Here is a 243,793-nt window from a genome sequence, read left to right on the forward strand (position 1 = left end):
ATGAGACTGTTATCTGCAAATAACTTTTATTTCCTCTTCATGATGTTTAAAGCAGTAATAAATGTGAAATGGGAGAAAATAAACTGAAATACATACTTTCCTTTAGAAACATTTGGCTAGTTTCATCAGAGTCTCAAGGCAATTTAGCCTGTATGTTAACATTAACAAGAGCCAAAATTAACATGTACGTTAATGGTGAAGCTTAATTTACTTTCTATTTCTTCATTTAGACAACATATACAGAGCATCTATTAGAGGCCAAGAATAGTAATAAATTAATAATTTTAGTTATAAATGTCAGAGTTCATATTTTTAATGAGATAAAATTTTTTGGTTTGTTTTAAACCTAATAGCATACATTAAATCAGAGGACTAATATAAATATTGATGAAATGCTGTTGAAAATAAGAAATTTTTACCAAGGATAAATTCACCTGACTGAAATTCTTTCTTACAATGTTCAATTCCATCTCTAGCGCTCTAAGATTGCTTTCAAGTTCTCTGTTTGTTTCGGTCTCTTTAATATATTGCTCTTCTTTTTTTCTTAACTGCTCCCTAGTTTTTTCATGTAACAAATCAGCATTTCTTCTCTTCTCTTTCCCTTCTTTTAAAGTTGATCTGCAGTTAAATACACTGATGTTAAAATTCATTTTGTTGGCTTGACCAGGCGGTGGCGCAGTGGGTAGAGCGTCAGATTGAGACACAGAGGACCCAGGTTCAAAACCCCAAGGTTACTGGCTTAAGAGCAGGCTCGTCTGGTTTGAGCAAGGCTCACCAGCTTGAGCCCAAGGTCACTGGCTTGAGCAAGGGGTCATTCAGTCTGCTGCAGCCTCCCCCCCTCCAGGTCAAGGCACATATGAGAAAGCAGTCAATGAACAACTAAGCTGCCACAATAAAGAACTGATGCTTCTCATCTCTCTCTCTTCCTGTCTGTCTGTCCCTCTCTTTGTCTCTGTCACACACAAAAAAATTCATTTTGTTAGAAAATAGAAAGTTCATCTTATGATCTGGTTCTACATATGTTGGTCTATTATCCTTATAAAACTTTCTTGCCTGACCTGTGGTGGCTCAGTGGATAAGGCATCAACCTGGAAACACTGAGGTTGCCGGTTCAAAACCCTGGGCTTTCCTGGTCAAGGCACAAATGGGAGTTGATACTTACAGCTCCTCCCCCCTTCTCTCTCTCTCTCCCTCTCTCTCCTCTCTAAAAATGAATAAATAAAAAAATAAAAATAAAAACAAAAAAAAAACAAAAAAACAACTTTCTACATTCTCCACTTTCTTTTCCTTGCAGGTCTCATGTTTTTCTTTCTCACTTTAGTCTTGTCCAGAAGATATATCAACCTCAAAAGCAACAATGAAAAAACATTCTGCTTCTTCGTAAGTTTCAGTCAATAGGAATTCAGGTTAAGAGGTTAAGAGTATAGGAAAAGAAAGAGTTCAGTAAAGGTAGAGTTGACAATACCCTTTATCCAGTCCTAATTACTCTTCCATCTGGACAGATGATTTAATTACTAATGAGAAAGAGAAGTGGTTGTGTATAAACAAGTATATGAATTCACTAAAATAAAATTTCAACTTCACAAAATATCTCAGGTCCCCCTAAAATGACTGACAGTGTAAGTCAGCATGTGCAGATGTCTTTTATATGAGACACATCCGCTGACTACTGACCTCCAAGGCAAGCCCAGGGAGTCTAATGTCTGTTGCTCTACACTTTCTACGTTTGTTCCTCTGAAACACTTTCAGCTTACCTTGTTCATTATTGCCTACTCTATAAATAACTTTAAAATTTCTTTTGGAGGAAGACAAGATCCATATTTATTAAGTCAATAGTAAAAAGTAATTGTGCTTTCAATACAGACCTTGGAATTAATTTTACCCATATATAAGGAAGATGCTGGATAAGCTAACCAGTCATCACTGTTTTTTGTTTCATTCTATAATACTAAAATTGCATAAATTTTTTAATTTCTGTCTTGAGAAAATGCTCATTTCATACCCTGATGGTGGGAATGTAGATTAATATGAACTGTCCTGAGCACAATTTAGAAATATGATTCAAAGACCTGTTCAAAATGTTCTTATAGTTTAACCAAATAATATTCTATTAAAAAATTTATTCAGAATACATAATCAGAACAGAGTTATATGAGGCATTCTCACACCCTTAGATATCATTTAAAAAATGAAAAACAACCAAAATTCAATTTGTTAAATAAAGTGGTTTCCACATGGTAGACATCTATATGGTCATTCCAATGATGATTTGAAAGAATAACTTTAACTTATTGCTCAAAGTGCGCACTGTTAAGAACTTCTTATATTGTTTCCAAGAATTTCATATTCCATAACACCAAAGAAGTATTCTTCCATATAAAATTCCAAAAGATAAGTTAATAACTATAAAACTTCCACATATATGTAAAATAAAAAGTAAATATTCAAATTTTTTTTAAAACTAAGCTGTTCAATACCTCAAATTGCGGAGTTCTTGTTCTAATTCCACTTTTTGATGTTCTAACTGTGATATCATTTCTCTTGATTCTGACAGCTTCTTGTGTAGTCCACTAACCCTATTTTTCATCCTTTTAATTTTCCCTGTAAGCAGTTCACAGTGGTATTCCTTAAGTTCTATTAGTCTTTCATTAGAAGAAAATGCATTATGAATTTTCAATAAGTTAAATGAATCTGCATCAGAGAGAAGACAAAAATAAAAATAAAATGGATGAGTACTTTTTGTGTATTAACGACTATGCATTTTCACACTCACTCACTATACATTGAAGAAACATTTACTGAGTATCTACAGTGTGGATGACATTATACTAAACTCTGCAAATAAAACAAACAAGACCTCTTGCTCTCATTTAGCTTAAAGTTCAGTAAAGAAAAAAGCAAATAAAATGATAATTATATTTTAGATAGGTGCTATAAGAAAACAGAGTTCCACCCTGGCTGGTTGGCTCTGAGGTAGAGCGTCAGCCCAGCGTATGGAAGTCGCAGGTCTGATTTCCCATTAGGGCACATAGGAGAAGCGCTCATCCTTCCCCCTCTCCTTCCTCTCTATCTCTCTCTTCCCCTCCCACAGACAAGGCTCCATTGGAGCAAAGTTGGCCCCGGCACTGAGGACGACTCCATGGCCTCCACCTCAGGAGCTAGAATGGCTCTGGTTGCAATGGAGCAACGGCCCAGATGGGTAGAGCATCACCCCCTGGTGGGCATGCCAGGTGGATCCCAGTCAGGCGCATGCTGGAGTCCGTTTCTCTGCCTCCCTGCTTCTGACTTCAGAAAAATACAAACAAACAAACAAAAATACATGAAACAAAAATTGATTGAATTGCAAAGAAAAATAGACAAATTCACAATTAAGGTCTGAGATTTCAATACCACTCACTCAATAAGTGACAGAACAAGCAACCAGAAAATCATCCAAGATATTAGACTTGAACACCATCATTTTCTCAAGGACCCATGAAACACTTACCAAAAAAAGACTATATTCAGGGCCATAAAATAAATCTTAATAAAAAGGAGTAGTTCAAAAAGATTTATGTCATACACAGTATGTTCCCTGCCACAAAGCAATCAAACTAGAAATCAACAATAAAAATACCTCTAGAAAATACTCAAATAACACACAGCTAAATAATCCCTGAAGCAAAGAGATAATAAAAGAACAAATCAGAAAGTAAACTAAATGAAAATAAAAATAAATCATAGTAGATTTTATAGAATGCTGCTATCCCAGTACTTACAGTAAAATTTATAGCACTGAGTATATTAGAAAAGAAGATCCTGGTTTCCAACTTAAGAAACTAGAAACAGAAGAGCAAATTAAATCCAAAACAATCAGAAAGAAGGAAATAATAAACATCAAAGATAAAAATCAAAGAGAGGGCCTGGCCAGGTCACTCAGTAGTTCTGTGTCGGCCTGGCGTGTGGAAATCTTGGGTTTGATTCTCGGTCAGGACACACAGGGGAAGAGTTCATCTGCTTCTCCACCCCTCTCCTTCTTGCTTCTCTCTCTCTCTCTCTCTCTCAATTCTCCTTCTCTTCTGCAGCCATGGCTCGATTAGAGTGAGTTGGCCCCGGGCGCTGAAGATAACTCCATAACCTCTACCTCAGGTGCTAAAAAAAAAAAAAAAAAGGTCTTGGTTGCAACAGAGCAAGGACCCTAGATGGACAGAGCATCCTCCCTAGTGGGCTAGCCAGGGGGAGCCCAGTTGAGGTGCATGCCAAGTCTGTCTCTGCCTCTCCTCCTCTCACTAAAAACAATTTTAAAAAGCATTTAAATATATAAGTAATTATATACATAATGGGACTCAACTCTAAGTCAAAGATCATGATAGAGTGTGATGGAAAATAAAGATACAGAAATATTTAAAATAAAAGTTGGAAAAGACAAACTGGGAAAATACTAAGCACAAGAAATGTCAGCCTGACCTGTGGTGGCGCAGTGGATAAAGCGTCAACCTGGAACTCTGAGGTTGCCCATTCAAAACCCCGGGCTTGCCTGGTCAAGGCACATATGGGGGTTGATGCTTCCTGCTCCTCCCTCCTTTCTCTCTCTGTTTCTCTTTCTCTCTCTCTCTCTCAAAAAAAAAAGAAAAAAAATCAAAGAGAGAAAGTAAATAAAACAATAAAGAAAAATCAATAAAAACAAATGCTTTCTGGATATCAATAAAAGTGATAAACTTCTAGCCAGGCTGATAAGGAAAAAAAGAAGATACATATTATCAGAAATGAGTAATGTGACATTACAACAGATTCTATAGATATTAAAAAAATAACAGAATAATATTATAAATTTTATGTAAATAAATTTGACAACTCACAAGAAGTGGGTACATTTCTTGAAAGAGATTTTACAAAAGCCCAATCAAGGAAGAACAGATAATAAGCTAAACAGCATTATATCAGTAAAAGAAAGTAAAGTCCTAGTTAAAGGCCTTACAAAACAGCCTGACCTGTGGTGATACAGTGGATAAAGTATCACTCTGGCACACTGCGGTTGCTGGGTTGAAATCCCGGGCTTGCCTGGTCAAGGCACATAGGAGAAGCAGCTACTGTGAGTTGATGTTTCCTAGTCCTCCCTCAGACCTTCTCTCTCTAAAATCAATAAATAAAATCTTTAAAAAAGACCTTACAAAACTGAGAAAATTTCAGGACTAGATGGCTATACTGGTGAATTCAACCAAACATCTTAGGAATAAATTCTACACACATTCTCTTAACACCTGAAGAGGAGAAATTGGCCCTCACTCATTCTCTAGTACCCTGAAACCAAAATCACACAAGGATATTATAAGAAAGAAAACTATGTCATGAGTACAGAGGTAAAAATTCTAAACAAAACATTAGCAAATCAAATATAATAATATATTAAAAAACCAATTGTCATAAGCAGAGGGGGTTTATCTCAGGAATGCAAGGTATGTTTATGTTTACCATTCATGAATCAATTAGGGTAGAAGGAGCCAGTACATGCTGGCAGACGGAGACTAGACTTGTTTGGCCAGTATTGAGTGGTGAGCACACAACACAGTATGCACATGTTGTGTTATTAACATTATATACCTGAACTTTATATAATATTACTAACCAAAGTCATACCAATAAATTTCATTTTAAAGAGAGATTTTTCCACATCAGCTCAAAAACATTTTTTTTTTTCAATTAAAACATGAAAACATGGCCCTGGCCAGTTGGCTCAGTGGTAGAGCGTCGGCCTGGAGTGCGGGGGACCCAGGTTTGATTCCCGGCCAGGGCACATAGGAGAAGCGCCCATTTGCTTCTCCACCACCCCCTCCTTCCTCTCTGTCTCTCTCTTCCCCTCCCACAGCCAAGGCTCCATTGGAGCAAAGATGGCCTGGGCGCTGGGGCTGGCTCCTTGGCCTCTGCCCCAGGCGCTGGAGTGGCTCTGGTCGCAGCAGAGCGACGCCCCGGAGGGGGAGAGCATCGCCCCTGGTGGGCCTGCCGGGTGGATCCCGGTCGGGCGCATGCGGGAGTCTGTCTGACTGCCTCCTGTTTCCAGCTTCAGAAAGATACAAAAAAACAAACAACAACAACAAAAAAAACAGATGTACCCCCTATCTCAATAAATGGACCCCTTATGAAATCTTATTTGGGCAACCTGTGCCCCTTGTACCCCGATTAACCAGGGAGGAGCTAGAGGTTTCTAATCATAATTTCCTCAAGTCCTTGCAGGCCCTGCAAAACATCAGAAGTGAGGTGCGAGCCCTTCAGAGATCAGCCCAACCGGACCAGAAACACGGCTCCCGGTTACCAGAACCACCGGAGCCTGGATAGTGGGTGTGAATTCTTTTTTTTTTTTTTTTTTGTATCTTTCTGAAGCTGGAAACGGGGAGGCAGTCAGACAGACTCCTGCATGCGCCCGGGGATCCACCCGGCATGCCCACCAGGGGGCGACACTCTGCCCCATCCGGGGCGTCACTCTGTTGTGACCAGAGGCACTCTAGCGCCTGAGGCAGAGGCCATAGAGCCATCCCCAGCGCCCAGGCCATCTTTGCTCCAATGGAGCCTCGGCTGCAGGAGGGGAAGAGAGAGACAGAGAGAAAAGAGAGGGGGAGGGGTGGAGAAGCAGATGGGCGCTTCTCCTGTGTGCCCTGGCCAGGAATCAAACCCGGGACTTCCACACGCCAGGCTGACGCTCTACCACTGAGCCAACCGGCCAGGGCCAGTGGGTGTGGATTCTTAACCACAGACGGGGCAACCTTGAGCCGCGTTGGAATGGACCATTCCAGGTGCTTCTGAGTACACCCACGGCTATTAAAATAGCAGAAAAGCCTTACTGGATCCATCTCTCCCACGTGAAACCAGCTCAACTTGACAAGGTAACGGGAGCCCAGCATTCAGACCCAAGGAAATGGAGGGTCCGCGCAGATCCCAAGGACCCCTTAAGATTGCGGTTCACATCTGCATCCAGATAATAGGGGAACTGACGAATCCCAAAAGGAAATTCATCATCCTAGGAGGACTACTGTATTTGTTAAAATTTACAGAGGGTGGATTGGGGCCAACACTAACTGCTGAAGAGCTACTCAAAAGGCTGTATGGCCCCCCTTGTGAGTGCAGAGGAGGAACCTCTTCCATTATACCAAAGCAGTACTCAAGACAGGTTGATTGTTCTAATAAAGTAGAATACTTCGCCTCAGAGAAAAGTATAGGGGGAGGTTACACACAAGAGTGGAGATGCCGTAACAAACCTCACATAATCCCCACTGTTTTAGGCAAGCCAGGACCCTGTCCTGCTGAGTGCGCTGACTTTCTATATCAAATGCACTCCTCTTGTTATGAAAGTTTTCAGGAATGCACTAGTGGTGATAATACCTATTTCACTGCCATCCTTCAGAGAACCCGAGCTGGCATGAGGCCGGAAATAGGATCACATGGCCCAATGCAGGCCTCATGCAGAGGGGAGCCTGGAAAGCCTGTATGTTGGTCCAAGGTACCTCCTCTGCATGTTTCTGATGGTGGAGGACCCCAAGATGCTATCAGGGAATCTGTAGTACAAGAAAGAATTGAACAAATCATTGACCTTATGTATCCAAAAATTAGTTATCATCCTTTAGCTTTGCCAAAGGCACGAGGTATCGACTAAGACACTCAATCCTCTGATATACTCCTAGCTACCCATCAGGCACTAAATGCCACAAATCCTGCCCTAGCTACTGATTGCTGGCTCTATATGACCCTAGGCACCCCCATGCCAATTGCTTTACCAGCAGCATTCAATGAGTCTTTGCTTACCCCACACCCAAACTGCAGTGCTAGCATTCCTTTGAGAGTTCAGCCCATGGACTTCCTTAATACCTCTTGCATCTCAAGTCACCCACAAAATAACAGCTTCGATATAGACGTTGGGTTTGCAGATTTTGCTTAATGTAGCAAATTCATTAATTTCAGCTCCCCCCTCTGCCCTAGCAGGGGGCAAGTATTGCTATGTAGAGGTAACCTAGCTTTCTCCTATTTGCCCACCAATTGGACCGGGGTCTGTAGAGACCCCGGTAGTAGAGTGTTAGCCACTCTACTACCAGACATAGACATTATACCCGGGGAAGAGCCTGTTCCCGTCCCCACTTTGGACTATATCGCAGGACGCTCTAAGAGAGCTGTTACACTCATCCCACTGTTGGTAGGCCTAGGTATTACCGGGGCCGTAGCTACTGGTACTGCCGGACTAGGGGTTGCTGTTCATTCCTATGCCAAGCTTTCTAACCAGCTAATAGATGACATTCAAGCCATATCTAGTACAATTCAAGATATTCAAGATCAATGAGATTCGCTTGCAGAAGTAGTCCTGCAGAATTGGAGGGGTCTAGACTTACTTACAGCAGAGCAGGGAGGCATCTGTTTGGCTCTACAGGAACGTTGCTGCTTCTATGCCAACAAATCTGGTATAGTCCGAGACAAAATCAAAAGGCTACAAGAAGATCTAGTAAAAAGAAGAAGAGAGCTTTTTGAAAGCCCCTTATGGAGTAGCCTCAATGGTGTTTTACCTTACCTTCTCCCTTTACTAGGTCCATGTATTGGTTTCCTATGCCTCTTGTCCTTAGGGCCCATTTTGTTCAACAAGCTACTCAGTTATTTTAAAGGAAGAATAGAAGTAGTGAAGTTAATGGTTCTGTCCCAACCTTATACCATTCTTCCCACTAATGAAGAATCAAGGGTTTGATTTATGCCCAAAAGAGATGGGGGAATGTTAGGTTCAGGGAGGTGTGCTGTGGCTGCCAGAGTCTAACTCTTGGAGGAGCAAGAACAGAGAAGTGCTGATAGGGTCCCTGTGAGGCCGAGAACAAAGAGATCAGCACAAAGCTGGGCAAACATCTTGCATTCCATTGGTTAGAGACCCTTATCAGAAGTTTATGTTTGAAATTTGCCACTGAGCTAAACCCTTCCCCTGTTGCTATGTTGCGCGCAACCCCCCTAGCGAATAGTGAACTGCCACATTTGCTTCTGTATAATGCTTGCTCACTTAGGATATATAAGGACCTAGTTGTAAGCGCCAGGCGCAACTCTCGTTTACAGCCCCTTGTGGGTACAGTGTCTCCGGACGCCTTGAGAGTTCACCCCTGAGCAGGTTAAACTTGGCCAATAAAGCAAGATCTAAACCCCTGAAAGTCTCCGACATTTGTTCTTGTACCTGGTGGATGCAACAACACCCATTCAAAGACTAAAACAAATGAAGTTTGTTTTTGTTTTAAGGCAGACTCACTGAAAGTAGAACCATAAAACAATCCAGCCCCTTACTATGATAGAGAAAACAAATTCAACATGTATTTCTGATTTAAAAAAAACAAAAAACTTTCAGTAAATTAGGATACAAGGGAACTTCTTAAATATGATAAAGAAAATTCATGAGAACTCTATAGCTAATATCATAGGTAATGGTGAAAAGATTAATTCTTTCCTCCAAAAGATCAGGAACAAGATAGGAATGATTGCTTTTACTCCTCAGCACTATACTAGAGGTTCTAGCTAGTGCAATTAGGCAAGATAAAGAAACAAAAGGAACCCATATGGGAAAGAAAGAAGTAAAACTGCCTTTCTTAGCAGACAACCTGATCATATAATAGGAACTAGCGAACTTCAACTTGTGGGCCAAGTTTTTGTTTCAGTGAGTAAAATTTATCCAAATCCAGTCAACCTTTTAATTTATATACTGTCTTTGGCTATTCTCTCATGTTACAATGGCAGAGATGATTAGTTGTGACGGAGAATGTATTGTCCAAAAGTCTTAAAATATTTATTATCTTTAGTAAAATAGTAGTTTAAGAAAGAAAACTTGACAGCCTTTGGTTATATAGAAAATCTGATAGAATCTACCAAAAAGGTACTAGAATTAGTAAATGAGTTTAACAAAGTTAGAAGATATAGAATCAATATATAAAAATCACCTGTATTTCTACATATTAGCACTGAACAATCAGAGATTAAATTTCTTTTTTAAGTGAGAGGAGAGATAGAAAGACAGACACCGGCATGCACTCCGACCAGGATCCACTTGGAAACCTGTCTGGGACCAATGCATGCACCAACCAAGCTATCCTCAGTGCCTGGGGCCAACGCTCAAACAAATCGAGCCACTGGCTGCAAGAGGGGGAAGAAAGTGAAAAGGAGGAGTGGGGGAGAGAAGAAGATGGTTGCTTCTCCTCTGTGCCCTAAGGATTGAAGCCGAATGCCCGCACACTGGACCGATGTTCTATCCACTGAGCAAACTGGCCAAGGCTGAAAGATTTATATCTTAAAAACTACAAAATGTTATTGAGAAAATTAGAAAAGGTCTATATCAATGGAGACATAGACTTTGTTTAGAGATTAAAATTCAATATTGTTAAGAAGTCACTTCTCTTCAAATTAATCTGCTGATTCAACATAATCAGGATCTAATTTTGATAATACAAGTAGACTATTTTCTTTAGAAACTGATGATTTAAAATTCATGTGGAAATGCAAAGAGTCTAGCATAGTAAAATAACCATGAAGAAGAACACAACTGGCCTGACCAGGTGGTGGCGCAGTAGATAGAGCGTCGGACTGGGATGCGGAAGGACCCAGGTTCGAGACCTCGAGGTCGCCAGCTTGAGCGCGGGCTCATCTGGCTTGAGTAAAGAGCTCACCAGCTTAAACACAAGGTCGCTGGCTCCAGCAGGGGGTTACTCGGTCTGCTGAAGGCCCGCAGTCAAGGCACATGTGAGAAAGCAATCAATGAACAACTAAGAAGTCGCAACGTGCAACGAGAAACTGATGATTGATGCTTCTCATCTCTCTCCGTTCCTGTCTGTCTGTCCCTGTCTATCTCTGCCTCTGTAAAAAAAAAAAAAAAAAAAAAAAGAACACAACTGGAGGACTAATACTGCATGTTTCCAAGAACTATTATCAACCTGAAGTAATTAAAATGGCATTTATTGGTGTCAGGAGGGCCAAATAGATCAATGGTCAGAACAGAGTTGAAATAAACACATACATATGGTCAACTGATTTTGACAAAGGCACGGTGGCACAAAGTGGAGAAAATATAACCTTCTCAACAAATTGTGCTGGAACATCAGGGAGTTTATACCCAAAAGAATGAACTTGTATCCATACCTTGTGTCATACATAAAAGAGAACAAAAAATGAATCATAGATACATATGTGACACTTAAAACTATAAAACTTCTAAAAGAAAACATAGGAGAAAAATCTTTGTGACCCTGTGGTAGGCAAAAATTTCTTAAACATGAACACCAAAAGCAAAATCCATAAAAGAACAAATGAATTAATTAGATTTCACCAAAAAGAAAAACTTACCCTCTTCAAAGAACACTATGAGGAGGCCTGACCTGTGGTGGCGCAGTGGATAAAGCGTCGACCTGGAAATGCTGAGGTTGCTGGTTCAAAACTCTGGGCTTGCCTGGTCAAGGCACATATGGGAGTTGATGCTTCCAGCTCCTCCCCCCTGTCTCTCTCTCCTCTCTGTCTCTCTCTCTCTCTCCCCCTCTCTCTCCTCTCTAAAATGAATAAAATTAAATTTAAAAAAAAGAACACTATGAGGAGAATAAAAAAAACAAGGCACAAACTAGGAGAAAATCCTTGCAAAAAATATACCTGATATAGAAATTTTATCCAGAATATATAAAGAATCCTCAATGGCCCTGGCAGGTTAGCTCAATGGTAGAGCATCAGCCCGGCACGTGGAAGTCCCGGGTTTGATTCCTGGCCAGGACACACAGAAATACCCATCTGCTTCTCCAACCTTCCCCATCTCCTTTTTCTCTATCTCTCTCTTCCCCTCCTGCAACCAAGGCTCCATTGGAGCAAAGATGGGGGGACAACTGAAGATGGCTCCATGGCTTCCACCTCAGGTGCTAGAATGGCTCCAGTTGCAGCCGAGCAAAGCCCCAGAGGGGCTGAGCATCACACTCTAGTAGGCATGCCGGGTGGATCCCGGTCGGGCGCATGCGCGAGTCTGTCTGCCTGCCCCCCCCACCCCCCCACCCCCGCTTTTCACCTTGGAAAAATACAAAAAAAAAAAAAAAAAAAGAAGCTTCAAAACTCAACAAATAAGAAAACAAACAACCTAGTTTTTAAAATGGCAAAAAATCTGGACAGTTCAGAAAAGATATACATATGGCAAGTATCACATGAAAAGAGGTTCGATATTTTTAGTTATTAGGGCAATACATACTAAAATCATGATGGTCTACACACTGCACACCCATCAGAATGACTAAGATTTTAAAAACTGACAATACTAAGTGTGAAGACATGGAGGAATTGAAACCTCACACACAGCCAGTGAGAACAGAAAACAGCACAAATACTTCAAAAAACAATTCGCAATCTCGTAATAATGGATGTCATGGGGCACGAGGAGACTTATGCGTGATGAATACGGTAATTGTCTGGATTGCGGTGATGTCTGGATTCATTTGTGTTACTTAGGTGAAAACTATCAAATTATACACTTCATGCATGTGTAGTATACCTAACCAAGCTGTTGAAAACAGTTACTATAGGAAAAAAACATTATATAAGACAGTGGCTCTAAACACAGACGGAAAGAAGAACACGAAATGATTCAAAACAAAGCTAGAGGATCGCGGCATTTAACCTTATGTAAATGAGAAGTAATAGCTGGGTCTTCCACATGATGAGATCTGAATTTTTAAATAGATAATAATTTTGTCCTGACCTGTGGTGGTGCAGTGGATAAAGCTTTGACCTGGAACACTGATGTCGCTGGTTCAAAACCCTGGGCTTGCCCAGTCAAGGCACATATGGGAGTTTCCTGCTCCTCCCCCACTTCTTTTTCTCTCTTTCACTCTCTATCTTTCTCTCTCTCCTCTAAAATAAATAAATAAAGTCTTTTAAAAAAAATTATGGCTGTAATGCAGACCAAGGCTTTGGGTGAAATGGCAGGAAAAACAGCTCTGAGGTGATTTTGGTATTCTAGGAGGGAAATCTCCACAACGTGACCTTGAGCGAAGGCGTAGGAGAGAAGCAGAGAGAGTAAGCACAGGAGATGTTACCATCCACACTGAAAAAGGTACTGTGGAAATCATCACAGCTCTGGGGCTGAGACCATACAATCGCTCTCATTTTATATGAATATAGAACATATTTCCCAGATAAATAGCTCAATAGTACACCCCCCTGTGATGCAGAACTAGACAAGATTTCCATATATCACTAAGGTTTACATAAAAAGGCTTTATGTTTACACAATGGTGCTACCTTTACAATCCATGCAAAGTTGTTCAGTTAGCCACATGAATTTCTTATAATTGGAGTGAGGTAACTCGCAATGTTCTGAAACTGTTTCAGATGACTGAGTTAAGTCATCAAGGTCATCCACAGAATCAATCTTCTCTTTGACCTGCAAAGAAATAATTGTTTTTAAAATCCCCAAAATATTTATAAAATATACTTATAATACAGAGGTGAAAAATATTCACCTTTTCATAAAAGCAAACACATAGTTATTCTTAAAAGAACTAATTCTTATCAAAAATGTACCTTTATCAATAACTGTTTCTAAATTACTCTTTCAAAGTACATGTCTCTACAACAATAGATTTTCTGTATTTTAACTAGATCTGTTATAACGTATTTTTTACTACAGATAATATTTTTGAGAATGTATATTTTACAATACCTTGCTCTCTTCATTAGATATTGTTTTTGAAAACCTAAAAAAAAATCAAACAATTCTTTTCAGGTAAATATTAAATAATTAAAATACAAAGAATATATAAAGCTATTGTTTCTTACATAAAAATCTCTTCATTTGTAATTACTTTTCTATAAAGGGGATTAAAAAAATAAAAAGAAAAGAATAACATTAAGAAACATAGAAAATATATTACTAATAACACAAAATATTAAATTTACATGAAGCTGACAGTCAAAGTAAAAGAAAAAACTTAATGTTTATTACTGGCATTGTTGTAAAGTAGTGTACCTTAATTCCACAGGTTATGCAGAGACACCAAGGCAGGATAAAGAAGAGTTTTTAAGAGGAGATTTATTAATAAGCCGGCTGCATATGACTTACATGGGGTATAGCTGAACCAAATCATGTAGCCTCGAATATAGCTCTGAAGCTAGTTATATACACTTGATCACATACAGGTTGGGGGGAAAAGAAGGGGGCTTACATGGAGTCAGAGGATAAGCATTTGTAAATTGCTCATTAAGGAGAAAGAAAGGGGAGAGGAAAGGGCTACTTAAAACTTTCTTCCCTCTCCCACATTCCTGGCTAGCTGCTTACCTTCTTCCTCACAGGTGTGGGGAAGAAGGGGGTCCAAGTCTCCTTCCTTCTTCCATTGAAAACCTAGTACAAAAATCTCTCTATTTACAATATAATAGTCCTTCCTAAGCATGAATACAATCGGCTTTCTTGAGCTGGCATAAATCACACACAAGTATAAAAATCATACTTACAAAATCTCTCTGAATGCTTGGCCTAAATCATGAAACGCCTTTTAAGCCTCTTAGTAAAAGGGGGTTTCTTATCTCAGTACATACACAGTATGTCCTTTGTCAGTCAGATAAGTTTGTAAATATGATATATATGTTTGCTCACTTATAGTTTGCATTGGGTGTGGGAGACAAGCTGTAAACTGGCAAGGTTCTCATAGCCTAAGGTTTAGTTTTAAGACTAAGCTTTTCCCACCCTTATAATACGAAGATCTTCTCAACACTAAGCTTTTAGCCACACCATTGACTGTTGCATGATGTGGGGTGGTGCACTTTCATGAGGAATCCCATTTATGCCTCAGATAAGTGACTTTGTATCAGAGACTTCCTTATTAGTATATTGGATTAAAGGTTTTGATTTCTACACTATAAAATGGGGCAGAGGAGCCCATGCTGTAGGAGAGCAGAGAAAGGCCACATGGAGGAGAGTGGAGGCAGCCAAGATGGTGGAGTGCTGAAGGAGAAGCCAGTTTGTGCAGAGTTTGTGCAGAGAGAAGGAGATGGGAAACAGAGGTGAATAAGACTGGTGAGGTAGAAAACTTTGATTCTAGGAAACTCGAATAAATCAGTGGCTTTGGGAGCCCTGAATGGAAAGGGAAGTGTTTTCCCATTGTGTGTATTTCTCACCCACTGAGTGTGAGCTAGGATTAAAGGTAATGGCCCACCAGTCCTCGGCTCCACTGTTTCCTTACCGTCTGTCAAATCAAATGTGAATCTGCATAGGCCAGGCAGTTGTGATGGTGGCCATAGCTACTGGCTTTACATTTGGCTTGTCTGTGGCAGAATTCGATACAGTTCGGTATGGAGCCACCACCACCTTTGAGTGGTGGAGTAGAGGACTGGCTGCTGTTATGGTTCCCCATGAATGTCCTTTTGGGGAATGTAGGCTGGCTGACTTTTACAGCCACGCGTGAGGAAACCAAGAGCTCTGTGGAAGAGGCTGCCCGGGACCTGCAAACCAAAAGTGGAAGGAGCTGGAGCAAACGTGGGAGAAAGAGATGCCGACCCTGGAGCTGGAGCAAGCACTGGAGAAAGAGGCCAATCAGGTTCGTGAGATTCGCTTGGAAATGGAGCAGCTGTTGGAGAAAGAATCACAGGCTCGTGAGTTGCAGATTGCTCTGGATGTTCCGGAAAGCCAGCAGTGGCAGGAGGAGGGGGCTGAGGACGGGGCTGGGGCTGCAAGGCCTGCAGAGCAGAAGGCAGCAGAAGCCCGGGTCTCAAGCCTGGCAGCGGGAGCTAGTGTTTTCACTTCTTCTTTGGAGGATGAGAAGAATCAGGCTTGAGTTGTGATCCGCAGTCTCCAGAAGGTGAGAGCCCAGCAGCAAGGAATATCTACTATGCCCCTGGTAGGTCTGCAATTTTGGGACATAGGAGTGAACACCATCATGCTCTCCGGAGCAGAGATGGCAATGCTAACTGCCATTGCCACGTGCTCCTCCTTGGGACAGTGTAAGACCTGCCAGGATGACAGGGATGAGGGAGGTGGCTGAGGCCCTTTGTGCGTGGACTGATTCCTGAACTACGACCGGAGTGGGCACTGGCTCCTTTGTTGGATGGATTTATGGATATTGGACAATGTGAAATACCCTGATGGGAGTGGAGAAGGGCTTTGCTGGAGGCCCTCCCCCTGTCCCGGGAAGCTTTTCCCATGGCTAGTGTATGGCCAGTAGCCGTGGCCACCATCACAGCCACCTGGCCCATGGAGGTTCACATTAGATTCAGACAGACGGTAATGAAACAATGGAGCCAAGAACTGGTAGGCCATTAGCTTTAATCCTAGCTTGCACCTGGCTGGCAAGTAAAAACACACACTGGGCTCCAAAACCCACTCATTCAGTGCTCACAAAGCCACTGACTTATCCGAGTTTCCTAGGATCAAAGGTTTCTACCTCACCAGCCTTATTCAACTCTGTTCCCCATCTCCTTCTTTCTGCACAAACTGGCTTCTCCCTAAGCACTCTGCCATCTTGGCTGCTTCTCCTGGCCTCCTCCACGTAGCCTTCTCTGCTCTCCTCTCTAATTCTAATCTCAGGATCTGAGAGAAAGCAAGCTCCTGGTCTGCTCCACTTTATAGTATAGGAATCAAAACCTTTAATCCAATATACAAACAAGGAAGTCTCTGATACAAAGTCACTTATCTGAGGGATAATGGGATCCCTCATGAGAGTGCACCACCCCACATCAAAAAGGATGGGAAAGGCTTAGTCTTAAAACTAAGCCTTAGGCTATAAGAATCCTGCCTGCTTAAAGCCTTTCTCCCACACCAAAAGCGAGCAAATGTATATGACATATTTAAAAACTTATTTGACCAACAGCTAGAAAGAAGGCTGAGGATCTTCTTTTGTGTTTTTGTCAAAGTGCTCAGAGACTGGTGAAATGTACCTTTGTAATTGTTGAAATTGTATGATTTGTCATGTTGTAATTTGTGTAATGTGCCAATTTCCTTGTGCAGGAATACCTGTGCTTTAGATTGTGAAGCAAGCAAGAGAAGTGGAATGTTGGTCAAATAAGTTTGTAAATATGATATATGTTTGCTTGCTTATAGTTTACATTGGGTGTGGGGGACAAGCTATAAGCAGGCAGGGTCCTTATAGCCTAAGGCTTAGTTTTAAAACTAAGCTTTTCCCCACACCCTTGACTCTTGCATGATGTGGGATGGTGCACTCTCACGAGGAATCCCATTATGCCTCAGATAAGTGACTTTGTATCAGAGACTTATTTGTTAGTATATTGGATTAAATATTTTGATTTCTACACTATAAAATGAGGCAGAGGAGCCCATGCAGTATGAGAGCAGAGAAAGGCCACGTGGAGGAGAGGAGAAGCAGCCAAGATGGCAGAGTGCTGAAGGAGAAGCCAGTTTGTACAGAGTTTGTGCAGAGAGAAGGAGATGGGAAACAGAGGTGAATAAGACTGGTGAGGTAGAAACCTTTGATTCTAGGAAACTCAGATAAGTCAGTGGCTTTGGGAGCCCTGAATGGAAAGGGAAGTATTTTCCTACTGTGTTTATTTCTCGCCCGGCAGGTACAAGCACCAGTTCTTGGCTCTGTTGTTTTATTACCATCTGTCCGAATCAAACGTGAACCTTCACAGGCCAAGTGGCTGTGATGGTGGCTGTGGCTACTGGCTTTACATCCTTGTAAGCCAGGAAGCTCCTGAGGAGCCCTGAGGAGCCACTGTGCCACCTCACCCACAGGTGTTGTAAAGTACCAAAAGCTACAGAATCGATATTAATATTTTAAGAGGATTAAAGAACATTTTATTAATTTGGGTTAAGGTGTGCAGAGAAATTTTGTGAATAATCTCTGTACTGTGTCATTGGCATAAAACCAGGATGGCCCTTGGCATTGTATTGTAAATGCAAAGGGAAGGAAAACATGGATCCCCAGACATTCCACCACACCTGTGGGGAAAGGGGTATGGCTAGCCAGGTGCAGGAAGAGAAAAGCCAAAATAAACCTTTTCTTATAGTAATGAGCCATTTGCAGGCATTTGTCCCCACGGAAACTACCTCTTTCATATGAATGCATATAGTTAATATGTGTGACTCTGGACAAAGAGATGGTGGATAAACATTAGAAAATATAGGAATGTCTCTTAATATGTAAAGAGACATCTTTCTATCATTGTGTTGACTTGTAAATTTTGTTTTCTCCAAAATGATGTATGGCTTGCAAATTGAACATGGTCCTATCATGTTAAAGGACATATGACTATAACCAATAGTGGTAATGGGCACCTAATTGCAATTTTTGCTTCTATACTTCCCACTTGCAAAACTATAAAAACTAAGTAGAACAAAGGGCCGGCGCGCTCTCCCTCAGACCTCTGTCGGAGTTGCTGCCGCTTGGCCAAGCTAGACAATAAAGCTTTGGTGTGTTGGCCTGACCTGTGGTGGCTCAGTGGGTAAAGCATTGACCTGGAACACTGAAGTCGCTGGTTCAAAACCCTGGGCTTGCCTGGTTGAGGCACATATAGGAGTTGATGCTTCCTGCTCCTCTCTCTCGCTCTCGCTCTCGCTCTCTCACTCTCTCGCTCTTTCTCTCCCCCTTCTAAAATGTAAAATGAATAAATAAAATCTTTAAAAAAAAAAGCTTTGGTGTGTAATCGACGGATTTTGTTTGTGTCTTCAATGTTTCGAGTCCCTCTAGATTAGGCTTAACACTCCCTCTGGATTAGGCTTAACATTCCTCTCCCTCCATTCTTCACAGAAAGGATGGGACAAGAAACCTGACTTTTCCTCTTTAAAATGGCATTGCCAATACTAAGTTTTACAGTTCTTTGTTACCTTATTACAGCATCATTTGTTAGGTAAAAAATAATACATCAGGGTTGTTGTTGTTGTTTTTGTCATTTTCAATAAAAACTTTTATTGGTACTAAGACTTGCCGGGAACCAGCAGGACTCATAATTTACCAGGTCCTGAGGGAAAACAGTGGGGAATGAGGAAATAAACACAGAGAGACAAAGGAAGGGATTGGAAGGTCTCTGTAGGCGTCAGCTTTATTTTATAGTTCAGAAAACACAGCTGTTTGCTGAACAAGAAAGTCTTTGGGACAAAGCCACATTTCTGAGGTATAACCAAGAACTACTCAAGAGTGCATAACCATTTATTATATGCATAACAATCTTAACTGGTAGTTCCTCAAACAAAGGAAGGGAGTACAGCTAGTGCTCGACTTACAACCATGATTGGTTCCGACACACCGGTCGTAACACGATTTGGTCGTAAGTTGAGTAGGCTATATGTACAATACTGTGAAATGATGTTATAAAAATCTTTAAGTCATATTTTATCATAATTTTCTTTCATTGTTATATATAATAATTTTCTTTGTTCATTTTATGCCATTTGTATCACATCACTATTTTGTTTCTTATTTTTACATTTATCAAGTTTAAGTAAAACACTGTATTACCAGTACAACTGGTTAATATTTGCAAAGGCAATTTCCTCTTGGTAGACAACTTGGGAGGGGGTTGATGAAAAATATCCAAGACACAAAACACAAATTGCTGTACTGAATCTGGGATAACAGTTGAAATGGTACATGTGGAGATGGTAGTGCTGCCGGAAGCTGGTCTTCACTGTCGTACGCCCAGCTGGGCAATGCTTGCGCTGCCAGGCGTGGAGCAGTGGTGGCTAGCGATTGTGGTCATAAAGTCAAATGGTCGTTAAGTTGCATAGGTCGTAAATCGATCAATATTTGTATAGACTGCCTTAAGTAACTCAATCAAACAAAGAATGTGGGGAAGGATTAGCCTTTGGCTTAACCCTTAGACTGCAAGGGCCTTGTCAGCTTACAGCCTGTCTCCCACAAAGATTTATTTAGAAAGTATGACTTACGTCCTAAAACTGAAGAAGACTCTTTTTTAATAATGATAATATTCACTTTTTAAGGACTTACCATGCAAATACTATGCATTATTATAAGCACTTTACGTATCTTAAGGGCATTTAAATCCTCACAAAAATTCTGGAAAGTAGGCAATAATATATTTGGTATTTTACAAAGCAAGAAAAGGAGGCACAAAAAGCTAAGTAACTTGCCCAACTCCATACAGCTTGTCAAAAGTAGACTCAGAACTTAAACTCAGGAAATCTGGCTTCAAAAGATGAGTTTCACCATATGTTTTGAAAGTAATATTTATTTTTAAGTGTGTTTTTGTACCATGAAAGCAAATAAATATACATTATTGTTCAATTTCTAGTTATAATTAAAATTTTCTGGCCTGACCAGGCAGTGGCGCAGTGGGTAGAATGTTGGACTAAGATGTGGAGGACCCAGGTTTGAAACCCCAAGGTCGCCAGCTTGAGGGTGAGTTCATCTGGTTTGAGCAAGGCTCACCAGCTTGAGTCCAAGGTCGCTGGCTTGCGCAAGGGGTCACTCAATCTGCTGTAGCCTACGTGCCCCCTCCGTCAAGGCACATATGAGAAAGCAATCAATGAACGACTAAGGTGCAGCAACAAAGAACTGATGATTCTCATCTCTCTCTCTTGTTTGTCTGTCCCTCTCTGTCCCTCTCTCTGTTTCACACACACACACACACAAAAGTTCTGAAAATTATATAAATTTTTTTAAAATACAAAGAGTTTATACTTAGGAAACATATTCTTTCAATAAACAGATTTTCTTTTTCTAAACAAATTCATCAACAGGCATTCATTCGTCCATTCAGCCATTATTCACCATTGAGCACCAGTATGTCTCAATGTCACCATTGTTACAGAAAGCATGCTTTTTATACTGTAGACCTTTATAATCCAAAAGTAGTAATCTGCTACAGATTGTTACTAGTTTATTTTTCTATTGTACATACTATAAATAGTCATCCTTCTTCCCTGAGAATCTATAAACCTATTAAGTTAATAGAACCTAAAATTTTTGAGTACCTTACAAAATCATAGCTATTCATGACCATACTGTCAAAGGTACTATAATATCTAGAATCTTTAAGGAATGATTACATTTTATTCAGTATAATCCCAACATTTATATATTTATTATTATATAATTTTTTAATCTGTAGGATCATACGACTTTTAAGTAATTATCTGCATATTCAATGTATGACAATAACTACTGTGGAACCAATTCTGAATAAACAGCCTCTTACCATAAAACTGAACATTATAAAAATACAATAGAAAATTAGTTTACTATCATCTTCAAAATATAATGTAATACAATCAATGAGCTTTCTAATACTTGGAGATAAAAATATTATTTAATAAACATGTGTCTCTTGGCCCTGGCCGGTTGGCTCAGTGATAGAGCTTCAGCCCAGTGTGTGGATGTCCCAGGATTGATTCCCAGTCAGGGCACACAGGAGAAGCAACCATCTGCTTCTCTACCCTTCCCCTTCTCTCTATCTCTCTCTTCCTCTCCTGAAGCAAAGGCTTCATTGGAGTAAAGTGGCCTGGGCACTGAGGAAGGCTCCATGGCCTCCACCTCAGGTGCTAGAATAGCTCCAGTTGCAACAAAGTAATGCCCCAGATGGGCAGAGCATTGCCCTCTACTGGGCTTGCTGGGTGGATCCCGGTTAGGCACATGCAAAAGTCTGTCTCTTTGCCTCCCCACTTCTCACTTAAGAAAAATACAAAAAAAAAAAAAAAAAGATAAATATATGCTTCTCTACTGGATCTTTTCCAACAATACACAGGCATACTCTGAAAGTATGAAAATAAGAAAACCCCCTTGAATACCACATTCATCTTCCATCATATCCATTTCTCTATTGCCTTTTCCAGTTAAAAATCTGTAAGGAGTTGTTTACACTTATTCCCTACAGTCTGGCTCCCATGGAAAATATTTATTAAAAATGCTCCTTGTCAGAGTCACTTATCCTCATCCTTTCAATGGCATTCAATGGAGTTGAGAATTCTTTGGTTTGGCCTGTACACTACAGTATGCTGTTTTATTTCCATAAAAAGTAATCATTGCTAATATTCTATCACCTGAAATAAGAAATTTATAGATTTATCTTATATCCTGATCTATTTCATTTAAACTGTTGTTTGTCATTCTCTAGAAGAGACCACCAATCTGTGAATCAACCTTTTCAAACATTGGTATACTCACAGGCTCTTTTGATGTCCATTTTTCATTTTTATTTTTATTTCCTCCATTTGCAAGCCATGACTGCTACTTTTAAAAAATATTTAAAAAGCTACTGTCTTCTAATAACTCTACTGATTAAGAATTTAAAAATTGTACAATTTCAACTCTTACCTATCTTAATTCATCAAAAAAGTTATGAAGTACCAACCATCTGCAACAAACACACATTCCTTGCTTTAAAGACAGATATACAAGTATAATACAATGTGCCCAACCAGGTTGTGGCACAGTGGACAGAGCATCGGACTAGGGTGTAGAGGACTTGGGTTTGAAAACAAGAGGTCACCGGTTTTTGCACAGGATCACCAGCTTGAACGCAGGGTCGCTGGCTTGAGTGTGGGATCATAAACATGACCCCATGGTCACTAGCTTGAACCCAGAGGTTGCTGGCTTGAGCCCAAGAAGTTACTGTAACCCTTCAGTCAAGGCACATTTGAGAAGGCAATCAATGAACAACTAAAGTGCCTCAACGAAGAATTGATGTTTCTCATCTCTTTCCTTCCTGTCTGTTCCTTATCTGTCCCTCTCTCTGTGTGTCTCTCTCTCATGCACACATGCTAAAAAAATTAAAAAAAAATTAAAACATATAATACAGTGTGATATTTAAGAGCTGACATATAAAAAGTTTTAAATGAACAGAAGGAAGACTTTATAAAAGGGGTAAAATAAAGAGAAACTCAACAGGAAAAGAAATGAAAGACAAGCATTCTACTCAGAGAGCAGAATGTGAACATAAAAATTAGGTACACAGCAACTAGGGGTTTCCTAAGAACTTGAAAGGAAATGTATAAAATAATGGAAGCAAGTAATAAGTGATGAGCTGGGAAAGAATTTTGAAGAATTTTAAATGCTACACTGAAAAGATGGCATTTGCTGCAAAAAAAGTAATGAGCACTAACTCCTAGACAAGAAAGTAATAATTAGACTTCTGCTACAAATAACTTTTAAAATAATATGAGATACATATAACATGAAGTAAGAATTCAGAGAAATATCTTGGGGAAAATACTTTACTTTTAATATACCCATATATTCAAGTGACATGAGCATCATGGCTCAATAAGGTAACCCTCAACATATCTCCAACACCACCAACAATGACTGAGCAGCAATACACAAACACAGTGCCTTGTGGGAGCTGTGGAATCCATCACCAGACACCAGGGAATCCAGGAGGAGTCTCACCCACTCATGCTTTGAGTAACAGGCACGCAGACCACAGTCCTGAGTCTGGACCCTGCACAGGCCTGAACAGGTGCCAACCAGTCTCAGCAGTGTCTGGCAGCCCCCTGAAAACACTGTTTTAGATTATGACCCACAGCCAAAAAGCCTTGTGAAGATTTAGTTTTCCAGCAGAGAAGTTTCAGCACATCAACTGAAGCAAAGAAATATAAGTCTGGATGCAGGCGAGAGGGTGGTTATCAAAGACTGGAAGGGGTGACTGTTATTTCAAATGTAAACACAGCAATGAAAATCTTGAAAGAACATAAAAAAAATTAAAAAAACAGGACACCCGCAAAGAAGCAAAATAATCTTCCGGTAACGAGTCCCAAACATGAAGATATTCAACTTACCCAGTAAAGATTTCAAAATAGTAATTTTAAGAAATTCAATGAGCTCTAAAAAAACACAAAGAGTAAAACCCAACTGTCCACTGCCTTCAAGAGACACATGTAAGCTGCAAGGACAAAAGTAGACTCAAAGTGAAAGGTTGGATAATGATTCTTCAAGCAAATAATACCCCCCAAAAAAGCAGGTGTAAGCATAAATATCAGACAAATGTTGACTTCAGACAACAAAAGTAATAAGAGACAAAGATGGATATTTCATAATGATAAAGACAACACTATATCAAGAAGACATGCCTGACCTGTAGTGGCACAGTGGATAAAGCATTGACCTGGAATGCTGAGGTCACTGATTCAAAAACCTGGGCTTGCCCAGGAAGGCACAGGTGAGAAGCAATTATGAGTTGATGCTTTCTGCTTCTTCTACAACACCTCCACTTTCTCTCTCTCTCTCTCTCCTCTCTCTAAAATCAATATAAAAATCCTTAGGAAAAAAAAGACATAATACTTCTTAATACATATGCACTGAATCTGGGAGCACCAAAATATATGACACCTACTAAATGATCTAAATATAGAAACAGACAAAAATCAACAATTATACCTGGAGATCTCCACACACCATTGATGGCTTTAGATAGATAATCCAAACAGAAAATCAATAAAGAAAAATTGACCTTAAATGAAACACTAGACCTAATGGACATACCATACTGTATTTCCCCATGTATAAGACACTCCCATAAATAAAACACACCTTAATTTTGGGTCCCAAAATTTGAAAAAATATATATTACATAAAGTTATTGAACTCAAGTTTTATTCATCATAAAATTGATACAACTCCTCATCACTGTCAAAACCCCCATCCATTAGCTTGTCCTCATCTGTGTTTGATAACAAATCACTGTCTTCAACAATGAATGCAAAAACAAGCACGAAAAAGTGGGAAATGAAAGTAAAAAAGTCTATACCTACTATACAAGACATACCCAGTTTTTAGACCCCAAATTCTTTTTTAAAGTGTGTGTTTTATACATGGGGAAATACGATAAACGATTTTATAGAACATTTCATCCCAGAACGTGAGATTGTACATTTTTTTCCCAGTGTGCAAAGAACATTCTTGATAGACCCTATATTGGACCACAAAACTAACTTTAACAAATTCAAGAAGACTGAAATTATATCAAGCATATTCACAGACCATAGGCTTTGAAATTAGAATTCAACTGCAAAAATAAGTAATTAAACCCACAAAAATATGAATATTAAAAATAAAAGCGTGACCAGTCGGTAGCACAGTGAATAGCGCAATGAATAGACTGGGATGCAGAGGACCCAGGTTCAAAACTCCAATGTTGCTGACTTGAGCATGGGCTCATCGGCTTAAACAGAGACTCACCAGCTTGAGTGAGGGGTCACTGGCTTGAGCATAGGCTCATAGACATGACCCCATGGTCGCTGTCTTGAGCCCAAAGGTCACTGGCTTGAAACCCAAGATCACTGGTTTGAGCACAAGGCCACTGACTTGCGCAAGGGGTCACTTAGTCTGCTGTAGCTCCCCAGTCAAGGCACATATGAGAAAGTAATCACTGAAAAACTAAGGAGGCCCTGACCAGTTGGCTCAGTGGTAGAGCGTCGGCCTGGCGTGCAGGAGTCCCAGTTTTGATTCCGGGCCAGGGCACACAGGAGAAGCACCCATCTGCTTCTCCACCCCTCCCCCTTTCCTTCCTCTCTGTCTCTCCTTCCCCTCCCACAGCCAAGGCTCCATTGGAGCAAAGTTGGCCCGGGCGCTGAGGATGGCTCTGTGGCCTCTGCCTCAGGCGCTAGAATGGCTCTGGTTGCAACAGAGCGACACCCCAGATGGGCAGAGCATCACCCCCTGATGGGCATGCCTGGTGGATCCCAGTTGGGCACATGCAGGAGTCTGTCTGACTGCCTCCCTGTTTCCAACTTTGGAAAAATACAAAAAAAAAAAAGAAAGAAAATCTAAGGAGCTTCAACAAAGAACTGATGCTTCTCATCTCTCTCATCTGTCTGTCTGTCCCTATCTGTCCCTCTCTCTGACTCTCTCTCTGTCACTGTCAAAACAAAAACATACATCTAGCCCTGGCTGGATAGCTCTGTTGGTTAGAGTATCATTGTGAAGTGCAGAGGTTGCTGGTTTGATCCCTGGTCAGGGTATATGCAAGAACAGATCAATGTTCCTCTCTCTCTCTCTCTCTCTCTCTCTCTCTTTCTCTCCTTTCCTCTCTGGCTATAATAAATAAAATAATTTTTAAAAACATACATTCTAAAAATGACTGGGTCAATAAAGAAATAAAAGTAGAGATGAAAAGATACATATAGACAAACAAGAATGACAACATGAATATCAAAACTTCTGGGATGCAGTGAAAGCAGTAATAAGAGGGAAGTTCATATCATTACAGGCTCATATCAAAAAACAAGAGAGATCCGAAATAAACAATCTAATATCACATGTTAAAGAACTAGAAAGAAAAAAGACCAAAAGCAACCCAATGTCAGCAGAAGAAAGGAAATAGTAAAAATTAAAGTGGAGCTGAATGAAATAGAGAACAAAAGAGCTATAGAAAAAAATTAATACACCAAAGAGCTGGTTCTTTAAAAAGATCAATAAAATTGACAAACCCCTGACTAGACTCACTAAGGAATAAAAGAAATGAATCATATAAACAAAATCTGAAATAAAAGAGGAAAAATTACCACAGACAAAATAGATATACAAAGGATCACAGTAGAATACTATGAAAGATTGTATGCCACCAAATTCAACAATCTAGAAGAAATGGATAATTTTCTAGAACTACATAATTTTCTAGCCTGAGTCACGAAGGAGTGGAAAACCTAAATAGAACCATAAGAAGAGAGAAAATAGAAACAACTATGAAAACCCTCCCCCAAAATAGAAGTCCGGGACCAGATAGCTACACTAGTGAATTCTACCAAACATTCAAAGATTTGGTACCTATCCTTCTCAAAGTCTTTCAAAAAAATAGAATAAGAAGCAATATTCCCTACACATTTTATGAAGCCAACATAACCCAGGTACCAAAACCTGGCAAGGACACCACAAAAAATAAAACTAGAGGGCAATATCTAAAATGAATACAAAAATCTTAAACAATACCAAAAAAAAAAAAAAAAAAAAAAAAAGATGGGGTGAGGACCTGAGAGCCACCGCTCCCAAGAAGACATACAAATGATAAATGGCCAACAGATATATGAAAAGATGCTTATCCTCACTAGCTACTAAAAAATACAAATCAAAACTACAATGAGATACCACCTCACACCTGTTAAATTGGCTATTATTACCAAGACAGGTAATAACAAGTGTTGGAGAGGCTGTGGAGAAAAAGGAACCCTCATTCACTGCTGGTGGGAATGTAAACTGGTACAGCCATTATGAAAGAAAGTATGATGGTTTCTCAAAAAATTAAGAACAGAACTACCATATGATCCAACAATCCCTCTGCTGGGTATCTACCCAAAAAACTCAAAAACAATGGTACACAAAGACACGTGTACCCTTATGTTCATCACAACATTATTCACAGTGGCCAAGACATGAAAACAACCAGTGTCCCTCAAGAAAGGATTGGAGAGTGAAGATGTGATACATATATACAATGGAATACTCCTCAGCCATAAGTAATGATGATATATTGCCATTTACAACAACATAGATGGACCTTGAGAACATTATACTGAGTGAAATAAGTAAATCAGAAAAAGCTAAGAACTATATGATTTCACACATAGGTCCAATATAAAACTGAGATTCATGGACATAGATAAAAGTAAATTGGTTATCAGCGGGAGGGGGTAGTCAGAAGGGGCTGGAAAAAAATTCAAAATAGCAATTTTAAAAAACTCAATGAACTATAAGAAAATACAAAAGGATAATTCAACAAAATTAGAAAAATAATACACAAACAAATTGAAAAGTTTAACAATGAGAATTTTTAGAAATAGGAATTCTGTTGAAGAATAAAATGAATAATACAAAAGAAAGCACTGACAGCAGAATGAACTAAGCAGAAGAAAGAATCTGAGTTAAAAAGACAGGAGCTATGAAATTACCCAATCAGAAGAAAACAAAGAAAAACAATAAAAAGGAATGAAGAAAGCCTATTTGAATTATGGGATACCGTCAAACAAAACAATTTGTGAATAACTTCAGTTCCAAAAGAAGAAGAGAGAGAAAAAGAAGAGAAAGCTTATTTAAAGAATCAATGACCTGACCAGGCGGTGGCGCAGTGTATAGAGCGTCAGACTGGGATGTGGAGGACCCAGGTTCGAGACCCCGATGTCGCCAACTTGAGTGCAGGCTCATCTGGTTTGAGCAAAAAAAAGTTCACCAGCTTGGACCCAAGGTCGCTGGCTCAAGCAAGGGGTTACTCGGTCTGCTGTAGCCCCACAGTCAAGGCACATATGAGAAAGCAATCAATGAACAACTAAAGTGTCTCAACCAAAAACTAATGATTGATGCTTCTCATCTCTCTGCGTTCCTGTCTGTCTCTATCTATCCCTCTCTCTGACTCTCTCTCTGTCCCTGTAAAAAATTTAAAAAATAAAATAAAAATAAAAAATATTTTAAAAAATCAATGAAGAGGGGAATATGGGGAGGGGAAATGCATTTGGGGTAACACTAGAATCTATGTATACACAATAAGTTAAAATCAATAAAAAAATAAAAATAAATAAAATGGTTTTGGTGACACACACACACACACACACACACACACACACACACACACACACACATCAATGGCTGAGAACTTCCCCAACCTGGGGAGAGATTTGGACCCCCTGGAGCCCATAAATCAGGGGTCCCCAAGCTACAGCCTGCGGGCTGCATGTGGCTCCCTGAGGCCATTTATCCAGCCCCCACCACACTTCCGGAAGGGGCACCTCTTTCACTGGTGGTCAGTGAGAGGATGCATCCTGTGCTCCTGGAGTACTGTATGTGGCGGCGCACGCGTCACGGCTCCAGAAGCGCGTCATATCACTTCTTACAGCTAGCAGTGACAAATATGAAACTGGACATTGACCATTTCATTAGCCAAAAGCAGGCCCATAGTTCCCATTGAAATACTGGTCAGTTTGTTGATTTAAATTTACTTGTTCTTTATTTTAAATATTGTATTTGTTCCCATTTTGTTTTTTTACTTTAAAATAAAATATGTGCAGTGTACATAGGGATTTGTTCATAGTTTTTTTTATAGTTCGGCCCTCCAACGGTCTGAGGGACAGTACACTGGACCCCTGTGTAAAAATTTTGGGGACCCCTGCCATAAATCATCAAACAAATTCAAAGCTATCTTCTCTAAGACACATTATTATAAACTGTCAAAAATCAAAACAGGCCTGAGCAGGCAGTGGCACAGTGTATAGAGTGTTGGCCTGAGATGCTGAGGACCCAGGTTCAAAACCTTGAGGTTGCCGGCTTGAACGCAGGCTCACCAGCTTGAGTGCAAGGTCACTGGCTTGAGCGTGGGATCACAGACATTAATCCCACGGTTACTGGCTTGAGCCCAAATGTCGCTGTCTTGAAGCCCAAGGTCGCTGGCTTGAGCAATGGGTCACTCTCTCTGCTGAAGCCCCCTAGTCAAGGAACATATCAGAAAGCAATCAATGAACAACTAACGTGCCACAACAAAGAATTGATGCTTGTCATCTCTCTCCTTTCCTGTCTGTCTGTCCCTATCTGTCCCTCTCTCTATCTCTCTCTCTGTCTCTGTCACACACACACAGAAAATCAAAACAGAAAGAGAATCTTAAAAATAACAAGAAAAAAGAAGCATGTAACTTAAAGGGGGAGTCTCAGTGAATTTCTCAGCAGAGACCTTGCAGGCAAGGAGAGAGTGGAATAACATATTCAAAGTGCTCAAAGAAAATAATTGCCAATCACAAATACTCAGTCTAGCAAAGCTGTCCTTCAGAAATGAGGAAGAGAGAGAAAAAAAACTTCCCAGACAAACCAAAGCTGAGAAAGTTTATTAAACCAGACCTCCTTACAAGAAATGCTGAAACAGGTTTTCAATCTGAAATGAAAGAACACTAATACATGACACAAAAAATGAAAATACTGTCAAATTCAGAATACATTATTACTGCAGTTTGATTTTGTGTTAACCAATTAACCCTAGTATTAAGGCTGAAAGAGTTGTATAAATAACTATAACTACAAGTTGTTAATAAATAATTTATTGCTGTGGAAAGTGGCAAACTGTGACATTAAAAATATAAAAGGGAAGAACAAATGAGTAAAGTTTTTGTATACAACCAAAGCTGTGATCAACATAAAATAAATTTATATTTATATGATTTTTTTATGTAAGCCTTATGGTAACCCCTGATAGATACTTGAATTTACCAGGAATTCCAACTGCCCTTTTGATGTTCCACTTATCTGTCAGAACTCACCCTTACTTACTGGACTATCACCCCCAAGGCAGAGGAATTCCAAGAAGCTGGTCAGCCGGCCCAAGGAGGAGCATTCTGGACATACCAGGACTTTTGATTCAACACCCACTTTCTTGAGACTCTCCCTTACCCTATAAAATTCATCCCCCTAGTTTGTACTGGTGCCCTTCTTTTGGAGAAGTGCTTGGCAGGTCTTTCTCCTCTAATAAAGCCTGCACATCTGGTGTTCAAGTGCAGTCTCATTCTTACATCTGGTACCGAAACCTGAGACAGGGTACCAATTGCCTGGATGATTCCTCTTTGCCATCCAAACTTACAACCAGGGAAGCAATGGGCAGTGGCAGCTCATCCCGGGCTTACTCCCTGATTCTGTTTGGATGTGTAATTGTAGGTCGATTGGCAGGTGATCTGTCCCTGTCCCAAACCCCTGCCAGACTAAGGAGTTTCTCCCTCCCCTTCCCCGGTTGGCCTCCAAATTTCTCTCTAAAAACACCCCTTCCTGGTCAAACAGTTTTGACTTCGGACCCCGTATCTACGGGTAGTCTGGCTCTACTCCTTTTTTTTTTAATTTTTTTTTTAATTTTAGAGAGGAGAGAGAGACAGAGAGGGAGAAAGAGAGGAGAGACAGAGAGAGAAGGTGGGGAGGAGCTGGAAGCATCAAGTCCCATATGTGCCTTGACCAGGCAAGCCCAGGGTTTCGAACAGGCGACCTCAGCATTTCCAGGTCGACGCTTTATCCACTGAGCCACCACAGGTCAGGCTGCCTCTACTCCTTTACTAAACTTCTACGAAAGTCTAGGCGCGTCTAGCCAGACCCCTCTCCTACGTCCTGAGATCTTGGCCTTGGAGTGACGACCTCCTGTCTGAGAATCTCTTTCTACGGAGATTTTCTCCTCCCGGGACTGTGACTGAAGGCGGGAACGCCCCCTTCTCTCACCAGTCTCCTCTACTATGGGCTCCTCCCAATCCAAACTGTCTGGCCAGACTCCCCTCAGCTGTGTCCTCAAAAATATCGCTAAACTTGGCCTGTCTGACCTCAAACCAAAAAAAACTCATCTTCCTCTGTAACAGCCTAGCCTCAATATAAATTAGACAATGATTCCCACTGGCCAGAGAATGGAACCCTTGATTATAATATCCTAAGAGATCTTGACAATTTTGCCACTGGACAGGGAGGGCATCATAGATTCCTTATGTGCAGGCTTTCTTCTCCCTTCACTCCTGTCCTTAATTTCTGTGCCGCTTGTTCTACACGCAGGCCGTTTTTGGCCAGAGAAACCTTCTCTCCTAATCTTTCTTTCTCCGCAGACTCCTAATTCTCTCCACCTCTTGCCTGACCCCCGGGGACACCCCTCTCTCAGGGCTTTTCTCTGGTCCCTCTGCAAATCTTTTCCACTGGAGTCTCTCACATCCAGAAAGCCTCCTCCCTTCGCAGGATTCTGTTTCTTATTCACCTGCAAATACCATTCTCTTTCTCTTCCCTGCTGGCCAGGGGCCCCTCCCTTCTCCACTATGTTCTTAAACCCCTCCTCCCTCCTTACAGATGGGCGGCTCTGTCTCCTTTTCTTTTTCGACCCATCCTTTCCCCTCCTCAGAGACTGACTGTGCCCTCCACTACCCCTTGTCCTCTCCCCTCTGCTCAGAGCTCTAAATCTTTTGACTCCTCTGACCACGTTGCACCACCACCAGCACTTTAATCCCCTCCCCTTCCTCCAGCAGATTGTGACCCTCTTTCTTTCCATCCAGCTTCTCATACTGTCCATCCGTCTGCTTTCTCTCTTCCTCCCCTCTATGCTGACAACTCCCTGCCATCTTGAAAAGCTTAAGAAGCAGAGTTGTCTATTGACCTGTGTGAGTAAGTAATCTGTTTTATCTCTTTGTTTGTCAGAAAATATCTCTAGTATAATTTTAATTAAAACAAATAAAGCACACTCATTTAAATTTCTTATTTCATAATTTGTATGTAAAATCTTTGTTTACTGTGTAACTGTGTCTATTTCTAAGGCCTTAAACCAATAATTACCCACCTCTTAAACCAGGTTGACTCATCCCCATGGACTCTCCCTGCAATACTCCTATTCTTCCTGTTCAAAAACCTTCAGGGGCTTATCGCTTTGTCCAAGCCTTACATCTAATCAATGAGGTGGTAATTCCCCTCCATCCAGTAGTCCCTAATCTCTACAAGTTACTGTCACACATTCCCTCAAACACCACTCACTTCACGATCCTAGACCTCAAGAATGCCTTCTTTACCATTCCTCTAGACCCTGACTTTTACTTTCAGTTTGCCTTTACCTGGACATTAATGCAGCCCAGCAATTTACATAAACTGCCTTACCCGAGGGGTTCAAAAATAGCCCACACCTGTTTGGGCAGGCATTTAACTAGCTCAGGATTTAACAGCATGCAATCTCAAAACTAGTACTCTCTTACAATATGTAAATAACCTACTCCTCTGAAGCCCCTCCCTGCCTGCCTCAAGGAGACACACCACCACCTTTCTTAACTTCCTTGCAATGAAGTGATATCATGTCTTCTCTGGTAAGGCTCAACTTCACTCTTAGTCTGTAGTCTATCTGGGCATTGCCTTAACCCCTACCACCTGAGGTCTCACCCTAGATCGAACTCAAACCCTCCAGTCTCCAACCACTTACCACCACAAATAAAATTTTTTCTTTCCTTGGTCTAATAGGCTTCTTTAAACACTGGATTTCCAAATTTGCTCTCTTAGTCAAGCCCCTCAGTGAGATCTTCTGAGCATGGCTTTTAAGGTCTATAATGGCCAAGGAAGTAACAGAAAAGGCAAATAAGGCCCAAAAGAAGTCAGGAAAAGCCAGCTTTTGGCATATGCTCTAAAGGCTCCAGTGCCCTAAAAGGCTTCATAGAATTCCATCAGGGTCCTGCTCCAGAGTGGAAAGAATGTTCATTGAACTGAAGCCTGCCAGGCTTCCCGGCCCCATCAAGGGACACATCATTGCTGTGGAAAGAGGGACACAAGAAGGTAAGCTGTCCCCTTGCTCCATAGAGGGAGGGTTCAGTCTCTTCTAGCCCTGCTCCAGCTACCTGTGACCTGACCTTGCCCAGCATGCTGGGAATTGCCACTGAAGGCCCAAGGACATCGTTCATGAGCCTAAGGTATTTCTTCCAAGTAGCAGATAAACTCATCTCATTTCTTGTAAACACAAGGCCCATCTACACAAAGGCTTGCCTGAATATTTGAGTATTATTTATCCCTCGAAGATCTCTACTGTGGGTATTGACAGTCTGATTTTGTTACTTTATTTAATATATAATATCTCCTTTATTCCTCTTGTCTCAATGCCCCATGCCTATTGTAGCCTGGGACCTGCTGCTAATCCCAGCTAGGAGCAGTAGTCACTAGGACTTAAACTCTAACTGCAAAGTGTAGAAATGTAACCACCATTTCCCTAAGTACTTGCAGGATTTACAGGTTACTCAGCAAACTGTTCAGAGAGTGTCCAAGAGATGCTTCCAGCATTACATTACCCAAGGACTGACTTTCGCATGGACAGGTACACACACTGTGATTCTGACAATTCTTACTGTTGCTAAAGTAGAAAAATGGCATGCCTTACTCCAACCACAAACCGGAAGCTGGTTGGTCTACATATGGCAAATATATGAAGAAATTAAGGACTCTTTTAATCAGACTTGGGAAAAGGGAAACTAGGGTAAAAAGAAAGTCAACTTAATTGTCACTAAAAGTTAAATATTTTTAAATCAAGAATTTTAACTAAAAAGGAATTGTATGGCTTTGATAATAGAAGGTATAAGGTATGGAAATACTTTTGAAAGAAAAATGAAAAGCAAGTTGTTATGAAGGCCAGTTATTTCTGGATAAGAAAGTGCATGAAAGCTGAGGGTTTATGAAAATTGTAGAAGGTTTGTGCAGATTGTAGGAAGTTTACACAGAGAAAAAAAAAAGAATTTGAACAATCAGAAAATTGGTTTTCAAAGAATGTTTAATGAGTCACCCTAGCTAACAATCCTCTACTCTCCCCACTTATTGGGGTGACTCTTTCCTCCACCCTGACCATCTGGAGCTCAGAAACAAAGAAACAAAACTGACCCCTTGTCCTTCTATTCTCTATCCACCTCTCATCCTGCCTCACCCAATCAGGGGCTTTCTACTTGTGTAGGACCAACACCTATATGTGTCTCCCTGCTATTTAGACAGAAACTTGTACCTTAATCTATCTTATCCCAAATATCCAACCCCATGAGCTTCTTCCAGTTCCTAGCATATTACCCATTAATCTAAAGACCAAACGAGCTATACAAATAATTCCTTTTCTTGTTTCTTTAGGAATTTCTATAAAAATAGGTCTAGGGGCAGGGGGACTGGCCAGTGCCCTGTCTTATTCCCACTCTCTCTCTTTCTGAAGCCCAGAGAATTTGTAAAAAACAAACCAAGTCATGGAATCAGTGGTTTCGCACAAACTGGGTGTCTGGACTATTGCCTTTCATTGGTCCACACACTCCCCTATTTATTTTTCTAACTTTTGAACCCTGCCTCTTATGTTTGTTCACTAGTTTCTTACAGAACCACATGCAGACCTTCGCCAATCAGAAAATTGGAAAAATCTACCTAACCCTACACACCAACCCTGAAACCTGCCCTCACGAAACAGAAGAATCTGGAACCCTATAAATACACCCCTACTCCAGTTACCCCAGGGGGGGTTCACAAAGGAGGCCCCCAATAAGGATAACAGCAGGAAGTAGCTCTAGAAGATGGCCGGTCCGAGACAAACCTTCCTAAACCCCATACCCTCTCCTTCCCCCCACCTCTTTTCTTTTTTTTTTTATCATACCACAGAGTTGAGAAATGATAGATACATGAATTTACCAAGAATTTCAACTGCCCTTTTGATGTTCGCTTATTGCCCCTGAGGCAGAGGAATTCCAAGAAGCTGGTCAGCCGCCCCAAGGAGGAGCATTCTGCACATACCAGGACATTTGATTCAACACCTACTTGCTCAAGACTCTCCCTTACCCTATAAAATTCGTCCCTGTAGTTTGTACTGGTGCCCTTCTTTTGGAGAAGTGCCTGGCAGGTCTTTCTTCTCTAAGAAAGCGAGCACACCTGGTTTTCGAGTGCTGTCTCATTCTTACAACCACTAAGCAGAAACCTCCAGAAAATTCAGAAAAGATAAAGGGAATAGAATCACAGCATCACTACTATGGAAAATCTTCAATGCACAAAGCAAGGCAGCAAGAGAGAAAGAATAGAACAATGCATCTACAAAACAATAAGATCCAGTACCTATCAATAATTACTTTGCAAATGGATTGAATTCTCCAATCAAAAGACACAGAATGGCTTAATGGATTAAATAATAAGACCCAACCACATGCTGCCTCCAAGAGAATCAATTCATTCCCAAGGACACTTATAAGCTCAACATGAAGGGAAGGAAAAGGTATTCCCTGCAAGTGAAACCAAATGAGAACAGTTGTAGCTATGCTTATATCTGACAAAACAGACTTTTTAGCCAAAAACTATAACAAGAGATAAAGGTCTTTATATAATAATAAAAGGACCACGTCATAAAGAAGATATAACAATTGTAAATATATATGTCCCTAACATTGAATCTCCTAAAAATATTAAACAAACACTAACCAATCTAAAGGTAGAAATAAGAAATAAAAGTAGAAATAACCAAAAAATAATAATAGCAGGCAGTGTTAATACCCCTCTTTCAGCAATGGATAGTTCATCCAGACACAAAATCAGCAAGAGAATGTTCAACTTCAACCAAACATTAGAACAAATGGACCTAACAAACATTTATAGAACATTTCATCCATCCTTTACCAAGATCTCAGAGATGTTTGCACTTCCACTGCAACATTATTCACAATAGCCAAAATTTCTATAACCTAAGTGTTCATCAATAGATGAATGGATAAAGAAGATATAGTATGTGTAAGGTATTTTTCCCCGCTGAGAAGGAAGGAAGGGGCCAGAGCCACCAAGTGTGGAATAGCAAAGGTTTTCTTCAGTACAGAGCGTTTCTCGGACAAGATTCATTGACCTGAAAGATGGAGGTCAGGAAAGTTGCAAGGATTAAACCGCGTGGGAGATATTTAAAGGGTCCCTCTAGGGAAGTCAAGCTAATATGACGAGGTGAAATCTCACTGGCTGGCAGACGGTCGCTTTTTTCCAAAGGGTTCCTGCGAAGCTTCTTTTGGCGTGCTTGGTTGTGGGCGGTCTTAGCCAAAGTTCGGGGGTCTGGGTTCCCCACGTGACCATCCTCCATTATCCACCGACCTTACAGTATGTATGCATGCATGTACGTATTTATGTGAATGTGTATATACAGTATAGAGTATATGTGTGTACACACACACACACACACACACACACACACACATATTCAGGCATGAGAAAGAAGTAAATTCTACCATTGTGTCAACATGGATGAACCTTGAGGGGATTATACTAAATAAAATAAGTCAGACAGGCCCTGGCCAGTTGGCTCATTGGTAGAGCGTAGGCCTGACGTGCAGGAGTCCCGGGTTCGATTCCCGGCCAGGGCACACAGGAGAAGCACCCATCTGCTTCTCCACCCCTCCCCCTCTCCTTCCTCTCTGTCTCTCTCTTCCCTTCCCGAAGCCAAGGCTCCATTGGAGCAAAGTTTTCCTGGGCACTGAGGATGGCTCTGAGGCCTCTGCCTCAGGCGCTAGAATGGCTCTGATTGCAACAGAGCAATGCCCCAGATGGGCAGAGCATCGCCCCCTGGTGGGCATGCCGGGTGGATCCCGGTCGGGCGCATGCGGGAGTCTGTCTGACTGCCTCCCGTTTCCAGCTTCAGAAAAATACAAAAAAATAAAAAATAAAAAATAAATAAAATAAGTCAGACAGAGAAAGACAAATACTGTATAATCTTACTTATATGTGGAAACTAAAATAGCCGACTCATAAAATCAGGAGTGTGGTGGTGGCAGCCAGGGGCTGGGTCTGTGGGGAAAGTGGGGAGATGTTAGTCAAAGGGTATAAACTTCCAGCTATCATTTGGTAAGTTCTGGGGGGATCTAATGTATAAATAGTGATTATAATAAACGACACTGCAGTATATACTTGAAAGTTGTTATGAGAGTGCATCTAAATGTTCTCACCACAAAAAAGAACTGATAATTATGTAGGTAATGGAAATGTGAGCAAACACTCTTGTGGGAATCATTTAACAACATAAAAGTATATCAAATGTGCACACTGTGTATGTTAACATATACAATGTTATATGTCAGTTATTATATCTCAATAAAGCTGGAAAAAATTAACTTAAAAAATATAAAATACTCATGTCATTTATATAGTTCAAAAATAGCAATAATCTCATTAGTTATGGTTTGTTTGAAAATAAAATTATTTGATATCTTCTTTGTATATTTTTTTTTTACTTTTTTTTTTTTTTTAACAGAGACAGAGAGTGAGTCAGAGAGAGGGATAGACAAGGACAGAGAGAGATGAGAAGCATCAATCATCAGTTTTTCATTGCGCATTGCAACACCTTAGTTGTTCATTGATTGCTTTCTCATATGTGCCTTGACCGCAGGCCTTCAGCAGACCGAGTAACCCCTTGTTGGACCCAGGGACCTTGGGTTCAAGCTGGTAGGCTTTTTGCTCAAACCAGATGAGCCTGCGCTCAAGCTGGCGACCTTGGGGTCTCGAACTTGGGTCCTCTGCATCCCAGTCCGATGCTCTATCCACTGCGCCACCGCCTAGTCAGGCTGTGTGTGTGTGTGTGTGTGTATTTATTTATTTATTTATTTTTGTATTTTTCTGAAGCTGGAAACGGGGAGAGACAGTCAGACAGACTCCCGCATGCGCCCAACCGGGATCCACCCGGCACGCCCACCAGGGGGCGATGCTCTGCCCACCAGGGCGTCGCTCTGCCGCGACCAGAGCCACTCTAGCACCTGGGGCAGAGGCCAAGGAGCCATCCCCAGCGCCCGGGCCATCTTTGCTCCAATGGAGCCTCGGCTGTGGGAGGGGAAGAGAGAGACAGAGAGGAAGGAGAGGGGGAGGGGTGGAGAAGCAGATGGGCGCTTCTCCTGTGTGCCCTGGCCAGGAATCGAACCGGGGACTTCTGCACACCAGGCCGACGCTCTACCACTGAGCCAACTGGCCAGGGCCAGGCTGTATATTTTTAACTTAACAAATCTTCATACAAAAAGCTAGATTTATCAACAAAAAAATAATTATTTTTTTATAGAGTAAATGCATGGATGAGAATATATTATTGTCATATACTTACAAAAATGTACAAAACAACTTACATTTCTCCTGAGAGAGTGTTATTTTAGGAGTTGAGCCTGAGCCCTTAAAAATATCAAAAACAAAAACAAAACTAACAATATCTTTTTAATTTTGTTATGCAAAATACTCTTTTAACACTAAGCATCTAAAAAAGGGAGAGGGATCTTCCTGATTGCAATTATAAAGCAATTCCTCTTGACCAAGCTTCAAAAATAAGTCTATAATTATAAAATAGAAATAGTTTTTATTTGAACCTAATTGATGGAAGGTGACTTTTAAACAGAAAATATTTGGTTAAAGTTGCCTCAAACTTAGGAAAAGACTTACAAGTAGCCATGGTAACAAGAAGCCACCAGAACCAGTTTTAAATGTGTTTAATTAATCAGAGACCACAGCCTAACTCACCAATCAAGCAATGTCAGCTGCTTGCTTCTCAAAGCCAATCAGAGAAAATCTTATTCGAATAAACATGCCTCAGAGTGCCAACCAATCAACAGCCATTTTACTGGATCAACCTTATTGTTTCAGATGATATGAACTCACATCTCTGAAAGTCTACTAGGCCCTATACTAGATTCATCCAAAAACCATATGTAAGAGGAGCAGGCCACTCTGTTAGAAAGGGCAGTGCTTGACTAGCATAACTCTCTCAGTATAGTGAGCAACAAACTCCAACTTTGTCTTTTTAATTCAGATATTGAGCTTTGTCAAAAATGTGTTCAAGTCCTGGAATAATTTACCACTATTGTATTCTCTATTTCTTTATAAAATATAAATTAATCTTGTGATTCCTTTGATCCATTTTGCCATTATTAAAATTACTATAAATATCAATAATAAAAAATGATGACTAACCACAATATTGGGCTTTACTCCCTAAATGGAAAAACACTCATGGAGAGAACAGGGCTTATTAGAAGGAGCCAATACTTTCTGTCTCTATCACAAAAACAAACAAACAAACAAACAAACAAAAACATGCCCTGACCAGATGGTGGCACAGCTGGACTGGGACGCAGAGGACCCAGGTTCAAGACCCTGAGGTCTCCAGCTTGAGTGCGGGCTCATCTGGTTTGAGCTAAGTTCACCAGCTTGAACCCAAGGTCGTTGGCTTGAGCAAAGTCTGCTGTAGCCTCCCCCTGCCCCCCCCCCCCGTCAAGGCACATATGAGAAAGCAATCAATGAACTAAGGTGCTGCAATGAAGAATTGATGCTTCTCATCCCTCTCCCTTCCTATCTGTCCCTATCTGTCCCTCTCTCTGCCTCTCTCTCTGTCTCTGTCACACACACACACAAAAAGAGCCAAAAAGAATATTTAAAATGCACATATTTGAAAGTAAAATTTTCAGAATGATTCCACATCAATTTTTTTTCTTGTTTAAGTGAGAATTAGCATAATGTTCAAAACAATACACAGAGGTTAAACTCCATTCACTCGGTAAATATTTGTGTGGTACTGTATCCCAGGCCCTTCTCTAGGATAGAACTGAGGATATATGGCAGTGAATAGACAAAAATCCTAGTCATGGAAGGGAAGTAAACACATAATAACAAAAAACTCAAGAGGTAAAATATACAGCACATGAGAGGAGAAAAACTAAGTCAAAGAAATGAAATTTTGAAATATTGTGGGGGGAGGGGTCAGTAAAATCTTAGGCTGGCCAAGAAAGATCTTGCTAAGAAAGTAGCTTTTAGGTACAGAACTGAAGGAATGGAGAGAGTGTGCCATGAGGTTACCTGAGGGAAAGACATTCCAGATTCAATCCCCAGCAAGTACTGAAGTATGCATGCCTGGAGTGCTTAGGGTTAGTGAGAAATCAGAGTGGCTGGGACACAGTGAAAGGGGTAGAAAACAGAAGTTCAAGTTAGAGACACAGACAGAGATCTGAGATAAACAGATTATGTAGAGCAGCGGTTCTCAACCTGTGGGTCGCGACCCCAGTGGGGATCGAACGACCAAAACACAGGGGTCGCCTAAAGCCATCGGAAAATACATATTTATTATACAATACAGGAGACCCCTGTGTTTTGGTCGTTCGACCCCTGCCAGGGTCGCAACCCACAGGTTGAGAACCGCTGATGTAGAGCCTTCTAGGGATCAGGAAGAATGTGGCATGTACTTGGAGTGAAATAAGCAGCTAGAAGGTTTTGGGCAGAGGAACATGATTGGGTTTGTCCCTTAAATAGCTCTGCTGTGTTTAGAATTGATGGAAAGAAGGTAGAAAAGGAAGGATGGAAGGAAGGGAGGGAGGGAGGGAGGAAGAAAATGAAAGAAAGAAAGAAGAAAACCAATTAGTCAACTATTACACTAATCTAGACAGCAGATGATAGTGGCCTGGCCTGTGATTGGCTCTGGATGTATTTGAAGGCAGCCTGACAAAATTAGCTGATAGATTAGGTGTGAGGTCTAAGAGAAAGAGAAAGACAGGAGTTGAAGATGACATCAAGTTTTTGGAAGAGCAATGGGAAGAGTTGTCATTCACTCAAATAAGGCAGGGATGAGAAACAATGTCAGTAGTCCAATTTTGGACATCTTAAGTTTGTAGTATCCAATAGCTATCAAAAGAGAGGTATCGGCCCTGGCCCAGTAGCTCAGTTGTGGGTTGGATCCCCACTCAGGGCACATACAAAGAGCAACTCTTGGCCTGGGACACAGAGAACCCATGGTCAAAACCCTGAGGTCACCAGCTTGAGCGAGGGATCCTAGACATGATCCCAAGATCGCTGGCTTGAGCCCAAGGTCGCTGGCTTGAGCAAGAAGTCACTGGCTCTGCTGTAGTCTCCCCCATCCAAGTCAAGGTACATATGAGAAAGCAGTGAATGAATAGCTAAGGTGCTGCAATGAAGAATTGCTGCTTCTCATCTCTCTCCCTTCCTGTCTCCCTGTCCCTATATGTCTCTCTCTCTGTCTCTCTTGCTAAAAAAAAAAAAAAAAAAAGGAGTAACCAGTGAATGCATAAAAATCCAAAACTGGATGTCTCTCTCTCCTTCTTCCCTCTTTCCCTCTCTCTCTCTAAAAATCAAAAAATTTATTAATCAATAAAAAAAGCTTTAAAGAGATAACCATATTCAATAGGCATTTTGACATACAGGTTTGGAATTAAGAAGAGAGATCTGGGGAGGGGCACAAAGAAAACCAGATAGAAGGTGACAGAAGACAATCTGACTTTGGGTGATGGGTATGCAACATAATCAAATGTCAAAATAACCTGGAGATGTTGTCACTGAACCTATGTACCCTGATTTATCAATGTCACCTCATTAAAATTAATAATAAAGAAAGAGAGAGATCTGGGCTGGAAATATAAATTTGAAAATCATTAGCGTATGTAAGGTAGTAGAAGTCATGAGAAAAAACATCAAGGACTGAATCCAAGGACACTTAATGTGTAAAGGGTGAGGGATGAGGAGAAACAAGCACAACGGACTGAGATGAATGGACTAGACAAGCAGTGAGGAAACCAGGTAAGTGTATTTTACCGCTGAAAACTGAAATTTTGAAAGCTAAGTGAAGAAAGTGTTTTGGAAGAGAGGATTTTCTATTGGGTCAAATATTGCTGACAGATTATGTAAAAAGAGATCTAAGAAATTACATTTAGATTTATTAAAGTGAAAACCGATGGTGTATGTGTGTGTGTGGGGGGGAGGGGTTGACCAAAAAATAAAATAAAGAAAAGGAAAAAAAAGAAAAGACTCATGGACACGGACAACAGTATCATGATTACGAGGTGGGGAAAGGCTGGTGTGGGACGGTGGATTGGTTATAAGGGGGTCAGTGGTGATGGAAGGAGACCTGACTTGGGGTGGTGAGCACACAGTACAGAGTACAGATGATGTGCTGTAGAATTGGGCACCGAAAACGGGTATAATTTTGTTAACAAGTGTCACCCAATAAATTCAATAAAAAGGGGGGGGAACAGGTGATAACCTTGAGAAAAACAATTTTGGAGAGAAGGTTGGACTGAAAATTACTAGACTGTATTCCAGAGTGCATGGAGGGATGGCAGTCCGTGAGAATGGACAGCTCTTTTAAGGACTGCCTGGCTGAATGGCGTCGGCATGCACGCCTCACTTTTCTTCCTGTTCAGTTGCAGCTTTCAACCCTCCGTAATGGTTGTGAAGTATTTTTGTAATGTTTAATTTTTTAAATTACATATATGTGGCACTAAATAGTTTTAAAAAGCTGGACCAGGTATTAAATAGTAAATTCACAGAATTGTACAAATAAAAGACCCCATGAAGTTTTTCTAGATATAAAATAGTATATAACTTGATTATCACTTTTTTCATGCTTACAAAGGCCACAGAAGGATTTCTTGCTGGATGAAAATCAACTCTAGAATATTTTACACCACTCAAATATACAAAATAATTGGTCTTATTAAAATTGTATAACAGAAATGTATAGACACAGACAACAGTATGGTGACTACAAGAGGGAAAGAGCTGGGGGAGGTAGGAGAAGGTAAAGGAAGAATAAATGTGATAGAGGACTTGGGTGGTGAACACATGTGCAATGTACAGATGATGTATTTTGAATTGTACATCTGAAACCTATAGAATTTGATTAACCAGTGTCGCTCCAATAAATCCAATTAAAAAGAAAAAATTGTGTAACAGAAATAAAGGGGAAACACACTCATGATATTCTTACTTTATTACCTGCATTTTTGTAAATTGTATAATATGAAGTCCCTGCTGGAAAATCTGGTGTGTTGCACACTGAACTATATTTTCTTTAAAAAGGAAGAATAATAGCCTTAACAGCACCTTGGTTTCCAGTGCAGGGGTCAGCAAATGACTGCCCGCAGGCCAAATTCAGCCCATTGCCTGCTTTTGTAAGTAGTTTTATTGAAACAGAGCCATACCTAGTCATTTACCTATTGTCTATGACAGATATCAGAGACTTAATGGTCCATAGAGCCCAAAATATTGACTATCTGGCTTTTACAGAAAAGCTCTGTCAACTTGATTAGCAGATTGATCCTTTGATGTGTTTTCATAGGCTTTACTCAGTATACTGAAATTTTTATGTAAGATAAAGAACAAATTGCCTTGTGAAATCCCTTGGCTTTCACATTGAGGATTTGATATTTGAGCAGTCCCATATTAGGAACACAACACAAAAATATAATAACTAGCAATCTTGATGGTAACAAAGGAGAGCACCAGTGTAGCATATAAGTTCCTTTTGCAACTCAGCGGATAGTAAAACAAAATTTGCTTAAAACATGATATCAAACCAAATGTTTTCAACACGCTTCAGTTGTGGAATAATCAGGATATTGTAGACCAGGCCTAACCTCACTTTTTCCAGTAGCTGCATATTAGATTATTTTATGGGTATTTAGACTACCTCTAACTTTTGGTATGCAATACTATAATAAATGTCCTTAACCTATATATGTATACATGTAACATTGATACAAATAGCCTTAATGTATATATATATAATATGTCCTTAATATCTGTCATATATAATACATATAATAACCCATTGAATATCTTACATAATAATATATAATAAATGTTCTTAGAATGTGTGTGTGTGCACGCACACGTGTTTATGAAAGTCATGTTTTCCTGTAGGTTCTAGTTCTGGAAGTGAAGCTGTTGAGATAAAAGAATGATACATTTGAAATTTTGAAACAGACTTGTTAAATTGCCCTTCAAAGCAGATGTACCAATTTCATCTACCAACAGTGTATGTGAATGCTTTTTTCCTCCCATTTTCCAACCCTGGTTGCAGTTTTTTAAATAAAATATCTATTGTTATAACTTCAAAAAGTGGTATCTCATTGTTAATTTGCATTTTTCTGAAGATGAGGCAAGGCTGAATAGCTGTAGTAAAAATATAGAATTTGTTGCTCAAATTTTATTTGTTTTATAGGGAAATAACAATTACCTACTGTTGACTATTGCTTACCTATCAGAACCTTCACTTTCCATAACAGGAAGTCTCTGGTTGTCAGTGTATTTGCTCTTCCTTTGCTGAGTAAAGTCATCATTGTCAGCAGCAGCAGCATTAAACGTTCTCTGTCCTTCCATTTCACTAGTTGGGTGCTGGTTTTTTCTTCTTCAACCTATGATGAAAGTTTGATATTTGATATTAAGAATACTTATTAGGCCTTGGCCAGTTGGCTCAGTGGTAGAACTTTGGCTGGCATATGGATGTCCCAGTTTGATTCCTGGCTAGGGCACACAGGAGAAGCAACCATCTGCTTCTCTACCCTTTCCCCTTACCCTTCTCTCTGTCTCTCTCTTCCCCTCCCACAGCCAAGGCTCCATTGGAGCAAGATGGCTCAGGCTGCTGAGGATGGCTCCATGGCCTCACCTCAGGTGCTAGAATGGCTCTGGTTGCAACCCAGCAAAGGCCCCAGATGGGCAGAGCATCACCCCCTGGTGGGCTTGTTGGGTGAAACTCAGTTGGGGCGCATGCAGGAGTCTCTCTCTGCTTCCCCTCCTTTCACTAAAAAAAAATTTTTTTTAAAGAATACTTGTTACTTTACTCATTAAAAAGACTTTTGTGTGTGTGTGTGTGTTTTTTGTTTTGTTTTGTTTTTTTACAGAGGCAGAGATAGACAGGGACAGACAGACAGGAACGGAGAGAGATGAGAAGCATCAATCATCAGTTTCTCGTTGCGACTTCTTAGTTGTTCATTGATTACTTTCTCACATGTGCCTTGACCACGGGCCTTCAGCAGACCGAGTAACCCCCTGCTGGAGTCAGCGACCTTGGGTCCAAGCTGGTGAGCTCTTTGCTCAAGCCAGATAAGCCCACGCTCAAGCTGGCGACCTCGGGGTCTTGAACCTGGGTCCTTCCGCATCCCAGTCCAACGCTCTATCCACTGCGCCACCACCTGGTCAGGCAAGACTTTTGTATTTTCATTAATTTTATCATGTGACTCTTAGTTTAATTGTCATGACTTTATTTTTAATTTTTCTTATTTATTTTTTTTACCAAGAGAGACAGAGAGAGAATGGGAGGGGACAGACAGACAGGAAGAGAGATGAGAAGCATCAATTCTTCATTGCAGCATCTTAGTTGCTCACTGACTGCTTTCTCATATGTGCCATGATGGGTTGGGGTGGGGATTCCAGTCAAGTCAATGAACCCTTGCTCAAGCCAGTGACCTTGGGCTCAAGTCAGTGACCACGGGTTGTATTTACGATGCCACGCTTTCAAGCCAGTGACCCATGCTCAAGCTGGTGAGCCTGCACTCAAGCTGGGTGAGCCCACACTAAAGCCAGCAACTTTGGGGTTTCGAACCTGGGTCCTCTGCATCGCAGGCCAACACTCTATCCACTGTGCCACTGTCTGGTCAAGCTTTCTTTTCTTTTCTTTTTCTTTTTTTTAATTTCCAAAAAAAATATTTTAAATTTCTAAAATATTTTTATGTCCTACAATATGTAGGCACCACTTAATCAAAAATACTGTCCAGATCAAATACTTAAAAATGTGTATGTATAAATGATATTTATAATACACATGTTTAAGAATCATCTAGATGTGAAAAAAATTTTTTCTCTTGACATTTTCTTTATACAACTGAATCATGCCAAGTGAGAGAAGAGTACCCAGTATTAATTTCAGTTACATGAATGTTCAAGGAAGCATCCCCTACAGTCTGAATGTAAGTATAAAAGTCATAGCATTGATGGATAGTCATTAATAACATACAAATTCTCTCAGAATAGCTGTCACAGTGCATCCCATTCCTGGGGGGAAAACAGTATAGACTTATCAGAAACTGTGACAATAGAAAAGTTTGAAGCTCAAATTACACTACTACTAAATTTACTCCCACTCATGACAAAATAAATTTTAAAAGTTAACGTGTAGGTTGAAAAGTATTATTTACTAGAAACAAAAATTCTACTTGTTTAATACACAACACTTTTTAAGAATGCAGTTCATGTCCTCTCCCGCAATCCCACAAGCTTTTTTTTTTTAGATGTATCTATAAGACCGATTTAATTAATTAATACCAATTGAGGCCCTGGTCGCTTGACTTTGTGGATAGAAAATAAGCCCAGTGTATGGACGTCCTGGGCTGGATTCTGGGTCAGCGCACACAGGAGAAGCGACCCTCTGCTTCTCCCCCCTTCCTCACTCTCTTCTCTCCCTCTCCCCTCCCGTCAGGGTGTTTGAGGGAATCTGTCTATCTCCCTCTCACTTAGAAAAGGGGGGGGATCAATAGAGGTCCATGACTGGCATGATTTCCCCCCTTTTTTGAAACTGAAAAAGACTCCTATAGACAGAGGCCACTTTCCCTAAGCAGTAGTGCGACGGGGAGCGAGGGCTGCAGGCAGGTCACAGGCTTTGGGCATAGAGGGAAGGAGGTGACACTGAGTCAGCCCACACCAGGGCAGAACCTGCTGTTCAGGCTCCCTGACCTCACTCGAGGACGGGGCCGGCTGACTTTCGTCGTGAAGAAGAAAGTAAAATCACATCCGAAACCCAAGCTGACTAGACAGAGCCCGGCCATCCTTCGGCCCCGAGGTCTCCGCTCCACTCTCGTCCCCGGTGGAGGCGGATAGAGGCGGGAGAGGGGCGAGGCTGGGGGGCCGGATAGAGGCGGGAGAGGGGCGAGGCCGGGGGGCGGACAGAGGCGGGGGGGGGGGGGGCGGACAGAGGCGGGAGAGGGCGAGGGGGGGGGGCGGACAGAGGCGGGAGAGGGGCGAGGCTGGGGGCGGACAGAGGCGGGAGAGGGGCGAGGCTGGGGGCGGACAGAGGCGGGAGAGGGAGAGGCTGGGGGGCGGACAGAGGCGGGAGAGGGGCGAGGCTGGGGGGCGGACAGAGGCGGGAGAGGGGCGAGGCTGGGGGCGGACAGAGGCGGGAGAGGGGCGAGGCTGGGGGCGGACAGAGGCGGGAGAGGGGCGAGGCGGGGGGGGGGGCGGACAGAGGCGGGAGAGGGGCGAGGCCGGGGGGGGGGGGCGGGGGGGGGCGGACAGAGGCGGGAGAGGGCGAGGCGGGGGGGGGGGGGGCGGACAGAGGCGGGAGAGGGGCGAGGCCGGGGGAGGACAGAGGCGGGAGAGGGGCGAGGCCGGGGGCGGACAGAGGCGGGAGAGGGCGAGGCGGGGGGGGGGGGGGGGGGGGGGGGCGGACAGAGGCGGGAGAGGGCGAGGCGGGGGGGGGGGCGGACCGAGGCGGGAGAGGGCGAGGCGGGGGGGGGGGGCGGACAGAGGCGGGAGAGGGGCGAGGCTGAGGGCGGACAGAGGCGGGAGAGGGGCGAGGCGGGGGGGGGGGGGGGCGGACAGAGGCGGGAGAGGGGCGAGGCTGGGGGCGGACAGAGGCGGGAGAGGGGCGAGGCTGAGGGCGGACAGAGGCGGGAGAGGGGCGAGGCGGGGGGGGGGGGCGGACAGAGGCGGGAGAGGGGCGAGGCCGGGGGCGGACAGAGGCGGGAGAGGGCGAGGCCGGGGGCGGACAGAGGCGGGAGAGGGGCGAGGCTGGGGGGCGGACAGAGGCGGGAGGGGGCGAGGCCGGGGGCGGACAGAGGCGGGAGAGGGGCGAGGCTGGGGGGCGGACAGAGGCGGGAGAGGGGCGAGGCTGGGGGGCGGACAGAGGCGGGAGAGGGGCGAGGCGGGGGGGGGGGCGGACAGAGGCGGGAGAGGGGCGAGGCCGGGGGCGGACAGAGGCGGGAGAGGGCGAGGCCGGGGGCGGACAGAGGCGGGAGAGGGGCGAGGCTGGGGGGCGGACAGAGGCGGGAGGGGGCGAGGCCGGGGGCGGACAGAGGCGGGAGAGGGGCGAGGCTGGGGGGCGGACAGAGGCGGGAGAGGGGCGAGGCTGGGGGGCGGACAGAGGCGGGAGGGGGCGAGGCCGGGCGGGGGGGCGGACAGAGGCGGGAGAGGGGCGAGGCCGGGCGGGGGGGCGGACAGAGGCGGGAGAGGGGCGAGGCCGGGGATCTGGCTGCCGGTCCATTTGCGTTTGGGCGAGCGGCACCGGCCTGGCTCCGCCGCGGGGATGGAGGCAGTGGCGGAGACGCGCTGGCTGCCAGCGCTGCACTTTCCGCGCCCCAGCCGCCGGCACCAAGTCCCTCGGCGTCTCTCACGCTCGATAGAGCGACAGAGCGACGGCCCCTGCTGCACCTGTCACCTGCCGCGAACCCTGCTGCACCTGTCACCTGCCGCGAACCTGCTGCACCTGTCACCTGCCGGGGCCGGCTCTGCACCTGTCACCTGCCGCGAACCTGCTGCACCTGTCACCTGCCGGGGCCGGCTCTGCACCTGTCACCTGCCGCGGCCGGCTCTGCACCTGTCACCTGCCGCGAACCTTGCTGTACTTGTTACCTGCCGCGAACCTGCTGCACCTGTCACCTACCACGGCCGGCTCTGCACGCGCTCGGCGGGGAAGCTCCCTCCACCCGCCCCGGAGCCCCGGCCGCAGCCCTCACGTGAAGCTTCACACGCTGCTCCCTGCTGTGATTTTAATTAATAAAAATATTGTTTCATTTCATCATCACAGGTCATTGAATTGTTGTAAATTCTGCTTCATTTTTGTTTTAATAAAGAGCAGAATTTTCCAAGATTTCAAAAAGGGCTTTCTTAATTTTGTGCTCTTCTTCACATCCACTCTTTGCTACTTAACATGCCCCTACCTTCCCGCTCCCATCTGTCAGACAGAAATAAGACAAAGACACATCATTTGTCCTCTTGTCTTAACCACCTGCAGTTTTCATTACACAGCCAGATTCAGAGGACGTGACATTGCGCCTCAGTGACAGATAGGGAGCCTTCCTCTGTCTGCACTAAGCTGTTCTTTCCCCCGTTTATAGTGCTGTTTATAGTGCTTTTTAAAAGATGTTTGAGGGTATCCAAAAAAGTGATGATATTCATAACATATATGAACGATAATTTACCATAGGAGCAGAGTGAAACTGATTTATTGTTAATGTAAAAGTCTGGATAGGCCCTGGCCGGTTGGCTCAGTGGTAGAGCGTCGGCCTGGCGTGCAGAGGACCCCGGTTCGATTCCCGGCCAGGGCACACAGGAGAAGCGCCCATCTGTTTCTCCACCCCTTCCCCTCTCCTTCCTCTCTGTCTCTCTCTTCCCCTCCCGCAGCGAGGCTCCATTGGAGCAAAGATGGCCCAGGCGCTGGGGATGGCTCCTTGGCCTCTGCCCGAGGCGCTAGAGTGGCTCTGGTCGCGGCAGAGCGACGCCCTGGAGGGGCAGAGCATCGCCGCCTGGTGGGCAGAGCGTTGCCCCCTGGTGGGCGTGTCGGGTGGATCCCGGTCAGGCGCATGCGGGAGTCTGTCTGACTGTCTATCCCCTTTTCCAGCTTCGGAAAAATACAAAAAAATAAATAAATAAAAGTCTGGATAATCAGTAATGCTCCCAAAATTTCACATTCGGTAACTATTAAAATTTTAATGTTAGAGGGTACATAGCAGTAATAATCTACTTTAGCTCCGTACTTACTGATAACGGCAATAAAAACCAAGGTTAAATGACCTGCCCAAGCTCTCCAGCGGTGGAAGAGCTGGAGCAGGATTGCTCACCGCGGACCCACCAACCGACGACGGGACCTGCGGAAGTCCTGGTGCAGCAGGGGGAGGGGGCCTGGGGCGCCAGGGGCCGGGAAGGGGTTAGGGGTGGCCACGACTGCTCACTACCGGATCGAGAGACAGGACCTGCAGACAGCCTGGCGTGGCGGTAGGTGCAGGGTGGGCGCCGGAGCGAGGGTTAGCAGGCTTCTCACCAGTGGACAAACGGATCGGCCTTCCAACCGACGAGGTGCTGAGGCCACTAGCACGGAGGACAGGGAGCAGAGCAAAGGGGAAAGTTGGGCGCGCGCAGGGAGCTGAGAGTGGGAGGGGCGAGGGAACCGGCTACCTACCACCTACCATCCACCATCCGCCAACAACCAACCGAAGGGACCTAGGGAAGACCTTTTTTTGTGTGTGTGTGTGTGTGAATATCTTTTTTTTTTTTCTGGAACATAGCCATCTACATGATGTAGATGACAGGCAGCTGGCCCTGTGGGTCATTTTTCCAGTTTACTTAGAAGAGTGACTTACTCTCAGAGAATTCTCAATAAATGTTTATGATGATTATTAACATCTGCCAAAACAGCAACTAGTTTCTCACACCAGCTGACCCATCCTTCTTCCTTGCCACATATTATTTTTGGCTAATCATTCCACTAAATTATACTAAGCAGAGGAAACTAATTTTAAGATTAGTTTATGCCTGACCAGGCGCTGACACAGTGGATAGAGCGTCGAACTGGGATGCGGTGGACCCAGTTTTGACACCCCAAGGTCTCCAGCTCGAGGACAGACTCATCCAGATTGAGTGCAGGGTCGCTGGCTTGAGCATGAGATCATGGACATGACCCCATGGCTGGCTTGAGCCCGAAGGTTGCTGGCTTAAAGCCCAAGGTCACTGGCTTGAACCAAGGTCGCTGGCTTGAGCAAGGGGTCCCTCTCTCTGTTGCAGCCCTACCCCCACCCTCACCCCCGTCAAGGCACATATGAGAGAGCAATCAATGAATAACTAAAGACTAAGGAACCACAACAAAAAATTGATGCTTCTCATCTCTCTCTTTCCTGTCTGTGCCTGTCCCCTTTTCTGTCTCTCTGTTTCTGTCACACATACACAAAAAAGATTAGTTTACATAAAATATAATTGGGTATACACAGTTATCTCACCATTCTATATATACTATTATTCTCTGTCAACATGAATGGAAAATTAAGAATTCATGAGAAAAGAACAATAGTGGCTTTAAAAAATTCTCAGTTTTCTCCCCAAGTTAAAAATCGACTTATATTTATTTTTTCAGGTAATTTTTTGTGTGTGAATGAAAACAATCACAAGAATAACAAGTACTTGCATAGCATTTACCCTCTACCTGGTAGTTTTCTAAGTATAAGCGAGAGAGGCAGACAGGAAAGGAGAGAGATGAGAAGCATCAAGTCATAGTTGCAGCAGCTTAGTTGTTCATTGCTTGCTTTTTCATATGTGCCTTGACTGGGGGAGCTCTAGCTGAACCAGTGACCCCTTGCTTAAGCCAGCGACCTGTGCTCAAGCCAGTGACCTGTACTCCCATTTTAAAGATGAGGAAGCTGTGGGAAAGAGATGACATGACCTGCTCAAGGACATTCAGCTAATAAGTGGTAGGGCTTGGTTCAGAGCCTAGGCAGCCAGCAGAGTCCGTGCTCACTAGTTGATATGACAAGACAACAGCAGCAGCACAAATACAGCACTGAAAGCTTTGTTACTGTGGATTTTTCTTTGTTAATGTATCTTTACTACTAAATAATGACACCACTCACCATTAGAGAAACACAAATCAAAATCTTAATGAGATGTCACCACACACCAGTTAGGCTAACACCTACTCTTCCCTCCAAAAAACAGGAAATAAAAAATGTTGGCAAGGATAGGGAGAAATTGGAATCTGTGTACCCAGCTGACGGAACGTAAAACTATGCAGCTTCTATAGAAGAGAGCAATGCTGGGATTCAGCCGGTTTGCACCGGTTCAGCAGAACTGATATCTAATCTTTTGTTGAGTTCAGTGAACCTGTTATTATAATGGCACCTGTAATTAGTGTTCCCTCTAAGGTGGGTGCCTGGGCAGCTGCCCCATGTGGAAATCACACATTTACATTCCTTACTCTTTTCTAATGTTCATCTGTGCAATGGCATATTCTAAGCTCCTGTAGTCATGTTCATTCTGTCCATAGGTGAAAAATATTGAGGACACTAATCAAGAAGCAATATGGAAATACATTAAATAACCGTTTTATTGGTTTTTGTCACGTATTAATATTTTTTAATTAACATTTTAAAATTCTTATAATCTAATTTTGTGTTCCTCTTTTATTTTTCTTATTTAAGTATTAAATGCATGAAATAATAAACTATCTTTGGGTATATCTTTTTTTATACTTAAAACAATCATTAGGGCAGAGAACTGGTTGTTAAATTATTTAAATCCCATCACTGAGAGAGAATATTGAGGCTCCTTTAAAAATCAGAAAAGAATTACTATATGATCCAGCAACTTTATTTCTGAATAAATATCCAAAAGAAGAATCTCACAGAGATATCTGAATATCCATTCACTGAAGCATTCTTTTTTTTTATTTTAATTTATTGTGTTTAGATTCTAGTGTCCCCCTAAATGCATCCCCCCTCCCCAATGTTCCCCTCAACATCCCCCTTGACTTCCTCCCTGCAATGCCCTCCCCCGCTTCCCTCCAGGATTTGCTTTTCTGTTCTCTATAACGCTGTGTTATGTGTATATAATTTCACCAATCTCCTTCCCTTCTCTGATCCCATCCTCTCATCCCCTTTCCCTCTGTCTGCTTTCCCTCTGGTCCCTTTGATCCCACCTCTACCTCTATTCCGTTCCTCAGTTCACATTGTTCATTAGATTCCTCAAATGAGTGAGGTCAAATGGTATTTTTCTTTCTCTGCCTGGCTTATTTCACTTAACATAATAGTTTCCAGGTCCATCCATGTTGTCACAAAAGGTAAGATTTCCTTCTTTCTCATGGCCCCATAGTATTCCATTGTATATATGTACCAAAGCTTTTTAAACACTCGTCCACTGACGGACGTTTGGGCTGTTTCCAGATCTTGGCTATTGTAAACAATGCTGCCATAAACATGGGGTCCATTTCTTCATTTGAATCATTGATGTGGTGTTCTTGGGATATATTCCTAAAAGTGGTATAGCTGGGTCAAAAGGCAGTTCCATTTTTAATTTTTTGAGGAATCTCCAAACTGTTTTCCACAGTGGCTGCACCAGTCTGCATTCCCACTAGCAGTGCAGAAGGGTTCCCTTTTCTCCACATCCTCGCCAGCACTTATTATGTGTTGTTTTGTTAATAATCGCCACTCTGACTGGTGTGAGATGATATCTCATTGTGGTTTTAATTTGCATTTCTCTAATGATTAGTGATGTTGAGCATTTTTTCATCTGCCTATTGGCCATCCGTATGTCCTCTTTGGAGAAGTGTCTATTCATTTCTTTTGCCCATTTTTTAAAAATTTATTTATTAAATTTAATGCAGTGACATTGATAAATCAGGGTACATACATTGAGAGAAAATATCTCTAGATTATTTTGACATTTGATTGTGCTGTATACCCCTCCCCCAAAGTTAAATTGTCTTCTGTCACCTTCTATCTGGTTTTCTTTGTGCCCCTCCCCTCCCCCAACCCCTCTCTCCTTCTTCACCCCATCCCCCCTCCCCCCATCCCCCACCCCTGTTGCCATCACATTCTTGTTCATGTCTCTGAGTCTCATTTTTATGTCTCTTCTATGTATGGATTCATATAGTTCTTAGTTTTTTTTTATTTACTTATTTCACTCCGTATAATGTTATCAAGGTCCATCCATGTTATTGTAAATGATCCGATGTCATCATTTCTTATGGCTGAGTAGTATTCCATAGTATATATGTACCAAAGGTTTTTAATCCACTCGTCCTGACGGACACTTGGGCTGTTGCCAGATCTTCGCTATTGTGAACAATGCTGCCACAAACATGGGGGTGCATTTCTCCTTTTGAAGCCGTTCTATGGTGTCCTTGGGGTATATTCCTAAAAGTGGGATAGCTGGGTCAAAAGGCATTTCAATTTTCAGTTTTTTGAGGAATCTCCATACTGTTTTCCACAGTGGCTGCACCAGTCTGCATTCCCACCAGCAGTGCAGGAGGGTTCCCTTTCCTCCACATCCTCGCCAGCACTTATTCTGTGTTGTTTTGTTGATGAGCGCCATTCTGACTGGTGTGAGGTGATATCTCATTGTGGTTTTAATTTGCATTTCTCTAATGATTAGTGATGTTCAGCATTTTTTTCATATGCCTATTGGCCATCTGTATGTCCTCTTTGGAGAAGTGTCTATTCATCTCTTTTGCCCATTTTTGGATTGGATTGTTTGTCTTCCTGGTGTTGAGATTTACAAGTTCTTTATAAATTTTGGTTATTAACCCCTTATCAGACGTATTGTCAAATATGTTCTCCCATTGTGTAGTTTGTATTTTTAGTCTCTTCTTGTTGTCTTTAGCTGTGCAAAAGCTTTTTAGTTTGATATAGTCCCATTTGTTTATCCTGTCTTTTATTTCACGTCCCCGTGGAGATACATCAGCAAATATATTGCTCCGAGAGATGTCCGAGAGCTTGCGGCCTATGTTTTCTTCTAAGATGCTTATGGTTTCACGGCCTACATTTAAGTCTTTTATCCATTTTGAGTTTATTTTTGTGAGTGGTGTAAGCTAGTGATCTAGTTTCATTTTTTTGCAGGTTGCTGTCCAATTTTCCCAACACCATTTATTAAAGTGGCTATCTTTACTCCATTGTATTTCCTTAGCTCCTTTGTCAAATATCAGTTGTCCATAGAACTGTGGGTTTATTTCTGGGTTCTCTGTTCTGTTCCATTGATCTATATGCCTGTTCTTATGCCAGTACCAGGCTGTTTTGAGTACAATGGCCTTGTAGTATAACTTGATATCAGGAAGTGTGATACCTTCCACTTTATTCTTCTCTTTTAAGATTGCTGAGGCTATTTGTGTTCTCTTTTGGTTCCATATAAATTTTTGGAATATGTGGTCTATATCTTTGAAGTATGTCATTGGTATTTTAATTGGTATTGCATTGAATTTATAGATTGCTTTGGGTAATATAGACATTTAAATGATGTTTATTCTTCCTAACGATGAGCATGGTATATGCTTCCACTTGTTTGTATCTTCCTTGATTTCTTTTATCAGCTCTTTGTAATTTTCCGAGTACAAGTCTTTAGTCTCCTTGGTTAAGTTTATTCCTAGGTACTTTATTTTTTTGGTTGTAATTGTGAAGGGGATTGTTTCCTTAATTTCTCTTTCTGACTGTTCATTGTTGGTATATAAAAATGCCTCTGATTTCTGAGTATTGATTTTATATCCTGCCACTTTGCTGAATTCATTTATCAGGTCCAGTAGCTTTTTGACTGAGACTTTAGGGTTTTCTATATACAATATCATATCATCTGCAAATAATGATAGTTTTACTTCTTCTTTTCCCACTTGAATGCCTTTTATTTCTTCTTCTTGTCTGATTGCTGTGGCTAGGACTTCCAGGACCATGTTAAATAAGAGTGGTGAAAGGGGGCACCCCTGCCTTGTTCCTGATCTTAAGGGGATTGCTTTTAATTTTTGCCCATTGAGTATGATGTTGGCTGTGGGTTTCTCATAGATGGCTTTTATCATGTTGAGGTATGTTCCCTGTATTCCCACTTTGCTGAGAGTTTTGATCATGAATGGGTGCTGGATTTTATCAAATGCTTTTTCTGCATCTATTGAAATTATCATATGGTTTTTCTCCTTCTTTTTGTTTATGTGATGAATCACATTAATTGATTTACAAATATTGTACCAGCCTTGCCTCCCCAGAATAAATCCCACTTGATCATGGTGTATGATTTTTTCCATATATTGTTGGATGTGGTTTGCTAATATTTTGTTGAGGATTTTAGCATCTATAATCATCAGAGATATTGGCCTATAATTTTCTTTCTTTGTGTTGTCTTTGCCTGGTTTTGGAATCAGAATTATGCTCGCCTCATAAAAGGAGCTTGGAAGTCTTCCTTCCTCTTGAATTTTTTGAAATAGTTTGAGAAGGATAGGAATTAGTTCTTCTTTGAATATTTGGTAGAATTCTGTTGTGAAGCCATCGGGCCCCGGACTTTTCTTTGTTGGGAGTTTTTTGATAACTGTTTCGATCTCATTTGTTGTAATCGGTCTGTTTAGGTTTTCTGATTCTTCCAGATTGATTTTTGGAAGATTGTATGTTTCCAGGAATTTGTCCATTTCATCTAGGTTGTCTAGTTTTTTGGCATACAGTTCTTCATAGTATTTTCTTACAATATTTTGTATTTCTGTTGTGTCAGTTGTTATTTGTCCTCTCTCATTTCTAATTTTATTTATTTGAGTCCTCTCTCTCTTTTTCTTGGTGAGTCTAGTTAAAGGTTCATCAATCTTGTTTACCTTTTCAAAGAACCAGCTCCTAGTTTCATTGATCCTCTGTATTGTTTCTTTAGCCTCTATGTCATTTATTTCTGCTCTGATCTTTATTATTTCCTTCCTTCTACTACATTTGGGCTTTACTTGCTGTTCTTTTTCTAATTCTTTTAGATGCAGGGTTAAGTTGTTTATTTGAGCTTTTTCTAGCTTCTGAAAGTGTGCCTGTAGTGCTATGAACTTCCCTCTCAGTACTGCTTTCGCTGTGTCCCATAAATTTTGAGTTGTTGTATGCTCATTGTCATTCGTTTCTAGGAATTTTTTTATTTCTTCTTTGATCTCATTCTTAATCCATTCATTATTTAACAATCTGCTATTTAGTTTCCATGTGTTTGAGAATTTTTGAGCTTTTCTGTTGTGATTCATTTCTAGTTTCATGCCGTTGTGATTGGAGAAAGTGCTTGATATGATTTCAGTCTTCTTAAATTTGTTGAGAGCACTTTTGTGCCCTAACATGTGGTCTATCCTAGAGAATGTACCATGAGCACTTGAAAAGAATGTATATTCTGCTGCTTTAGGGTGAAAGGTTCTGAAGATAGCTATTAAATCGAGTTGATCTAGTGTTTCCAATAAGTCTGCTGTTTCTTTGTTAATTTTCTTTCTTGAGAATCTATCTAGTGATGTTAGTGGGGTATTGAAATTCCCTACTATTATAGTATTGCTGTTGATTTCGCCCTTTAAATCCATCAAAGTCTGCTTTATATATTTGGGTGCTCCTGTATTAGGTGCATAGATATTTATAATAGTTATATCTTCCTGTTGGATTACTCCCTTTATCATTATGTAGTGGCCTTCTTTATCTCTTACTATATCCTTTGTTTTAAAGTCCAATTTGTCTAAGTATTGCTACCCCCGCTTTTTTTTTCATTTCCATTTGCATGAAATGTTTTTTTCCATCCTTTTACCTTCAATCTATGTGTCTTTTGTTCTAAGGTGTGTCTCTTGTAGACAACATATGTATGGGTCCTGTTTTCTTATCCATGCAGCTACCCTATGTCTTTTGATTGGATCATTTAAGCCATTTACATTTAAGGTTATTATTGATATGTAGTTGTTTATTGCCATTTTCTTCTTTAAAGGTGTATTCCTTTTTTGCTATATTCTTTTCCCACTTTGATCTGTTTACAACAGGCCCCTTAACATTTCCTGCAGCATTGGTTTAGTTGTATTGAATTCCTTGAGTTGTTTTTTTGTCTGGGAAGCTTTTTATTTCTCCTTCGATTTTAAACGATAGCCTTGCTGGATAAAGTAGTCTTGGTTGTAGGTTCTTGTTCTGCATTACTTTGAATATTTCTTGCCATTCCCTTCTGGCCTCAAGTGTTTCTGTTGAGAAGTCGGATGTCATCCTTATCGGGGCTCCTTTGTAGGTGATAACTTTTTTTTCTCTTGCAGCTTTTAATATTTTCTTTTTATCGCTTAGCTTTGGTATTTTAATTATGATGTGTCTTGGTGTAGGTTTCTTTGGGTTTCTCTTTAATGGAGTCCTCTGTGCTTCTTCGACTTGTGAGAGTTTCTCTTGCATTAATTTAGGGAAGTTTTCAGCTATGATATGATTGAACAAAGTCTCTATCCTTTGTTCTTTTTCTTCTTCTTCAGGAACCCCTATAATGCAGATGTTATTTCTCTTCATGTTGTCACAGAGCTAAGAGTTTCCTCTGACTTTTTGAGTCTCTTTTCTCTTTCTTCTCTGCTTTCATGCCTTCATTCCAGTTGTCCTCTAACTCACTGATTCGATCCTCTGCTCTATCTATCCTGTTTTGTTTTGTTTTTTTTTACATTTTTAAATTTTTTTTTTATTTTAGAGAGGAGGGGGGAAGAGAGAGAGAGAGAGAGAGGGAGAGAGAGAGAGAGAGAGAAGGGGGAGGAGCAGGAAGCATCAACTCCCATATGTGCCTTGACCAGGCAAGCCAGGGTTTTGAACCGGCAACCTCAGTGTTTCCAGGTTGACGCTTTATCCACTGCGCCACCACAGGTTAGGCTATCTATCCTGTTTTTAATTCCTTCCATTGTGGTCTTTATTTCTGATATTGTATTTGTCATCTCCAACTGGTTCTTTTTTATACTTGCTATTTCTTTATTTAGGTGTTCATAATGACCATCCATTGTTGTTCTAAGATTACTAAGCATCCTTACAATCATTATTTTGAACTCTGCATCAGGAAGTTTGATTATTTCCATATCACTCAGTTCATCTCCTGAAGGTGTCTCTTGTGGTTTCATTTGGATTGCACTTTTTTGTCTTCTCATTGTGTTTGGGTGTTTTATTTGTAGAGTTGGTTGAGTCTAGGCTTGGTGTTGTCTGCCTCCAGTTTTCAGTTGTGTTATTTCTAGGTCTTCTTGGGTTGGTATCAGCTGTTATCTGTAATCCACTTTCAGATTTGGGCAGCTTTGAAGTATTGATTTGTTTGTTTTCTTAACAGGTGATAGACTTGTTTACTGATCTCAGCAGGGGGCTTCCTTGAAACTGTATCCAGGAATGCGATGGGTGTAACCTGAGAGTCTGAAGGCCTCTTTAGCCAGCTAATCTCACTGGGGGCAGGGTGTTTTCTCAGCTTCAGTAGGGGGAGGTGTATCTCAGATCTCCATGGAGACCTGAGTTACTGCCCCTCCTCCCCACTTCTTGTTTTCAGCTGTGTCTTGTTGCGTTGATTGGAGCTGGATAGATGTCCAGAGATCTCTGATCCAGAAGCACTTCAGCTCTGTTTTGTGAAAGGTTCAGTCCCTCCCCCAGCTATGGCTGCCTCCAGCATGGATGAGTCAGCTTTTTTAGTTCATTTCCTGCATTCATTAGCCCCTCACAGTCTGTCCCTCTCCCTGTCCTTTCCACTTGGGAGATAAGCTGGTCTTTTCAACACACCTCGCTCCCTGGTCGCCAGGCAAGTGGCTGTGAGCAGTAGTTTCTGCTCTTTTCCCTGTGTGAGATCCCCTCTGGGCTCTCAGCCTCACCCCCCCCCCCCGTTCCTGTAAGCAGAGGAGATTCAGGCGCTCCCTACCAGGATTGTTGTGGCTTCTTCTTTGCTCCTTGGTTTTTGAGAGCTGTTCTTGCAGTTCAGAGTTGGTTTTTCATGATGATTTTTCCTAAATTGATTTGTATTCCAGTTTGGTGGTGAGAGCTGGGCGTCTGTGCGTCCGCCTACTCCGCTGCCATCTTTTTCCTCTCCACTGAAACATTCTTCACAATAGCCAAAAAAGGAAGAAATCTAAATGTCCATTAAGAGATGAATGTATAAAAAAACTGCAGCATTTACATATAATGGAATATTATTCAGCCTTCAAAAAAGGGGAAAATCCTGTTACATGCTACCACATGAATAAACCTTGAGGACATAATCTACTGAAATAAACCAATGACAAAAAAACAGATGCTCTAGCCTGACCAGTGGATAAAGCATTGAACTGGGATGCAGAAGACCAGGTTAGAAACCCTGAGGCCGCGAGCTTGAGAGCGGGTTCATCTGGCTTGAGCAGGGGCTCACCAGCTTGAGCGCAGGGTCACTGACTTGAGCAAGGGGTCACTCGGTCTGCTGTAGCTCCCATACCCCCGGTCAAGGCACATATGAGAAAGCAATCAATGAACAACTACGGTGCCACAACAAAGACTTGACGCTTTTCATCTCTCTCTCTTTCTGTCTGTCTGTCCCTATCTGCCCCTCTCTTTGTCTCTCTGTGTCTCTGTTGCAAAAATAATAATAATAAAACAGATGCTCTATGATCCCACTTACATGAGGTATAAGAAATCAAACTCAAACAGCAAGTACAATAGAACGGTGGTTGTCAAAGTGTGAGGGGAGTAAGAACAGAGAACTGTGTAATGGGTAGATAGTTTCAGTTTTACCAAGAGGGTTTTTTTAAATCGTGAAAATATATTTAATTTTTATGAAATGATTTTCCTGCATCTATTGAGGTAATCACAATTTTTAATTTTTAGTGTGTCAACATGATAAATTAGTTTGATTTTTTAACGTGGAATAAATCCTAATTTTTGATATTAACATTACTAGATCATGATATAGTAACCATTTTGTAGTTTGTTGGATTCAATACACCAAAACTTGTCCATAAAATTTTATGTTTATGTTCATGAAAGATATCAGTGTTTTTCAAATTTTTCTTGTACTATCTTTGGTTTTGTGTTCAGCATACTCCTGGACTTACATAATGAGTTGACAAACACCCCCTTTTAACTCTTCTGGAAGTGTTTGCACAGAATTGATATGATAACTTCCTTAAATACTTGGTAAAATTCACCAAGAAAGAGATCTGGGCTTGGAGCTTTATTGTGTGGGGAAAGGTTTTAAATTACAATTTTTTTAATCTCCAGAAAAGTTCATTGGCATAATTAAAAATATTTTCTTCAGTAAAGACAGAAGACTGTCAAAACATAAAAGAGTATCATGGCCTCCATACTGTATCCCAGTATGTGCAACTGAATGGAAACTTTTATTGCCAGTCTTCATTTTACTAAAAACAATCCACAAATATTGGTTCCATGTGAAGTCATGACTATTGCTTAACTGGGAAGGAGTCCCTGCTTCAATTAAGTGTAAAAATATCTTCCATAACGGATGTGAGACCTGCCTGCGTTACTGAGTAAGAGTTTATATCTTCAAAAGCTGGGGTTTTGCCTGACCTGTGGTGGTGCAGTGGATAAAAGCGTCAACCTGGAATACTGAGGTCGCCGGTTCAAAACCCTGGGCTTGCCCAGTCAAGGCACATATGGGAGTTGAAGCTTCCTGCTCCTCCCCTCCTTCTCTCTCTCTCTCTCTCTCTCTCCCCCCCTCTAAAATGAAAAAAAAAAAAGCTGGGGTTTGGGTTTTGTTTTTTTTTTAAAACATTCGTATTACACACTATAAAGAAATAAATAGTATTTTGTCTTTTTAAAGTCTTATATGCTATTAAGAATGACAGTCCCCAAAGATACTGCCTTCACAAAGTCGAGAATGCAGACCCTCTTCTGGAAGGTACACTCTTGAGATACACTCTGGAGAGGCCAGCCTCCACGGGTTTATGCTGGTTTGAGAACAAAGACGGTGTCATCAAGAATGTAGTAGTAGTCATTACACAAGTCACCTCCACACAGTTATGGCAGTCTGGTGACAGCTGCGATAACAAAACTAGCTTTTGAAAACTTCAGGCAGACTACTCCCTTGTTCTTCCCAAGTCTGCCCGATTTTCAAATTTTCTTGTAATTTCTCCACTGTTTTCCACATCAGGATGAAAGAGTGAGACCAGGGCAAAGATGACCCTGCCCCTAGTGGCTCCAAGATACTTCTGATCTTTGAGAAAAATCGGGGGCTGATGACAGTGGCTCAGCAAATTCAAGCAGCTGATGACATAAAGATGGAAACCTCTGTTTTGCCATTTGTTTATACCAACAACTCTGTGTTTCTTTGTCTAAAGTTGCCAGATCATAGTTGCTGACAGTCGATGGCATAAATTTCTTCAAAATAAAAGCTCGTGATTTTTGTGACTTCTGTCTCCAGAGTCCAAATCAGGAAGTCTATGGATTTTGCAGTCTGGATTAATGTTAAGCAATCTCTGAAACTGATCTGGTGAAAACAAACATTGAGCCTCTTTCCGGCAACTCACTGATAGATGTTCTAAACATAAACAGGCTAAAAACAGATGACACAAAAGAGCGATAATTGGGTGGATAGCCAGCCCGATTTCTCAGTGTTGCTGTTTAAGATCTGTGTCCCTTGATCCAAGTAACTGAACAAACACAGAACACAGCCTGGAGTGACTTAGAGAAATTTCTCTGTTGCACACAGACCACTGGTGCTTCTTCCTACAGCCCGAACCACTGTCATGTTCACATACAGGGAGCAAGTGAGCGGGCCACAGCATACACATCCTCCTGGCCAGACACAGGGACATCAGGCCTAGCTAGGTACAGCCAGGTGGCCAGTAATCTCACTCTTGCTGAGGTCCCTGGCTCTAATCCCTGACGCTGCTCAGCCTCCAGCCATCTGTCCAACAGACTATCCAGCCCTCTCAGGGCCAAGGTGAGTGGGGCTAAGTCATAATTTCAACGTCTTTAACAGACATAGAGTTAACAAGGTTATCTATTGAATATTTCTACTTGACTAAACTTAGGTATTTTGTGTGTTTCAAAGAATTTGTCCTTTTAGTCTACACTGTAGAATTCACTGCCATAAAGTTTTCATTGTATTATCCTTGTTTACTGTCTTTAGGCTCTGTAGTGATGGCCCTTCTCTCATTCAGATGTCATAATGTGTCTTCATTTTGCCCCTGACCACACCTGCTAGAGATCTATTTATTTCAGTCATCTCCCCAAAGGAGCAGCAATTATTTCATTAATTTTCTCTTTAATTCCACCATCTTCTGTCTTTATTAGCTCCTTTCTTTTCCATACTTTGCATATAATTTGCAGTTTCCAATTGTAAGGTGGAAGGTTAGATCCTTTCTTTGAGATCTTTCCTTCATTGTAATAGAGGTATTCAATGTTACGTTTATTTCTCAGCACTGCTCCATATGCATCCCACAAATCTTAATGTCGTTTTAAATTTTGTGAAACTAATTTCAAAATACTTCCTAATTATTTTTGGATTTTAAATATTTAATCCAGCCTGACCAGAAGGTGGAGCAGTGGATAGAGCATCAGACTGGGACTCAGAGACCCAGGTTCAAAACCGAGGTCGCCAGCTTGAGCACAGGCTCATCTGGCTTGAGCGTGGGCTCACCAGCTTGAGTGTGGGGTTGCTGGCTTGAGCAAGAAGTCACTCCCTCTACTGTAGCCACCCCCTCCCTAGTCATGGCACATATGAGAAAGCAATCAATGAACAACTAAGGAGACAGAGGAGCCACAAAAACTTGATGCTTCTCATCTCTCTCCCTTCCTGTCTGTCCCTATGTGTACCTCTGTCTTGGTCACATACACACACAAATAATCTATACATTATTTAGAAATGTTTACTTTCCAAACATTTTGGAATTTTCATAATATATTTCTGTAATTGAGTTTTAATCTACTTCCATTGTAGTGGTCACAAAACGTTTGTAGGATTTGAATTATTTTAAATCCACTGAAATTTGTTTTGTGGTCTGATACAATCACTCCTAAGAAATGTTTCTTGTGCTGTTTTAAAAGCATGTTTTCTGCCTTGGTTTGGTGTACTGGTTTATAACTTGGGTTAAGTTTGTTGAAAGTTGTTCTAGTGTACATTATTCTTACTGATTCACTTGTTCAACCCATTAGCGAGAGATGAATGTTGGCCATCTACATGATGTTGGCCTACAGTCATACATTTCTCCTTGCAGTCAGTCAATTTTCTTGCTTCATGCATTCTGAAGCTCTGATATTAGCTGCATCACATTTGGAGTTTATGTCCTCATGAGTAATTGACCCCTTTATTATAAAATGACCTTCTTTTATTCCTGTTAATATTCTTAGATCTGTAACTCACTTTGTCTGGTCACTCCGTATTTCTTGTGATTAGTGTTAATTCCATTTTTTATATTTTTACTTTAAAACTACTTGTGTCTTTGTTAGTGTTAACTCTGAGGGTGGTGTGCTGGGCAAGTGGACTGTACTGCCTGGTAGGAAGTGGACACCAAACGATCAGGGACGGCGGCATCAGGCCAGCGATTCATTCTCAGATGGTTCCGGGAAGAGTTCTATGTATACTAAAATGTGGAACTTTGCTCTAATTTTTAAGGTTGTTTCCAAAAAATAAATTAGAAAATCAGTAAGTCAATAGAAAAGGGAAAAAAGCCTTATACAAACTTTATTTCTCCACAAGATCTATGAATCAGTGTTTACAATGATTGATACATGATAAGTCTGATGGCACTGTAACAATTTGTCAATGTTGTCGGCTTTTTGGTGGAGGTGACATGTAAATTGGTACTTGAAGGACAAAACAGGAGTACACCAGAAAGAGAAATGAAGCAGATGCCCAGACTGGAGGTGAGGGGAACACCGGTGCTATTAGAAGTCCAGTTTGGTGAGATGCTAGCAAAGGGGCAGAGGAGGGGCAGTAGCAGAGAGAAGGTATTGTAGAATTATTTGGCAAGAACTACATGGATTTCAGTGGATTTACTCCATGTAAATGAATTTGGAGTTTTTCCTGAGGGTCAGGGGTAAACCAATAAAAGTCAATGAGTGGAGATTTAAATGTCATCCCTCTGGTGAAAGTTACAAGAACTGTAACTGCCATGCTAAGTGTGACTGGATGAGTCTGGTTATTAGGCCTGTGTCACTAGCAAGAACATGGGAGGCGGATGGAGCCCGGTTTTCTGACCAGAGCTCCGTGTGTAGGTCAACAGTCCGCAGGCGTGGTGGGGGAAGGAGACAACCAGGAATGAAGAAATACATGGACTTCTGAGATTTTTTAAAAGGGAATGTGCTTAATAAATATAAAATAAGTATCAATATATTCTTCCTTATATTAATGCTTTCACATTTTCTATTTGCTAGGTATGAGAAAATATTTAATGCAAGTATCTACTGTCCAAACATAGAAATGAATACCATTTACTATTTAGTTTATTTCAAAACTCAATGCTATCTATATTTAATTAATAAATTTTGGCAACATGTCTTCTTTTGATCCTCTAGTCAAAATGTTATTTGCAGTATTTAAGTTAAACAAGAGACATTACTATAGGAATGATATATAGCTTATGAAATGTCATTTAAATAATACCTTCAGGGACTACATCTAACTTGGGGATTGCATAAATAGAAAACCACATAAAATAAAATCAGTTTCTATTATTTTAATTTTAGATAATAGAGAACATAGATATTTAATGCTATTTATTTTTTTAATTTAATTATTTTTGAGAGAGAGGAAGGGGGAAGGAGAAAGCGAGCGAGCACACAACAGGAATATCCATCTGTTCCTGTATGTGCCCTGACCGGGGATTGAACCAGCAACCTCTGTACTTCCAGACACTTTAACCAACTGAGCTATCCAGCAAGGACTTATAACTTATATGTGACCCTATTTAGATTAATCTGATGAAAAGTACAATTAGTATTGGCCTATCAAATTTAACTTCACAAAACTGATGATTGATCCTATTGGCTCAAGGAAGTTTAAAAAAGTTAAATCATATTTCACACTAAATGCACTACTTTGCAATTAGTATATTAGAAAAATGAACCTTTATAAAAGTTTAATTCATTTTAATAGTTTTCCTTAAAATGAGCTTCTATTATTATACTTCTAAAAAATTAAATTCTTAAGGTATGTTTCATGCTATTAATTTTCCAACTACAATAACAAAAGTGGTACTGTCATAAGGTCATTTGAAAATTGGCAAAAAAAGCAAGTTATTCTAAAATTTATAAAATATACCCAAATTTTATGTTTATTCACAAAAGTGAAGACAAAAAAACCTGAAATGATTACCAGGGGTAAGGGTGGGGTGAGAGAAGTAAAGAAGGACAAATAAAGATATGGTGACAGACTTTGGGTGATGGGCACACAACACACAGGGCAATCAAGAGTTCCAGTGCTATAGAGACATTCACCTGAAACCTATGTACTCTTATTGATCCATGTCACATTAAATTTTTTTAAATAAGGTAGTTTTCTAGAATATCCCATTAAACTTACCCTCAAATTTTATCTTGTAGCATCAACATGGTAATGAAGATATCACTAAAAAAAAGTTTACTAGGAAAAAAAGGTCTCTAAACTTCAATGATGCACAATTCTCAAATTTCCTTAAGGTAAATATTAATATTTTAAAAAACATATAATACAAATGGCAGAATGAAAGCCAGTTTTAAAAATAAGAGCATTATAAAAATAAAATTATAATAAATAATAAAGATACAAAAAGAAATCTTCACATAAAAATACTGTTCCTGTCTGTCCCTTATCCTCTCTCTCACTACAAAAGAAAACTATATCAATATTAAATATGAATAAATACACTCCAACTGAAATAGAAAGAGAATGCCAGACTGGATTTTTTTTTGTATTTTTCTGAAGTTGGAAACAGGAAGGCAGTCAGACAGACTCCCGCATGCGCCCGACCGGGATCCTCCCGGCATGCCCACCAGGGGGCGATGCTCTGCCCATCCGGGGCGTTGCTCTGTTGCAACCAGAGCCATTCTAGCACCTGAAACAGAGGCCACAGAGCCATCCTCAGTGCCCAGGCCAATTTTTCTCCAGTGGAGCCTCGGCTGAGGGACGGGAAGAGAGAGACAGAGAGGAAGGAGAGGGGGAGGGGTGGAGAAGCAGATGGGTGCTTCTCCTGTGTGCCCTGGCCGGGAATTGAACCCGGGTCTCCCACACGCCAGGCCGACACTCTACCTCTGAGCCAACCAGCCAGGGCCCAGACTGGATTTTTAAAAAACACGATCCAGCTGATAAAGCAGTTGTAGTCATAATATATGATTTCTTAGAGCACATAATAAGACAACTCCCAAAAAGGGAGAAGGTCCAATATTTGAATAGATATTTCCCCCCAAAAGAGCACAAATTACAAAGATTATAGAAGAGGATGCTCAATGTCACCTGCTAGGAAAATGTAAATTAAATCCACTATTTCACAACCACTATAATGCCTTTATAAGAAACACACACTATGAGAAGTACTGTACAAGATGTGGAAACACTGGAACCCACAAACACTGGTGGTTGGAATATTGAATACTTTGAAAACAGTTCTTCAGATTCATAAAACTTATCACAACTCAAATGTTAATCCTAGACATCTACCTAAGAGAAATAAAACACAAATCCACACAAAGACATGTACACACACAAAAGAGGGTGGAAGGGAGGAGAGAAAAAGGGAGGCAGCAATAAAAAATAAGGAAAATGAACACAATTGGTACATTTGTGTCAAGGGTATATGTAGAAGGATCCAAGATGGCAAAGGAGTAGAAGGAAGCTATACCTACCTCCTCCCGGAACCATACTGGAACTACAACTATGTTATGGAACAATCATCCTGAATAACCAACTAAAGACTAGCTGGAGAAGTCTTATATGAATGATTTACAGAAGTCACATCAGACTGGTAGAAAGGGTGGAGATGCAAAGAGTTGGCCCCACTCCGACAGGTAGTGGTTGAGTTTCTGAAGAAATATCTCAGCTGTGGGGAATTCTCCCTTAGAAAGTGGGGTTTAGTCCCCCAGCTGGGCTCCCCAGCCTAGGACATGAGAGCCAGGATGAGGCACCCACATAACAATCTGGCTGTGAGAAGCAGCAGGGTCTCTGTGTGCCAGGAAGAGGCGGGACCCCACTAGAGACACAGGTACCCTCTTAAAGGGCCAGTGCACAAAATTTCTTTGGCAGCCACTCACCCTGGCCTCTGGTGATAGGAGTGTGGGGTGAACTTGTGTCGTGTGAACCGAGTCTGGGATTTGTAGTTCAGGGGAAGAAGCTGAAGAAACTGACTCCAGGACCCCAGCGCTGTGAAATTTCCCCATACCACAGACACCTTTGATTTTTAGGTGGAGAATCAGCCTGGGAGAAAGCAATAGCCCCACCATCTGAAGTACCACCCACCCACCCCGTGGAGCTTGGCCCTGCTGAGGAGTACAGCCAGAGGTTCTTTCCATGACTGAGACTAACAGGCAGCCAGCAGGTGGAGGCAGGCAGAGGCAGATCTCATCAGGGTGCCGTGGGACTTCTGCTAACCCATTCCTGTGACCGGTGGTAGTAAAAACAAGCCTTGGTGTGCAGGTAGGTCTTTACTGTGCACACCCAGACCCAGCAGAGGCAACCACTTGTATGAAACCGCGCGCGCGCGCACGCACGCGCACACGCACACACGCACACACACACACACACACACACACAAACACCAAATAGCAACAGCAATCTTAAGAACAAATTTGGAGGAATCATGCTACCTGATATCAAAATTACTACAAAACCATAGTAATCAAAACAGCATGGCACTGAGGGGAAAAAGACATATATATCAATGGAATAGAATGCCCAGAAATAAACCCACACTTTCATAGTCAATTAGTATCTGACAAATGAAGCAAAAACATACAATTGGGTAAAGATAGTCTATAAATGGTGTTGAGAATATTATACAGATATGCTCAAAATAAAACCAGAATGCCTTCTTAAACCATACACAGGAATAAACTCAAAATAGATTAAAGACTTAAATGTGAGACTCAAAACAATACAATACCCTAGAAGAAAACATAGACAGTAAAATCTCAGGCCTTTCTTGTAGCAATATTTTTTTCTGATACATCTCCCTGGGCAAGGAGAACAAAAGAAAAAATAAACAAGTGAAACAACATCACACTAAAATGTTTATGCACAGCAAAGGAAACTATCAAGAAAATGAAGACAACCCACTGAATTGTAGAACACAATTGCCAATGATAAGTGGTTAACATCAAAAATATACAAAGAACTTAAAAAACTTAACAAAAATCAAACAATCCAATTAAAAAATAGGCAAAGTACCTGAATAGACACTTCTCCAAAGAGAACATACATATGACAAATAGACTTTTGAAAAGATGCTCAACATCACTAACCCTTAGAGAAATGCAAATTAAAGCCACAATGAGATATCCCCTCAGACTTGTCAGAATGGCACTCATCAATAAATCAATAAACAAATGTTGGCAAGGATGTGGGGAAAAGGGAACCCTCATGCACTATGGTGGGAACGCATATTGACCCAGCCACTGTGGAAAGCAATATGGGGTCACCTCAAAAATTAAAAATGGAACTGCCTTATGACCCACTGATTCCACTTCTGGAAATTTATCTAAAGAAAACCAAAGTGTTAATTCAAAAGAACATATTCACCCCTATGCTCACTGCAGTGTTATTTGTTATTTACAATAACCAAGATTTGGAAGGAGCCCAAGTATCCATCAGTAGATGAGTGAATAAAAAAGTTGTGGTACATTTATACAATGAAATACTGCTTGGCCATAAAAAAGAAGAAAATCTTACCTTTTGCAACAGCATGAATGAACCTGGAGAGTATTATGTTAAGTGAAATAAGCAAGTCAGAGAAAGACAAGTACCATATGATCTCACTCATATGGGGTTACTAATGAACAAAAACAGGCCCTGGCTGGTTGGCTGTGGTAGAGCGTCGGCCCAGCATGTGGAAGTCCCAGTTTCGATTCCCGGCCAGGGCACACAGGAGAAGCGCCCTTCTGCTTCTCCACCCTTCCCCCTCTTTTTTCCTCTCTCTTCCCCTCCTGCAGCCAAGGCTCCACTGGAGCAAAGTTGGCCGCTGAGGATGGCTCCATGGCCTCCGTCTCAGGCACTAGAATGCCTCTGATTGCAGTGGAGCAACGCCCCAGAGGGGCTGAGCATCGCCCCCTGGTGGGCATGCCGGATGGATCCCACTTAGGCACAGGTGGAGTCTGTCTGCCTTCCTCCCCCCTTCTTGCTTCGGAAAAATACAAAAAATAACAATAAAAACAAAATGAATTAACAAGCAAAATAGTGACAGAGTCAGAGAGGGCAGGCTGACAGATGGGGCAGGAGCATAATAGGGGTAGAGGAATTGAGCAAAAAAGAAAAAAAAGAAAGAAATCTCATGAACTCAGACAACAGTGTGGTGATTACCAGGAGGAGGGGAAATGGAGGGAGGTGAAGGAGGGTATAGCGGGATTAAATAATGATGGAAGGAGACTTGGGATGGTGAGCATACAAAACAATGCACAGATCTGTAGAACTGTGAAACTGTGAAACTGCACCTGAAACCTATATAATTTTGTTATCCAGTGTCACCCCAATAAATTCAATGAAAGGGGGGAAAACGGGTATATGAAAGTCCCTTCTATTATTATGGTAACATTTCTGTAAGTTGGAAATATTGTTATATCTTTATTTTTAAAAGATATTTTTATTTTTCTTTAGAGAAAAAGGTGAGGGAGAAGAGCAGGAAGCATCAACTCATGGTAGTTGCTTCTCATATGTGAGCAAGCCCTTGGTTTCAAGCTGGCGACCTCCGCATGCCAGGTCGATGCTTTATCCACTGTGCCACCACAGGTCAGGCTAAAATTATTTTTGAGAGGGGCAAGAATATCATGTGGCAAGTTCTATACATAATGTCAATGAAGACCATATACAGCTTAAAAGTGATTAGAAAACTGTAGGTACTTTTAATAATATCACTTTAAGAATGCAATTTGGTTAAATATAAAAACCAATACAATGTACTCTAAAATAATTTTTCTATTGAGTTAAATAAATTCATCTGTAAATCATATAACAACATGTTTATACTCACAAAATCTGAATAAAAAGCAAACACAATTTTTCATTTCTGACACAGGGTATTCAAAAGTTCGTTTTGAAGGGGACTGAGCTTTTGGGCTAATTTTACTTTCAATTCCAAGCAGAATTATATAGTTATCAGAAACTAAAGTGTTACTTTTCTAATTAACAAAATACTCTTATCTGAAATAAATGTGATTAGTCAGTGTGATGATAATGTTAAAAACAAAGACCATGAAAATGCAAACTGCCTTTTTAAAAGCTTGTAATCATTTAAATTCTGATTGTATCCATACATTTACAATTCTCTACTATGAAGTTTTTAAAAACTGTTTTACATATGGAAAATCTAGAGCATAATTAAGTGCATCTTAATGATGTTTCTATTGATATATGTAGAAATATGGTTTACCAGCAGCCAAATAGCATCATTTCTTTATCAAAAATCAACAGTACTATCTAGAAATAATGACAATCCTTCAACAATTTTGCCAAGTAAAAACACTTCCAAGGAGCTAAAGGCACAATTTTATTCATATCTTGTAAAGTAACCAACCATAAAATCATTACTTATATGCAAGTTAATGACCGATTGACAATGCTCAAGCCGTTTTCAATTCTGATAATTCTTTATTTCTTTCTTTGCTATGGATTGCTAATTTGTAATAGGTGTCATTATGAAAATAACCAAAATGAGATAAATGTGACAAAAGGTTGACAAAATGTTTCACACCCTTGAGCAATACATGTCAACAATGGGAGAAAGTGTTGTAAAAGGAGAGGACTGCAATGCTACTTATGTTCTTGCAATAAAACTAGCAACACCCATTTCAAGACAGTTATCTCAACTCCAATTTCTTCCCCTCGAGAACTATTTGAATCTCTTTGGCATCCAAAGTCTCGTAGGTCAATAAAGCTTCCGCTAGGTTCTTATGCTCTTTTGCATGCGTCTTCAAGATATGTTTTGCTCGTTCATATGAATCCTAAAATAGAAAAGCAGATACGTAAGAGGCAAAAGACTTGAAAAGCAAAAAGTATAGAGGAGAAAAGAAAAAAACTTTACATACCCTAAAAATGTGCAAGCTATTCATTTCTATTTATAAAAGATAAAAGCATTTATTTTTAAATTTTTATTTATTGATTTTAGAGAGAGGAAAAGAGAAACACTGATTTGTTGTTCCATTTATTTATGCATTCACTGGCTGATTCTTCTATGTGCCCTGACAGGGGACATACCAACCCAATCTCGGTGTATTAGGAAGACATAACCAACTAAGAACCCAGCCAGGGGAGATAAAAGCATTAAAAAACTTGGTTCCCAGAGATAACTCTTTTGCACTTTTCAAATGTTCATTTTTAACCTCAAAACCGAGCACACAGAAAAATGATTACCTTACACAAAAAACTACTTAAAAAAATTAAAGTATACTTTGTACTTACTTGCTTTTTAAATAAGGTCTATGAACACAGAAATCTATTTTTCTATTGAAAATATATGTTAAAAGAACAGAAGTTTGTTCCTTTTGCCTCTTGATCTCACCAATTTTTTCAGTTTAGAATGGCCAGAATAGGCCTATTTTCCTTTTTTTTACTTGGTAATATATTCACTTAAGAATCTGTGACAACTGTAACATCATTATTACAGTGGATCCTTGAGTTTCATGTATTTTTCTTTACAATCCACCTAGAATTTGTCACTTGAATCCAACTGTCTGTCCAAAGATGAGTTCGGACTGTGTCCTGTCATGAATAATGGTACTACCAATGGTTCATTTTTGGCAGTCACACTTTTCTGTACAGTGTTTTTGTCAATATTTGAGTATTTAATCATATTTTTGTCCTTATAAAACTTGATGGAAAATATAAAAATTTACCAATACCAAGAAGCATAGATCATATAAACATAATGCAATTATTATCTCTGAACCTAAAATGCTATTAACTAGTAATCATTTCCCCTTAATAACAATGTAAGCTTGCCACCTACTGGAAAGAGGAAAGAACCCAATTTTTGCATTTCTGTTTTGAGTACTCAGAAAAGTATTAAACAAAGAAAGAGTATTTCTTGAAGCTTTAGAAGTACTAATGCATAGGTAATTCACTCAAAGTAACATAAATAGTAAGGGAAAGAGAATTAAGATTCCAGGAAGGCCACGACATCTTTTCAAGCATCTTCTCAATCTTTGTTAGATAAACTTCCCATACCCTCAACTACTCTATAGCATTTCTTCTACCTCCTTTCAGTTCATCAAAACCTGGCCCTCCAGGGAGGACTGCTTCCTCTAAGTCCCCAGCTGAAAATTACTTATTCACTCTCATCCCACATACTTCAGGAGAAAGAGATGAACCCTTTGTTCCCATCAACACTACAGACCATCACAATACTACCCTCTTCTATAAAGCACTATTCCTTTTAAGTTCATACTATTTGACTACAGTCTTACCCAAAATCCTTCACGGTGCCACCTAAGTCCTAACTCGCTAAAGACTTCTGGTACTCCGTTCAGCCTCCTCCGTCCCAGGACCTGCCTTTGAGTGTTCCCAAATGGAACCCATTTCCAACCTCTAGCTAGCTCCAGACCCACGTTTCTCTCACATCGCTCAACTTCATTCACTAAGAAACCTCAAATTCATCAAGACTTACATCCTTCCCAGCCTTAGGTCACCAGTGTTTACTTGGTATATGACACACCTATATAGCTGGGTAAGGCAGAGATCTAAAAAATTATATATTTTAGCTGCTCTATCACCCAAAACATCACAAAGGCATTTTGATTCCATTATATAAGCATCGTTTGAACCTAACCAAGTTTCTTAATTTCCACTTTTAACCACCCTAATCCAAGCATCCATGATACCGTAACTAGATTACTATAGTACCTACCAACTGATCTCACTAAATCTATTTTTACACACTCTTTTACCCTAATCTGCACTGGATATTGCAGTCCAAGTGACCTTTGTTTTGCTTGTTCTGTGTTCTTAGCACATGCACACTGCTAGGCAAAAGTACATAACAATGTAATGAAGATATGTCAGAATGGGGAAAAAAAGACTCAATAATCAATATCCCCCATTCTAATACCTCTAATGGTTTCGCAGATAAAAGAGAACTGAATATTTATAATTGCTGATATAAACTGTTCTTATCCTATGGCCAGAATAAAATAAAGATCCTGTCTGTGACCAGAGGGTCTCTAACAACGTAAATCATGGTTGCCATAGGGCACCTATTATCTTTATTGCATATACAGTGGTCCCTCATCTATCACGAGGGTTGGGCTCCAGAAACCCCAGCAATATGCAAAAATCCACAAAGTAGCGACCTTATATTTATTTTATTATTTATATATATTTTAAGGCTTTATAAACCCTCCCCACACTCTTATAAATCTTTTCCACACTCTTATAAACACTTCCTATGCTCTTAAACCTACGTAAATTTAACAACATATAAAATTCTATATGGCCTGACCAGGCGGTGGAGCAGTGAATGGAGCGTCGGACTGGGACGCAGAGGACCCAGGTTCGAGACCCCGAGGTCGCCAGCTTGAGCATGGACTCATCTGGTTTGAGCAAAGGCCCACCAGCTTGGACCCAAGGTCGCTGGGTCCAACAAGGGGTTACTCGGTCTGCTGAAGGCCCGCGGTCAAGGCACATATGAGAAAGCAATCAATGAACAACTAAGGTGTTGCAACGCTCAATGAAAAACTAATGATTGATGTTTCTCATCTCTCTCCATTCCTGTCTGTCTGTCCCTGTCTATCCCTCTCTCTGACTCACTGTCTCTGTAAAATAAATAAATAAACAAACAAACAAATAAATAAATAAATAAAATTTAAAAAATTCTATATGGGTACTCACCAGTGAATATACTACAACTTGAATGATGAAGTTGATGACTTAATATTCTCTTAATGTTTTAATTAATATTTTTATATTGTTTTCAATTTTTTAGGCTAGAAAATGCTTACTTTACCACAAAAAATAATTAAAACAATAAATATATAAAGGAAGATGAGGGGATGGGATCAGAGAAGATGAAGGGATTAGTGAAATTATATATACATAACATAGATACAGATAAGAGGACAAAAAAACCAAAGGGAAGGGGGGAGAGGGACCCATACGAAAAAAGGGGGTAGGGTGAGGGAGTTATAGTAACTGGGGCACTTGAATTCATGTTAACACAATAAATTACAATTAATAAAAAAATTTAAAAAATATATATATATAAATACCTAATATACCACAAAATCCTACGAAATAGCGAAAAATCTGTGATACAAAATTAGATATATACAATTTAAAAATCTGCGATACAGTGAGACCATGAAAAGTGAACTGCAATATGGCGAGGAACGACTGTGGTCACATTTCTAAAGAAACTTCAGTTATCATTTCATAAGTACCCAACTATTTAGGTACATTATGACTAAAGAAACTAAGCATAGGAAAAGATGATCATTACCCTCAGGAGGATTCGGATTTCTTGTTCAATAGCTGACTGTGTTTCTGGACTCAGTTTCCCTGTATCACTGTAGGTCATAACTCCAAGCTAAAACAAATGGGAAGAAATAGAACAGAAAAATCCAAAAACACTAATAAATATAACAGAGGAAGTACTATCTAATACATAAAAAATTTTCACAGGGGGCAAAGAATAAATTCAATTTAAAAATGGACTTAAAGAGCATAGATATTTCAACATTCTTCTAAAAGTATAACGCTAACTTAAAGTGTTGACAAGAGAAAAAATTTACAATCCTAGGTGTTCCTGTGAATGTCTTCTTAGAAAACATCCATAGCCATTCCAAGTCCAGAAACCCACAATTCAGAGGATTAGAACTGCTTCACGGAACCGCAGTGACAATGCAAGCAAGTGAAATAAACAACAAGGGTGCAGTAGTGGGGCAAACTCAGAGAGTAGGTAGGGTTTTCGTTTTTGTTTTTTTTTAATAATTTTAGCGAGAAGAGGGGAGGCAGAGAGACAAACTGCCACATGCACTCCAACCAGGATCCACCTAGCATGACCATTAGGGGGCGATCCTCTGCCCATCTGGGGCTGTTGCTCCGTTGTAACTGGAGCCACTTTTTAACACCTAGGTGGAGGTCATAGGCTTGACCCTGAGGTCAGTGGCTTGAGCGCAGCCTCATCCTGCTAGAGTGCAGGGCCATCTCAGCACCTGAGGCCAACTTGCTCAAGCCAATCAAGCCATGGCCAGAGGAGGGGGAGGGAGAGAGAGAGAGACAGAGAGAGAGACAGAGAGAGAGAGAGAAGGGGAGACAGAGAGAAAGAGAGAGAAAGGTGAGGGGTAGAGAAGCAAATGGTTGCTTCTCTTGTGTACCCCGACCAGGAATTGAACCCAGGACATCCAAAGCTGGGCCGATGCTCTACCACTGAGCCAACCAGCCAGGGCCAAGAGTAGGGCTTCCCTGTCACACAAACAAAAATGGCTGAGAAACTTTTCTTATCATGTGGTTAACTTCTGAAGTAATAACTGTCACTGTTCATGCACATAGAGTAGAAACAAGGCTACATTTGATTATTCAGAAAATACGGCTTAGTTTAGAATAAGCTGGGACAAATCCATTTGGAGACAGAGGAAGGTAAATGTTATCAGTTCATGAGAACACTCTCTCAGAGAGGCACATAGCATTTGAGACATGAGAAATATTGAAATTAGCCAATACCTTTTCACTCATTCCAAATTTGGTAACCATCCGCTTTGCTATTTTAGTTGCATTATCAAAATCACTGGAAGCACCTAAAAATTTAAAAATATACATTGAACTCAATTACAGAAATATCTTTAAACCAATAAACACAATTTGAACTCAGGCCATTCTTTACAGCTAACCTGTTGTAATGTGGTCAGTCCCAAATATCAGCTCTTCTGCCACCCTCCCGCCCATGCTGACATCCATTTGTGCCAGCAGCTGTGCTCGGGTCTCGTTCCATCTGTCATTCTCAGGCAACAGGGACACCTAGACCATTCAAAACCAAAGGACAAATTCAGACACAGTTCTAAAATAACCAGAATTATCATTTAGCTCATTAACTTTATTTCATACCATGATGCTAAAAGCCCAAAGACATTTAGTAGAGATGGTCACCAGTTGACTGATGACAAAGACAGCAACTTATAAGAAGGCAAATTCTTTATAAAGCCAAATGCATTTTATAAATGACAGGAAGCCTGACCAGGCGGTGGCACAGTGGATAGAACATTGGCTTAGGATGCTGAAGACCCAGGTTAGAAGCCCTGAGGTCAGTGGCTTGAGCGCAGCCTCATCCTGCTAGAGTGCAGGCTCACCAGCTTGAGCGCAGGTTCACTGGCTTGAGCGTGGGATCATAGACATGACCCCATAGTCGCTGGCTTGAGCCCAAAGGTCATTGGCTTTAGCCCAAAGATCACTGGCTTGAGCCCAAGGTCGCTGGCTTGAGCAAGGGGTTTCTAGCTCAGATGAAGCCTCCCGTCAAGGGACACATAAGAAAGCAATTAATGAACAACTAAAGAGCTGCAATGAAGAATTGATGCTTCTCATCTCTCTCCCTTCCTGTCTGTCTGTCCTTATCTGCCCCTCTCTCTGTCTCTCTCACTAGCTAAATAAATAAATAAATAACAGGTAGATGATGGTGCTATAGGATTGTTTTATCTTCCACTGCAAAAAAATGTTTAAAATGTCTGTCATTATAAAGATGTGAGAATAAAATTTCTTTTGTGGGGAGAAAAGCACAATTACATAATTAAGATTTAATTCCAGACCTAAATTTCACAATGTAAATGTATAGTATTTGAAATATTAAGGATATTCTTTATTAGCAGATAAATTTCACAAGTACCTCTCATTTCAACATGGTTCAGGAGCTAAAGTATCAACAACTTAGGAAGTAGCTGAATTTTCTTTTAAAGGGACTTATCAGCAATTTCATACATAAGCTTCTGGGAAGCACTATTTTCAAAGCAAAGAAAAACTACAAGATATTTACATGTCCAAGTGTTGGTCCTCGTGGCATGATTGTGGCTTTGTTGATGGGCATTGCATCTTTAGTGTAATATGCAATAATAGCATGACCAGATTCATGGTATGCGGTGATGGTTTTGTTTTTGTTATCAATTTCCACACTTCTACGTTCAGGCCCTAAAGACAAAAATTTAATCAGGTAAAATACTCCATTAGAGTGCTATATTTAAATGAAAAAAATAACAAAAAAAACATTAGTCTCATAGTTGTTCTTAAGTAACATGATTTAGTATCATGAAGAAATATTTTAATCAAAGTAAAAGTTTCAAAACGAGAATTCTTTATTATTATTTTTTGTTTAGTGAGAGGGGAGGCAGAGAAACAGACTCCCACATGTGACCCAACCAGGATCCACCCAGCAATCCCACTAGGGGGCGATGCTCTGTCCATCAGGAGCAGTAGCTCTGTTGCAACCAGATCCATGTTTTAGCACCTGAGGCTGAGGCCATGGAGCCATCCTCAGCGCCCAAGGCCAGCTCACTCAAGCCAATTGAGCCATGGCTGCAGGAGGGGAAGAGAGGAGAAAGGAAGAGAAGGGGGAAGGGGGAGTATTTCAGTCTCTCCTGTGTGTCCTGACCGGGAACTGAACCTGGGACATCCACATGTCACAGAGCCAACCCACCAGGACCCAAAATGAGAATTCTACATACATATAAACTACAACAATATCAGCTGAAAATCAAAATTGTTAGAACTATTATCTTAATCCTTGTATCAAGAGAATGTTTAACTCTATTTTTAAAAAATAAACTTCTAATTTAAAAGGAATGTCATAACTTGTTTTGAAGCCAATTCAAGATTTAAGATAAAAAGTAAATACCAAAAAAGTAAAATTATTTATCAGCAGTATCAGACATGAGTAAAAACACGGGCACTCATTCCCCCCAAAAGATCAATCATATAATCTGCATTGCTCTGTAAAAAAGCATGTTTTACTACATTCATATATATTTTCATGCTCCTATATCTTTATTGTAACCTCTCAAAATGAAGAATTTATTCTCTAACATACTGAATTTTATAAGAGAGAAAAAAAACCTACCCATTAGAATTTTATCTTTGGAAAACTCTAGTTCTTTCATGGTGACCATTTCTTTTCCATCAACAGCTGCCTTTAATGCAGCTTGGTTCACAAGGTTCTCCAACTCTGCTCCAGAAAAGCCAACAGTCCCTCGAGCTATAATTTCTGGATCAACAGCTATATAGATATAACACAATATTAAAATCCAAAACAGCTAATAGAAAGCTTGTCACAAAGAATTCAACTTTCCAAAGGGAAAACAAACAAAAATTTAAAAAGCCATCATGAACTATAATTTTAAATATTTTCCTTAATAAAACTAAAAACTAAATTTACTTTACATAATTCTAAGGGAAAAAAACCAAAATTGATACTAAATATGGCATTAAAACCGCCATTGAGACAAATTACAAAAGTTCTTAAGTTTATTTAACTTCGTGAAAAATAAAGAAATGTATCTATCATGTAATTTTAAAACCTTCAATTATGACCTGTGTTTTGTTTTACAGGTAGCCAGCTTTCCCATCCTTTGGAACCAAAGTGATCATATCATGAGGTACTGTGCTCATAATATACAGGTGCTTTTTCTATTATTTCATATTTTACATTCATCTTAAAAAAATACATAGATTCATCTTCAAGTATTTGTATCTGAATACTCAAAAGAAAACTTTCATTTGAATCAGGATTCAGCTCTGGCTGAGTAGCTCAGTTGGAGTGTCGTCCCCATACGCCAAGGTTGCAGGTTCGATCCCCAATCAGGGCACATACAAGAACCAACCAATGAGTGCAAAAATAAGTGCAACAATAGTAGATGTTTCTCCCTCTCTCTCCCTATCTTTCTCTCTCTCTAAAAGTCATTCAATAGCCTGACCAGGTGGTGGTGCAGTGGATGGAGTGTTGGACTGGGATGTGGAGAACCCAGGTTCGAGAACCCAAGGTTGCCATCTTGAGCACGGGCTCATCTGGCTTGAGCAAAAAGCTCACCAGCTTGGACCCAAGGTCGCTGGCTCGAGCAAGGGGTTACTCGGTCTGCTGAAGGCCCACGGTCAAGGCACATATGAGAGAGCAATCAATGAACAACTAATGTGTTGTAACAAAAAACTGATGATTGATACTTCTCATCTCTCTCCGTTCCTGTCTGTCTGTCCCTATCTATCCCTCTCTCTGACTCTCTCTCTGTCCCTGTAAAAAAAAAAAAAAATCAGGCTTCAAAATGATAAAATCTCCTGGATATACATTAATCGTGAAATGGATTTTTTTCGAAGGGACATAAATGGAAGGGGAAAAAAGACATAAAGGAACTGGTCTTCTAAGACACTGATTAATTAAGAACCACCAACAAAGGAGATTGACATATTACTATATTATGGAGATAACAATGTTTGCATCATGGAATTAGACTTACACTGATCAAACTTTATTTTATTGAGATACCATTTCAAAATTTCTGTTCGACCTTTTACATCTGGCCTTGGAACTGTAACCTGCATGTCAAAACGACCAGGACGAATTAAAGCACTAAAGGAGAATACACAAAGAAAATAAAAATTAATAAGCTGACTATGCTGAAGGACAAGTTAAACAGAACTGTAACTCTAAAGAGAGTCTGGAAAGAATGCATCCAGGGGTTAGATGAAGTTTTGAACATCGTATTCAGACAGTTCCTTGTACAACAACATGGATCAAATAAGCTTCAATAACCTGAAGGCAAAACAAAGGAATATATATATAGATATGTGTGCATAGAAAGAACACAACTCTCAGAAACGAAAATGTGCAAGTCAGTCACGGAACAAAGAATTCTATACCAGTCTATTATAGACCTACAAACTCATCGTAACTGCTGTAAGTACGAAATGTTAAATTAGAGTCTCAGGCAAAGACAAACTGTTAGATCAAATGAAAACATGAAAAACTTCTATAATAAAAATCAACGAAAAAATTAAAATTATAGTAAATTTTATTTTAAAAATGCTCTCCACCCAAAAATGTTTTTGTGGTATATAAGTTGTCAGGTTTTTTAACAGCTTTACTGAGATATAATTCACACACCACCACATTTACAGTGGATCAGCACACTCTTTCTCTCTTGGCCAGGCCTGTGCTCCCTCCCCACTCCTTCCCCAGGCGGGCTCTTCCTCTCTCTTGAGCATACTCCTGCCTTTCCCCTTTCTCCTTCCTGCAGGTGCATTCTTTGCCTTTCTCTCTCCTAAGCTCCAAGGGCCCTTCTTCTGTCTCTGTAACTTGTTTCCTGAGCCCACGCTACCAACTGGCTCACCTTTCCTACCTCTGTGACTTCCTAAATAAATTTTCTCTTATCATTTGAAAATATAAAAAAATAAAGTGGATAATCCAGGAATTTTAAATATATTCAGAATTGTGCGATCATCACCACAATCTAATTTTAAAATATTTTCACACACACCCTCAAAAAGAAACCTCCTATCTGCTCACTTGTAACCACTCCCCATTCTCACCAGCCTCTGGCAACCACTATTCTGTTTGTATGGATTCACTAATACTGGACATTTCATATAAATGAAACCATATAATAATATGTGATGTTTTATGATGGGCTTCCTTTTCTTAGCATAATGTTCTTAAGGTTCCTCCACGTTCTAGCATGTATCAGGTACATCACAAAAAATTTCTTTTAATACTTACTTATCTAATGCCTCTGGGAAATTTGTGGCTCCTATAATGATAACTCCTTCATTGGGTTTAAAACTATTAAAAAAAAACAAGTACCTTTTCACTAAAAATTAAAACACACATATAGAAATGCTACACACAAAACTGTCTCATTAATCTTAATAACAGCAAAAAAAAGGAAACGATAGTTTTTATGCCCCAAATTATATCTCTGTTTTTAAAAAGAAACAAATGTTAGGGAGTGTACATACAACTACTAATAATAAATCACCAAATCATCTTTCTGTGTCAGGTCTTCTCTTCCGAAGCAGACACCTGCACAGTGTCTGTGCGGTACACAGTGGAGGAGGTGACCCGACACAAAAAACTGGGGCACCTAATTTTTGAAAAATTATTTTCAAGTTTACCAATTCAAATTATTCGCTTCTAAACTTCCTGTTTGGTTCCAGAATGTCTTATATGACTTGAAGAAACGTTTTTGCTTCTTTCAAAGCAATCTTATCTCTTGATTTTTATATTATGAAAACTAATGCAAGCTTTTAATCTCTCGCAACACTCAAATCTGGTGACACACTGTGTAGGGACCAGTACACCCCCCCCTTTACATTTCTGAATTAGTGTCAGCAACAATCACTGCTTTTCTGTCATAATACAATAATTTTAAAAGATATACATATCATCCATTAAAAGGACTTGATGCAGGCCCTGGCTGGGTAACTCAGAGGTTAAAGCTGAGATCGCAGGTTCAATCCCTGGTCAGGGCAGGTACAGTACAATGAATACACAACTAAATGGAACTAAGTGGAACGAGTTGATGCTTTTCTGTTTGTCTCTCTCTCTCTCTCCCCATCTCCCCTTATCTTTCTTCTCTCTTTCAAATCAATGGGGAAAAATTATTTTTAATCTTAAAAAAGGAGTTAATACCTCAATTACCTTTTAGAATTAAAAACAAAACAATCCTGAGAATAGCTTTCCTTAACTTCTTAAATGACTACTCTGTCTCCCTTCTATCTCCAATGTTACAAATATGTCACCATATTCCAAAGACAGGAAGCTTTAATTACCCGTCCATTTCAGCAAGAAGTTGATTTATAGTCTGCCTTGAATACGGATGCATGGGCGATTCAATTCGCTTCCCACCAACAGAATCTAACTCATCAATAAATATAACACAAGGAGCATTTGCTTTTGCTTCCCCTAGAAAAACAGAAAAGATTCAAGTAAGTTTAATGAAATCTAACACTTTTAGAACAAAAACATATAAATATTAAAAACCTGTTAGATTATCAAATACCAATAAAAGATATTTATTAGGGAGAAAACCCAAAATACAGGGTTTTGGCCGATGGAGCAATGGCCCTGCATGTGGAAGTCCCGGGTTCAATTCCTGGTCAGGGCACACAGGAGAAGCAACCATCTGCTTCTCCATCCCCCCCCCCCCCCACTTCTCTCTCTCTCTCTCTTCCCCTCCTGCGGTCATGGCTTGCTTGGAACAAGTTGGCCCCAGGTACTGAGGATGGCTCCATGGCCTCTGCCTGAGGGACTAAGAGGAGCTCCATTGGTGAGCAATGGAGTAAAGCCCAGATAGGCAGAGCAAAGCCCCAGATGGGCAGAGCAGCGCCTCCCACTAGGCAGGCTTGCTGGGTAGATGCCAGTTGGGGTACATGCGGAAGTCTGTCTCTACCTTCCCTCCACTCACTGAATAAAACAAAAAACAGGAGACAAATAAAAAATTAAAGAACAATAGCCTTAGAAGAAAAAAAATCTGTAACATAAAGAATGATATATAATTAAAGTAACTGAACATTCACTCCTTGGTTAATTACATACTACAGAAATGATGACTTGAATTAAAAAAATACAAAACAAAAAACACTCCATCTTTTCTACAGCCCCAACTGCAACTAACACTTTCACTTGGTATTGTGAATGTATTTGGGGAAAAGGCACTGTTCTGTTTTAGCTTACATAAGAAGATACCTGAAACCAGAACCCCACAATAGATATTTTAGCTATCAATCTTAATCAAGTAGCAAAGAAAGGATAAGAAACCCTCTTTCCCTAAAATTAAAAGAAGTTTAGCCTGACCGGGCAGTGGCGCAGTGGATAGAGCATCGGAGTGGAAGACCCAAGTTCAAAACCCCGAGATCGCCAGCTTGAGCATGGGCTCATCTGGTTTGAGCAAAAGCTAACCAGCTTGAGCCCAAGGTCGCTGGCTCGAGCAAGGGGTTACTTGGTCTGCTGAAGGCCCGCGGTCAAGGCATGTATGAGAAAGCAATCAATGAACAATTAAGGTGTTACAATGCGCAACAAAAAACTAATGATTGATGCTTCTCATCTCTCCGTTCCTGTCTATCCCTCTCTCTCTCTGTCTCTGTAAAAAAAAAAAAAAAAAAAAAAAAAAAAGAAGTTTACTATTGTATGAAAGATACATTAAAACATACTAAAAATGTCCTGGCCAGTTGCTCAGTGGTAGAGTGTCGGCTCAGAGTGTGGAAGTCCCAGGTTGATTCCTAGAGTCAGGGCACACAGGAGAAATGACCACCTGCTTCTCCACCCCTCCCCTTCTCCTATCTTGCTCTCCCTTTCCCACAGCCAAGGCTCCACTGGAGCAAGTTGGCCTGGGTGCTGAGGACGGCTCCATGGCCTCTGCCTCAGGTGCTAAAATGGCTCCAGTTGCAACAGAGCAAAACCACAGATGAGCAGAGCATCGCCCCCTAGCGGGCTTGCTGGATAGATCCCGGTCAAGCACATACGGGAGTCTCTCTCTCTCTGCCTCCCCACTTCTCATTTCAAACAAATACAAAAAAAAAAACATACTAAAAAGATTTCTTATGCGGCTGGCTCCCACACCCACAAACATCTCATCAAATTCTGATCCAGAAGCATAATAAAAAGGAACATCAGCTTCTCCAGCCACAGCCCGGGCAAGAAGTGTCTTCCCTGTTCCTGGTGGTCCAACTAAAAGAATTCCTGAAAAAGAGAGAGAGAACACAAGATGATTCAAATTAAATCCTGATATAAATCTAAAGCCCAATTAATTAATTTATAAAACTTTGAGGTTATATAAATTACAGGCACTTTAAAGGCACCTCAATGACCAATATTTTGAAATACTGCAAAACATACTGGTTTCTGCTAATGATTCACTTCAAGATCATTGTGATAATTCATTTCCTGTATCATCTAAAATAAATACTCTTTACATATCAGCCACAGGTAAAGCAGAATCTTGAGAGACACAAATATAAATTTATATTTCACTAAACAAACAAGACAAAATTCACATAAAAACAGTTTCAGAGCCTAAACAATGATTGTAATGAATGAACCTTGAACTGATGCTCTTACATAAAACACATTTTAAAAACTTCTAGGGCATCTGGTGAAAATTTAAAATATACTAGAGAGTGTATGTTTAAAACATTGTGTTGCCTGACCAGGCAGTGACGCAGTAGATAGAGCATCGGACTAGGACATGGAGGACCCAGGTTCGAAACCCTAAGGTCGCCAGCTTGAGCACAGGTTCATCTGGTTTGAAGAAGGCTCACCAGCTTGAGCCCAAGGTCAAGGTCACTGGCTTGAGCAAGGAGTCACTTGGTCTTCTGTAGGCCCTCCAGTCAAAGCACATATGAAAAAGCAATCAATGAACAACTAAGATGTAGCAACGAAGAACTGATGCTTCTCATCTCTCTCCTTTCCTGTCTGTCCCTATCTCTCTTTGACTCGGTCTTTAAAAAAAACCAAAAGACAAAAACATAGTGTTGCCCTGGCCGGCTGGCTCAGTGGTAGAGCATCACCCAGGTATGTGGAAGTCCCAGGTTCAATTCCAAGTCAGGGCATACAGGAGAGGTACCCATCTGCTTCTCCCCCCCTCCTTTCTCTCTCTCTTCCCCTCCTGCAGCCAAGTCTCCATTGGAGCAAAGTTGGCCTGGGTGCTGAGGATGGCTCCATGGCCTCTGCCCTCAGGCGCTAGAATGGCTCTGGTTGCAATGGAGCAACAGCCCAGATGGGCAAAGCATTGCTCCTTGGTGAGCATGCTGGGTAGATCCCTCGGGCACATACAGGAATCTGTCTCTCTGTCTCCCTGCTTCTCACTTCAGAAAAATACGAAACAAAAAAAAAACAAAACAAAAGAACACTGTGTTTAGTTTTATTTGATTGGATAAATTATTTTGTTTATTTAGGACAATGTCCTTACTCTTAGCTAATGCATAACAAAATATTCAGATGTAAAGTACTGTATTTCCCCATGTATAAGACGATCCCATGTACAAAACTTATCTTAATTTTGGGCTCCAAAATTTGAAAAAAATATGTATTACATAAAATTATTAAACTCAAGTTTTATTCATCATAAAATTCATACAACTCAATAAGTGTAAAAAAGTGGGAAATACAAGTAAAAAAATCTACATCCACTGTATAAGATGCACTCAGTTTTTAGACCCCAAATTTTTCAGAAAAAAGGTGCATTTTATACATGGGGAAATATGGTAGTTTATGTCTATAGCTTTCTAACTTCTCTGTTTGAAAATGTTCATAATGGGTTTTTCATAAGTTAGAATATTTCATTGTTCAGACATTTGAAAAGACAACAGAACTCTATTAATGCTATATTTTAACATTTTTAAGAAAAAACTTAAAAATACCCTTAAGATTATCCTTGTATATATTTTCATGTTATTATGATGTCTAACTGGTTTAAATCATATAAATTTCTGTAGATTATACCTTGGTACTTGAGGATTTTCCCAGAATTTATAAAATATTCCTTGTGATCAGGAAGAAAAATGTAATTATTTTAATGGTTTTAAACGTTTCTATAATGTCACAGTATTGATTTAATAAATGAACCCTAAATCAGCAAAGATTCATGCATATATTTTTATATACTACTGAACGTTCTTGTTAGAGACACTACAGAGTACATAGACGCCCTAAATAGCAGTGCTCCCTTTAACTCACCAACTCCGTTATAGCATTGGAATCTACAATAAGCGGTGGCACAATGGATAGAGCATCAAATTGGGATGCGGAGGACCCAGGTTTGAGACCCCAATGTCGCCAGCTTGAGTGTGGGCTAATCTGGGCTGAGCACAGCTCATCAGCTTGAGCCCAAGGTGGCTGGCTTGAGTAAGGGGTCAATCAATCTGCTGTAGCCCCCCGGTCAAGGCACATATGAGAAAGCAATCAATGAATAACTACAGTGCCACAACAAAGAGTTGATGCTTCTCATCTCTCTCCTTTCCTGTCTGTCTGTCCCTATCTGTCCCTCTCTCTGTCTGTCACAAAAAAATTAAATAATTAGTAAATGCAGAACTTGTTAAGGATATAATTAAGCATGTGGGCAAAGTCTTAAGATAATAAGATATAGATGATCATCATCACAGTGCTAATTTAAATAGTAATAAATTAGAAATGATTTATTTAATATTGTTTTTTATTTGTTTTTAAGAGAGAGAAGTATTCATTTCTTGTTCCACTTAGTTTTGTGTTCACTGGTTGATTCCCTTACATGCCCTGATCAGGGAACAAGCCTGTAACCCTATTGTTTTGGGATGATGCTCAAACAGACCAGCCAAGGCCAAAGATTAGAAACAATTTAAAAGTTCAATATAAATGGTTAGATAACTATAGTACAACCATATAGAAGAGATAACATAAAGTCATTACAATTCTGTACTCAATTCCAGTATATGGGTTTTTCTCTCACACCAAGAAGCAATTCTGACATCAGCTGACTATCCTACAATTCAACTCAATTCTGACACTACCTACCTGGAGACAGCATTCACTACTACAGGTTAAGAACTCAGTCCCGCCTGACCTGTGGTGGTGCAATGGATTAAGCATCAAACTGCAATGCTGAGGTCACAGGTTCAAAAGCCGGGACAAAGCACATACAGGAAGCAAATATGAGTTGATACTTCTTGCTCCTCCCCACACCCTCACCTTCTTTCTCTTTCTCTAAAATCAATAAATAAAATTTAAAAAACAAAAAAACTCAATCCCATAAGACTGCCCCCTCCTCCCCCTTGAGAGCCAAGTTCACAGAACTCAGTGAAACATTTATTAGCATGTAGATGATCAGTTTATTATACATACAACTCAGGAACAGCCAGGTGGTAGGGTAAGCAAACCCCATCCTTCTAAAGACTTCATTATACAGACTGATTAAATCACTGGGCGCTGAGCACTGGTTCAACCTCCAGCCTCTCTCACTACCCAGGGTGGGGAGATGGTAAATGGGTTGTAATAAATTACCCAACCTTTTAAGCACAGGGTTCTCCTGGCAACCTGCCCCATCCTCAGATGTGTTCTAAAAGCTACTTCATTAATGCAACAAAATACACCTTTACAGTGTTCTCTTCACTATGAAATTCCAAGGGGTTTAGGAGCTCTGTGTTAGAAACAGGAACTAAGATCAAATATATTTTTTATTATAAATTACAGTATTACACAGTAATTATTGAGTAACCATGAAGACATTAAAAAAAACCAAACTAAGGAACTTTCTACAAATTCATGTGTACTCTATACAAATATTAAGATAATAAAAGATCCACTCACACAAAAAGATAATGAGGACTTTTTTCAAATTAAAGAATAATCTGTGCATTACGTGTGAACCTGGATGGGGTCCCGAACCTGGGGTAGGAATGGGAATGAGGGAACCTAACTACAAAGGTTATTATTAAGACAATGCCAAAATTTATGATTGTGAACTTGGTAAGTTTTAGATCATTGTGAAAATTTCCTGACTTTAGTAACTGTACTGGAGTTATGTAAAATAAAATAATCTGTATTCTTTGGAAATATACAATGAAATATTTGGGAGTAAAAGTGTATGCATGATATGATATTTACAACTTGCTCTCAACCATTTAAAAATATACATATATGCAAAGAAAGTGAATGGACAGGGCCTGACCGTTTGGCTCAGTGGATAGAGCATTGGCCCAGTGTTGTAGATGTCCCAGGTTTTTTTTAAAAAATTTTTATTTATTTATTCATTTTAGAGAGGAGAGGGAGAGACAGAGAGAGAGAGAGAGAGAGAGAGAGAGAGAGAGGAGAGACAGAGAAAGAGAAGGGGGGAGGAGCAGGAAGCATCAACTCCCATATGTGCCTTGACCAGGCAAGCCCAGGGTTTCGAACCGGCGACCTCAGCATTTCCAGGTCGACGCTTTATCCACTGCGCCACCATAGGTCAGGCCAGATGTCCCAGGTTTGATCCCCGTGTCAGGGCACACATAAGAAGCAACCATCTGCTTCTCTTCCCCTCCCTCTCCCCCTTCCCTCTCTCTTCTCTCGCATCAGTGGCTTGGTTAGCCCGAACATTGACCTCGGGCAATCAACACAAGACAGAGGTTGCCGGATGGATCCTGGTTGGGGCACATGAAGAAAAAAATATTTTAAAACTGTTGAATTTTGGTTGAGTATAGTGTTCTGTCTTATTCTCGCAAATTCACTTAAAATTCAAATTAAAAAATTTTAAATTACCCAAAAAAAGGTCATAGGACAGTATTTTCAGAATGAGCACTTATTTATAAAATATCAATTAAGAACTAAACTTTAATAAGTTAAATCTGATAAAAAGTTAGTAATATATTACAGTATTTTTTGATGTCAAGTCTGGTAAAGGGAAGATATTTCTTACCTTTTGGAAGTTTGCCTCCAAGCACAGTAAATTTTTGTGGACTTTTCAAAAATTCCACAACTTCCTGTAATTCCTGTTTAGCTTCCTCCACCTAAAGTGATACATTGTACCAAACAGTTATAACGATTAGACTATTGAGGCATCCTATTTGGAAACTGTCAATTTAATTGGAAATTAATTTGTCTTTCTGTTTCAGTAAAAGTAATATATAAAAATACCACTTTAAATACACAAAAGGTTTTCTCCTAGCTCCTACTGCCAATTATGCAAAGTCTCCTTATATATCCCGACAAAGACATTTTTAAAATATAGTGTTTCCTCCAGTTAACCAAAACTATTACATTCAAAATTCAAGTCAAATGTATCAGTGCCCTTTGATCTAGCAAGTTTCAAATCCAGAATTTTCTTGAATCTGGTTATAAGCATCAAGGGCAAATTATGTGGATATATATTACTATATATGTTAATAATAGTATGTTGCCATATTATATTATTGATAAGAGATCTGTGTTTAAATTAAAACATTAATTTGTGATTGTGAGACTGTTTGCATTATAAGGAATTACTACTAGATTATGATTTAGTTCCTAACAAATACCAAAGGACAGTGACTAAAATTAAGCTACGGTGTACTGATATTGCTTTGTAAAGGGCTGTGAGAAAAAGTTTAGAAGATTTAATCCCCAAAATAGTAAATTTTGTAGAACTGCCATACTTAGCAAGAATAAAGCCCAGTCTGGCCAGCAGAGATAATTACAGAACATTAGCTCAACATTAAAAACTCTGATATAAGATTACAAAAGTTGTCCATCAGAAATGGGGAAAAATTTTCCTAGTTAGCATACTAGAAAAATAACAAATGCAAATATGTAGAGCCAGAATGTAACCAAAAATTAGTGCAGAAGATAAACAACAGTGGTGGCAATATCCTAAAATAAATCAGTCCATTAAAAAGGTCAAAACCACAACTTGGTTCTACAAAAAAATATAGACCTACTGCTCCAGACTTAAATTTCCCAAGGGAAAATACCCAAAACCTTTTGATGGGTGAAATTTCCCAATTTAAAAATGTTGACTACCAATTAAAATTACAAATGTGGTCTGTGTGTGCACTTCCTTAGATTATGCTGGCCAAATAACACAGATCCTAATCCAATCCATCTCACTGGCAGCCAGTTTGAAACCTCATATTTTACAACTTTAAACAGCTCTCAGTGAGAAAAAAGAGCTCAAGTACACTGCTCAGGGTTAGAGAGAATCAGCTTGGGAAGGAGGGTCCTACCATGAAAACAGAGGTTGGACACTCTGAAAATCTAAAATTAAACTCATGATTGCCTTTGATTTTTAGAAAACTTTCTCAAGAATACTTCCAGAAAATAAATAACTGCTAAAGAGTAACCAGGTTTTCTGTTAAGCTTGAAATGGTCTTGATAGTTATTGTTTGAATTATTAGAAATTTACTAAAACATTTATAAAGCTAATAGTTAAAAACAAAGTTCTGTCTACTCCTAGGCCCAAGAGAAACGCAGACACATGCTCTACAAGAATCATGTACGAGAACAGTCACCGCAGCACTAGCTGAGCCCAAACTAGAAACAGCTGTGTTCACTGTGTGAAAACTTATTGAGGTATGTACATTTTTTGTGCATGTTAAGCTTCAAAAAATTTATGTTTAAAAAAGATTTGCTGGATTATTTTATAAAAATTTTTAAATAGTCAAAGGTATCCATGTTCTGTAAGACCAAATACATTTGGAAAAGGTAATGGATCATTTTAAACTACAGGAAAAAATAAAAAGATTAAACATCATCTACTCAAATTACACTTTCTCTCCCCAAACACTGTGGTAAGAGAATTCCAGTTGAAGAATATATAATCTATGGAGGAAAACAGGGTTATGGGGATCAAGGCAATGAATGAAGTTTATTTATAAAAGCCCTTATTAATATTTTTTATGGTAATTATATATAAAAGTGTCCCGACATAATCAAACATTCTAGGCAAGGAAATGACATTTCTATAAAGAGTATTAAGATTTCATAAAATTGCATAACCAAGAGCCTGGGCCGGTTTGCTGAGTGGATTGAGAGTCAGCCCAGCATGCAGACATCCCAGGTTCAATCCCTGGTCAGGACACATGAGAAGCAACCATCAGCTTCTCCCCCTTCCTCTCCCCCTTTGCTCTTTCTTCCGTTCTCCCAGCCAGTGGCTCAAATGGTTTGAGCTTTGGCCCCAGGTGCTGAGGACAGCTCAGCTATTTGAGCATCGGCCCCTGATGGGGTTGCCTGGTGATCCTGGTTAAGATTTGTATAGGAGTCTATCTCCCATATTCTCACTTAAAAAATAAATTAATAAATAAAACTCAAGAGGGAAGACTCTCCAGCCTTCTTATGAGGTCAGTATTAGCATAATTACAAAACTAAAAATAGACACTACAAAAAAAATTATAAGCCAATATAGATGCTGATCTTTAACAAAATATTAGCAAACCAAATCTACCAATACATAAAAAAAAGTACACACCATGATCAAGTGGGATTTATTCTTTTTTTTTTTGTATTTTTCCCAAAGTGAGAAGCGGGGACCAAGATCCACCCGGCACGCCCACAAGGGAGAGATGGTCGGCCCATCTGGGGCGTTGCTCTGCTGCAACCAGAGCCATTCTAGCACCTGAGGCAGAGGCCATGGAGCCATCCTCAGTGCCTGGGCCATCTTTGCTCCAATGGAGCCTTGGCTGCAGGAGGGGAAGAGAGAGAGAAAGAGGAAGGAGAGGGGAAGGGGTGGAGAAGCAGATGGGCGCTTCTCCTGTGTGCCCTGGCCGGGAATCAAACCCGGGACTCCTACACGCCAGGCTGATGCTCAACCGCTGCGCTAACTGGCCAGGCCTTCCTTTATTTTATTTATGTGATATATCACATTAATTGACTTGTGGATACTATACCAATCTTGCATCTTAAGAATAAATTGTCCCTGGACAGTTGGCTCAGCGGGTGAGAATAAGCCCGGCATGTGGAAGTCCTTGATTCCTGGCAAGGGCACACAAGAAAAGCACCCAACTGCTTCTCCAACCTTCCCCCTCTCCTCTCTCTCTCTCTCTCTCTCTCTCTCTCTCTCTCTCGGTCTCTCTCTTCCCCTCTCGCAGCCAGGGCTCCACTGGAGCAAAGTTGGCCTGGGCGCTGAGGATGGTTCCAACTGTTTCTCCAACCTTCCCCCTCTCCTCCCTCTCTCTCTCTCTCTCTCTCTCGGTCTCTCTCTCTCTCTCTCTCTCTCTCTCGGTCTCTCTCTCTCTCGGTCTCTCTCTTCCCCTCTCGCAGCCAGGGCTCCACTGGAGCAAAGTTGGCCTGGGCACTGAGGATGGTTCCATGGCCTCTGCCTCAGGTGGTAGAATGACTCCAGTTTCAGCGGTGCAACACCCCAGATGGGCAGAACATCGCCCCCTAGTGGGCATGCCCGGTGGATTCTGGTTGGGCACGTGTGAAGTCTGTCTCTCTGTTTCTCCCCGGCTTCTCACTTCAAAAAAATACAATAAATAGGCCCTGGCCGGTTGGCTCAGTGGTAGAGCGTCGGCCTGGCGTGCAGGAGTCCCGGGTTCGATTTCCGGCCAGGGCACACAGGAGAAGCACCCATCTGCTTCTCCACTCCTCCCCCTCTCCTTCCTCTCTGTCTCTCTCTTCCCCTCCCGCAGCCGAGGCTCCATTGGAGCAAAGATGGCCTGGGCGCTGGGGATGGCTCCTTGGCCTCTGCCCCAGGCACTAGAGTGGCTCTGGTCACAACAGAGTGACGTCCCGGAGGGGCAGAGCATCGCCCCCTGGTGGGCGTGCTGGGTGGATCCCGGTCGTGCACATGCGGGAGTCTGTCTGACAGTCTCTCAGTTTCCAGCTTCAGAAAAATACCAAAAAAAAAAAAAAAATACAATAAATAAATAAGTTAATTAATTAAAAATAAAATAAAGGATAAAAATCATATGATCATATCAATAAAGAGAGAAAAAAAATCATTTAACAAAACCCAGCACTCATTTATGACAAAAACACTAACCAAAGTGGGAGCAGAAGGAATACATCTCAGCATAATAATGGCCATAAATGACAAACCCAAAACTTACATCATACTCAACGGAAAAATTGAAAGTGTTTCCCTTAAGACCAGAAACAAGACAGGGATGTCTGCTTTCACCAATCTTACTCAACATAGTACTAGAAGTCCAAGCCACAGCAATTAAATATAAATAAGAAATAAAAGGCATCCAAATGGGAAAGGAAGAAATATAACACATAATCTGTAAATGACACGATAATGTATATAGAGAACCTTAAAAATTCTATCAAAAATAACTACTAGAACTGATAAATTCAGTACAGTAGCAGGATAAAAATAAATATTCAGAAATCAGTTGCATCTTTATACACTAATAATAAACTATCAGAAAGAAAAACTAAGAAAACAATCTCATTTACAATTGCATAAAAAATTACCTAGGAATAAATTTAATCAAAGATATAAAAGACCTGTACTTGGAAAATTATAACTTACTAAAGACAGAAATTGAAAAGACAAATAAATGGAAGTATATACCAGGCTCATGGATAAGAAGAATTAATATTTAAAAATGTACATAGTACTCAAAGAAATCTATAAATTCAACACAGGTCCTATCAATATGCCAATGGCATTTTCAGAGATCTGAAACAAATATTCCAAAAATTTATATAAAACCACAAAAGACCCTGAACAGTCACAGCAATCATTTCTAAATTATTTTAAGTTAATTTTTAGAGAGAGAGGAAGGGAAAGAGAAACGGTGATTTGCTGTTCCATCCATTCATGCTTTCATTAGTTGATTCCTGTATGCGCCCCAACCAGGTATGGAACTTGCAACCTTAGCATATTGGGAATACACTCTAATTTACTGAGCTACCTGGCCAGGAAGGCACAGCTGTCTTAAGAGGAACAAAATTGGAGGTATCATCTGACCTAATATCAAACTATATTATAAAGCTATATTAATCAAAACAGCATGGTAACCCCAGCCAGATAGCTCAGTTGGTTAGAGCATCATCCCAAAGCACAGAGGTTGCTGGTTAGATCCCTAATCAGGGCACATACAGGAACAGAGTGATGTTTCTGTCTCTTTCTCTCATTCCTCCCTCTCTCTCTAAAATCAATAATTTTTTTTAAAAAATTAAAAATTAAACAAAAATTTGCATGGTAAGGGCATACACAGACATATAGATCAATGGAACGGCATAGAGCCCAGAAATAAACCCTCACCTATCTGGTCAAATAATATTTGGCAAAGAAGGCTGGAACATATAATGGGGTAAAGATAGCTTTTTCAATAAATAGTGTTGGGAAAATTGAACAGGTACATGAAAAAAATTCAAAGTGAACAAAAATTTATACCACATACAATAATACTCAAAATTGATGAAAGACTTAATGGTAAGACTTAAAACCACAAAACCTAAAAGAAAACATAACCAGTAAAATCTCAGCCACTTCTTTTAGAAGTATTTTTTGATATATCTCCTTGGGCAAGGGAAACAAAAGAAAAAATAAATACATGGAACTATATGGAACTAAAAAGCTTCTACACAGCCAAGGAAACCATCCACAAAATGAAGACAACCTACTGAACAGAACATATTTCCCAATGATACATCCTATTAAGAGTTAAATCCAAAATTTATAAAAAACTCGTACAACTCTGTATCAAAACAAAACAACAAAAATGACCAATTAAAAAATGGGGAGAGAACCTGAATAGACACTTCTCCAAAGAGGATAGAGAGATGGCCAACAGACATATGAAAAGATTCTCAACATCACTAAGAATCAGAAACACTAATTAAAACCACAATGAGATATCATTTCACACCTGTAAAAATGGCTATCATCAATAAATCAACAACAAGGTTGGCAAGAATATGGAGAAAAGGGAACCCTTGTGCACTGTTGGTGGCAATGCAAACTGGTATGAAATAGAAAACATTATGGAGTTTCCTGAAAAAGTTAAAAATGGATCTGCCTTATAATCTAGCAATTCCACTTCTGGGTGTATATCCGAAGAAATTCAAAATACTAATTCAAAAGAATACATACAGCCCTGTATTTATTGCTGCATTAATTATAAGAGCCAAAATATGGAAGCAGCCCAAAAAAATCATGAGTGGATAAAAAAGGTGGTACATATATACAATGGAATAATTCTCGGCCATAAAAAAAGTAAAATCGCCTGACCAGGCAGAGGTGCAATGGATAGTGTCAGACTGGGATGCAGAGGAACCGGGTTCAAAACCCCAAGGTCTCAGGCTTGAGCGCAGGGTCGTTGGCTTGAGCATGGTATCATAGACATAACCCCATGGTCAGTGGCTTGAAACCAAAGGTGGCTGGCTTGAAGCCCAAGGTCACTGGCTTGAGCAAGAGGTCACTCCCTCTATTGGAGCCCCCTGGTCAAGGCACATATGTAAAAGCAATCAATGAACTAACAAGCCACAATGAAGAATTTTGATGCTTCTCATCTCCCTTCCTGCCTGTCTGTCCCTTTCTCTGTCGCTAAAAAAAAAAAAAAGTAAAATCTTACCATTTGCAACAGCATGGATGGACACAGAGGGTATTATGCTAAGTGAAATAAGTCAGACAAAGAACGATAAATACTATATGATTTCCCTTAATATGTGGAATCTAGAAAACAAAATAAATGAACAAATATAACTGAAATACACAAATAGGTACAGAGAACAGACTGACGGTTACCAGAGGGGAAAGGGTTTGGGGGACCAAGTGAAAAAAGGTAAAGGGATTAAGAAGCACAAATTGATGGTTACAAAATATTCGTGGGAATACACAATACAGGATATGGGAATATAGTCAACAACATTGTAATAACTCTGTATGGTGCCAGGTGTGAGCTGCAAATGTCAGGGGAAACACTTGTAAAGTATATGATGGTCTAACCACTCTGTAGTACACCTGAAACAAATACAAAATAATATTAAAGGTAAACTGTAATTTAAAAAATAATAAAATTGTGAACTTTATCCCAGAATTCCCAATCCTCTACACCCTGCTCTATTTTCCACCATTACCCTTTATCACTTAACATGCTCTATTATAATTTCTAGCCCTGGGCAGGTAGCTCTGGCAGTGTTGTCCCAGTACATCAAGGGTATGGGTTGATCTCTGGTCAGGGCACATACAGAAATCAATCAATAAATGCATAAATAAATGGAACAACAAATCGATGTTTCTCTCTAAAATCAACCAATAAAAATTTTTTAGAAAGGGAAATACATTCTATTTAATTTTCTATATACTATATCCTTCTTCCAGTTAAAATAAAAACTCCTCGAGGGCAGAGATTTATTTTAGTTCTACTATCCCAGTACCTAAAACAGGGATTGGCACTTAGGAAACCCTATTAAATAGCTGTCAAACCGGTAATTTAATTAACTGGCTATGATAGCGTTCATCCATTCTGTTCACTGGAGACACAGATGTTTCCATACTGAAGTTACAGACATCAATAAGAGTTTTCATGCTGCTCTGGACTCACTACTCGCCCAGCCCCACCATGTGTTCACCTGGAAGCTTCCCGAACCCAAGTTACTAGGGTTTTTATGGAGCTTCCTCATGTAAGTATAATCATTAACTCCGTTTCCAGCCCCTCTCTCCTATCCTGTCCAAGCTTCTCAGGAAGGCGTGGTCTCTGGCAACCAGCCCCCATCCTAGTTATTGAGAAGCCCACCAACAGAGGCCTCACTGGAACAAAAGACATTCTGTACCACCCCGGAAGTTCTAAGAAATGTAGCTCTGTGTCAGGAATTGTGGGCAGAGATCAACTGTGTTTTATCTATTCTTCATACCTTTACTTTTTTCTTATTTAAGAGAGAAAAAGGAAGGAAGAAGGAGAGGGAGGGAAGAAAAGGAAGAAAGGGGGAGAGAGAGAGAAACAAACATCAGTTTGTTGTTTCACTTATTTATACAATCACTGGTTGATTTCTGTATGTGCCCTAACCAGGAATGAAACCACAACCATGGCATATCAGGGCGATGCTCTAGCTGCTCGGCCCGGGGCCTACTACTCACACCTTTAGAATCAAATATTCACCATGCTTGGAGAGGTCAAGGTAAACTTTTTAACTTACTCCTTTAACATGCTCAAAGGTGACATTTTTCATCTGGACAGGATCTACTGCAGAATCAAGCCCTGTTGTTGTCCGGAAGCGGACTAAAAGAAAGGAAATGTTTATATATTTGATAAATTCATAAAATTCCATCCACCTTATTTTTTCACAGGTAAAAAGCAAAGTCTGAAAAAGTTAACTACTTAACTTCATATACATTAATTCAGAGTGATGAATAGAAACTAGGTCTTCTGGATTTCTAGACCATATTCAAGGAATAAATGATTCACATTAAAAAGACATCTTTGTACTTTCCAACTAAAACTAAAAATTATATTCCCCTTCTCCTTGTACTAGCTAATGACAGAAATCTTAAACCAATGGTTCTCAAGAGTCGGTGTGTATACACACATTTGAGCAATGTGCTACTGCTGGTTCTTGGGCCATGGCACAGAATTCAGGTTTGGAGATTCAGGAAAAGTACGCTGTCGAGTTTGCATTTTCAACAGTCACCCTTCGTTATCCTGATACAGTTGGTAAGAGATCTACACTCTGAAATATTTTACCTTAACCTAGCATACAAAACTGGCACTGGCATTAAAGAAAAAGAAAAGGTGAAGGTTAACACTTTCACTTTTCAAACAGCCTTTTTCCTCTAACAACTGTTATTATTGGACCTTAGATGATATATCAGTAATGCCATCATTAAGTATAAGAAAGACAGTAAAAGTTTGGTAGAATAACAAAATATATACTATATTTGAGATCAACAATGGGAAACAAAATTCTTTCTGAAACCTCTCATCCTTGGGTAAACTTCCATACTAGACATATATAAATGAGTAAACAGATTTCTAATTTTCTCATAATTAGTTTAAAATACTGTCTTTAAGACAGATTGAAATATAAAAGCTAAAAATGAGTAGGCAAAAATATAGGGTTAACAAGAAACACAACATATCAAAAACATAGAAATTATAAAAAACATACAAGGTTAAAGAACAGATTTAAAACAGTAATTCTAGAACAGACATTAATCAGTTTAGCTCACTAAATTACTTTTTTAAGGTTCTACATACTGTAGATGGACTTAATAATTTAGGTGCAGAAACACTTGGACCTAATAAAAAACAGAGTAATTACCCAAAGGCAGTGCATTTCACACTGTAATGTTTCACTTAATCTAAGACAACAGTTAAGAAAGAAAAGAAGGCCCTGGCCAGTTGGCTCAGTGGTAGAGCATCGCCTGGCGTGCGGGAGTCCCGGGTTTGATTCCCGGCCAGGGCACACAGGAGAAGCGCCCATCTGCTTCTCCACCTCTCCCCCTCTCCTTCCTCTCTGTCTCTCTCTTCCCCTCCCACAGCCAAGGCTCCATTGGAGCAAAGTTGGCCCCGGGCACTGAGGATGGCTCTGTGGCCTCTGCCTCAGGTGCTAGAATGGCTCTGATTGCCGCAGAGCAATGCCCCAGAGCAATGCCCCAGATGGGCAGAGCATCGCCCCCTGGTGGGCATGACGTATGGATCCCGGTCGGGTACATGCGGGAGTCTGTCTGACTGCCTCCCCGTTTCCAACTTAAGAAAAATACAAAAAAAAAAAAGAAAGAAAAGAATATCAGAGCTCATGCCAACGCCCCACCAACCCACCTATATCACTCTATCATCCCTAATCTGTTTCTTTTCTGAAAACAGAAGGAAATAAGAAACAGTGAATCTACACATATAAGCCATTTCTGGGTGTTGAAATGTCATCTCCAGTTCATGCCACAAAAAAACTTTAAAAATATCTTGGGCTAACCTGACTAGGTGGTGGTGCAGTGGACAGAGTATCGAACTGGGACGCAGAGGATTCAGGTTTAAAACCCCAAGGTCGCCGGCTTGAGTAAGGCGTCACTTGGTCTGCTGTAGCCCCCCCCGGGTCAAGGCACATGAGAAAGCAATCAACGAATAATAATGCAACGAAGAACTGATGCTTCTCATCTCCCTACTTTCCTGCCGACTGTCCCTATCTGTCCCTCTCTCTGTCTCTGTCAAAAAAAAAAAAAAAACTCGGGCTACATGCAAGTTCTGGGATGAAGTCCTAATCCAAGTCAACCAATGTTCTTAGTTGTAAATTAGTTTTTTCTCTCAGATAATCACACAGGGAATAGAGAATACAGGGTAAAAATTAAATGGTAGTTGAAAAAGCAATTAAAACTACTTAAACCTCACACTAGTACTTCATTTTAGACCGGCAAAGTGAAAAAACATGGGACACATTTAACTTCATATAAAGTAATTGTTAAATAAATTTAATTTATGAATTTGTCTTTAAAACAGACAACTATTTCACTTTGTACTACTATTATAATATTCTGCTACATGTTTTATTAAATTTAATAACTGGACAGGTATCACTTTCTAAAAATCTAGGAACGCAATCTCTACTAGAAGTTAAAATATTTTCACTCTAACACAATCCTTGGAACTTTCACGAAACATTAGTTTCTAAAAATGCATAAAACCTGAATTTGTACAGTGCCTGAAGAAACTGTTCTTGCAATTCACAAAACAATGTGAATATAACAAGCACTTTGACATGGCACATGGTACACGATCATAACAGATTAAAACTTTTCTACTTAAATCAAAAGACAATCTCAAACTAACCCAATCTAAGAAGTCTTGCCTGAGGAGTGCAAGACTTACATCCTAGAACTATGTAGAAACCTAAATGTTTTCTTTCTCTGAATCTTAAGTAGACTATGGAAAAAAGTGAGTATGTAAAAGATTCTGTTAATTAAACAAGTCAGATAAATAAAAAGAGCCATTACCAGATAGAAATGGGTTTTTTAAGAGTCCATAAATTCCAAACAGCAGCAGAACAAAGAGAACCAGACGAGTTCGTCTTAGAGAATCTGTGGGAAAGAAAAAGCCTTAAATCAAATGTAATCAATGAGAAATGACAGCTCAATAAAATGCACACATTAGGTTACTGATGGTAATCATATTTCATCACATGAATTTTGAAACCTGGGTGTTCTTTTGCATAATTGCCATGATTTTTTTTCAGCACCCTGTTACCAAAAACTTCATGAAGCCTTGACTTTGGTTTCTTAGCTGAGAAAGAGATAATGCCAGCAAATATTTCCATTTCTTCACAGCTTCAGTTACAAATATACCAGAATATGAACAATGGAAAGTTGGATACTTAGTAGAGAAGTTGTTCATAATCACTGGAAGGAAGGCAGGACTATGACTTTTCAGACACTATCTTCAAACATGTCACATTAGCTTACCATTGGTTTTTTGTGTTAGGGCTTGAGCTTTCAGAAAACCCTCTGCAAAACCAGTTTTAAATGCATCTTGGTGAGCTTCAGGTATGTTTTTGGTTTTCATAAGTTTGTCCAAAGTCTCAACATCTGATCCCCTGTCCCGCAAAAAAAATCCCTAAATACACAAACAGCACAACATCAATGACTGAATAACACTTTCCAGAAATATCTGATCACCCACACAAAAAAAATTCATTGAAATTCGCAGAACTTTTAATTTTGTCAATGTGACAAATTTTATTAAAACTTAACAATAAATTATTTAGTCAATGGATAGGAAACTAACACTGGATCCTATCTATACTAGTATCAACCAGCAAACATAAAGAAACCCTCCATAAGAACACTGCTGAAAACAGGTTGACTTAGGGCTCTAATGGCTTGATGTTCACACTCCTTTAACAGGGTACTACAGGAAATCTTCATTAATATCTTAAATATTTACTGAGTGCATTTCACATATTTGGCGCTGTGTAAGTTCTGAAGATGTAAAGATGAATGAATAATGATCTAATTGCTTTCCGTTTATTAGGGAGAAATACATAAGTTTTGACTTGACGTTAGAAGCAGTAGCTATGGTGGTAAAATACACTGCTCACAAAAATTAGGGGATCAGGGAATGTGCAGATATTCCGGTGCTTTCGGCCTTTTGTATAGTGCAGGGGTCCCCAAACTTTTTACACAGGGGGCCAGTTCACTGTCCCTCAGACTGTTGGAGGGCCGGACTATAAAAAAAACTATGAACAAATCCCTATGCACACTGCACATATCTTATTTTAAAGTAAAAAAACAAAACGGGAACAAATACAATATTTAAAATAAAGAACAAGTAAATTTAAATCAACAAACTGACCAGTATTTCAATGTGAACTATGCTCCTCTCACTGACCACCAATGAAAGAAGTGCTCCTTCTGGAAGTGCGGCGGGGGCCGGATAAATGGCCTCAGGGGGCCGCATGCGGCCCGTGGGCCGCAGTTTGGGGACCCCTGGTATAGTGCATTTTCACCAATGAAGTAAAAGTTGGTTTTGTATCTCACTTGCATAATCAAACAACTTTGACTTGTCGTTTGCTTTTCTGATGTTCTTGTTTAATAAAAAAAAAATCAAATGCTTCTTTTATCACTTCATATACATTTTAAAACATGCCCTAATTTTTGTGAGCAGTATAAATACTACCTAAGGAAGTTAAAAAAGGCATAAGAGAGAAGAGACTACCTATGCCCCAGGGAAAAAACAGCACAGACAATCTGACAGAGCCGTAACAACAGTCCTTTTTTAGTGCTGAAGACCTGCAAGCAATCTTTTATGACAGGACTTTAAAATGCCAGGAAGGAGGTCAGGGGACACATTGAAAAATAAGAACAGAAAAATGATAAGCAGAGGACATGATAACATGCACTGTGTAGCACGGCAGGTGACAATAAAGCAGAGGAATATAATAATCACATGTAATACATATTGACAGAATGGTGGGTGGCAGTCTGGTGGCACTGAAGGTAAAAAAACTAAAGGCAATGGAGACTACATGAGTGTCTGTAACCATTTCTCGCCTAGATTACTCTACTAGTTTATCTATACAACAGAACTGAGTGGAAACAAAAAGAGATATTTAAGAAATATTTAGGTGACGTCAGAGAAATGGTGCCGTGAGGAGCACGACCGACAAATCTCCCCAAAATTTCAACAAGTTCATCAACCAGAGACAGAAAAATCTATCCTTGGAGCGTATGGGAGTTCCACACACTGAAGGCGAAGGTAGGATAGAGCGAAAAATTGACTAAATATATAATAAACCCTGAAGGAAATAAGTCAGACAAAGAAACACTCTGCCTTCCTCACTAACCTGAGCAAAGGCTGCTTTCACTTGGAACTGAGGGGGGGAGCCTAAGGGTGTGGAGGAAGCTAGGCTGCGACACGGGCGTTCGTTCAAGCTGAGGAAGGAGTGTGCCTGTGGTGAATCAGCCCACGTGAGCAAATGCCCGTGCACCGCGCCAGCGCCACGAGCAGCAGCTGCCAGCGGCACGCAGGGAATGGCCAAAGCAAACTTCCCTACACCAGAGCTTCTCTAGGCGGGCAGGGCACCTCACCCAGCCATTCAAGCTAACAATCAAGTGTCGGGGGAGGGGCAAGCAGGCAGCTTGCAGTCCTTTCTGGAGCAGATCGGCAGATCCAATCACTGAAATTAGCTTAAGCCACAGTCTGCTCACCTCCCAACTGACCTACGCGGCTCTAATTGACAAGATCTCTCTCAGTTCAGCCATCTAAGACAAGAGGTGTGATATTTTTTAGTGCCTCCTGCTAAAGGGGTGGGGGCAACTTCTGATTGGCAGAGCTTTCATACTCAGAGATATACGCTAAAAAGAGGGACTTGGCAGATGTTAAGACCTCCCGTATTACAGGCAGAAACTAGGGCATCTTCTTCCCAGCCAAACAGGTTACAAAGTGCAGAAAGCCTGGGGAGAGTGGAATCACAGAGTGCTAGGTGTGCTGAACAGGCCTGGAGGCTCATAGAAAGTCACCTTGAGAGCAATTGGCTCCAAGCCCCACCTGATCACGCTGGTGGCTCTGAGTGCCAGAGCCTTACCCAGAGCCCTGCATTGAGTGGGGATAGAGTGGGGATTTGCCAGCTCTTTGAGCCTCTTACTCCCCAGGCAGAGGCAGCGGCAGCCTCACAGCTGGATCATCAGGCTGCTAATTTAGGAAGGAGAGACTAGGAGAGAGGCTCAGGGAAAACGGACTCTCTCATTGTCGGAGCCTGCAAACGCTAACAAGCCTTGACTACCAACGAGACTGAAGCCTAATATATGACATCGCCGTAGAGTCTCATCAACTATAAATCCCTACCTAAGCATGCCACAGGGGCAGAGCCTGGGGTACAGAGTCACCGAACAGGAAGAGGGAGGGGAAAGAAAAAGGAAGAAGTTAACCTCTCAAAATCAAGAAAAATCCACAGACTTTATAACTTGTTCCACTATTTTTTTCTTTCATCTTCTTGCCTTTATTATTATTATTTCTATTTCTTCCACCTTGATCCTTTTATTCTCTGCCCCTCTTATTCTTTCCTCTTCTTGAACTACACTACCCATAAGTGTTACATTTTATTTCTTTTCTTCTTCCTTACTCTCCATGAGGGTTACACTCTAAAACCCTTAACTAGCTCCCTCTCTCTGTGTTTTTTTTTTCTTCTATCTTCTTTTCCTTTTCCCCTTTTTCTTATTTCTCCCTCTCTATTAGTTTCTTCTTTTCTCCTTTTACTTTTCCTCTCATTCAATCCTCAATCACAAACAAATTATTTAATTTGGGACTCAAGTTCTTTTGTGTTATGTGGCATTTTGGGTGCTTTTCACTTCGCTCTTTAACTCCTTAGCATTCCTCCCAACCCACGATCTCCATTCTACTTAGTTTTTGCTCCACATAACACAATAGTAATTTTTTTTTTCCTTTTTCCTGTTTCCCTCTTATCCCTCTCATTATATCTCTTAGTCGACCATCACTTACAAGCAAATCATTTTATACTGGATTGAGATTTTTTTCCTTTTTTGCATTTTGTGGGTCCCTACTTCCCTTTTTGGCCCCTTGAACACTTCCCCCCAACTCAGGCCCTCCGTTACAGGCAGTTTTTGTTCCATTTAGCATAATATAATTCACAGTTCAACACGAAATTTTCCAAAGGAGGAGGGGAGAGGAGGGGAAGAGAAGAAAAAAAGGGGGGGGGGAATAATAAATTATTGTTGTTTTTTTTCCCAAATATTTTTCCTTTTTTAAAAATTTTTTTTTTTGCTTTTTATTCTTTATTAATTCTCATTAGTGCTATCAACAAGACCACCCTCAGATGCCATTAAGAAAAAGGAAATAGAATATCATGGATATAAAGGATAGAGAAGTAGCACAGATATATGTGGAAAAATCTATGGAGAAAAAATTTAATATATTGGAAACCCTGGAGCTAAATGACAGAGAATTTAAAATAGAAATCCTAAAAATACTCAGAGATATACAAGAAAACACTGAAAGGCAATTTAGGGAGCTCAGAAAACAACTCAACGAACACAAAGATATATTACCAAGGAAATTGAAACTATAAAAACAAATCAAACAGAGATGAAAAACTCAATTCATGAACTGAAAAACGAGGTAACAAGCTTAGCTAATAGAACAGGCCAGATAGAAGGTAGGATTAGTGATATAGAAGACAAGCAACTTCAGGCACAACAGACAGAAGAAGAGAGAGACTCAAAAATTTTAAAAAATGAGAAAGCCCTACAGGAATTGTCTGACTCCATCAAAAAGAATAACATAAGAATAATAGGTATATCAGAGGGAGAAGAGAGAGAAAATGGAATGGAAAATATATTCAAACATAATAGACGAGAACTTCCCAAACCTGTGGAAAGAACTAAAGCCTCAAATTCAAGAAGCAAACAGAACACCGAGTTTTCTTAACCCCAACAAACCTACTCCAAGGCACATCATAATGAAATTGGCACAAACCAACGACAAAGAAAAAACTCTCAAGGCAGCCAGGGAAAAGAAGAATATAACATATAAAGGAAGGCTATTAGATTATCATCAGATTTATCAGCAGAAACTCTACAAGCTAGAAGAGAGTGGACCCCAATATTTAAAGCCCTGAAAGAGAGGAACTTTCAGCCAAGAATACTATACCCATCAAAGCTATCCTTCAAATACGAAGAAGAAATAAAAACATTCACAAATACAGAAAAAATGAGGGAATTTATCATCAGAAAACCCCCACTCCAGGAAATACTAGAGGGGGTTTTCCAACTAGATTCAAAGAACAAAACAAAACAAAACAACAAGTAAAAGCTCCACCAAGAACACAATAAATCCATATTTAAAACAGTGACAACAAAGCAAAAAAAAAGGAGAGAGGACGGAGATTAACAGTAGCAAAGGATGGTGAAGTGCAGAGACATTCATAAGATAGGGTACTACAATGAATATGGTAGGTACCCTTTTCATTACTTAATGGTAACCACCCTTGAAAAAACCACCACAGAAGCACATGACTTAAAAAAGGTAGCAACAGGGCCTGACCCATGGTGGCGCAGTGCGATAAAGCATCTATACCTGGAACACTGAGGTTGCCAGATCAAAACCCTGGGCTTCTGGCCGGTTGGCTCAGCGGTAGAGCGTCGGCCTAGCGTGCGGAGGACCCGGGTTCGATTCCCGGCCAGGGCACACAGGAGAAGCGCCCATTTGCTTCTCCACCCCTCCGCCGCACTTTCCTCTCTGTCTCTCTCTTCCCCTCCCGCAGCCAAGGCTCCATTGGAGCAAAGATGGCCCGGGCGCTGGGGATGGCTCTGTGGCCTCTACCCCAGGCGCTAGAGTGGCTCTGGTCGCAATATGGCGACGCCCAGGATGGGCAGAGCATCGCCCCCTGGTGGGCAGAGCGTCGCCCCATGGTGGGCGTGCCGGGTGGATCCCGGTCGGGCGCATGCGGGAGTCTGTCTGACTGTCTCTCCCCGTTTCCAGCTTCAGAAAAATGAAAAAAAATAAAAATAAAAATTAAAAAAAAAAAAAAAAAAACCCTGGGCTTGCCTGGTCAAGGCATATATAGGAGTTGATGCTCTATGCTCCTCCCCCTTCTCTCTCTCTCTCTCTCTCTCTTTCCTTCTCTCTCTCTCCTCTTTGAAAATTGAATAAAGTCTTGAAAAAAAAAAGGTAGCAACAGAGGAAAGAAGTATGGAATAAAGACAAACAAAAACAAATGACAAAAACAAAAGAGAAGAATCAAACACGATACAAAACTAACAGAAAGCAATTTATAAAATGGCAATAGGGAACCCACAAGTGTCAATAATTACACTAAATGTAAATGATTAAACTCACCAATAAAAAGACACAGAGTAGCAGAATGGATTAAAAAAGAAAATCCAATTGTACACTGCCTCCAAGAAACACATCTAAGCAACAAGGATAAAAACAAATTCAAAGTGAAAGGCTGGAAAACAATACTCCAAGCAAACAACATCCAAAAAAAGCAGGTATAGCAATACTCATATCTAATAATGCTGACTACAAGACAGAAAAAGTACTCAGAGACAAAAATGGTCATCTCATAATGATTAAGAGGACACTGAATCAAGAAGACATAACAATCCTTAATATATATGCAGCAAACCAAGGAGCACCAAAATATATAAGACAGCTACTTATTGACCTAAAAACAAAAACTGACAAAAATACAATCATACTTGGAGAGACCTCAATACACTGTTGACGGCTCTAGATCGTTCATCCGAACAGAAAATCAATAAAGATATATTGGCCTTAAACGAAACACTAGAGCACCTGGATATGATAGACATCTACAGGACACTTCATCCCAAAGCGACAGAGTATACATTTTTCTCTAGTGTACATGGAACATTCTCAAGAATTGACCATATGTTGGGCCACAAAAATAACATCAGCAAATTCAGAAAAATTGAAATAGTACCAAGCATATTTTCTGATCATAAAGCCTTGAAACTAGAATTCAACTGCAAAAAAGAGAGAAAAAAACCCACAAAAATGTGGAAACTAAACAACATACTTTTCAAAAATGAATGGGTCAAAGAAGAAATAAGCGCAGAGATCAAAAGATATATACAGACAAATGAAAATGAAAATACGACATATCAGAATCTCTGGGATGCAGCAAAAGCAGTAATAAGAGGGAAGTTCATATCACTTCAGGCCTATATGAACAAACAAGAGAGCCCAAGTGAACCACTTAACTTCAGACCTTAAGGAACTAAAAAAGAAGAACAAAGACAACCCAAAACCAGCCGAGAAAGGAAATAATAAAAATCAGAGTAGAAATAAATAAAATAGAGAACAGAAAAACTATAGAAAAAATTAATAAAACAAAGAGCTGGTTCTTTGAAAAGATCAACAAAATTGACAAATCCTTGGCAAGACTCACCAAGAAAAAAAAGAGAAAGGACTCATATAAACAAAATCCAAAATGAGAGGAGAAATCACCACAGACATCATAGATATACAAAGAATTAATGTAGAATACTACGAAAAACTATATGCCACTAATTTTTTTTATATGCGGCCAAATTTAACAATCTAGAAGAAATGGATAAATTCCTAGAACAATACAACCTTCCTAAACTGAGTCATGAAGATGCAGAAAGCCTAAAAAGACCAATTAGCAGGGAGGAAATAGAAAAAACTATTAAAAACCTCCCCAAAAATAAAAGTCCAAGCCCAGATACTTATACTAGTGAATTCTATCAAACATTAAAAGAAGACTTGGTTCCTATTCTAGTCAAAGTCTTCCAAAAAATTGAAGAAGAAGCAATACTTCCAAATACATTTTATGAGGCCAACATAACCCTCATACCGAAACCTGGCAAGGATGGCACAAAAAACGAAAACTACAGACCAATATCTCTAATGAATACAGATGCTAAAATACTAAACAAAATACTGGCAAATCAAATACAACAACATATGAAAAAAATAATACATCATGATCAAGTGGGATTCATCCCAGAATCTCAAGGATGGTTCAAAATACGTAAAACGGTTAACATAATACACCATATCAACAAAACAAAAAACAAAAACTACATGATCTTATCAATAGATGCAGAAAAGGCATTCGATAAAATACAACACAACTTTATGTTTAAGACACTCAACAAAATGAGTATAGAAGGAAAATATCTCAACATGATAAAGGCCATATATGATAAACCATCAGCCAACATCATATTAAATGGCATAAAACTGAGGACTTTCCACCTTAAATCAGGAACAAGACAGGGTTGTCCACTCACTCTCTCCACTCTTATTTAACGTGGTACTAGAAGTTTTGGTCAGAGCATTCAGACAAGAGAAAGAAATAAAAGGCATTCATATTGGAAAAGAAGAAGTAAAGGTATCACTTTTTGCAGATGATATGATCCTACACATCGAAAACCCAAAGACTCCACAAAAAGATTACTAGAAACAATAAACCAATACAGTAAGGTCACAGGATACAAAATTAATATACAAAAGTCCATAGCCTTTCTATATGCCAACAATGAAATATTAGAAAACGAACTCAAAAAAATAATCGCCTTCATGATTGCAACAAAAAAAATAAAATACCTAGGAATAAACATAACAAAGAATGTAAATGACCTATATAACGAAAACTACAAAGCACTGTTAAGGGAAATCGAAAAAGATACAATGAGATGGAAAAATATTCCTTGTTCTTGGATAGGAAGAATAAATATAATCAAAATGGCCATATTACCCAAAGCATTTTATAAATTTAATGCAATTCCCATCAAAATTCCTATGACATTTTTTAAAGAAATGGAACAAAAAATCATCAGATTTATATGGAACTATAAAAAAACCCCAATAGCCAAAGCAATCCTAAGGAAAAAGAATAAAGCTGCGGGCATTACAATACCTGACTTCAAACTATATTATAGGGCCATGACAATCAAAACAGCATGGTATTGGCAGAAAAACAGACACTCAGACCAATGGAACAGAATACAAAGTCCAGAAATAAAACCACATATATATAGTCAAATAATTTTTGATAAAGGGGCCAACAACACACAATGGAGAAAAGAAAGCCTCTTCAACAAATGGTGCTGGGAAAACTGGAAAGCCACATGCAAAAGAACGAAACTCAACTACAGCTTGTCCCCTTGTACTAAAAGTAAAGCAAAATGGATCAAAGACCTAAATATAAGACCTGAAACAATAAAGTACATAGAAGAAGACATAGGTACTAAACTCATGGACCTGGGTTTTAAAGAGCATTTTATGAATTTGACTCCAAAGGCAAGAGAAGTGAAGGCAAAGATAAATGAATGGGACTATATCAGACTAAAATGTTTTTGCTCACCAAGAGAAACTGACAACAAAATAAACAGACAGCCAACTAAATGGGAAATGATATTTTCAAACAACAGCTCAGATAAGGGCCTAATATCCAAAATATACAAAGAACTCATAAAACTCAACAACAAACAAACAAACAATCCAGTAAAAAAATGGGAAGAGGACATGAACAGACACTTCTCCCAGGAAGAAATACAAATGGCCAACAGATATATGAAAAGATGCTCATCTTCATTAGTTATTAGAGAAATGCAAATCAAAACTACAATGAGATACCACCTCATACGTGTTAGATTAGCTATTATCAACAAGACAGGTAATAGCAAATGTTGGAGAGGCTTTGGAGAAAAAGGAACCCTCATTCACTGTTGGTGGGAATGTAAAGTAGTACAACCATTATGGAAGAAATTATGGTGGTTACTCAAAAAACTGAAAATAGAACTACCTTATGACCCAGCAATCCCTCTACTGGGTATATACCCCAAAACTCAGAAACACTGATACGTAAAGATACATGGAGCCCCATGTTCATTGCAGCATTGTTCACAGTGGCCAAGACATGGAAACAACCAAAAAGCCCTTCAATAGAAGACTGGATAAAGAAGATGTAGCACATATACACTATGGAATACTACTCAGCCATAAGAAATGATGACATCTGAACATTTACAACAAAATGGTGGGATCTTGATAACGTTATATGGAGTGAAATAAGTAAATCAGAAAAAACCAAGAACTACATGATTCCATACATAGGTGGGACATAAAAAAGAGACTAAGAGACATGGACAAGAGTGTGGTGGTTACCAGGGGTGGGGGGAGGGGGGGCGTGGGAGGGAAGGAGGGAGAGGGGATGGGGGAGGGGGAGGGGCACAAAGAAAACTAGATGGAGGGTGACGGAGGACAATCTGACTTTGGGTGATGGGTATGCAACATAATTGAATGACAAGATAATCTGGACATGTTTTCTTTGAATATATGTACCCTGATTTATTGGTGTCACCCCATTAACATTAATAAAAATTTATTTATAAAAAAAAAGAAATATTTAAGAGGCTAGATCAACAGGATTTTAGTGATCAATAAGACTTCGTGATTAATGGATGTGGGAGGTGAGAGACCATGGACAGATGAAAGTTTATCAGCAGGCTCTTATAGCAGTTTGAGTGGAGGGTATTCAAAAGCACGTAGAGACTTAAAGAGAAGGAAATGCCTAACAGGACAGTGGAGAGAGGATGGCACTCAGAAGAGTCGTAGTTATGATTACATAAGTTATTCATCCTTTATCATCAATAGAAAAATGGGTGAAGTCAGTAAGATACTGCAGGTTCTCATTTTAATAACTTGAAAATTATTGCTCTTTCAAACAAACAAAAAAGGTCTAATTACCTTCACAAATGATGGTGCTATATACTGAGTTTCTGCTAGTCTTTCAGAGGTTGACTGCAGGCGTCGTGTTCTTGATTTTAACGTTTTAAAACCTCGAGACTGTATGAAAACTGAATAAAATAGTATCACAATTACTTCTCATTGTAAATTTTTACAAGAAAAGAATACTGACTAAGATTCACATTGCTGACACCATATCGCTACATCCTAGGTTTCCATCTTATTTTCTAACATAGTTCTTTCCCTGACACTTCAGCACACTTGTCATTAATATGAATTGAATCTATATAATTAACTTTACTTTTTTTGGTAATTTAAAGTGTTAAAAAGAAAACCCAAAGGTAAGTATAGATAAAAGTCACCGTGTCTCCTATTTCTCAAACCCCACTCCTACCTTCCTGTAAGTAACCAGTGTTAGTTAACAATTCCATTACACTTCTATGTATTTAAAAACAAGCTCTTTCTATAAAAATAGTATATAACTTTCTGCAATTGGTTTCTTTCACTTTTATCATGGGCATTTCCCAAAATAGGTCAGACAGTATATTCAGGTGTTTTTTTTCAATTTCTTCTTATTAATATATAACTGAGAGGAAGGGAGAAAGACATACACCCGCATGCGCCCCGATCGGGATCCACCCAGCAGGCAATCCCTGTCTGGTGCTGATGCTCTGTCTATCTGGGGCCATGCTCTCAATTAAGCTATTTTTAGCACCTGAGGTGGAGGCTCCACAGAACCCTCCTCAGCACCCAGGACCGATGCACTTGAACCAATTGAGCCATGGTTGTGGGAGAAGGAGAGAGAGGAAGAGAGAGAGAGAGGGACAGAGGTAGACAGGAAGAGAGAGAGGGAGGAAAAGAGAAGGAAAGGGAGAGAGAAGGAGAGAGAGAGAGAGAGAGAGAGAGAGAGAGAGAGATATGGAGGAAGAGGAAAGGAGGAGGAGGGAGGGTGAGGGAGGGAAAAGGGGGTCGGGAGAAGCAGATAGTCACATTTCCTATGTTACCTGACTAGGAATCAAACCCAGGACTTCCACATTCTGGGCAGATGCTCTACCACAAAACCAACTGGCCAGGGCCAACAAGTTCTTCATAGGATTATTGTTCTCCTTTCTCAACTTGGTACCTCTCTTTCATGCTACAAATTCTCCTCAACTATGGGAAGAGTCTTGCTAATCCACTGATAGTTTTCTTCAAAACTACCAAAGTAGGCCCTGGGCGGTTGGTTCAGCGGTAGAGCATCGGCCTGGTGTGCGGGGGACCCGGGTTCGATTCCCGGCCAGGGCACACAGGAGAAGCGCCCATTTGCTTCTCCACCCCCCACCCCCTCCTTCCTCTCTGTCTCTCTCTTCCCCTCCCGCAGCCAAGGCTCCATTGGAGCAAAGATGGCCCGGGCGCTGGGGATGGCTCCTTGGCCTCTGCCCCAGGTGCTAGAGTGGCTCTGGTCGTGGCAGAGCGACCCCCCGGAGGGGCAGAGCGTCGCCCCCTGGTGGGCAGAGTGTCGCCCCCTGGTGGGCGTGCGGGTGGATCCCGGTCGGGCGCATGCGGGAGTCTGTCTGACTGTCTCTCCCCGTTTCCAGCTTCAGAAAAATACAAAAAAAACAAAACAAAAAAAAAACTACCAAAGTAGAAAATGTATTTAGACTACAAAACATAGACTTATGGTGAATGAGCAAAATACTTCAAGCACAGTATGATTCCAGTCCAAAAGTAATCTGATCTTGTCTCTCTTTGGCATCAATGCTCAAACCAGGAGCCTTCAGAGACAAACTCCTCTCACTACAAACACTAACTCGTAGGTGTTTTTTTTGCCAATTGTAGCCTAAAATTTAAAATTTAAAAGCTCTATCTGCTCTGTAGTTGGCCCACTTCTAGCCAGCTTTTTTTTTTTTTTTTTTTTTTTTTTACAGAGAGAATCAGAGAGAGGGATAGACAGACAGGAACGAAGAGAGATGAGAAGCATCATCAGTTTTTCGTTGCGACACCTTAGTTGTTCATTGATTGCTCTCTCATATGTGCCTTGACCGCGGGCCTTCAGCGGACTGAATAACTCCTTGCTCCAGCCAGCAACCTTAGGTCCAAACTGGTCAGCTTTGCTCACACCAAATGAGCCCGCGCTCAAGCTGGCAACCTTGGGGTCTCGAACCTGGGTCCTCCTCATTCCAGTCGAACGCTCTATCCACTGCGCCACTGCCTGGTCAGGCTCTAGCCACCTTTCAACTGTTAACTACATTAACCATCCCATAGCCCACTATTATTGATTTGAACTTTGGGGTTTTCCCTAAGTTCCACTAGAAATAGTATATACCTCTGATATCAATCTGAGTTAGATGAAGGCAGCACCTGTCTTTTTTATTTATTACTATCACCTAAACCCTCACTAGTACCTGATATAATATTATCATATAATAATATTCAATAAATATTCAAAAAGATGGCATATTTAATTTTGCTATCAATTTGATGTCATCTACCCTATAACTTTAATTAAAGTTCAAACCTCTGATCCATTGATGAGATCCCTCTCTTGCCCTGACATCTTATTTTTCTTTTCTTTTTTTTTTGTCTTGCAATGGAATTTTGAAAATGAGTGAAAGTAAAAAAAAATGTGCTTAATTAATTACTTTGAAGTAGGTGTAAGGAAGTACCCTATACCATGGCTTTTCAACCACATGGTCCACCAGTTAGCTAGAACTTTCATGTGGTCTGCACAAGAGGTAACTGCCCTGATCTTGTATGAAGATTACAGACCCAATGATCCTGGTCGAATTCAGTTCTGTTCAGGGTGATTTCCACCTTAGCAGTCCCTGAAATAATTCTATTTTCACCGGTCCCCAGGTGTAAAAAGGTGGAAAACTACTGCCGAGACTGATTTATTGTGGCACTTACCACTCATATTCTAACTTCAGCTCCTACTTTATATTTTCCACATATTTACATAGACATACCTAACCTAATCATTAACAAATACTCTATAAGTTTTACTGTGAGCTACAAATGAGTGTTTACAATCATTAGCATCATTAAGAAAAGCAAATCAGAATATATTAAATACATCTATATTTTTCCAAACTAAATAAAGTTGTAGCTTCATACCTGGCCAGTACTGAAGATCTGAACAAAGGCTTTTAAGAGTTCCTGAATGTTGTTTATACAAGCAAGAGGAACGTAAAGTGCTGAATACATCTATGTAACCTGCAGAGAAATTGGGAAAAGTAAATGTTTTAATTGCCAAATATAAAAAAGTTCACATAAAATATAATTTTACCAAGTTATTAGAAAAACCAAAATAATGAGTTTTGCCTTGTATTTGTACAAACTTTTATAAACATCTAAAAGCACTGCTAATCTAAATATAGTTCTTTATCCAGGCCCTGGCCGGTTGGCTCAGTGGTAGAGCGTCGGCCTGGAGTGCAGAAGTCCTCGGTTCGATTCCCGGCCAGGGCACACAGGAGAAGCGCCCATTTGCTTCTCCTCCCCTCCCCCTCTCCTTCCTCTCTGTCTCTCTCTTCCCTTCCTGCAGCGAGGCTCCATTAGAGCAAAGATGGCCCAGGCACTGGGGATGGCTCCTTGGCCTCTGCCCCAGACGCTAGAGTGGCTCTGGTCGCAACAGAGCAACGTCCCGGAGGGGCAGAGCATCGCCCCCTGGTGGGCAGAGCTTCGCCCCCTGGTGGGCGTGCCAGGTGGATCCTGGTTGGGCGCATGCGGGAGTCTGTCTGACTGTCTCTCCCCGTTTTCAGCTTCAGAAAAAGAAAAAAAGAAAAATAAATAAAAAAATATATAGTTCTTTATCACTTGTCAATCGTTTTATCTACAAATATAGTGGCCAATGACATTAAATTCAAATTAAGAGGCAAAGGCAGTGCCTGACCAGGCAGTGCCACCGTGGATATAGCACCAGATCATTTGGCTTGAGCCCAAGGTCATTCGTTTGAGCAACGGGTCACTCGCTCTGCTGGAGCCAACCTCCTCCCCCACCCCCGGTCAAGGCACATATGAGAAAGCAATCAATGACAACTAAGGTGCCGCAATGAAGACCTGATGCTTCTCATCTCTCTCCCTTCCTGTCTGTGTGTCACTATCTGTCCCTCTCTCTGACTCTCTATCTCTAGGGGGAAAAAAAGAGGTAAAGGCATATATTTTTAGTAAAATTATTTTTAGTTAAGACCATAAAAACATAAAGGATCATTATTTCTTAAGAGATCATTTTTAAACCTCTAATGAACAATGTAATAAAACCAGAGGAACTACGATCTTTCTCTCTTAAAGCTCCCATAGTCATTTGGAATAAAGAAAGCTCCTTCCATAGCTATTAGGCATGAACTCTCTGGTGTTCCTTTCTAACTCCTATTCTTTTTTTTTTACAGAGACAGAGAGAGAGTCAGAGAGAGGGATAGACAGGGACAGACAGACAGGAACGGAAGATGAGAAACATCGATCATTAGTTTTTCATTGCACATTGCTATACCTTAGTTATTCATTGATTGCTTTCTCATATGTGCCTTGACCGTGGGCCTTCAGCAGATGGAGTAACCCCTTGCTCAAGCCAGCAACCTTGGGTCCAAGCTGGTGATCTTTTTGCTTAAACCAGATGAACCCGCGCTCAAGCTAGCGACCTCGGGGGTCTCGAACCTGGGTCCTCAGCATCTCAGTCCGATGCTCTATCCACTGTGCCACTGCCTGGGCCGGCTCTAACTCCTATTCTTGACCAATGGGCCCATCCTGCTTTACATCCATGATCCTATGGAAAAGGTACACAGAAACAACAAAAACAGTGGTTCTCATCTATCCCTGTATCCCAGTTAGGATTCAGAAATTCTTCAAAGAACCCTTAGAGCCTGACCAGGCAGTGGTGCAGTAAATAGAGCGTCGGACTGGGATGCAGAGGACCCAGGTTCGAGATCCCGAGGTCGCCAGCTTGAGCTCGGGCTCATCTGGTTTGAGCAAAAAGCCCACCAGCTTGAACCCAAGGTTGCTGGCTCCAGCAAGGGGTTACTCAGTTTGCTGAAAGCCCACGGTCAAGGCTGAAGGCCCACGGTCAAGGCACATATGAGAAAACAATCAAAGAACAACTAAGGTGTTGCTACGCGCAATGAAAAACTAATGATTGATGCGTCTCATCTCTCTCCGTTCTTGTCTGTCCCTGTCTATCCCTCTCTTTGACTCACTCTCTGTCTCTGTAAAAAAAAAAATAAAATAGCCCTGGCCAGTTGGCTTAGCGGTAGAGCGTCAGCCTAGCGTGCGGAGGACCCGGGTTCGATTCCCGGCCAGGGCACACAGGAGAAGCGCCCATTTGCTTCTCCACCCCTCCGCCGCGCTTTCCTCACTGTCTCTCTCTTCCCCTCCCGCAGCCAAGGCTCCATTGGAGCAAAGATGGCCCGGGCGCTGGGGATGGCTCTGTGGCCTCTGCCCCAGGCGCTAGAGTGGCTGTGGTCGCAACATGGCGACGCCCAGGATGGGCAGAGCATCACCCCCTGGTGGGCAGAGCATCGCCCCTGGTGGGCGTGCCGGGTGGATCCCGGTCGGGCGCATGCGGGAGTCTGTCTGACTGTCTCTCCCCGTTTCCAGCTTCAGAAAAATGAAAAAAAATAAAAATAAATAAAAATAAAAATAAAAAAATAAAAAAAGAAAAAAAAAGAACCCTTAGAGTGAAGTTAGAAACCCTTCTGCCTATCTAAGGCTAGAAAATGACTGGCAGTTTATGTTAACTAGTGTTACTCTAATAAATTGGAAGGAAGGAAAGAAGGAAAGAAGAAGGGAGGAAGGGAGGAAGGGAGGGAGGGAGGGGAGAGAGGGAGGGAGGAAGGGAGGGAGGGAGGGGCGAGAGGGAGGAGGGGAGGGAGGGAGGGAGGGAGGGAAAGAAGGAAGGAAGGAAGAAAGGAAGGAGGAAGGAAGGAAGGAAGGAAGGAAGGAAGGAAGGAAGGAAGGAAATAGCTAGCAGTAAGACAAACAACCCTATAAGGAAATATAAATATGAAGACTAGAAGAGCAATAATAATATAATAAAAACTTTACTGAACACTTACTATGGGCCCCATATACTTTAAATTATTTCATCTGGTCCTCTAGAGTGAGATAGTTATTCCTCACACTCATATGGAAAAATAACAATTTAGAAAAATTAAATAAGTACCATAGTCAATCAGTGGCAGGATTGAATTTGATCCTAAACTCTACTCACTCTTAACCACTAAGTCTCAGGGAGAAGAAGGTAGTATAGCACAAAAAGATAAGCAAAGAGAAGCAGATTTTTAATCTAAGCCCCAAGATCAAATACTTTTCATTTTATTCTCACTCCTGAATTTTTTTTATTTTTCTTCCAGCCCTTATGCAAATTAAGCAACAACAAAAAATACAACAATTAGTACATGAATTAAGTTTATACAGAGTGCAGTTTCAAATCAAACCTTCATCTCAAACCTGCTCACTCTTGTGTTCCTGGGATTTTATAGCTTGTACTGATTTTTAAAATCTGCTCTTCCATCAATATAGAACAAGTATTTTGACAAGCCTCTAACATTCCTTGTTTGGATATCACCCAAAAAGAAATTCAGAAAGTTGGTATCTCTTTCAACAAAAGGCCCACCTACTATAATTTCAGACTGTTACCAGACTCAAGGTAGCATGGTGCCTAGAATCCAGTATATGTCATATGCTGTATTAGATCCTGGAACAGACACTAGATTGTAGTGGAAAAACTAGTCATTTGGTGAAATTAAACTTTTATTTGGTAAAATCTAAATAAAGTCTGTATTTTAAAGTAATACACCAATGTTAATTAGTTCTGACAACATACTATGGATGTATAAAGTAGTCAGCATTAGGGGAGCCAGGTGATGTATCTTTGCAAGTTCTCTTTGTAAATCTAAAATTATTCTAATATAAAAAGTTAGCCAAAAAACAGAAGGAAGGAAATAACTTGGCAAAGAACCTGGTATATAGTGAATGTTAATAAATGGTATCTATTATAATTATTAATAGTACTAAAATTAATTAAAGCAATAAATATATTAACTTACCATATTTATTTTCAAAGAAAGACTGTGCAGAGACATAAGATGTATGCCAATGGGAAGAAATGGTTTTGCCTTTACAAAATCCAGGAAGTAGACTGTCTACCAATTGATCAATCTGTCCAATTTTTAATTCAGATAATCCAAGGTCCCTCAAGTTAAGCACAGGCTGTAAAACATTAAATCAACCAAATAAGCATTAAAATTATCAAGATATTTAATTTATAAAGTACTTAACAGTTTAAACAATATAGGTTTTAAAAATCTAATAAATATATTGGCTTTCTTTTTCTTTTTAATATATAAATTGATAAAAATATTTTTATAGTTCTAGTTTTCCTGGGGTCAGTCATGTGAGGTTAGACAAAGGTTGAAAAAACTGATACTCCCAATTGTATCATCGTCAGTCCTTGGAGCTTTAAAGCACCCTCCAGTCTCTAGTGCCCATAAACCAAAGCCCAACTGATAAATAAAGGGTTTGCTCTCTGCTACCACAGGGCGTCTCACTCCTCGGGTCTCATGAAGAGATCCTTTTTGAACTGAGAGGTTCCAGAGTTAGCCATACCAAAGTCTAGTAAGGAGGGAAATTCAACAATGTGTGGCCTAAACAGCGGTGGCATAGTGAACAGGCATCAACCTGGGATACTGAGGTCCCAGGTTCAGAACTCTGAGATCGGCCCTGGCTGGTTAGCGCAATCAGTTAAGACAGTGGTTCTCGAACTTTTTGAAGTCGGGGCGCATTTAAAATCCTACAAATAAATGTAGGCGCACTATATACACATTTCCAAGATATATGTTATAATAATTAAGTCAAATATTAAAGAAAAATAAGTCCAAGCGTGCTTTTATGGTAATTAAACCAAATAAAGACAACAAAATTAAAGTTATTCTGACATTTTTAGCCTGACCAGGTGGTGGCGCAGTGGATAGAGCATCGAACTGAGATGCGGAGGACCCAGGTTCGAGACCCCGAGGTCGCCAGCTTGAGCACGGGCTGATCTGGTTTGAGCAAAAGCTCACCATCTTGGACCCAAGGTCGCTGGCTTGAGCAAGGGGTTACTCGGTCTGCTACAGCCCCATGATCAAGGCACATATGAGAAAGCAATCAATAAACAACTAAGGTGTCGCAGTGAAAAACTGATAATTGATGCTTCTCATCTCTCTCTGTTCCTGTCTGTCTGTCCCTGTCTATCCCTCTCTCTGACTCTCTCTCTGTCTCTGTAAAAACAAACAAAAAAACATTTTTATGTTATATTTTTTGAGTTACGCATTTTAGAATTCATAAAAAAGAGGGGTTAAAAAATTAAAAAATGACAAAAAAGTTATCTTTTTATATATATAGATACATTCTTAGTAAGATTTAGTAAATTCAGCAGGTCATGGTGCAAATTTGTTTTTTCATTCTTGTGTTTATGAGAAATATGAGCCTGATGTGTGTCCTAGCGATTTCTTCAAAATTTGGGCATATATTTGAAAGGCAAACTCTCATTTCCTCATCAATACATTGAAGAATTCCCCTCTTTTTACTTTTAATTGTATTGAGTGCAGAAAACCCCCACCATACATATCATCTTAACTTTACACCAAACAAAGGATAGAAGAAACTTGCCTCCAGTCTTTCCGGGGAACATGGGGGGTAGTGTAAACAAGCCAGCACACAGCTTAACAGCCTTTTGCAATCTAATCAGGCAAGTGAGGTGAGGGGTTGGGCAGACTGTCTGTCAGCTTACAGCCAATTCCACACACCTTTGTCCCCCAAAAATCTAAACTCCAAAAACCCTGCTGGTTTTTTGGTCCCCAATGGGCACATATTTCTCTGGAATACCATAGGGTGCACCTGGAAATCTTCTAGGGTGCACCAGTGCACCCTGGCGCACACTTTGAGAACCACTGGGTTAAGAGCATCGTTCTGAAACAACAAGGTTGCTGGGTTTAATCCCCAGTCAGGGCACACAGAGGAAGCAACCAAAAAATGCAAGGCTGAGTAGAACAACAAATCCTTCCCTTCCCCCTCCTCTCCTCTCTCTGTCTTTCTAAAAATTCAATAAAAATTAAGCGGTGGCCGGATGGTTTGGCTGGGTGGAGCATCACCCTGGAGTGTGGAGGTTGCCGGTTAGATTCCCTGGTAAAGGCACATATAGGAACAGTCTCTCTCTCCCTGCCTCTCTCTCTCAAAACAAAACCCTGAAGTCACCAGCTTGAGCATGGGATCCTATGTTCGCTGGCTTGAAGCCCAGGGTTGCTGGCTTGGCTAGAGTTCCTCAATAAAGGCACATATGAGAGGCAATCAATGAACAACTAAAATGCCACAACCATGAACTGATATTTCTCATCTCTTCCCCTTTCTGTGTATCTCTCTTGCTTAAAACAAACAAAAAAAAAAAGTGTGAAAACTATGCAACATATATACTTAACTAAAACAGTTCCAACATAACTACAAATAGATAGGGGTGAGTTAGTTTTTTGTCCACATGAGCCAACAGACACACAAAGACAACGATTACAAGCCCCAAACAGCTAGAAATTCAAGTAAGGAGAGCAAAAATAAACAGAACAAGTAAAGTATCAACTTTGTACAATTGATATAAAGTTAGATCCATGAATTATATAGTTCTAGGTTGACGTCCAAGGGGTTATCACTTATTAGCTTTGTGACAAGTAATTCATATTCTTAGAATCCATTTCCTCATTAGTAAAATGACTATGAAATATGTCCTGCCCGATTCATGGCACAGCACAAATCAGAGGTCATGCTTTACTCATCTACATATCCTGTCATACACAGTAAGATATTTAAAAGCATTACAATAAGAAATACTTATTTCATTTTAACACTCATTTACTTTCTTCTTTTTTGAGAGTGATGAGAGAGTAAGACAGAGACCCTGGAAGTGAGAGATGAGAAGCATCAACTCATAGTTACACCACTTTAGTTGTTCATTGATTGCTTCTTACACGTGTCTTGACCAGGGAACTCAAGATGAGCCAGTGACCCCTTGCTCAAGCCAGTGACCTTGGGCTTCAAGCCAGCGACCTATGGGCTCAACCTGGCAACCTTGGGGCTTCATATCTAGAACCTCAGCATCTCAGGTCGATGCTCTATCCACAGCACACCAGTCAGGCAACATTTACTCTTAATTATGTTGTATGAAGTACCTATAAAACTCAAGTGTGTACTGTACTAAAATACTCATATTTCCAAAGAACATTACAAGCGATAGCCCACAGTCTCTGCAGAAGCGTCAGGAGTAATAATGTATGCCTTTGTACTTTATAATCTATTGATGGTTTCTGTGAAAGTATAATAGATGAAGAAAAAAGGAAATAAAGCTAAGTATAAAAACACTTTCCCAAATATACACAGCTTACAATGGAAATGCAATAAAAAAACAAGTCAAAGGACACATTCAATATAGAATAAAGTGCAGACTCTGCAATAAAAAGTCAAAGGCACATAAAAATATATTTTAACTTTAGAAATAACTTACAGTAATATTTTGCTTATAGACAGGGATATATAAAAGCTACAAGAAAATTCTCCAAACCATAGTTGTTCAAATGTGAAAATAAAGAAAAAATTTTAATAATGAATAATCTAATATGGTAAGCCCAAATAATATAATATTGAAAAGAGTCTAGAAAAAAGGCTAAGGTGTTAAATTTTGATGTTCTCTTGCTCAGAAAATGCTGAAGTATTAAAATGTTCCTCAGTGTGACTCGTGCAGCCCTTCATGGCTAGTGCCCTTCCTGGCCCAGCCAGATTTCTTACGTGGCTAAAAAAACCATGTGAGCTGAGCATCAGCCATGCCTAGTGAAGGTGGGTTCTGCCTCACTCACTCCCTCTTTTTTCTAAGACAAGTTTTCCTAACTGGTTTTGCAAACAGGGAAGAACAGGTTTAAAAAAAAAAAACCTTTGTAGAAGTGTTGTTTTAGAAAACCATCACACAACTACAAATAGTCTCTGAAACTCTTCTCTTTGTGGTTCATTGTTTTGTGTTTTTTTTTGATACTGCTGGAGGAGTGACTGTCCCTGCCCTGGACGGACTGCCAGGCAGACCTGCTGGAACCCCTCGAGATATCTCCCTGGTGCACTGACCCATTCTTCAACAGAAAGCTTTTCTCCAGAGACTTTTCCTCCATGAGAGGCTCACAGCTATACCTGGGCAGCTTTACTGGCCCAACAGACTCCTGTTTGGAATTAAATATCACCAATGACAATAAGACAACATGGTCAGGAGGGAGATGGCATTTTTGAACACAGGGGATGGTGTTTTGGTGCACAGGTAACTGACTCTGGAGTACTTTTCCTGGTTTCCAGGTAAAAGCTCATAGTTCCCATTAAGAAAGAGAATACATATCTCCAAAGACATCATGCTGGCCCTTGGCTGATGTGAATAATGTGGCAAAAGTCTCCAAGGGTAAGACCGACTATCAGGAGACAAAATGTCCTTCAGTTTAAACTTCTTTCCTTTTTTGTTATTAGCAACTTTCAGGCTAACTGGGGTCTTGGCTGGCATTTTGGAATTTGAGAATGTCTCTTTTGCAAAACTTTCTTCATAGGTTCTATGTTTCCAGCAATCCTTTCGATAGGAACAGTCATATCATTTTTCTCAAGTAGCTTCAGAAGTGGCTGTGAAAGGAGTTGGAAGTCAAGAGACCTTCCTAAAGTTTCAGCTAAGTGGGGCTTTCTGAAGAGTTGGTTACAACATCTAGTCCCTTCCACAACGTGGAGAAACCAGCGGTCCTGACGCCTCCTGGCACACAGCCCCACCTCCCCTACACAGACCCAGCCTCAAAGCGCAAGCTCCTTACAGCATGAAGGCGCCCACGCCCGCATCTCCACACTAGCCAGCTGGCTGGAGGGAAGGTGGGAACCAAAATAAAATATTTAGAAGTACCTTTTAAACTACATATTAAAAACTATACAGTATGAGACCCTGGCAGGTTGGCTCAGCAGTGGAGTGTCGGCCCGGCATGTGGAAATCCTAGGTTTGATTCCAGGCCAGGGCACACAGGAGAAGCGACCATCTGCTTCTCCACCCTTCCCTCTCTCCTCTCTTTCTATCTCTCTCTTCCCCTCCTGCAGCCAAGGCTCCATTGGAGCAAAGTTGGCCCGGACGCTGAGAATGGCTTCAAGGCTCCCACTTCAGGCGCTAGAATGGCTCCAACTGCAGCAAAGCAATGCCCCAGATGGGCCGAGCATCGCCCCTAGTGGGCATACCAGGTGGATCCCAGCTGGGCACATGCAGGAGTCTGCCAGTCTGCCACCATGCCACTTCTCACTTCGGAAAAATACCAAAAAAAAAAAAAAAAAAGTGGTGAAAAAAAACAAAACACAGAGCAACTAATTTCCTAAGTGAGAGAAGGCTTCACTGAGGCAACAGGGAATTCGAAAAATGATGGAGAAGGAAGCTTTGGATAAGGGCAAACAAAAAGGTCATCAAAGGGCCTGGAATGTCTAAGAGGGAGCACAATGTTTAGTGATGAAAAGGACTAGAAAGATAGGCTATGGCCAGATTGTGAAGAGCCTTGTTTGAATTTAATTCTATAGATAATAGTTAGTTTTGTTTTACAGGAAGAAAACAGAAGATAAACTGGGTAAGAGGGCTAATGGGCAAGAAAAAGGTTATGAGCCTGATTTAAGCCCTGTTTAAGGATGGAAAACGAATTATAGACAAAAGACATTTGAAGAAACCAGCAGAGTATAGGGATTGAGAGGGTTCTGGGTGAATGTGCTGGTTATTTATTTATTTATTTATTTATTTAGTATTTTTCTGAAGCTGGAAACGGGGAGAGACAGTCAGACAGACTCCCGCATGCGCCCGACCGGGATCCACCCGGCACGCCCACCAGGGGGCGATGCTCTGCCCCTCGGGGCGTCACTCTGTTGTGACCAGAGCCTCTCTAGCTCCTGGGGCAGAGGCCAAGGAGCCATCCCCAGCGCCTGGGCCATCTTTGCTCCAATGGAGCCTCGGCTGCAGGAGGGGAAGAGAGAGACAGAGAGGAAGGAGAGGGGGAGGGGTGGAGAAGCAGATGGGTGCTTCCCCTGTGTGCCCTGGCCAGGAATCGAACCCGGGACCTCTGCACGCCAGGCCGACGCTCTACCACTGAGCCAACCGGCCAGGGCTGTGCTGGTTATTGATCTGCTGTCTTAGCTCCTTTTCAGCCTTTTTGTTGGCTCCACGAACATGGATCTGGGCCCTTTTGAATATTTTTGCTTTGCCAGCTGACACAATGTTAAATTTTGTCAGTAGAGGGTGCTGGGGACCAAACAGTCAATGGGGTTTTTGGAGTTTAGATTTTTGGGGGACAGAGGTGTAGGGAACTGGCTGTAAGCTGACAGTCGACCCAACTCTCCACCTCACTTGCCTGATTAGGTTGCAAAAGGCTAAGCCCTTCCCTACACCTCCATGTTAGCTGATATTCATCCTAACCCTCATGTCCCCCAGAGAGACTGGAGGCAAGTTTCTTCTATCCGTTGTTTAGTGTAAAGTTAAGATGATATGTATGGTGGGGATTTTCTGCACTTGGTAAAATTTATGGGTTGCCTTGGAAACGTGATCAGAGCTCTCACTGATTTGCTAATGGCCCACTTTGCCCTATAAATAAAGCAACATGCGGTTTTTGGGCATGCTCTGTTTCTGCTATCAGCTTTGCAGAGCCCTCCAAACCCATTCTTTAATTCTTTAAGCCTGTTTTCTTAATTCCGCGCCATTCCCACTCAGGACCTGGAATTACTACATTGTTGGAGGAAAGGTTTTGTTTCTGGTTCTGATGTGCTCAAGGCTTTGGTCTGCACCATCCCACGGTTCCCCTGCAGGACTTCTCCAGTGAAAGATATCCCATGAACAGTTTTCCCTGGAACCCTAGAGGGCAGATTTCCATCAAGTTCAGCTTGCATGGCTGAATACAGTGACTTCTCTGCCATTCAGTGAGCCAATACCACGATGTCCTCCTTAACACAGTCAAAACCTCACCCTGGGGGAGGAGTAGAATTCTTCCTGGGAAACTACCTGAATCCTAGGAGCGTTAGTTGCTCCTTAAATTTATTAGTCCTACATCTTTTAGAGTTTTCTTTACTTATTACTAGCCAATCCTTAGTAATTACAATCCCCTATAAAAATTGAATTTTTACATTATACTAAAAAATTCTATTTTTCTACATTACATGTTCACTGTTCAAGTGACTGTAGTTATTCACTCCTGGTCGGACCCAGACTGATAAAGAAGGGCTAAAACCACTGTAAGACCAAATATAATGAAATTTGGGGGGAGTGGCTCAGTTCTAAACATCTTTAATTTTTGCCTGACCTGTGGTGGCGCGGTTGATAAAGCATTGACTTGGAATGCTGAGGTTGCCAGTTCAAAACCCTGGGCTTGCCCAGTCAAGGCACATACAACAAGCAATCAATGAACAACGAAAGTGAAGCAACTATGACTTGATACTTCTTGTTCTCTCCCCTCCTCTCTCTGTAAAATCAATAAATAAAATTTAAAAAAAAATTTTTTTAATTAAAAAAAAAATTTAAACATCTTAATTTTTAAGGCCCTGGAGCCTATCCAGAGGGGTAATTTAATAGGCCACTACCTAAATTACTTTAGAGAAATGTTAGGGTTGGAGAGATATTTGGGAGTTATCAGCATGTAGATATAAACAGATGTTAAGATATAAAAATTGATTACATAACATAGGAGACTATTCATAATAAAAATTAAGGATAGCTCTGGCTAGTTGGCTCAGTGGTAGAGCATTGACCTGGTGTGTGGAAGTCCTGGGTTCAATTCCCAGTCAAGGCACACAAGAGAGGCAATCATCTGTTTCTCCCCTATTCCCCCTTCTCTCTTTTTCTCTTTCTTCCCCTCCCACAGCCATGGCTCCATTGATTTGAGCAGTTGGCCTGGATGCTGAGGATGGCTCCACATAGCCTCCACCTCAGTCACTAAAAATAGCTTGGTTGCAAGCAGCCCCAGATGGGCACAGCATCGGCCCCAGACAGGGGTTGCCAGGGTATCCCTATTGGGGCATATGCGGGAGTCTGCCTCTGTATCTCTCCTATTCTCATTTAAAAGAAAAATAGGATAAACGCAGGGTACACCCAATATTTAAGGTTTACAATAAAAAAGAGCCAGCAAAACAGAAAGGAAATAACTATCATCAATGTAATATCACTCAATTCAAAAGAATATTTTGGAAGTAGTACATGTTCATCAAAGTTAAATGCTCAGAAAAGTTGAAACAGATGTGGATTTTAAAATAGGTCTGTATTTAACATTAAGAAAGTGAACACTGATTTTAACAATAGGTCTATAAAATGGTAAATGTAGTAACCAAACTATGCTGCTTGTAGATGCAGTAAAAGTTTTTTTGTTGTTGGTTTTTTTTTTTTGTATTTTTCTGAAGCTGGAAATGGGGAGAGACAGTCAGACAGACTCCCGCATGCACCGGACCGGGATCCACCTGGCACACCCACCAGGGGCGATGCTCTGCCCACCAGGGGGCGATGCTCTGCCACGACCAGAGCCACTCTAGCGCCTGGGGCAGAGGCCAAGGAGCCATCCCCAGCGCCCGGGCCATCCCTGCTCCAATGGAGCCTCGGCTGCAGGAGGGGAAGAGAGAGACAGAGAGGAAGGAGGGGGAGGGTGGAGAAGTAAATGGACGCTTCTCCTATGTGCCCTGGCCGGGAATCGAACCCGGGTTCCCCGCACGCCAGGCCGACGCTCTACCGCTGAGCCAACCGGCCAGGGCCGATGCAGTAAAAGTTTAACAAGTACAGAACCCCCTTATCCAGTTTTGCTTTCCCCTGTTTCAGTTACCTGCTACCTACTGTGGTCTGAAAATATTACATAGAAAATGCCAGAAATAAAACAATTCATAGCCCTGGCCGGTGGCTCAGTGGATAGAGCGTAGACCCAGCAAATAAATGTCTCAGGTTCGATTCCCAGTCAGGGCACACAGGAGAAGTGACCATCTGCTTCTCCCATCTCCCTCTCCTTCTTCTCTACCTCTTCCCCTCCAGTGGCTTGATTGGTTCGAGCATGGCCCTAGATACTGAGGATAGCTCCACTGGAGTGCATCAGCCTCAGGTCCTAAAAATAGCTCCATACTCGAGCACTGGCCCAAGACGGAGATGCCAAGTAGATCCTGGTTGGGGTGCATGCAGGAGTCTGTCTATCTTCCCTCCTCTTACCTTATAAAATAAAATAATAAAACAAATAATAAAACAAAATAATTAAAGAATAAAAAACAATTCGTAATTTTAGAGTGTGCGCCATTCTGAATAGCATGTCGAAATCTCATGCTCTCTCTTCCTTCAGGCCTTGGACCATGACTCATGCCTTGTCCAGAGTCTCCATGCTGAATATGCTCCCCGCCAGTTAGTAGCCCTCTTGGTTATCACATTCAAGACTGCAGTTTTGGTTATCTGATGGACTGTAATATGTTCAAGTCTCCTTTTACTTAATACATGATGGCGCCAATGCATAAAAGTAGTGATACGTCAAAAAAAAAAATAGTGATACGTCAAAGAGAAAGTCATAAAGAACTTCCTATAAGTGAAAACATGAAAGTTCTTAATTAGAAAAGAAAAAAGCCTGACCAGGTGGTGGCACAGTGGATAGAGCGTCAGAATGGGATGCGGAGGACCCAGGTTCGAGACCCCGAGGTCACCAGCTTGAGCGTGGGCTCATCTGGTTTGAGCAAAGCTCACCAGCTTGGACCCAAGGCCCCTGGCTTAAGCAAGGGGTCACTTGGTCTGCTGTAGCGCCCTGGTCAAGGCACATATGAGAAAGCAATCAATGAACAACTTAAGTGTCGCAACGAAAACTGATGATTGATGCTTCTCATCTCTCTTCGTTCCTGTCTGTCTGTCCCTATCTATCCCTCTCTCTGTCTCTGTCTCTGTAAAAAAAAAAAAAAAAGTATTGTAAGCTGAAACTGCAAAGGTCTATGGTAAGAACAAATCCTCTATCTGGAAATTGTGAAGGGAAAAGAATTTATGCGAGTTAGGCTGTCATATCTCAAATTAAAAGGTTATAACCACAGTGCATAGTGCTTAGGGAGGATGGAAAGGCATTAAATTTGTCAATGCAAGATATAAACAAAAAACATGTTCCAGTCTGACTGACTGGTGATGATGAGATGGAGAGAGTTGTCGACCTGGGATGCTGAGGTCCCAGGTTTCAATCCCCGAGGTCACCTGTGTGAGCGCAGGCTCATATGGCTTGAATGCAGGCTTGCCAGCTTGAGCAGGGGGCTGTTGACTTGAGCGTGGGATCATCAACATGATCCCATAGTTGCTGGCTTGAGCCCAAAGGTCACTGGCTTGAAGCTTAAAGTCGCTGACTTGAGCAAGGAGCTACCCAGTCAAGGCACTTATAAGAAACAATCAATGAACAAGTAAAGTGACACAACTACGAGTTGATGCTTTTCATCTCTCTCTCCCTTCCTGTTTCTGTCTCTCTCTTGTGCTTAAAAAAATAAAATAAAAAAGAAAATGTTCCAACAGATGGTAATGTGTTACACCAGAAAACACTGAGCAGAAAGATTTCAGCAGGGATTCCTTGGAATAATTGACTAGTCACATAACTTATTGCAGCCTATTATTATACCTGTTCAATTTTAAATTATTGTTGTCAATCTCTTACTGTGCATAATTTATGAATCAAATATCATAGGTATGAGTGTACAGGAAAAAACAGTATATATGTAAATGGCTTGGTACTATCTGCAGCTTCACACATCCATTGGGGGGTCTTGGGGTGCATCCCCCACAGATAAAGGAGGACTAGAATATAATTAGAAGTTGACACTACTTTTTCAAAAAGTCTGACAGCAAAGGAAAAAGAAGTTAGTAGCTTGAAGAAAGTTAAAAGAGAGAATTTTTACTTATGCTGTGTTGTGGGTATTTGGATAAGCAAGACTTGATGAAAGCCAAGTCACCAAATAGCAAAGGAGGTGAAAGCAGAGTTGAGGTAGGGTGGTTAAGAATAAAAATGTTTGGCCCTGGCCGGTTGGCTCAGTGGTAGAGCATCGGTCCGGCATATGGAAGTCCTGGGTTTGATTCCTGGCCAGGGCACATAGGAGAAGCGCCCATCTGCTTCTCCACCCCTCCCCCTCTCCTTCCTCTCTGTCTCTCTCTTCTCCTCCCGCAGCCAAGGCTCCATTGGAGCAAAGTTGGCCCCGGTGCTGAGGATGGCTCCACGGCCTCCGCCTCAGGTTCTAGAATGGCTCTCGCTGCAACAGAGCAATGCCCCAGATGGGCCGAGCTTCACCCCCTGGTGGGCATGCTGGGTGGATCCATGTCGGGGCATGAGAGAGTCTGTCTCTCTGCCTCCCTGTTTCTCACTTCAGAAAAATACAACAAAAAAAAGAATGAAACTGTTTGTGCAGCAACAATGAGTACTTATTCAACAATAGGACTAATGAAGGTATCTTCAGAGATTAAGAACATCAATTCTGTATTAAGACCATTAGGCTTATTTACTTCAACACTGGCTTCTAAAGTACAGCTACTATTTTTTTTTTTAATTAATTTTTCCCCATTGATTGAGAGAAAGAGAGGAAGGGAGAGAGGGGGTCTGAGGGAGAAGGAGAGAGAGAGAGAGAGAGAGAGAGAGAGAGAGAGAGAAGCATCAACTCAATGTTTCACTTTGTTGTGCACTTATTGGTTGCTTCTCACATGTTCCTTGACTGGGGATTGAACACATGACCTCAGCACACCAGGAAAGTGCTCCATCCACTGAACCTCCTGGCCAGGATAGTGTAGCTACTTTTCAAGCCCCAAAAATGTACTTTAGTACTGACCTAGCAATTCCACTTAACGAGTCAAAGATTCAAATATATGGTGATATAAAATTACTTGACTTTGAGTGATGGGTACACAATGCAATCAACAGTTCAAATGTTAGAGAGATGTTCACTGGAAACTGATGTACTCTTAACTTATCAATGTTATCTAAATAAACTTAATTTAAAAATTAAAAAATTTTAAAAAAAGTCAAAGATTTAGCAGCATGGATAATAAAATGGTATTAATAGCAACAAAAAACTGGAAACAGCCTGACCGGTGGTGGTGGCACAGTGGACAGAGTGCTGATCTGAGACACTTGAGGTCCGAGGTTCAAAATCCCAGGATCACCTGAGTTGAGCACAGGTTCATCAGCTTAAGCGTGGGGACACCAGCTTGAGTGCAGGATCATCTATCTACCTGATCCTAAGGTCACTGGGTTGAGCAAGGGGTCACTGGCTCAGCTTTGTTGGGGACCAAAAAATCAACAGGGTTTTTAGAGTTTGGATTTCTGGGGGACAGAGGTGTGGGGAACTGGCTTAAGCTGACAGTCTGTCCAACTCCCCACCTCAGTTGCAAAAAGCTAAGCCCTTCCCCACACCTCCATGTTAGCTGTGATGCTCGTCCTGCCCCCCATGTTCCTTGGAAGGAAAGACTGGCTTCTTTGTGTATGTTAAGGTATTCCGGGTGTTTTCTGCATTTGGTGGAATTCTTGGGTTGCCTTGGAAACTGTAATCAGAAAAGATCTTATTGATTTGCTCATGTCCCACTTTGCCCTGTAAATAAAGGAAGATGTGGTTTTTGGGTGCAGCCATGTTTTCTGCTAGGCGGTCTGTTTCTGCCAGCAGTAATCGCAGAGCCCTCCAGACCCCATCTTTTATTCTTTAATTTTTTAAGTGTATTTTTCTTAATTCTGCACCGTTCTCGCTCGGGACCTGAATATAGTAGTCATGCAGGTTCGCGACACAGCTTGAGACCCCCCCCATCAAGGCATATATGAGAAGCAATCAATGAACTAAAGTGATACAAGTATGAGTTGATGCTTCTCATCTCTCTCCTTTCTTATCAAAAAACAAAAAACAAAGAACAAAAAGAAGGGAAAAAATATCCACCAATGGGACATCATATAATACTTTGAAGTCATTAAAATTTTGAAAAATGTATGGTATAACAAGTTCATAAGACTATTAAATGAAGAAAGCAGAATCTAAATCAGAACTGCAATATGATCCAATTATTATAAAAAAACAAAAGCATGATAGAAAAAAACTGAAATATGAACACAAAATTTTAGCATTATCTCTGAGGAATTTGTTCACAGATGAACTTCATTTCTTTGATGTACATATTTATAAAAATTAACATAACTTTGCTGCGTGTAGTAATTATTTTTTAAGATTTTATTTATTGATTTTAGAGAGAGGAGGGAGGGAGAGGGAGACAGGAAGAGAGAAAGAAAGAGAGAGAGAGAGACTGGCGGGAGGAAAAAGAAGCATCAACTCATAGGTAGTTGACTCTCGCATGTGGCTTGACCGGGCAAGCCGGGGTTTTGAACCAGCGACCGCAGCGTTCCAGGTCCATGTTTTACCCACTGAGCCACCACAGGGAGTATTTTCCTTAGGAAAGCTCTCTTGGGCTATAGTTTGGGAGAAGACTGTCAGGACAGTAGAACAACAATGGAATGCCTACAGAAAGAGGCACTAAGGATCGGGTAAACAGTATAGAAAACAAAAGCATAAAGATGACAAAGATAAATTTTCATCTAATTAAATTTTATCTTAACACTGACCAAAAAACCATTCCCACAAAAGTGAACTTTCTTTAACTCTTCCTCTACTGTCCTGTGCCACAGTCCGTGATATCAAGTACTAAGAATATAAGCTATTTATTGGTTAAAGTCGCTTTGGGAAACTTACCTACAGATTTTCTATTTTAAAAAATATATTTTACCCTGGCCAGTTGGCTCAGTGGTAGAGCGTTGGCTTGGCGTGCAAGGGTCCCGGGTTCGATTCCCGGCCAGGGCACACAGGAGAAGCGCCCATCTGCTTCTCCACCCCTCCCCCTCTCCTTCCTCTCTGTCTCTCTCTTCCCCTCCCGCAGCTAGGCTCCATTGGAGCAAAGATGGCCCGGGCGCTGGGGATGGCTCCTTGGCCTCTGCCCCAGGCGCTAGAGAGGCTCTGGTCACAACAGAGCGATGCCCCGGAGGGGCAGAGCATTGCCCCCTGGTGGGCAGAGCGTCGCCCCTGGTGGGCGTGCTGGGTGGATCCCGGTCGGGCGCATGCGGGAGTCTGTCTAGCTCAATATATATATTGAGCTATCTTATTAATGAGTCTTGTAAACAAGAGGGTTCCTGGTAGGGAATCCTAGGCAACAATGAATTTATAATTCTCAGAATACTGAAAGAACAGTTTCGCAGCTTACATATTTTACTTGCAGGTACCTACACTCAGTTGTTCAATTACACTGAAAGTTGCTATAAGGCAGCAGATGGTAACTTTACTATTCCATCCTCCCTGAGACTCAGCACGTAAATATGGTCAGTTAACTATGGATTTACTGCTACTCTTAAAGCAACGCATCAGAAAATCTATTATATCTGAATGGTATCACACAAATAGTTACCTAGGAGTCAACACCAAATCGACTTCCGTGTGAAATTTTTTATAAATTAAATGTTAAGGAATAAAACAAACTGCCTGACTAGGCGGTGGTACAGTGGATAGAGCGTCAGACTGGGATTGAGGAAGACCCAGGTTCGAGACCCCGAGGTCGCCAGCTTGAGTGCGGGCTCATCTGGTTTGAGCAAAAGCTCACCAGCTTGGACCCAAGGTCGCTGGCTCAAGCAAGGGGTTACTCGGTCTGCTGAAGGCCCATGGTCAGGGGACATATGAGAAAGCAATCAATGAACTAAGGTGTCGCAACAAAAAACTGATGATTGATGCTTCTTATCTCTCTCCGTTCCTGTCTGTCCCTATCTATCCCTCTCTCTGACTCTCTCTCTATGTAAAATAAATAAATAAATAAATAAATAAATAAATAAATAAATAAATAAAACTAACTTTTCCATCTATATAATTAAGCCAGAACTGGATCTCTTTAATCATAAAGGAGATTTAGCTGATGACATAAATCATCTTATTACAAATGCTTAAACATAGAAAAACGCTTCAAATATGTTTACAATGCACAAAATCAAAACACTTTCTCAGACAAACAGGGTAAAACTTATTACGTCATTGCTGGGAGCCTCCTGCTCAGGAACCACTTCTCGATGCTGGTTTTGAGAAACGGACACACTGGCAGAAGAGGTGTTTTTTGGTGAATGGAAGGCAGTGATGAGATGACTCAGAGGAACTGTAACCTAAAAATGATGAAAGTTAATATTAAGTAGTGCATACCACCACAAATGAGTAAATCAAACAAAATCTGGCTTTTGTGAAACCCTGGAAATCTTAAGTCTGTTCAAATACCAGATTATACACAATCCAAAAGATCTGTTCAAACTAAAATTCTTTGGTATACTTCTGAGGTGTCTGAGCAAAAGACTTCATTATTTATGAGGAAATGTGCTTTATCTTAGAAATTGTATTCAAACATTACCTTACTATTTTGTAGAATGAATGCTTATAAAGCTGAACATATCAGAAGAATCAGGCAGGTTCCTTAAACTTTTGCTTACTTTTCTGAACATTGTGAACATTACCTACTTCTTTTTAAGGCTTATTGTAGAGTATACAAATGTCAATGATATGAAACACCACTGTACCGGAAGAATTAATGTATTAACTTTAGTAATGTACTGGAGATAAATGACTGAAGCTTTAGGAGTGCATAGGAGCCACATTTTTTTTTTTTTTTACAGAGACAGAGAGAGAGTCAGAGAGAGGGACAGATAAGGACAGACAGGGAGAGAGATGAGAGGCATCAATTCTTTGTTGCAACCTTAGTTGTTTACTGATTTCTTTCTCATATGTGCCTTACCAGGGGGCTACAGCACAGCAAGTGAAACTTTGCTCAAGCCAGTGACCCTGCACTCAAGCTGGCAACCTCAGGGTTTCAAACCTGGGTCCTCCACATCCCAGTCCTACGCTCTATCCATTGCGCCACTGCCTGGTCAGGCACCACAATAATTTGTATGACATTTTGAAGTAAATTAAATAAATAAATGTATGTACTGTTCACAGAAATCGAGATATTTTATAGCATCATATTCATTTTGAAGTATCCCCTGATTTTTGTGAGCAGTATATTTTGTGTTAGACAGACAGACAGACAGGAAGGGAGGAAAATGAGAAGCATCATCTCATAGTTGTGGCACCTTATTCATTGATTGTTTTCTCATACATGCCTTGATGGTGGGGGGGCTCTAGCTGATATAGTGACCCCTTGCTCAAGCCAGTGACCATGTCTATGATTCCATGCTCAAGCTGCCATTCCTACACTCAAGCTGGGTGAGCCCAACACTCAAGCCAGCGACCTTGGGGGTTTCAAACCTAGGTCCTCAGCATCTCAGACCTACGCTCTATCCACTGCACCATTGCCTGGTCAGTTTGAATTAAATATTTTTGAACATGCTTCTTTAACAGCCAGTGTTATATTTTTCAGATGCACAAAGCTCAGTGATTACTTTCAACTAAATTATTATCTAATTCACATATACTGTATGTCATGCAAGCTGCAATTTCCTTGTCAAAATTACTGGCTGCCAAATTTATACCTGTTTCTTCAGCTATACCTTTTGATATTTAGAATTTTTAAATTTCTGTAGATTTTGTAGAATGTAATGTGTTCACTGCCTTTGTGATGTAGCAGATAACCCTACAATTTGTATGTAAACTTAATGATTGGGCTTTCAATACAGTATTCATATAAAGCAATAAACACTAATGTTATGGGGGGAAAAAAGAGAGAAAGAGAGAGCTCTGCAGATGGCTACTACTTTTCCTGAACATGCAGATGTCCGGGAGATGCCAAGCTATGAACTAGGGCTAGCTGCCACTAATGCTAGGCCTGGGGCCACAGTGAGAGAGGCATGGAGCACACCAGGCCAGGTGCTGCTTGTTTGGGGTTTGTGAACCTTAAGAAATTTTAGGCAAGACAGCAGCATGCATCAAGACAAGCCATTTGTATGGAAAAGCCACTGTAAACAGCCTGGGTGGGCCTGAATGTTGGATGGGACAGGGTCTCAGGAAGTCACCAGAGTGGGATAATAGCGTTAGCCTAATACATGAAGACTTAGACATGGAATCAGCCTGCTGTTCGGTGCGGGGGAGGGGGTGAGCTCAGCAAAGGAACAATGGCCTCTGCCAGCACTCTGTCTGAGGGATAGCTGTCCCTCCAGCATTCACCTTGAAGCCAGAACATTTAATCCCTCCCTTATATGCCTGGCACCTTTCCAGTTGCCACCCCAGCATTCAAGCTCAGCAAGAGTGAGTCTGAGCAAGTTTGAACACAGGCCCTTTAAGAGGACTCTTGGGTGACAGCAGAGGAAGGGCAGCGTGAGAGAACTCCTTGACTTCTCTCCCCTTGAAATTTGAACGATCTGAATAGCTGCAACAGGAAATAAACCCCCAGCTCCACACACAGGCGGGCTAATGGAGGATGGGGGAGAATGAGGACACAGCCCTGCAGCCAAGAGCTCATCCACAGATAGGGCTCTGGAGAGGGGAGGAATCTGGCTGTCTGGGTTTCCGTACCAGGAAGAGTGGAGAGTCAGTGGGAGCTCTGACAATGAGAACAGCAACTAAATGCTGGAACCTGGGCAGGGGAAACAGCTCTGGGACATTGCTCGTTCACCTGCGGTCTGCCCACAGCCTGCAACCCAGGCAGAGAAACGGAGACACAAAACCACACAATCCCTCAGCGTCTCGCAACTTGCCTCCCTTCACCCTTGGTATTGGGGTGCAAAGGACATTAGCAGCATACCCAAGAACTAATACTGAAGAACCACTGTTTCCCCTGAGCAAAGAGGTTACTGTATGTCTGGTTCTCAATCAGGGCGCAGGGAAGAACACACAGAGGCCCAAGGTCGCTATTGCTGGAACAAAGAAGACAGCTAGGTTACCCCAACCCAGCCGACCCCCAGTTAAAAGCTGCAATTCAGCATTACCTGTTGTAAGATAATAGAAAGATCTCTTGGAAGTTATCTGCTCTAAAAGCTACTGATACCAACGCCTAGACCAGGTGTAGTCAACCTTTTTATACCTACCGCCCACTTTTGTAATATCTGTTAGTAGTAAAATTTTCTAACCGCCCACCGGTTCCACAGTAATGGTGAAAGTTACTTATAAAGTAGGGAAGTAACTTTACTTTATAAAATTTATAAGGCAGAGTTACAGCAAGTTAAAGCATATAATAATAATTACTTACCAAGTACTTTATGTCGGATTTTTGCTGTTTGGCAGAATAACTCTTTATAAAACAACTTACTATGGTTAAATCTATCTTTTTTTTTTTTTTTCCTGAAGCTGGAAACGGGGAGAGACAGTCAGACAGACTCCCGCATGCGCCCGACCGGAATCCACCCAGCACGCCCACCAGGGGCGATGCTCTGCCCCTCCAGGGCGTTCGTTGCTCTGCCAGGACCAGAGCCACTCCAGTGCCTGGGGCAGAAGCCAAGGAGCCATTCCCAGCGCCCGGGGCTATCTTTGCTCCAATGGAGCCTTGGCTGCGGGAGAGGAAGAGAGAGACAGAGAGGAAGGGGGGGAGGGTGGAGAAGCAAATGGGCGCTTCTCCTATGTGCCTTGGCCGGAAATCGAACCCGGGTCCCCCGCACGCCAGGCCAACGCTCTACCGCTGAGCCAACCGGCCAGGGCCTAAATCTATCTTTTTTTTTTTTTTTAAATCTATCTTTTTATTTATACTTTGGTTGCTCCGCTACCGCCCCCCATGGAAGCTGGAACGCCCACTAGTGGGCGGTGGGGACCAGGTTGACTACCACTGGTCTAGACAGAGGAGGAGCCCATCAAGTACCACGAATTACCAAGGGGGTGATGCAGTTCAGAAAGAAAATTAAAAATATCTGTCAAGCAAGCAATGTGTTTCCAGTGTGAAACAAGTGTGCTTAGGTTTGCTCAGTTGTATTTCGCATTGGTGCAGGGCAGCGCCCTGTGTATGGTCTATGGAAGGCTGCATGCAGGTGCTTGCCCTCAGGGCAACATATTGCAAACTGCAGACTGCCTGCAACAGTAGGGAGGGGCGACTGTTTGCTACTGTCTGCCAGAGAAGGGGTATTTCCACTGGGCCTATTTTGCTGGGGAGAGCTGAGGTTGGTGGGAGCCTGAGAGTCTGGGGGGAGAGTTTGGAGAATGAGCAGGGGTTGTGGAACTGGAGACCAAGTAGGGGCTTGGGAGCTCTGTTGAGGTTGGTGGACGCTGAGAGAGAGAAATAAGTGGTATTCCCTGCCTGTTTGCTTGTCCACCCTTACGAGCCTCTAATAGGCGGAATGGCCCACCATTTTCTGGCTCCACAGTTTTTTTATCGTCTTCCTGAATCCAACGTGAACCTTCATGGCCAGGGCTGTGGCCCCTGGCCTTACAAAATCCAAAAAGCAAACTTAAACACATGGAAAGATGGGAATATAAACAAAAGAGAATTCAAAATTATAGTTCTGAAAATAGTCAACAAAGTGTGAGAAAACAGGCAATTTAATTCATTCAGAAAACAAATTAATAAACAAAAAGAGTATTTTACCAAAGAGATTGAAACTTTAAAAAAGAACCAAACAAAAATTCTGGAGATGGGCCCTGGCCGGTTGGCTCAGCGGTAGAGCGTCAGCCTAGCGTGCGGAGGACCCGGGTTCGATTCCCGGCCAGAGCACACAGGAGAAGCACCCATTTGTTTCTCCACCCCTCCACCGCGCTTTACTCTCTGTCTCTCTCTTCCCCTCCCGCAGCCAAGGCTCCATTGTTGCAAAGATGGCCCGGGCGCTGGGGATGGCTCTGTGGCCTCTGCCTCAGGCGCTAGAGTGGCTCTGGCCGCAACATGGCGACGCCCAGGATGGGCAGAGCATCGCCCCCTGGTGGGCAGAGTGTCGTCCCCTGGTGGGCGTGCCGGGTGGATCCCGGTCGGGCGCATGCGGGAGTCTGTCTGACTGTCTCTCCCTGTTTCCAGCTTCAGAAAAAAATGAAAAAAAAAAAAAATTCTGGAGATGAAGAAGTCAATAAATGAGATTAAGAATGAACTAGTGTGGGTCAAATAAGTTTGCAAATATGATGTATATATTTGCTCGCTCATAGTTTGCATTGGGTATGGGGGACAGGCTGTAAGCAGGCAGGATCCTTATACTCTAAGGCTTAGTTTTAAGACTAAGCTTTTCCCCACACCCTTGACTGTTGCATGATGTGAGGTGGTGCACTCTTATGAGAAAAGCCATCATGCCTCAGATGAGTGGCTTTGTATCAGAGACTTCCTTGTTTGTGTACTGGCTTAAAGGCTTTAATTTCTACACTATAAAATGCAGCAGACCGGGGGCTCACTCACTCTCGGTTTCTGCATTGCAGAAGCCTCCCTGACCCCTTGCCCTCTATGGAAAAGCAGGTTTTCTGCTTTTCCTTTGGCTTCTCTTGTGGCTTGCCTGTCTTGGTGAAACACCAATAAACAGAATGGCCCATCATCCTCTGCCTCTGCCATTTCTATACGGTCTGCCAGAATTCAATGAGAACCTGCATGTGCATGGCCACGATGGTGGTGGCTGCGGCCCCTGGCCATACAACCGGCGTAGTTTGTGGCAGGATTCGAAGATCGATATGGAGCTGCCACCCTTGAGGTGTGTGGTAGAGGACTGGCTGCTGTTCTGGCTCCCCACAGCTATCCTTTTAGGGGCTGTGGGCTGTTTTTTACTCAAGGGGAAACCAAGAGTTCTGTGGAAGAGGCTGCCTGAGACCTGCAAACCGAGCAGAAGGAGCTGGAGCAAATGTGAGAGAAACAGATGCTGACCCTGGAGCTGTAGCAACCACCAGAGGAGGACGACCAGGTTCGCAAGATTCACTTGGAAATGGAGCAGACGCCGGAGAAGGAATCACAGGTTCATGAGTTGCAGATTGCCCTGAATGTTGTGGAGAGCCAGCAGCAGTGGGAGGCGGGGGCCGGGGCTTCAAGACCTATGGAGCAGAAAGTGGCGGCAGCCTGGGGCTCGAGCCCGGCAGCGGGAGCTGGTGTTTTCAGTTCCTCTTTGGGGGATGAGGAGAATCAGGCTGGAGTTGCGATCCGCAGTCTCCAGAAGGTGAGGGCCCAGCAGCAAGGAGTACTTACTATGCCCTGGTAGGTCTGCGATTTGGGAACATAGGGGTGGGCGTCATCATGCTCTCTGGAGCAGAGATGGAAATGCTGACTGCCATTGCCATGTGCTCCTCTTTGGGACAGTGTAAGACCTGCCAGGACAGCAGGGATGAGGGGAGTGGCTGAGGCCCCATGTGTGTGGACTGATTCCTGGACTATGACCAGAGTGGGCACTGGCTCCTTTGTTGGATGGACTTATGGATTTTGGACAATGTGAAATACCCTGATTGGGGGCGGGGAGGGTTTACTGGAGGCCCTCCTGCCCCGGGAAGCTTTTCAAACAACTAGAAAGAAGTCCAAGGACATTGTGCGCTTTTGGCAAAGTGCTTAGAGACTAGTGAAGTGTATCTTTGTAACTGTTGAAATTGTATGATTTGTCATGTTGTTGTAATTTTGTAATTTGTGTAATGTGCCTAATTTCCTGGTGCAGGAATACCTGTGCTTTAGATTGTAAGTGAGCAAAAGGGGTGGAATATGGGTCAAATAAGTTTGCAAATACGATGTTTGCTCGCTTATAGTTTGCATTGGGTGTGGGGAAAGGCTGTAAGCAGGCAGGGTCCTTATAGCCTAAGGCTTAGTTTTAAGACTAAACCTTTCCCACACCCTTGACTGTTGCATGATGTGGGTCAGAGGTCCCCCGCCACACTTCCGGAAGGGGCACCTCTTTCATTGGTGGTCAGTGAGAGAGCACAGGATGCATCCTGTGTGCTGTATGTGGTGGCGCCACAAAGCGCAGCGATGCGGGAGGCACGCGTCAGGGCTCCAGAAGCGCGTCATATCACTTGTTACGGCTAGCATTGACTAATATGGAACCAGACACTGACCATCTCATTAGCCAAAAGCAGGCCCATAGTTCCCATTGAAATACTGGTCAGTTTGTTGATTTAAATTTACCTGTTCTTTATTTTAAATATTGTATTTGTTCCTGTTTTGTTTTTTTACTTTAAAATAAAATATATGCAGTGTGCATAGGGATTTGTTCATAGTTTTTTTATAGTCCGGCCCTCCAACGGTCTGAGGGACAGTGAACTGGACCCTGTGTAAAAAGTTTGGGGACCCCTGATGTGGGTGGTGCACTCTTATGAGGAATCCCATTTATGCCTCAGATAAGTGGCTTTGTTTCAGAGACTTCCTTGTTCGTATACTAGCTTAAAGGCTTTAATTTCTACACTATAAAATTAGGAGACCAGGGGAGCGTGCGCTCTCTTGCTCGCGCTCCCTCTCTCGGTTCCTGAAATTAGCATTGCTGAGGGAGAAGCCAGTTTGTGCAGAGTTTGTGCAGAGAGAAGGAGATGGGGAACAGAGGTGAATAAGGCTGGTGAGGTAGAAACCTTTGAATCAGTGGCTTTGGGAGCCCTGAATGGAAAGGGAAGTGTTTTCCCACTGTGTGAATTTCTCGCCCATGGGGTGCAAGGCAGGATTAAAGCTAATGCCCCACCAGTTCTTGGCTCCGTTGTTTCATTACTGTCTGTCCAAATCAAATGAGAACCTGCACAGGCCAGGCAGCTGTGATGGCCGCGGCCACTGGCCAAACAACTAGCAATACTGATCTAAGATGACGATGGACTAGGCAGACAACCATTCCACCTGCCTCTTCCCAGACCAAACTGGAGTTGTGACTATTGATAGTTTAAGAACAATCGTCCTGAAAAACCAACTCTAGGCTATAATAAATGAAGAAGAGTCAATAACCAAGGATTCACAGAAGGAACCACATCGAGACTGGTAGAAGTGCAGAGACACGAAAAGGGCTGCCACTGCTCCCAGAAGCCAGCAGCTGTGGAGAAGTTCACCCTGAGAGGTGTGGGTCCTAAGTCCCAGGCTGGACACTCCAGCCTAGAACACATGAGCCCAGAAGTTTTGGGGACCGAAATATAAACAGTCTTTTTACAATCTGGATATCTTGGGGACTGAGGTGTTGGGCCTCACCCCCCACCTCACCTGCCTAGTTAACAAAGAGCTACACCTGATTCTCGCTTGTCCCACCCATGTTCTCCAGAAGAGGCTGGAAGCTAGTTTCTTACTGGTTTAAAGTCAGATTTGAATAGTATGGTGGGGGTTGTCTTTGAGTTGTCTTGGAAACAATTGACTTGCTAATGGACCACGTTTTTTTTTTCCTGAATAAAGACTGATGTGCTTCTGGGGCTGTGACGTTACCGCTGAGGAACAGTAGAGACTGTTCTCCATGCCATCCTCCCGAACCCATCTGTATGTATATATCTTTAAGTCTCTATCATTTATTCAATTTCATACCTATTCCCGTTCGAAGATCCTGTAATAGACTCGTCGTGGCTAGACCACGACACAGAAGAGATGCCCACACAGCATTTGGCAGTAAAAAGAGGCAAGGCTTCTGTCTGCAAGAAAGAGATGAGACATCTCGGAGATGCAAGCACCCTCTTAAAAGGGCCAATGCAGAAAATCTCGTTCACAGTCACTTACCCTGGGCTTTGGCAGAGGGAGGGCTGAAAGAAATAGAGTTGCATGAGGAAAATATGAAATTGATGGCCCGGGGAGTGACATGGTGGAGGATGGCCACCAGAATCCCTGTGCCGAATCAGTCTCTAATACTGCAGTTGCCATCCTTCTTGGGTGGAGCAGTTTCCTCCTTGTGGCATGAGCAGCCTGGGGGACAGCAACTGCCCCACCCTCGGGAATCTCTCTGATACCAACCTATGGAGATTGGACCCTTGCTGAGAAATAAGCCAGGGAACAGGGTGCTGAAAAGACTCAGAGGGTGACAGTGACTCAGTTGTCTGGCATTGAAATTAGAGCTTTCCCCCCACTTTCCTGAAAATATGACTGGTCCTTCCGCCCCATGGGAGATTCAGTAGAAACTGTCTGGACTGTAGGCAGACTACATCTCTGGGTTTCAGAGGCCACTCTACTGGACTCCTAGTGGCTCCATTCTACTGAGGTTTGTGAAAAAATTCAGTACAATCACCTGGGGCCTGGGGTCAGAGTCACACCTACCACCATTCCTGATGCCTAAACATGGCTCCAGCCATGTTTCAGGGGCCAAACCTAACAAGCAACCAGAAGGCAGAGGCAGCAGGGGGCAGTTCTCAGGGAACTCTGTTGAGTCTTTTGCTGACTTGCCTCCAGGGCCGGGGCTGGCAAAAGCCAGCATAGGGGTGTAGCTCGGTCCTTCCATGTGCAACTAAGCACAGCAGAGGCAGCCACAAACCATGGATTGCTTACAAGGTTGCTGACGGCCAGTCACAGTCAGTGTCTTACACTGGTCTGCACCAGGTTGCCTCCTAAGAGGCCTAGAACCAACACATACTACAGACAACATTGGAGAAAAGACCCAACGAGCATTACTAGCAGCATACCAAAGGACAGCTCGGCAAGCACCAAACTCAGGGAGGTCAATTCCACTCTCTGTGGTCAACACCTGCACAGCAGCACACACCCAGTGGACAAAGTAGAGACTCACAGCCTGCCCAAGTCCCAGATTCCTTGTCCCACTGGATAATTTCCACAGGCAGAAGGGAGAGGCTGAGAGCTCAGACATCCAAAGTGTGAGTTCTTCGGAGCATATTGGAGAGACTGGTCAAGGGACTTAACACCTTCAGGAGAAAGGGTCCCAATCAGCCCAGTGGAAGACTCTCTCCATCTTCCTCCCTGAGACCAGGGGATCCTCAGCTGAAACAACTTCTGCAGAGGAGTCAATCGGCCCCATCCAGCATGAACCTGCTGCCCACCTCTTTGGGGAGAAATAGAACTGAGTGTCCAGCAGTAGCTGAGGGATTTGTCTTTCATTTATTTGTCTCAAGAAAATTTTTTATTTATTCCTTGATTTCTTGCCACTCCTGGCCTGAAGTGTTTTAATTGAGAAGTCTGATGTCAACCTTATGGGGCTCCCTTGTAGGTAATTAATTGCTTTTCTCTTGCTTTTAGGATTCTTTGTCTCTCGTATTTGGCACTTTAATTATGATGTTTCTTGGTGTGGGCCTCTGGGTTCATCTTTAATGGGACTTCTATGCTTCTTGAACTTATGTGACTTTTTGCTTCATCAGGTTAGGGAATTTTTCAGCTATGAATTTTTCAAACGAGTTCTGTATCCCTTGATCCTTCACTTCTCCTTCAGGTAACTTCTATGCTGCAGATGTTGTTTTGCTTCATGTTGTCACAAAGGTGTCAAGAGTTTCTTCAGCCTTCTTGAGTGTTTCTTTTTGATGCTCTGCTTTTGCATTTATGTTTATCTTGTCCTCTAAATTGCTGATTCAGTCATCTTCCGCTTCACCCAACCTGCTGTTGATTCCTTCAAGTGCATTCTTCATTTCAGAATTTTCATTTTACTATCTCTTAAGTTTTCATTATGATTTTCCTGCTGGATTCCTCCTTTGGGCTTGCTGCTTGTGTGGCTAGTTGAGTCTAGCTTCGGTGTGGTCAATCACCACAGATTGTGTTGGTTTTGGGTCATCTTGGGTGGAATTCGGATATAGGTTGATGACAGATGTTTGTTTTTAGCCCACCATGGACTACCTGTCTGTACCTACCACTGTCTTCACTTTCTGTGCCTGTGTGTGTGTGGAAGGGGCCAACCTGTGTATAAGCATCAGCTTGCTTAGAGCTCACAGCAGCTCCATAAAAGGGCTCTGGTTCCTTAAGATTTGCCTCCACTTTTCAGGCACTTCACCTCCTCTTGCAGCTGCCTGGTCTTCTCCCAGAGTCTTCTATTGGAAGACTGGAGTGTGGGCTCACACTAGCCTCACCTCATCAACCCCTCCACAGGTTGCAAGCTTGTTGGGTTAGATAGCTGAGTTCAGGAAGACAACATTAGCGGACCCCCTAGTTTGGGGTCTCTTCATCAGGGGCTCAATACGGGGGAAGTGGCCCCTACTACAGAGCCTAATCTATGGGCCACAGCAAAAGCAGTCCTGAGACGGAAGTTAATAGCATTACACGCATACCTTAGAAACAAGAAAATTCTTGAATAAACAATCTAACCTAGCACATAAAACAACTAGAAAAAGAACATCAAACAAAGACCAGAGGAAGTAGAAGGAAGGAAATAATAAAAATCAAAGGTTAAAAAAATTACAAAAGAGCAATGAAACCAAGAGCTGTTTCTTTTCAAAGGTAAACATGATTAACGAATCTTTAACCAGACTCATCAAGGAAAAAAAAGAGAGGACCCAAATAAAATCAGAAATGAAAGAGAAGCAAGAACGGACATCACAGAAATACAAAGGATTGTCAGAAAATACTGTGAAGAACTATATGCCAAAAAATTGGACAACCTGGGGGATATGAACAAATTCCTAAAAATACAAATTTCAAGACGATTTGGAATTTTATCAAACATTGAAATTAGAAACTAACTCCTATCCTTCTCCAACTATTTCAAAAAATTCAAGAGGAAGGAAGACTTCCAAACTCATTTTACAAGGCATGCAATATCCTAATTCCAAAACCAGGTAAAGACACTACAAAGAAAGAACACTATAGGCTAATATTTCTGCTGAACACAGATGCCAAAATTCTCACAAGATATTAGCAAACTGGACCCAGCAATCCATTTAAAAGATCATACATCGTGATTAAAAGGGATTTATTCTGGGGAGGCAAGGCTAGTATAATATTTGCAAATCAATAAACGTGATTCCTCACATAAACAAAATGAAGGAGCCCTGGCTGATAGCTCAGTGAATAGAGCACTGGCCTGGCATATAGATCTTCCAGGTATGATTTCTGGTCAGGGAACAGAGGAGAATTGACCATCTGCCTGTCTCCTCCTTTCCCTCCCCCTTCTGCAGTCAGTGGATCAACTGGTTTGAGTGTGGTCCGGGGCGCTGAGGATGGCTCGGTTGGTCTGAGCACGTTAGTCTCAGGCGTTATAAATAGCTAGGGACTGGAGCATTGGCCCCAGACAGGACTGCCAGGTGGATCCCAGTTAGGACACATGTGGAAGTCTATCTCTCTCCTCTCCTCTCACTTAAAAAGGATAAAAAAAATTACATCAATAGGTACAAAAGAGGCATTTGATCAAATCCAACCCCCATTGCCTCATCCATGGTGGTGCAGTGAATAGAATATTGAACTGGGACACTGAGGTTCCAGGTTTGAAAAACAGAGGTATATGGGCTTAAGTGTGGGCTTATCTGGCTTGAGGGCAGGTTCACCATCTTGAGCATGGGATTATCAAAATGATTTAATGATTTTATAGTTGCAGGCTTGAGGCAAAGATCACTGGCTTGATCAAGGGGTCACTAGCTCAGCTGGAGCTGCCCCATCAGGCATGTATGAGAAGCAATCAGTTAAAAACTCAAGAGGCCTGACCTGCGATGGCACAGTGGATAAAGCGTCAACCTGGAATGCTGAGGTTGCCAGTTCAAAACCCTGCACTTGCCTGGTCAAGGCACATATGGGAGTTGATGCTTCCAGCTCCTCCCCCCTTTCTCTCTCTCCTCTCTAAAATGAATAAATTTTTTTAAAAATTAATAAAAAAAAACAACTAAAGAGATGCAACTGAGTTGATGCTTCTCCTCTCTCTCCCTTCCCTCTCTCTTTCTTGCTAAAAAGAGAGAAAAAGAAAAATAATCCAGCACCCATTTATGATCAAAACTCTCAGCTACGTGGAGATAGAGGGAACATACCTCAACATAATAAAGGCCTATAACCAACATCATATTTGATGAGCAAAAATTAAATGCAATCCCCTTAACATCAGGGATAAGACCAGGGTGTTGCACTTCACCACTCGTTTTCAACAAAGTACTGAAGTCCTAGCCACAGCAATCAGACAAGAAGAAATAAAAGGCATTCAAATAGGAAAGGAAAAAAAGAAGTAAAACTGTCATTTGTTGACAACATGATACTGTACTGTACACAGAAAACCCTCAAGTCTCTGCCAAACTAGTGGACCTGATAAATGAATTCACCAAAGTGGCATGATATACAATTAATATTCAGAAACCAGTGGCACTTTTATATACCAGTAACGACATGATACTGTACTGTACACAGAAAACCCTAAAGTCTGTGCCAAACTAGTGGACCTGATAAAATTCACCAAAGTGACATGATATACAATTAATATTCAGAAACCAGTGGAATTTTTATATACCAAAAACAAACTGTCAGAGAGGAAAATTAAGAAAACTCCCATTTAGCCCTGGCCGGTTGGCTCAGTGGTAGAGCGTCGGCCTGGCGTGCAGAGGTCCCGGGTTCAATTCCCAGCCAGGGCACACAGGAGAAGTGCCCATCTGCTTCTCCACCCCTCCCCCTCTCCTTCCTCTCTGTCTCTCTCTTCCCCTCCCACAGCTGAGGCTCCATTGGAGCAAAAGATGGCCTGGGCGCTGGGGATGGCTCTGTGGCCTCTGCCCCAGGCGCTAAAGTGGCTCTGGTCGCAACAGAGCGACGCCCCGAGGGGCAGAGCTTCGCCCCCTGGTGGGCGTGCCGGGTGGATCCCGGTTGGGCGCATGCGGGAGTCTGTCTGACTGTCTCTCCCCGTGTCTAGCTTCAGAAAAATAAAAATAAATAAATAAAAAAAATAAAACTCCCATTTACTATTGGAACAACAAAAAATAAAGGTAAAAGACATACTTGGAAAATTATGACATTGAAAAAAGAAATTTTTTTTTTATTTTTATTTATTTATTTTTAGATTTTATTTATTAATTTTAGAGAGAGGAGTCAGAGAGAGAAAGAGAGAGAGAGAGAGAAGGGAGGGAGGAGCAGAAAGCATCAACTCCCATATGTGCCTTGACCAGGGAAGCCCGGGGCTTTGAACCAGCAACCTCAGTGTTCCAAGTTGATGCTTTTACCCATTGAGCCACCACAGGTCAGGCTGAAAAAAGAAATTGAGGAAGATACAAAAAAGAGGAAGCCTATACCATGTTCAAGTATAGGAAGAATTAATATCCTGATATCAAGCTATACTAGAAGGGCATTGTAATCAAAACAGCTTAGTACTGGCATAAGAACAGGCATACAAGCCTGACATGTGGTGCAGTGGATAAAATGTCAACCTGGAACACTAAGCATGGGTTTGAAACCCCAGGCTGTGGGAGTTGATGCTTCCTGCTCCTCTCCTCTCCTCTTTCTCTCTCTCTCTCTCTCCCTCTCCCTTCTCTAACCCTTTGAATAGTGAGATTTTTCATGCTTGCTGACTCCGGGGATTTGTTTTTTTTGTTGTTTTTTTTAAATAAAATTAGTTACAGTTACAGTTTTATTAAAGTCGTGTTTGTTTGATAAACAATTTATAGAAACAAGAACATACATTTGCCTTTTTATAATGTTGCCTTACACATTTTTTAAATAAAAATTTTTGTTATCTGAATGATCAGCAGGCTTGAGGATGTACAGAAACGTTCATACTACTCAAAAGGCTAAAATGAATAAGTAATATCATAAAATAAAAAAAAGAACAGGCATACAGATCAATGAAATAGATGAGAGAATCCAGAAATAAACCCACACCTTTTTGGTCAATTAATATTTGACAAATTTGACAAATATTTAGGCAAGAGTATGCAATGAAGTTAAAACAGTCTCTTCAATAAATGGTACTCGGAAAAACAGGACAGGTACGTACAAAAAAAATCAAACTAAACCATCAATTTACACCATTCACAAAAACAAACTAAAAATGTATACAAGACTTAAGTGTAAACTGAGAAACCATAAAAATCTTACAAGAAAAAATAGGCAGTAGACTCACAGAAATCTCTCAATTTTTTTGCCAATATATCTTTTTGCCAATATATCTTGGGCAAGGGAAATAAAGGACAAAATAAACAAACGGGACAGTTTCAAACTAAAAAAAGCTTTTGCACAGCAAGACACCATTAACAAAATAAAAAGACAACCCACTCTACAGAGAATATATTCACTGACATGTCTGATAAGAGGTTAATAACTAAAATCTATAAAAACTTTATAAATTCAGCCCTGGCCTATTGGCTCAGTGGTAGAGTGTTGGCCCAGCATGTGGATGTCCTGGGTTCGAGTTCTGGTCAGGGTACACAGGAGAAGCAGCAACCCTTCTCTACTCCTCCCTTTCTCCTCTCTCTCTTTCTCTCTGCCCTCTCCTGCAGCCATGGCTGAATTGGTTCAAGCAAGTTGGTCCTGGGTGCTGAGGATGGCTCCGTGGATACTGTGGAGGCCTCAGGTACTAATATTAGCCCTGTTACCAAGCAACATCCCTAGATGGAAAGAGCATTGCCCTGTAGAGGGCTTGCTGGGTGGATTCCAGTGGGGCACATGCTGAAGTCTGTCTCTTTGTCACCCCTCCTTTCACTTAAAAAAGAAAAAAAAATGTATAAACTCAACACCAGGAAGACAAACAATCCAATTAAAAAATTGGTAAAGCCGGCCCTGGTGGTTGGCTTAGCAGTGAAGCGTCGGCCCGGTTTATGGAAGTCCCAGGTTCAATTCCATGTCAGGATACACAGGAGAAGCGCCCTTCTGCTTCTCTACCCTTCCCCCTCTCCTTTCTCTCTAACTCTCTCTTCCCCTCCTGCAGCCTAAGGCTCCATTGGAGCAGAGTTGGCCTGGGCACTGAGGATGGCTCCATGGCCTCCGCCTCAGGCGCTAGAATGGCTCCCATTGCAGCAGAGCAGTGCCCCACTGGGCCTGAGGATCGCCCCCTGGTGGGCATGCCGGGTGGATCCCAGGCGGGCCCAAGCGAGAGTCTATCTGTCTGCCTCCCCCCTTCTCACTTTGGAAAAAAAAACATAGAGGGTTAAAGGCTTGGCCTGACCTGTGGTGGTGCAGTGGATAAAAGTGTTGACCTGGAATGCTGAGGTCACCAGTTCAAAACCCTGGGCTTGCCTGCTCAAGGCACATATGGGAGTTGATGCTTCCTGCTCCTCCCTCCGTCTCTTTCTCTCTCTCTCTCTCTCTTTTTCTAAAATAAATTTTTAAAAAATGGGTAAAGGACCTGAATAGACACTTCTCCAAAGAGAACAAATAAATAACCAACAGGCATATGAAAAAATGTTCAGTGTTACTCATCAGAGAAATGCAAATTAAAACTTCAATGAGGTATCACCTCACACCTGCCAGACGGCTCTTATTAACAAATCAACAAACAAGTGACTGACCAGGCAGTGACGCAATGGATAGAGCGTCGGACTAGGATACAGAAGACCCAGGTTTGAAACCCTGAGGTCACCAGCTTCACCACGGGCTCATCTGGTTTGAGAAAGGCTCACCAGCTTGAGCCTACGGCTGCTGGCTTGAGCAAGGGGTCACTCAGTCTGCTGCAGCCCCCGGGTCAAGGCACATATAAGAAAGCAGTCAATGAACAGCTAAGGTGCCGCAACAAAGAATTGATGCTTCTCATCTCTCTCACTTCCTGTCTGTCTGTCTGTCCCCCTCTCTGTCTCTGTCACAAAAAATAAATAAATAAATAAATAAATAAATTCTTTTTGGTACACTGTGGTTGCTGGTTCAAAACTCTGGGCTTGCCTGGTCAAGGCACACATGGGAGTTGATGCTTCCTGCTCCTTCCCCCTTCTCTCTCTCTTTCTCCTCTCTAAAATTATAAATAAAATATGAAATTTAAAAAATTCTTTTAATTGTAAAATATTAAACAAACCAGCAAGCACAGCCAATAGAGCTGACCCAATGTAGGAAATAATCAGTGATACTGAGGATAGAAACCTAGAGATGATGCAAAGGAAAGAAGAGACTCAAGAATTAAAAAAGAAAAAACAAACAAACATAGAACACACAAAAGAGCTCTAGGAGAATCATCGGACTCCATCAGAAAGAGCATCACAAGAATAATAGAGGCCCTGGCTGGTTGGCTCAGTGGTAGAGCACTGGCCTGGCGTGTGGAAGTCCCTGTTTCCATTCCTGGTCAGGGCACACAGGAGAGGCAACCATCCACTTCACCACTCTCCCTTCACTTTCTCCCCCAACCCCACAGCCATGGCTCAAATGGTTTCCCAGGCACTGAGGATGGCTCCATGGCTTCGCCTCAGGTGCTAAAATAGCTCAGTTGTGGAGCAGCAGTCCCAGATGGGCAAAGCATTGCCTGGTAGGGGGTTTGCTGGGTGGATCCCAGGGCACATGCAGGAGTCTGTTTCTCTGCCTCCCCACCTCTCACTAAGTAAATAAGTAAATAAATAAATAAATAAGAATAAAACGCATACCAGAAAAGGAAAATAGGGAGAAGAAAATGGAGAACCTATTCAAATAAATAATGGATGAAAACTTCCCAAATCTATGGAAAGAGCTAGATCCTCAAATCCATGAAGGATACAGAACACCTAGTTACCTCAATACAAAGAGGCCTTAACCAAGGCACACTGTATTAAAACTATCAAAAATGACCGACATAAAAAGAATCCTCAAGGCAGCCAGGGAAAAGAAGAAATATATAAAGGGAAGCCTATTAGGTTATCATCAGACTTCACAGTAGAAACTCTGCAAGCCAGAAGAGAGTGTAACTAAGCATTCAAAGTACTAAAAGAGAGGAATTACTAGCTAATAATATTATATCCAACAAAGTCATCCTTTAAATATGAAGAAAAGATTTTTCCAGACATACAGAAGGGAATTTATCACCAAAAAATTCCTCACTGCAGGAAATACTCAGGGGATTATTCTACCTGAAACAAAGAACAAAACTAGTTTTATGTAAGATCGTCGACAAACTTACAAAAGAAACAAGGATAATCTGGGACAACAAAAACATAAAGGGGGAGGAGGTAAAGTTCTTAATTAGCAAAGGATGGAGTATTCATAAGACAAAGGACTACTGTATATATGAAACTTTTTCTCAATAACCTCATGGTACCCACCCACCAAAAAAACAAACAAACAAAAAACATGAGATACATAGCTTGAAAAGAGAGAAAACAGGGAAGTAGTATGGAATACCACCAAACAAAAGCAACAGGCAGAAACACAAAGGAAAAGAACCAAAGGAGTGCCTGGCCAGGCAGTGACACAGTGATTGGAGCGTCGGACTGGGATGCGGAGGACTCAGGTTTGACACTGCAAGGTAACTAACTAGCTTGAGAGCGGACTCATCTGGTTTGAGCAAAGTTCACCAGCTTGGACCCAAGGTCACTGGCTTGAGCAAGGGGTTACTCTGTCTGCTGAAGGCCCGTGGTCAAGTCACATGTGAGAAAGTAATCAATGAACAACTAAGGTGTCGCAAGGAAAAACTGATGATTGATGCTTCTTATCTCTCTCGTTCCTGTCTGTCTGTCCCTATCTATCGCTCTGTCTCTGTAAAAAAAAAAAAAAAACCAAAGGAGTCACACAGCTACCAGAAAATAAATGTCTATACAAAATCCTCACACATCACTGGGGAACAAAATTTTTGTTGCATCCACAAAAACACTTGTTCTTACCTAATTCAAGTGTGCTGATCTCAAATCTGAAATTAGTCTTTCTCATAAGCTACAGGTTTTTTGCAATTCAAGATTTTAGGTTTTCATCTTATTGTAAAATTTTCAACATTTAGTTTAACATAATGAAGTAGAATGTCTTCTTGGGCATCATCTTTGTGAAAATAAAATAATTTATATAATGCAGTAAATACACTAATATACTAAAAGATTGGATTGAATCAGAATTTGTCTACAATTTCAAAATAGAACATATTAAAACACTTATTTTAATCATAAAATTTGCACATAACTTATTTAAATTCTATTCAGGCAAAAATTTGCATTTGTAGCTCTTGCATTTGTGTACTTGTAGAGGATAATCTGTTTTATGCTCCAGCAGTAGTCTGCTCATCACTAACAGCTCCAAGATTTTCGGGAAATTTATCAAGATGACTGTTCAGGAAGTGAATCTTAACGCTCATGTTATATCCAATGTCGCGGAAAGCCAACAGCATCCTTTGAACCAGAAGTTCATAGTTTTCTGCTTTTTTGTTGCCAAGAAAGTTCTTTTTAACTGCCACAAAAGACTGTCATGCTGCTTTCTCCTTCTTATTCATCTTCCTGGCAAATTCTTCGTCACCTATGAGGGTTCAAATTTGAGGTCCATCAAATACACCTGCTTTTATCTTCTTGAAAGACAAGGCAGGAAAAGCAGAAATAATATGTTGAAAGCATTCACTTTCTCTATTCAAAGCCTGAACAAACTGCTCCATTAAGCCAAGTTTGATATGAAGTGAGGGAAAAATGATCCTATCTCAATTAACTACAGGTTCATTCACAATATTTTGCATCCCTACTTCCAGAGCTTCACGTTTCGGCCACTTTTTCTGTGTCTAGTGTTTGTCCCAAGCTCGGCTGTCCCACAAACACAGAAAGCAAGGATACTTCATGAAACCTCTCTGTTTTCCTAGCAGGAAATTTACTATTTTAAGATCCACACAAATGATCCAGTTATGCTCCTCATACTTCAGAAAGTCGAGGACAATTTTTATGTCATTCTTACTAAGTCATTCAATTCGGGTTGGCTAAACTGCTAAGGGGTTAATGACTGCTTGGCATCAGAAGAAGACCCTTCAGATTCTACAACCATTTCCTCATGTATCTTATCAAAATACACTTCATCACCATGTTCACATTCTTCATCCTTAGAAGAAATAAAACCATTGAAAACTGGAACCAGGAGTGTCTCAGAGTGTGGGATAGGTTGTATTGCTGAAGGAATATTAGGATATGCGATCATATACCGTTTTTTCTTGCCGATGCCCTTTGTATGGATCAGACAAAAATAACAGTCACTGCTATGGTCCTTAGGTTCAGGCCAAACCATGAGAATACCAAAAGGCATTCCTTTGCGTTTTCCTTTTGTCCAGTCATGAAGCATTTCCTCACAATTATGACACACAATATGAGGAGCCCAATTCTTGTCTTGATCGCCAAGGGGAACTTGAAAATAGGCAATATATGCACGTGTCACAAATGATGAAATATTGCGCCTTTGATGTTGAAGTGTGTAACAACCACATATATAACAGAAGGTGTCAGGACTTTTCTTACATTTACGCCTACTCGAAGAAGCCATTATTCAATCTTAAAATAAAAGGGTGTTCTTATCAGATAATTTTTTTACATTTAAAAACAACTACAATTATGTAAAAGTGATGTTTGTAAAACATTAATTGCCTTGTGATTATGTTCAATCCAAGAGTCATTGCCCTTTAACTCCAATTGAAAAACCAATGCATGTCATTAACTGTAACAAAAAGAAATTAAAATTGCATAAAAACTAGAGCATGCACCAAAAAATGGATTTCAGATTTGGAATCAGCGATGCAGAAATATATAGAAACAGTTCTAAAACCTCATGCAACAGAAAATGAAAATAAAATGTTCCCCAGTGTAATTACTCTAAATGTAAATGACTAAACTCACCCGTAAGGAAGCGAAAAGAAGTAGATGGAATCAAAAAACAAAACCCAACCATATCTAAGCTGCAAAAAGACAAAGTTAGATTCAAAGTGAAAGGGTAGAAAATGATTCTCCAATCAAATAACATCCAAAGAAAAGGTGTGGCCATACTTATATCAGACAAACCGGATTTTCAGACAACAAAAGCAACGAGAGAGAGAGAGAGAGAGAGAGAGAAAGAGAGAGAGAGGACTTTAATATATGTGCACCGAGTCACGGAGCACTGAATATAAAACAACTAACAACAGAACTAAAAAGAGAAACAGACAAAAACGTAATCATAGTCAGGGACCTTAATATTCCATTAACAGCTCTAGATAGAGCATCCATACAGAAAATCAATAAAGAAGTATCAGCCTTATGTGACACACATTAGACCAAGTGGACATAATTGACATTTACAGATGCCTTCATTCCAGAACATCAGATTATACATTCTTCTTCAGTGCACAAGGATAGACCACATGTTGTTCAGAAAAATAGCCTCAATAAATTCAAGAGTTGAAATTATACCATGTTCTCTGACCATAATGCTCTGAAATTAGAATTCAACTGCAAAAGAGAAGAGACCCACAGAAATGTGGAAATTAACATACTTCTAAAAAATAAGTGGGTCAAAGAAGAAATAAAGCAGAGATCAAAAGATACATAGAGAGAAATGAGAATGACAACACGATATATCAAAACTTCTGGGATGCAGCAAAAGAAGTAATAAAAGGAAAGTTTTTTATCATTACAAGTCTATCTCAAGAAACAAAAGAAATCCTAAGTAAACAACCTAACATTACATTTTAACAAACTAGAAAAAAAACTAAGGCAACCCAAAGTCAGGAAAGAAAGGAAATAGTAAAAATTCCAGCAAAACCAAATGAAATAGAGAACAAAAAAACTAAGAACTTTATGATTTCACTCATATGTGGGATATAAAAATGAGACTCAGCCACAGATAATAGTGTGGTGGTAATGGGGGCCACATATACAGTAACAGAAGATGGTTTGACTTTTGGTGATGGGCACACAACACAATATACAGATCATGTACCATGGAGATATACACCTGAGAGACAGGAAGAGAGAGAGAGAGAGAGAGAGAGAGAGAGAGAGAGAGAGAGAAGCATCAACTTGTTGTTTTGCTTAGTTGCTCCATTTAGTTGTGTCCTCACTGATTGCTTCTGGTACATGCCCTGGCTGGGGGTCAAACCCGCAATCTCTGGCACTCCTGGCTGATGCTTTATCCACTGAGCAACTCTGCCAGGGCTTCAGGTGGTCCTTAATGATGGATGGTCTGTAGTTTATATAGTTATAATTCTGATATAGCTGTGGAAAAGGGGAGTATAGCATCAATCTTATCACCATCTTGTCTGGAATAGTGGTTTGATCTCTTCTCAATGAAAAAGTTCACCTTCTGTGTCTTTCCTAACTTTACAGTTTCAATTCAAGTGTATTCAACCAATTAAGCAACTAAGAATTACAAATGAGTTTACCAACAGTCACAGCATAAAATGCATAAGGGTCCTCTATAAGCCTAGTTCAGAGTGCCTAGAGTACACAAATCCCTTCACCATCTCCACCAACATCACGTACCATTAACACTCCATCTATCTGATGATAAATTCTCCTAAAATAGGGTCTTCTTGATATAAAGTTCTTGAAGTTCAGTTTTAAAAGGTTTAATACTGTATTCAACAGGCCAACTCAAACTTATTTTTCAAACAATTGGTAGGACTCCTCCAGACACCGTCATCTTAGTAAATAACACCTGTATGTGCACAGTTGATCAAACCAGAAACTCTCTATCACCCTCCATATCCAATCCCTCATGAAATTCTATATTCTCCAAAATAAATCTCATCCCCTGCTTTCCATAACCACTGCCCTTTCAGTTGTGCATATTATCCCTCTGCTGGATTACTGCAGTAGCATCCTTAATTGAAAATGTCCACTCCCATCTTTTCACATTGTCCGTATAGCAATAAGCCAGAGTGATGTGTTAAAAATGTACATCTGATCATGTTACTCCCTGCTTAAAAGCGTTCACTGGTTCCCAACACACTTAAAATGAAATCCAAAGTCCCTTATAGCTCCCTGCATGGTCTGATTCAAGGCTTCTTCCCAACCTCATTTTAGTCATTGTGCCCCTTAATCACCACACTCTAGCCACACTGGCCTCATTTTTGTTCCTCCAATCTGATAAAACTCTTTCCTATATCATGACCTCCAGGTATCTTTCTCTCCCTCCAGGATACCTGTTCACTTCCACTCATTCTTCACCTAACTCCTATTCATCTCTTACTTCATATCAGCATCAAGATTCTACATTTGTTTGCTTCATCTGGGACATCACTGATACCCAGTAAATAGTCACTTCTATTTTCTATTATCCAGCAAAACAAACAAAACCCAAGGGTGTATGGGTTACACAAAATAACACAATTATATATTTAAACCAATTAACTAAAGAGCACCCAAAAGTTATTTTTAAAATATCTAAATTTTTTAAATCTGAATGTTTTGTCCTGGCTGCCATAGCTCTGTTGGTTAGAGCATTGTCCCAAAGCACAGAGTTTGCCTGTGGGTTGGAACCCCGGTCAAGACACATACCGAAACAGATTGATATATGTTCCTGTTTCTTTCTCTCTTCCTCTCCCTCTAAAATTAATAAAATAAACATTTAAAAATAAGTAAATAAAATCTGAATGTTTTCAAAATCCATTTGCAAAAGTGTTAAGAACTTTCAAGGAAAGGAAAAAAAACCAAAATGACACAGAAAAGCCCATGTGAAAAATATATTAAAACACATGGCCCACTACAAGCCAAAAGGAAAATATTACCATCAAAAAAGATTTTTAAATTAATCAAGAACAAAACATTGTTACAAGTGATTAGTTTTAGGAGAAGATAACTAAAAACTCTTATAATCATTTTTCTCTGCCCCATCTTTTGCTTTAAGAAAAGATGGGGAGGAAGCTAAATCAAAGTTTTAACTGCAAGGAGTCAATAACTGGAAAATACCTATTAGAGTCACTTCTAAGTAATAATAATAAAAAGCTCTCGTGGCAGGTTACTCAATTTATTACAGCATGTTTCGGTTAAATTCCATTTAAAGGGAAAGAATAGGGGACCAGAGGAGGAAAGATGGAAAAGGACTACTACTTGCTTCCTTTACATGTCTGGAAAAGACGTCTCCCCCACTCCCGAATGTCCGCCACTGAACAATGCCTGATGGATTCTCTAGCAAAAATTCCACGCAATCAATTTGACAAGCCAAGTCTCCACCACGCTCTTATCATGCCCATTTCACCATCAACCCTTAACTCTCAACTCTGCCCCTAATCCCTTCTTGCCTCCAAAACTCATGTTGGTTTAATCGCTTCCCTCCAACGATTCCTCAGAAGAAACCGCTTCCAAGAAAAGCAAATGGCAAACAGCAGCTGGAGCTTGGGGAGGGGGTGGACTGGATGCCGGGACTCACCTGGGGCTGCACGGTGCTCGAAAGGGAAAACATCTCCTTCGGGCCCTCAGCGACCACACCCGCCTGCTGATAGTGCCCTTCCGTCCACCGCCAGGCAGGGTGGCGCTGAGCCCCTTTTTTCTCCTTCTTTCCCTCCCTCCCCTTACCCGCACTCTAACTAGAAATGGAAAATGGCCTCCCGTGCTTACAGCCGATGCAACCACAATGTGCCCCGGAAAGCAAAGCCGGAACGCAACAGTACTTCCGGGGCAGGGGAGCGCCGCCAACCCCAGCGTAGGTTAGCGCTCTGCCTCTCCCGATGCGGTCCTCCTGGGCTGTTGGCCCCCAAGTGGTCGATTTCACATTGACTATTACACTTGCCGGCCCCCAAAGCCCTCTGGCTGGATTATTCTTTTTCTTTGGGACCGGCGTCCTTCCTGTTAAACTTTTCCAGTTTCCTCATCAAACCTTCCAATGCAATGTACTCTGTTCCCCCGGAACAGAAAGAGCTGTAAGGTCTTTTGTTACCAGTTAGTGTTCTTTTGTTTTTGTTTTTATAAATTAGTGTTCTCTATCTACCTCACAACAAGTAGAAAAGTCTTCCTCTTGTTCCTAATCTGTTTCAGTTAGGCCAATTGCATCCTGTTAAAACGTCAGATTACAGCCCTGGCCGGAGAGCTCGATTGATTAGAGCGTCCTCTCGTGGTCCCTGGTTCATCCCCGGTCAGGACACATACAGGAACAGATCTCTCCCTCCCTCTCTTTCTCTAACATAAATTTAAAAATTTTTTAATGTCCGATTACAGGGTCACCACCCGCTTCCAGCTCTTCCAGTTTTCCCGCATCTACGACTTCACTAGTCACCATTTTCCTGAACAAAGCCAACCAGTTTACATGGGGGGGGGGGGGGGGGGAGGGAATGCTCGCGAAGGAGTTTTAAAAAAAAGAAAACTGGAGGAAATTTGGATCCCAATAGCCTCCTTTGAAGGTCAAGAGAAAACTCCTCAAATCCCGTAATCCAAATTCAGGTCCACGAGGACCCTTTTCTTGTTTGTGGCACCGCCTACCCACCCCCTCACAACAAATAAACTGGGCAGTGGTTACTGCTATCAAAGTGTGGGTGGTTGGTTGGAGAAGTTCCCAGCGTCCCCGCCCTCACACCCATTGGGTCCTCCAGTGCCTACGAAGGCGAAGTGAGTGACAGGGACGCGGCTGCGCTGGGCTGGGCTCCTCGAGCGCTGCGACGTGGTGACGTCACGACCCGCGGGCGGCGTAGGTGGAGCCTCACTTTGAACCCAGTTGGCGGGAGCTGTGGCTGGGCAAGCGGCGTCGGCGGCAGCTGCGGGCGTCGTTGGGGACTGGCCTGCGATGGAGCCCACCGCTGGGAACCAGGAGAGTGAGAGAGGCGCGGCTGCAGGGAAGTGCGTGAACAGGATCTCCGTGCCAAGACCTCCCTCCATTGAGGAATTCACCATAGTGAAGCCCATTAGCCGTGGCGCCTTCGGGAAGGTGTATCTGGGACAGAAAGGCGGCAAGTTGTATGCGGTGAAGGTAAGAAGTTAAGAACTAAAGCAAGAGAAAAAGTCCGACCCTTCGGCCCTGCTTCCTGCCTCCTTAGTTGGGCAGGCTCCAGGCCGCTGCCGCAACGAGGCTGGGTGGCCTTGCTGACGCTTGCACAGCCCTGCGACCTGACCTCACGTGGGCGTAGGCAAGTCGGTCGTCTCTTCCTGCCCCGCCCTTCTCTTCACACCGCTAATGCTTAGGAGACAGACTGTTTTAATTCCTTCACTTTGATATGGATTAACTCCATTTTTTTCTCTTCAGACCTTCTATTAGAAATCTAGAATGTATTTTCATTTCGAGACTAACCTAAAATAGGTCCTAAATCAGTCTTTTATCCTTGCCTATAGCATTCAAGAGCTTTCGATGTATCTGAAGCTGTTCCAGCCATTCTTGGTTATCCACTCTCAGTTTCAGATTACTCACATTTTACCTGTCAGTAAATGTGATAAAGGGAAGAAGCCAGCAGTCTGAGTGTCAGGAGAGTTTCAACTTTCTGTTGGACATTGCTCTATGAATGTCTAGCAGGCACCTCCAAATTATGGTTGCCTAACCATGACCAGTCCTCTCCACCTAACTACCAAAACTCTGAACGTCCTGTATGTCTTCTCCATTTAATTACCACACCTCGTTTCTATTTTAACCTGAGTCATTTATCTTTCCTCTCTTTCAGCGATGTCTCCTACCTTCTCGAGGCTTGTCTCATATTCTTATTACCCCTTCCATTCCATTCCTAAGTCTGCCCAAGTACAGCCCTTCATTTTGTCTTCCACCTTCTTTAGTTCATTCTTTCTTTTCTTTCTCCCTTTGCCGTGATCCAGCCTGGCTAGTAATTTCAGTTCCAGGTCCTGAGTGGGAACGTAGCGGAATTAAGAAAATAGGCTTAGAGAAAAAGGATAGGCTTGGGGGCCTCTTTGCAAAGCAAGAGATAGCTTGCAAAGAGCAAAGCTCCATTCCCCATCCTGCTTTATTTATAGGGCAAAGAGGGGCCATTAATTAGCAAATCAAAGACCATTAAAGCAAAGTCACATTTCCAAGGCATCCCAAGAATTCTCCCAAGTACAGAAAACCCCCACCATACATAACATCTTAACTTCACAAAACAAAAGATCAGGGGTCCCCAAACTTTTTACGCAGGGGGCCAGTTCACTGTCCCTCAGACAGCTGGAGGGCCGGACTATAAAAAACTATGAACAAATTCCTATGCACACTGTACATATCTTATTTTAAAGTAAAAAAACAAAACGGGAACAAATACAATATTTAAAATAAAGAACAAGTAAATTTAACTCAACAAACTGACCAGTATTTCCATGGGAACTATGCTCCTCTCACTGACCACCAATGAAAGAGGTGCTCCATCTGGAAGTGCGGCAGGGGCCGGATAAATGGCTTCAGGGGGCCGCAGTTTGGGGCCCCTGATCTAGGCCCAGGCCAGTTGGCTCAGTGGTAGATCACTGGCCAGCATGTGGATGTCCTGAGTTCAGTTCCCGGTCAGGGCATACAGGAGATATGACCATCTGCTTCTCCACTCCTCTGTGTCCTCTTCATCTCCTGCAGCGATGGCTCCATAGGTTCAAGTGCATTGGCCCCAGGCATGGCTTCCTGGAGCCTCTGCCTCAGCTGCTAAAAATAGCTCAATTGGCAGCATGGCCCCAGATGGAGGTTGCCTGGTGGATCCTGGTCAGGGTGCATGCAGGAGTCTCTACCTTCCTCTCACTTGGAAAAGAAAAAAAAATCCATCCCAAAAACAAATGGGCTTTATCAATTTCCTTTAGTTTCTTATGGAAAGGATATCAGGCTGGAATTTACAATATAGTCTTGATTTTATTAAATACTCTAATAAATCTTTGAAAGAAATATGCTTTCTTTTCCTTGAGATATCCTGAGACTTGATCTCATTGTTACTGACCATTTGGTTAGGGCTCCACCTTTAATGTAGATTATAGTTTTGCTTCTGTACCAATTACCTTGAAACTTGAAAAAAAGCAATTAGTTATTTTCTGTTAGACAGTATTTAAGATTTAGTTTCAGTAGTTCTAACCATTCTTAAGATTTTATTTTCTAGACAGACTTCCTACATTATTCTTTTTTATGATTCTCTTTACATCCATCCAAGAATCAGAAGCAAATATATATACACACACACACACATACATACATACATACATATACGTGTGTGTGTGTGTGTGTGTGTGTGTGTGTGTGTGTGTGTGTATTATTTCTCTGTCCAGAAAATTGGTTTTCTGGGAGCTATTAAAAACTTTACTATCTTTTGACTTTGTTATTAGAAGAGCAGAATAGAATCATTTTTTCCTACTATTATGCAGGGCAGTCAGGGAACATTTGTTTACTTTTTCCTCCTCAAAAAGGATGTGATACTTTTGACACTTGATGTCACGATAAGCAGTTCTCTATTGAAAAAGTTTCGTTTTTGTTTTTTCCATATTAGCTGTTTTTCTAGCAGTTTTCTGATGGCAGTGCGAGATCCAAATGACATCTGTATGTTTTCTCTCTTCCTGGTTGTTTCATGATGGTAATTTAAACCCTGATAACAATTTGTAATTTAAAAAAAATGACTGTCTATTGTCATGTTATCTACTGTAGGTTGTCAGAAAAGCAGACTTGATCAACAAAAATATGACTCATCAGGTACAGGCTGAGAGGGACGCAATGGCCCTAAGCAAAAGCCCTTTTATTGTCCATTTGTACTATTCACTGCAGTCAGCAAACAATGTCTACTTGGTGAGTAAACAATTTTACTTTTTTCTCTTATAGCAGCAATCACTGAACCCAATGACTTCAGACTCCAGTCTTTGGCCTCAGAGTACCTGGGTTTAAATTCCAGCTCTTGTACTTACTGTCTTTGGGATCTTGACCAACTTACCTTTCCTGTTCTATTAGAGAAAAAGAGCAAATGGGGCTAGGGAGTCGTGTGTGTGTAGAGAGGGGGATTTATTTTAGGGAATTGCCTCAGTGGGGTCTGGCCAGTCTGAAATCTGCAGCATAGGCTGCAGTGTAAATCTGAGAACGAGGTGACATTGTAGCTCCAGTCCGAGAGCAGTGTAGAAGCACACTTCCCTCTTCTTGGTCACAGTGAGGGGTGGCTGCAGGTGGAGGACACACTTCAGTCTTTTTCTTTTTTTTTTAAGTCCTTGAATTGGTTGGAAGAGGCCCAACTACAATTTGGAGGGTAATCACCTTTAACTCAAAGTCTACAGATTTAAATGTTAATCTTACCTTAAAAAAAATACCTTCAGCAATATTTAGATTGATATTTCACCAAATTAATTTTTTTTAGGGGGGGTGACAGGGACAGACAGACAGGAAAGGAGAGAGATAAGAAGCATCAATTCTTCATATGGCATCTTAGTTATTCATTGATTGCTTTCTCCTATGTGCCTTGACCTGGGGGGCTACAGCAGACCGAGTGACCCCTTGCTCATGCCAGTGAACTTGGACTCAAGCTGGTGAGCCTTGCTCAAACAAGATGAGCCTGTGCTCAAACCGGCGACCTCGGGGTTTCGAACCTGGGTCCTCTGCATCCCACTCCGACGCTCTATCCACTGTGCCACTGCCTGGTCAGGCCCAAATTAATCTTAAGAACCATAGCTTAGCTGAGTTTACATAAAATTAATTACAGTCATGTGTCATTCATTTTGGTCAGTAGCAGACCATATATAGCACAGTGGTCCCATAAAATTTTAATGGAGCTGAGAAATTCCTGTCTTTCAGTGATGTCTCAGTGTGGCAGTGAAGTACATTACTCAGGTGTTTGTGGTGATGCTGATGTCAACAAATCTACTAACTGCCAGTCATAAAAGTGTAGCACATATAATACTATACACTGGTTTATATACTTATTATATTTTACTTCTAATCATTATCTTACAATGTACTTTTTTTTTCTTTAGAGAGAGAAAGGGACAGACAGGAAGGGAGAGTGATGAGAAGTATCAACTCATAGTTGCTGCACCTTAGTTGTTCATTGATTACTTTCTCATTTGTGCCTTGACCAGAGGGCTCTAGTCAAGCCAGTGACCTTGGTCTTCAAGCCAGTGACCACAGGGTCATGTCTATGATCCCAGGCTTAAGCCAGCGACCCTGCACTCAAGACGGATAAGGCCCACTCAAGCCGGTGACCTTGGGGTTTCGAACCTGAATCCTCAGCATCCCAGGCTGATGCTCTATCCACCACATCACCACCTGGTCAGACTAATAAATGTTTTTAACGATTGATCTCATCAACAAAGATTAACCAACTTCTATGTACCAGGGAAACTGCTACCGTAAGGAGGAAAGAAATGACTTTGTTTTATTAAGTTCTTAGTAGTCAGTATCTTAGAGCTTAAAATTTTAGAATAATAACCAGTACATATAGAAGAATTAATAGAACTTTATAACCACACTTAACAGCAATGGAATCATCTGTAGTTATATAATGCTAAAATCATGGAATGAAAGTTTGTTGGAAAACAAGTTATTTATATAGTTTCGAAGTATCTTCCCTAGATTAATTATTAAATAAAAAGGGAGGAAAGTATTTTTTCAATGGAGAAATCTGGGAGTCACAACTTTAAGTGATCAAAGTTAACATCACTAGTAATAGAACACACTGATGTTAGTTGAGTGTCTAATGTGGTGGGAGACACTCAGAAGGACTCAACATCACTAATGTAGTATTCCTGTCAAAAATGTATAACGTGAATGGAATTTTAAAAAATTAATTAGATGTTATAAAAGACCGCCCCCCACTATCACTCAAAAAAAGGCTAATAACTATTTCAGATTACCTCTTTGTTAGCAGATATATGGTGAAGAATTTGGTAGTAGTGGGTCATGATCTCTTCAACTTATTCTTAGAAGCTAGCTATGCTAACCACTATTCCAACAACGTAATTCAACCTATTGAATTACTCAGTGAAAATTTAAAAGTTATATATTAATACCAGTTGCTAATGTTGCCATATAATTCTTTTATGTAAAACTCTTTAGTCTGAAAAAAAGACATGCTTATGTTTATGTTAATGATGGTAATAATTGTGTTATGTTTATTATGTATCATAATTATACTAATAATTAGTAGATATTTATTGTATAGTCATATATGTGGAGAGGAGGAAAGTAAATATGGCAAAATGCAAACAATGGTTTAATCTACATGAAGAGTATATAGGGCCTGACCAGGTGGTGGCGCAGTGGATAGAACATCGGCCTGGGACATGGAGGACCCCAGTTCTAAACCCTAGGTTGCCGGGCACATCCACTTGAACATGGGCTCACTGGCTCAAGCGTGAGATCATAGACATAACCCCATGGTTGCTGGCTTGTGCCCAGAGGTCACTGGCTTGAAGCCCAAGCTCACTGGCTTGAGTTCAAGGACTCCAGCTTGAGCAAGGGGTCACCTGCTTTGCTGTGGCCCTCTGGTCAAGGTACATATGAGAAAACAATCAATGAACAACTAAGGTGCTGTAACAAAGAATTGATGCTTCTCATCTCTCTCCCTTCCTGTCTGTCTATCTGTCTCACCAAAAAAAGTATATGGGAAATCATTCTACTATTCTTACACCTTTTTTTTTTCTTTTTGTTAATTTTTATTTAGATGATTAAATTTAACAGGGTGACATTGGTCAACTAGAGTATATAGGTTTTGGGCAAATATCTTCACATCATTTGGACAGTCGATTATGTTGTATAACCATCTTACACCTTTCTGTTAAGTCTGAATTTTTGTTCAGGCTAAACAGTTTGATTTATATTTTAAAAACTATATGCAACCTGACCTGACCCTAGCACTAACGCATATTGAGTGGTGCCAAGAGAATGTGCTTCATATAGAACCAGGCAAAAAATAGGTAACTGTGATGCCCAAATAATATGTGTTTTAATGTAATCACATCTGTTTTATTTTGCAACATTTATGTTCCTTTTTTAATAGGTGATGGAATATCTTATTGGTGGAGATGTCAAGTCTCTGCTACATGTATATGGTTATTTTGATGAAAAGATGGCTGTGAAATATATTTCTGAAGTGGCACTGGCTCTGGATTACCTTCATAGACATGGAATCATTCACAGGTGAAAACTGACTTTTCTACAAACGATTGCTTAAAAACATAACTAATCAAATTATTTCTTAAATATTTGCATAACCACTTGCCCGTATAGCTAGGTTATCTGAAGTTTATCACTGGCTTGTATGAGTTTACAAATTCTATCAGCTCTCCCATCATCTCATGTTTTTATAATATAGTGCTTTGACCATGAGTATACTGTTTTATTATGATGAATACTGAATAGTTTTTCTCTTCCTTTACCATCACACAAAAGTACTATATTTTGTAATCCTAGCTGATTTACAGTATTTTGCTCTGTGTAAGAAAAGTCAGGTTAAGTGAGACAGGTAGGGTTTTGATGTGGCTTTAGTTTTGTTTTATCTAATGAGATTGATTTCTTTTAATGGACTATCTAACGAATAATGCAGAAGTTTACCATTAAATCAGTTAACTTTCTTGTAGATTCATATATATAAAACATGATTTACTTTTTAGACTTTTCTGCAGTTTTAGAGCCACAAATGAGTGTCTTCTTTTAAAGAAAATAAATAGGATTTCAGACTTCTTTAACTCTTTTCCCCTAATAACTCTGACATTAAAACTAGCTCTCATTTAGTTATCTGCTATTTGTTTTTTGTGTGTACAGGGATTTGAAACCAGACAATATGCTTATTTCTAATGAAGGTCATATTAAACTAACAGATTTTGGGCTTTCCAAAGTTACTTTGAATAGAGGTAAGAAAAATAGCAGGTAAATACCTTTTTTATAATCCAACAAATTTTAGACAGTACATTTGATTAATACTGTTTTCTTTGTTCATTTATAATGAATAAACTTTGATGATTATTTGTTCTAAAACATACTGGAAAGATATAATAGTACCTGTTTTTCAATTAAAGATAAAAGAGGGAATAATTATTTTTAAATCCTCAAAGACCCCTGAAGATCTTTGAATCTTCAAAGAGGAACTCACAATTTCTGTTCTTTTGACTTTTTCTCCCTATTAAAACTGGTTCTGACCAATTAAATGTCAGTAAAATGATGAAAATAACTATATGATGAATAGTTAATACCTAAAGAAATTATTCAAACATACCTGACCACCTATGAGACCTTGGTAAACATAAAATTTATACACACATATTAAAAATAATAAATGAATCATTTTACACTACTAAGCTAGCAAAAAAAGGAGAACTTACTGCTTTATCAATATGAGGTATAAATGGAATTTGTTAAGTTCATATTTTTAGTCTATCTTTAAAAGTCTTATATCCCTTGCAGTTATATTTCATACTTCTATTTTTGATATATAAAAAAATAGTATGATATTACGTGTGAATGTTTTCTTTATTATCATTGGCTGAGTTGATTAATCATGGAATTCTTGAGAAATTCATTTAGCAGTTTTATAAGTTTTTATCTATTTTTTTAATTAAATTTACTATGGTGACATTGGTTAATAAAATTGTATAGGTTTCAGGTGTACAATTCTATCATATATCATCTGTATATTGTATTATTAGTTCACCACCCCAACTCAAGCCATCCTTCATCACTATCCAGGGGTCTCAAACTCAACTCAGCATGTGCGCCTCAGAGCAAGATCACAGCCGTTCGGCGGGCCGCACTAGGTCTACAAAAGGCAACTGTTACGCAACACTTTTCTCACTGCAGTTGAAAACAGTCTGCAGGCCGCACAAAATTGTTCGGCGGGCCGCATGCGGGCCGCGAGTTTGACACCCCTGATTTATACCCTCTTTACCTTCTTCTACCTCTCCCCACCTTTGTTAAGATTGGATTATTTTATTTTATAGTGTTATGCATTGAATCCTATAAAAATCTGTCAATTTCTCCCCCCCCCCCCCAAAGTTACAAGCAGGGAGTCAGTCAGACAGATGCCCACGTGCCCCCGACTGGGATCCATCCGGCATGCCCACAGGGGGCGATGCTCTGCCCATCTGAGGCGTTGCTCCATTGCCACTGGAGCCATTCTAGCGCCTGAGGGGGAGGCCATGAAGCTGCCCTCAGTGCCCAGGCCAACTTTGCTCCAATGGAGCCTTGGTTGTGGGAGGGTAAAAGAGAGAGGAAGAAGAGGGAGAAGGGTAGAGAAGCAGATGGGCGCTCCTTTTGTGTGCCCTGACCAAGAATCTAACCTGGGACTTCCACACGCCGGGTAAATGCTCTACCTCTGAGCCAGCTGGCCAGGGCCAAAATCTGTCACTTTCTATCTTGACTTACACTTGCACATTTTAATTAACTTGAAAGGCCCATAATTTGTGTTAATACCTTAAGTAGATCCTGATTTAGAAATTTAACTTATAATCCTACTATCTTGATTCCTTTCTTAGTTTTTCGTACCACCTCCGTTTCTAATAGTATTTGATTTATCAGGAATTACTTTGTTGTCCTGGCCAGGTGGCTTAGTTGATAAAGCGTTGACCTGGTGAGCCAGAGGTTATGGGTTCAACCACCAGTCAGAGCACAATAAGAAGCAATCAGTGAGTACACAATTAAATGGAACAACTAAGTGAAATAATGAGTTGATGTTCCCCATATCTTTCTCTCTTCCCCCTCTTTCTCAAATCAATGGGAAATATATTTTTTAATTATTTTGTTGCCAATTAAATAATATACTTGTTTAGTGACTACTCCCTGAAAAGCTAAGACGAGGTCATTACACTTGGTTCTGCTCATTCCAGACTTAGCTTTATGTGTTTATCTATAAGATCTTTCTTTCTGGGTATATTTGTCTTGTACAAACTCGTAGGTAATTTAATGTGGAAAGAGGAGCAAAATTCAGAACAGATGACTATAGACTTAGTCATTGACAGTTGAAGTTTTTAAAGAATTTCATATACTTTTCATGCATAGATATTAATATGATGGATATCCTTATAACACCATCAATGGCTAAACCTAGACAAGATTATTCAAGAACCCCAGGACAAGTATTATCTCTCATCAGCTCTTTGGGATTTGTAAGTACTTGATAAGAAAAAAACTCACATAACATACCCTTTTGTGTTTACCATGTAAAATTTTATTTATTTGTTTGTTTGTTTATTGTGAGAGAGAGAGAGAAATATCATTTTGTTGTTCTGTTTAGTTATACATTCATGGGTTGATTCTTGTATGCACCCTGACTAGGGATTGACCCCACAACCTTGGCTTATCAGGACAACACTCTAACCAACTACTACGGGGCTAGGGCACCATTTAAAATTTAAAAACCTTTTATTTTTCTCTCTCTCTCTCTTTTTAGTAAATTATGAAAATTAACACAAATATCAAGCATGTTAAGTTACTTTACACTTTGTCTACTTAGGTGGTAGAATTGTCTATGCGCTCAGATGATATTTTTGTGGAGCTCAATGTTAACATTTGTGTTTCCTTTGTCTGTTTCACAGCACCTGCCAGTTGCAGAAAAAAGTCAAGATGCCACAAATATTTTTTCAACTCATGTATCTGAAACATCACAACTTTCCCAAGGACTAGTATATCCTATGTCTGTGGATCAAAATGACAGTACTCCTTATTCTAGCACACTACTAAAATCATGTGAGTATAAAAGATAGTTTACTTCAAATATTAGTTTAAAAATTTTTAAATGCAAATATTTGAACAGTCTATGGCATTCCTGTATTTCATTATTTAGACACTATTTCTAACAGATATTTTTATAGATTTTTAACTCAACAGAACAAAATGTCTGGCTAATGAGATATTCTTCAATTATCTATAACATAAAAATAATCATTGAATAGTTCACTACTATATTGTTCTACTGGAAATCTTATAGAGCGAAGAGGTAGTACCCATAATGTTGTATTTCTTGTAAAATTATTTCTGAAAGAGTTTTGAAATAAAACAGGAAAGTTACAATTTTTTTTTTGAAACTATGTTTATTCCAGCCAGGAACAGTGAGACAAGGAAGGGTTTAGGAGAGCGGGAGCAACAGGAGGGCCGGGGCGGGGCTGCTTTGGCTCCCTGGGAAGGGAGCGAAGAGGGGGCGGGGCCACAGATTCAGGGGTTAGCCCAGACGAGCCGCTGCTGCCCACTGCTCCCTGGTTGTAAATCTTTTGGAGACCCTTAGAGTCAAGAGATGCACGCCTGTGGGGGAAAAAGAGCGGTAAGGACAGGTATGGGTATGCCTCTGGGAGGTAGAGCACGTGAAAAATGAAAAGTCATTTGTCAAGTAGCACACAATAAAAGACAGTGAAGTATTAGCAGAGGAGAGTGGGACATTTGACATTCATATGGCACCTTACCCTTTATAGCGTGGCCACAGCAGATAGTTTAGTTCTCTGAACCCATGTTCTCCATTTTGGGAATGTGAATAATGATACTCTGAAGGATAATTAGTGTTAGCTGTTTTCATGGATGTTACCTCATTTTAAATTTGGTCCTCAGCTAATCTACATGTCTAGAACATATATGTGGTATTTTTGTCTTTTTTGCAAATGAGAAAGCTAATATTTGAAAATGCTTAGTTACGTACTAGTAAATGGTAACCCAGATCCTGACTGTAAATACAGTTTTCTGTTCACTTACCCTTTCCTCCAAGTTCAGTGAATCTTGTTCCTTCTGCCAAAATCTACTGTAAAAATGAAAATGGCTGAAATACACATATATAGCTTTGATAAACAGAGACTGTTAAAATAGGTAATATGCTGATGTTACTTTATAGGCTTAGTTTTCAGAAAAAATAATTGCAACTCCCTTAGTCATCCTTTTATCAGAATTAGATAGGTGCAAGGCACTGTGTGCTGTTGATATAAAAATGGGGAGGAGACATCCTTGCCTCAGAAGAAATTACAATTTTGTGAGTACAGGTATAAAAGGATAACAATATCAGTCCTTTAAAATAAGTGCCACAGAAGCATACTTTTGTGCAACACAGAAAGAGACAAATACTAACTAGGAAAATCAGGAATGCTTCTAAATAGAGTTATAACAACAGCCAGGATAGACCCAGAAAGGGGAATCAGGAACTTAATAGCTCCAAGTATAATGGGAAAGGGCATTTCAGGTAGAGGCACTAGCATGAGCAAAGGCATGGGCACATGGAAGTATATTCCATCTTTACACCCTAGGGACTAAATGTGTTATCTGAGAATAGGAAGTATGTCCAGTGAAAAAGAAAGCTTAGCAAAGAGATGAAGAAGGATCAGGTATCATTACAGGGAAACTAGAATTTAAGCTATAGAGAAAGGGAAGCCATCAAAAGTTCCAAAGTAGAGAATGATGTGATCGTATCCACTGTACAGAAAGTAGACATACAGCATGTACATCGTGTTGGGTGAGACACAAGTTCTCTATCACGGAAAAAGGCAGCTGAGCAGTTTGGTCAGATATCAAGGTACTCTGTGTCCAAAGGGTTTCAAGAATTCCATTGACAGGCTTTACTTACCAAAAAGAAAGTTGTTGGAGATGGGCTTTGAAATTCTTCTTCCAGATTTAAAGTTCTCTGACCAGGCGGTGGCACAGTGGATAGAGTGTCAGACTGGGATGAGGAGGACCCAAGTTCGAGATCCCAAGGTCGCCAGCTTGAGTGCAGGCTCATCTGGTTTGAGCAAGGCTCACCAGCTTGACTCAAGGTCTCTGGCTCGAGCAAGGTGTTGCTCAGTCTGCTGTAGCCCCCTGGTCGAGGCACATGTGAGGAAGCAATCAATGAACAACTAAGGTGTTGCAATGAAAAACTGATGATTGATGCTTCTCATCTCTCTCTGTTCCTGTCTGTCCCAATCTATCCCTCTTTGACTCTCTCTCTCTGTCTCTGTAAAAAAATAAAATAAAAAATAAGTGGAACAACAAACTGATATATATTTCTCTCTCTCTCTTCCCAAAATCAGTTAATAAAAATAATAATAATAATAAAGTTCTCATGAGATTTATTAAATCAAAATTATGTAAGACTAAGAAATTATTTGGGATTAAAGTTGTGTTTACCTATTTTGAAAAAAGGAAAACAAGATAAAAGTATCATCTTATATAGATATAAAATATTTATATTTTATGTATTCTGATCTTTGGTAAAAGCATTATTGTCTATTGTGTCTCATTATAACTTCAGGAGCAATGATTTTTGGCATCATTATTTATTTGATAAAGGAACATGTGTCCTGTTGATAGTGCTGCTTTCTTCCACTAGCTCACTCTTAGCCAGTTTGCCATTACTTATTCACACTTATAAGCACGTAAACCCTAACATTAAAATAAAGCTATATATATTTTTTGTTTTGTTTTGTTTTTTACAGAGACAGAGAGAGTCAGAGAGAGGGACAAATAGGGACAGACAGACAGGAACGGAGAGAGATGAGAAGCATCAATCATTAGTTTTTTGTTGTGACACCTTAGTTGTTCACTGATTGCTTTCTCATATGTGCCTTGACCGCGGGCCTTCAGCAGACCGAGTAACCCCTTGCTTGAGCCAGCGACCTTGGGTCCAAGCTGGTGAGCTTTGCTCAAGCCAGATGAGCCCGCGCTCAAGCTGGCGACCTCGGGGTCTCAAACCTGGGTCCTCTGAATCCCAGTCCGACGCTCTATCCACTGCGCCACCGCCAGGTCAGGCTAAAGCTATAGTTTTAATTAAATACAGGTCAAATGGTAAATTTAGTCACGTTCCAGCCCCATATTACTTCTGGATTTAGCACATCAATAATGTTCCTTTATCAAGAAGATTTTCAAATTAGGTAATGAATATTCAAATGGATTTTCTATAAATTGGGCCCATGTCCTGATTTTTACTTTATGAATGTGGAGAGTTTTTTCTTTAACTTTCAGAACTGTGTTGGAATGCCAAAAACACCAAAAGCCAACTTTGTGGGTTGGATAATGTTTACATAACAATAGCTCTGATGCACATTACTTAATACTTAGTTCAGTGAGGAAGTAAGAAAGATGTGACATAAGTGTTGATATTTTCTCTTCCCTGCAGACCTTGAAACAGTTGCCTCCAACCCTGGAATACCTGTCAAGTGTCTAACCTCTAGTCTGCTCCAGTCTAGGAAAAGGCTGGCTACATCAAGTGCCAGTAGCCAGTCCCACACGTTTGTGTCCAGTGTGGAGTCTGAGTACCACGGCAGCCCCAGATGGGAGAGGGATGGCCAGGTTAGAGAGATTTCTCTTAACCACGACCAGCTACTTATGTGAAATTAATGATAAAAATATTTCTACCCTTTCCCTAAAATTCTATATAGAAATGAAACTGCTACATACACAGCAGTTATAGTCTTCATTTTCCTGTACATTCTATCAAATTCTTTTGAAATATTTTATTTCTCATTCAAATGTCACATTGTCAATTGAATTAGATTCCAATTTTTGAAATTTTTGCTGTAAATTAATAGTTAATGTTTGGGTTCTAGGCATCTAAATAGACTTGTTTTGTCTAATTCTCTACCATGACACAAACATTAGCTTATTGATTTTTATTAACCTGTATCTTATTTTCCTTTCCTTTTAACTTTTATTTATTGATTTTAGAGAGAGAGGAGGGAAGAGAGAGAAAAAGAGAGAAGAGAGAGATCAAGCATCAACTTGTACTTGCTTCACTTTAGTTGTTCACTGATTGCTTCTTGTACGTGCTTTTACCGAGGGACAGATGGTCTCAAGCTGAACAAGCAACCTTGGGCTTCAAGCCTGTGACCTTTGGGCTCAAGCTGGCAACCTTGGGATCATGTCGATGATGCTGTGCTCAAGCTGGTGACCCCGGGGTTTTCAAGCAGAGTCCTTAGTGTCCCAGGCCAGTGCTCTGTCCAGGGCACCACCACCTGCCAAGCTGCCTATACTGTATCTTATTTTTAAACTCACACTCTCTTATTCTACGCTATTTTCTACCAGTTTCTCATTAAATGGAATAGTAACTCTTCTGGATCAGAAATAATTTTTAGACCACAAAAATAATATAGGTATAACTTTAAAAGTACCTATTCTAAGACGCTTGCTAAGTGAATGAATTTACTTAGTTATTTTATTTAATTTATATATTCTGTTTTTCACTGAGGTATTAAAGCTAATAAATTTTAAACATGAGAAGAACTAAAATTTTAAATTATAATAAAGCTGCCTTCATAAAATGCCAATAAAATAATGTTAGATTGGAATAATTTAGTACAACCTGACCAGTGGTTTGCAGTGGATAGAATGTCGACCTGCGATTCTGAGATCCCAGGTTCAAATCCCGAGGTCGCCAGCTTGAGCATGGGCTCATCCTGCTTGGGCACAGGCCCCCCAGCTTAAGCTTGGGGTCATTAGCTTGAGCCCAAAAATCACTGGCTTGAAGCCAAAGTTGCTGGCTTGAGCAAGGGGTCACTGGCTTGACTGGAGCCCCGCCCCCTGGTCAAGGCACATGTGAGAAAGCAATCAATGAATGACTGAAGTGCCGCAACCACGAGTTGATGCTTCTCATCTCTCTCTCCTTCTCCCTCTCCCTCACTCTATCTTGCCCCCTAAATAAAAAAGAATAATGGTAGTACACAAAGGATAGATAAACCTTCCATTTGATAAAATAATTTGGATTGTATTTGAATTTTATTCTTAATTATATGCTTTTCATTATTATTGGATATTTGCATTTTACAAGTAAGGTCAAATTATTTTAGTTGAGGCTGGATTTCTCCATTTTTTTCCTTCTCTCTTTATAGGCTTCTCTATATGTAATATGTTTATGTTACAGAATAAACCAGCTTTGCATTCCTACTACTATTTCATTTCTGTCCCATTCAAGAAAGACATACACTATTTCAGCTATAAACAACTTTTCCTTGCCTGACCAAGCGGTGGAACAGTGGATAGAGCGTCAGACTGGGACATGGAGGACCCAGGTTCGAGACCCCAAGGTTGACAGCTTGAGCACAAGATCGCCGGCTTGAGTGTGGTATCATAGACATGACCCAATGGTCGCTGGCTTGAAGCTCAAGGTCACTGGCTTCAGCAAGGGGTCACTCACTCTGCTGTAGCCCCCCAGTCAAGGCACATGTGAGAAAGCAATCACTGAACAACTAAGGAGCTGCAACGAAGAATTGATGCTTCTTATCTCTCTCCCTCCCTCTCTCTCTGTTCCTATCTGTCCCTCTCTCTGACTCTGTTTCTATAAAAAAAAATAATAATAACAGCTTTGCCTTCTTTTTCCTACTTCTGCATCCCAAAGAAGTGCATTGATTGGATTATCGTGGTGCTTCTCAAGTCACAGACCATCAGCACTCAGTGGAAGGATAAGGGACCCCTCATAAGCCCTATGCTAGTGCCTGAATGTATCATTTTCTATACTCGCAGATCAATGAGTTGAAATTCAGGACTTTTCTTTGGTTCGTGACTAAGTGTTCTATGTTATTACTAAGGTAATAAAATTTGATTTTTGCATGTCAAAAATAGGCACCATGAAAGTTATTAATCTTGTAAAAATCATGATTACCAGGCACCAGTTTGTGATATTAAGTACAAAACCCTGATCACCCCAGAGCACCTAAAGATGGTTGGGATTCAATTTTCAAGAAAAGCATTTTTGTTATCAATGTCTCATTAGTTCAACTTGTTTTTTTTTTTTAATTTTTATAATTTTAATTTATTGTCTTTACATGGATTCAAGTGTCTCATTGAATATAACTCCTTCACCCTCACCCCTGTGTTCCTTTTGTACCCCCTTTACCCCCCTCCCCATTAGTTCAACTTGTTTATTTATTTATTTTACAGGGACAGAGAGGGATAGACAGGGACAAACAGACAGGAACGGAGAGAGATGAGAAGCATCAATCATCAGTTTTTCCTTGCAACACCTTAGTTGTTCATTGATTGCTTTCTCATATGTGCCTTAACCGCGGGCCTTCAGCAGACCTAGTAACCCCTTGCTCAAGCCATAAACCTTGGGCTCAAGCTGGCGAGCTTTTTTACTCAAACCAGATGAGCCAGCTGGTGACCTTGGGGTCTCGAACCTGGGTCCTCCACATCCCAGTCCAACTCTCTATCCACTGCACCACCGCCTGGTCAGGCTAGTTTAACTTGTTGACAATGGATTTAACTCACGCTATTTTGTTTTTCATTCTAAGTTACCACTAAGTTAACATCATCGTATCAGCTTGGTTTTATTATACTTGTGTAAAGTAATACATGTTTAATTTACATCAGTAATAATTTTGATCTGTAATTTTCCATTTGTATATTTGTATCAAGCCCTGAACATTTTGCAATTCAAAACAGAATCATCAGTAGTCCTATTGCAAAGTAGATATATGTATAATGTAGCCTTACCCCCAAATTTGTCTAAATATGTCACCTATTAATTTGTTCTATTTAAATAACATGTAATGCGCCTGACCAGGCGGTGGCGCAGTGAATAGAGCGTCAGACTGGGATGCGGAAAGACCCAGGTTCAAGACCCCGAGGTCGCCAGCTTGAGCGCAGGCTCATCTGGTTTGAGCAAAAAGCTCACCAGCTTGGTTGGTCCCAAGGTCGCTGGCTCGAGCAAGGGGTTACTCGGTCTGCTGAAGGCCCGCGGTCAAGGCACATATGAGAAAGCAATCAATGAACAACTAAGGTGTCGCAAGGAAAAACTGATGATTGATGTTTCTCATCTCTCCGTTCCTGTCTATCCCTCTCTCTGACTCTCTCTGTCCCTATAAAAAAATACATAAATAAAATAAAATAAATAAATAACATGTAATGCACTATCAAATCAGTAGTATAGAATAATTGGTTTACGTATTAGACCAGTGTCTCACTCAAAATAATGTGTATAAACGTATGCATGTGTTTATATTGCTTCTTAATGCTCTGTTATCATTGTTCTTTTGTTCCATTGGAAAGTGGGACTATGTAGCATAATAATTTTTTTTTTTTTGTATTTTTCTGAAGCTGGAAACGGGGGGAAACAGTCAGACACACTCCCACATGCGCCCGACAGGGATCCACCCGGCACGCCCACCAGGAGTGACGCTCTGCCCACCAGGGGGCGATGCTCTGCCACGACCAGAGCCACTCTAGCGCCTGGGGCAGAGGCCAAGGAGCCATCCCCAGCGCCCGGGCCATCTTTGCTCCAATGGAGCCTTGGCTGCGGGAGGGGAAGAGAGAGACAGAGAGGAAGGAGGGGGCGGGGGTGGAGAAGCAAATGGGCGCTTCTCCTATGTGCCCTGGCCGGGAATCGAACCCGGGTCCCCTGCACACCAGGCCGACGCTCTACCGCTGAGCCAACCGGCCAGGGCCTGTAGCATAATAATTTATGGGGTCAATTATTCCACCTAAGTGGACAGAGGTTTAACAGGTTTAAGAATCTCAGCTTTATACAGCTAAATAAAGGGTCCTCTCCTCACCCCTCAGGAAAGTGATCATGCATTGGACTCAACAGTGATGAGCTGGAATACAGCTGAAAAGCCTTCGTGTGCAAACTCTGCAAACACTGTCGAGACCAGAAGCTTCAGTCAGAAGGCTCTTGAGTTAGCCCTTTCTCCCATTCAGAACAGCAGTGCCATTCCTGCCGGTGGAAGCTCGTGTGTAAACCTTGCCAAAAAGTGCTTCTCTGAGAAGGTGTCTTGGGAAGCGAGAGAGCTGGATAGAAATAATATTAACATGACCGCTGACATAAGACAGTCTGGTTTGCATCAGTCAAATCAGGGGGCTGTGGATTCTGCTGGTATGATTGAAGAGCACCTTGGGAAAAGAAGTATAAAGAGACATTTTGAGTTGGTTGACTCCAGTCCTTGTCAGAAAACCATACAGAATAAAAAAAGTTGTACAGAGTATAAACAAAGTAATAAAATGAGAGATTGTTATACAAATCAAAGTACAGGCTTAACAACTGAAGTTCAGGACCTTAAGCTGTCGGTATATAGTCAGCAAAATGACTGTGCTAATAAGGAGAACATGGTTAATTCTGTTATGGATAAACAACAAACACCAGAAAAAACACCTATCCCAATGATAGCAAAAAATCTTATGCGTGAGCTGGATGAAGATTGTGACAAGAATAATAAGGACAACTTAAGTTCTAGTTTTCTATGTTCTGATGATGATAGAGCTTCTAAAAGTATTTGTATGGACTCTGATTCATCCTTCCCTGGAGTTTCTATAATGGAAACTCCATTAGAAGGGCAGTCCTTAGAGCCAAACAAAAGCATCAAAGAATCTTCTTTTGAAGAACCAAATATTGAAGACCTACTTACTGTGTCACTCAGCTGCCAGGAAAGTACCTTGCCAAATGGTGACAAGAATCCTGCTGTCCAAAACAGTAACCAAAAAATGTTAGCTCCTTTGGAGGTGTTGAAAACATTAACCTTCTCCAAAAGAAATACTGTAGCTTTTCGAAGTTTTAACAGCCATATTAATGTATCCAGTAACTCAGAACCATCCAAAATGAGCATAACTTTAGATGCAATGGATATTTCATGTGCTCATAGTGGTTCATATCCCATGACCATAACGCCTACTCAGAAAGAAAGACCCTACTTGCCATATCAGGTATGTTATAACTTTCTAATCCTTTGTTTTTTGGATTGTAGAAAAGTAAGCTATGAAGGCCAGACTCTTGCCCCTCAGATAGAGTATGTGATTGTAAGCATACAGTTTTGTTTTATTTGTTGGAAAACTATCGACTGTGGAAGTTTTATTTTTATTTATTTTATTTATTATTATTATTTTTTTTTTTTTTGTATTTCTCTGAAATTGGAAACGGGAAGGCAGTCAGACAGATTCCCGCATGCGCCCGACCGGGATCCAGCCGGCACGCCCACCAGGGGACGATGCCCCACCTTCTTGGGGCATCACTCTGCCACAATCAGAGCCATTCTAGCGCCTGAGGCAGAGGCCACAGAGCCATCCTCAGTGCCCAGGCAAACTTTGCTCCAATGGAACCTTGGCTGTGGGAGGGGAAGAAAGAGACAGAGAGGAAGGAGAGGGGGAGGGGTGGAGCAGCAGATGGGCGCTTCTCCTGTGTGCCCTGGCCGGGAATCGAACCCGGGACTCCTGCACACCAGGCCGACGCTCTACCACTGAGCCAACTGGCCAGGGCCCGACTGGAAGTTTTAATGCAGAAAGATAAAGCTAGTAGTAATGTTTATTGTTCTTAACTACAATGCTGCCTTCACTTGTACTACTCTATATACTTTCATGTATGTAGAATCATATTTTCGCCTGACCAGGCGGTGGTGCAGTGGATAGAGCGTCATACTGGGATGCAGAGGACCCAAATTCGAGACTCTGAGGTTGCCAGCTTGAGTGCAGGATCATCTGGTTTGAGCAAAGCTTGCCAGCTTGGACCCAAGGTCACTGGCTTGAGCAAGGGGTCACTTGGTCTGCTGAAGGCCCGCGGTCAAGGCACATATGAGAAAGCAATCAATGAACAACTAAGGTGTCGCAACGAAAAACTGATGATTGATGCTTCTCATCTCTCTCCATTTCTGTCTGTCTGTCCCTATCTATCCCTCTCTCTGACTCGCTCTCTGTCTCAAAAAAATAATAATAGTAAAAAAATAAAAAAGAATCACATTTTCACTTGATCCCAGAAACTGTGAGTTATGAAATTTAAGTCTACTCTGCTGTCTCCTAAAGACACACTTAGATGATCTCTTCTTGCCAGAAAAAAAATTAAAAATATATCTTATTTTTTTTCTTTAAGATTTATTGATTTACAGGGTGGGGGTGGAGTGAGAAGTATCAACTCATAGTTCCTTCACTTTAGTTGTTATTGATTGCTTGTCATATGTACCTTGACCAGGCAAGATCAAGGTTTCGAACTGGCAACCTCAGCATTCCCCATCGACACTATCCACTGCACCATCATAGGCCTATTTGTTTATTTCCTAACCCTTTTTATCTAAATCTTTTTATCCTAAATCTTTTTATTTAATTCCCTTGGAAAGACATGGTAATACACAAAGTAGAAACCCTGAATTACAAAGTTTGGGTTGTTTATTCAGAACTTACTGAGTGACTTAGAAGTCCCTTACCCTCCAAGCCTCTCTTTTTCATCCATCTGTAGAATATAATGACACCTATCCTGGTCTCACAGAGTCCTTATGAGAGAACAAAATATCTTAAAAACTAAAACGTCAGTTAGCACAAGGGTTGTTTGTGTTTATTTCTACCTTCTGTTTATCCTAATATTTCAGTCCTTTTGTCAGCCGCAGCCTTCCTCCCCCAGTGACTATTTAAGCTTGCATTAATCCATGCTATCAAGACTTGTTTCGCCTGATCAGGTGGTATTGCAGTGGATAAAGCATCAGACTAGGACATGGAGGATCTAGGTTCAAAACCCTGAGGTCTCCTGCTTGAGTGCAGGCTCATCCGGCTTGAGCGCAGGGTTGCTGGCATGAGTGTGGGACCATAGACATGACCGCATGGTCTCTGACTTGAGCCCAAAGGTCACTGGCTCAAGCAAAGGGTCGCTCGCTCTGCTGAATTCCCCTATCCCCCCTCCCCCCGTCAAGGCACATAAGAGAAAGCAATCAATGAACTACTAAGGTACCGCTACGAAGAGTTGATGCTTCTCATCTCTCTTCCTGTCCCTGTCCATCTTTCTCTGTCTCTTTCACACATACACACAAAAAATGACTTGTTTTTAAATGATTGTTGCATATCTAGATCTTATTGAAATAGTTGGGCCTGACCTGTGGTGGCGCAGTGGATAAAATGTCGACCTGGAACTCTGAGGTCGCCGGTTCAAAACCCTGGGCTGCCTGGTCAAGGCACATATGGGAGTTGATGCTTCCTGCTCTCCAACCCCTCCTTTCTAAAATGAATAAATAAAATCTTAAAAAAAAAGAAATAGTTATTGTCCCCTAAGCTATTGAATATCACTAAATATTAGGACTTCTTAAAATTATAATTAGTTCTGAGTCCTTTTTCAAAATCATTTAAGGATTTGAGTGTGTCCTTCATGCCCAGCAACCTAACTTGTTTGTTTTGGCATTTCTGTTCAATGTGAAAGGAATTAAGATATTTATTGTATTTTAACAATTCTTTTTAAATCAGGAGACCCCAAATCATGTCAAGTCAGGAACTCCATATCGGACTCCAAAGAGTGTGAGAAGAGGGGCGGCCCCAGCGGATGACGGGCGAATTCTGGGCACCCCAGACTACCTCGCACCTGAGCTGTTGCTCGGCAGGGCTCATGGTAAGGCGTGTGTGTCTTGAGTTTTTGAAGTGTTATCTATCACTGCATTTTCTTTTGAGATAAAACTTTTAAATTTCTTTGGTACTTGAATTACCTAAAGTAGAAGAAAATTAACTCATGCAATGTCCTTTTCTCCTTATGTGGCATTTATGACAGGAAAAGAAGACAGGCAGCCATGTGTTCTTTGCTCCTGGTACAATCTCAGGGATGTAGGGAAGCCCCGCCTTTCACCCCCTGGTTATCTTTGCTCTAAATGTCTCAAGTCTGTTGTAGTTTTGGCTCAGAAAATAGAAAGTTGAGCCTAAACTTCTGTTCCGTCTTCAGAAGCCTGTTCCTGTTTAGAACTTCAAGCCAGAAATAAGCTATTCTTCAAACTGCAACATAGGAATGAAAGGATGACATTTTCACTTACCCTTTTTTCCCTTTCTACATTCTTTTCTTTTTTATTATTATTTTTTTTTTTTTTTTTTTTTTTTTTTTGTATTTTTCCGAAGCTGGAAACGGGGAGAAACAGTCAGACAGACTCCCGCATGTGCCCGACCGGGATCCACCCGGCACGCCCACCAGGGGGCGACGCTCTGCCCACCAGGGGGCGATGCTCTGCCCCTCGGGGGCGTCACTCTGCTGCAACCAGAGCCACTCTAGCGCCTGGGGCAGAGGCCAAGGAGCCATCCCCAGCGCCCGGGCCATCTTTGCTCCAATGGAGCCTCGCTGCGGGAGGGGAAGAGAGAGACAGAGAGGAAGGAGAGGGGGAGGGGTGGAGAAGCAGATGGGCGCTTCTCCTGTGTGCCCTGGCCAGGAATCGAACCCGGGACCCCTTGCACTCCAGGCCGACGCTCTACCACTGAGCCAACCGGCCAGGGCCTTTTTTATTATTTTTTAATTTATTGTGTGTGTGGTTTTTTTAGAGAGCTTAAGGGAAAGAGAGACATTGATTTGTTGTTCAACTTAATTATGCATTCGTTGGTTGATCTCGTAGGTGCTCTGACCAGGGATTGAACCCACAACTTGGGCATATGGGGTAGACACTCTAACCAACTGAGCTACCTGGCCAAGATTTCATTCCTACATTCTAAAATGGACTGTATTTGTCTCCTAGGGCTACTGTAACAAAGTACCACAAACTGTGTACTTTGTTGTTTCTGTGGTTCAAAACAACAGAAATTTATGGTCTCACAGCTCTGAAGGTTAGAAGTCTAAGTTCAAGGTGTTGACAGGACTGTGCTCCCTGTGACACCTGTGGGGGAACTCTTCCTTGCCTCTTAGCTTCTGATAGTTTGCTGGCAACCTCTGCTATTCCTGGGCTTGTAGATGCATCACTCCAATCTTCCCACTTTATATGGTTTTCTCCCTGTGTCTCTATGGTCCTATGGTCACATGGCTGTGTTCTTATAAGGACTCTAATCATATTAAATTAGGGACACACACTAGTCGAGTGTAACTTCATCTTAACCTAACTAATTATAGACTTTATGCAACTTCATCTTAACCTAACTAATTATATCTGCAAGGACCCTATTTCCAAATGTCTCATTCAGAGGACCACAGGGTTAGGACTTAAACTTATCTTTTTTGGGGGGGCATAATTCAGCCCACAACATAACCCCTTCTACATATTGCTATTCCTCACTTCCCTTTTTGTTTGGGCTCTTTCAGAGATCACCGTCTCATCTTCCCTACCCCTACCCCTCACAACTTTTATTTTTATTTCTTTGTTCACTTTTTTCCTTGGTCTGCAAATTCGTTTCCATCCTTATCTTCCTCTCTCTACCTAACTTCTGAAAAGTTGCCTCTTTTCTTTGACCATTTTTGCTTTGGCAATCTAATTAATATTCCTCCTATTTAACTGAAAAAAAATTATTTTTTTTTTGTATTTTTTCGAAGTGAGAAGTGGGGTGGGTGGGCAGGCAGACTGACTCCTGCATGCGCCCGGCCAGGACTTACCCGGCATGCCCACCAGGGGGCGATGCTCAGCCCCTCTGGGGCGTTGCTCCACTGCAATGGTGCCATTCTAGCGCCTAAGGTGGAGGCCATGGAGCCATCCTCAGCACCCAGGCCAACTTTTCTCCAATGGAGCCTTGGCTGTGGGAGGGGAAGAGAGAGAGAGAGAGAGAGGAAAGAGAGGAGGAAGGATGGAGAAGCAGATGGGCGCCTCTCCTGTGTGCCCTGGCCAGGAATCAAACCTGGCACTTACTTCCACACGCCGGGTCAATGCTCTACCACTGAGCCAACTGGCCAGGGCCTAACTGAAACTTTTATTAGCAGTCACCTATGATATGATTAAAAATCTACCAGCCTCTTCTCAGTCTCAATCCTCTTGCCTCCATTGCTACTCCACAGTTCTTTCCTTGGCTCTTGTGAAGATAGACATTCTTCAAGACTCTGCCCTTTCCCCTTGTCCCCTGTACATGCTCTCTGTTCATCTCAGCACCCCATGACTTCAGCTGGATCTATATTGTTGTTTCTCAAATATCATTTCTTTTTTTTTTTTGTGACAGAGAGAGGGACAGATAGGGACAGACATACAGACAGAAAGGAAGGGAGAGAGATGAGAAGCATCAATTCTTCGTTGTAGCTTCTTAGTCTCCTTAGTCGTTCACTGATTACTTTCTCATATGTGCCTTGACGGGGCGGGGGGGGGGGGGACTACAACAGAGCGAGTGACCCCTTGCTCAAAACAGTGACCTTGGGCTTCAAGCCAGCGACCATTGGGTCATGTCTATGATCCTGTGCTCAAGCTGGATGAGGCCATGCTCAAGCCAACAACCTTGGGTTTCAAACCTGGGTCCTCTGCTTCTCAAGTCCAACAGTCTATCCACTGTACTACCACCTGGTCAGGCTCAAATATCATTTCTGATCCTGACTTTCAACTAAACAGCAGACACATGGCCTAAGTATCTATTTGGTATTCTACTGGTCTTTCAAATGCTGCCCGTCCAAACTGGATTTGCTATTTGTTATCTGGCTTTCTCTTCCTCTGTTCCCTGTCTCAGTTCACCATCTCTGTGGTTACACAGGCGTCCCTGCATTCAGTATCTAACTCTGGTTGATTCCTTCTGTGCAGTATTTCTCCTTAACTTTTCATCTCTGCCACTATCTCGGCCTCATCTTTTCCTTACATTAATTTAATAACTTTATTTCAAGTCTCCTCATCTTCGTTCTATTGTCTTATCATCATTGCCACCAGATCTTTCCTACTTTTTTCCCATATTTGTTATTTTTTCTGCTTGCAAGTTTAATGTTTATCAGAAAATCATTATGTGCCTTGACCAGGCAAGCCCAGGGTTTCGAACCAGCAACCTCAGCGTTTCCAGGTTGACGCTTTATCCACTGCGCCACCACAGGTCAGGCGCCCCCCCTCCCCAACTTTTAAAGATCCTATAGTCCGAGGAAGGAGCGACCATGAGCATCCCAGTGGGCAGCAGCACAAAGTCCAGACCTTTTAAAATATAACATGGTTCCGGCCCTGGCCTGTTGGTTCAGTGTCAGAGCGTTGGCCTGGCGTGCAGGAGTCCAGGTTCGATTCCTGGCCAGGGCACACAGGAGAAACACCCATCTGCTTCTCCACCCCTCCCCCTCTCCTTCCTCTCTGTCTCTCTCTTCCCCTCCCACAGCCAAGGCTCCATTGGAGCAAAGATGGCCTGGGCGCTGAGGATGGCTCTGTGGCCTCTGCCTCAGGTGCTAGAATGGCTCTGGTTGCAACAGAGCGACGCCCCAGATGGGCAGAGCATCGCCCCCTGGTGGGCATGCCAGGTGGATCCCGGTCGGGTGCATGCGGGAGTCTGTCTGACTGCCTCCCTGTTTCCAGCTTCGGAAAAAAAAAAAAAAAATATATATATATATATATATATATATATATATATTTTTTTATATATATATATATAAAAACATGGTTCATGTTACTTGCCTCCTTGAAAAACTATGGTGGCTCTTTGAAAGCCACATTACTGCCTGACCAGTGATGGTTCAATGGATAGTGTGTCGACCTGGGACTCTGAGGACCCAGGTTCAAAACCCAAAGGTCACCAGCTTGACAGTGGGCTCATCCAGTTTCATCGCGGGTGTCACAGTCCAGCCGTGACAAGTTTGTTCCGAGGTCTCGAGCAGGAAAAGGTATGAAATTGAATTAATGATAGACTGAGACTTAAAGATATGTAACATACAGATGGGTTCAGGAGGATGGCACGGCCAACAGTTGCTACTGTTCCTCAGCCATACATGCCTGCTCCCAGAGACGCATCCATCTTTATTCAGGGAAGAAACGTGGTCTATTAGCAATTTAATTAAGTTTCCAAGACAACTCAAAGACAACCCCCACTATACCATTCAAATCTAACTTTACACCAGTAAGAAACTAGCTTCCAGCCTCTTCTGGAGAACATGGGTGGGACAAGCGAGAATCAGGTATAGCTCTTTGTTAACTAGGCAGGTGAGGTGGGGGGTTGGGCCCAGCACCTCTGTCCCCAAGATATCCAGATTGTAAAAATACTCTGTTTATATTTTGGTCCCCAACACGCTGGCTCACCAGTTTGAGCATGGGATCACAGACATAATCTCTGGCTTGAGCAAGGGGTCACTGGCTTGGCTGGAGCCCCCTGGTCAAGGCATGTATGGGAAGCAATCAATGAATAACTGAAATGCTGCAACTATGAGTTGATGCTTCTCATCTCTCTCCCTTTCTGTCTGTCTGTCTCTGTTTTGGTCTGTCTCTCTCACTTGCTCACTAAAAAAAATAAAAAGCCACATTACTGATCGTGGCATTTGAGGCTCCAAGTTCTCATAGTAGCTATGTCTCTCAAAAAGATTCTCTTTATAAGCCTTATGTTCTCATTTCACTTCTTAGACACATTCATTTTTAAATACTCCTTCTTTTACACAAGTATTTTGCTTTAGTTTAGAAAGGCCAGTCCCCAATCAGCTCCTGTCAAATTTCTTCTCTTGGATAATCAATTCAAATGTCACCTCTTCCATAAAGTATCCCTTGATCACTTATGGAGATTTACTTGCCATGAACCAGCACAGCTAGTAATTTCAGGTCCTGAGGGAGAACAGTGCGGAATTAAGAAAATAAATCAGGAAGTCTCTGATACAAAGCCACTTATCTGAGGCATAAATGGGATTCCTCATAAGAGTGCACCACCCCACATCATGCAACAGTCAAGGGTGTGGAGAAAAGATTCCTTTTGAGAAGGGTGTTGAGAAGATCTTAGTCTTAAAAGGGTGTGTGGAAGATCTTAGTATTAGTAAACTGGAGAAGAACTTAGTCTTAAACTAAGCCCTAGAGGCTGTAAGGATTTTGTCAGTTTACAGCCTGTCTCCCACACTCACTGCTATAACACTTAATTAGAAACTGTTTAAAACTTATGTCATTCTACCTATGTTGTAATTAGTACATTTTTCTCCACTACGAAAGCTTAACCCTTTGAGTATTGAGGTTTTTTATGCTTGCTGACCCCCGAGAGTGAGGTTGTTTTTTTTTTTTCAAAAAATGAAATTAGTTCTAGTTAGTTTTATTAACTTAAAACCATGTTTGTTATTTTAAAGTAAAAAAACAAAACGGGAACAAATACAATATTTAAAATAAAGAACAAGTAAATTTAAATCAACAAACTGACCAGTATTTCAATGGGAACTATGGGTTTGCTTTTGGCTAATGAGATGGTCAATGTGCTCCTCTCAATGACCACCAATGAAAGAGGAGCTTCTTCCGGAAGTGCGGCGGGAGCCGGATAAATGGCCTCAGGGGGCCACATGCGGCCCGCGGGCCATAGTTTGGGGACCCCTGACGTACATGAACGTTCGTGCTACTCAAAGGGTTAAGGAAGTTTCCTGAGACTCGTGTCTGAGGGTTCCCTCTAGGTTGCACTGCAGGAGAGCCCTGGGCAGGACTAGAACCATTGTGGATAGTCTCTAGTGCTGAAAGTGGACACATTTAATATTCCCCTTTATTAGCCAAAGCAACTAAGTCCTCTGGGCACTTACTTGGTTTTTGTACAGGACCCCTCTTGCTAAGTCACAGGATTGCCAACCCATTTCCCATGTTACAATTTGCGTGTCTTCTAACTTAGGATCATAATATGAAGGTAAGCTCCAGTGTAAAAATTTACTTTATTTGATCCTGCCACTATCTCAGTGGGCCATCTAGTTACAGTAGCTATCTAGTAATATATTTTTAAACTTTTATTTTCTATCAAAGTAATTTGATACATTGTTTAAAAAATAAGAAATAGTACAAAACAATTTATAATCAAAAGGGGAAAAACACTAATTCCCTGTTCTCTACCTCTTCTCCCAGATCCCAGGTTCCCAGATCCCAGGCCACTTCACTCCTTTGTTTCTTGTGTGTGTCCCTCTGTCCCAGCATCAACTGTTGCACAGCTCTGGTTCCTCCAAGCCCTCCATGCTCCTCCCCTCCCTCAGTGGGTGTAGGGGCTCTGGCTGGAGTCTGCCATAGCTTCTTGTGCATATTGTTTCACTTCTCTTAACATTGTGTTAAAATGATCTGTATTGTCTCTCAGAGTAGGCTACTTTCTCCTGAGGAAAAGTTTTTTTTCTTACTGATATCTGTATCCCTTAGATCTGGTATCTAGTTCAATGAGTGATGTGAGAATGAACTGATCATTTTAATCCAATGCACCTAACTACAGTTTTCTTGCATGCAGGGTTTCTGACTTCAGGTGAGTGAGCTTCTCTTTAAAGTAATATGGCAAAGCACATTAAACTGAACGGTCAAAGTATAACTAGATCACATTGCAGGAAAAAAATGTTTTCATGTCAGTTCACTTCTGAAATACAAAAGTGAACTATGTTCTGAATAAGAAGACATGCAAAAATTTGCTCTCTGAAAACAAATATCGGAATGCAGCAATTTTTATAAACTTTTAAAGGCAGCAGAGGGTGAAGACCCAGCTTTTTTTTATTGAAGCAGGGCAATAGGCATGATAAAAATATTAAAATTAACGGCTACAAAAGGGCTGGAATTTTCTAAACCATTTAATTCCATTATTATTAGAAAATAAATATAAATGCTATCAATATACAGATTACAGAAGTGGGTGGTGAATTAGAAAGTAGTGTAAAATAAATTTGTTCTCTTTCCCTGGCTTAATGATAGGATTGCTATGATTAATCACAATACATGATCTTATTAGACTTTGACTCACGCATATGGGTATGTGTGACATGTCCATGGAGAAAGCATGTATGCATTTGATATGAGTCTATTTTGGCTGAGCTAGGACTGGGGTCCTCATTTCCAACCTAAGTAAAACAAATAAAATGTATGTTTTTTCCCCTCTACTTTTCTGGTTTTGGGGGGTATATTATCTAATCCATTGTAATGCTTTCTCAGTACTGCTTAAAAGGTCTACTGACAGAGGTGGGTTTTATGGTTATTACTATAGAAAGAGGAGCTTGTAGACCAGGGGTCCCCAAACTACGGCCCGCGGGCCACATGCGGCCCCCTGAGTCCATTTATCCGGCCCCCACCGCACTTCCGGAAGGGGCACCTCTTTCATTGGTGGTCAGTGAGAGGAGCATAGTTCCCATTGAAATACTGGTCAGTTTGTTGATTTAAATTTACTTGTTCTTTATTTTAAATGTTATATTTGTTACCGTTTTGTCTTTTTTACTTTAAAATAAGATATGTGCAGTGTGCATAGGGATTTGTTCATAGTTTTTTTTATAGTCCGGCCCTCCAATGGTCTGAGGGACAGTGAACTGGCCCCCTGTGTAAAAAGTTTGGGGACCCCTGCTGTAGACTATCTGCATCCTGTGCTATTGGAGAAAATGGGATTGTGGCTTGCAGGTAAGAAGGCATTCTGTGTGCATGCAGTTATTTTTCCTCATGGCAGATTCCACAGTACTTTCCTACTTGTTTTAAATCAGGGGTCAGTAACCTTTTTGGCTGAGAGAGCCATGAACACCACATATTTTAAAATGTAATTCCGTGAGAGTCATACAACGACCCATGTACCTTACGCATTATCCAATAAAAATTTGGTGTTGTCCCGGAGGACAGCTGTGATTGGCTCCAGCCACCCGCAACCATGAACATGAGCGGTAGGAAATGAATGGATTGTAATACATGAGGATGTTTTATATTTTTAACATTATTTTTTTATTAAAGATTTGTCTGCGAGCCAGCTACAGCCATCAAAAGAGCCACATCTGGCTCGCAAGCCATAGGTTCCCGACCTGTTTTAAATGGAAGGATGGCAGTTGCTGACCCACAGGAACGGATTTTGTAAAATTGAATTTAGAGAGTAATTTCCAGGCAAATTTAGCACTAGACTAGAATTCCTATTCTAACTTTAAAATTGAAGTTAACCATTTTTTTTTATTTGTATATAATTTTATTTTTTTTAATGGGGCGACATCAATAAATCAGTATACATATATTCAAAGATAACAAGTCCAGGTTATCTTGTCATTCAATTATGTTGCATACCCATCACCCAAAGTCAGATTGTCCTCTGTCACCTTCTATCTAGTTTTCTTTGTGCCCCTCCCCCTTTCCCTCTCCCTCCCCCCCCTAACCACCACACTCTTATCAATGTCTCTTAGTTTCACTTTTATGTCCCACCTACGTATGGAATAATGCAGTTCCTGGTTTTTTCTGATTTGAAGTTAACCATTTTTTGACTCAAGTCAACCTTGGCTGAGTCAACACCTTATTAATAGAACTAAACAAAAGGATAAACAGTCTTGTTTAAAATATTCCTTTAGACTGTCTTTGTATATAAATGGTGCTTTTAGTAAAGATACTGTTTAGAAGTTAGTTTTACCTATTTATTAAGACTTATCTCCTAATTATCTCAAGCAGTTGTTTCAGTGAGTATACTTTGTTCTAATTTGTCCCTCTATGATCTTAAAAGGAATAAAGCACATGGAAACACTCTATGAGGCTCTCCATAATTACCAGATTATCATCCAGTTAGTGTGAATGTGGCTACCTCATCTCATACCTTTGTGAAATGCATGGAATATAGAATCCTCTAAATGTTATTTCTCAATTTGAAACTGAGATGTACTATAAGTATTTTAGAGGCTAGTCTTTAGATTAAATGCATTCCTTGGTTGTGTTTTTGGATTTAGAACAAATAGCTATTCAGAACATCAGAGGTTATTAGTAAATGAGCAAAGATAGCTTTAACTTTTCTTTAACTAGCTGTAAAAGTTGCTAATTTAAGCTTCTTTGAAAATAGACAAGGGAAGCCTGACCTGTAGTGGCGCAGTGGATGGAGCATCAACCTGGAAACGCTGAGGTTGCCAGTTCAAAACCCTGGGCTTGCCTGGTCAAGGCACATATGGAAGTCGATGCTTCCTGCTCCTCCCTCCTTCTCTCTCTCTCTCTCTCTCTCTCTCTCTCTCTCTCCTCTAAAATAAGTAAAAAATAAAAATAATTTAAAAATAAAAATCAATAAATAAAATCTTTAAAAAAAAAATTCCTAAAAAGAAAATAGACAAGGGAAATAGTTGCCATATTGCATAAATGAAGGTCATGTGACTTTGCACCTGAAGCCAGAAAAACGACGTAGGAAATGAATGCCTTCCTTGATTGTGCTCAAACATCCTTGTGTTGCTATTTTAGTTGACTAAACATTTGTAGGAAATGCTCGCATATTCAACTACTTTCTCTTAAATTATAGGTCCTGCGGTAGACTGGTGGGCACTGGGAGTTTGCTTGTTTGAGTTTCTAACAGGAATTCCTCCTTTCAACGATGAAACACCACAACAGGTATTCCAGAATATTCTGAAAAGAGGTGATTCATTTTCTCCTTTTAAGCTAAATTGATTTATCTCTGTGTATTATTTTGAGCATTGATCAATAAGCATATTCATATTTGTAGATATCCCTTGGCCTGAAGGTGAAGAAAAATTATCTGATGGTGCTCAAAGTGCAGTAGAGATATTTTTAACCATTGATGACACAAAGAGAGCTGGAATGAAAGGTAGTTTTATAGTAATAAACTCTTTTACCCTTGATTTGCTTCAGAGGTGAATGTTAATAATGGTATGAGGTTCTAGTATGATGCTACAGATTACCTGACTTAAATTGGTTTATAAAGAATTTTAATTTCCTTTTGTACTCTCAGTACCCATTGACATATGCATCCTTAACCTACATTTAATTTTAATGTGGTCATGTAATGGGCACTCATTGAATTTTATGAATCTCAAGCAGGCACATGAAACAATCTTACCTTGTCAGAGTCTTAGGTTTATCGGAGTCTGATAAAGTTAACTATCAAAAAATACAAGAAATATTATTTTTTTACCAAAACTTTAATACTGTAATTTCTTGCTGTTTTATTTCTTATACTATTAATAATTGACCAATGTGTCAAGAATCAGGTGACTTCAAATAAGACAAGTTTGGTACATTGTCAACCATTCAAGGAATTTTTCCCACTGCAGGGGATAATTTAAATTCAGTTTTGAAACTAGTAAGTCTCATCAGGTGGCTGAAGATCCTTTTTGTAACAAGAAATGCAGAGACAAATAAGCATGATAGTCTAAAATGCATTTCCATGTGAAGTAGGGTGTATTTAGAACAGTTTGTTTTAGTAATGTCATTTGTATCACCTTCTAAGTGTTTTCCCTAGTAAGAGTTAGTTTGTTTATTTAAAAAATACTATAGCCTGACCAGGCGGTGGCATAGTGGATAGAGCGTCAGACTGGGATGCAGAGGACCCAGGTTCGAGACCCCGAGGTTGCCAGCTTGAGCGCGGGCTCATCTGGTTTGAGCAAAAAGCTCACCAGCTTGGACCCAAGGTCGCTGGCTCCAGCAAGGGGTTAGTCGGTCTGCTGAAGGCCCGCAGTCAAGGCACATATGAGAAAGCAATCAATGAACTAAGGTGTTGCAACGCGTAATGAAAAACTAATGATTGATGCTTCTCATCTCTCTCCGTTCCTGTCTGTCTGTCCCTGTCTATCCCTCTCTCTGACTCAACTCTCTGTCTCTGTTAAAAAAAAAAAAAAAAAAAAAAAAAAAAAAAAAGCCTGACCTGTGGTGGTGCAGTGGATAAAGCTTCGACCTGGAACGCTGAGGTCACTGGTTCGAAACCCTGGGCTTGCCTGGTCAAGGCACATATGGGAGTTGATGCTTCCTGCTCCTCCCCTCCTCTCTCTCTCTTTCTCTCTCTCTCTCTAAGGAATAAATTTTAAAAAAATTTTAAAAATGCTATAGAGTGACTTCTAGATGCCAAGCAGTGTTGTTACATGTGCTGGAGCCTACAGATCAACCAGACTAAAATCCCTGGGACCTTGTATTCTCGTGGACAGACAGACAGTAAACAAGTAAAACTATGATGCCATCTAGCTGCAGGTGCTATGAAGAAAGACAAAGCAGTGAGAGAATACTGTCATGGAAAGAGACTTTTTTAGATAGAGTGGTCAGAAGGCCTCTGTGGAATGTGGAATTTGAACATAAACCTGTGTGTAAAGTGGGGTTTGACAACACAACTCTAAAGTTTGCTTTAGATCATAGGTCCTCTGCTGGGGTGATTCTGCTTCTCACAGGATTTTTGGCATTGTCCGCAGACATTTTGGTTGTCACAACTGTTTGGGGCATCTAGTAGGTAGAGGCCAGGGATTCTGCTCAACATCTTACAATGTACAGGACAGTCCCCACAGCAAAGAATTATCCTATCTCAAAAGTCAACTGCTGAATTGAGACATCAGTGTCTACGAAATGGCTACAATGTACTGTCATTTACTAAAGATAAGTGGAGAAAAAAGAAACGCGGTAGTCTTAACAATGACCTTAGATTTTTGTTTGTTGAATGAGTTGCTTACATAGTGAAGCAGATGGGAGGAGCATATTTCAGTTTAAAAATCCTTGCTTCAGCCTGACCATGCGGTGGCGCAGTGGATAGAGCATCGGACTGGGATGCCCAGGACCCAGGTTCGAGACCCCGAGGTCGCCAGCTTGAGCGCGGGCTCAGGCTCATCTGGATTGAACAAAAGCTCACCAGCTTGGACCTAAGGTCGCTGGCTCCAGCAAGGGGTTGCTCGGTCTGCTGAAGGCCTGCGGTCAAGGCACATACGAGAAAGGAATCAATGAACAACTAAGGTGTCTCGATGCGCAACGAAAAACTAATGATTGATGCTTCTCATCTCTCTCCGTTCCTGTCTGTCCCTATCTATCCCTCTCTCTGACTCTGTTTCTGTAAAAAAAAAAAAAAAAAATCTTTGCTTCAGCAACTTGATCTTTATATTTTAATTATTTTTTAATTTCTTTTTTTTTTAGATTTTATTTCATTTCTAGGAGGGGGAGGAGAAAGAGAAAGAGGGGAAAAGCAGGAAGCATCAACTCCATAGGTGCCTTGACCCGGCAGCCCAGGGTTTTGAACTGGCGACCTCAGTGTTCCAGGTCAATGCTTATCCACTGCGCTATCACAGGTCACGCTGTTTATTATTCTTAACCTGGATTAGAATTCCTCTGTAGATTCAGTTTAAATAAAGAGCTATGATGAGAGGGACATAAAGCATCACATCACATCTTGATATCACAGTTTAAAAAGTTACTACAACAAATGACTCTAAAGTAGTCCATACTGCGATACTTATTTTGAACAATTAAAGGACAAATAATTTTTTTTTTTTTTTTTTTACAGAGTCAGAGAGAGAGATAGACAGGAACGGAGAGATGAGAAGCATCAATCATTAGTTTTTCGTTGTGCATTGCAACATCTTAGTTGTTCATTGATTGCTTTCTCATATGTGCCTTGACGGGGGGCCTTCAGCAGACCAAGTAACCCCTTGCTGGAGCCAGCGACCTTGGGTCCAAGCTGGTGAGCTTTTTGCTCAAGCCAGATGAGCCCGTGCTCAAGCTGGCGACCTCAGGGTCTCGAACCTGGGTCCTTCCACATCCCAGTCCTACGCTCTGTCCATTGCGCCACCGCCTGGTCAGACAAGATAAATTTTTAAAATAAAAATTCTTGCCCTGGCCGGTTGGCTCAGTGGTAGAGCGTCGGCCTGGCATGAGGGAGTCCCGGGTTCAATTCCTGGCCAGGGCACACAAGAGAAGCGCCCAACTGCTTCTCCACCCCTCCCCCTCTCCTTCCTTTCTGTCTCTCTCTTCCCCTCCCACAGCCAAGGCTCCATTGGAGCAAAGTTGGCCCCGGGCGCTGAGGATGGCTCCATGGCCTCTGCCCCAGGCGCTAGAATGGCTCTGATTGCGGCAGAGCAATGCCCCAGATGGGCAGAGCATCACCCCCTGGTGGGCGTGCCGGGTGGATCCCGGTCGGGTGCATGCGGGAGTCTGTCTGACTGCCCCGTTTCCAACTTCAGAAAAATACAAAAAAAAAAAAACATTCTTTTTGCTCTTTTACCCTCTTCTTACCAGTCTTTTGGTTTAGGAAAAAAGCAACATGTAGCCATAGGGATTTCCCAGCCGTCCAGCCCCAGTACAGGCACAGAACTGTTTCCTGTCTGTGGACTCATTTCCTAATGTTTTTGTCAGATTTGATTGTTTTTTTAACTGTTTAAGGCCTTAATTGCCACTTCATTTTTGTCAGTGTTTATGTTGTTGCCTTATGAATGAAGGATAGAAAGGCAAAGTTATGTCTAGCCACTAAATATCACAGTGTGATCAGAAGAGCATGTTTTCATTTTACCAGGTAGAAGGAAATTGGAAAGATGACAGGTATTGAAAATACAGTTAAAGAATCTAGCAGTTTCCCTCACCGGTGGTGGTGCAATGGATAGAACATTGACCTGGGACACCGAGATCACCTGCTTGAATGCAGGCTCACCAACTTAAGTGCAGGGTCGCCAGTTTGAGCGTGGGATCATCATCGTGATTCCATATTTGATGGCTTGAAGCCTAAGGGCACTTGCTTGAGTAAAGGGTCACTGGCTCAGCTAGAGCGCTCCCCCCCCCCCAAGGCACATATGAGATGCAATCGATGAACAACTAAAGTGCTGCAACTACATGTTGATACTTCTCTCTCCCTTCCTCCCTCTGAAAATAAAAAAAGGGAGAGAGATGAGCACAGTTGGGATTTTATAAGTGGAAGCTGTAAAGATCCCAGATGTGACTGTGCTGCTGGAGAGTTGGTGTGTCGTGAAGTTGCAAGTTAGTGGTATCACGAAAGTCAAAGAACCACGAAGAGAATATGTCACATGTGTCCTCAATGTATATGTTGGAATCACCGTGAAGTTGAAGGAAGGAGCATAGCAAAAACAGCAAGGGAGTGGAGGATGAGCTCCTTGCTGAAGTTACCTAGGCAACAGATAGTGCGGAGGATTGCAGATAGGAAGAGGTGGCCAGGGTTTGGAATGAGAAAGGGGACGTTTGTAGTGGAGATGAAGGTGTGGAAGCTGCACGGGGAGCAGGAAGTTGGCCACGCCCTCTTCTCACCGGGTCAGGGGTTATGTGAGAAGAGGCAGGCAGGGAGAAAGACAGGCTTGTGTTAAGGCAAATTATTTAATCACCCATTTGACAAATACAAATCAGGCACCTGTCTTATGGCAAGTGATACACAAATGACACTGTGTGTCACTGTGAAGGGTTTAGGTAGATAGACATATATATGCCTGTGAAAGTGGCATCGTAAAGCAGGGCAAGACACATGTGAGACAGTGTCTTCATTCCTGTAGAACAGTACTTGCTTGGGTAATGGTGCCATAATATCCCATTTTGTTTTATATTTTCCCGAAGAGCTGAAGCATCATCCTCTCTTCAGCGATGTGGACTGGGAAAATCTGCAGCATCAATCCATGCCTTTCATCCCCCAACCCGATGGCGAAACAGATACGTCCTATTTTGAAGCCAGAAACAATGCTCAGCACCTGACTGTCTCTGGATTTAGTCTCTAGCACATAGTTTGCCCTTTAGTCTAACCTTGTCTTATAGAGTAAGATACCAGTTATATACTCCTTATACTAGATTGATTTAAGGGGGAAGTCATTATTTTACCGGGATCAATCAGCTTTTAATGTATGTTACAGCTTCCACAGAGGTAAAGGGCTATCAAGAATATAATCAATAACATATTAATCTCAGAGTTGTACATAGATCTTCACAGCTGCTTTCATCTTACTTATTTTGTCACTGCACTTTATGAGAATGTATCAATAAAACTAGGGTGGCACCACCACTTGAGAGAAAGTGAGCCTGGAGCTTGATGTTCTTCCTCATCTGTTCATTTCAGTCCACCATTCAGTTTGGTGTTAAAATAGCAATCGCACTGTATGGTTTTATTTTAACGTAATTTATTTGTATATGATTTCCTCAAGGGCAGTCCTTTCAGGCTGGTCTTATGACCTCCAAATGCAGCTGGAGAATCCTCCCCTCAGTCCTGCAGCTCCTTTTGGGAATGAGGGATAAACAAAAGAACTGCAGTCTTAGCTTACTGTCCTGTGAATACAGTTTTGCTAATTTAACTTCTTCTGGAACTTTCTCTACAATAATAGTACTGGAAGGTTTAAGTGTGGTGTACTGTAACAATTTTTCTTTTTTCTTTTTCTAATCTTTTTTAGATTTACTCATTTTAGAGAGGAGAAAGAGAAGAAGGGAGAGGGTAGGACCAGGAAGCATCAACTCCCCTGTGTGCCCTGACCAGGCAAGCCCAGAATTTCAAACTGGCAAACTCAGCATTGCAGGTCGACGCTTTATCCACTGTGCCACCACAGGTCAAGCCAACAATTTTTCTTTTAAAGATTTTATTTATTCATTTTAGAGAAGAGAGAGAGAGAAGGGGGGAGAAGCAGGAAGCATCAACTCCCATATTGCCTTGACCAGGCAAGCCTAGGGTTTTGAACCAGCGGCCTCACCTCAGCATTCCAGGCCGACGCTTTATCTGCTGCCCCCACAGGTCAGGCTATAATAGTATGGCTTTATTTTGAAAAGGTATGATTACTTTCTATGAATTTCTACTATTTATTCCCATTTGATTCTCATTATATATATAATCAATGCACTTCTAACAGTAACAAGTAATAAAAACCGTATGATTTCTCATTAACCTTTTATTTTTAACTTAGTTTTACAATAAAGAAACCGAAAAGAAGTAGATCATTTAAAAAATGCCATAGCTGTCAATTTTAAATTTTAAATGGGGTTCATGTCAAACAAAGCAGTAACACTATATTCTATCATTACATCTTTATTTGAACTTTGTGCAAAGTGCTTTTCAAACTATAAAATCAGACTGGAACAGGATACAAATAGTTAACCCTAAGAGTTAGTAACCTGCAACTGCATGTAATGAGTCGCAACTGCTTACATTCTTAATTTGCATGTTTCTTTATATACTAAGAGAAAGCCACCATCTTCTGATACTAGATTGCCATCTAATTTTTTTAAATGCTCCCTGATCCATGGGTCTAAACTTGATTTTTTTCCTAGAGTTTTTAAAAACCAGTTATTAGTAGATCCCTCTAGAAAAACATTTTAATCAAGATGGGATTATCAAAAACATCAAGTTACATGAAAGAAAAAAATAAGGAAAATGGAGTCTTGGGAAAAGCAAATTGTATTCTTACACTTTTTTTCTTTAGGCAAATTAAGAACCACCCTCTCTATAGGAGATAGATTACTTTCTCTCTTATTACAAACAGTCTGAACACATGATGCTAAACCCAATATCATATATACCAAGAATGCTTAAAACATTTGCTAATAAGCCTTTGAATAAGAGGTATCTTTAAAGTACAAAGTACATCTAAATAAGCAGGTATACAAGAAAAATAATTCCCAAAAAAGCCTAAAGGATCTAAATTACAGCTTTCTTTTTAGTTTAAATGAGGGAGGTGAGAGAGAAACTTAAATTTATATTAGTTGGGTATGCCTTATTCACATGGAAGCACAGAGCCTGCTACCTTGCAAATCCTTTGAATATGCCTGTGAAATAGGTATTTCTCAAATATTATACCCTGAAGGAAAACTGAGGCACTAAGAGGTTGAGAGTAAAGTCTGTGTAGTTTACTAGTTGCAGAAAAGTAACTTTCTAGTGTATCCTTTTTAGCCTTTGTAAAAACAGTATAAATAAGTTTTTTCATTTTATATTTCAAAGCACCTGATGAAGCAGAAACAAGATATACTCAATTAGTTAAAGACAAATGATATAAAGGAATAAATGTATAGGATTGAATACAAATCTTAAGAATGATCGTATAAACTTTCAAACCTACTTTAAGCCCATTCTTCGTCTTTTCCATCAGCAGGTAATGTTGATTCTGTGAATCATTTGTAAAAACTAAGCCTTAGATATAGGCCTCTAGTTTATAGTAATGTTGTCTGAACACTCAAGTCAGAGCTGTGAACATCCAACAGAGATTATGGACAGCCCACAAAGTGGACATGGAGAAGATGCTTGAAGACGTTTTCTACTCGTTGGCATGGCAATTCAGTGACTAAGACATAAAGTCAACTTCATCTCACTTGAAATTCACTCCTGGTTTCCACTCCTTCTCATATTTAATTTATAAAATTAAAAGTATCCAGTTATAAATATGATCTCATTATCTCAATTATACCTAAGCAGCTTATATTTTTCTATGGGACATAATCAGGTAAACATGTTACCAAACAATAATTAATAATTTAATGTCCTTCAAGTTCAAGGGTAGGGGAAAATCTATGTATGCTACTTACAACCTACTTGAGATTGATTATTCAAGTATCAGCAATATTAGTCCTTAAAACATTATCATTTGTGTAGTGCAAAATACGTGTATGTATATATGTACACAAACCAAACTACTGGACTACAAAAAGAAATGTAATCATCACAAACTGGGGTTTGCTTGTGAGCTCCACAGTCCTTTCATTCTGGGGTCATCCAGGCCCAGCAGTCTTCTTCAGTAAAATACCATTTTCTTCAGTTTAGTTTTCTTTAAAAGAGAAAGTAAAAACCAATTTCCTATAAATAGAAATGCAACTTGAATATGAAACACATCCTGTGCCAAAGACTTCTCTAACAATCATAACATTCAAATTCAAAATAAAAACCACAAAATTACAAATGATCCTTATGAAATTATTCTACACCACTTACAGGTCAATAGGAAAGATCTAATTGTATGTGCTGACATCAAAAAAATTTTCTTTAATTTTTATTGATTGACTTTAGTGAGACAGGAAAGACGGAAGGGAGAGACAGGAACATTGATCTGTTCCTGTACATACCCTGACCAGGGATCAAACCAGCAATCTCCGCACTTCGGGACTACGCTCTAACCAAGCAAGCTATCTGGCCAGGGCTAGAGTTGTTTGTTTGTTTTTTAAGATTTTATTTATTCATTTGAGAGAGGAGAGAGAGAGAGAAAGGACACACAAGGGGGGAGGAGCAGGAAGCATCAACTCCTATATGTACCCTGACCGAGTAAGCCCAGGGTTTTGAACTTGCAACCTCAGCATTCCAGGTTGATGCTTTATCCACTGCGCCACCACAAGTCGGGCCAGGCCAAGCTAATAGTTTTTAATAATCTGAATATACATTCCTCCTCTCTGCTTCTAAATTTTCATCTCTTTCTAGTTAGCTATTACACAAGATTTTGAAAACTTTCATAATTATCAAAATAGAAAAACTGTGAAACAGACTGACTAGGCAGTGGCGCAATGGATAGAATGTTGGACTGATGCAGAGGACCCAGGTTTGAAACCCCAAGGTCACTCACTGGCTTGAGTGCGAGCTCATCTGGTTTGAGCACAGCCACCAGCTTGAGCTCAAGGTCACTGGCTTAAGCAAGGGGTCACTCGGTCTGCTGTAGCCCCCTAGTCATGGCACATATGAGAAAGCAATCAATGAACAACTAAGGTGCCGCAATGAAGAATTGATGCTTCTCATCTCTTTCCCTGTTTGTCCCTATCTGTTCCTCTGTCTCTCTGTCTCTGTCACACAAAAAAAGGTGTGAAACAAAGCTAATAATAAAACTACAAAAGATTGATAAGATGTACAGCCTCGACTATTCATTTAATCAACATACACTGCTAAGAAAAATTAAGGGATATTTTATCACTTCATATTCATTTTGAAATATCCCCTAATTCTGCTCACAAAAATTAGGGGATATTTTATCATTTCATATTCATTTTTGAAATATCCCTAATCTTTGTGTGCAGTATATATTATGTGTCTATCACTTGCCAGGCACTGGGGATTTAAAAATAAATGAAGCAGGCTCCAAGCCCTCAAAAGACCTCAAGGTTTATTTGAGAGGGTAGGAGACATATAAACAATTCAGATATACAAAATGTGACAGTTTTAATGATAGCTATCAGAGAAGGTGAATGAGCTATCAGAGAAGGGTGAGCTTGTTGGCACAAGACACAGCAATCCCATGTGATCTGAGTGCTGCAAAACCTCTATACCCTCCCAGCACCCAAGATGCCAACATGGCTGAAACTTGCCTACAGATTTAGTCTTCTCTGTGGAAATACTCTGAAGCCACCCCTTTGGCAGGAGCAATATTTTAAATACATGATCAGATCATTTATTATCCTGTGTAGAAATCGTAGGTAAACCTTGGCAGGAGTAACACTTTTTTTTTTTCTGAAGTGAGAAGTGGCCAGGAGGCAGGCAGACAGACTCCTGCATGTGCCCAACCGGGATCCACCCAGCAAGCCCACTAGGGGGCGATGCTCAGCCCCTCTGGAGCATTGCACCTCTGCAATCGGAGCCATTCTAGCACCTGAGGTGGAAGCTATGGAGCCGTCCTCAGCACCCAGGTCAACTTTGTTCTAATGGAGCCTTGGCTGCCGGAGGGGAAAAGAGAGATAAAGAGGAAGAAGAGGGGGGAAGGGTGCAGAAGCAGATGGGCACTTCTCCTGTGTGCCCTGGCCCGAAATCGAATCTGGGCTTCCACATGCCAGGCCGATACACTACTGCTGAGCCAACTGGCTAGGGCCAGGAGTGACATTTTAAATAATCTGATCAATTTTCACATAACTTGTGGCATAGCAAAAAAGGCCCCTGGAGTAATAAATCTAGATGATTCTAAAGACTAATTGCCTTGAATGAGGTTTTATTTTTTTTTTCAATCTTTTTTTTTCTTCACATTTTTATTTATTCATTTTTTTTAGAGAAAGGAGACACAGAGAGAGAAAGAGATAGAGAGAGGAAAGAGATAGAACAGAGGGAGGAGCAGGAAGCATCAACTCCCATATGTGCCTTGACCAGGCAAGCCTGGGGTTATCGAACCAGCGACCTCAGCGTTCCAGGTCAACGCTTTTACCCACTATGCCACCACACGTCAGGCCTCAAATGAGGTTTTAACAGAAATATTAAAGAGAAGGTGCCTGAACAGTTAGCAACATTTATCAGGAACCCAGGTGATGCAGATTACTATGCAAAGTCCTTTGCAGATGTATACAACTTGGGTCTATGATTATTCTATTACAGTGGGCAAATAGAATAGACATAAATCACTATCTTCAGAACTTTAGTTTTCAGCCTCTTAGTGAGATCTGTCTCTTCTTTTAAAATAATTAAACCACCCTGGCCGGATAGGTCGGTTGGTTAGAGCACTGTCCCCATATGCAAAGGTGCAAAGGTTGTAGGTTAGAGTCCCCAGTCAGGGAACAAACAGGAACAGATCCATGTTTCCCTCTCCCTCCCTCCTTTATCTAAAATCAATAATTTTTTTAAAAAATTAACTTGTAGACCTTGGCCAGGTTGCTCAGTGAATAACATGTCCACCAGGCACACCAGAGGTTGCAGGTTCGATCCCTGGTCAGTGAACATATGCTAAGCAATCAACGAGTACACAATTAAACGAAATTAAGTGGAACGATGAGTTGATGCTTCTTTTATCTCTCCCCTTTGTCCTCTCTCTCCCTCCCTCAAATCAATGGAAAAATTTTTTTAATTAACTTGTAAAATGTATGGTATGGTATGATAAGGGAAGAAAGATGACAGAAAATGACAAGTAAGGGAACAGGGATCCACTGCCTCTGCCCTGGTCTGCTGAGACTTCCCCTCAGAAGTGCTGGCCTGCCTTTTTGGGCCAGTACCGACTTCCTCAGGCTCCATTTGGAGAGTGTTTCTCCTGAGATCCTAACCCCCTCACCCAGTTTTTAATGACTACCTCTCAACTGAAAGCTCAGTATTTCCAAGGAATTATAAGAGCAAATTTATGAATCTGGGTAGACTGATAATGTAGTCAGAAAAACAAATACAAGAGAGTCAGCTTTTGGACTTAACAGGTCTGCTTTCAGTATAGTTTGCTTTTTTAGTGTTTAATAAAATGTCAAGATGCTTCAACCATGGGCAAAAATTATTAACCAAAGTAAGCTTTAGGTCTTCTGTCTGATGCCAATTTCTCCACTCTCCAATTCCCAACTCCACATAGGACACATGAAAGGCCACTTTGAAATGCATTGCAAAATATGTTGCACTCCTGGCTTTAGTGCTACTGTCCCCTGCAGCTTAAATTACATGTTGTATTACTACATGTTCAAAACGGTTTGGTTCTTTTTCCCTCCTGTTATCAAAGAAATCTGCATTTAAACCATTGTACAGCACTAAACCCAACCATTGTTGGAGAAATATAAAATGTATAAAACAAGAAAAGAAAGGATTTAAATTACACTCTGTCCTAAAAGCTGAAATGACACATACACAAGAGGACTAGGAAAGAAGTAAATAATATTGAGGAATCAAATTATGCTTCTAAAATCCTACTAAAGTTTTTTCAAGTGGGCAGGTAGATTCCAAGACAATATATAAAAATACTTAGTTAATTCATGAACATAAAGCAGAGAACAAGAAAGACAATTTACACAATATCACATTTCAGTTTCTCTACTGTAAATATCACTGGAGCCCAGGTGGGAGAGCCTGGTTGGTGAGTCTCACCCTGAAGCACAGAGGTGGTGGGTTCGATCCCTAATCGGGGCACATACAGGAACAACTCGATATTCCTGTCTCTTCTCTCTCCCTTTCCTCTCTAATATCAATAATAAAATTCAAAAAATATATATTGTAACTAGAGCATTTACACTAGTGTGCTGATAATCATTTCTATATCAGAGAAGGGCAAGTGTTTGGTTTTTGCTTTTGTTATCAAATATAATAATTAGAAATTTGAGTTCTTTGGTAGAGGACCAACACACCTGATATTATTTAAACCTGTAGATATTTTTAAATGTGTTTCTACTACACATATTTACGAGAGCACTTAAAAATCTTACTGTCAAATACATAATTTTTTTTTAAATTTACTGATTCGAGAGAGAGAGGGAGGGGAAGAGAAACATCAGTCTGTTCCTGTATGTGCCCTGACTGGGGGTCAAACCGGCCACCTCCGTGTAGTGAGACGATGCTCTGACCAGCAGAGCCCTCTGGCCAGGGAAAACACCCTGTCTTTTTCCCCCATCTGTTGACACTTAATGGGAAATGGTGACAAAATACAAAAAATATAGTCAGAGAGGCCATAAGTAAGGTTAAGTAATTGTCTCTGGGCCCACACATGAAACGTTACTCAGTTTACACAGTGCCCAAAGAAAGTACTGTAAGGATTTTTTGGACCCAAGAGTTTTGGCCTCAGGTATCCATAATCTAGACAATCTCAGAGAAGTTTCAAGGATTGCAATCTTACTCTCAGCCTTATCTGAGTCACCTCCTAGCATCCCCAACTGGAATTTTTGACTCTCAAGAACAATCCCTATTTCTAGACATAGTCAAATTACCAGGCTGAACATTTTCTTAAATGTCAAAGTCTATATTTCAAAGATACAGAGAGTATGTAGGCATTATTTTTTTAGCTATCCATTGTTTTTTCATATTAGGAAAGGACCAGAATAAACATCAGACTTTAAGAATACTGTTTCTTCATAAGCCATAGAACTAAGCCTACAACACTCATATTCTTATATTGCTTAAATCAAAAGTGTACAAATCCACCAGATGCTCTCAAGGGAAAAAAATCTAAGTCTAACAAGTGCCTAGAAACCCACCAGATATCATTCCCAAGGTAATTTCAGTCTCAGAATCTTACCTTCCCCTTCTTTGATAATATAAATGCACCAACCACTGGGCAATAAAAGGCCATAAGATAGCAAAAGTTAATGCACCAGGAGACATCTGAAAGGGCCACCAAGATGATCTCTAAGAAAATAAAAATATAAAGAAAGGACTTTACTTACTCTTTAATTCACCAATCTATTATCTATTGCATGTATAAACTGAAAATTCATTATTTTGAAAAGATATACCTAATAATAAATCTCTTAGTAAAGAGAGAGAGAGAATCTGTATTTCAGAACATACTTTAGTAAATAGACTTTTAGGAGTACTTCAGACTTAAACAAACACAAAATAATATACTTTTAACTTCAAAGTTAAGGGTAAGTTTCATATGGAATTCTTTAAAGGGCTTGTATAATCTAAACTGATTATAATTTATTTGGAAACCCTGGTACTTAGATTTAAAAAATATTTCTTACCTGTGATGAAGGCTGATTACTAGCCTGTAATGTTGATGTTTTCACCTATAAATACAAATAAAACTGATTTAGCTTTGACAAATTAAGAAAAATACAGTAATTTTTTAATTGCTCTCTTAAAAGCAAAACTGAAACATTATTCTTTTTTCTGTTAATTATTCTTTGATTATCCTGAAACCCACACTGACCAAATGACAAAGTCTCTAAATTTACTAGCCAGATGCCTTTGACATTTTATATTTTATAGTTCAAATTTTAGAAAATTATCAAATAAAACCTCAAATTAACCTAAACCATTATTTCTTTTATTTTTATTAAATTACCTAATTAACTTTACTTATTGTTTAATTTCCATACAATTTAAAAACACATTTGAGCCTGACCAGGTGGTGGCACAGTAGATAGAGCGTTGGACTGGGACGCAGAAGACCCAGGTTGGAGACCCCGCGGTCGCCAGCTTGAGCGCAGGTCTATCTGGTTTGAGCTAGGCTCACCAGCTTGGACCCAAGGTTGCTGGCTCAAGCAAGGGGTTACTCGGTCTCCTGTAGCCACATGGTCAAGGCACATATGAGAAAACAATCAATGAACAACTGAGGTGCCGCAAGGAAGAATTGATGTTTCTCATCTCTCTCCCTTCCTGTCTGTCTGTCCCTGTTTGTCCCTGTGTCTGAAAAAAAAAAAAGCACATTTGAGAACTGTAGTCTTCATTATGCATTAAAATTGTAAATATATAAATAATATCCAAAGATCTGTTTTGGAAATCCTTAAGAAGTTACAGCAGAAAAAATATTTATAGATATGAACTATTAGTGTTGTAGGTTTTAATTCTTTTCCAGCTTTACTTATGTATATTAATAAAATTGTATATATTTAAAATATACAACTTGAAGATCTGATATATGTATACAGAAGGGGATGATTACCATGATCAAGTTAATTAACATCTCATATAGTTACCTTGGCAAGGGCAGGGGTATTATAAGTTTTTTAATGAAAAGTATACACTAAGAAAATTTTCAAAATAATTCAGGAAACTCAGCTCCTCCCAAACATAAGTTTCCTTAGCCTAAGTGTTAGAAACTTGTTAGTACTCCATTCTCTCCATTTATTATAGCTTCAGAGAATGGTATGAAGATAATGAGATCACTTTGATTCAATCAGTAAATATTTAGTGAGTGTCTATTATGTACCAGTCACTACTCTGGGCAGGGAGCAAAATGACAAAAATCACTGCCCTATGGAAGCTTATACTCTAATGCAGTGGTCCCCAACCTTTTTTGGGCCACGGACCGGTTTAATGTCAGAAAATATTTTCACAGACCAGCCTTTATGGTGGGACGAATAAATATATCATGTGACCGAGACAAGCATCAAGAGTGAGTATTAGGCCCTGGCTGGTTGGCTCAGTGGTAGAGCGTCGGCCTGGCGTGCGGGGGACCGGGGTTCAATTCCCGGCCAGGGCACATAGGAGAAGCGCCCATTTGCTTCTCCACCCCCCCCTCCTTCCTCTCTGTCTCTCTCTTCCCCTCCCGCAGCCAAGGCTCCATTGGAGCAAAGATGGCCCGGGCGCTGGGGATGGCTCCTAGGCCTCTGCCCCAGGCGCTAGAGTGGCTCTGGTCGCGGCAGAGCGAACCCCAGAGGGGCAGAACATCGCCCCCTGGTGGGCAGAGCATAGTCCCTGGTGGGCGTGCCAGGTGGATCCTGGTCGGGCGCATGCGGGAGTCTGTCTGACTGTCTCTCCCTGTTTCCAGCTTCAGAAAAAAACAAACAAAAAAAAAATAATAAATAAAATAATAAGCATTTCAAAGAAAATATGAAGACAAAGAATTATTTAAGTTAGGAGTTAGGTCTTTCCTAAGGCTGTGAACTTCCCGAGAGAAGCAACCATGCCTTTTACCATCACTGTCATCATCTCATGTAACAATACGTAAGTGAGTAATATGTTCTGGGCACTGTACAAAGCATTCTACTTTTTCTCTGACCAACTTATGAGGTAGGCGTTAATATTTTCTTTTTATACATAAGAAAAATGAAGGACAGAGGGGTTAAGTAGCCTGGTCCAAGACCGTGCAGTAAGTGGCAGAGCTAGAATTTGAACTTAGTTCTCTTGAAGGTCTGCCACACTGTACTATCTCCCTTTTTGTGTTTGTATCTGTTGCCTAGGAAAGTATCTGGCATGTGACTATTCAAAAAACATTTATTGCCTGACCTGCATTGGTACAGTGGATAGACCTGGAATACTGAGGTCACTGGTTGGAAACCCCGGGCTTGCCCAGTCAAGGCACATCTGAAAAGTACCTACTATGAGCTGATGCTTGCTGCTCCTCCCCCTCCTCATTCCCTCTTGCTCTCCTCTCTAAAAAAATCAATAAATAAAATATTTTATTTTTTCTTAGAGAGAGAGACAGACAGACAGGGACAAACAGGAAAGGAGAGATAAGAAGCATCAATTCTTTGTTACGGCACCTTAGTTGTTCATTGATTGCTTTCTCATATGTGCCTTCCTGGGTGGCTACAGCAGACCAAGTGACCCCTTGCTCAAGCCAGTGACCTTGGGATTCAAGCCAGCACCATGGGGTCATGTCTATGATTGCACACTCAAGCCGGCAACCCATGCTCAAGCCGGGAACCTTGGGGTTTCATACCTGGGTCCTCAGTGTCCCAGGTCAGTTCTCTATCCACAGCACCACCGCCTAGTCAGGCAGTTTCTTTACATAAAGCTACATTTAACGTGTTCATCTTATAATGGAAGCACATCTTTGGTTAATCCCTACAAATTCTTCTTAACATCTGGTACAGCAAGATGCTTTGATGTTGTATCATGTTTGAAGCCAGGTCAGACATCAAGGCTGGCTGCCTCATTCTTTTCTCCAACCAATGTTACTTAAGAAGAAACAAGTCAGGGGACAAATAGGACAGATTACTAGTAACTACCTGAAAGCTCTGCACATGAGCCCAGCAATTCTCACAGCCCAGTCAAAACTGGGGACCAATGTGAACTGTCCTTCCTACAGAGCTTCCTGTTCCTTTTCTTTCAGTACCTTCTCCACATTCCGCTGGCTAGCTGTGTGCGTACAGAACAGCAGTCCGCTAGAGAAAGAGCACTGCCCGGGATACAGGATGTCTGGGTTCGGCCTGAGCTTCTACAGCTGACTACAGCTGTGCTGCTTTTTCAAAGGTTTAATACCCTTGATCTTCCAGGATCAAATGATAGCAGAAGTCAAACTATACCTTCATACTACTCTTTGGCTTTAAAGTATTGATCCTAAAACTAATTTACACTAAAAAATCAGTAAAATATACATATATATATGTTAATATGTACATATATGTATAATATGTACATATATATTTATATATATATATATATATTTTTTTTTTTTAAGTGAGAGAAAGACAGGGAGAGAGAGACAGGGACAGTCAGACAGGAAGGAGAGATGAGAAGCATCAATTCTTTGTTGTACCATCTTAGTTGTTCATTGATTGCTTTCTCACATGTGCTTTGACCGGGAGCTCCAGCCGAGCCAGTAACCCTTTGCCCAAGCCAGCGACATTGGGCTTCAAGACAGTGACCTCTGGCCTGACCAGATGGTGGCGCAGTGGATAGAGTGTCAGACTGGGATGCAGAGGACCCAGGTTCGAGACCTGGAGGTCGCCAGCTTCAGCGCAGGCTCATCTGGTTTGAGCAAAAGCCCACCAGCTTGAACCCAAGGTCACTGGCTCCAGCAAGGGGTTACTTGGTCTGCTGAAGGCCAGCGGTCAAGGCACATATGAGAAAGCAATCAATGAACAACTAAGGTGTTGCAATGCGCAACGAAAAACTAATGATTGATGCTTCTCATCTCTCTCCGTTCCTGTCTGTGTGTTCCTGTCTATCCCTCTCTCTGACTCACTATCTCTGTAAAAAATAAATAAATAAATAAAATTAAAAAAAAAAATACAGTGACTTCTGGGCTCCAGCCAGTGACCATGGGGTCACGTTTATGACCCACACTCAAGCCAGTGGTCAGTGCTCGAGCTAGTGAGCCTGCACACAAGTCGGAAGAGCCCATGCTGAAGCCAGCAACCTTGGGCGCAAGCTGGTAAGCATTGCTCAAAAGCAGATGAGCCCACGCTCAAGCTGGCGACCTTGGGGTTTTGAACCTGGGTCCTCCGCATCCCAGTCTGACACTATGCACTGCACCACCACTTGGTCAGGCTCCTATTTATATTTTTAAAAGTCATTAAAATACATTGATTTCTGTAAATCTGATTGATACAGATTATACACTGTTTTAAAGAATCAACAAGTATAAGGTAAGATGAACTTGGAAGCTTACTTGTGAAGCTGTTAGTGTTTCCAATTTATGAAGTCTCTGAAGGACATTCTGCATGTCCTCCTGCAGTCGCAGAAGCACAAGAGCGATCTGCTCATTGAGGCTGCCTCTGGTCCCTCTGTCTGAACCCCAGCGTTCTCCATCGCCTCCACTTCCCACTTGCCGACCCTTGGCTCCTTCACTCAAATGTTGCATCCTGTGCCCTGTTTTAAGAAAATAAAATAGGTTATAACTTATTCCTGCAAAATAAATGGTGTGTTTTATTAGTTTTTTATTATTTCTTTGAGATCTAAATCTCTGAAGTGGAGTGGAAGCAATCAGGAACTACACAAAATAAATTATTGGGATCAAAGAGTAGATATGAACACTTGTATTTATACTGATATGGTCTTAAATTTTTTTTCCTAAGTTTTATAATGCACTTAATATACCAGTACACACCTGACCAGGCGGTGGTGCAGTGGATAGAGCATCGGACTGGGATGCAGAAGACCCAGGTTTGAGACCCCGAGGTCACCAGCTTGAGCGAGGGCTCATTTGGTTTGAGCAAAGCTCACCAGCTTGAGCCCAAGGTCGCTGGCTTGAGCAAGGGGTTACTTGGTCTGCTGAAGGCCCGCGGTCAAGGCACGTATGAGAAAGCAATCAATGAACAACTAAGGTGTTGCAATGTGCAACAAAAAACTAATAATTGATGCTTTTCATCTCTCTCCGTTCCTGTCTGTCTGTCCCTGTCTATCCCTCTCTCTGACTCTCTGTCTTCTGTAAAAAAAAAATATATATATATATATATATATATATATATATACACACACACACACACACACACCAGTACATGACTCAATGCACATAATTCACAAATAATATATACATAATCAGGGTGTTTTCTCTTTTTTGTTTGTGTAGTAAGAGAAACAGAGAGAAAGACAGAGAGAGGGACAGAGACAGACAGGAAGGGAGATGAGAAGCATCAGTTCTTCACTGTGGTACCTTAGTTGTTCATTGATTGCTTTCTCATATGGGCCTTGACTGGGTGGCTCTAGCCAAGCCAGTGACTCCTTGCTCAAGCCACTGACCTTGGTCTCAAGTCAGCGATGTCGGGTTTCAAGCCAGCGACCTCTGAGCTCAAGCCAGTAACCATGGGGTCAGTCTATGATCCCATGTTCGAGCCGGCAATCCTGTGCTCAAGGTGGTGAGTCCACGCTCAAGTTGGCGACCTCGGGGTTTTGAACCTGGGCCCTTTGCATCCCAGGCTGACACTCTACCTATTGTGCCACCACCTGATCAGACAATCAGGGTATATTCTTTTTATTTTTTCACAGAGACAGAGAGAGAGTCAGAGAGAGGGATAGATAGGGACAGACAGACAGGAACGGAGAGAGATGAGAAGCATCAATCATTAGTTTTTCCTTGTGGCACCTTAGTTGTTCATTGATCGCTTTCTCATATGTGCCTTGACCGTGGCCCACAGCAGGCCAAGTAACCCCTTGCTCAAGCCAGCGACCTTGGGTCCAAACTGGTGAGCTTTTTGCTCAAACCAGATGAGTGAGCCTGTGCTCAATCTGGCGACCTCGAGGTCTCGAACCTGGGTCCTCTGCATCCTAGTCCGATGCTCCACCCACTGCGCCACTGCCTGGTCAGGCCGGGGTATATTCTCAAAAATACTAAAAGGCTACATGATTAAAAAAATTGAAGACTTCTTTTACAGTTAAAAACTATACTAAATAGCTATATTTTCCTTTTTGGTCACTGTTAAGTCTCCCAAAGGTTTTAAAATATTTTTCTTATTAATGCAATTTTACTTTTTGAGCTTTTGCAATTTCAATACTTTAGAAATTCTGTTGTATATTCATCCATTCTTTTTTCTATGCATATATTTACAGAATTGGCATTATCCCTCATACATGTATCCTACTTTTAAAAAATACTATAGACATTTATCTGCATCATTAGATTTTATTCCAAAAACATTGAAATGGCTGCCTGACCAGGCAGTGGCACAGAAGATAAAGCATTGGACTGGGATGCTGAGGTCCCAGGTTCAAAAGCCTGAGATCACCAGCTTTAGCGTGGGCTCATCCAGCTTGAGCATGGGGTCACCGTCTTGAGCATGGGATAATAGACATGATCCCATGGTCGCTGGCTTGAACAAGGGATCGATCACTGGCTCTGCTGGAGCCCCCAGTCAAGGCAAATATGAGAAGCAATCAATGAACAACTAAGATGCCACAATGAAGAATTGATACTTCTCATCTTTCTTCCTTCTAGTCTGTCTGTTCCTGTCTGTCCGTCCCTCTCTCTGTCTCACTAAAAAAAAAACAAACCCAAAAAAACAAACAAAAACCACTGACATGGCTACATAAATTCCCTAATAAGACATGAGGTAATTTATTCAACTACTTTATAAATCCTTCCTTCCTTCCTTCCTTCCTTCCTTCCTTCCTTCCTTCCTTCCTTCCTTCCTTCCTTCCTCCCTCCCTCCCTCCCTCCCTCCCTCCCTCCCTCCCTCCTTCCTTCCTTCCTTCCTTCCTTCCTTCCTTCCTTTCCTTCCTTCTTTCCTTTCCTTCCTTCCCTTCCTTCCCTTTCTTTCTTTCTTTCTTTTTTTTTGTGACAGAGACAGAGAGAGGCAGAGAGAGGGACAGATAGGGACAGACAGACAGGAAGGGAGAGAGATGAGAAGCATCAATTATTCATTGCGGCTCCTTAGTTGTTCATTGATTGCTTTCTCATATGTGCCTTGACGGGGGGGGGGGGGGGTTACAGCGGACCAAGTGACCCCTTGCTTGAGCCAGCGACCTTGGGCTCAAGGTGGTGAGCTTTGCTCACACCAGATGAGCCCGTGTTCAAGCTGGTGACCTCCAGGTTTCGAATCTGGGTCCTCTGCATCTCAGGCCGACACTCTACCCACTGCACCACGGCCTGGTCAGAGCATATTACTATTTTTAATGTTTACCTTTTTATTGTTAAAAGGTCTTTTATCTCTATTATATGATTATTCATCTTTAAATTATATCTTTGGACTTAAGTAGGGAAATGTGAAAAAGAATTCTAATTTTTAACAAAAGTAGGTAAAATAACTGGTACGTGCTGTTTAGGAGAATAACAGAATATAAAGTTGGCTTCCTCAAAAAATTGCATAAAAGATGTAAGAATAGAAATTTTTTCCCTATATCTTTAGAGAATATACTACTTTGCTTTGTGGAATCAAAGGAAAGAACTAGACATAAAGAAAATTGTTCAGCCTGACCAGCTGTGGCATCAACCTGGGATGCTGAGGTCCCAGTTTTAAAACCTTGAAGTCACTGGCTTGAGCACAGGCTCATTCAGCTTGAGCACGAGGTCCCAGCTTGAGCGGAGGTCATCAACATGATCCCAAGGTCCCTGGCTTGAGCAAGAGGTCACTGGCTCACCTGGACCCCTCCCAGCCCCTCTCAGGGCACATATGAGAAGAAATCAATGAACAACTAAAGTGACCCAACAACTACAAGTTGATGCTTCTTATCTCTCTCTCGCACAAACAAAAAAAGGTCAGATGTTATGTACGGATAACTTTTAACATTCCCTTTGTAGACTGATAGTTCTTATGCCTGTCCTATCTAGAGCCTCCTGTTTCACTACTTACTTTATAAAGACTGTCAGCAAAAACAAAATGAAGTAATACCCACCTCTCCCTCTTCTGACATTAGAGAATTCCTCACTTTCCCCACCCTGTTTTTCGCGGTGTGGCGCTCCGCTGTTGCTTCTGCCATCTTCCCCTCCTCGTTTCACTTCGCCTTTTCCTTCAGCTGCTCCCATCTTCATCTCCCCAACAGTGCCATTTCCGGGAGAAATTTCAACATCTTCAGGAAAACCAGAATTTTCCAAAGGCTTATTGGGATCATCACCCAAGTAATATCGAAATGATCCATTGTTTGATGTAAAGCTATTTAAAGACTAAAATTTAAAACAATTAGTTAAAAGCTATAAACATAAATTAAACACTACAAAGTTTTCTTGATAATAGATTACTGGTTTTATAAGATGTTTTTTCATGTTATTATATAAATATTATTTTTCTAAAAAATTTCTTTGCCTGACCTGTAGTGGTGCAGTGGATAATAAAGTGTCAACCTGGAACACTGAAGTCGCTGGTTTGAAACCCCAGGCTTGCCCAGTCAAGGCACATATGAGAAGCAACTATGTGTTGATATTTCCCACTCCTTTCCCCCAACCCCCACGTCTCTCTCTCTCTCTCTCTCTCTCTCTCTCTCAAATCAATAAATAAAATCTTTAAAAAAAATTTCTTCAATTCCTATTCTGCCTCCTATATATATAGTGAAAAAATGGGATAGAAATAATTTTTCCATGAGCAAAGAATTGAGAAGTTATGGCAATGAATTATTCTGAGTCACTCATTCATCCAAGAAACATTTAAATGTCTACTTTTATCCTAGTTACTATGGTAAACTCTGAGGATAAATACAAAAAAAGAGATCGAATCTCTGCAAAAGGCTTCTAGTCTTAGCAAAGGAAAGCTCTATTACAACATAGTTTGATGAGGTGTGATGAAAAAGATGTACAAAGAGTGCTATAGGAGCTCATAGAAGGGGTACCAAATTCATACTGGGGTGGGGTGGAGGCTTGGATAGGACAGTCTTCCTAGGAGAAATGATCAACTTGAAGAGCAAATGAGTATGCACCACTTCAAAGGTATGGAAATGGTGACAGCACGTCACCAATAAAGTCGTAGTGGGAGAGAGGATGATTTGAGAACTTTTTTTTTAAATTTTTTAATTTTTTTTAATTTTATTTATTCATTTTAGAAAGGAGAGAGAGAGAGAGAAGAGAGAGAGACAGAGAGAGAGAAGGGGGAGGAGCAGGAAGCATCAACTCCCATATGTGCCTTGACCAGGCAAGCCCAGGGTTTTGAACCGGCAACCTCAGCATTTCCAGGTCGACGCTTTATCCACTGCGCCACCACAGGTCTGACAAGAGAACTTTTGAGATTAAAAATCTATAGGACTTGAAGACTGAATGTAGGAAGGAAAAGAAAGGAAAAAATAGATGGTTTTGTGATACCAAAATAAGAAATACAAAGAATAAGGAAGTTTCAGAGAACAAAAAGAGACAATAGTATAGTTACAGATAAGTAAAAAAAATTAGATGTCTAATAGCACAGTTAGAATTCAAAAGAGAGATTTAGCTTAAAGATATCATTTTGAGAGTCATTAGCATGTGAGTGCTGGTTGAAACCAAGTTAGTAACAATTGGGGATATATGCCTAAAGAACACCAAATTTAAAAGTGTCCACAAAAGAAAAACTCACAAGGGAAGATGACAAAGGGCCCAAGAGGTAAAAACAAAGGGAGGGAGGGAGGGAGGGAGGAAGGAAGGAAGGAAGGAAGGAAGGAAAGAAACCCTTAAAATATGGTGTAATGGAAGCCCAGGAAATATTTTGAAGGTGAGAGGAGCTAACATATTGTTTAATGATATTCAAATGAGATAGGAAATGTAAAGCATCCATTCAAATTAGCAACAAAGGCATGTTGTCATGTAGCTGAAGTGAATCAAATCCATGAATGAACACAACTAACAGAAATCCTGGCCATACAGGAAGGAGGGCAATAAGACAATAGTTAGATTTTAAAGATGGAAGGAATAGGCACAGCTTGAGAAAAAACAGAAGGACAATGGTTGGGAACAGCCTAGAGCAGGCGTCCCCAAACTACGACCCCCTGAGGCCATTTATCCGGCCCCCTGCTGCACTTCCGGAAGGGGCACCTCTTTCATTGGTGGTCAGTGAGAGGAGCACTGTATGTGGTGGCCCTCCAACGGTCTGTGGGACAGTGAACTAGCCCCCTGTGTAAAAAGCTTGGGGACCCCTGGTAGAGGGTATAAAAGATGAAGATCTCCAAAGAAGTGGGAGAAAATACGAAGCAGATTAGAGACACTAGCCTCAGGTGGGAAGAAAGTCTACCACTGAGCTGGGAAGAAATGTGGCAAGAACTAAATGGGTGCAGCTTATAGTCAGTAAGTCAAACAAGTGTCCAGGCATAAAGCTGAAGGAGTAACAACCTAATGGCTTCTATCTATCACAATATGCTGAGGTCACAGATTCAGAACCTTGGGCTTGTCTGGTCAAGGCACATATAACAAGCAATAGAATGAAGCAACTTCTTCTTGTATCCCCCTCCTCTCTCTGTAAAATCAATAAATAAAATCTTTAATATATATATATATATATATATTTAATCTCTATGATCAGTTTTGGAGTCCTTGAGAATCTAGGTGTTTTTCCAAGTTCTTTTTGTGGACAACTAACGTCACATTTATTGTTTGCCACTTAGGATTAAACATTTTCCTTTACTCGTTAATTTTCCACTTATAAAAGTGGAAACATAATTGCCTGACCAGGTGGTGGTGCAGTGGATAGAGCGTCGAACTGGGATGCCGAGGACCCAGGTTCGAGACCCCGAGGTCGCCAGATTGAGCGCGGGCTCATCTGGCTTGAGCAAAAAGTTCTCAAGGACTCCAAAATTATTTGAAGAAAGCAAGGAAAAGGTGAAATGGGACTAATGAGTATCAGTCCCCTACCCATATCACCCCTTCTGGTGAATGCTAGAGCTTCGCGTGCTACTCCAAGTGTGGTCTGCAGACTGGCAGCATCAGCACCAGCTGAAAGCTGGTTAGAAAAGTTATTCCTGGGTCCCAGCCCAGACCTACCAAATGAAAAACTCTGGGGTTCAGGCCCAGGAATCCGTGCTGTAACAAGCTCCCCTTTAAAGTTTGAGAAGTGCTGCTTAAATAGATAAGGAGAATGTATAAAACAAAGGGGAAATAAAAATACTTAAAATGTTTCTCTCTCTCATTCTCTTATCTTAGAAATCTACCTTACCTGGAAACTTGACAAAATTCCAAATGTATTGGTATGTCTTGCTATAGTGGTTTGGAATGATGTTAGAAGTGGTGTGTGACGTCACGGAAATGGTGCCGTGAGCAGCGCGTCCGACAGATCTCCCCAAAATCACAACAAATTTATCAACTAGAAACAGAAAAATTTATCCTCGGAGCATTCCGGAGTTCCACACAAACTGAAAGCGAAAGGACTGTTATCACTTGAATCTGAGAGACAAGGGTGTGGAGGAAGCTAACTACTGCAGGGATGTTCATTCAAGCCGCGGAGGGATTGCGCCTTGCTATCAACAAGACCACCCTCAGATGCCAATAAGAAAGAGGAAATCGAATATTATGGATACAAAAGAAAGAGAGGTAACACAAATAGATGTGGAAAAATCTATGGAGAAAAGACTTAACATATTGGAAGCCTTGGAGCTAAATGACAGAGAATTTAAAATAGAAATCTTAAAAATATACAGGAAAACACAGAAAGGCAATTTAGGGAGATCAGAAAACAACTCAATGAACACAAAGAATATATTACCAAGGAAATTGAAACTATAAAAACAAATCAAACAGAAATGAAAAACTCAATTCACGAGCTGAAAAACGAGGTAACAAGCTTAGCTAACAGAACAGCCCAGATAGAAGATAGGATTAGTGAAATAGAAGACAAACAACTTGAGGCACAACAGAGAGAAGAAGAAAGAGACTCAAAAATAATAAAAAACGAGAAAGCCCTACAGGAATTGTCTGACTCCATCAGAAAGAATAACATAAGAATAATAGGTATATCAGAGGGAGAAGAGAAAGAAAATGGAATGGAGAATATACTCAAACAAATAATAGACGAGAACTTCCCAAGCCTGTGGAAAGAACTAAAGCCTCAAATTCAAGAAGCAAACAGAACACCAAGTTTTATTAACCCCAACAAACCCACTCCAAGGCACATCATAATAAAGATGACACAAACCAATGACAAAGAAAAAATTCTCAAGGCAGCCAGGGAAAAGAAGAGTACAACATATAAAGGAAGGTCTATTAGATTATCATCAGATTTCTCAGCAGAAACTCTACAAGCTAGAAGAGAGTGGACCCCAATATTTAAAGCCCTGAAAGAGAAGAACTTTCAGCCAAGAATACTATACCCATCAAAGCTATCCTTCAAGTACGAAGGAGATATAAAAACATTCACAAATACAGAAAAGATGAGAGAATTTATCAGCAGAAAGCCCCCACTCCAGGAAATACTAAAGGGGGTTTTCCAACCAGATTCAAAGAACAAAAGAAAACAACACCACAATTAACAGCTCCACCAAGAACACAATAAAACCAAACTTAAACTGTGACAACAAAGGGAAAAAAGGGGGGAGAGGATGGAGATTAACAGTAGCAAAGGACGATGAAGTGCAGAAATACTCATAAGATAGGGTACTACAATGAATATGGTAGGTACCCTTTTCATTACTTAATGGTAACCACCCTTGAAAAAACCACCACAAAAACACTTGACTTAAAAAAGGTAGCAACAGAGGAAAGAAGTATGGAACACAAACAAACAAAAACAAATGATAGAAAAACAAAAGAGAAGAATCAAACAAGATACAAAACTAACAGAAAGCAATTTATAAAATGGCAGTAGGGAACCCACAAGTGTCAATAATTACACTAAATGTAAATGGATTAAACTTACCAATAAAAAGACACAGAGTAGCAGAATGGATTAAAAAAGAAAATCCAACTATATGCTGCCTACAAGAAACACATCTAAGCAACAAGGATAAAAACAAATTCAAAGTGAAAGGCTGGAAAACAATACTCCAAGCAAACAACAACCAAAAAAAAAGAAGTGGTGTGTGTGTTTGTACATCTTAAACATTTCGTATCTTCAAGTCTTAGTTTCAGAACAGTACTTCCAAACCATTATCTATTCCACTAAATGGTTATTCTAGAACTTGGTTTGTTTTCAGCTTCTGCAAAGCAGTAATTGCTAACAATTTGATCTTCAAAAATCTCAACCTTTTAGAAAGGTATCTATATGTCACTCAACTTATTTAGACAAAACTGAAAATAAAACTGTGAAATAAGAAAACATAACTTTTCTGGCCCTGGCTGGTTGGCTCAGCGGTAGAGCTTCGGCCTGGCGATTCCCGGCCAGGGCACACAGGAGAAGCGCCCATTTGCTTCCCCACCCCCCTCCCCTCCTTCCTCTCTGTCTCTCTCTTCCCCTCCCGCAGCCAAGGCTCCATTGGAGCAAAGATGGCCCGAGTGCTGGGGATGGCTCCTTGGCCATTGCCCCAGGCGCTAGAGTGGCTCTGGTCGTGGCAGAGCAACGCCCCAGAGGGGCAGAGCATCGCCCCCTGGTGGGCGTGCCGGGTGGATCCGGTCGGGCGCATGCAGGAGTCTGTCTGACTGTCTCTCCCCGTTTCCAGCTTCAGAAAAATACCAAAAAATAAAATAAAATAAAATAAAAAATAAAAAAACATAACTTTTCAACCATATTTTTAGCGAGTTGAGGCCCTTGAAAACATAAAGTCATCTCAGAAATTTAGTAAAACTTACAGAACACAGTGCTTTCAGACCAGGAGCCCTCTGCAAGAACAGAAACCAAGGAAATATTACATACAACATGGTAAAACTATTACTGTGTTCAAAAGTCACTACAGAAATCCTGAAAATAGGCCCTGGCCGGTTGGCTCAGCGGTAGAGCGTCGGCCTGGCGTGCGGGGGACCCGGGTTCGATTCCCGGCCAGGGCACATAGGAGAAGCGCCCATTTGCTTCTCCACCCCCACACTTCCTTCCTCTCTGTCTCTCTCTTCCCCTCCCACAGCCAAGGCTCCATTGGAGCAAAGATGGCCCGGGCGCTGGGGATGTCTCCTTGGCCTCTGCCCCAGGCGCTAGAGTGGCTCTGGTCGCTGCAGAGCATCGCCCCCTGGTGGGCAGAGCGTTGCCCCTGGTGGGCGTGCCAGGTGGATCCCGGTCGGGCGCATGCGGGAGTCTGTCTGTCTCTCCCTGTTTCCAGCTTCAGAAAAATACAAAAAAAAAAAAAAAGTAAATCCTGAAAATAAAATTCCAATATTACATTTTTTTAAATTAATTTATTTATATTTACAGGGGCAGAGAGAGAGAGTCAGAAAAAGGGCTACACAGACAGGAATGGAGAGAGATGAGAAACATCAATCATCAGTTTCTCGTTGCAACACCTTAGTTGTTCATTGATTGCTTTCTCATATGTGCCTTGACCGCGGGCCTTCAGCAGACCAAGCAACCCCTTGCTCAAGCCTGTAACCTTGGGTCCAAGCTGGTGAGCTTTTTGCTCAAGCCAGATGAGCCCGCGCTCAAGCTGGCGACCTCGGGGTCTCGAACCTGGGTCCTCTGCATCCCAGTCCGACGATCTATCCACTGTGCCACTGCCTGGTCAGGCAGTTATGTTTTTTAAAGTACTTTTATAAGTGGAAAATTAACAAGTAAAGGAAAATGTTTAATCATAAGTGACAAACAATAAATGTGGCGTTAGTTGTCCACAAAAAGAACTTGGAAAAACACCTAGATTCTCAAGGACTCCAAAACTGATCATAGAGATTAAATATATATAATATATATATATATTAAAGATTTTATTTGTTGATTTTACAGAGAGAGGAGGGGGATACAAGAAGAAGTTGCTTATTCTATTACTTGTTATATGTGCCTTATCCAGACAAGCCCAAGGTTCCAAATCTGTGACCTCAGCATTCCAGGTTGGTGCTGTATCCACTGCGCCACCACAGGCCAGGCAATATATATATATATATATATATATTTTTTTTTTTTTTTTTTTTTTTTTTTCCTTTCAGGCAATATTTTTTTTTTTTAGAGAGATAGAGTCAGAGAGAGGGATAGACAGGGACAGACAGGAACAGAGAGATGAGAAGCATCAATCATTAGTTTTTTATTGCGCGTTGCAACACCTTAGTTGTTCATTGATTGCTTTCTCATATGTGCCTTGACCGCGGGCCTTCAGCAGACCCAGTAACCCCTTGATCAAGCCAGCGACCTTGGGCTCAAGCTGTGAGCTTTTGCTCAAACCAGATGAGCCCGCGCTCAAGCTGGTGACCTTGGGGTCTTGAACCTGGGTCTTCTGCATCCCAGTCCAACGCTCTATCCACTGAGCCACCGCCTGGTCAGGCTCAGGCAATATATATATTTTTTTCTTTTTTTCTTTATTCATTTTTTTAGAGAGGAGAGAGAGAGGAAGAGAGAGACAGAGAGAGAGAAGGGGGGAGGAGCTGGAAGCATCAACTCCCATATGTGCCTTGACCAGGAAAGCCCAGGGGTTCGAACCGGCGACCTCAGCATTTCCAGGTCGACGCGTTATCCACTGCACCACCACAAGTCAGGCGGCAATATATTTTTTAAAAGAACCCAACTAGTGCCTGACCTGTAGTGGCGCAGTGGAAAGAGAGTGGACTTAGATCGCTGAGGTCACCAGTTGAAAATCCTGGGTTTGCCCAGTCAAGGTACATATGAGAAATAATCAATGTACAACTAAAGTGAAGCAATTACGAGTTGATGCTTCTTGCCCCCCTCTGTCCCCCACATTCTCTCGCTAAAAGTCAATAATAAAAATCTTTAAAAAAAAAACCCAACTAGGAAAATTTGTGGGTAACAACCTATAATTAACCTAGACTTGGTGAGGATGGGTGATGTGGTGGAGCTGTATCTTTTTTTTTTCTTTATTTTTCTGAAGCTGGAAACGGGGAGAGACAGTCAGACAGACTCCCGCATGCACCCAACTGGGATCCACCCGGCACGCCCACCAGGGGGCAACGCTCTGCCCACTAGGGGGCGATGCTCTGTTGCAACCAGAGCCACTCTAGCGCCTGAGGCAGAGGCCAAGGAGCCATCCCCAGCGCCCAGCCATCTTTGCTCCAGTGGAGCCTCGGCTGCGGGAGGGGAAGAGAGAGACAGAGAGGAAGGAGAGGGGGAGGGGTGGAGAAGCAGATGGGCGCTTCTCCTGTGTGCCCTGGCTGGGAATCGAACCCGGGACTTCTGCATGCCAGGCCAACGCTCTACCACTGAGCCAACCGGCCAGGGCCTGGAGCTGTATCTTATCTAAGGTTTTCTGCAGGAAGGGACATCTGAGTTAACGGTTAAAGGATGTTCAGGACTTAACTCAGAGTATAGCGGAATGAGGTGAATTACATCCCAGCAAAATGAATGCGAACATGTTGGTGCTGAAGGAAAAAAGTAGAAAGGACTCGACATGTTAGAGCAGGGGTCGGGAACCTCTTTGGCTGAGAGAGCCGTGAACACCACATATTTTATGGGGGTTTTTTTGTTTGTTTTTTTGTATTTTTCTGAAGCTGGAAACAGGGAGAGACAGTCAGACAGACTCCCGCATGCGCCCGACCAGGATCCACCCGGCACGCCCACCAGGGGCGACGCTCTCCCCACCAGGGGGCGATGCTCTGCCCCTCCGGGGCATTGCTCTGCCACAACCAGAGCCACTCTAGCGCCTGGGGCAGAGGCCTAGGAGCCATCCCCAGCGCCCGGGCCATCCCTGCCCCAATGGAGCCTTGGCTGCGGGAGGGGAAGAGAGAGACAGAGAGGAAGGAGAGGGTGGGGGTGGAGAAACAAATGGGCGCTTCTCCTATGTGCCCTGGCCAGGAATCGAACCCGGGTCCCCCGCTCGCCAGGCCGACGCTCTACCGCTGAGCCAACCGGCCAGGGCCAACACCACATATTTTAAAATGTAATTTCGTGAGAGCCATACAACGACCTGTGTACATTACGCATTATCCAATAAAAATTTGGTGTTGTCCCAGAGGACAGCTGTGATTGGCTCCAGCCACCCCCAACCATGAACATAAGCAATAGGAAATGAATGGATTATAATACATGAGAATGTTTTATATTTTTAACATTATTATTATTATATATTTTTTTAGAGGGACAGAGAGAGAATCAGAGAGAGGGATAGATAGGGACAGACAGACAGGAACAGAGAGAGATGAGAAGCATCAATCATTAGTTTTTCGTTGGGACACCTTAGTTGTTCATTGATTGCTTTCTCGTATGTGCCTTGACCGTGGGCCTTCAGCAGACCGAGTAACCCCTTGCTCGAGCCAGCGACCTTGGGTCCAAGCTGGTGAGCTGTTTGCTCAAGCCAGATGAGCCCGCACTCAAGCTGGCAACCTCGGGGCCTCGAACCTGGGTCCTCTGCATCCCAGTCCGATGCTCTATCCACTGTGCCGCCGCCTGGTCAGGCACATTATTTTTTTTTTTTTTTTTAAAGATTTGTCTGTGAGCCAGCTGCAGCCATCAAAAGAGCCACATCTGCCTCAAGAGCCATAGGTTCCCGACCCCTGTGTTAGAGGAACAGAGAGAAGGCCAAGGTGGGTATGAGCAAAGCCCAAACAGGAGAGTGGTGTGAACAGAGGCCAAAAAGGCTAGAGTAGGAGCCAGATTAGACAGAACCCCATGAAGGATTTTAGTCCATCAACTGATTTACAGAGAAAATAGGAGCAAACCTAGAGTCTAATAGCCAGATATTTACTAAGATTAATCTCATCCAGTCCTTTTTCACCAAACTTCCCCAAATTTTTAAAAAAACAAAGAAGGAAATCTGGATTTTTATCACTTTTCTTTTTTTTTCTAATTTTCACTCATTCTAAGTCTGGACTTCTTACTAGTATTCTATGCTGGTCATGTATTTTGTTCACGTGTTTTTAAACTTGAGAAAGCTAAGAGGTAAATTTAGTTCCGTTACAAAAGTTTAAAAAAAAAAGAGAAACACAAAGAGAGAAAGTTAAAACATTACTTGAAGAAGGCAAAAGAGAAATAATTTTCTGTAAGACACACTGAATGGTGTGCAGGGAAGTAGCAGGGGAAGGATTCAGAACCACCAACATTCATAAAGCTGTCAGAACTGCCCTAATCATTATCAGAAAAAGTTTTCAAAGAGATAAAGTAATTCATGTCCTTTAATAATTGTTTTCAAATGTTAGCTTCCAATACTGAATCTTAACTAAAATTTGAAAAGTATTTCAACTCAAAATTTCAGTTCAACATATTCAAGTCAATGTGAAGAACAGATTTGTTTGAAAATTATTCAATTTTCTTAAATATTAGTCAATGTTTCAAAATAGAGTTTATCTTCTGCCTCCCAATCCCATCTCTCTCAGAATATTTATAAATACTGTAAATTATAATATTTAAAAATTTTTGAATATTCAGGATTTAATATACTTCCTAATTCACAAAAGATAATGTAATGCAAATATTTAAACTTTTAACTCCCTGTTTTCAAATAGCAGCATTTACATCTGCTATTAATAGAAGTTGTGCATCAAATTCTGATATACCACTTTGAAAAACTTACCGGTTAAAAAATGTCATGTTCATCTGACCAGTGGATGGAGCGTCAACTGCAATGCTGAGAACCCGGGCTTGCCTGCTTAAGGCACATACTGTCCACCCTACCCCCGAGCCCCGGCTTTTTTCTCTCTCCCCTCTCTCTAAAATAAATAAACAAGATCTGTTTTTAAAAATGTCTTGCTGTCCCTCCTAGGAGCGCAAGCCTGTGCCCTTCCCCTTCTCCCCCTCCCCCCCCCCACAAGCCATTGTTCTCTTTCTCTGAAGCTTCCCTTCTTTTGCCATTGTAACCTGTTTCCTAAAGCTCATTTCTCCTACCTCTGTCACTTTCTAAATAAACTTTCTCTATAGTTTGGAAAAAAACACATCATTTTTACCTCTTCTTGTCCAAGTTGCTCCATGGAATCACAGTAAACTTCACTGTCTGAATCACTTGTCAAATGCTGAATTCCTGAAACATCTTCAACATGATCATCATTTATATCTAAATATGAATAAATGCCCAGGTAGAATAATTATTCTCTAACTGAATAAAGAATGCATTTATTCTGTTTTCAAATTTTATTAGCTCTATGTTATTTTCAGACTGGGAGACAAGTTTGATTTACCAAGCCACATGTTTTTTCTTCTTATAAAAACTTTAAATTTAGTTGATAATTTTTAGCCTAAAAGATATCAAAGTATTTTATCACAGAATTATACAAAGACACTGTTCAGATCAAACCTTACAGAACTCAGAAACCTTGTAAAAGAAAATTGAATAGCAGCTACAAAGTCTAAATTTGGGTGCAACTATTGCAAGTTTGGTTGTAACACTTAGCAATTATATTTCTTGGTTTCTTGGGAGAATTGTAATAATGTGAATAATTCACCATATATATATATATATTATAGGCTTGTCCCTAGAGCCCTAAGCTACAAAAGAAGCTCTTTTCATAAAAGAGTTTATGTTGCTGATTGGAGAACAAAGGTGTCATATAATCAGAAGTTTAAGTTAAAAGAAATATCAGGAATAAAATTTTCAAAATGTCATATAAAAGCAATTTCAAAATCTCAATAAAAATATAAAAACCCTGGCTAATTCACTGCCTTTCAAAGATAGTATAAACCCCTATATTATTAATTAACCCTTAGATACTATTGAATAAGAGATTTTTAAACTCTTATTTTTTTTTTTTTTTTGGTACTTTTCTGAAGCTGGAAATGGGGAGGCAGTCAGACAGACTCCCACATGTGCCTAACCGGGATCCACCCGGCATGCCCACCAGGGGGCAATGCTCTGCCCATCTGGGGCATCGCTCTGTCGCGACAAGAGCCACTCTAGCGCCTGGGGCAGAGGCCAAGGAACCATCCCCAGCGCCCGGGCCATCTTTTGCTCCAATGGAGCTTCAGCTGCGGGAGGGGAAGAGAGAGACAGAGAGGAAGGAGAGGGGGAGGGGTGGAGAAGCAAATGGGCCCCTCTCCTGTGTGCCCTGGCCGGGAATCGAACCCGGGACTCCTGCACGCCAGGCTGACGCTCTACCACTGAGCCAACCGGCCAGGGCCCTATTTTTTTTTAAATTTATGTGACAGATGGGGAGGCAGACAGGCTCCTGCATGCACCCCGACCAAGATCCACCTGGCAAGGCCCTGATGAGGGAATGCTCTGCCCATCTGGGGCTGCTGCTCCATTGCTCGACAACCCAGCTATCTTAGCACCTGAGGTGAGGCCATAGAGCCATCCTCAGCACCGAGGGCCAAGTTGCTCGAACCATTTGAGCCACAGATGCAGGAGGAAAAGAGAGAGAGAGTAAAGGGAGAGTGATGGAGAAGCAGATGGTCACTTCTCCTATGTGCCCTGACCAGCAATCGAACCCAGACTTCCACACGCCCAGCCAACATTCTACCACTAAACTAACTAGCCAGGGCCGACATTTTAAATTCTAAATTGCTGTTAATATCCTGAAATTATTATTTTTTTTATTTATTGATTTTAGAGGCAGGGATGGGGGGTGGGGTTGAAGAGACAGGAATATCAATCTGCTCTTGTATGTGCCCTGACTGGGGATTGAAATGGCAACCTCTGTGCATTGGGATGGTGCTCTACCAACCGAGCTATCCGGCCAGGGCAATATCCTGAAATTTATTAAAAGAATACCTTGGTCATAGGAAAGAGGCTGAACAAATAATTATTACAGAAGAATACCTTGGTGAGTGCAGACAGCAGTTTTTCCAGTTTGCTCCAAGTTTTGATCTACAGGTTTTACTTCTTCAGTGCTTCTGCCACTCAGGGAAGAGCTGGCATGGAGATCATTCTGCACATCCTGAACAAAGTTGTCTTTATCATAGCCATTAGTGACAATTATTTCCACATTCTTATGCTCTGCAGATTTCTTCATCATTTTCTTATCTTTCATGTGAAAATAGAGAGATTCATAAAAGTCCACATTAGGTCAACTTCTGTATACTACGGTCTAATATCAAGTAGTCAGTTTTTGGCCTGGCTAGGTAGCTCAGGTGGTTAGAGCATCCTCCCAATTGCCCAAGGTTGTGGGTTTGATCCCTGGTCAGGACACATACAGAAATCAATCAACTGATGCATAAATAAGTGGAACAAGAAATCGATATTTATCTCTCTCTCTCCTCCTTCCTCTCTTTCTAAAAAATCAATATAAAAAAAGTAGTCATTTCTTCAACTTACCATAATCCCTTTGAAGGGATTTCTACTTGGATCAGAGAGATGGGGCGCTCCCAGAAAAGAGGTATTTTATATGCTGAGAACTCACAGAAACTGTGTTGGTTTCAAAACTGTTTCAGTTCCCTGTGAGTTTTCTAGAACTTTCTTTAAGAGATAATCTCTCAAGGTCTTCACACTCTATCAAGCACAAACATTTCTGAGACCCAGCAGTACAAGAGTACAGATACCCAATAAAAAGATCCTTCCAAGAAGGTGTTACCTGTCATACCTTAATAGAACATGAAAGCAAAATTAAGTTGTGCAGTTTGTCTCAGTATCTGCCTGTCTCCCCCTCTAAAACCATCTTCTCAAGAATCTCCGGTACTGGCCTGACCTGTGGTGGCGCAGTGGATAAAGCATTGACCTAGAAATGCTGAGGTTGCCGGTTCAAAACCCTGGGCTTGCCTGGGAAAGGCACATATGGGAGTTGATGCTTCCTGCTCCTCTCCCCCTTCTCTCTCTCCTTTCTCTCTCTCCCCCTCTCTCTCCTTTCTAAAATGAATAAAAATAAAAAAAAAAGAATCTCTGGTATTCTTACTAACAAGGACCCTCTAATGCATGGCCCCACAATTCTAATGTTCCCTCTTTGTCAAAAGTTCTGCCTGTTCCCATTCTCTTCTTGAGAAGATATACATATTCTTATCCTTGGTAACATATACATATTCCTTTTGGAAACTACATAAAACGAATATATTTCTATTGCACCATTTCAGGCATTACATTTGGAAGAGTGGCTATTCTTTTTTCTTTCTTTTTTTTTTTTTTCCAAGAGAGACAGAGAGAGGGATAGATAGGGATAGACAGGAAGGGAGAGAGATGAGAAGCATCAATTCTTCATTGTGGCTCCTTAGTTGTTCATTGATTGCTTTCTCATATGTGCCTTGACCGGGGAGCTACAGTGAGAGTGAGTGACTCCTTGCTCAAGCCAGCGACCTTGAGCTCAAGCTAGCAGCCTTTGGACTCAAGCCAGTGACCATGGGATCATGTTTATGATCCCACACTCAAGTTAGCGACCCCGCGCTCAAGCAGTGAGCCTCGTGCTCAAGCCAGATGAGCTCATGCTCAAGCCAGTGAACTCAGGACTTCAAACCTAGGTCCTCTGCATCCCAGGCTGATGCTCTACCTACTGCGCCACCGCCTGGTCAGGCAAGAGTGGCTATTCTTGTTGGCCTTCAATAGACATCTATTCTGTCTACAAAAAACCTGGTGACAGGGTCAACAGCCCACACCCTACCACTCCCATACAATGCCAAATCAGCCCAAGCCTCTCATATCCTTTTATCTTATTTAATGCAAACTTATTAGCCCATCACTCAAAGATTACCATTATCACTTTGTTCTGCTCCTTTCACTTCTTCCATGGCCTCTTCTTCCTCAGACTCGGCTCCACTATCACCGCTTTCAGCTTTACCATTAACAGTTTTAGCATTTGGAGGAGAAGTTAGAACATTACCAAGCTCTAAAATATGAAAATGATCATTTAATCTCTAATGATATAACATACAATAATGCTGTGCTCTGCAAATAACATAATAATTTTGAAATAAACATATTCTGATATATAATTATAGCTTTTTTTTACTATAAATATATATATTACATAAATTCCTTCAATTATCAGTTTATAACAATGATAAAGCAATCTTCAAACCTTTCTGAACAAGGCAGAGGATAAATTATTTTTAAGTTAATATCAAAATAGTAAAGTTAAAGATGAATGATCTTTATACACGGTAATGAAGAGACAGCTGCTATATGCTGTAATACTGAAAGCACAAATATTTATTTGTGGTCCTAACAGCAATCATATTAATATTATAGTTGGACATTAAAAATTATTTTCCTGGCCCTGGCCAGTTGGCTCAGTGGTAGAGCGTCGGCCTGGCGTGCAGGGGTCCCAGGTTCGATTCCCGGCCAGGGCACACAGGAGAAGCGCCCATCTGCTTCTCCACCCCTCCCCCTCTCCTTCCTCTCTGTCTCTCTCTTCCCCTCCCGCAGCCGAGGCTCCATTGGAGCAAAGATGGCCCGGGCGCTGGGGATGGCTCCTTGGCCTCTGCCCCAGGCGCTAGAGTGGCTCTGGTTGCAACAGAGCGACGCCCTGGAGGGGCAGAGCATCGCCCCCTGGTGGGCAGAGCATCAACCCTGGTGGGCGTGCCGGGTGGATCCCGGTTGGGCGCATGCGGGAGTCTGTCTGACTGTCTCTCCCCGTTTCCAGCTTCAGAAAAAAAAAAAAAATTATTTTCCTTTTATTATATTTAGGGCTTCAGATGTACAATTTTTTTCTTTTGCACAATTTATTATGTTGTTATATACCAGTTTTTTAAAGTATCTGTTAATGCAACTAATCATTAAAAAGGCAAATTGTCCTATTGTCCAAAGTCATACCTGGAGAGTAAACACATCAGAGCTTCTCAAACATTAATATGCATAGTAATCACCTGAGATCTAGTTAAAGAGCAGACTCTGAATCAGTTAAGTGTGGGCTGATCGAAGATTGTGCATTTCCATAAAGCTCCTATGTGATACCGATGTTGTTGGTTATTGGACCTCATTTTGAAATACAGGGAAGTACATTCTGGTTAACTCAAGGGACCAAGAATACTCAAAACAACCTTGAAAAGGAACAGAGCTGGATGGTTCTTACTTCCTGATTTTTCAAAACTTACCACATATGTATATACTGAAAAAGCCCATGTGAAAATATAACTTTTCTATCAAGCCTAAGTGGCTATTTTGAACAAAATGCTTTGTTTAAAAAAAAAGTCAACATTGCAAACTGTCTTGCAATATAATATCTTACAAAACTACAAACACCCATATCCTTTGATCCAGCAATTAAATTTTTAATATTATTTCTTATGATATACTTCCACACAGGCAAATTGACATCTGTACATGGTCAATTTCAGCAGCACTTTGAAGATCAGAAGAGGAAACAATCTAAATGTACATTAGAATGGTACTGGTTCATGTCCCTTAGCAACCTTGGATTCAGATAGGATTCAAAATCCTATCTGAATTATTTTGCTGAAGTCATACACTATATATACCATATATTAGGTAATACCAACAGAGTCTAGGTACCTCTCACTAAAATAAAGATTCTTTTTCAGCAAAACATATAAATAGGGCCCTGGCTGGTTGGCTCAGTGGTGGGGCGTTGGCCTGGCGTGCGGGGGACCCGGGTTCGATTCCCGGCCAGGGCACATAGGAGAGGTGCCCATTTGCTTCTCCACCCCCCCTCCTTCCTCTCTGTCTCTCTCTTCCCCTCCCGCAGCCGAGGCTCCATTGGGGCAAGGATGGCCCGGACACTGGGGATGGCTCCTTGGCCTCTGCCCCAGGCGCTGGAGTGGCTCTGGTCGCGACGGAGCGACGCCCCAGAGGGGCAGAGCATCGCCCCCTGGTGGGCAGAGCGTCGCCCCTAGTGGGCATGCCGGGTGGATCCCGGTTGGGCGCATGCGGGAGTCTGTCTGACTGTCTCTCCCCATTTCCAGCTTCGGAAAAATACAAAAAAAAAACCAAAACAAAAAGAAAAACAAAACAAAACATATAAATAGATACACTGGACGGGATAAAGACTTAAAATAGCCTGACCAGATAGTGGCACAGTGGATAAGAACATCGAACTGGGACGCAGAGGACCCAGGTTCGAAACCCCAAGGTCACAAACTTCATTGAGCGTGGGCTCACCAGCTTGAGTGCAGGGTCACTGACTTGAGCCCAAAGGTCACTGGCTTGAAGCCCAAGGTTGCTGGCTTGAGCAAGGAGTCACTTGCTCTGCTGTAGCCCCCATCACCACCACCCCTATTAAGGCACATATGAGAAAGCAATCAATGAACAACTAGGGAGTCACAACAAGCTGTTGATGCTTCTCATTTCTCTCCCTTCCTGTCTGTTTGTCCATATCTGTCCCTCTCTCTGCCTCTCTCTCTGTGCCACAAAAATGAATAAATAATAAATAAATAAATAATTTAAAATAGCTTCATGTTATTTTAGGTCATGGTTTGCCCCTCAATTACTTCATGTCAGGAGAAGTTTAGCTGCCAAATAAGTTATGAAAAAAAATATAACCAATTATGGTTTATCAAGCTTTTTGAATTTTTAAATTCTAGTTAAGGAACTGTGGACCTGAACCTGAACCTTTATTATTTTTTTTATTTTTTATTTATTTATTTTTTACAGGGACAGAGAGAGAGTCAGAGAGAGGGATAGACAGGGACAGACAGACAGGAACGGAGAGAGATGAGAAGCATCAATCATCAGTTTTTCACTGCGAGACCTTAGTTGTTCACTGATTGCTTTGTCATATGTGCCTTGATCGCATGCCTTCAGCAAACCAAGTAACCCCTTGCTCGAGCCAGTGACCTTGGGTCCAAGCTGGTGAGCTTTTGCTCAAACCAGATGAGCCCACGCTCAAGCTGGTGACCTCAGGGTCTTGAACCTGGGTCCTCTGCATCCCAGTCCGACGCTCTATCCACTGCGCCACCACCTGGTCAGGCCCTTTATCATTATTATTATTATTTTCAACTCCTCCTTGTTTTTATCATTAGTTGTTTAAACATCTTCCTCTGGCCAGTAGTCTGAACACTATTAAAGCAGGTCCAGATTTATGCCCATCTGCATCCTAAAAACATGTTTCATATAGAGGAAATACTTAATATTCTTTCTGAATTGAATAAGCATAAACAAGAAGATTCTTTTTTACTACTGGACTCCTCTAGGAAAATCAAATATAGAAGGTATGGTACAGAATTACGCCTAGTAATCAAGTACTATCAGCTATGGCAGACACAAACTGCAGGCCTTAGGACAAGACAGGATGGTTACTGATCTGAAACACCGTAATTTCCATCAATTAGTAAAAGATGCCTTGTAAACAGAGATACCATATATGTTAAAACATATATAGTTTTCATTTAAAATGACTCATTCCACTCTACATTCTAAAAAAATTTAAAGAGCAAATGTTTAAAATTAATACCAGCAAATATGCACATTACTCAACTCCTGCTAGTATGTAAAAGATACACCTTTCATTCTTTACAGAGAATACAGACACAAAAAAAATTTAAAAAGAAAGCCCAAGCTAAGTGAGTTCACTGATGTCTTGTTTTAACTTGCTAATTAAACTACACTGTAAACACAGCACTTTAAAATTAGCTAGAAAATCATTTCAGCCATGGCATTGCTAATAAATTTCATAAAGCAAAATAGAAAATATAATCTCTTGAAATAAAACTATGAATTGTTATAATTTTATACACACTAAGTGAACCACCTATCATTTTTCAATAACTTATGAGTTAAAACTGAAGGGTTTATATATATATTTTTTTACAGGGACAGAGAGTCAGAGAGAGGGATAGACAGAGACAGACAGACAGGAACAAAGACAGATGAGAAGCATCAATCATCAATTTTTTGTTGCGAGACCTTAGTTGTTCATTGATTGCTTTCTCATATGTGCCTTGACCGCATGCCTTCAGCAGACCGAGTAACCCCTTGCTCAAGCCAGCGACCTTGGGTCCAAGCTGGTGAGCTTTTGCTCAAATCAGATGAGCCCGTGCTCAAGCTGGTGACCTTGGGGTCTCGAACCTGGGTCCTCCACATACCAGTCCGACGCTGTATTCACTGTGCCACTGCCTGGTCAGGCTGGTTTATAATATTTTGAAACAATATGCAATATATTTGCTTTGGACTGAAAACTCCCGAGTAACAAGTTTATGTTATATAAATTGGCCTGGCCTATGGTGGCACAGTGGATAGAGCATCGACCTGGAATGCTGAGGTTACTGGTTCGAAACCCTGGGCTTGCGCCATCAAGGCACAAACAACAAGCAACCAATGAACAGCTAAAGTGAAGCAACTACTTCTTGTTCTCCCCCACCCTCCCCCTAAAATCAATAAATAAAATCTTTAAAAAAAGTTATAAAATTTGTGCAGAATTCTTTGGTATGTACATTATAAACAAAATTTTACATGGGTTTTATTATTCCTACCTTCTAAGTATTTAGAGATTTTCTCCAGCCGGACTAGCATGTGTAAAAAAAATTTAGTAAAAAAAAATTAGAAATAAATATTAATGTATGCATCATTATCAGTTGCTGAGTTAAAATGAAGTAAAATAGTCCAACCTGAAGTTAAATCAGAACTTCTGCCACTTTTCTTGTCCTCTACAATTTCGTAAAATGGACCTATGACATGTAGCAATTCTTCAACTTTCTCAGTCATTGGCATCGTTTCAAGAATCTGTAATCAAAAGAAACAAATGTGAAATCACAAACTATTAATCTGATCTACATTACTATCAAATAATATAACATTTACAATTTATGTACTGATATTTTGAGACGAGTAAGATGAGGTTCATTTTTAGACTCCCAAAGTATCTATATTCATCACACACTGAACAAATATGAACTTCAAGAAAAGTTTCAAGTATATTAGAGATTTAAAAGTGTTATTTTGACTACTGTTTCACATAAATTTCACTCAAAATTTTATATAATAATCTATAAATAGTGCATTAAAAACTACTGTTAACTAAAACAGAAAACTGTAGGGTTAGTATAAAATTATGCTTGTTCTTTACCACTATGGTATTGCTGCTAAAAGGGCACAAAAATAAAGGAGGAAACAATAACCCCTTTCAGACAGCTTTATAACTATGGGCCAATATAGAATCTTCAAATTTAAAGAACAAGGTATATTAACTGTAAAGGCATAAAATAAGTACCCATCAATTGGTGATGGATGGCAATGAAATATACCAGTAAGAAGCAAGCCGTAAAGTTCTTCCTTTAAGTGAAAAAATACATATATGTATAGGGGGAAAAAAAACACAGTGTATACAGATTTCAGTACTATCTGTGGTTTCAGGCATCGACTGGGGTCTTGCAATATATACCATGCGGTTAATGGGGGGTTATTGTACACTGATCTCCCTTTAAACTCAACAGATAATGCACATTATTCAAATACTGGATAATTTTTTGGAAATACCCATAAGATAGTGCGTAAAACTAAACAGAAAACAGAATCTTATATTTCTTTCTGATTAATAATCAAAATAAACTATGTATAGAAACATGGATAATTTCCCCCAAACCAAATGAGTTGCTCTATTCCCTCAAAGCTAAAATACTATTAAATTATATTAACTTTTTTTTTTTTTTTTTACAGGGACAGAGAGAGAGTCAGAGAGAGGGACAGACAGGGACAGACAGACAGGAACAGAGAGAGATGAGAAGCATCAATCATCAGTTTTTCGCTGCGACACCTTAGTTGTTCATTGATTGCTTTCTCATATGTGCCTTGACTGCGGGCCTTCAGCAGACTGAGTAACCCATTGCTCAAGCCAGCGACCTTGGGTCCAAGCTGGTGAGCCTTGCTCAAACCAGATGAGCGCCGCGCTCAAGCTGGCGACCTCGGGGTCTTGAACCTGGGTCCTCCGCATCCCAGTTTGATGCTCTATCCACTGCACCACCGCCTGGTCAGGCCTATTAAATTATTTTTTTTTATTTTTATTTTATTTATTCACTTTAGAGAGGAGAGAGAGAGGGAGAGAAAGAGAGACAGAGAGACAGGGGGGAGGAGCTGGAAGCATCAACTCCCATATGTGCCTTGACCAGGCAAGCCCAGGGTTTCGAACCAGTGACCTCAGCATTTCCAGGTCGACGCTTTATCCACTGTGCCACCACAGGTCAGGCCTATTAAATTATTTTAAAAGAATTTTTTATCCTAGCAACTTTTTCAGTAATATTTCACTAAATAGTTTATAAATTTTAAAAAGCAACTCATTATAAAACATTATCTATTATAATATATAATTAAAATATTAAGATTTCTTAGAACCTTGAATGCAAAGGCACAGAATGAGATTTATAATAAAAGAGTAATTCTAAAGAACAATATAGTACAGTGATTTGTGAACTACATTTAAGAACGTAATTCAATGATTACTTCAGATAGGAAATTATTGACATTAGAAAAGACCCAAATTCAGTTATGAAATCTTTGGAATAATGCATCCCACATGATAATTTGGAAGCATGTGATTTTATCTACTGATGTCCAAAAAGCTAAACTCTGAATACTGAGATATTAATCAAATTTTCAATCTATGCATATCTTAATATTTTTAGATTTAACTCTAAAAGTTTCTTATAAACATTATTGTATTCATAGTACAAAATGAAAATGTTAAAGTCTCAGTAAAAATAGTATATTCTTTTAATGAGAGAAGTAGTTACAGAAACCTACAGGCATGGTGGAAGCATTTTAAGACAGCGAAAAGGCAGCAGTATAGTTTTAATCTTTTTTTGCAAAAAAAAGGAAGAGTACACAATGTTTCCCACCCCTCCTACTTTAAACTGTGGCTACAACATGTATTAATATAATTCAACAGGAAAAATTAGTATATTTTACTTCATGGATCAATTCAGCTTTACATTAGTGAGGAGAGTCCTAAAAACAATATGTAATATAAAGTAAAAAAAAAGCACTGGTTATCAAACCAAAAACGCTTTCGATTCTCTTTCTGTGCTTTTGAAAGGCTCCTTTGTTGTTGTGTTACTGACATAGTTAACAGCCAAAACAACTCAACTCTGCCCTCTGTTATAAACAAAGTCCACTAAAACAAATTGTGAAAATGTAACAAAGGGCACAGTATCGAATATTGTAGATGTGATTAAAACAAAACAAAAACACTAGTCTGAATCTCCCAACTAGAAATTATTACACAGATTAATACTGTAAAACCATCTGGCAAAAAACTATTCTCTTTTACAGATTTTATGTTCAAAGTTAATACTTAAGGTTATAAACAGACCTAGATTTCACACCTCCTAATCCATCTCCAAGATAAAAATGGTCCTTTATAAAAAATTACTAAATTCAGCTTTAAAATCCATGATTTCTTCATACATTTGCTCCTCTAAACAATGCTTTGAACAGACTTAAAAGAGCTAGTTAACCAGAAATGCACTTTTTAGTGGTTTCCAAAAGTAGATTAAAGAAACTGAAAGCATCCTTATTCTGCTTCTAAAGGATCTCTGTATTGACAAAAAATGCTTGTGAGAAATAGTGATGATAATATCTCAATTCATGAGTCAAAAGGTGTATAAGAATACTGTTGCACAGTTCTGTTAACTCTTTCTCCTACATAAAAAATCCCATAGCATAAATGTTTTCAAGACAATCCAGGTACTTCTCAGACTCTTAAGTAAGGGCATCAATATTTTGAAATATTCATATTTACATACTTTCTGAAAAAGTAAACTATACAGAAATATAGGAAAGAGAAAAAATAAAACAAAATACCAAAATATCATGTCACCTCCATGTGATATAGCATTAAGAAAAACACTCACCTTAAGATGAACTTTGATGAGACAGATAAAGCCTTAATAATTTCAATAATCTAGAGTCTTCTAACAAATTATAATCTCCTTCTTCATTAAAACAAAGCAGCTAATTAGCCTAATAACAAAATTAAATTATGAATGGCTCTGAATATCTTTATTTTCTTCTATGAATTCTTTTCCCTACCTTTTTCATTTCTTCTACATACGCAATCATGGCTTCCTCTTTGGTCATATCACCCAATGAACTCCAAGCATCCCTAAAAATGAAAATATACACATAACAACAAAAAGACACCTCATTTTCTTTTTTAAATAATTTTTTAATTTTTCAATTACATTGATGTACATTATATTAGTTTTATGTGTACAACGCAATGATTAAACATTTATATAACTTACAAAGTGATCACCCCTGTAAATCTAGTACCCATCTGACACTATACATAATTATTACAGTATTACTGACTATATTCCTTATGCTGTACTCCACATTCCCATGACTGTTTTGTAACTACCAATTTAAAACACCTGGCCCTGCCTGACCTGTGGTGGCGCAGTGGATGAAGCATTGACCTGGAAATGCTGAGGTCGCCGGTTCAAAACCCTGGGCTTGCCTGGTCAAGGCACATATGGGAGTTGATGCTTCCAGATCCTCCGCCCTTCTCTCTCTCCTCTCTCTCCTTTTCTCTCTCTCTCTCTCTCTCTCTCTCCTCTCTGAAAATGAATAAATAAAATAAAATAAAAATAAAAAAAATAAAACACCTGGCCCTGTCCGGTTGGCTCAGTGGTAGAGCGTTGGCCTGGCATGCAGGGGTCCCGGGTTCGATTCCCGGCCAGGGCACACAGGAGAAGTACCCATCTGCTTCTCCACCCCTCCCACTCTCCTTCCTCTCTGTCGCTCTCTTCCCCTCCCGCAGTGAGGCTCCATTGGAGCAAAGATGGCCCTGGTACTGGGGATGGCTCTGTGGCCTCTGCCTCAGGCGCTAGAATGGCTCTGGTTGCAACAGAGTGACGCCCCAGAGGGGCACAACATCGCCCCCTGGTGGGCATGCCGGGTGGATCCCGGTCAGGTGCATGCGGGAGTCTGTCTGACTGCCTCCCCGTTTCCAGCTTAGGAAAAATGAAAAAATAAAAAAATAAATAGCCCTGGCTGGTTGACTCAGCGGTAGAGCGTCGGCCTGGCATGCAGGAGTCCCGGGTTCGATTCCCGGCCAGGGCACACAGGAGAAGCACCCATCTGCTTCTCCACCCCTCCCCCTCTCCTTTCCAACTTAAGAAAAATTTAAAAAATAAATAAATAAATAAAATGAGCTCTATATAAAGCTGTATTATATTTCCAACGGATCTCTTTAAATGCACCATCTTAAAGAAAAATATCACAGTGAATAAACTGGCAAATTAAATAATATTTTGAATTAATATGTATGCAACCCTTCTATAGACTACAGATTATACATACTATATTATATAGACTATAGTCTGCTTTAAGTATTTGCTAAGAACTCTTTAAAAGCTTTTATATCATTATAATGACAAATATTTTAGAAACCTCTATATGAACTGCCATAATTTAAACAAACAGCAGTTTTGGTTAAAAGTGCCCATTAATTTAAATAATAGACTAACTTACACATTTGAAATACAGGAATGGTTTTCTTCTAAAAAAAAAAATATGAGGGACAGGAAAATTTTAAACTCCTAGATAATGAGAATTATCCTTTAAAACTTTTGCCTCAAATGAAAACCTCTTTTTAAATATATTTTTCCAGAAGCAGTTTAACTTCACCAAAGGTCAATTCTGAAGGAAAATAGTACATATATCGATTTTCTTGAAACAGATTAAATAACATGTTGCCATTATACTTAACCTATTATTTTATGACTATTCATAAAGCTCTTAGAGGAGAGTAGAGAATTTAAAACTCCTAAAGGGAGTTTAATGACTTTCAATTCAGGGAGAAGAAATTTAGTTATCTAAATGGAGGGCGAGTTACTTGGGGTAGTAAGCACACAAAGCAAAGCACAGATGATGTATTATAAAATTGTACACCTAGGCCCTGGCCAGTTGGCTCAGTGATAGAGCATCGGCCTGGCGTGCAGGAGTCCCAGGTTCGATTTTCGACCAGGGCACACAGGAGAAGCGCCCATCTGCTTCTACACCCCTCCCCCTCTCCTTCCTCTGTCTCTCTCTTCCCCTCCCGCAGCCAAGGCTCCATTGGAGCAAAAGATGGCCCAGGCTCTGAGGATGGCTCTGTGGCCTCTGCCTCAGGCACTAGAATGGCTCTGATTGCAACAGAGTCATGCCCCAGATGGGCAGAGCATCGCCCCCTGGTGGGCATGCCAGGTGGATCCTGGTCGGTGCACAAGGGAGTCTGTCTGACTGCCTCCCCATTTCCAACTTCAGAAAAATACAAAAAAAAAAAAAAAAAAAAAGAGGAAAAAAATGTGTGGGTGTGGCTCTTAAGACAGGCTTCAGCAATTAGCATACTCTATTCATAACAAACAGTCTAGTTAAATTATTTGTTAGACATTTGTAAAGTCCTCAAGAGTGTTTAAAACATCAAAGGTTAGCCTGACCTGTGGTGGCGCAGTGGATAAAGCATCGACCTGGAAATGCTGAGGTCGCCGGTTCGAAACCCTGGGCTTGCCTGGTCAAGGCACATATGGGAGTTGATGCTTCCAGCTCTTCCCCCCTGTCTCTCTCTCCCTCTCTCTCTCTATTTCTCTCTCTCTCCCTCTCTCTCTCCTCTCTAAAGTGAATAAAATAAAATAAAAAATTAATAAAAAAACAAACAAACAAAGAAACAGCAATAAAAACTTAGATTTAAAAAAAGAAAAAAAACCACATCAAGTTAGTCAACTGAAAAAAATGTCACAGACATCTCTGGATATTTTATGATTTTTTTAAGCATATTAAAAATCAAACTTTTATTCAAGTATAGTGGGACAGGCATGGCGGTTTAGATAAAATGTTAGTATTACAGTACCTGAGTCCTGTTCCTAGTTACTATTTATCTGAAAGCCTCAAAGCAAACAATGTCACTTGACAAACAAAAGACATTTTCATGTCAGGTCAAAGAGGCAAGAGAGTTTGTTTCTATAACCTTGTTTGGGAGTGGCTCTTAGCATAATAAAAAGATAAAACTCCATAAAAGGAAAGACTAACTGAAAATGCTTTATTATCTCTGATGAACCTACCCTTTTTGGTTTTATTGTTTTCTTCTCTTCCCCAGGGGTTTCCTACTTGTGTGAAATTGTGTTAAGAACACATGGAGGATGAAATTGTATCCTGTATCTGGAATACTTTATGCACAGGATAATATATAACCACATAAATAACCAAATTAAAGTAAAACTTCCTTTATAGCTCTTTATATAAAATTACCATTTATATCTTCCAATAGGATCCCAGAATCCAGGTCTTGAGAGTTTACAGGGTCCTTCAGTTGCCTGCTTATAAAAGCTATAGAACTTGAGCATCATTTCATTCGTTGGCTGGAATGAACCTATTGGGAACACACATTAAATAAAGATTACTTGGGAGAATACAAATGATAATCTAAGGCTTCCAATATTGCTTATCTATACAAATTGTGATTTTTTTGTTTTTTTGTTTGTTTTTTGTATTTTTCCGAAGTTAGAAACGGGGAGGCAGTCAGACAGACTCCCTTGTGCGCCGACCGGGATCCACCCGGCATGCCCACCAGGGGGGCGATGCTCTGCCCATCTTGGGGCGTCGCTCTGTCGCGACCAGAGCCACTCTAATGCCTGGGGCAGAGGCCAAGGAGCCATCCCCAGCGCCTGGGCCATCTTTGCTCCAATGGAGCCTCGGCTGCGGGAGGGGAAGAGAGAGACAGAGAGGAAGGAGAGGGAGAGGGGTGGAGAAGCAGATGGGCGCTTCTCCTGTGTGCCCTGGCCGGGAATCGAACCCGGGACTTCCGCACGCCAGGCCAACGCTCTACCACTGAGCCAACCGGCCAGGGCTAAGTACAGTCCATTTTTGCAAAAAAAGTTTATTTTTCAAGAGCAGCATTTTGAGACACATGAAGATGGTAATTAGAGGGTGGTGTCATTTTTTTTAATGTTTATTTTATTTTATTGATTTTAGAAAGAGAGGAAGGGAGAGAAGGAAAGAGTGACAGGAACATCAACCTGTTTCTGTATGTGCCCTGACCAGGGATGGAACCGACAACTTTTGTGTTTCCAGACAATGCTCTAACCAATCGAGGTATCTGGCCAGGACAAAACAAGTATTCATATACATAAAAAAGTATAGTAGAAGAAAACACATCAAATAGTTAAAAGAGGATCTCTCTGGATAATAGGGATACAGATTATTTTTATTTTCTTTTTCACCAGTTTATGGTTTTAAAATATTTACTTCCAGTGTGTATTATTTTTATACTAAAACTTATAAAAATAAAAAATCTGTAACTGTATAGATTTTTTAACTGTATAGATTACATAATAAACAGATAACATGTAGTAATCAAAAGCTACTAGTATATAAACATAAAAATTACAACACAGACAAGATGAGAGCTGGTGTTTCAGGTTTGGCCAAAAGTGAATAATTAATTCCAAAGTCACAATAATAATTATGTACATAACATATGCTTATTTTAGGAGTATCTATTAGATATACTATTTCAATGATATAGTTCTTCTTTATATAACAGAGTGAAAAAATTAAAAAAACTACAGTTAAAATGGTTATCTATTGAAGTAACACAAACCTAAATTTAAAACATCAATAGCCCCATCTTACAATATCATAAAGATATTAATTAAATAAAATTCAAAAGTTTATTGGTTAAATTAAGGTGGATAATGTGGCATAAGTTACAGCAAAAACTGATAACATTGACTGTATTCTATAAAACACTGGATTAAAGGATAATCTGTCTTCAAGGTGTAATACATGATAAATTTGATATATGTGTTTAAAATATTATTCAAGAATTTAAATTTCTAGAGGCCAAGGGAATACTAAACATAGATTCTACAGGACTCATTATAACCTTAGGCCTTAAATACAGATTGAGCAAAAAGGAACAAAAAACTATAAGATTGCACTGGCCAGATCGCACGGTTGGTTAGAGCTTTCTCCCAAAGCACAGAGGTTGCCAGATCGATTCCTGGTCAGGGCCATGTTTCTGTCTTACTTTCTCTCCCCCTTCCTCCCTCTCTAAAATCAATTAAAAAAAAAACAAAACTATAAGATCTTACTTTTTTTTTTTTTTTTTTTTGTATTTTTCTGAAGCTGGAAACGGGGAGAGACAGACAGACTCCCGCATGCGCCCGAGCGGGATCTACCCGGCACGCCCACCAAGGGGTGACGCTCTGCCCACCAGGGGGCGATGCTCTGCCCCTCTGGGGCATCTCTCTGTCGTGACCAGAGCCACTCCAGCACCTGGGGCAGAGGCCAAGGAGCCATCCCCAGCGCCTGGGCCATCTTTGCTCCAACGGAGCCTGGGCCCTGGCCGGTTGGCTCAGTGGTAGAGCGTCGGCCTGGCGTGCAGGAGTCCCGGGTTCGATTCCCGGCCAGGGCACACAGGAGAGGCGCCAATCTGCCTCTCCACCCCTCCCCCTCTCCTTCCTCCCTGTCTATCTCTTCCCCTCCCGCAGCCGAGGCTCCATTGGAGCAAAGTTTGCCCAGGCGCTGAGGATGGCTCTGTGGCCTCTGCCTCAGGCGATAGAATGGCTCTGATATCCGCAGAGCAACGCCCCAGATGGGCAGAGCATCGCCCCCTGGTGGGCGTGCCGGATGGATCCCGGTCGGGCGCATGCGGGAGTCTGTCTGTCTCTCCCCGTTTCCAGCTTCAGAAAAGTACAAAAACAATCCAGGGCAGACCAAACAACTTAAAAGTAATATAAAAACTTTTAATAATGCATTATTCATTATAACAATACTTCTGCCTCAATTAATATAAATTACTTTCAGGGGATAACAGTATTCTGAATATTGTCCAACACAGGTGCCATCTGGCAGGGTATCTTAATTTTGCAATACTTTCCAAATAGTATATAATATATGATAGAAACTTTATTTTTATTTACATGGGTTTCTTAATAATTACTATGCAAATAAAAAATAAAACAGAAAAAACAAAAATAATAAGTGATATCTAATATCAACAAAGGTAGTACATTAAAGACATCAATTCTAGCTTTATCAATTTTCAAAACTATATAAAAAACATGTATCTTAGCCCTGCGGGGTAGCTTCGTTGTTTAGAGCATTGACCCCATATGCCAAGGTTGCAGGTTCCATTCTGGGTCAGGGCACATGCAAGAATCAACTAAGGAATGCATAAATAAGTGGAACAACAAACTGATGTTTCTTTCTCTCTTTCCCTTCCTCTTTAAAAAAAAAGTAGTTTAGGAGAAAGAATAAAGGTACAATTTACTCAAAACTCTGTTAATCATGGCTTCTATAAATCCTCTCAATTGGGCATTTAAAAAAATCAATACCTAAATAAACTCCTATATTTCTTTACATATTATTCTCTCACTCTAATCTTTCAATCCCCCATTCGATGTTTGAGATTATAAAAAAGAATACTATTTTTTGTATATTTGTTTTCAAACTTTTTAAATCTGCACTTGATTTTTACTGAATAGTGTTGAATATTCAGTATGCAGACAAATTATGATTAATAAAAATGGAGAACATGATATTAAATACTGTAGTTATACATTAACATTATATTCAGTAAATATTACACTCTGGCACAGTAATAGTACTTAAAAGTATCATTTAAAATACAGGTTTATTTTTTCATATATTGCAGGAAAATGTGAAGTGAAAAATATGTCTCCCTTTCCTAACTCTCCACAGAAAAAAATATTCAAATGGACTTAAACTTCCTAACAGCGGTCAAAGGCATAATACTATAAATTCATGCAATATTGCAAACCCCAAAGAGGATATATATGAAGAAAATCACACCTAGACACATCCTAGTAAAATTGCAGAAAATCAAGGGTAAAGAGAGAAATCTTCAAAGTAGCCAGAGAAATGACACATTAAATACAAAAAAAACAACTCGAATGACTTTTCTCTCAGGTCCAATATCAGTGTAAAAAAGAAAGTAGTACAATCGAAATAAAAGTAGTAAATACACATACTTATTAAAATAAGCCGTTTTACAAATGAATGTAGTTATTTCTTAACTTCTCTCCCTTCATATCAAAAGTTTTCAAAAGGCTTAAATAGCGGATTTTGTGAGTATACGGCACCAGGCATTCCCACGCCAGTTGTTTCTTCACAAACCCAAATCCGCAGTCATAAGTAATAAGACTTTTGTTTTCAGCAACAATATAAAAAAGTACTTAAAATCTAGATAAAATATATATATTTGTCTCAGGCGTGAAAGAGCGGCAGAGAATTCACATTTGACACCCCCCCCCCCTTTATTTACAGTCCTTTTAAACGCAGAAAAGAAGCAGGTTAAATAAGTAAGACTAGAAGCAGAAAGATTAAGGAAGCGGGGTTCATAACCCGGGGCCTCAGGCCTCTGCCTGAGGTTTCTTCAGCGGACGCCCCAGTGCACGTACCATTTTTCGGCAAACTCTGGATCACCTTCACTGCTGCCTCAAACCTGGTCTCATGCACCGATCTCGTGTCTGCCATCTCTAGTCGCCTGCGCCAGCCCGGATCCCAAGGTCTGTCGGCTGGAATCAGGCAGCAGCAGCACCAGCTTTCCCAGGAGCCTGCATGAAACTAGAACACGGGGCGCAGCCGCGGATCAACATGCCCAAAGGGAGGAGGAGGCCCAGGAGCGCAGCGGGTCAGCTCTCCTGCCCTATCCAGGCCACACTGACCGCGGGCGCCCGGCTCCTTCCTCCTCCCGGGGGCGTGACCAAGCCGAGAGGCTGGTCCGCGAAGGCAGAACTCACCGAGAGGAAGAGCATCTCTAGCACAGGGCGGAGGGGCTCCGGCCGGCGGTGGTCGCGGAGCCGTCGTCCCACCCACAGGACCCTGGCGGAGCAGCCACACCCCCCATCCTGACGGGGTCTCTGTCCCTCGGCGTCCTCCCCACAGCCCCGCCCCAGAGCTCCCCGAGGACCCACTCGCTGTCGCCGGCGCCGCGGCTTCGCGGCAAACTCCACCCACCCGCCAGGCGGCCGCAATGACGACACACGCTGTCTGTTGGTCTCCGGGGAGGGGCCCGAGAAGGTGAAAAAGAAGAGAAGCAAGATGGGTCGCCGGAGGGCCCGGTGCTCATTTTTGGAACAGACCGGACCGGTGTGTCCAAACCAGAGCAGCGCACATGGGCCGCGGGTTGCCGCGCACTTTAAAGCCGCGCGAGTCGGCACCCTGCCCCCCTCGAAAGACTGGTCGTCAGCGCCGGCCCTCTTAGGTTAGAGAAAGGTGATGGGGGCGTAGTAAGCACAGGGCGTTAGATCGGGAGCGGCTGGTTGCGAACCTTAAACTCTGCCATTTAAGCTCTGCGACCTCGGTCGCCTTCCCAATCCTTACAACACCGCAAAGGGTAGATGAAAGGGTTAAGCCTTAATGCTTAAGCTGGAGGGAGATGTGTCGTAGCAAATCTTCGACACTTTACCCACCCGAGACAAGGACGTCCACGCAACAACCTAAGGAAGGAGCGGGCAGAAGGGAAGCTTCCCTTCTGCCCGCTCCCAGCGCCACCTGTAACATCGAGCCGCGCGGGAGCCGAGCACTGCCGGGACGACAGGACGTGGGGGAGGGCAGGCGAGGAACCTGTACGGATCGCCAACCCTGGAAAGGGGTACCCTGGGCTTTCACCTTTCCAGCACGACGCCCAGCGCCCTAAGGCCTGTAGGAAGACCCATATCAGTCCCCCCAAGTTGGGGGGGGGGGCTGAGGCCCAGAAATCCTCAAGTCGCTGGTCGTTTTTGTCAGTTCGGCACGGGTTAGGAGGATTACTAGTACAAATTTAGGAACAGACGATAAATTCCTTTTCCCTCGAAGCCGTAGTGCCGGGATTTACCTCGGTATTACCCGGCAAGGCCTGTCCGGTAATGTCCCTGACGCCCGCCCCTCGCCCCGCCCCCGAGGACTTGTGGGAAATGTAGTCTCTCGGACTTGGCGCTTCCGGACACCTCCTCCAGGCCGCGGCCGGTGTTTCTGTCACCTCCTCCGTTTGAGCTTCTCGGTTCCCCAGGCGCTGGAGCTGTGGCGGCTGATATCCCTCCTTGCTACCGCGCGGCACTTAATGCAAATCCAGAATACCTCATTCCCTTCAGCCAAACAGACACGCAGTGGTGTCATCGGAGGTGTCCTGGTGTGATTGGATGGACTTGATGAAGAAAGTTGGGACCTAATTTCTTGCTCCTAACTTTGAGTTTATGTGCAAGAAAGCAGAGTGCCGTCAGGTAATAAAGCCTATGGCTTACTTAATGCCAGGTGTCTGCCAGGCAGATGTTACAAAACCGTGTAGGGTGTTTACGAATTAGGAAATTGAGACTCATTAACTGATTTGCCCAAGGCCCCACAACTTAGCCGAGCCAAGAGTGAGTCTGTGATGGACTGAATATTGGCATCCTCAAAATTCTTATGTTGAAGCCCTAACCCCCAACATGATTGTACTTGGAAACAGCCTGTGGTGAAGGCTAAGTAAGGTCATACCAGTCGGACCCTGACCCAATAGAGCTGGTGCCCTCATAAGAAGAAGAAAGAACACCAGAGCTCTTTCTCTCCACTGTGTGAGCACAAAGCATGAAGGCAGTCATCTACAGGCCAGCTCTCACCAGAAACCAAATCAGCTGGCAACTTCATCTTGGATTGCTCAACCTCCAGAACTGGAAAAAATAATTTTCTGTTGTTTAAGCCACCCAGTCTACAGTATTTTGTTATGGCAACCTGAGCAGACAAAGATACCAGTCGTATTTCTGGAAGTCATAGCAATAAAATAGGAAAAAGAAGTGAAATGTAAATACTAAAACAAAAGATACAAATTATTACACTGCTCACAAAAATTAGGGGATATTTAAAAATGAATATGAAGGATAAAATATCCCCTAATTTTTGTGAGCTGTATATTTTTAGATAATAAAATTGTCTGTCTAGGGAAATAACACTGAGTAGACAAATTCTATTTAAATTAGTATGAGCTCAAGAAGGTGGGTAATTTAAAGTAAATACACAAAATTTATAGTTTCCTATTAGAATATAGGAATAAAAACATCAAGCCCAGGTACATTAAAGATTTAAACATAAAAAGTGAAACTATAAACTTTTATCTTTGCTTTCTTTTGAAATGACAAACTTTTAGAGGATAAGAAAGTCTTAACTGCCTAACCTGTGGTGGCACAGTGGATAAAGCATCAACCTATAATTCTGAGGTTGCCAGTTCAAAACCCTGGGCTGCCAGGTCAAGGCACATATGGAAGTTGATGCTTCCTGCTCCTCCCCTTCTCTTTTTCTCTCTTCCCTCATAAAATGAATAAATAAAATCTTAAAAGAAAAGAAAGTCTTAACTAATACAACAAGACAAGAAATATGA

The 243,793-nt window shown here is 41.1% G+C and overlaps 3 protein-coding genes and 2 pseudogenes across 15 annotated transcripts; 1 reads left to right on the forward strand and 4 right to left on the reverse strand.

Annotated features, from left to right (window-relative positions):
- Window positions 1-61,441: 61,441 nt before the first annotated feature.
- LOC136406551 (protein-L-histidine N-pros-methyltransferase pseudogene) lies at window positions 61,442-62,313 on the reverse strand (annotated as a pseudogene).
- Window positions 62,314-70,727: 8,414 nt separating this feature from the next.
- On the reverse strand, window positions 70,728-156,739 carry YME1L1 (YME1 like 1 ATPase). 2 transcript variants are annotated; one of them, XM_066384867.1, is made up of 19 exons: window positions 156,574-156,738; window positions 132,731-132,859; window positions 117,719-117,881; window positions 113,796-113,894; window positions 110,703-110,812; window positions 100,406-100,556; window positions 99,941-100,024; window positions 97,153-97,235; window positions 89,006-89,096; window positions 84,166-84,318; window positions 82,410-82,542; window positions 81,358-81,420; window positions 80,099-80,211; window positions 78,712-78,867; window positions 77,635-77,786; window positions 76,502-76,628; window positions 76,335-76,408; window positions 75,112-75,198; window positions 70,728-71,623 (listed from the first exon to the last, which is right to left on the reverse strand). In XM_066384867.1, the coding sequence occupies exons 1-19, from the start codon at window positions 156,604-156,606 to the stop codon at window positions 71,480-71,482; spliced, it is 2,145 nt and encodes a 714-aa protein (XP_066240964.1). In that variant the 5' UTR covers window positions 156,607-156,738; the 3' UTR covers window positions 70,728-71,479. The 2 variants fall into 2 exon arrangements, with proteins under 2 accessions (XP_066240964.1, XP_066240965.1); XM_066384868.1 differs by lacking the exon at window positions 132,731-132,859 and having other exon boundaries at window positions 156,574-156,739.
- On the reverse strand, window positions 121,661-122,229 carry LOC136405610 (cdc42 effector protein 3-like; annotated as a pseudogene).
- A 1,088-nt stretch (window positions 156,740-157,827) lies between the features above and the next one.
- MASTL (microtubule associated serine/threonine kinase like) lies at window positions 157,828-194,922 on the forward strand. 4 transcript variants are annotated; one of them, XM_066387558.1, is made up of 12 exons: window positions 157,828-158,103; window positions 160,720-160,857; window positions 164,051-164,190; window positions 164,815-164,903; window positions 167,044-167,150; window positions 167,580-167,730; window positions 171,110-171,282; window positions 175,486-176,622; window positions 179,134-179,275; window positions 188,926-189,039; window positions 189,127-189,228; window positions 193,944-194,922. In XM_066387558.1, the coding sequence occupies exons 1-12, from the start codon at window positions 157,921-157,923 to the stop codon at window positions 194,099-194,101; spliced, it is 2,634 nt and encodes an 877-aa protein (XP_066243655.1). In that variant the 5' UTR covers window positions 157,828-157,920; the 3' UTR covers window positions 194,102-194,922. The 4 variants fall into 4 exon arrangements, with proteins under 4 accessions (XP_066243655.1, XP_066243656.1, XP_066243658.1 ...); XM_066387559.1 differs by having other exon boundaries at window positions 188,926-189,014; window positions 193,944-194,071; XM_066387561.1 differs by lacking the exon at window positions 175,486-176,622.
- Window positions 194,923-195,219: 297 nt separating this feature from the next.
- Window positions 195,220-242,468, reverse strand: ACBD5 (acyl-CoA binding domain containing 5). 9 transcript variants are annotated; one of them, XM_066387571.1, is made up of 14 exons: window positions 242,279-242,468; window positions 240,861-241,026; window positions 236,686-236,806; window positions 233,485-233,557; window positions 230,070-230,184; window positions 229,935-229,967; window positions 225,260-225,394; window positions 223,405-223,608; window positions 221,597-221,703; window positions 210,652-210,919; window positions 206,993-207,192; window positions 202,674-202,718; window positions 202,226-202,335; window positions 195,221-197,148 (listed from the first exon to the last, which is right to left on the reverse strand). In XM_066387571.1, the coding sequence occupies exons 2-14, from the start codon at window positions 240,934-240,936 to the stop codon at window positions 197,112-197,114; spliced, it is 1,524 nt and encodes a 507-aa protein (XP_066243668.1). In that variant the 5' UTR covers window positions 240,937-241,026; window positions 242,279-242,468; the 3' UTR covers window positions 195,221-197,111. The 9 variants fall into 9 exon arrangements, with proteins under 9 accessions (XP_066243667.1, XP_066243668.1, XP_066243665.1 ...); XM_066387568.1 differs by lacking the exon at window positions 242,279-242,468 and adding an exon at window positions 242,074-242,272; XM_066387569.1 differs by lacking the exon at window positions 242,279-242,468 and adding an exon at window positions 241,875-242,060.
- Window positions 242,469-243,793: the final 1,325 nt, after the last annotated feature.

This window comes from Saccopteryx leptura, chromosome 5 (genome assembly GCF_036850995.1).
Source record: "Saccopteryx leptura isolate mSacLep1 chromosome 5, mSacLep1_pri_phased_curated, whole genome shotgun sequence".
NCBI classification, from domain to species: domain Eukaryota; kingdom Metazoa; phylum Chordata; class Mammalia; order Chiroptera; family Emballonuridae; genus Saccopteryx; species Saccopteryx leptura.

Excerpts from the sequence above, each read along its gene's own strand:
- YME1L1 (XM_066384867.1), bottom strand. The coding sequence starts at position 156,606 with ATGTTTTCCCTTTCGAGCACCGTGCAGCCCCAG. Across the intron at positions 84,319-89,005 it reads TGGAGGCAAACTTCCAAAAG|GAATTCTTTTAGTTGGACCA; the intron begins GTAAGAAATATC and ends TCTCTTTTTCAG. Across the intron at positions 75,199-76,334 it reads AATTTGGAATGAGTGAAAAG|CTTGGAGTTATGACCTACAG; the intron begins GTATTGGCTAAT and ends CATTTGTTTTAG.
- MASTL (XM_066387558.1), top strand. The coding sequence starts at position 157,921 with ATGGAGCCCACCGCTGGGAACCAGGAGAGTGAGAGAGGCGCGGCTGCA. Across the intron at positions 176,623-179,133 it reads GACCCTACTTGCCATATCAG|GAGACCCCAAATCATGTCAA; the intron begins GTATGTTATAAC and ends TTTTTAAATCAG. Across the intron at positions 189,229-193,943 it reads AAAGAGAGCTGGAATGAAAG|AGCTGAAGCATCATCCTCTC; the intron begins GTAGTTTTATAG and ends ATTTTCCCGAAG.
- ACBD5 (XM_066387563.1), bottom strand. Across the intron at positions 230,185-233,484 it reads ATGTAGAAGAAATGAAAAAG|ATTCTTGAAACGATGCCAAT; the intron begins GTAGGGAAAAGA and ends TTTTGATTACAG. Across the intron at positions 229,968-230,069 it reads AAGTTCTGATTTAACTTCAG|TCCGGCTGGAGAAAATCTCT; the intron begins GTTGGACTATTT and ends TACACATGCTAG.